Source organism: Lissotriton vulgaris, chromosome 5 (assembly GCF_964263255.1).
Source record: "Lissotriton vulgaris chromosome 5, aLisVul1.2, whole genome shotgun sequence".
Classification (NCBI taxonomy): Eukaryota; Metazoa; Chordata; class Amphibia; order Caudata; family Salamandridae; genus Lissotriton; species Lissotriton vulgaris.
Window position 1 is genome coordinate 1,905,552,009 of NC_141693.1, and position 288,358 is coordinate 1,905,840,366.

A 288,358-nucleotide genomic window follows, 5' to 3' on the forward strand; every position below is an offset into this window, starting at 1 on the left:
CATTTTAAGATGGGAAGCTAGCTACTTCCCTGCTGGCTGCCACACCGTCAATCCACCCACGCATTGACACCTAAGCTGTAGATGGCAGTCAGTGGAGGACAGTCTACGCACTGCCCGCACCATCACTGCCCAGTTGAGGGGATCCCACTTGGAACCGTCAGGTCAGTCCCCTTCCCGTGTATGAAGGCCACCATTTCGAGGATGTACCAAAAATGTCCGCCAAACCTATGCCAGAGATTGGTTTTACCTCTCTTGAGCTCCTTTACCCTGTGTGTTCTAGAGAGCATGAAGGACACAGGGCACTGCCGGAAGCACAGGTCTCCATGAGAAGGTTCCTGCAGCACCACTTCTCTTAAGTGCATGTAGGAGCATTAAGGGAACAATTAGACTGGCTCGTCGAGGGGGCGAACAGTTTCAGCAAGTGAAGCACCTCAAGCATTTCAAGCAATGGACACAGAGCGATCTATATCGCCAATATGAGGTAATGAAGTGACAAACCATGCAGGTGATACTTATTGGACAAACCCAATACGATTATTATTAAAAGCTAGGAGTCTATGTTTATGCCTAGATTCCTCACTTGGGTTGAGCTGCTCGGAGCTGCGCCTGGCTGCTGGGGCATATTGTAGATGGGTGCTGTTTGGCCCATTTGCCACAACTGAATATTTCAATTTGTGACATGTTTTGTTTGCTGTGGTTAGATATCTCCTTCATTTAACTGATTGAGGCAATGTCCATTTAAGTAAGACTCAAAGACAGATGGTCTTTCATACTTAAATATGACTTGTGTATTATCTGCACAACAGTAACAGTTGAGATTGAATTAGGACAGTAGGCCCGGTGGAAATGTTGAAAAGGCGGTGAAACTGTTAGGTAGATTAGTTGTGAATTGAAGGGAGAGGCCTGAAGGGATAACGTGAGATGATGAGCTGTCTGATAGAAAAGATGCTATTTGCTTCAGTTCACTCCCTGCAGTCTGATGTGGCCAAGTCTCTGTAGAAGCTTGGAATGATGAACAAGGAAGAGTTAATAATATATGCATGCTTGTACTCCAATGTATATATTTGTCTTAAAGCTGAACTTTCAAATGTTTCTATCTTTTTAACTAAAACAGTCTGTTATTGGCCAGACATTAGACGGATCTCTCATTTCAGGGCATGTTTGTTTTAGGGTGGATTTTATGTAAGACATTCATTTGGAAACATACCTATATTCAATGAGTTGTGGACAATTCTGTGTGGATTGGCTACAGAGCTATTTAAGAGAACATTGGTCTGCTGTTGTTCTGCTGGCCTACGCGTGTCTGCAGCATTGATAAAGTCTTCTATGGTCACGAGCTTTCAAGTGGTAAACTGCAGTTGTTTCTTTTTTTGTTATCTGCTGAACTGAGCTGTGCTTCTGGAATTGTGGTTGAGCAGTGTAAAGGCAAGGAGGGGTGCTGAAACTGGCGGGTGGAAAATAATTCAGGTGTGCCTTCCAAACAGCAAGAGTCAGTAGCGTGGAGGCCTTTTACTGTCTTGCCAAGGAACCAAGATGTCCTAATGTTCTCCCACTCCAGGTATTATGGTTGGCAGAGCCTTTTTCCTCCTAACTTTTCTAGTGGGGATGTTTGTGACCTTGATGCCCCTCATCGGGTCTACATGCCCCCCAACCCCTCTCCCTATTCAGATTTCTTGTCTTTAGGGCTTCTGGACACTATTGGCTCTCCAGGCTGTGACTCAGCTCTCTAGGACATAGGGCAGGTCTCCCTGAACCAAGGCAGACATCAGGTCTTGTGGTTCATTACCTTTATACACAAAACTAAGCTGCCCCAATGAAATATAATGAACTGGTAATGTTAATCTTAATGAGATTTATAAAAGCGCACGAATACCCGGCGGTTTCTTGCCGCTAGGGACACTAGGGACACAGCAAGTATGCGCAGCGTCTAGTCCTGGAACAGCCAGGTCTTCAACTTTCTCCTAAAACCGACTAAGGAGCTGGCATTTCTGAGTTCAAATGGAAGGGAATTCCAAAGCTTAGAGGTACCGTAGTGAAAGCTACGGCCACCCCAATGTGTAGTATGGGTTCTGTGATCTGGGGTTCTGTGCAAGAGGAAGACCCCTCAATCATGCTGTGATTGTATTGGCTAAGACTATTGCTCCATTAGCCAGCAGCAGTATGACTGGTAGACGAATTGGTGAACATCTGCTCTTCTTGTAGTGCTTGATGCCTATTCCGTCTCATTTGCAACTAGGCTGATGGGGGTAAACGGATTAGTGTTGTGGGGAACTTTGTAGCTTGAACTTACATCTTTCTGGGCAGGGAGCCAGTGGAGATTGTTAAGGAGTGGAGAGATGAGTTTCGCTGGTTGTTCAGGATGAGTCTGGCAGCAGCATTCTGGGTATCTTGGAGTCAGCAAAGGACATGGGCTGCGATTCCGCTGTAGAGGGCAGTTCTGTAATCAAGTTTACTTGTGATGAGAGTCTGGATGTCTGTTCGTCTGGTGTTCAGTTGGATCCACATGAAAATCTTGATTAGCATTCGCAGGATGTGGAAGCAGGACGAGGAGACGGTGTTGACCTGTCTGTTCATGGAGAGGCTGGTGTCCAAGATGATCCCGAGGTTAATGGCATGGTCCCCAGTGGTAGGTGGCCCAAGTTTGGACGACCAACTAGCGACGTCCCAGAGGACATGGTTGTTGACAAAGATTAAAATTTCGGTTTTGTCTGTGTTGAGCTCGAGGAAGTTGTTTTTCATCCAAGCAGTGATGTTGCTCATGCAGTTGGTGAAGTTTGCTTTGACAGTGTTAATTGAGTTGGTAAGGGAGAGGATGAGCTGTGTGTTGTCAGCCTAGGATACTATGTTTATACCATGGTGTGGGAAAGGAGGATCTGCTTTCATGGTCACCCCCACTTTTTGCTGGTGTCATTTTGTTTTCTGACTAGTCTGCAACTATGACTTCCCTATTGACTTGTGTTGATCAAACGGTTGTGTTCCGACTCTGTTCACGGCCTCTATGGGGGTCCTGGTTACTTACCTTGGGTGGTTCCTTGAGTCCCCAACACCTACGTCTTCTAGGTTCAGTCTCAACTTCGGTTGTGGGTTGCATTCCACTTTATTAGTATATGGTTTAGTTTCCTCCTGGAGATTTTTGCTACTTACCTGTTCAATTACTGAAGTATTATGTGTCTTGTGATTATATATCCGGGGAGGAGATATTGCAATGCATTAGTGAGTATTTATAATAAGTACATATTTTAATAACTACACTGTGTGAGTCATTTTCACTTAACCTACACTATATGATTATCACTGGTAAAAACAAGCTGCTTTACACTTCTGGACTAAGCCTGAAGGCTGCTCTCCACAGCTACCACTTAGAGAGCTTTCTGTCTAAGACCACTAAAATCATCGTAAGGGTTGTCTGGATTAGTGCAGGGTGCTTCACCTAAATAAGTGTGCACCATATACTAAGCCAACCTCCTACACATGGGCTCAAACGATATTGGCAAGGGCCATTATATAGATGTTGAAGAGTGTTGGGCTGAGCGACGATCCCTGAGGGATTCAGCACAGGTGTTTCTTTTTAGGATTCTGAGGAATAGGGGGGAAGTCTAACTCATTGAGTTCTGTCCATGCGGAAGGAAGATATTCACTTGCGAGCCAGTCCACAGATACCCAAGTTCCGAAGCTTTCTAATGAGTGAATCATTGGAGATAATATCGGAAGCTGCAGAGAGGTCGAGGAGAATGAGTGGGCCCATTTTTCCTCGGTTGAGGATCATTCCTGTGTTACCTGTGGCGCAACGAGGGCGGTCTGTGTGCTGTGGTTGGTCCGAAAGACTGAACGAGAGCTGTCTAGGAGTTGATGGTGGTCTGCGAGTTGGGTATTGATGGCTTTCTCCATTAATTTAGCTGGAAAAGGCAGGAGCAAGATGGGTCTGTAGCCACTGAGGCAGTCAGGGTCCACTGTTGGTTTCTTCAAAAGGGTATTGACTTCTGTATTTTTCCAGTAAGGCAGAAAGGTGGTGATGGTTTTGAAAGTGTTGCTGACAGCAATGAGGGTGGGAGAGATGATGGTTCTTCCAAAGTTGTATATAAAGTTGGTGCAAGGGTCTCAGGGGGTTCATGCATGCATTGTATTTAGCAGGGCAGTGGTTTCTTCATTCAAGAGAGGCTTCCAGTTGCTTAGCTGCTGTTTCATGATGAAGAAGGTGTCCGACTGGTCTGGGGGAGTTCATATTGGTATGCTGTGGGTCAAATGTGTTGTAGATCTTGGCAATCTTCTGTTTGAAGAAGTTTGAGATGTTGTTGCAGAGTGCTTGGGATGGGATGATGTCGTTGTTGCCAGCTGCGGGTCTGGAGATCTCCTTGATGATGGTGAAGTGTTCTTTGCCGTTGTTGGAGCTGGCTTTGAGTTTGAGAGATAGGGCCTTTCTCTGTGTCTCATAGTTGTTAGTAGTAGAGGATGAGGTCGGCTTTGTATGTGGATCTTGAGGTGGTGTTTTTGTTCAGTCTCCATTTTTTCTCAAGTTTTTACAGTGGCGCTTGGACTCCCTGAGGTCGTTTGTATACCAGCTCGGTCGTATTTTGTTCTTGTTGGTCTCGTTTCTAATTTATTGAAGAGCTTGGTATTGACATCAAAGTTCCTGGTGTGGTCGGGTGGGCATTTGTGTAGGGTCATTGTTCAGTTTTCTTTGCATATTTTGCCCCAGTGTCTTGATGGTGCTTTGGGTTTTTCTGGTGGGGTCGCTAGGTGGGCGGGAAATGTATGATATGGTGGTCAGACCTGTGAGCTTGGCCATGTAGATTGTGGTGATCCTGTTGTTGACGGAGAAAATAGGGTTGAGCATGTGGCCGGCTGTGTGGGTTGGTCCTTGGACAAGCTGGGTGAGTCTGAGGTTGCTGAGGGTGTCGACAAAGCCTATGGAGTTAGGATCTGTGGTGTCTTTCAGGTGGAAATGAAGGTCCCCGAGGACGATGTACTTGGGTTATCGAAGGAGAGGGGAGCTACAAAGTCTGCGATGTGGTCACAGTATTCAACTTGAGGCCTGGGGACATTGGCAAGGGTTCCCTTAAGGTCGGCATTGTAGTCCATTTGTATTTTGAAGTGGAGGTATTCCATGAGGTTGGTGTCTGAGTCAATTGAGGTGGTGTAGTCAATCGTCTTTTTGTAGAGATTCGCAAGTCCCCTGCCTGGTTTGTGGGTTTTGTCCTGGTGTATGCTTTTTGTAGGTGGGCGGGATGGCTGTGGCGATGTCCAGGTTGGAGGCTGGGTTGAGCCATGTTTCGGTCTGCAAGAGAAGGTCGATGTGTTGCTGTTGGAGAGGTCTCAGATTTTGCTGGTGTTCCTGAGGGAATGGACGTTGAGGAGCATGGCAGGCTGTTGCTGTGGGGTAGTGGTGGTGGTGGTGGCATGTGTTGATTGTTTGGAGGTGGTTGTGTCTGTGTCTGATATGTCACAGGTGAAATGAAAATGGGTGCCGGAGAAAGATCGTACCATGGTTCTGGGGAATGCACAGCAGCAACATGTGTGATGGTGTGCATTGCTGAGGTCACAGAGAATAGCGATGGGATAGTGGCGGCATCCGTTGGCTCCGGTGCCGGTTGCAGCTGTGGTCAGCCTTGGCCAGTGCAGGCAAGTGACTTTGGGTTGGGTGGGGGGAGTCAATAGACAAGGGAAGGTAAATAAATTGTAAAAACATTTACCTTGCGCTCGCCGCGTCGCCGAGTCGGCAAAGTGGCGAGCGCAAGGTATGTGGCTTTCTTTTTTTATTTTATCTTCCCTCATTGTCTGTTGAGCCCCCCAACCGCGCCCCATTGCTGTTAGATGCACCGTCCGTAGCTAGCTGCGGTTGTGGTGTGGTGTTGGATGGGGTCAGGCGTAGAGGGCCTTGCGTTTGGTGCTCCTTTAGCACGCCATCTGCACACCCCAGGGCGGGTCCACTATTTGTCTGTACTGCACAGTTGCACTGCTGCCTGCATTAATTAGGCCTGGGGTGGGAAGATACCTGTTGATGGGAAGAACGGTGAGCAAGAAAACCCAGGTGGGAAATCCCGGGCAGTGGCGGTGTCACTTGGTCAAAAGGCGGCAACTGGATTAGGCTGGAACAGCAGGAACTGGAGGCCACTGGCAAGATGAGGGACCAGGCGCCTACTAAGGTAGTTGCGCTGCAGCCTGAATTAGGTCGGGTCTGGAGTGGGCGGGCCTTCTGTTGGCGGGAAGAATGGTGGGTGAGAAAACCCAGGCAGAAAAACCTGGGCAGCAGCGGTGTCACTTAAAATATCATGCCTAGTCAAACTTTAAAACGTTTTCCCACATTGGCTGTGTGCTGTACAGTGCAACCCACAGGCAAAGTTTAAAAAGTTTGGAGAAATAAAAATATTTTTCCTTTTTAACACCTGCCTCATAGAGGTGTTATTTTTTGGAGCAAAGCCCTATCTACTGTTAGTAAATAGGGCTTTGCATCAAAAACCACGGAACCATGGGACACCGATGCACTGCCCGTGGAATGCCCCCATGACTCAGAGCACAGCAGAGCAATGCTAAGCACTGCTTTGTGTTCCTTTCAGGCAACTATGGAAATCTGCTAAGTAATTTCCAAATAAACATTTTATGTGATTTTGAAGCAAATCTGCCAAAGAAAGTTAGTCTCTAAGACTTCTGATAAATGTAATTTCATGCACCAACTAACTCTAGTGTTCTGTAGTGAACTACTTTCACATTAGACTTTTTGAATATTGAAGTATTTAGTAGATTTTTACATGACGATTTACATGCTAGCAGAGGGCTCCGTTTCTGTTATGGCGCTTAGAAACAAACCATATCAATTGCGTATAGGTCTCTGCTTGCGTATTTCCCCTGAGATACACTTTACCCCAGAGCTTTCCAAACTGTGTGCACCGACACAGTTCTGTGTCGCCTGCAAATGGTGGGTGTGTCGCAGGCACTTAGCACATAACTGCTGCTAATTAAGAGGCATTCCTAGACACTCTACTCTATGGTCTTTTAAAGACCTGTGAAGTGCTCGGGTGCGGCTGTGTGTGTGCCCGGGAAGCTGGGGTGAGGTGCCAGAGGGTGACAGACAGAGGGAGACGGAGGGAGGAGGACAGAGAGAGGGAGACAGAGGGAGGAAGGCAGAGGGCGACAGACAGAGGGAGACAGACAGAGGGAGGAGGGTGACAGAGGGAGGGAGACAGACAGATGGGGAGGGCAACAGAGGGAGGGAGAGAGAGGGAGGGAAACAGAGGCAGGGAGACAGAGGGAGAGAGACAGAGGGAGAGAGACAGAGGGAGAGAGACAGGGGAGGGAGACAGAGGGAGACGGAGGGAGGAAAACAGAGAGAGGGAGACAGAGGGAGGGAGGCAGAGGGTGACAGACAGAGAGAAACAGAGGGAGGAGGGCAAAAAAGGGAGGGAGACAGACAGAGGGAGGGAAACAGTTGGAGGGAGACAGATGGAGGGAGACAGATGGAGGTAGACAGAGGGAGGGAGACAGACAGAGGGGGAGGGCGACAGAGGGAGGGGAGAGAGGGAGGGAAACAGAGGGAGGGAGACAGATGGAGAGACAGAGGGAGGGAGACAGAGGGAGGGAAACAGAGAGAGACAGAGGAAGGGAGACAGCGGGAGGGAGACAGGGAGGGATACAGAGGCAGGGAGACAGAGGGGCGGAGACATAGAGGGAGGCAGAGGGCGACAGACAGAGGTAGTAGGGCGACAGAGGGAGGGAGATAGACAGAGGGAGGGAAACAGATGGAGAGAGACAGATGGAGGGAGACAGACGGAGGGAGGGAGACAGAGGGAGGGAGACAGAGAGAGGGAAATCGTGGGAGACAGAGAGAGAGGGAGACAGAGGGAATGAGACAGAGGGAGGGAGTCCAGGATAAACAGAGGGAGGGAGAGGGAGACAGAGGGAGGGGGACAGAGAGAGAGGGAGACAGAGAGAGAGAGACAGAGGGACAGAGGCAGAGGAATGGGGACAGAGGAAGGGTGACAGACAGAGGGAGGGGGACAGACAGAGGGAGGGAGAGGGAGACAGAGGGAGGGGGACAGAGAGAGAGGGAGACAGAGAGAGAGAGAGACAGAGGGACAGAGACAGAGGGATGGGGACAGAGGAAGGGCGACAGACAGAGGGAGGGGGACAGACAGAGGGAGGGAGACAGATGGAGGGAGACAGATGGAGGGAGACAGATGGAGGGAGACAGAGGGAGGGAGACAGAGGGAGGGAGACAGACAAGAGGGAGACAGACAAGAGGGAGGGAAACAAGAGGGAGAGAGAGGGAGACAGAGGGAGACAGGGCGAGAGGGAGACGGAGTGAGTGAGACAGAGGGAGACAGAGAGAGAGAGGGAGAGAGAGGGAGAGAGTGGGAGAGCGAGAGAGAGAGAGAGAGAGAGAGAGAGAGAGAGAGAGAGAGAGAGAGAGAGATAGGGAGGGAGACAGAGAGAGGGAGGAAGACAGGGAGAGAGGGAGAGACACAGAGAGAGGGAGGTAGACAGAGATATTATTATTATTATTATTATTATTATATTTAATTTTATAAAGCGCTCAGCTACCCGTAGGTTTCCCGGCGCTAACTCAGAAAGCAAAAAGGGAAAGGCAGGGGGGAAGAAGCTTACATGTTAAATAGCCAATGTTTAACTTGTTTGCGGAATCTAAGATAGTTGGGTTCTTTTTGTGACTGAAGGGGGAGAGAGTTCCAGAGTGCAGGGGCTAGCCAGGCAAAGGAGCGGCCTCCCACTCTGGCTTTTTTGATTCTCGGCACTGAGAAAAGATGTTGGTTGGATGAACGCAGAGTGCGGGGGGGACAGTGGTGATGGACCAGGGATATGAGATATAGTGGGGCCAAACCGCTGTTGATTTTGTGCATAATGCAGAGTGCTTTGAATTTTGAACGATTTTCAATTCGAAGCCAGTGAAGTGAACGGAGGGAGTTGGAAGTGGAGGCGGTATTAGGAAGTTTGTAGAGTAGTCGTGCCGCCATATTCTGGATGGTTTGAAGTTTTCGGGTTACCTCTTTGCTTGCGCACAGGAGGAGGATGTTACTGTAATCCAGTCTAGAGGTAATTAGAGCCTGGACCACAGTTTTTTGAGTATCAGCAGGCAGCATCCAGATGATTTTTCGAAGCCATTTGATGATTGTGATGCATACGGAAGAAGTTTTGATCCCATGGCTTTTCATGGATAGCTGATCATCAAAAATCACTCCTAAGTTGCGGGCTGATTTAGAGGGGGTGGGTGGAGTGCCCATTTGGGCGGGCCAGTGTTGGGGTCCCCATAGGGTGGTATTGGGTCCAAACAGAAGGAGTTCTGTTTTTCCCCCATTCAGTTGGAGTTTATTGTCCAACATCCAGGTTGCAATACTACTTAGTCCTGAACAGAGAGCAGAGGAAGGAGTGTGAGGGTCAGAGGAGAGGGAGTAAATGATTTGGGTATCATCTGCGTAGGAGTAGATTGTGAGCCCAGCTTGCTCCGCAATGGACGCCAGAGGTCTGACGTATAAATTGAAGATAGAGATAGAAGATAGAGACAGAGACAGTTAGAGACAGGTACAGACAGAGACAGATAAAGGCAGAGACAGGGACAGGGGCAGACAGATAGAGGCAGAGACAGACAAAGACAGAGAGACGAAGAGGGAGGCAGAGGGAGGGAGACAGGGACAGACAGAGACAGGGACAGACAAACAGATAGAGGCAGAGACAGAGACACATAGATAGAGGCAGAGACTGAGACAGACAGCGAGGCAGAGGGAGAGGGAGAGAGACAAAGGGAGAGAGAGAGGGGGAGACAGAGGGAGGGAGACAGGGACAGACAGATAGAGGCAGAGACAGGAACAGACAGATAGAGGCACAGACTGAGACAGGCAGAGACAGAGAGGGAGGGAGACAGAGGGTGATAGAGGTAGGGAGCGGGAGAAGACAGAGAGAGAGGGAGACAGACAGAGGGAGGGAGGCAGAGTGAGACAGAGGGAGGGATCAGGGGGAGACAGAGGGAAAGAGAGGGAGACAGACAGAGGGAGGGAGACAGAGGGAGAGGGAGACGGAGACAGAGAGAGAGGGAGACAGAGAGAGAGGGAGACAGAGGGAGGGAGACAGTGAGAGTGAGACAGATGGTGACAGACAGAGGGAGACATACAGAGGGAGACAGACAGAGGGAGGGAGACAGACTGAGGGAGGGAGACAGAAGGAGGGAGACAGAAGGAGGGAGACAGACAGGGATACAGACAGAGGGAGAAGGGCGACAGAGGGATGGAGACAGGGGGACGGAGACAGACAGAGGCAGATCATTACCACCTCTCCCCCCCCACCCTTCTCAAACCCTCCTTAGGTGGTTTGGGCTCGCTTGCTCGCTACACTGCCTTACTGTGTCACAAAATAATGCATCTCCAAAAAGTGTGTCACCAACATGAAAAGTTTGGAAAGCTGCGCTCTATCCTGTGGCTGCACCAGCCCTTCAGCAGTCGGGCGGCAGGGGGCACAGGAAGGTGTGAAACACGCAGGCGTGTTACAATGTAAGTCCTTTGGAAGCCCTACAAGGCCTAGAAATAACTTGGTGTGAGACCACAGGTCCATTGATGCGCCTGTCCTGGAAGCTGCACAGCCTAAGGCAGGCGACATGGGGGGTGGTTGGAGTGTTAGCAGTGCTTTCAATGGGCCGGTACTCACCGGTACTGAGTACCGGCACTTCTAAATTTTCTGCCTCTGAGTACCGGAACTTTTTCTTATATCAAAGAGAGTACCGGTACTCATGGGGCAGCAAGCCAACTCTGTGCAATCTGGCTTGAAAAGAAAGAAGCGTGACACAGCTCAGGAGTCGGTCCATTTTCGTGAAGCACTAGAGTGCTAATCTTTTACAATCTGCTAATTGAGCAACGTCCATATGTATTCAATCAGAGCAGGCAGGGCGTGGAGACAATTGCACTCTAGGTGTGCGAGAATGCCTGCTAAGAGGCACATCTCCTGACTCAAAACTAAGAGTAGGCTCCCTGCTGGCATAGCAGAGTATGGTACAAAAGGGGTTGATGATGGACAGAGCTTCTGAATCAATCAGACACTCACACCCAGTCAAGAGATCTGGGTTTAATCCATCACCGTTCTTTAGCCCACTCTGCCACCCCAGTTCAGACATGGCTATATGCAAATCAGTCTGACCCTGTGCCTCATGGGAACAGTTCAGCCCGAACTGCCAAGCCATGTCTTCCCTGGACCGGAAACAAGCTTCCGAGGACCGGTTTCTGGCATTCCAGCCTTCTTCAGCCCAGCTTGCTTGAATCCAGTGGCAAAGTGAGCAAGGGACTCAAGTCTGAGTATACCCTGCCACACTTATGGCGGCCAAAAGCGCTACAAAAGGGGGTGGTGATGGATGGAGCATCTGAATCAATCAAACACTCACACCCAGTCAAAAGATCTGGGTTTAAACCATCACCGTTCTTTAGCCCACTCTGCTACCCCAGTTCAGACATGGCTATATGCAAATCAGTCTGACCCTGTGCCTCATGGGAACAGTCCAGCCCGAACTGCCAAGCCATGTCTTCCCTGGACCGGAAACAAGCTTCTGAGGACCGGTTTCTGGCATTCCAGCCGTCTTCAGCCCGGCTTGCTTGAATCCAGTGGCAAAGTGAGCAAGGGACTCACGTCTGAGTATACCCTGCCACACTTATGGCGGCCAAAAGCGGTACAAAAGGGGTTGATGATGGACGAAGCTTCTGAATCAATCAGACACTCACACCCAGTCAAGAGATCTGGGTTTAATCCGTCACCGTAAGAGTAAGGCAGCACTTGATTAGACACCAAATTAAAGAGAGTGGCACCTTATAAACCCAAAGGGAATGGAGCTCGAAGTACTTCAAGTAAACAACAAAAGATCCCTTAGGGTGCACTTACTATTCAAATACTCAAATACTCAACACTTTCATCATACATACCTCACATGACACCAGTGGTAACAACTATAAAGAATCGTTTGCAAAGGTAGACATATAAGCACAAAAACATAGAATTATATAAAACACAACTGTTTTATTTATGAATAAGACAATAAAATCACACTAATTTAGTCCATGATGTACATCACATATATATATAAGAACAGTTAATAAAAACCAATATGTGTAAAATTTGTAAACATAGATACAGGAGAAATGCGTAAACAAAGACAACCCCCTATGTCTTTTGGATAGTCAATTCATAAACATTTGGATCAACTGGGAGTTAGAGTATCCTATTGCTCCAAAAAGGTTGACCAATCAGAATTTGACTTAGCGAAAAGAGCGTCGAAGCGTTCCGGCAGTATGATTCGATTAACAACCGCCTTCTTCAGGACATAAACGAATTAATTTCTCCTTGCAATTAAAAACAGCATCACCTAATGTGAAAAAAACATTATTTTATAAAGCTGTTCAAAATTCATAATTAAAAACAGTTAAGTGTTCATAATTCATAAACAGCGAAAAAAACATCCAGCAAACAGTCAGAATCTGTGCTTAGCTATCAAGGTACATAGGTTTTCCTCTCTTAGTCACACAATGTTTTTTGCCTATACTTCAAACCACCCTCGGTGATCTCTGTGTGGTGACCAGTCCCCCATTTACAACAAATTAAAAAAAAAATTTCTTTAAAAATAGGGAGATAGCAACCTAATTACATTTGCAACTGTTTCATCATAGTTCTAAATACCTATCACTCCTCATACTCGCTGTAACATTGGTTTTACGTCTTCTCATTTAATTTTTAACATGTGGTTTGTAGCATTAGGCAGTCACATATATACCTTGAATGGGTTTGTGGGATTCTTCCCTGCTTTTATTTCCTGGCCGTAGTGCTTAGGTCACTGCTCCTATTCAAATGTATTGGTAGCTAGTGAATAATAAAAATATTATTTTTATTTAAAAAAAGGTTTATGTAAGTGCTAAGTAATACCATGTCCCTACTTTTTGATAGTACACATAGAGGTTAGTATTAGACAGACTCTCACCTTGTAAACCTTATTCCGAAGGGTTTGAGGTGTGCAAGCCTCAGCCTGGGGTAGGTTTGCTCGTGGCTGTATGTTACCACCGATAGCAGCAGGCACATGAAAACGAAGTAGGAAGATAGTTTCAGACAAAAGCTTTTTAATTTCTTGTGTTTGTTATACCCGTAGTTCCCTCCTTGTTGTCTTACTAGCCCCTCTCTATCCCTAAATTTACCAAGCTATTTGTCACGCATTGGATTTTCACTAAATTCACTTGGAGGCTGGAATCCGAAGGGAAGATACTGTTAGCCTCTACTATTTATAACTAATCACTCTTCCTTTTCACGAAGAGTGTGGCTTATATCAACACAAACTCGTATACAATCATGAGTATTTGAACAATGTTATTCAGAGCTATATGTATTTTTTGGTGCGAGAGTGCATTATTCCAGAACCTGAGCCTGCAAACTGAATACAAAGTTCAGCAGGCATGTGTATCATAACTCAAAAATCGGTAGAATAATTAGTCTATGTGGCACTCATTTTAAAAAATCAAGTGTGCCATTCTCAGGGGGTTTGCCCTTTCAATTAAACTGTAACAACCCCTCTGATATTGACAGCGTAATCCAGCAGTTCTGAATCATTGAAGCGAGCGCTGAACAAGCATTAAGATTTTCTTCATCCATATGCTGAAGCATAGGTGAGACCACTATATCATGTGTGAAGGAGTATGAATGTTACAGCGAGTATGAGGAGTGATAGGTATTTAGAACTATGATGAAACAGTTGCAAATGTAATTAGGTTGCTATCTCCCTATTTTTAAAGATTTTTTTTTAATTTGTTGTAAATGGGGGACTGGTCACCACACAGAGATCACCGAGGGTGGTTTGAAGTATAGGCAAAAAACATTGGGTGACTAAGAGAGGAAAACCTATGTACCTTGATAGCTAAGCACAGGTTCTGACTATTTGCTGGACGTTTTTTTCGCTGTTTATGAATTATGAACTCTTAACTGTTTTTAATTATGAATTTTCAACAGCTTTATAAAATAATGTTTTTTTCACATTAGGTGATGCTGTTTTTAATTGCAAGGAGAAATTCATTTGTTTATGTCCTGAAGAAGGTGGTTGTTAATCGAATCATACTGCCGAAACGCTTCGACGCTCTTTTCGCTAAGTCAAATTCTAATTGGTCAACCTTTTTGGAGAAATAGGATACTCTAACTCCCAGTTGATCCAAATGTTTATGAATTGACTATCCAAAAGACATAGGGGGTTGTCTTTGTTTACGCATTTCTCCTGTATCTATGTTTACAAATTTTACACATATGGGTTTTTATTAACTGTTCTTATATATATATATATGATGTACATCATGCACTAAATTAGTGTGATTTTATTGTCTTTTTCATTAATAAAACTGTCAGGTTTTATATAATTCTATGTTTTTGAGCTTATATGTCTACCTTTGCAAAAGTTTCATTATAGTTGTTACCACTGGTGTCATGTGAGGTATGTATGATGAAAGAGTCGAGTATTTGAGTATTTGAATAGTAAGTGCACCCTAAGGGAACTTTTGTTGTTTACTTGCAGCACTTGATTAGAGCCAGATCGAGGAGATAGGTGGTGATGATGACTCTGTAGAACAGCTATGGGGGTGGGAGGGGGAAGGGTCGGGGAATCAAGCTCTTGTAATTTGGATATCAGAATATGCGATCCGAAAACACATGAACTAAATACCTTGTCTGCGTGCAAGTGCTTCTATGTCCCTGTGTATGTTCTTCTTGTATGGGTGTTATCTGCAGTGTGCATATCTGCAGACCAATTACACCTCAAACAAATTAAATGTGTGCCTCTGACCTCGTCCGCACTGCTCGTAGCCCCGCCCATGTAGCCCCGCCCCTAGCCCCGCCCCCTTATCCACATCTCAGGTGGGTACCTGCACTTATTTGTTCCTATTTAAAGCACTGCACTGGGTGTTAGTAATTACATCTCTTTCAGCCCAATGGACGTTGCACGCTAAAGTAGAATGTATGAAGCGCTTTCTGCTCTGACGATGTGCTAAAGCGCTTAGATACGTACGAGACGCCAATTTCTATTGGAAAGGGATTTTATTACCCACACTTCATGTTGGGGGAGACTGGGCGTTCTTCCAGCATAGAGTGAGCTGCTGATGAGGAGCGCAGCGCTCTGGTGCGGGGCTCTCTGAAGGAGACCTGCCTGCTCAGGGGAGGGAGCGGCCGCTGCTGGGAGTTCCCGCCCTGGTGACAGCTGAGGGAGATTCACGATACCTGAAGGGTGCAGGGAGAGCTGCTAAAGACGGCAGGTCGGCAGCGTACTTTAGTGAGAGAGTCCACCGCGCCGAGTCTGATGGAGGCTGCACCTGACCCAAGAGCAGGGTAGGCTGCGCCTCACCTAGGAACCTTGGGGCGCTGCTGGGGGCTACACCTGTCCTGAGAGCCAGGAGGGTAGGCTGCGCTTCACCTACGAACCGGGGGGCGCTGCTGGGGGCTACTCCTGTCCTGAGAACAAGAAAGGCTGCTGGGGCTTCACCTATCCTCAGAGCCAGGGGCGCTGCTGGGGGCTTCACCTGTCCTGAGAGCCAGGGGCGCTGCTGGGGGCTTCACCTGTCCTGAGAGCCAGGGGCGCTGCTGGAGGCTACACCTGTCCTGAGAGACAGGGGCGCTTCTGGGGTGCACCTGCCCTGCTGCTTGGAGTGCACCTGTCCTGAGAGCCAAGGGAGGCTGCACGTCACGTAAGAACCCGGGGTCTGCTGGAGGCTACACCTGTCCAAAGCACCTCGGTCGCTGGGGGGTCGCTACACCTGCCCTGTGAACTAGGGATGCACTCGACCAGGAAGTTGGGGGGCTGACCAGAAACCTAGAGGAGGCGGCACCTGGCCACTGAGCCAAGAAAGGCGGTACCCAACCAGAGTCAGGGAGACTGCAAGGAGCACGGGCCTTCATCTCAAGATGACTGTAGCAGGCTACCTGCTGCTCTCCGGTGAGTGATGTCAAGTTTTCCTACTCAGGGGCTAGTGGAGAATGTGCTCACTGAAGCGTGTACATGATGTTCTTACCTCTAACATTTCTGGGTTTTCTGTGATGATTAACAAGTGACACGTAAAATCATAGTGTCTCAATTTGTCCTACCCTTTCTCCATAACTGACTGTAGATTACTAACATCGCTACCGGAGGATAGGGTTGAATCAATAGGACTCATGTTGCTGAATGCTCCTGACCCAGGAAGGGCTTGATTGAGGGCTGAAACATGTCGACCATCATTATCAGAAGGTTTGCGTTGTACACCCCACACTGTATCTTTTATTTTTAACCACTGAATGGGAGGTTCCATTTTTAAAGATGACTGGGGACATACAGCAAGCACACGTGTTTAAACATTTCTGGCCCCTTTTCTCTGTAAATAACGATGCACTTCCTCTAACTCTACTCAGTGACTGTAAGTAGTTTGTCTCAGAAGCTGATAATTGGGGAAACAATTCTCTCTGAGAGCTTCTTAGGGATCCCACCACCGACTTAGGAATTTGTGAGGAGGAGCCCCGTGATGAATCATTCCGCTGGTAGAAAGTGAGGGTTTCCTTCCTTTTTAAGGAACGCTCCAATGGAAGATCTAACAAACATCATCTTTGAATATCCCTAATTAGGTATGGCTGACACGCTAAGGTCTCACCTTAACCATAACATTGTTGGGGTTTTCCTAAATTTAGGGAGGATATATTGTTGTTGATGACAAATCTGTATGAAGCAGCATTGACAAACCCCAAAGTTCTATTTTTAAAGAGCTGATTTCCGCATGCCTGTGTTTACATGTGTGGCCATATTAAAGCCAGACCAAGTGGCTTTTTCAATGCTTGTTTTTCTAAAGTCATAAGGAGTCACGGATGCTTCTTAAAGTATGTCGGGCTCCCTGCGTGGGAGCAATTCAGACAATTAACTAGTTTTAGAAAAAAGACGAAAGAGAGAAACTGAGAGAGATAAAACGTCCTGGAGAAGAAGAGAAACGCCTCATGCCTGAACCTTCACGGGAAAGAGTGCGGTGAGCCGGGCCCTCAAGCATTAGTGATGAATGGCTGGAGCAAGGAGAGGTAAACAAGTGAGAACATGTTTAAAACACAGAGGCAAAACAAGGAAGGAGGTGAGGCACAAATAAGAATGCAAGACAGAGGGTGGAGTATGACAATTACTAGAAAATAGATGGAGCGAGAGAGGCAGACGGAGACAGCAAGAGAGTGATGCAGGTGATGGAGGTCACCTGCATCACTCTCTTGCTGTCTCTGTCTGCCTCTCTCACTCCATCTATTTTCTAGTAATTGTCATACTCCACCCTCTGCCTTGCATTCTTATATATAAATATCTGTGTCGGTTGACACTGGGTAGTTATAGTTAGATCTGCGTTTCCATAGGAAAAGCCTTTTTTGTTTTACTTATAACTTTGGCTTCTTTTGACGAATCCTTTATTAAGCTTTGCAGAAAAAAATCCTATTTACCACAGTTTCTTCCTGGAAAGTTTCCATCAAGCAGGCTGACTAAAAAGTTGGGGTCCCATTACTAATTTTCCCTATTCATTTTTCCATAGGATAGTTGAACAAGGATAACTCTAAAATCACTAAACTGATTTACACCAAATTTGGCAGAAAGCTATATCTTGGTCCAGAAAGCATGCTGTTTCGAATTAGTGTAAATCCATCCAGTTGTTTTTGAGCAATAAATGTTCAAAAACTATAATTCACTCTGCAGAGGATTTGCTGACCGGCCAGATCTCAAGCTGAGATAATATTGGCGACAACCACATCACAACTATGTAGAAGCATCCATCTTAGGACTCAGGGCTCATTTTTGAGTTCTAAACAAAATGAAAAATATAGGTAAAGGGATTCCCGATACATAGGATAGACTTATTTTTTTGCAGCAAATTTGCAGATCCTGGGAGAAAGTGGAGGGACCAGGGGGCAAAACATATTTGGCATTTGGCTCCCCTTATGAGCCTCAAAAAGGCTACAGGGACCCCATCCCTTGGGACCAAACTTCAATTAAAGGGAAAGGGGTGCATGGCTCCCCTCCCCAAGCCCAAAAAGGCCCAGGAACACCTTTTCCCAAGGACGATTTAAAATAAAGGCGAGGGAGGATGAGCAGCCTTCCTCCCTGAATCGCAATAGGCCCTGGGGACCCCATCCCTGGGGCAGAACTCCAATTAAAGGGGGGATGCACGCCCCCCCAGAATCGGAATGGTAACGCGGGCACTCGGGCAATGCCCGAGGGGCCGGTGTCTGAGTTCTTGCTGTGGGCTGCTTTTTTGAGCAGTCTGGGGCCGATTTGGGCAGTGTCTCTATTTTCGGAATACAGCTAGTGGGTGAATGAGTGTCCTTTCTGCAGGCACATGGGCGTTTATTACCCTCCCCCCCCCCCCCCAACCCCAACACCGCAGGTCCCCCACCCCCGGTTTAGCAACAGGCAGAGGTATCACTCCCTTTGTCTCGCTGGCCGGCCCATTAATGTGTGCACATACTGAGCGGGGCAGGGGGCCTCAGTAGAAGTGGTCTCACTTGTCTTCTGTTGTGTTTCACTAGTGTAAACTAATGCGTGCATTTTTTTAAAGCCCCCCTCCTTCTTTTTAATGCAGTGATTTGAAGAAAGGCATTCTGCAAATGAGGGCAGATTTTTTTGTGTGTGCCTGGGCCGATTTTCAATCCCAATCCGACCCCAACACCCCCACCCCCTCCCTATGCCATGAATGACCAAATCCCCTGGGGCTGTCTGAATCACTATGTTCCAGGTAGCCAACATCCAGGACACAGTAGTTTCCCTGCCCGCAAGAGAGTGAGCAGGGAAGCACATGTGTGTTAGCTCCGAGTGGGAGCTTTTAAAATGCTCCCCTCAGGTGGGAACAGCTATATATTTCCCTGACCGCGCTCACATAGACAGGGAATCTCAAGTTGCGCCTGCTCGGCGGGAGCATGAAACAAGCATTTACAATGCATTGGTCTCAGCATTATTAAAGGTAGAGCTATTGGCATTGCTCATGACTTTAAAAAATGTAATCAAAAATAAATGGCATTGTCATTTACATTGTCAATAGCTTAATCGCTCCCAAATGCATGACCTATTGCATTTACACCCACAAAGAGCCACCCACACAGAGCCACACACACAGCCCCACACACACACACAGCCCCACACACACACACAGAGCCCCCCCCACACACAGAGCCCCCCCCACACACTGAGCCCCCCCACACACTGAGCCTCCCCACACACAGAGCCCCCCCCACACACACAGAGCCTCCCCCCCACACACACAGAGCCTCCCCCCCACACACACAGAGCCTCCCCCACACACACACAGAGCCTCCCCCACACACACACAGAGCCACCCCCACACACACAGAGCCACCCCCACACACACAGAGCCACCCCCACACACACAGAGCCACCCCCACACACACAGAGCCACCCCCACACACACAGAGCCACCCCCACACACACAGAGCCACCCCCACACACACAGAGCCACCCCACGCACACAGAGCCCCCCCACGCACACAGAGCCCCCCCACGCACACAGAGCCCCCCCACGCACACAGAGCCCCCCCACGCACACAGAGCCCCCCCACGCACACAGAGCCCCCCACACACACAGAGCCCCCCACACAGCCCCCCACACACACACAGAGCCTCCCACACACACACACAGAGCCTCCCACACACACACACAGAGCCACCCCCACACACACACAGAGCCACCCCCACACACACACAGAGCCACCCCCACACACACACAGAGCCACCCCCACACACACACAGAGCCACCCCCACACACACCCAGAGCCACACACACACCGAGGGGGCACGGGAGCAAGCACAGCGAGGGGCAGGGGAGCAAGCACATCCAGGGGGCAGGGAACCAGGGGGCAGGGGAGCAATCGCAGCCAGGGGGCTGCTCAATTGGCAAAAAGAATTGTTTTGCACTCACCGTCAAGTGCTCCGGTGCGCATTGGGGGCTGTAAGAAGTTGCATGACTCTCAGTCACATACACATGTAAAGTGGAATCATAGCCAATTAGAAATTAAAATGTTTATTTCGAGTGCTTACTTGTGCAGCACACTAGATGTCTCCGGTCCGGTCTGTGCTGCGCTGTCCGTGTGAGATGGGTTGGGGGGCACTCGTGTGGGCTGATTTGTGGCTTTGCAGTGTTTAACACAGTTCCTATGTATTTAGCACTCCCGTCTGCCCAACGCCATTTTGTTTTGAGTTCCCCAGTGCTGTTTCAGTTTTGCTTCCACCCGCTTTTCCAGCGGATAATTTGTTGCTTTTTTTCTTTGCCAAGAGTGTCCGGGCGCCCCCATCCGCAGCAGAGTCACTCTTTCCTGCAACATATTATATGTCGTCGTGTCCCCTTGGCTTGCTTTTCCTTACGGGGCACTACTGGTGGAGGGAGCTGTATCGCGTATTGCAGGCGTAACACTCTTCAAAGCCCCCCTCAGCGCTGCATTGCGCGGGTCCTCCCTGCTGGGTTGAGCGCCGCTTAGCAGTGTACCTCGATGTCTGGGCACTTGTCTGTCGGGGGTATTTCTCTTTGTCTCGGGTCTCTCCAATGCCTGCTCATCGCTGGGAATTTGGAACAGAAAACTCTGGGACACCGTGGTAATGGAGTGGTCTCACGGACCATTGAAAGGACATCCTGAATATTTGCATGCAAAATGTATATTAACAATGAGGACAGAAAACATGCATTCCCTTCACGACTAAGGGCTTTACACATATTCAATTGAACATCTCCACACACCTACGAAAGGGAGCTCTTTCTTTCACAGCAAGACTTGACAGGTCTGAAGACCAAAAAGTTTACAGTCTAGAGTTTAACGCTTGGTGGATGCGGGTTGTGACGTTTTGACATTCTGTTTTTTGTATTCGATACGTGTTGTCAAAATGTTACTTGAGAAGCGGTACGTACTGCAATTTTAATAATTGCACTAAACTGTGTTCACACACGCAAAAACCAAAACTGGGAGGTTAAGTAATAGAGGGGGAAAATGGCGGCCGCTAGCTAGAGGCAGTTGCGGGCTCTCGCTCTACTCGGCATAATACCTGCAATGTACGGCACATGGATGTAACAAATTTGGAAGGAATTGAGCAGCGGCGTTAGGGACAGGGTACAGCGGCTTCTTTCGTTTTAGCTTTCTCGGATAAAAATCTTCATCATGCTGTTTGTGGAGACTGGAAGACGGACGGTGGCGCCCGGAGTGGAGGAGATGCCACAGAGGAGCCGCTGTATGGAAGCAGCAGAGCGGATCGCGTGGGGCAGGCGCACCACTGCTAGTGTCGGCTTCCGGGGCAGCGGGAGCTGTGTGCCAGTACCGACCGCCCCTAGAGTCTCATTGCAGTTTGTTTCTGAAAAGGGGGTTAAGACACAGCCGGGTCGGGTACAGTCAGGTCACTGTAAGGAGGGCGCTGGCTGGTGTCAAAACAGGAAGTCTGTCCACTTGGAGAACGCTGAATACTGCTTATGGCACTCGCCAATGACCCCCGGTAAGGAGAAGGGGGGACTGGGGCCTAAAGTGAAGGTGGAAAAGGACACCAAAAGCGAGGAGCAGCAAGCTAATGGGGTTCCTGTTGAGACATTCATGGGGCAAACAGATTAAATAGATACATCCTAAGAACCGAGACATCTGGGGCAAAAGTTGGTCCCCATCGGAGTCTCATAATAAAGAAACCACCCCACCCACGGTGCAAATTAACCCTAAAATACCCTCTAGAGCTTCACATAATAACAAGGGATAGTTTCCTCATGTCCTCGGTAGACTCTGCTCTCCTGGTTTTACAGAGCAGCAAAATGGCGGCCGCAAAGCTCCGAAAATTTCGGAATCGGGGGCGTGTTTTTTGCGTTCTGAGTGACGGATGATGTCACAGGTCGAAAGAACGCAAAAAACACGCCCCCGAATCCGAAACAGACGGGGCTTGAACGGAGTGACGCCCCTCTCCTCCAATGGCTGGCCTCCGTTCAGGAAGCCAGCCAATGGAAAAGAGAGGCGGGTTCAAGGCTCCATACTAGAAAACATTAAATCTCTCACCGAAGACTGCGCAAGCGCAGCCTTACGGTCCTCGACCTAAAAACTGATGTTCCAGCTGTGCGGGAGCAATGCCTGACTCCCAAGCGCCCAGGGTGGATGCTTGCGGGCAACCTGAAGGATTGTGGATGCCCTGGGGCTCCCCCCACATGTACCCCAACATAGCGTTTTGTGGGTGCCCCAGTGGGCACCGAGGCATCCACCTAAGGCCTCGTGGAATGGATTCCCTGGTGCCCCTACTGGCCCACACACTTCCTCCCCTTAAAAAACATATCGGCTCTGGAGAATGGGGTGGCTAGGGCCACTATTGTACCGATTACATTGAGTCTCCATGATTTTCTTCTAACAGCATCTTTTTGAGATAGTGGTTAGAATATGTTTTTCATTCCGCCGCAGTGCTAAGGGGAAGGGGCGGAAATGCGGTGGGCGCATGCTAGTGACGCAACGGCTCCGTCACCAGCGTCGGTTGCGCTGTGCTAATGACGGAGCGGTTCCGTCATGGCCCCACCTGCTCAATAGAACGCTCAGTGCAGGCGCGGAATTCACGCCGCGCAGGAGCGTCGGGCGGGCCATGACGGAACCTCTCCGTCATCAGCACAGCGCCACCGCGGCTGATGACGGAGCGGTTCCGTAATCAGCAGAGGAGGGGTTAACACGAGAAAATGTTTATTTTTGGCAGCCATTGATGTTTTATAGTCTGCACTGTTAGTTCCAGTAACACTATTGGTTTGGGAGGGGAGGCACGTGCCCCACTCCACGTAATAAATAAGAAAAGCCCAAAGTAATTTACCCGGAGACTCTATCTGCTTTCACCATGTGGAGGCCCTGGTTGAAATACATTGTCCCCCTGCTACAGTGGAACTGGTCATTCTGATGGGACTATTAACTGCTGTACTGACACCTGTAATGAGGTCCTTAATATGAATCCAAGTTAATGACCTTAGAAAGATGAAAGTTTGAGTTGGCCCTGCACGTCACAGCAGTTTCTTAATTCGCTGAGCTGTGGGTGTTATGAACATTCTAATGGTATGATGTTCTGAGCCTTTGCAGCTCATCATTGTGTCTGGCATATGGGTGCTTACCGGTGACGTAATGCGTTCCTGTGACTTATGCCCAATGCTAAATTCTGGGTGAAGGGATCAGTTCCAGCAGAACGGAGATGTGTGGTTTGGTAGTAACCACAGCCCACACGGGCGAGTTCTTTTCCAATTTAAAACTTATGATTTGGTCCTATGCTGCCATATAATACGTATTTGATTTATAAGCTGTTTAATGCTCCTTAATTCTGATCCTACTGGTGAACATACATGGGCCTGTCTCACAACTCTGTGTTTTCATAACTACTTGCAGGATGTGGTGGAAAACACCTGTGTTTAGAACTAATGAAACCAGTAATGATCATCTGAGGCAGCCTTACACGCTGTGGGGAAATAGCAAAGAGGTCTAAGACATACTTCATGAAACTCAGTCTAACCCAGGGGGTCCATTGTAGGCCCAGGAGGGCCGGTACCAAAGGCATCTATGGCCTACTTCACGAGACTCCGTCTAACCTTCGAGGGGGGGGATGTCCAGGGGGGCCGGAACCAAAGATGTCTATGACATACTTCATGAAACTCAGTCTAACCCAGGGGCGCATGCGTAGGTCCAGGAGGGCCGGATCGAAGGAGGTCTATGGCATACTACATGAGACTCAGTCTATCTGGGGTGGGTGGGTAATATTTGAGACCCTTCAGTAGGAGGTGCTGTATAAATGTACTACCATGTATGAGCCCTTAGATACTGCCTAGCCTTTTGTGCAGAGCGCGAAGCAGGGCTTGCGCTATAGAAATGATGAAAATAAAAATAAACTGCTTCTATAAGTGACACTCTCATAACGCAGCTTGCTGGCTGTTGCAAAGGTTCCTTAACTGGACTGAGGTTATCCCCCCTCCACCGCCAGTGGTCTGCGGTAGAAACCAGTTTACCTGTAAGACTGGCTGCTCATCATTCAACGCCGAGGAACGCGCTGCGTGCGCCCGCCTTGGGAAACCCCGGATGAGGAACTGAAAGCAGTTTTCCAAGAACAGAAGAGGAGGCGTCGCCCGCATTCAGGACTTCCCTCAGCAGTTTACACAGCCCTTTGTTATCCTGAGATCCAGGGAGCTCTCGGAGTCTCGGGGCTTGAGAAGCACAGCTCTGAATACAATTACAGCACACCTGTAACACAGCATGTAGTACTGGTTTGTCGTCTTCAGGCGGATGAAAGGCTGAGTCATTCCATTAGCCTCAACGCAATGTTTGCAGCAGGTGCATTATCCTAAGTGAATAACGAGAGGTGGGAGTTTCCCTTTTAAGAATGAATGCCTGTCGGTGTAATTGTGGCCATCCGGGAAACTTGAGTAACTCGTTCCTTAGGGCCTGCAGCCCGGCGGAAGCCTGGCAGGGACGAGAGGCGTTACCATCACCCAAACAAACACCACCACCAGCGCCGCCAAATCCAACACAAGGAGCACCGTCACTCCAAGCACCACCGCAAGGACCGGTTCCACCATCACTGCCCCTAGAAGCACCCACACTTCAAGCACGACCGCCAGGAACAGTTCCATCCCCACTGACCCAACCAGCACCCTCCCTTCAAGCACCACCGCCAGGAACGGTTCCACCAGCACTGCCCCTAAGCAGCACCCTCACTTCAAGCACCACCGCCAGTTCCACTACAGTTAGTAAAGCATCCAGCACAAGGAGCACCGTCACTCCAAGCACCACCGCCAGCACTGCCACAGCCTATACAAGGAGCAACCTCACTTCAAGCACCACTGCCAGGAACAGTTCCACCAGCACTGCCCTCAAGCAGCTCCCTCACTTCAAGCACCACCACCAGTTCCACCACAGTTAATAGAGCATCCAACACAAGCAAGCAGCACCCTCACTTCAAGCACCAACACCAGTTCCACTACAGTTAGTAAAGCATCCAACACAAGTAGCACCCTCACTCCAAGCACCACCGTCGGGACATGTTCCACCAGCCGTGGCCCAAGCTGCACCCTCACTTCAAGCACCACCGCCAGGAACAGTTCCACTAGCACTGCCCCCAAGAAGCACCATCACTTCAAGCACCACCACCAGGAACAGTTTTACCATCACTGCCCCCAGCAGCACCCTCACTTCAAGCACCACCACCATGAACAATTCCCCAAGCACTTCCCCCAAGCTGCACCCTCACTTCAAGCAACACCACCAGGAACAGTTCCACCATCACTGACCCAACCAGCACCCTCACTTCAAGCACCACCGCCAGGAACAGTTCCATCACCACTGGCCCAACCAGCACCCTCCCTGCAAGCACCACCACCAGGAACAGTTCCACTAGCACTGCCCCCAAGCAGCAGCCTAACTTCAAGCACAACCACCAGGAACAGTTCCACCATCACTGCCCCCAGCAGCACCATCACTTCAAGCACCACCACCAGGAACAGTTTCACCATCACTGCCCCCAGCAACACCCTCACTTCAAGCACCACCACCATGAACAGTTCCACCATCACTGCCCCCAGCAGCACCATCACTTCAAGCACCACCACCAGGAACAGTTCCACCATGACTGCTCCCAGCAGCACCCTCACTTCAAGCACCACGACCGGGACCAGTTCCATTACCACTGACCCAACCAGCACCCTCACTTCAAGCACAATCGCCAGTTCCACCACAGTTAGTAAAGCATTCAGCACAAGGAGCACCGTCACTCCAAGCACCAACGCCAATGGTGCCACAGTCAATACAAGGCCAAGCTCACTTCAAGTAGCACCGCCAGGACCAGTTCCACCAGCACTGCCCCAAGCCTCACCCTCACTTCAAGCACCGCCGCCAGGAATAGTTCCATCACCACTGACCCAACCAGCACCCACACTTCAAGCACCACCGCCAGGAACAGTTCCATCACCAGTTACCCAACCAGCACCCTCACTTCAAGCACCACCGCCAGGAACAGTTCCACCATCACTGCCCCCAGCAGCACCCTAACTTCAAGCATCACCGCCAGGAACAGTTTAACATGCACTGCCCCCAAGCAGCACTCTCATTTCAAGCACCACCACCAGTTCCACCACAGTTAATAGAGCATCCAACACAAGCAAGTAGCAACCTCACTTCAAGCACCACAGCCAGTTCCACTACAGTTAGTAAATCATCCAACACAAGGAGCACCCTCACTCCAAGCACCACTGCCTGGACCAGTTCCATCACCGATGACCCAACCAGCACCTACACTTCAAGCACCACCACCAGGAACAGTTCAATCACCACTGACCCAACCAGCACGCTCACTTCAAGCACCACCGCCAGGAACAGTTCCATCACCTCTGACCCAACCAGCACCTACACTTCAAGCACCACCGCCAGGAACAGTTCCATCACCTCTGACCCAACCAGCACCTACACTTCAAGCACCACCGCCAGGAACAGTTCCATCACCTCTGACCCAACCAGCACCTACACTTCAAGCACCACTGCCAGGAACAGTTCAATCACCACTGACCCAACCAGCACCCTCACTTCAAGCACCACCGCCAGGAACAGTTCCATCACCGATGACCCAACCAGTAATCTCACTTCAACCACCACCACAGGGACCAGTTCCATCACCACTGACCCAACCAGCACCCTCCTTGCAAGCACCACTACCATGAACAGTTCCGCCAGCACTGCCCCCAAGCTGCACCCTCACTTCAAGCACCACCACTAGGAACAGTTCCACCATCACTGCCGCCAGCAGCGCCCTCACTTCATGCACCACCACGGGGTCCAGTTCCATCACCACTGACCCAACCAGCACCCCCACTTCAAGCACCACCACCAGGAACAGTTCCACCATCACTGCCCCCAGAAGCACCTTCATTTCAAGCACCACCACCGGGACCAGTTCCATCACCACTGACCCAACCAGCACCACACTTCAAGCACCACCACCAGGAAAACTTCCACCAGCACTGCCCCCAAGCAGCAGCCTCACTTCAAGCACCACCACCAGTTCCACCACAATTAATAGAGCATCCAACACAAGCAAGCAGCAACCTCACTTCAAGCACCACTGCCAGTTCCACTACAGTTAGTAAAGCATCCAGCACAAGGAGCACCGTCACTCCAAGCACCACCGCCAGCGCTGCCACAGTCAGTACAAGGAGCACCCTCACTTCAAGCAGCACCGCCAGGACCAGTTCCATCACCACTGACCCAACCAGCACCCACACTTCAAGCACCACCACCAGGAACAGTTCCACCATCACTGCCCCATAAGCACCTTCATTTCAAGCACCACCAAGGGGACCAGATCCATCACCACTGACCCAACCAGCACCCACACTCCAAGCACCACAGCCAGGAACAGTTCCATCACCAGTTGTATTGTATTGTATTGTATATAGTTCTTGTATAGCGCAACTGCCACCCTACTGGTATCCTGGTGCTTTTTGAGAGAACCTAATCAGATGGAGCCGGCCGATGGCAGGGCTGAATAGTGGGTACTGAAATCTCAGATTTTGGCAAATAGCCAGGTCTTTAGGCTCCTTCTAAAACCTATCAGGGAGTCGGCTTGCCTGATGTTCTGGGGCAGCTCATTCCACAGCCGGGACGCTACTGTGCAAAAAGCCCTGCCTCCCATCCTGGCTCTCTTGAATCTGGTAGTTGTTGCTAGACTCAGACTAGAGGAACGAAGAGGCCTAGTGGGCTTGTACCATGTAAATTTCTCCTGCATTGGTAGTGGGCCCGTACTGTGCAGTGCTCTACAGACAATACACAGTGATTTAAATGTGACTCTGTCCCTCACTGGCAGCCAATGGAGGTCTCTCAGAGCCATTGTGGTAGAGGAGCTACGTGGTCTATTAAGTACCAGCTTGGCCGCAAAGGTCTGGACTCTCTGCAGTCTCTGCAAGATATATGAGGGGGCACCTAAATATAGGGAATTGCAGTAATCCAGTCTGCATAAGATTATACTCCTTACCACCAGGGGCCTGGTCTCGACTGGGAGAAGAGGGAGAATCTGTCGAAGTGGTTTTAGCAGACCAAAGCAGACGCTGATAATTTTGTTAGTTTGCGATACCATTTGAAGATCTTCATCAAACAGTACTCCCAGGTTACGCACTGTCTTAACTGGGACACATAAATCAGCCCCCGGGGAGAGCCTAAGCTGACACTGTGGCTGCTGATTCAATTTTGCAGTCGAGCAGTAGACTATCTCCGTTTTCCCCTCGTTAAATTGTAGGGAATTTGCATTGAGCCAACCAGAAACCCGACACATGCATTCCTGGAATGTGTCCATAGACCCTGCATGTTTCACTTCAAGGGAAAGCACCAATTGGGTGTCGTCAGCGTAATTGATCAGGGCGATCCCATAAGATTTTATAATGGGGATCAAAGGCCGCAAATATATGTTAAAAAGGATAGGGCTGATCGCCGAGCCCTGTGACACTCCATGGTGAACCAGGGATTTAGGAGAAGCATACGGAGTCATGGTCACTATCTGTTGTCTACCTGACAGGTATGATTGTAGCCATGTCAGAGCTTTGCCCTTCACCCCAGTTTCTCCAGTCTGCCTAGCAGGACTGCGTGGCTTACCGTGTCGAATGCGGCCGACATATCCAACAACACTAGTATTGATGAATTACCATTGTCGGCTCGCATTCGCAGTGTGTCCAGCATGGTAGCCAACGCAGTCTCTGTCCCATGGCCTGGGCGGAACCCAAACTGATCCTTATCCAGTAGGCGGTTATCTTCAAGATAGCTCAACAAAGACCTACTAACAGCCTTTTCCAGGATTTTTATAGGGTAGGGCAGGAGAGATATAGGCCTAAAATGAGCTGGGATAGTTTGGTCCAGTGAGGGTTTCTTAAGTTGGGGAGTTACCGTTGCCTGCTTCCATATCTCTGGCACTACTCCTTCCTCCAGTGACTGGCAACAGATCAGTCGCATCCAGTGAAATAGCTCTGGCCCATACTTCTTCCAGATCTTATGAGGAAGGGAGTCTAAGGGGGAGCCAGAAGATACACTAAGAGCAAGGCTGTTAAAAAGCTCTTCTGTGAGAGGTTGAAAACTCTCAATAAATGATACTGCACATGGTTCCTCCTTGACATGCTAAAGGAGAGTGTCCTGACTGCTGGCTTTATCCTGAACAAGTCCCCCCACGATTTTGGCAATCTTTTCTTCAAAGATGATAGAGATTTCGTCACAGAGCTTTTGTGTTCCAACCACCCTGTTGCTCGTGCAGTCTGGGTTGGAGAGGCCCCTTACAATATTAAAGAGAGTTTTTGTGCTGTTCGGTGATTGAAGTATAGAAGTGGCATAAAAAGGAGCTTTTGATTTGACGATGACCCCTTTATATTTACTCTGCGCTGCCTTTAGCAGTCTCTTATCTGACTCTAGATAGAGCCTTCGCCACTTCCTTTCTGCCTGTCTACACTGATTACGTAGTAATTTCAGCTCCTCACTGAACCAGGGGGCTGACGGTTTCCCTCTATTCCTTATCTTTTTCAGGGGGACAAGTTTATCAAGGGTATCAGTGATATAATTACAGTAGGCAAGATAATTCTGACCCACCGAATTACCCGGAGCAAAAGGTGTCTGATTGGTGAAGGTAGGATCCGTTTTATCTTTTGGTAGTTTAGACCAGTCTCTTCCCATTTCGTAGGTTGCAGGACAGGCATTTTTATTAACATGAGTGGATATAGTGATCTTAAAGTGGATTAGGGAGTGGTCAGTCCACCATTGGGGTAGTATGCCATTCACCTCCGTCTCAGTCTGATTAGCAAACACAAGATCCAACACATGTCCACCTGAGTGGGTAGGTTTCAAAACCAGCTGATCAAGGCCGCAGTTCTCACATATATGTTGTAGGTCCTTCAGATGACTCCCTAGGGTCCCATTGTCCCATAGGTTAAAATCACCTAGGAGCAGCAGTCTGGAGTGGCTCAAGGCCAGGGCGGCGATAATGTCAAACAACGCCTGATACTGCGTATCTAGGCCTGGAGGCCTACAGCAAACCATACCGGTAAGCACCCTTCCTTTAGTTTCCTGCAGGGTGAAGCCCAGCAGTTCTATCCCTGCGACCTCATCGATCTGAAGGGGAGCAAAGTTCCACCTCTCCCTAAATATGACTCCGACCCCCCCCCCCTCTTCCCTGGGACCTGGGTTTATGAAACATCTTGTACCCTTCAGGGCAAGCAAAGCCCAACTCAACAGGGGAGTCAGCACTGGTCCAGGTCTCTGTGATAAAGAGAGCCTCCAGGTCCATATTTTCCAACAATCCCGACTCCTTCTGCTGGTGTTTGACCAGGGATCTACTAGTAATCAGGCCAGAGGCCTGATTACTAGTAGATCCCTGGTCAAACACCCAGGATAGCAGAGGTCTGTGGAGGATCTTTTTGAGGCCCGCCCCTTGTCCCCTTTCCTATACCCAGTAGTGCCTCCTTGGAGTAGTTTAATCTGGCAGGGATCAAACTGGCAGCATTCCTGACACTGGGCGCGGCCGGCGCGCGGACGGGCGCAGACGGGCTCATCCGTGGCGCATCTCCGGCGCGTCGCTGCGCGCAAGCGCTGCGCACCTGCATTGCCCTGCTTAAATAGGAAGGTAGTTGCAGGCAAGCGAAACACTAGAGCGCTAACAAAGATGGCGCAGGGGTGAGATATATTCCCCAACTCCCGCTAAAGCAGCGGAGTGTGTTTGTGAATTCGTTCTTTTATTTAGTTACCCAACCATCACCCTCACAGCACCATCGCCAGGAAAAGTTCAAACATCACTGCCCCCAGCAGCACCCTCACTACAAGCATCACCGCCAGGAACAGTTCAACAAGAACTGCCCCCAAGCAGCACCCTCACTTCAAGCACCACCACCAGTTTCACCACAGTTAATAGAGCATCCAACACAAGCAAGCAGCACCCTCACTTCAAGCACCACCGCCAGTTCCACTACAGTTAGTAAAGCATCCAGCACAAGGAGCACCGTCACTCCAAGCGCCAGCGCTGCCACGGCCAATACAAGTAGCACCCTCACTTCAAGCAGCACCGCCAGAACCAGTTCCACAAGCACCGACCCAAGCTGCACCCTCACATCATGCACCACTGCCAGGAACAGTTCCACCAGCACTGCCCCCAAGCAGCTCCCTCACTTCAAGCACCACCACGAGTTCCACCACAGTTAATAGAGTATCCAACACAAGCAAGCAGCACCCTCTACTCAAGCACCACCACCAGTTTCACCACAGTTAATAGAGCATCCAACACAAGCAAGTAGCACCCTCACTTCAAGCACCACCACCAGTTCCACCACAGTTAATAGAGCATCCAACACAAGCAAGCAGCAACCTCACTTCAAGCACCATCGCCAGTACCAAGACAGTTAGTAAAGCATCCAACACAAGGAGCACCCTCACTCTCAAGCACCACCGCCGGGACTAGTTCCACCAGCCCTGCCCCAAGCTGCACCCTTACTTCATGCACCACCGCCAGGAACAGTTCCATCACCACTGACCCAACCAGGACCCACACTTCAAGCACCACCGCCAGGAACAGATCCACTAGCACTGCCCCCAAACAGCAGCCTCACTTCAAGCACAACCACCAGGAACAGTTCCACCATCACTGCCCCCAGCAGCACCCTCACTTCAAGCACCACCAGGAACCGTTCCACCAGCACTGCCCCCAAGCTGCACCCTCACTTCAAGCACCACCGCCAGGAACAGTTCCAGCACTGCCCCAAGCGGCAGCCTCACTTCAAGCACAACCGCCAGTTCCACCACAGTTAATAGAGAATCCAACACAAGCAAGCAGCACTCTCACTTCAAGCACAACCTCCAGTTCCACTACAGTTAGTAAAGCATCCAGCACAAGTAGCACCCTCACTTCAAGCACCACCACCAGTTCCACCACAGTTAATAGAGAATCCAACCCAAGCAAGCAGCAACGTCACTTCAAGCACCACCGCCAGTTCCACCACAGTTAGTAACGCATCCAGCACAATGAGCACTGTCACTCCAAGCACCACTGCCAGCGCTGCCACAGCCAATACAAGGAGCACCCTCACTTCAAGCAGCACCGCCAGGACCAGTTCCACCAACACTGCCCCAAGCTGCACCCTCACTTCAAGCACCATCGCCAGGAACAGTTCTATCACCACTGACCCAACCAGCACCCACACTTCAAGCGCCACCACCAGGAACAGTTCCACCATCACTGCCCCCAGAAGCACCTTCATTTCAAGCACTACCACTGGGACCAGTTCCATCACCGCTGACCCAACCAGTACCCACACTTCAAGCACCACCGCCAGGAACAGTTCCATCACCAGTTACACAACCAGCACCCTCACTTCAAGCACCACAGCCAGGAACAGTTCCACCATCACTGCCCCCAGCAGCACCCTCACTTCAAGCATCACCGCCAGGAACAGTTCAACAAGCACTGCCCCCAAGCAGCATCCTCACTTCAGGCACCACCCCCAGTTCCACCACAGTTAATAGAGCATCCAACACAAGCAAGCAGCAACCTCTACTTCCACTACAGTTAGTAAAGCTTCCAACACAAGGAGCACCCTCACTCCAAGCACCACTGCCAGGACCAGTTCCACCAGCCCTGCCCCAAATGCACCCTCACTTCAAGCACCACCGCCAGGAACAGTTCCATTACCACTGACCCAACCAGCACCCACACTTCAAGCACCACAGCCAGGAACAGTTCCACCATCACTGCCCCCAGAAGCACCTTCATTTCAAGCACTACCACTGGGACCAGTTCCATCACCGCTGACCCAACCAGCACCCACACTTCAAGCACCACCGCCAGGAACAGTTACACCATCACTGCCCCCAGCAGCACCCTCACTTCAAGCACCACCACCTGGACCAATTCCATCACCACTGACCCAACCAGCACCCCTACTTCAAGCACCACCACCAGGAACAGTTCCACCATCACTGCCCCCAGAAGCACCTTCATTTCAAGCACCACCATCGGGACCAGTTCCATCACCACTGACCCAACCAGCAACCTCAGTTTAAGCACCACCGCCAGGAACAGTTCCACCAGCACAATGCCCCAAAGCAGCACCCACACTTCAAGCAACACTGCCCAGAACTGTTCCACCAGCACTGCTCCCAAGCAGCAGCCTCATTTCAAGCACCACCACTAGTTCCACCACAGTTAATAGAGCATCCAACACAAGCAAGCAGCACCACCACCACTCCACCACAGTTAATAGAGCATCCAACACAAGCAAGTAGCAACCTCACTTCAAGCACCACCGCCAGTTCCACTGCAGTTAGTAAAGCATCCAGCACAAGGCGCACCATCACTCCAAGCACCACCACCAGCACTGCAGCAGCCAATACTAGGAGCACCTTCACTTCAAGCAGCAACGCCAGGACCAGTTCCACCACCACTGACCCAAGCTGCACCCTAACTTCAAGCCCCACCACCAGGAACACTTCCACCAGCACTGCCCCCAAGCAGCACCCTCACTTCAAACACCACCACCAGTTCCACCACAGATAATAGAGCATCTAACACAAGCAAGCAGCAACCTCACTTCAAGCACCACCGCGAGTTCCACTACAGTTAGTAAAGCATCCAACACAAGGAGCACCCTCACTCCAAGCACCACCGCCGGGACCGGTTCCACCAGCCCTGCCCCAAGCTGCACCCTCACTTCAAGCACCACAGCCGGAAACAGTTCCATCACCACTGACCCAACCAGCACCCACACTTCAAGCACAACCGCCAGGAACAGTTCCATCACCACTGACCCAACCAGCACCCTTACTTCAAACACCACCGCCAGGAACAGTTCCACCATCACTGCCTCCAGCAGCACCCTCACTTCAAGCACCACCACCGGGACCAGTTCCATCACCACTGACCCAACCAGCACCCTCACGTCAAACACCACCGCCAGGAACAGTTCCACCAGCACTGCCCCAAGCAGCAGCCTCACTACAAGCACCACCGCCAGTTCCACCACAGTTAATAGAGCATCCAACACAAGTAAGCAGCACCCTCACTTCAAGCACCACCGCCAGTTCCACTACAGTTACTAAAGCATTGAGCACAAGGAGCACCGTCACTCCAAGCACCACCGCCTGCGCTGCCACAGTCAATACAAGGAGCACCCTCACTTCCAGCAGCACCGCCAGGACCAGTTCCACCATCACTGCCCCCAGAAGCACCTTCATTTCAAGCGCCACCACCGGGACCAGTTCCATTACCACTGACCCAACCAGCACCCACACTACAAGTACCACCGCCAGGAACAGTTCCATCCCCAGTTACCCAACCAGCACCCTCACTTCAAGCACCACCACCAGGAACAGTTCCACCATCACTGCCCCCAGCAGCACCCTCACTTCAAGCATCGCCCCCAGGAACAGTTCAACAAGCACTGCCCCCAAGCAGCACCCTCACTTCAAGCACCACCACCAGTTGCACTACAGTTAGTAACGCACCCAGCACAATGAGCACTGTCACTCCAAGCACCATTGCCAGCGCTGCCACAGCCAATACAAGGAGCACCCTCACTTCAAGCAGCACTGCCAGGACCAGTTCCACCAGCACTGCCCAAGCTGCACCCTCACTTCAAGCACCACCACCAGGAACAGTTCCACCATCACTGCCCCTAGAACCAATAGTTTATTCAGTTGCAGGCTTCTTGTTCTCCTTGTGGTGCACCAGAATGGTTTTCCTGAAATCTTGAAAATGCTGCATTGATTCCGCCATAATGAACTATTAGTGCTATTATAGCAAGATGGTTTAATTACTTGTAGCCCTTTTTCACATTTTTTTAAATTGGAGGTTCATTGTACTCCTTTCTTTTTATTATGTTTGTTTTAGATAATTTATATATTTATTAATGTACTACGCACTTTCCGGAATTAACTTTGTGTCCTTCGTCTAGATGCAACCAACACTAACTTCAATGCTTTGAATGAATAATATGTGTTTAATTATTAATGTGATTCGTAATCGTTAGTGAATTTTTGATGTATTTTAAACATGTGTGATTACTGTGTATTGTACTTTTTAGGTCATTCTGACCGAAATAAAGTTTATATGAACTGAAACAAGACAAGCAGCACCCTCACTTCAGTCACTACCACCGGGGCCTGTTCCACCCCGCTGCCCCACCACAGTTAATAGCACATCCAACAAATGCAGAACCCTCACTTCAAGCACCACCACCACCAGGACCAGTTCCACCACCACTGTCCCACCATAGTTAACATCATATCCAAGATAGCAGCACCCACAATTCAGTCACCACCACCAGGACCAGTTCCACCACCGCTGCCCCCCCACAGTCAATAGCGTATCCAACACAAGTAGCACTCTCAATTAAAGCTCCAGGACCAGTACCACCACAGCTGCCACACCACAGTCAATAGCGTATCCAACACAAGCAGCACCCTCACTACAATCGCCACCACCGTGGCAACTTCCACCACCGCTGCCCCCCCACAGTCAATAGTGTATCCAACACAAGCAGCACCCTCACTTCAATCACCATCGCCAGGACCAGATCCACCACCGCTGTCCCACTACTTTCAATAGCACATCCAACACATGCAGGACCCTCACTTCAAGCACCACGACCAGGATCAGTTCCACCACCACTGCCGCACCACAGTTAATAGCGCATCAAATACAAGCAGCACCCTCACTTCAGTCACCACCACCGGGGCCAGTTCCACCCAGCTGCCTCACCACAGTCAATAGCATATCCAGGACAAGCAGGCAGCAGCACCCTCACTTCAAGCGCCAGCCCCAGATCCACCACCGCTGCCCCACCACAGTCAATAGAGTATCCACACCAAGCAGCACCCTCACTTCAAGCACCACAACCAGGACCAGTACCACCACTGCTGCCCCACCACAGTTAATAGTGCTTCCAACCCAAGTAGCACCCTCACTTCAAGCACCACCGCCAGGACCAGATCCACCATGGCTGCCCCACCACAGTCAATATCGTATCCAACACAAGCAGCACCCTCACTTCAAGCACCACCGCCAGGACCAGATCCACCATGGCTGCCCCACCACAGTCAATAGCGTATCTAACATAAGCAGCACCCTCACTTCAAGCACCACCGGGGCCACTTCAACCCCCTAATCAATAGCACATGCAGGACCCTCACTTCAAACACCACCACCAGGACCAGTTCCATTACCACATAACGGCAGCAGGGCCACTCACACCCACTGAAAACTAGGTGATAAAACACACAACTACAATACTACATTGTCTCACCAGTACAATATTGTGTACTTATTGCCCCCACACAACGAGTGGACTTGTGGAGTGCAGTTACAAGTTACACCAAAATATAACTCTACAACAAAGACAAAGACATTGCATTTTCCTATTTTGTTTGTTGATTTGTTTATAAAGTAAATCATAGTAAAATATCTGCTTGAAACCTACTTTCCACCAGAAAACACCACATAAATACCCAGCCCTCCTTAACCGCAGACCACCACCTCATGGTCGCAGGTGTCTTCCTTGTCAATCTCTTCTAAAGTACACGCCATACATGCTGTATATCCCAGAAATCAGATAAAACAATTCAGACCGCCTGAAACATAGCGGCGTGCGTCATTTGTGGGCTGTGAAAACACCAATCACACAATACTTCGAAAAGCTCACCCACCAATCTAAAAGCAAAAGTCTGATGCTACCAGGGTGGTCGGTTTGTCTGCTCACCCCAGGCCAACACACTTATCAACATATCATTGCATGAACCAAATGTACATCAAGAGGAGACCAGTGGCATCAATCTAGGGTGCCTGCTTACAGACCAACCTCTGCCCCAGGCTCCAGTGCGCCCCCAAACTCCTAGGTTTCAAGCCTTAACTAAAAACAGATGATGGATGTTACTAACTTCCACTTTACTGTGTGAAGCGCTCTAATGCTCCGGGGTCTTCTATGCGCTATACAAAATGCGAAATAAATAAAATGTGTCTCCAACGACCAAATCATGTCCCACAGGCAGAGCCACTGGAATTACGCGGCAAGACGGCGCCAAATTATGTGGCAGGGCCGACTAAATTATGTGGCAGGAAAAGGCATATTATGTGGAATAATGCAGCATTTTTTTTTATAGCATTACTTCCTTATTTTGTATTTTTTATAAATGGTAATACTGTCTGGGCAAATATTTCACTTCATTAGTACCAGTTTAACAACCAAATGCAAAAATACGCAACTGAAAGATGTTAATCTTTGCCAAGCGCTCGAACACATATTGCCACGTGTAGTAACTTTGAGCTAGAAATTATATTTTTTGTTGTTAGAATCTTCACATTATACAGCAGATGACGGGTTATTTGGCAAACGATGCAATTTCTTAATTATGTGAAAAAATCTGCGTCTTCAGAATTGCATTCTTCTAGTGGCCTTGCCCACAGGACACGGCGTTGCTCGAACACACAGAGCTGCTCAGCGGAGAATAAAACGTGAAGAAGCCCCATCGCCTTCCCTCTAGTCCTTAAACTCCGATAAATACCGAGGCAAAATCATTTTACCACGTGACCCCAGCAGACTGACATTTACTGTCCACCCCAAAACTGGCAACTGTGTAATATAAATATGTGCATGCTCCGAAATGCCTCAATGCTACCCGTCTGCCTCCCAGTCTACAATAGAATACATGTTGAAGTGTTGACTTCCAACATTTACCGTTTAAACTGATAAAGTGAAAAATGCCGGCTGTTTTTTTGTACCGGCATTCATGACATTAAAATGTCAGTCATGCCGGTATAAAACCGGACAGGTGGCAAGCTTTGCCACATTGCAACTGTAAGTCAATTTTCAAAGTAACTGACGCTTTGTTTGTTAGGCTTCCCTGGCTCCATGCGCGCCGCTTAAATTCGTTAAAAGCACTTAGGCCTCTACATGTCACGCGGCCCCAGCGATGGCGACACTCACTGGTCAACAGAGTCAGGTGCACTGAGCCCAGCCATCTTTTATTTTACCAGCACACGCAGCTCAGATGCCCCTGCCCTGCCCAAGACAAGATGGCGTGGCCACTTACGGGGCACTGCATGGAAGTGGTCCAGGGCAGCATGCGCAGGGTGGTCCAGGAAGAGAGCAGGGCTCTCTCCTTGCTGCAGCAGCAGTAAGGAAGGCAGAAGGGGCTCAAGTGAAGATAGTGGGGAGGGCATCTTCAGTGCATGGCAAAAAAGTGTGGAAGATACAAAGGGAAGCATACACAAAATGAAGGCACACCAGCAAGAAGCATTCACATCATTGGAACACTGTTTTTTTATTCAGAGTGAGTGATGGGTTTTCCTTCGGGCAATGAATCACATCACAGACCGATAGGGGTAAAAGGTCGCTTTTATTTCAGCAACAAACAATTCAATTGCATTAGCGCAATCAAGGTTTATACAACTTGAATTTAACCCCACGCTGCCACCCCTACCCCATGAAATATCCCCATATTGATCCCCCATGAATTTTCCCCCACATTGAATCTTGTCCCCAACCCCTTAGTTTATACCCCTTCCTACCTCTTGCCTCATTCCTCTGTTTTCCCTCTGTCGTAAGCTATTCTGCCTGCCCCAACCTTTCCTGCCTGCCTCAATATCACCCAAATCTGCCACCAGCAAAAAAATCTGAACAGGTGTTTTTCTTCCCCCCCACCCTCCCTAACCGGAATTTTGGATTGGAACAAAAATATTTTCTTTAGTAAGCATAAAAGCACCATCACCACCCAAATTGGTAACCAATAGAAAATGTTGTGAAAATGCCACATCAACGTAGGTTAAACACCAAAAGAAAGGGGCTGTCGCTAATACAGCTCAGCTGTTAACCCCACATGTGTAAACCCAATATGTTTGATAACTTTTCCTTCATGTTTACTAGATATATTTCATTAGCTATAAAAGAGAGATGTACCCCATCATGCCTGAAAAATTAAGTCATCTTTGCCAATATCATCATGAGATAGCCAACTGACTCCACTAATAATGCAGAAGCGATCAAGCTCTCTATTGAGCTTGCGGCTGACTGTCGATTGCTGAAAATTTTTCAGCACCCCTCCAAATCCGCCTTGGTACCAGAGCAGTGAAGATAATTTTTTGTTGAAGGGCAACACTTGACGATGCTCTTTAAGTCCGCTTTGATTTCAAGAAGGAGACCCAGGCCCGACCGTTGAACTCAAATCATTCTCCCCCAAATGAATCCGTCGTATAGCAGGGCAAGGCTTAGAAGAAAGTAACTCATGCAATAACGGTAACAGCTGACCCCAGCGCATGCCACTCTTACCACACCAGTACATTTTAATGTCCTCAAAGCTAAAACCTAGATTAGGTCCATAATGGTTCCTCTCAGCCGGTTTGTTTACCCATTTAATAAAGGAGTGTCCGATGGTCCAGACACACACCAGGGATGCCGGAGAGGAGAGTAGTAGACCTAAAAAAAGAAAAACATGTTAGCAAAGCCAAAAATATATCTAAGCAGTACTTTTGTGTGAAACATGCCTCCTCCATTAAATTTATCCACAAGAAACGTGCTTTGTGCTGGTAGCTGATTTTCAAAGTGTATCTTTATAGATATATTTTTTCATAGATCCATTTTTCCATTTTTATTTAAAACCAGGTTTTTAGAAAGATCCTGCACAGCTGACACGTGTTTCACCCTACAGTGTCAATCGGACCAGGGCATTTTCAAGGCTTTTATAACAGTGATTTCATCAAGTTCCATTCATATTTGTTGGTGTTGGGTATATTCTCCATACATAATTTAGATGCGGTCTGGGCAGTGGCCATAACAGTGTCTCCGATCACAAGCCGTGTCTGCGCGTTGTCTTGGCGCTGATAGATAACGCGCAGACACTGCTTGTGATCGGAGACGCTGTTACGTCTACCAGCATGAAGCACGTTTCTTGTGGATACATTTAATGGAGGAGGCATGTCTCACACAGAAGTACTGCTATAATAATTTGAGGTATAAACGGTTCAATACCTCGAGGATAGCCCCTCCCAAAACTGGTATGACAAATTTATGTCCAGGCAGAGACCTGCTGAACCTTCCTTTAGAAACTTTTGAAACTGCAAAAAATATATCTAAAGCTCATTCAAATCTCTAACATACTTTAAACAGCAATTAGATGTCCAACTGCCCAAACTTCTTAGCTGTTGTAAGGGAAAAAACCTTCTGAAGCCGCATCTATTCTAAAAGAATGACTACCAAATTCCATAGGATTAAGACATAAGAAATGCAAAGATTTCCTCAAGATTACTAAGAGCTGTGAAGCGGTTAAGGCTGAACCACCTTGATGCTGAAAAACAATATCCAGTGAATAAGCTTTAAATTCTCTGAATTGGAACCAGGCTGACCATGAGCAGAGTGGGCCGCTTAGCTTCCGGAGTACCACAGTAGCCCCTTTACCTTTTTGATCTGTCTCAGATGATTCCAATAAAATAAATAAAGAATGTGGGTTAGCTGAAACGTTGGAGTACTTAAGCCCTTGAAAAACTGACTTACCTAATAACTCGGATATCCTAAAGGCTCCAAAAATAACCATAACATGCAAAGTTTTGAATAATTAGACTTCAAAATGGGAATAGCAAATTTTGGGTAAAGTTGCTATAATGTTGCCTAATAAAGCAAAGGAAATGGGTTTCTGCAACAAGGTTCAGCGCTTCTTTATTTTAGACCATCCTTGTAAAATTCTCCTTCCCAATTCACCTAAGGAAGGGTCGTAACCCCAAGAGCACTTACCATAGAAAGAAGTGCCTAAAAGAGTCCCAGCGATTGTAGTGGCTGATATATTCTTATCAATATTGCTCATGACAAAACACATAACGTCATTGTTATGATATAAACAACCTATTTGATCATTGCTGCAATAGGTGGCACCTAACTGTAGAAATTCAGCCCTTCTGTAAGCTAAATATATGCTGTAAGCAAGAAGTTCAACCAAATGCCCTATCTGCAATCTGCTAGCTCCCATACTTCTTGAGAATTCTGAGTTATTCTCTGGTTTCGCTCCGGGTGCCAAACCACTGAAACTCTGCCACCGAGAATGAGATTTTGCATCCGCTATATTATTGTCCAAGCCATGGATATGCTTAACTTTAAACGTTATATTAAACATCAAGCAATCGAGCATTAATCTCTGCAACAGTTTGAGCAGATGTTTATCTTTCGCCTTTGGCCATTGACCAGATCAACCACAGTTTTGTTGTCAATATGAAAAAGAACTATTTTGTTTGCCAAAAAGTACCCCAAACAGCCAAAGCTATAATCGGAGGAAAGAACTCAAAAATTGCTATACTGTGCTTTTCTGTAACCAACTTCTGTGGCCATGTTTCAGCACACCATTTGCCATCCCAAAAGAATCTGAAGCCACTAGCCCCTGATGCATCACAAAAAATCTGAACAGATCATAAAAAGGTTTAGTCAAAAGACCAAATGGGGACGCCATTGAAGACCTTGAGGAACATAACCCATACTTTGAAATCAGCTCTCATGGAAAGGGACACCCAAACTCTGTGATAAGGTAAGTAAATACCTAACATAGTAAAACCTAACATCCGACAGACGGATCGTCCAGCTTTCACCGCTTTGCAAGCAAAGTTCAAATGTCCTAGCAGACGTTCCATCTCAAACAAAGTGAGTTTCCGAGGTAGCCTAGCATGCTCCAAGAGTTCCAAAATCTCCTTCACTTTCGCTAATGGCAATCTTCCCTCCATTTTCACCGTGTGAATTTCAATGCCTAGTAAATGAGACGTTTTGCAGGGACCTCTGTTTTCTCTTTAGTCAAAGGCACACCTAACTCCTGAGTCAAAAACTGAAAAAACTGAATCGCTCTGTTACATTGCTGAGAATGTTTAGCACCAACAAAAAGAAAATCGCCCAGATAATGTGACACTTGAACGTGACCCGACCTAAAGGAGAAAACCCATTTCAGGAATGAGCTAAAGTCCTCAAAAAGCTGACATGAAACTGCACAACCCATAGGCAAAACTTTATTGACAAAAAATCTTTCCTGAAAATTAATGTCAAGCAAAGCAAAATCATGTGGGTGTACTGGGAATAATTGAAATGCAGATTTAATGTAACATTATGCCAACCCCACTCCTGAACCAGCCTTCCACACCAATTCAAGAGCTACATCTACCGAAGCGCACTGTACCATGGTGTCTTCTTTAGCAATAAAATCCTTCACCGACAAACCTTGCGGCCATGACAAATGTTTTATCGTTCACAATTCGCCCGGAGCCTTTCTGGGAATCACTGCTAAGGGAGAAATGATAAGATTGGGAAGAGGCTAAGTAGAAAAAAGACCAGCCATCCTGCCCTCAGCAACTTCTGAATGCAATTTCTAAGCGATGATGTGTGGAAATCGACTAGCCGATTTCAAGTTTTAAGCAAACTTGCGGCATCTAGGACCTTGATAACCAATACGAAAGTCCTATCTGAACCCCCACTCCAATTTTAAAGCTCCCCCCCCCCGAGGATAAAACTGAAGCCAACAACAAAGTTTGGGAATACCAATTTGAGGTAACTGCTCTTGAAGTGAGGCTGGAATGGAGCAACCCACCCTCTACCCTGACTGACAGAAAAACCCTGGGGACTTGCTCGCTGAAACATTTCCACATGGCATGCTTTCCACCACATTTTGAAGATTCATGTCTATACTTACAGGGATTCTTCTGTCAGAAACCTCGGTTAAAATTTCAGAATGCTCTTGACGTGAATGCTTGAGGTTTGGACCAAGGACCCACCCGTGGTGCGTCTGCTAAGAAAAAGCCAGGGGATAATAGCAAGACCACTAGCAGTATGCATGGTGGGAGGAGGGGCCCTGAATTCCACATCATAATGGAGCCAAGTCAAACCACAGAATGCGGACTGAGCCTTTCTTATTGTATCCAAATATTTAAAATAGATACTGAACGATCTGGAAAATTTCCGCAAAATCAGAAATGCTGAGGTCAGAGTCTATGTTGGTAGGAACCCTAGGTCTTTTAGCTAATTCCCAGGCCTCTTCCCTGGAACCTTCTTTAGATTGGATTTTCTTGTGAAGCAGCTTAGACATCAACAAACTCACCGTACCAGATTTAATCCTTGGTATTTTTGTTTAAACGAGAACCTAAGGGCATGAATATACCCAAAAAGGGAATTCTTTTTATAACCCTCTACCTTTTATTTATCCTCTTTGTCATTCTGAGGAAGCTTGTCAGATCCCGGTAAATATTCTTGTCTTTATCAGGACTCCTAGATAATACCTGTGATGAATTAGAAGATGACTCGCAATAACAGCAAACCTAAGCATCTGAATTCTTATCTTTTACCAACACCCGCCTGCTTTGCGTTTTTTAACATTGGCAGTATTGCAAGAGGGATTAAATTGTAACTCACCTGATTGAAAAGGCTTGTCCAGTGCTGAATGCGTCCTCTAGTTGGTGCAGACAATAAGTCTTTCCAGCTCCTTTCAGATTCCTCCATCTGCAAAATATGAGCTTGGAAAACTTATTAGTGAGCCCCCCCCCTGACTGGAATAAGAAATAGACTGCTATCAACCTCCCTATCACCAGTGTCAAGCTCACCCTCTTTCAAATCAGAAAAAAAACATCCTCCCCATTATCATGATGCCCTTGACGGGCCCCACTGCAGGATGTTGAGCTCCATCACCCACACCACCATCAAAATGTCTCCAGTTCACCGCTTTTTTGAACTGTGCAATTTTGTGGTTGGACAAAGACTTTCGGGGAAAAAACGCTCCAGGGTTTTCCTTTTGCTGTTGAGGAAACCAACAGGACGCTTGATACCTGTTCAAAGGTGTATTACTGCACATGACGTCCTTTTGCAGACTTGGCCTATTGTTGGCCTGCAAGACAAGGGGACTCAAATTAGCTCGGATGCCGCAGCATTTTTCCTTATCCTCATCGCTAACCCACATCCATTGTCCCTGACACTGCCAACCTCAAAGCCTGAAAGGAGAATATTGTAATGTTTCCTTTTGTCTCCCAATGAAGACGCTGCAGCCTTTGTGTCAGATAACTATTTATTTTATGTAACTTATGCCCTAAAGAGCACCGAGCGTTTACTGCCCGTTACGGCTATTCGCGCCAATGAAGCGCGATGCGCGCGCAGCCTAACATGGCCGCCGGCACGTCACGTAGCTTACGTGACGTGCATACACTAGACCGCGCTACTACATATCTCCCCTTTTTTCCCAATGCATAATAATAAACTTACAGTCCACTGTTCATCTCATAGTCTCTGAACCTGGCTGGCTTGACCACCACTCTACCCCTGCGGGTCAGTCTTACCGGGGTGTTGGGGGTCTCTCCTTCGCCTCTTCCTCTACTCACTGGCGCAGCCGCGCCTCCATCTCTTCCATTCAATCCTTCTCCAGCCATCTGCTCCTGATCATTCATTCCAATCTCTTGTCTTTGTCGTTCTTCCCATTTCCCTCAGGTACTGTCTCTGGATGTTCCTGCTTGGCTGTTTCGTTCCCTTCATCTTCTAAGTCTGTTACGCCTTGGTTCCAACTTAGAATCTTGTTGCATCTCGCCATGCGGTCCTGCGACCATACGTTCCCGTCGCTCAGCAAGGCTGCTCTGCCCAGGACTTCTTTCACCTGCATGGGCTTGCTATATTTACTTTCTCCCTTCCTCTGCATCGTGGCCAACTTTATCGTACCCATTCTCCTTTCTCTAGACCAGTGTTCTTCACATTCCTCCTGTTGTCGTAGTGCTTGGTGTAGACTGCTTGGGCCTTCTCAAGGTTGGATCGCACTACTGCTGGGGACCATTCGCTCATTACTGTTTTCTCTTTCCACACTCTGTTGTCTTGGGTGAATGGCTCACGTCCTCTCAGTATCTGGAATGGGCTATATCCCGTGCTTGTGGGGGTTATTCTGTATGCCCACACCATGTGCCATATCTCTACTTCCCAGTCCTTGTTGTCGGATATGGCAGCTTGGATCGACCCCATCACCACTCTATTAAACCGTTCTACCAGACCGTTCCCGGCGGGGTGGTATATGGATGTGTGTCTGGCTAGGATGCCGTTCCTATGCATGAAGTTGTTCCACTTCTCCGACCTGAATTGGGGCCCATTATCGCTGAGGATTGTCTTTGGAATTCCTTCCCTCACAAACGTGCCAGGAATTTAATGATGGTTTCTGCCTCCATGGTTTCTTCTATCTTCAGTTCTGGCCACTTCGAGTACCTGTCCACCATGACGCAAACATACTTTTGGATTCCCCGTATGTCCAGAATCGGGCCCAGGATGTCCACGGACAACTCCTCCCATAGGTTCTTCGGGAAATCAAATTGTCCCAGTGCTGGACGTAGGGGCTTGAGGGCTTTGTAGGCACCCTGGCATCGAGTGCAGTTTCTAACATGTCTCTCAGCTCTTATGTCCATTCCTGGCCACCAATAATCTTGTCTGGCCCTCAATCTCAGTTTGCATATTCCGAGGTGCCCCTCATGGAGTGTGTCCAACAGCTTGTTGATGAGGTTCATCGGAGGAATCACCTTTTCCCCCCTGTGCACAAATATTCCCTTGTCGTCCATTGACAGTTCATCTCTGATTTTGAAATATGGCTTGAGTTCTCAGCTGATCAGCCTCTTTTCGGGCCATCCTTGGGTGATATGCGCCTTCACTTCCTTCAGGGCCTTGTCCTCCTCATACGCCTGTCTCCACTCTTGGAGGCTGATGGAAGTTTCTTGGCCTTCCGTAAGCGCCACCCATTCTTCTGTTCCTGCATTGTCCTCCTCACTCGGTTCCATGGCTGCCGCCCTGCTCAGATAGTCTGCCACTCTGTTCTTGCTTCCTGGTATGTGTTCCACGTCGTACCTGAACTCTAGTAGTTTCAGTGACATCTTGGAGATCCGGGGCGTTGCATCGGCATGCCCACTCGACGTTAGCACCTTCAGCAAAGGCTTGTGATCCGTTCTTAATTGGAACCGTGTGCCCCACAGGAACTGCCTGAATCTGGTTGTGGCCCACACCACTGCCAACATTTCCTTTTCTATCACGCTGTACCTCTTCTCCGTGTCGCTCAGCGTGCAGGATGCAAAGCTTATGGTGTCCATTTGTCCACGTCCCCGGTCCTGCATGAGGACGGCACCCAGTCCTTTGTCGCTGGCGTCCGTGGTCAACACTGTCCTCCCTTGGGGGTCGTGCCTTGGAGTGGGATAGCTTCCGCTATTTCTTTCTTGACCACCTCGAATTCTCCTTGTGCCTCCTCTGACCAGTGGAATTCTGTGTTTTCTCGTGTCAGTTGCCTCATGTGATGAGTCTTTGAGGCGAAGTGTTGAACCAATTTGCTGTAATATTCTGCCATGCCGATAAAAGATCTGACTTCATCTTTGTTGACTGGTGGAGGTGCCTCACATATGGCTTTCATGTTTCCAGCTTTTGGGGTTACTCCTCGTACTCAAATTTCGTGCCCCAGGTATGTCACCGATTCCATTCCTATCCGGCACTTGGACCATTCTGCCGTGAGGCCTTCCTTTCTAGGATCTGTAACACCTTCCCAAGTTTTGTGTCGTGGTCTGGCTTATCTCGACCCATTACAAGGATGTCGTCCTGGAAGTATTGGACTCCGGTGGCCTTCTGGAAGAGTTGGTGCATTAACTTCTGAAAGACTGCTGCCGCCGAGGCCAGCCCGAACAGCATGCGGCGGAATTGATAACACCCGAATGGGGTAATGAACGATGTGAGGTGGCGGCTTTTCGGGTGTAGGGCAATTTGGTGATAGGCAGAGGTCAAATCGATGGTGGAATACCATTTGATGCCCCTGGTGCTGGCCAGCATTTCCTCTATTCTGGGTAGGGGGAACCTTTCTACCACAATGTTCTTGTTCAGTTCCCGTAAGTCGACGCACAGCCTGACCTTGCCGCTGGGTTTCTTGACTACCACCAAGGGCGCCAGCCACTCTGCGCACATGATGGGCTCGATGATACCTTTCCTCCGCAGGTCCTGGAGCTCCTCCCGGACTGCTTCACGTACTGCCAAAGGGATATTCCTGGCTTTGTGCGCTACTGGCACCGCATTGTCCTTCAGAATTATTTTGTGTGAGAATTTTTCTAACTTCCCCACCGTGCCTCCAAATACCTTGGGGAATTCACTCTTCCACCTGTCCAGGTCTGGCCAGTTTCCTGGTTCCGCCAGTAATATCTGTTCTTTGCCCCCTGGGTCCAACTTAATGCCTAAGTCGCCTTGGTCCAACCATCCCAGGACTGAGGGGCCTTTCTCCGACACGTAGAGTTTGCAGTAAGCGGATCGGCCACGGAACTCAAAGTTTAGCGGTCTAAACCCCGCCATTGGTATACGGTCCCCATTGTATGTGACTGGGCGGATGTCTAGCTTTTCCAGTTCCGGGCCTAAGTGCGGTGCAAATTTCTCCTCCCATTCTGGACAATAGTGTATGGTGAGCCGGTGTCGGCCACCACGCTGATCGTGACGCCGCCTATTGTCATTTCCAGGATGGGCTTCATTGTTCTTTTGCCGTCGATGCTTAGGACTTGTCCATCTACGCCCAGTATCTGGTCGTATATACACAGTACTGTGACCACGTCTTCCTCAGTTACTTCTTCCTGGTTCATCGTTGTTCTTGCCTACAAATCTCACCTTGCCCTTGGAGGCCTTTTTCCTGCACACCTTCTCATAGTGTCCGATTATTCCACAGTACATGCATTTGGCGCGAAACGCCAGGCATTTTCTGTCGTGGGCCTCATGTGACCAGCTCCCGCACCTGTAGCATGACTTCCTGTTGCTTCCCGCTTGTTTCCCCTGCGGACCCGCGTTGCTATGCCACCTGGTGTTTCCCTTGTCTGCTGCCTTCTTACTCTGGTGATCCTTACGGGGTTCTTCATCGTCCACTTTGTTTACCATGGTGCTGGATGCGGTCTCCTTCTTCGTCGCATCCGCGCACCTCCTTGCCAATTTTGCCCTTTTGACGATGACCATCACGTCTTTTAGGGTGGTGTCTCCGCTGGCCCATAGTTTGTCTTGCACTGATGTGCATGTGGTGTGCATTACCACCTGGTCCTTGATGAACTCTTCCTCCCAGTTGTCGTACTTGCATGTGGCCGCGAGTCGTTTCAGTGCCGCCACATATTCTTCTACTGCCTCTCCCGGGCTATGCTGCTTCCTTTGTTGGAAGTTGAATCTATCCACTGACGCACACACCGCCGGTCTGAAATGTTCGTTGAGGTCGTCGATTGCATGGGCGTACACGTCGTCGTCCGTGCTTGCTCTCTGCTTTTGGTACTAGAATTTTGTAAACCCTCAGCCCTTCGGGGCCTAAGTTCAGCAACAAGATGCGTTTCTTTCTCGAAGGTTTGAACACCTCTTCATTCTCGTCTTCTAAGACTCCTATGAAATTGTCTATATACTCTCTCCAGTCCTCCCACTTCATCAGTGGTTCTCCAGGCCTGGGTAGAAACTGCATCGGCGCCATCTCATATCCCGTCTGCGCACTCATCTTTTCGCTCTTGACCGTGGGCTGTGTGCTTGCTTGGCCTCTGGGGCTTCCCGGCGTGCTGTCTTGTTCTTCCTTGGTTGTGTGGTTCTGGGGACTACCTGCGTCAGCCCCCTCGCTCTTTTGTAGGGTATCCAGCTCGGTTTCCCTGGTTTAATGGATGGTGGCCTGGTCTGGCGCGCTTCTTGTGCTTCCTCCCCGGGGTCTGTCCCCTCCTGAGGTGGTTGTTCTATCCTTTGGGCGCTTTTGGGCTCTGCCTCGCTCTTTAGGGTACCTGTGCGGTAGCCGTCGGTCTTCTTGGCTTTCTGGTTCACTGTGGTGCTGCTTAGCATAGATTCTCCTGCCACCGGTGTTTTGCTGTGTCCCTCGGCATGGTTTTCTTGCTGTGGGTATTGGGGATCTGCTATCCCACCCTCGTCGTCATTGTAATGTTTCCTTTTGTCCCCCAATGAAGACGCTGCAGCCTTTGTGTCAGATAACTATTTATTTTATGTAACTTATGCCCTAAAGAGCGCCGAGCGTCTACTGCCCGTTACGGCTCTTCGCGCCAATGAAGCGCGATGCGCGCGCAGCCTAACATGGCCGCCGGCACGTCACGTAGCTTACGTGACGTGCATACACTAGACCGCGCTACTACAAATATAATGAAGGAATATCACGTTTAGTAGTAGAACCTTAAGCACGTAGTGTCCTGAATAACATCAAAATTCGCCATATATTAAATCCCCACAAGTGGCGCCAATACCCCATTTCCTACCAAAAGCACATCCTGTCAAAGCCTGACCCAGCACCCCTGGGATGAATAAATCCTCCTTCCCTGCGTAACAAAGCAGCCCAAAAACCTCCCTAACGTCCGCAAAGGACTCAGCCATATTTTAAATAAACAAACCACAAAAACGCCACAAAACCACCAAAGACAGCATCAAAAACAAGGCGCTCTGCAATAATACATATTACATTACTGTCAACACGACCACTGTACAATAGCCGTAAATCCCATCCCTAAACCTCATATGTAAATTACAAAATATTTAATTTCCTGTTAGAGACAATTATATTATCATGTGTCAGTTATTCATTCACAAGCTTTTAGAAACCCAAAATAGACACAAAACATATGGGTTTTGTATTATTCACACACAAGTTTTTATTAAAGGCTCATAATAAACAAGAACCAGGAACATAAACAATGGTTCATCTACAGTCATTTGTAAAGCATTTTGTCCTAATGTTTAAAATATCCTCACTTTCTTCTGCGCAAACGTGTTGTATGCACTAGGAGGCACAGTCACGCTACATAGCAAATCAAAACTCCTATTTGTTCAAGTGAAAAAACTCACGCTCCCTCAAACCTTAAGAACACCAAACACCTCAATTTAAATAACAATAAAGGCAAGCGCTGAGCTCATAAATTGCACCAAAACTGTAGTGCTGCCGCCTACCTCACACAGGCACCCCCAACGTTTGAAGCTGCCGTGTTCTAAGGCAGGTGCCTCACCTGCACGCGCTTGCTCTGGGCGATTCCACATGCCTGAAGCTGCCCAGGGGTGGACATTCTTCGAATGCCACCCCAAGCCCCCCATTGGCCGTGAGCTAAGGGACAAGTTAGTTCTCGGGTATCCTATATGTAGATTAGAAACCATATGCTTGACCAAATGTTAGACTTGGCATCTTTTGGGGTGTTTCCCCTGAGTTTTTGCTTTCTGACCTTCCGGTTTTGACCCTGTTTTTGCTGGCCTAGTGTTTCTGCGCACTTTTCTCACTGCTGATAAGTGGTAAAGTTCAAGTGCTCCTGTGGTAAATTGTGTTATAGATTGGTGTTTCCCGGATTGAGTATTTGATTTCCCTGTTAATCCTTAGTAAAGTGCACTGAGTGTGCCAGGGCCTGTACATCAAATGCCACTAGTGGGCCTGCAGCACTGATTGTGCCACCCACGTGAGTAGCCCTAATAAGGTAACTCACACCTGCCATTGCAGAGTCTGCGCACAGTTTGTAACTCCTATGTTGACTTGGTGAGTGCACCCACTTGCCAGGTCCTAAACCAGAGGTCTTCAATCTTTGTGGCGCAACCCCAAGGGGGGGGGGCGGAGTCCTGGGAAGGAGATTGCACATTTCCAGGCCTAACTTTTGCCTGGAATACAAAACCAGCTCTTCCTGATGGGCAGAGTTCAAACTTGATCCTTAAAATGTTCCAGCTGAAGGTAATTGAGTGTCTTGTGCTGTAAAACCAAGAGGCCCGGCAGACAGGTAAAACAATACTTCAAATCAGCCTTCATGCCAGGGTGCCTGCTTGCCTGAATGAAATTTAAATATGTGCAAATGTAAAGGATGCTTGGGAGTTGTTCTGGCTTTAATTGCTGGAATCACTTCAAGCATTGTGATGGCAAAGATGTGGTTTTTTTGTGTGGTGGTTAGCAACTGGGCTGTAAAGTGAGTGCTTTTAATGATAACTCTATTTACACAGGGCTTAGTACCCCAGAGGAGGTGTTGAAGGGACAGTTATGCTACATTTTGAAAGCTCCATTTTATCCTAAAACTCTTAGCACGTTTTGTAGCAGTCTATCTTATTACGTGTGTAATGCAAGTATAAAATAATGACCTCATAGCACTAAAAATACACAAGTCACTATTTTCTACTGCATTAACCAAATGTAATTCTGTGGCTCTCTGGTTACACACAGACCTATGCAGTGCATTAATTAATCGAAGTTTTATAATGTACTATATAGTATTAACTTTTTAAATGTATTTTTCATGTAAGCTACCCATTATTTTATGTGCAGTTATTTTGGGGCTGATTTATGCGAGGCTTGCGCCGCTGGAGCATCCGTTTTTTTTAAGCTTCGGCAGCACAAGCATCTCGATGATATCTATGAGGTGAGGCAAAGTCACCCTGCATGGCTTTGCATGGCCTCATAGATACGCCGTAAGACAAAAGCGCAAGTTGCTTTGTTCCTTACTCTGTGAAGTAGGCGTCCCATAGATGTTGCGGTGGGTGTTCCCACACAACGCCCATAGATTTTGATGCTGCCCCAGATTTACAAAATCATGCAAACCTGGGGCAGTGCCTAAACCTTACGCCTCCCCACACCATGCGTAACGAGGAGGACTCGTTTTTTCCTCTTTCCATGTGCACTGCATTCTGCAGCGCACATAGAAAGAGGAAAACCCCAAACCCCTCTCAGGATTGTTTTTGTGCAGGAAGGTGCGCCTTCCTGCACAAAAACCTTCCTGCCTATGTTGGCGCAAGGCTGAAATTTGTGTGCCAACATGGGAAAAGGACAAGAATGCACCATATTTCATACAGAAGTTGCATTCCTGCCCTTTCACATTGGCGTAGGGCAGCGCAGCAATAAGACTTGTGGTGCTGCCCTGCGCCAGTGCCTCATAAATGAGGCCCTTTGTTTGTAGCCACACCTTGGACCACGCCCCCAACCACTGACCTTTAGTTTGCTAAACACGGTTTCATTTATTTCCCCAATATATAAATGATTTGGTCTGCGAATTGGGGGCGTTTATGGTAGTCGATATTTGGCAATGATGAGGAGGCCCAAGTTCTAGTAATCTTTTTCTGGAAGGGGTCCTTGTGCCTAAAAGTTTTTGACCGGGGGGTCTTGGCATCAAAAAGTTTGAAGAACTCTGCCCTAAACCTTACCTTTTCTACATGTCATTCAGGGGCATAACACAGGCCCCCACAGCCCCCTTTTTGCGTGGGCCCCCCATACTCCAGGGACTCGCCACGCAGCCAGCAAGCACAACACATAAGTCTTGCTTGGATTTGATAGGTTACCTAACTTACGTCGTTATGCTCGCCGTCGTTGCACCTTGCCGCGGTCTCTTTTTAAATAAATGGTGCACGGCACGCAGTTGTCTCCACCTCTGCATTAACTCATAATCCTTAAGGTAGGGCTGGTGTCATGCGCATCGAGCCGTGGTACTGGGGAGCTCTGGCCGCCGCCCACGCTAATTAATCCAGTCAGAGAGAGCAGCAGGGTAAGTGGGGCAGTCTATCGGATTGAAGTTCATAACTTAATTGAGGTCAAAGTCCCGGGCGGGGAGAACAAAAGTCCCTCACGGGGACCAAGGTGGATCAATAGCAATAAATATCTGGCAGGAAATCAAGTGTTTTTATCGTGACAGATTGTCTTACGGCTGTGGCATAGTAGGGCTCAGGACAGGGGGCTGCCAGTACTCCTGGCTTATTAGGGGCTTCTCGGAGAGCTTCACTTTTATTTGACAGTCTGTCTGGGCGACTGTCTTGTAGATAGGTGGGGTCACAGCTGGCATTGTGCGTCATGCCCCTTGCTGCTCTTTATAATGGAGAGAATAGGGTGGTTGGGGGTCACCATTACCTCAACAGGGGGAAGTAGGCCTCGACATTGTGTGCTGGGGTCAGGGCGCCGGCGGAAGGGTCTGCAAGTGGTCGGTGGGAGGGCATGATTGTCTCATTGGAGCAGTGGCAGCTGGTGACATTTCAAAGTGGTGGGGCGTAAAATGGATGTCATAGTATAGCGCAGCGAGTGAGCGAATCGAGCGAGCACGACCAACCCAAGGGGGTTAGTGGGGGTTTTCCCCCCCGAGAAAATTTTGAAAAAAGAGTGCACAAATGGTGCATTTCCAGGCAAATTTGAGAAAGAAGGAAGGTTAATAAAGCAATTGTGAAAGTTCAGTTATTACATTAATAAGGAGATTGCATATGACATAGGTAGCTGCTTATTCAGTATAACCACAGAGCTTCATAACAGACTTCGAGATACAATGCATTTATGAGTACTTCACAGATGTTTTTTATTTAACAACTAAACAGGTCGCAAAGTAGCAGCAATTAAAAAACATATTATTCACTTTCTGTAGAGCAAGCAGCAAAGAAGGTTGCTGCTGTTCTTCTTTGCCTTGAGGCTTTAACAGATGCTGAAAAGCAAGTATAACAAAATGTAGTTGTGTCAACCAAACACATAGACTGTTAATCATAAAGAACCACAGGCCTATGATCATATATAAAAAAGGTTCATCCTGTGACATCAGTGTCAAGTTGTGCAGCCTACAGGCTTCTAAGTAACATAACATAATGTGTATTTGTAAAGCGCACGTTCAACCATAGGTCTCTTAGCACTGAATAACAGATGTTTATTGTTACCCAGCTCAATGGCACTCATTTTATCATGGGGATATTACTCTTTCAGACGTTTAACTGGATGTATTTTCTCTTCTGACTTCTTCATAAAAACGCTCTGGAAAAACAATCCGCTGTACTTTTATATAGCACAGCCACAAACTCAACCCTGAAGCACTTTATGAGAAACCCTGGTTACATAACACAAGGGGACACTGCGAGTCCCTGCAGAAACCTGCAAAAGAAGGAATAATGCGAAAGAAGGAATCATCCTTGGGAGGCGAGCACCGCATCAGAACTCGTTGCCGGATAGGGAGGGTAATGACTAACCATAATGACGGTAAAAATAGAGAGAAAGGGTTACAATTACATACACGTGGAAAATAAATTTCCATTCACTTCTCTTCCATTCATTGCATTATATGTGCATTTTGTAGATGTGCATATGCTTAGTGTACATGCCTACAAAATGATGCATATTCTTATTATAATATAGAAAACTGCAGATACACTTATATAAATGCAATGATGGAATGTATTAAAGGGGCCAAATAAACAAACCTTTATCATGGGGCATTAATTTATTAAAACCAACTACGTGACTGCCAGAATGCAATGAAACTAACAGATGACATGGTCCATGGCAGCATCGTTTCAAGCAGTGAGGCCTTGCTGCCCGGCAAATATATATATATAACACAATCCATGAATGACAATCTGATAAACTGATGACTCTCATGTATTTGACGGTAAACTAAGCAGTGGTAAAACCAAACAGGAGATGGCCTTGTAAGGAGGCTTTCCGCTTTGTTTTAGTTTTACTTTTACTAACAGCGAACTTCGAACTACTACCAGTACCTGCTGCACAGTATCGCCAGACTTCTATTGGACTCTTCTCTTCTGGAGATCGGAACTCGGGAACTGGGCAACCGTGACGGCGGTGACGATGGCCCGGCCGATGCGATGATGCCGATCGGACTCACTCAGTCACAGTGGGACGGCTCAAGGTGCCACATGCCCTCCGCACTCCACAGGGCCCAGATGAGATCAGTCAGTCATGGAAATGTTTGTCCCACCGCCGCGCACAAAACACATACATACACAAAGCATCGGTCATTTAATAAAACAGGTGTAATGCAGCAGGACTGTCGGAACTTGGTGCAGCAGTAGTCACGGCTGCCTTCCTGTTAGCCTGAAGGGGAGTCACACACTCTTCTATTACGTGCGGCGGGGTGCGGTTGAGAGTGACTGACAGTACTGGTGACTGGGGAGGAGGGAAGACTAGCAATGCCGAAATGACCCAATTACTGCATGGCTTAACAATAAAGCCATACAGTGATTGGGCATTGCTAGAGGACGCTGGGCGGGACCTCCCACGCGGTGCCAAGTCATGCCTGCTACTACTGAGTGCAGACTAGACTGGCAGCCGCGGAACCGGAACCGCCACCCTGCACTGCCATGATGCTGCAGCACTGCAGCCAATCCTGGAGCTGCTCAATTACAGAGAGAGGCTCTCTTAAAGGCCGCAGCGCCAGGATTGGGGTGTGCTGCAAAAGTTGCCGCCCATTTTTTAACATTGGGGTCTGTGGTTTGCGCCACGCCCCCCAGTTATCTCTATCATCCTAATTGAAGTGCACTGTTGTGCATATGGGGGTTCTTGGTCACGAAAGGCAGCGCCCGGCCAAACCAACCCGCCATGCGTACATTATTATGAAGCAAGCCATTGGCTAAGCCAAGCCGGTGTGACGTGATGCCGCCACGCGCATTAAACATTTGTGAGCATCACATTATATTTATTGACATAATGTATTTTGTGGTGGCGGCGGCTGTGGGGCAACGCCCCAAGGGACAAGCCGCCACTGGTTACAATATTGAAAATACACTGCACTATCCCTGAATATTAGAAGTAAACACATTTTCGAATTTGCAGGAGTGTTCATGTGCACTGTCCGAGCTGAAATTAGATAAAACTTAAATTGGTTCCAAATGCGGGCCCCTAAAATATGTTTGTCCAGGACCCCCAATTCCTTAGGATATACCTGCATGCTATTGCAATACCCCATGTTTCTCAGTTGCTACAAATATGCTCAAGGGGCGCATTACAAATATAGCTTATTGCCCACTCTGTACCGCTTTACGCCCATAAGTGCGTGTGCCAGGTTCAGATCGGGACCATGCTCCACAAATGACAGCAAATGTTCTGTCCCCAGTGCATATGCGAACCAGCAAACAACACATTAGTGAAAGGCAGACTGGCTGTTTCAATAGTCTGCTCCACTTTTCACTGAAGCTGGCAACACAACCTTATTTTCAAAGGGGGACAGATCTCCTGCCTGAAGGTGTATGGGTGACTGCAGGGAGATGGCTAGAGGGCCCTCAGATCCCCATGCCCCCCCAGGGAACCACCTCACGGAGTTCATTGACTTGGGCATCTCCTGACTGCCTCTGCATGCACATCTATAGAACAACATGGACACAAAGGATTCTCTCATGTAGATGGGGTCACACCCCCATGCAATTCAGAGCACATAGCCTGAGGATCGTGCTGGTGCACATTTAGCTTTGGGGCAACAATACTACAAAAGGGGCCACAACAGCATCTGCAGTCCCTTCTATAATTCCTTGGTGCCTTGAGGCAAAAGATGTAGGCGTAAATGCACCCCAGTGTGCTATGCACAATATGACCCCTGAGGCCATATAACATTAGTGCCCCTGAGGTGCAACAGGCATGTGCGCCCGCTTTGCACGCCCCTAGGGCACTTTGGTATTACAGAAGGGGCACAGATGCTTGTGCATCCCCTTCTGTAATACAAATAGCGCTGGCACACATAAAGCGCCAGCGCTATCATCAGAGGGTGTTACCACATTTGCATGGGGGCGTGGCCCCATGTAAATGAGGGAATCCTTTTGCCTCTGTACCCACAATATAATCTAGATACGGGCGCAGAGGCAAAGAAGCTGCCAGGAGGTGCATTGGCAGTGTGCCCAGGGGCGCTCCAGGGGCAACCTCACTCAGTCAAGCAAGCCTCAAGTCTGTGCGCACACGTGCATCATTTAATTCATGATTGAAGTTCAATCATAAATAAAATGATGTGCACCGCGCACGCCACGGCCAGCCGCACCACCTCTTCATTATTTAAATGGTGCAGTTTTGGTACTGTGGCCTCCAATTGGTTGCTAATGGTGGGGTGGTGCAGACGCCCACGCCCAGGACCCCGCTGGGTGGGGCCATCACAGACTTTCACTTCTTGCCACGCACGGGATGATGAATTCAACTGTGGAAATGAACCAAAAGCGGACCTGGGGGGCCCCGGGAATTGCTGTCGCTTCACAGGTAACTCTGTGGCTGTGGCTGATGTATGGCTTTCGATACCTACAGCTGGCTGCAACTTCCGTGTCCTGCTACTGTTATGTACAACCGTTGCTGCTGTACATTTTTTGAAAAAACTCGCCAGGCTTTGATGTTATATCACCTTTATGCCCTTTAGCAATCTATTTACTCCATTGTCTGTGCAATCAAATATCTCTTAAAATCTGGCCTGTAAAAAAATCTTTAAAAAAAAAGTTTGTTCTGCAATGTGGCCACACTAATGTAGCAGGCGTAAGCAAGTATTTTTCCACTCTTGCTTCTATCAGTGTAAACAGAGCAGATGGTGCAAAAAATGAGTGACATCAAGATGTTTCTTGGTTTCCTGACTGTAGTGTGGACAGTATCAACACATTGTTTCACTGGCCACTAAAGACACTATCGGGTGTGATGCAGGAACAGGACTACTGTAATTCTGCAAACATTTCCAACACTGCAGGTGTTCAGTAATTCTGTAATGTAAATGTAACATGATATTACAAGCTTTCGACTGACGAATGAGGAAACCGAGGATGTGGACCGAGATTCTGACATTTCAGATATCATTTATGGACTCATTCTGTCCGGTTTAATCTGGTGAAATGTGTCTGTGGAAATCGCAAAGTGTGTGGCATTACCACACTTCTAGTAATACCAGCATGGACAGAAACTCATGTTCGCGCCCAGAACGATATTAAAACAAAACCGGCGAAGCGGCCTGGGACTGTTCCAGCTGCTTTCATGTTTGCTATTCGGACTATTCGGACACTAGATTAAATTGGCCATAAAAGTAGACTCCTGCAGTGTAGACTTTATTTCCATCACCATGCCTGCCTTGAACCCTGTTGCCCAATATTTTCTAATTCCACAAGACCCTTAATAAAAAGAAATTCTAATTTCATTCAATTTGTAATTTACCTCCCTGTGTAGCTGTAGCTGAGCTCTGAAGCTAAGTTATCTCCCTCACCACGTCCTACTTATAATATCGTCCCCCCACCTCCTTTCACCTTTACTCTCGCCACTTGAGATAATACAGCACGTCAAGCCAATTCACTGTAAATATCTGAGAAAGGGCCTCTTTGCCCCTAGTAGCTAATCTACTACACAGTCTTTCAATTACTTGCTCCACTAAAAGGTATGATAATCTCCACAGAACCTGCTACCATTAAACGAAACGGAGAGCTCCGATTGGTAGATAGCTGTTCTGAAAACAACACTAATAGGAAAGCACCTGCAACAGATAAATGTCGAAGTCCACTTCGGGTGTTCATAATTTTAGTGAGGGCAGCTCTGTGTCTTTTTGGTCTAAAAAAAACCCTTTTTATCCTGTTCCAGGAGTATGTTTAACAAGCATTTGCAATGCAATAGGTCTCGCATTATTAAAGTTAGAGCTATTGGCATTGTAAATGGCAATGCCTTTTATTTGTTTTTGCTTTTAACCCGTTGCCTGCTGATGACGGAACCGCTCCGTCATCAGCTGCGGTGGCGCTGTGCTGATGACGGAGCGGTTCCATCATGGCCCGCTCGGAGCGCCTGCGCAGCGCGAATTCCGCGCCTGCGCTGAGCGTTCCATTGAGCGGGGCGGGCCATGACGGAACCGCTCCGTCATAAGCACAGCGCAACCGACGCTGATGACGGAGCGGTTCCGTCACCAGCATGCAGCCGCAGCGCGGCCGCCCCGCCACCTTAGCACTGCGGCGGAATAGCCGCCGCAGTGAAGGGGTTAAAACATAAATAAAAGGCATTGTCATTTACAATACTAATAGCTTAAACTTTCTCAAAAGTGAGACCTATTGCACTGTGTCTCTGTCAGGCCCTGTGAGCGGCGGCTTCTGTCTGAGCCTATGTGCACCCCTCCGGGTACAGGTGCTTCATTTCTGTGACTAGACATTCCATTAAATTAGTAGCTGATCTAAGCATGGGCGGAATCCGTTTCGCTCGCGGATTTTGCGGATTTTTGGTAAATTCGCAATCCGCGAGATTCGCGAATCTCCCGCAAAATCCGCGAGCAGCGGATTTTGCTTGCACTGTTCGCGTGAGTTCGCGGCTTCCCAGTACAACTTCGCGCCCCGCGAATAAGCGCTAAATTGCAGAAATACGATCTTAGCAAAACTGAAACTACTTACCAGGTTCAAAAGTTCTGGCTCATCATTAGTAGCCATTTCCTGTAGTGCTTCCTGAGGGGCCCCTCCAGAGTTCAGTTGCCTACTTGCAACTATTATGTGACCCTTCTCTGAACCTCAGAATAGTTACACATATGCCACAAAGGTCCTGAATTACAGCTAAGGGAGACAAGCAGGAGCCAGGCTGGAAGTTCAAATCCATTATTCAGCCCCTAATTCATTGTCAGTTGGGGCAGGGCAGGTGTTGTAACTAATTTTGCAACAATGAAAGCACTTAGCAAGTGCAAAAGATCACTAATCAGGAAGCACTAAGGAAGCAGGTGCCAGCTAAAAAAATATTCTGTGACACATTAATCAGCCCCAAATTAATTCAGGTCACTTGAGGCAGGGAAGGTGTGCTTTGCTTTGCCACAATAATGTACACTGACTTGCAACCAGAGGGTGCTGTGATGAAACAGAGGGTGGCATGGGTGGGCCAGAGGGTGGCATGAGTAGTCAGAGAGTGGCAGTGGTGACAGAGAGTGGCAGTGATGAAGAAGAGTGTCCCAAACAGGCTGGACACGTAGAAACAACAAGTTTGCAAAACTTGCGACCCGACAGGTAAGTTCGCGTTTGCGAAAATTGTACAAAACCCTCGCGAACTGGCAGAAACCCACGCGAACACAAAAAAAAATCCGCAAATTCGCGAGAATTCGCGGATTTTGCGAATTGCGAGTTCGCAAATCCGCAAAATTCGCGAACGCGAGATTCGCAAAATTCGCCCATGCTTAAGCTGATCAATAACAACTTTTTTAATGAATTACATCATTTTCTGGTGTTTAGGTCGTATCTGATAGACATCTCCGAAACGAAAGCTTGTGGGCCACATAAACCTTGGGGGGTGCAAATTCCCCTGGAAACATTACTCGGATGAACTGTCATTCTTTCTCCCAGTAGCACATCTGGAGTGACAGTGAAAACTGTTGTACTCGCCCTGTTAATTACGACCTTGCTGCCTCGGCTTACATACAACAAAGTTTCGCAGCTGACGTCCACGCACAATGGGGGAAGGATGGAGGCGACAAACTGATGTGTAACCCGTCACTTGCAGCACGGAGTGCTATACGCATGTGAATAGCTAAATGACGGGATTTCCACTTTACCCAGAGATGCAAAAAAAACGCACTGAAGAAGCATTCTAGTGGAAACAAGTAAAGCAAACACATGAATCACAGAACGAACTCGACAAAAGCAGGCTTCTACGTCAAAATAACAATTTCAGAGAATGGATTTGGTGCATTTTTCTGTTGCATCAGACACATGGATTTATAATTAGTGCCCACCCACAGCTCTGCTCTGCCATTGTCCCACAGCAACTCTCGGTCTACTGCACGCCCCTGCTGACTTCGAAAGCATAACAATAAACCGATTGTGCAGGGCAGAAGTGCCGCTCTCACTAGACCACAACCCACGCTGCCTCCTCACACATAGTGCCTGCCCCGAGATATTAAACAGAACAGGTTTGGGCATCACACTGGCCGTTGTTTGCACCCCCATGGGGCAGACACACGCTGCACACAGTGTGCATTCACGCTACCCCTTTGCACCCGGCATTTAATGCACTGCACTTACAAGAACGCATGTGCACCTTTAACACTGCATCTGCCCCAGCAAGGCGTGCTTTTCCACTGGCCCACAGATGCATGGATTTATAAGTAGTGCCCACCCACAGCTCTGCTCTGCCATTGTCCCACAGCAACTCTCGGTCTCCTGCACGCCCCTGCTGACTTCGAAAGCATAACAATAAACCGCCTGTGCAGGGCTGAAGTGCCGCTCTCACTAGACCACAACCCACGCTGCCTCCTCGCATATAGTGCCTGCCCCGAGATATTAAACAGAACAGGTTCGGGCATCACACTGGCCGTTGTTTGCACCCCCATGGGGAAGACACACGCTGCACACAGTGTGCATTCACGCTACCCCTTTGCACCCGGCACTTAATGTACTGCACTTACAAGAACGCATGTGCACCTTTACCACTGCATCTGCCCCAGCAAGGCGTGTTTTTCCACTGCCCCATTACAACACTAGCCCCCCAATCCTACAGGCTCGACAAGTGCACAGCGAGCACTCGCCTTCTCTGGTGCCCCTTAGCGCTGTATGCCCGGTGAGCACTTTGCAGCACTTCGCGTTCTATCGCATTTTGCTCCAACGACACTGCCCGTACTGCACCCCCACCTCCACCTTCATCAGACCCTGGACACACTCACCTAGGGTGTCAGCTAGCAGGCAGTGCAGGGGCAGCACGCCCAGCACCAGCAGCAGGAGGAGGGAGCCCCGGCCGGCTTCCTGGCTCCCCGGCGGCCATTATCCATTATCTTATTCCTGCAGCAGGCGGTACAGTGGAACCAGCCAAGCAGCAGGCATTACATTAGTAAACAAGATGTGCGCACGCACTCCTGAAAACGAAACTTAGCGTGGAGGCGGGACTTCCTTCTTGTGCGCGAATCAGCGCCCATGGAGTTCCTGGCCCGAGTAGCCGTGGTGACGCGGGGCTCCCATGCCCGAGGGAGAGCCCCGCGGAGGCTACAGAACACCGGATTGGCGGTAAGTGGGACTTTAATGGGGGGGGGTGTGTGTGTGTGTATATGTGCGACGGCGGGGGTGTCTCTGTATGCGTGCGTGTATGTGCGCTCGTGTGCGTGTCTCTGGTGAGGTAAGGGGGGGGAGCGTGTGTGTATGCAGTGTGTGTATGCGACGGCGGGGGTAGCTTCTCTGTATGTATGGGTGCTCGTGTTTGTGAGCGAGTGTCTGTGTGTGTATATGCGCGTGCATGTATGGGAGGGAAGTGCACGGCGCGGCACGGGACGGAACGTGCGCGTTTGCGCAGCAAAATCCGGCTTTCAAGCTCGGAACACCCTGTTGTCCCTCATTCCCCCGAGTCAGGCAGCTATAAGTCTCCGCCTGGACGCATCCTTCGGATGCTTATTCCAGGCTCGACCTAAAAATGAACAAACCTGCTAATGCATACCTGTGGAATTACGTTGTATACATTGATTTCTTAGTTTTCTTTATTTTACTCTTCAGTCAGCGCTAATAAAACCTCATGCCATTCACGTGCAAAATCAAACCTGTCTTTAAACAGAAAGCGTGAGACCCCTAGTGCTCGAAATTAGAAAGGCTGGACATTTCTGGTTTTGCCGCTGGATTATGTTAGGCTGACCCATTAATCCATGTTTTTTTTTAAGCTGCTTGTCTGTTTAATGTGGAAAGGTTAGATAGGTTGTTTGTGGCTCATCGTGTTGCAAACTGTGCTCTTTGTAGGTGAGAGGCGGCTTTGCCCAGAGGGCCGCTTCATAGTGCTGCTGCAGATGAAATAAAAAGTCAAATTCATAGGTATTCTAGCAGGAACAGTAGTTTAACGCAAAACTATAACCCCCTCAGAATGTGAAAGGGGACCCTAAATCTCCTATAGCTTATAGATAATCATGGGTTTAGGTTGAATGGGGCTTCCCTGAAGGGATACGGGCCCTTGAAGGGTTGGAGTTTCCTGCGCCACAGGGGTTATAGGCCCTGTGTTATGCCCCTGAGTGGGAAGGAAGGGAGGAGAACAATCTTTTTAATGGAGAAGGACAGTTGTCCACCAGTGTTCCTCCAATGTTTCAGTGTTAATTACCACCACCACCACCACCACCGATAATACCACCACCCCCATGGAACATCTCAACTTCAAGCTCCACGCGGACCGCAGGAAAACCATCAGACGCACACCCTGGCATACCGACCTCTGGACCCGCACTCTTATGGCCGAGATACCCGCCACCCCCTCTCAACACAATCCCCAAGAATTGGGAAACCGGAAACAGTTCTTGAATTTTTGGAAGGCGGGAAGGGAGTAAACCCTTCCCGGCCGTATTTATTAAAATATGAAACAAAATTAAAACATTAAAATAACAGTTTCATATTATGTACAATTTCATTTCCACATTACGATGTTTGGCTAACCTTAACAGATCTCTAATACAGAGGTTCTCCTAGCCGAACTAACATCCTACAAAACATTTGACTTGAAATTGTACATCCTAACGTTAAGGGCCAACGGCAAGGTCGTAACCGGTGTCAGATCCCTAACCCAGACATACCCCCCTCACTTGTGAGAGGAGCGACCGCACCGAGGCGTACCTCAAGTGCATCTACCAATTTCCCTTTGTACTTGACGGGGGCCCCAATAGACTCAACGCCATTTAACGGTTGTTCGAGGACTCGTGTGAGGTGTCTAAAAGGTAGCGTAAACCCCCTCCCGCACCCCACACAACTTACCCATCTGCCGTCGCAGATGTCCTGGCCCCGGGAAATTCTCCAGGAGGGGCCGTAGCCCCTCCTATCCAGGAAGGGGCCTTGACCACCTTTCCTTTCCTTCCGGCGGCCTCTCCTTAGACAGGACCGCCTCCCCGTTGAGGGGCCAATTGGCCACCTCCCCCACGCGCTCCCATCCGTAATGGGTGACGCCCCCTCATAGGGATCTTCCAATTACTGCTCACCGATCATGACCTTACCGCCACAGGCCGGATAGTTGACCGGCTATCCGGACCCCCCGCAAAACACTCCTACCTAAAGGTCATGCTGCAAACCCTTCAACCAGGCTAAGAAGTCTCCTATGAGTAACTCGTTCCCCACCCGGGACAAATGAACACCGTCCCCCAAATACATACTGTCCCCTTTAATACAACCATGCGAAACAGAATGCAGTGTACTTGAACGAAACAATCTACTCATTTTATTATTAATTTTCCTTACTGAATGATTCAGCGCAGAAACAGAAATAGCCCCCCGCCACACTTTCCGTGGGATCATATGGGACCATGCAATTGTGCACCCTGGAACTCTTCTTGCCAACCAACTTACCGTGGAAAGCATCGCCTCAAGAAGAAGTCGTCTACCAGTCGTCACCAAACCATTGCCCCCAAGATGTACTATGATTACAGACGGCGGTGACCTTGTCCGCCCTAACAAACCCTCGAAAAATGCTTGAAACTGGTCAATACAGAGACCGCCCTTCCCGTAGAAGGACATACTGTACCCGTATTTCCCAGCCACGTGAGTCATGTCACCTGCTTTGAATACGTCCGCGGCACGCCTCACGTATGAGTGGCCCACGACCCACACCTCCTTTTTCACAGCCGGTAATGTCTGACCGCTGGCCCCCCGGTGTCGGGTCGACTGAACAGTCCGCCCCGCCTCGTAGGCTTGCGCAACTGAAAACCAAACAAAAAACAAGAAGCGTGAGTACATCGTTACAGCTTCACAACATGTGCAACCGTACATACCTCTTATAACAGTTCGAGGACCAACGCCCCACACGTTTTATTTGATCAACATTCAGACCCCTGGCTGTAGCTTCCGTAGCAGCCCCTATCCGAAAGGAATGGGTCCCAAAATCGCCAGGGTTCAAGCCCGCGGCAGAAATCGACATCGCAAGCACCCGCTGAAACTGAAACCTCGTCAGTGGGGTGGCGTCAGCGTGTCTTAACAATGTCCCCCCCCCATGCTGCCACCCTCTGCGCTAAATATGCTTCTACGCACCCAACAGGGCACATGGCAGACCCGGGGATTCTCTGGATGATTACACAGTCCCTGATCGGATTTGGACTTTACAAAAGAGACCGTCATTGTCTCCCCTCTGACCTGAATGTGTTCCCGGCACAGTCCCCCCATCGTATCCTGCTTGTTCTTTGCCACTAATTCGCTTACCCGCATAGCCCCATGGAATGCTAATGCAAATGCGGCTCGGAACAACACTGCTTCGTACTGGGATGAACATGTTACCGGTAGCACGGAAAATAACAAGGCCAACCTATCCAAACCTATCGGGTGCCTATCGTCTACTTTGCGACCCTCAAGGCGTTGCCACCCACGTAGCGCTTTCTGCACAACGAAAGACGCTGTCGGGTCCTGGATCCCATGAGCCCTTGCCATGAAGGAAATGGCGGCCCGATGCCTCTGGGCCGTAGCCACTGACTTGCCTGCGCGACGTAAAGAGAGCAGGAATCTTACTACAGACTCTTCCAGACCCCAAAGCTCCCTCCCGGCAGTACCCAAAAAGGCCCAATAGGAACGGAACGCCCCTTCATATGCCTTCCTCGTCCTGGGTGCTAAACTCTCTCCCACGAGGTCTTGTAGTTCGGGGCACCGAGAGACCAGAGAGCTTCGGGAAAGGGTGCCGCCACCGGGTCCGCTGTGGGCAGAAAACCCCAGAAGGCCTGCATACGGAAACGAGAGAGCGCATCAGCCGCTTGGTTCATCACCCCCGGCACGTGCCGCGCCCTAAACAGTACATTTAGTTGCATGCACAATAACACAATTTCCTTGAGTAGTCTCAGAATCAATTTGCAACGTGCTGCCTGACTATTGATACATTCAACCACGGTCATGTTATCAGACCAGAAAACCACAGAGTGACCCCTAAACCCTTCTGGCCATGTTTTCAAGGCCACCAGAATAGGGAACAGTTCGAGAAAAGCAATGTTACTCATCAACCCGCACTCGTGCCACCATGACGGCCATTTTTGCGCCGACCATTGTGTACCCAATATGGCGCCAAAACCCACACTCCCCGCCGAGTCTGTCCATAGTCCCAACTCCTCGGAAGACACTGCCGGTTTATTCCAGACAATTCGACCATTGAAATCCGCCAGGAATGCAATCCAAATGCGCATGTCCTGACGAACCTCTGCCGAGAGTCTCGTACGATGATGTCCTTCCTTCAAGCCGACCATGGACTGTGCAATCGAGCGGGAAAAGGGGCGCGCCATCGGCATTACTCTTAGAGCAAAATTCAACTGACCCACCACCTGTTGCAATTGATGCAAGTTCACTTTCGTTGAACGAATACATGTCTCAAGGGATAACCTGAATTTTAACACCTTTTCTTTAGGTAAACGAAAACAACCTTCCACTGAGTCGAGCTCGATCCCCAGAAACTCGATCAAGGTCGAGGGACCGACAGTCTTACCTGGCGCTAATGGCACACCAAATTGATTCATTAGGACACAAAATTCATGTAAGGCCTGTCCACACTCAGAATCCCCGGCTGCCCCCAGAAACAGAAAGTCATCGAGATAGTGCATAACATGTTGAAAACCTGTCTTCCTCGTGAATACCCACTACAGAAAACAACTGAATTTCTCGAAATAGGCACATGAAATCGAGCATCCCATTGGCATACATTTATCCATGTAATAGCGACCCTGAAACTGGAAACCAAGGAGACGCTGATCGTCTGGGTGTACCGGGAGCAACCGGAACGCTGACTCGATGTCCGATTTGGCCATCAGCGTCCCGGGCCCCAGGCGATTCAACATGGCGATGGCCTCATCGAAAGATGCGTACCGCACCGAACATACTTCCGGATCTATCGCATCATTTACGGAAAGACCATGTGGGGCTGACAAATTGTGTATCAGCCGAAACTCCCCCGGGTCCTTCTTGGGAACCACCCCTAGAGGAGAACACACAAAATTAGCAACTGGCGGAAAATCGAATGGACCGGCGACACGACCTCGAGTCACCTCTTTCCTAATCTTTACCTGAACCACCGCCGTGTGCTGCAAGACCGACATTTGATTCTTACAGTCCGGTACCCCCTGAAAATCCCCCACTGGGATGCGGAAACCATATGAAAACCCGTTCCGCAACACCCCAGCGGAAGCATAATCTGGGTATTCGCTGAGCCAAGGAATCATTGCCATGGTATCAATCGGGGTGGGTAAAGGCGCCCCTCGGACTATATGAGACCTGTTTGGCGCCTCCCTTACCACCGTTATCACCCATTTTGGCTCTGCACATGGACTCAGGATGGGATGGCTGCCCACATCCCCCACACTCATGTCTGAATTTGCATGACCCCTGGGGCCTGGTGCATTTGCCCCTGTTAAAATTCCAACATATCCCCCTTTTACCTGTGCTGCCACTCGGCTTCGTGTGGGACTCGTTACCTGAACTTGTCCGAAAGGGCGTCCCAGAGTTCTGGCGGGAGGATTCCCCCCCGTTACTCCCTACTAATGGCACCTTCAACATCCCTGAACTCTCCATTTTTTGCCAAGACACAGAGTCGTAACAGTCCCAGGACAACAACGGGTTATGTTCCTTAGCTTTTCTAAACAGATTATCATAGCAGAACCACTGATTGCCCCCATATGCCACAGAATACTCCATAATACGTGACTGATAGATGGGTAACTCGGTCAACAACTCAGGTCTGCGTTCCCCCATGATGGAAGTAAAAATTCCCCACGCTCTGCCCCAAGTACCGATGGTCTCATCAACCTTAAAGGCGGCCATTTTAGCGCGCCAAACACTCGGATGCATGAGCTCCTTTTGACTCTTTACATGCTCGATCTCGTAATGGTCGGTAAGCAATGAAAACATGTTTACATATTTATCCGCCCAAATCAACTCCTTGACTTCTAGTGGGACGTGCTGGGCAATCTTCTCCTTTCGAGAAGGTGCGGAGTCCCCCCCTGCAATCGGCAATGGCCGCTTACCTGAAGTAGACCCCACGCTTGTCGCCGAACTTGGGCCTGCTGTACTTCCAACCGCTGGGACCTGCGGGAGAACAGGAGATGGAGCTTTCGCAGCCTCCCTCGATTCCCGCAGTTGTCTCATCACTGCCCGGGCGTCGTCAGCCGGGCGCCCTCGCTATCGTTCCCCAACCACGCTGCCAATTGTGCCGCCAACTCGGGGGGCATATCCTCCCTGTTCGCAGGGGTGACCACTACAGGGATTGGGTTCCCCTCCTTTGGCGCCGGGGTTGGCTCCTCTCGTGGCGCTTCGGGAACCGGGGTCTCCCCCCCCAAGTGCTCCCCTTCTAGGCCTCTTGCTCTTTCCCCCGGGAATTGGTCCCGGTAAAGGCCGTTTCGGTCCTCCCTCCCCGTCCTTGGCCTCAACCTTTCTCTTCAGATCGGCTATCTCCTTCATGAGCATACGGAGCATCTCATCGGTACCGACCCGCTTTCCGACCTTCTTGGGCATTTTTTGACGGGATATCTGTAAGACAAAAAGAGGGATTACAACGCTCAAAATTGGCTCTTCGTTCCGTCTCGAGCTCACGTGCAGCGGGGAGGTGCAGCTTCAGAGCACAGGAACAAGAGGATGCTTTCTTGGCTTCTGCTCCTTTTATCCGTCTTCAGGGTGGGCGTAAACCCGCCCCCGCCTGCCTCCGAGGGCGTGGCCGGCCGCGTTGGTGTCTAGGCCAGCCCACTCTAGGGCGGGAAAAAGGCGCGCCCCGGCTACGCCGCTTCGGGCATACCAGCCGAGACACGCCTCCCGCCCAAGATGGCTTCCCGGGGGGATCGTGGTACTCCACCATACGTTCGGGGGGACCGAATGGTCGCCCCTTTCCAAACGTCTGCAACAGCATCACAGACTTCATTGCACCCCCTAGGTCTGGACTCCAAGTATTATATCTTCCTTGGCAACCTCAACTTCCACAACAATAACCCCGAAGACAACAACACCGCCCACCTCCTCGACCGCATGAGCAATCTCGGGTTTACCCAGATCATTGACGACCCCACGCACACTAAAGGAGACACACTGTCTCAAAGATACTTTGGCCTTCACTTGCATCTGACCGCGCAATGCACTGACTTTATAGTTACTGGCTGAAATCCCTGACTCTTGGATTTTAACAAGCTGTGTCCGGCTTCTCCCTCAAGCATACCACCTGGCCTATCAGCGCCTTGTGTGGTGGAAAACATAGCTGCATCTATGCAGTGTGTTGATTGGCCCCTTATATTGAGCCATTGGACAGCAGCTTCACTTTTCATTGCCGCACCCATTGCCTGTGCATCGTAGTCCCGAAGGGTAGCTGTGGAGGTCAGTGTGTGGGCTGGTTCATTTTGGCTTTATGTAGGCCGAATGGGTCTTTTGTTCTGAGTTTTAATGATGATTTCCCTGATCTAGCAGCAAAGCCTGAAGCAAGCTCAAATACATGGCATGATTGCTGAAAAGTGAAAACTCCTATAACGTGTATGTAGTGGTATGAGGAAATATAAATTATGGTCAAGTTATGTTCCCTATCGTGTACCCCACCGTCTCCATGTACGAGTCAAAGTGCATGTAACTTCCCTCCTGTGCTAGCTATGAAGACGCAAATACATTTGCGTCCAACGTTAACATGTCCTCTTTCAGATCCACCCTGAATGGGTTGGATAGTCCGTTCCTAAGTATGCTATGCCAACGTCTTTTTGTAGTGTACTTTACATGTTTTTCAGCTCTGGCAAAGTAGGCCCTGAATTTCTGCCATCGAGCTTTTTCTTCCTTCTGACTCTGAAAGCCTCAGCCCAGGCTGCCCCCGTACCTGTGAACTCTGCCTTACTTCCAGCGCGGCCCACCACGCTTAGCTCAGCCTGCTGCCTGCCAAGACTGACTACAACCTTCGAGTTATCTGTTCCGCTCCTCGAAAATACATTCCTACCTACTAGTTTCAGTAAACATTCCCCAGCTGCAGAGCCGAAGGGCCGGCCTGTCTCCGTGCCAGTAATTCATAGCCTCTGTTACCATGCTCACATGGAAGGCCCATGCCCCCACGCCTCTCATGCAGACACTCAGGCGCTTATACACGCACTCACAGTCAGTATAGAATAGCTTCTGCCCCAGAGACCTTTCCGCCCGGATAGTCCAGTTCCTAAACATCAGATATCAGATATGATAGAAGCACAAGTTGATCTGACATGCCAGACTTCTGTCTCTTTCCGTCAGTGCAAACGTCAAGCCCCCTGCACCCTCCAGTTTCACGTCAATCACACGTCATGCAGCTGCGCGCGCATCCAAGCCTCTGATTTCTGCTAACATTGCAACTTTCTGCTTAGTGCCACCCCTTTGTGACACCTATCTGTGACGTTTCTAGCACACACCTCCAGTTACGCCTAGTCCACGCCTTCTGATTACGCACTCGTAACACGTGGATGCTGTTATCTTGTCTACTCTCAGCTGTTACGCCTATTCTGTTACTTCCTATGATGTAAATTAAGTATATAAGCTATGTATTGTCAATAAAACATTGCTCTATCCCTTCTTCCACCCCTGCGGTGGGAAGAACATGATCTCCTGGTCTTGACCATTCCTTTTTAAGGAATAAAACCCCTAAGAACTCTAACACCACGGACTCTGTCTTCTTTCTTTCCGATTGAGTTATTATTGATTAAGTACTTACCTGCATAGAAATTACGACGGTAAATTATATATTTACATCATTTTGGCGCCCGAACAGGGACCCCTCCCCCACCTCACGCGCCGGTTGGTGCGTTGTAAGCTCTGTCCCCTGCCATCAGCTAGAAGGAAACTACGCGTACCGGCAGGATTTCCTGTATCTCCCTCTGGCCCACGGAGGTGACGAAGATTACGATCAGTACCCAGACGAGGCGGTGAGGAGTGCGGAGGATCCCGACCAGAGCCTAGCCGAAAGAAGCAAGGTCCGAGGTGTCAAGAGGCCCACCAGTTTTCCGAAGTTTTCCGAAGTTTTCCGAAGTTTTCCCGAAGTTTTCCCGAAGTTTTCCGAAGTGTCGAGTCCAGTCGAGTTTTCCGAGGCCTTCTGTTTCCGTGCTTCCCGGTGAGTACCATTGCTGGGACGTATCTAGACGGGTTTGGGTACACAAGTCTGGTCTGCACTGTTTTTAGACAGTGTATCTGTACTGTTTAGCAGTACCATCAAGTTTCTGCACCGCTTTAGCAGTGTATCTGTGCTGTTTAGCAGTACATCCAGTATAGGGGGGTAGTCATATATGTTTCATAATGTCTTTTCATGTGATTAATGTCGTGGTATGAGTGTGATTGTTTCTAATGTGCATTAATGTGTTCTTGTATAACTAGCTGTATTCAGTATCAAGTAGCAAGGATCGAGCGTTCCGTACCGAGTAAACAAGATGCCGTTTTTCAACAAGTTAAAGCAGATAGGAACTAGGAAAGGGATACTAGAGGAAGAAATTCCTATCCCCCCTAGGGACACCCCAGGTAATTTTATGTACCATAAGCATGGCATAGATGCCATATTATATCTAGATTTATGGGCTGACTATACTAAACATCTAGACGAAAGACACAGATCTCCCTCTGGCCCACGGAGGTGACGAAGATTACGATCAGTACCCAGACGAGGCGGTGAGGAGTGCGGAGGATCCCGACCAGAGCCTAGCCGAAAGAAGCAAGGTCCGAGGTGTCAAGAGGCCCACCAGTTTTCCGAAGTTTCCCGAAGTTTTCCCGAAGTTTTCCCGAAGTTTTCCCGAAGTTTTCCCGAAGTTTTCCCGAAGTTTTCCCGAAGTTTTCCCGAAGTTTTCCCGAAGTTTTCCCGAAGTTTTCCCGAAGTTTTCCCGAAGTTTTCCCGAAGTTTTCCCGAAGTTTTCCGAAGTGTCGAGTCCAGTCGAGTTTTCCGAGGCCTTCTGTTTCCGTGCTTCCCGGTGAGTACCATTGCTGGGACGTATCTAGACGGGTTTGGGTACACAAGTCTGGTCTGCACTGTTTTTAGACAGTGTATCTGTACTGTTTAGCAGTACCATCAAGTTTCTGCCCGTTACCGGAACATGGGATGCCGAGTGCATCATGAAGGTAGAGGAAGCACTATGGAAAAAGAAAGCCAGACAATCTCAGAAAGACGCCATAGAGTTTTGGCGTAAAGAATCACATAAACGTGCTGAAAGAGCACTACGTAGGGAAGACAGACTTAAAGAATCAGAAAAGGCCCAAGAAAACGAGTTAGTTACCGAGGGGATCCGAGTAAAATCAGAACAAATAGACCGCGCACGAAATAACCTCGTAAACGGTATGTATCTCGCGGCCGAGGGTTCGCCTGGGGCCATTTCAGAAATACCGGAAAACCTGCCATCACCATTGGTTCCAACTAAAGTAACTCATAGGACCACTAAAGACATATTCCTGAACTCCTATCTAGAGGATGTAGCACCCGCTTACACCAACCTGCCTGTTCGCGCCCTGCCTACCGACAGGGACGGGGGTGGTAACCCGCCCCAAGATCATATTCTGCCAGTATCACGACAGGTTTCCCCTGTTCCACCAGCTCCACCACTTCCCATACCTAAAGTTGATCTACCGAAACCACGTCTACCTGATCCTACTACCAGACAAATTCAAGTTCAGGTACAGACTCCACAAAGAAATAATGTTCAAGCTTCCGCCTCAGGGGGTGCGACCGGGGGTCTTCACACCCCGCCACCGACACGCAGGTTACCGCTCGGGGACTTGCGAAATCCTTTCTCGTTCAAATCACCCCGCCTTGACATGTTTAAAGAAAACCTTTCAGTTTGCAGATATGATCCAGTACCCGGCAAAGACGATATAATGGTAATGGCATCACTACGGTTAAGATCTGCTACTGATTTCCTGCTGTGCTATGCAGGAATGAAGGAGCGCCTAGAGAGAATATATGAGTTTGTTCAGACTGGGAAGGACCCCGACAGTATCAAGGATGCCATGGAGCATCAGAAAGTTGACGTTCAAGCACAGATACTACGTTTTTTCATAAATTGCCTAATAAGAGAACGAGATAGGCCTGGGACCGATCAGAGTGAATTAGATGCACTAAACAAGTGGGGTCAAAATATATCTGAAGGAAAACACGACAAGGGGACTTGCATAGCCAGTATGTACAAGAAAATTAGAAAAGCAGTGGTAGAAATACACCAAAAGGAGAAAGAAAAGGCTTCCTCCGAGGGGGAAGAAGAACATGAAGAACCAGAAAAAACTGCAGACACTATAGCATATGTAGGTAAAGGAACTTACCTTAGGAAGGGTATCCGTCCAGAAAGCAAGAGAGTCCTTTTCTGTGCCTTAACAAACCCGAATTCTGCTGAACATCAGTTCCAGGAAACTGATAAAAGGCTTCGAGATCGAGTAGGGTACCATGTACTAAATTCTATGGATGAACAAGAACTAGCCCGGTCAGCCATATCATGGGCCGAAAATCCAGACATATATAATGATGACACCGTAGCGCAGACATTTCTGAACCTCTCCCCAGACGAGCAGAAATTAGCAGGTGTATACATGATTCAGCACCTCCTTACAAAGTACAGAAATCAGCATTCTGACCCAGGTCCCTTACCCGAATTATTAGAAGCACTACTCATGGATAGATGGAGAGGTTTAAGTACCAAATTAATTCAAATAATTCTAGAACAACGTCATAGATATGACACTTTCATAAGCTCCGAATATGTCCCCGCCCCACCCCCAGAAAGGAAAATGTATCATATGGAACGTCGGCATGGCATTGAAAGTCAGAACCCCTTACGAGAAGTACATCCAGTTATGGGTGAAGATCGTACCTTGAAACGCGTGTATGTACACACGCCACTGACTAAGTTAGAACTGTTAGAAATGAAGAAACTAGTACCCTGCCACGATAAAGACCCTGCAGGTTTTCACAGAGAGCTTAAAGACATGTTACTGATGGGAGATTACACGTACGAAGATATCATGAAAATGTTAAAAGTATTACTGCCCACGGGCATCTACGAGAAATTAAAGGAAAAAGAATGGGAGGTGGGAGACAAAAAGATTGCATGGGCAGAAATAGAAGATGAAGAGAACAAACGGGTCCCAGGGGTAGGCCTTGGGGAGAAAACTAAAGCACTACCAGGTCTGATAGTACAGGTTCTGCCGAGATTATTGGCAACTAGAAAACAAGACTGGGATGCAATCTCAGCATGTAAACAGAAACCCGACGAAGATACTAGTGACTTCTATTCAAGATTCGAGAAATGTTTTATTATTAATAGTGGTCTTAAACCCAGTAGCGAGTCATACCCGCATCTTTTTGTATCCAAGTTAGTTGAGAATTCCCTGTTAGCAGTTAAGAATCGTGTATACAAGGTTGAGAGTACATGGCAAGCAAATACGCCGTCACAGATGTTACAAATGTTACAATACCATCAGAACAGAATTAGAGAAGAACAGGATCAGGAACAAAAGTATGAAAGACACGAAAATGAAAATGTTAGTAGCCCAGTCGGTCCATACCGACGGAAATAGAAAGGGTACGACCCAGACAGGTCACGCCGCAGCTCCCGTAAAAGGGACATGCAACTATTGCAAACAGCCAGGTCACTACGTACATGAATGCCCAGTTCTGAAACATAACATAGCGACAGGTAAAACTAAAGAAAGACCGCATCCGCCTAGACAAGACCATAACCAACATCAGTCTTCACAGAATATGCAGCCCATGCAGAATACACAGCCTACGCATGCGTCATCACCTACAGCACAGACAGTAGCGGTATCACAGCCGCAGCCCATTGCCGCGTCTCAGCAAGTTTCACAACAGATGTACCAGTATGCCCAGTCCGCTTACCCTGATTATCCACGATATACATGAAACAGCCTAGAGAGGGAGGGTGGCTTGCCTCTTATTGAAATTCCTGTAGATCAAGAAGGTCCTTATGTACACAGTCAAGTATTGGGAAAAGACAGAAAGTTTTTAATTGATACAGGGGCAAGTCGTACCACAATCAGTCATGAGGAAGTTCCAGGGGCACCCCTCTCAGGCTCACAGAATGTTTCCCTTGGTTTTTCAGGAAAGCCCATTGTAAATGAGGTATCAGAACCAGTCCCCCTGGCTGTGGGTCCATTATCACGTGTTACAGACTTGTTACTTACGAAGTCATGTCCAGAAAATCTGTTAGGAATTAAAACATTGAAGGCTCTAGGAGCCATAATTTGCTGTTCTCCGGAGGGAGTTAGACTCTTTCTGCGGGATTTCAAGGGTCATTATATGTTGCGTGAGTTTGATGTCAGATTGAAAAACGTACCAGACCACCTGTGGGCAAAAGGCCCAACTGATGTAGGTTGTATGCACATTACCCCATACCGTGTTACACTCAAAGAAGGTGTAGTTCTACCTCGAATCAGACAATACAAGTTACCGCCCGATGCTGTAGTGGCTTTACTGGAAATCATTGAAGAGCTCATTACCCAGGGAGTGGTCGTAGAGACCGACTCCAACATCTGTAATTCACCCATCATTCCGATTCTTAAACGTACTGATCCCAATGCACCGCCAGTATATCGGCTGGTGATTGATCTAAGAGAACTGAACAAATGCATTATTCCACAGTACCCTGTGGTTCCCGACATCTCATCCTTATTGACTGCTATTGATTCAGAAGCAACGTTCTTTACTGTAATTGACCTCAAGAACGCCTTCTTCAGCGTGCCTATTGATCCAGAGAGCCAATATCTCTTCGGATTCAGTTTAAATGGACGCAGTTTCAAATTTTCACGCGCACCTCAAGGATTCACAGAAAGCCCCAGCATCTATAGCCAAGCACTGAAAAGACAACTTGATTGTATCATAATGCCAGTTAACACCGCTTTACTGCAATACGTCGATGATCTGCTGATCACCGCACGAAGTGAGTCCGAATGTGAACAAGCATCACTGACAGTTTTACATTTTCTGGCAGACAAGGGACACAAGGTGTCTCCTTCGAAGCTACAATTCTGTGTTCAGCAAGTTGTGTACTTGGGTCACTTGCTGTCCAAAGTGGGGAGACAGCTCACTCCCGATCGCATTCAGTTAATTGCAAATATGCCACAACCCCAGACACAAAAGGAAGTGCGGGCCTTTATAGGCCTCACCTCGTACTGCAGACAATGGATTCCTCAGTATGCATTTCTAGCTAAACCACTCATTCAGTTAACAACGCAGGAAGCAGCGACTTCGACTGTCCTTCCCTGGACTCAGGAACATACACAAGCCTTTGAGGAATTAAAGAAAGCATTATGTCAAGCACCAGTTTTAGCAACACCATGCTACAGCAAACCGTTTACACTTTTTGTTACAGAACGTGATGGTACAGCATTGTCTGTCCTCACTCAAGACCAAGCAGGTTCACATAAGCCTTGCGCTTATTTTTCAAGTACATTGGATTCAGTAGCCCAGGCACTCCCTGCGTGCTTAAAGTCAGTAGCAGCAACAGCACTAGCAATCAGACAGAGCGATTCAATTGTTCTAGGCCATCAGTTAACAGTTCAAGTTCCACATTCTGTAGAGGTCCTTTTAAGCAGAACCCATACTCAACACTTGACTATAGCACGACTGACAGGTTATGAATTAACGTTATTCCAGCCACACATAGAAATAAGACGCTGCAGCATTCTGAACCCCGCAACACTGTTACCTACAATTATGACAGATTCAGCCCCGCATGATTGTATAGAAATCATTAATGCAGTAACAAAGCCACGACGAGACTTAACAGATGTCCCACTGACAAATCCAGACCTGACACTTTATGTGGATGGTTCATGCATGAGAACAAGTACAGGAGAATTAGTGGCCGCCTATGCAGTGACCACTGAAACTGAAGTCAAAGAAACACATCGTATTGACACACTGTCCGCTCAAGCAGCAGAGCTCATCGCTCTGACCCGAGCCTGTATACTAGCCAAGAACAGAAATGTTAACATATACACAGATTCCCGTTATGCGTTCGGAGTCGTACACGACTTCGGCATGTTATGGCAGGAACGAGGTTTCTTGACCTCTCATGGTGCCAAGATACAACACGGTCCCCTCATTCAAGCACTGTTAGAAGCAATACATCTGCCCTCAGGCATATCAGTCATGAAGTGTAAAGCACATACTAAAGTTACAGATTCTGTTTCCCAGGGTAACGACCTGGCAGACCAGACAGCAAAACATACAGCATTGACTCACACTCAGACAACTGATATGACAAAAACGAAAGGACCGACAAATTGTATGACAGTTAGGGATCCCGCACTAGATGTTATCGATATTCAGACACATGCTACCCCAGATGAAATAAAGAAATGGATTGAACTAGGAGGGATCCAGACAGATCAAGGTTGGATGACGAAGGGAAAATGTACATGGTTTCTCCCTGACTCCATGGTTCAAGTCATAATTAATACAGCACATAGTCCAGCACATCTAGGAGAAAAAGCGATGTTAGACAGCTTACAGAATCTCTGGAGCAATAAACACTTACGAGCAGCAGCAAAACAGAAAGTGCGTACCTGCATGATCTGTTGTCAGTTCAATCCAGGTAAAAGCGTCCCTGTAGAGCAAGGTGGATTTCATCCTCCCGATCATCCTTTTGAAGTCCTCCAGATGGATTATATCCAGATGGACCGTTGTCGAGGATTTAAATATGTCCTCGTAGTTGTTTGTGCACTCTCTCGTTGGACCGAAGCATTCCCAGACTACACTGCTCCGACCACTGCCAAGCAGCTGGTTCGTGAATTCTTCCCACGGTACGGCATGCCTCGTGTCGTGTACTCAGATAACGGTCAGCCATTCTCATCTGAATTAATGAAGCAGGTTTCCTTGCTGCTAGGATATCAATGGAAATTCCATTGTGTCCGACATCCCGAAGCCGCAGGCCTTGTAGAAAGGCATAATCAGACACTAAAGACACGCCTTGCTAAAATATGTCAAGAGAAAGGGGTCGACTGGATAGTCGCCCTGCCAGTGGCACTGTTCTATATGAGAATGGTCGCCCATTCGAGATCAGGACTATCCCCGTACGAGGTGGTCTTTGGTAGACCACCGAATATGTGGGGGACGCCCATTCCTAAGAAAATTACTGATGTTGATTGCAATATGTTGACAGATTACCTTGCCTCCTTGATGTCTGCACTCCAATCATGTCGTTCACAGGTTGCCGCAGCCTTCCCTGACAACACTGATGTAAAGCTGCATGATGTCTGTCCAGGCGACCTGATTCTCATAAGGAACTTCGACAGGAAAAGTCCGCTGGAGCCCCGCTGGAAATCGCCGAAGACCGTTCTACTTACTACAAGGACCGCGGTGAAAGTTGAGGGCCGAAAGGGGTGGATCCACATGAGCCGTGTTAAATTATGCAATGGACTGAAATCCGACCCAGGCTCGTCCACCTCTTCCAAAGACTGTATCAAGCCCAGTGACTTTGAAGTTTCCAAACGAGAGAAAACTCCCCAAGAGGAATATAGACTCAAGCTTCGATCTAGCAAGTCAGACAGTTTAATTGTTTAAGTCCTCCCCTAGGTGAATCGGTTAAATAGTTTCTGACATGTATCCCCTAGATCGAGATAGAGAGAGAGAGAGACAATTCAAGAAACGTACATACTGTAAATCACTGCGTAGTCACTGTATAGTGACATTATTAATCATGTTTTTTCTAAGTATTCTAATAATCGTTGCAAGTGTACTTCTCCCAATCTATTGCCCTATTTTCAAGCGTGAACAATCTGCTTACAACGTTTCTGCTGAACATTCTTTTAGCGAGTTACCTCCACACGAACTTTCTTACAGACTTGCGCTGCGCAACAACACATTCATTAGTATGTTACACCACTCCCATCAGACTAATAACGCTACAAACTGCTGGATATGTGGCCGACTCCCTCCCTACCAGAATTACAAGGGAGCTCTGCCCCTCTTTCCGTACCCGTTCACTCACAATGGCTCCTGTGGTGCATGGTTCAAAATAATTAATTCCTTAGATCCTGACATTGCTGTCCTCGACGGGAGCTGGGTTTGGGGAGACCTGAACTTAGTCTTGCTCAACGTCTGTTACCCTGATAAGGAGGGACTCCCCATTAGAATAGGAACTGACCTAGAAAATGAAGTATATGGATTAAGTAATTACACAATTAGCCTTATGATTCTTACTGTTGAATCCGAAGCTGAACCAGCTCTGCCCGCTATGTCAGTATTACCAGTTACTGGTGAATTATGTGTCAGAAAGAAAGGTTCGGTACACTTAGGTCATAGTAAATGTACTACTGTGGTCGAATTCAGTGATCATGGTAAATCATCCTTTAAGGCTACCCGTCATTCTTATTTTGTTTGTGGTCATACCGCATACATACGTCTGCCTCCAGATTGGGATGGTACCTGTTATATTGCATTCCTTCTGCCACCTGTTTTTCTAGCTCCTCCTGATTACCACAGAAACACAAATCTAGTAAAGAATAGAATGCGAAGAGATCTCCCGCTCGTCGACTATACAGAAACGGCATGGGAACAATACACCGATTTTAATAAAGGATTCTTTTTCTTTTTAGGCCCCGTTCAAAATAGTAAATTAATACGTAGATTAACTAGAACCCTTGAAGCTGTAGTACATGAAACTGCCTCCGCCTTAGGTAACCTAACAGAGGAGCAATCTGCCATGCGGGTTGTTGTCCTTCAGAATCGTCTTGTTATTGACGTCATCTTGGCAGACAGAGGTGGAGCCTGTAAGGTCATCGGGTCAAGTTGCTGTGTTTTCATTCCACAAAACGCGCCATCCGTATATCAAGCTATTACACGTCTGCATAAAATTGCAAATCAGATACATCAGAATCCAGGCACCTGGACTTGGTCCGGTTGGTTCTGGACAACGTTAACTGCTTGGGGATGGAAGATCCTATCCTTCCTAGGCTTTGGCCTTGTCATAGTATTCAGCTGTTGCCTGTGCCTACAGTGTGGGCCGGCGATATGTGGACTATGTGCCACATCATGTATTGAACATTCCAGTTTTCTCTCAAACAGACAACGGAAGAGAGACGAACAAATTATGTTACAAGAACAAACTGATCAATTTATGATGATCGATATATCATGAAGGGTCCGTAGGGAACAAGGAGGGAATGAGGAAATATAAATTATGGTCAAGTTATGTTCCCTATCGTGTACCCCACCGTCTCCATGTACGAGTCAAAGTGCATGTAACTTCCCTCCTGTGCTAGCTATGAAGACGCAAATACATTTGCGTCCAACGTTAACATGTCCTCTTTCAGATCCACCCTGAATGGGTTGGATAGTCCGTTCCTAAGTATGCTATGCCAACGTCTTTTTGTAGTGTACTTTACATGTTTTTCAGCTCTGGCAAAGTAGGCCCTGAATTTCTGCCATCGAGCTTTTTCTTCCTTCTGACTCTGAAAGCCTCAGCCCAGGCTGCCCCCGTACCTGTGAACTCTGCCTTACTTCCAGCACGGCCCACCACGCTTAGCTCCGCCTGCTGCCTGCCAAGACTGACTACAACCTTCGAGTTATCTGTTCCGCTCCTCGAAAATACATTCCTACCTACTAGTTTCAGTAAACATTCCCCAGCTGCAGAGCCGAAGGGCCGGCCTGTCTCCGTGCCAGTAATTCATAGCCTCTGTTACCATGCTCACATGGAAGGCCCATGCCCCCACGCCTCTCATGCAGACACTCAGGCGCTTATACACGCACTCACAGTCAGTATAGAATAGCTTCTGCCCCAGAGACCTTTCCGCCCGGATAGTCCAGTTCCTAAACATCAGATATCAGATATGATAGAAGCACAAGTTGATCTGACATGCCAGACTTCTGTCTCTTTCCGTCAGTGCAAACGTCAAGCCCCCTGCACCCTCCAGTTTCACGTCAATCACACGTCATGCAGCTGCGCGTGCATCCAAGCCTCTGATTTCTGCTAACATTGCAACTTTCTGCTTAGTGCCACCCCTTTGTGACACCTATCTGTGACGTTTCTAGCACACACCTCCAGTTACGCCTAGTCCACGCCTTCTGATTACGCACTCGTAACACGTGGATGCTGTTATCTTGTCTACTCTCAGCTGTTACGCCTATTCTGTTACTTCCTATGATGTAAATTAAGTATATAAGCTATGTATTGTCAATAAAACATTGCTCTATCCCTTCTTCCACCCCTGCGGTGGGAAGAACATGATATCCTGGTCTTGACCATTCCTTTTTAAGGAATAAAACCCCTAAGAACTCTAACACCACGGACTCTGTCTTCTTTCTTTCCGATTGAGTTATTATTGATTAAGTACTTACCTGCATAGAAATTACGACGGTAAATTATATATTTACATCAGGTAGAAGGCAGCTATCTTATATTCTTGCCTCGCCCATTGCCGATAATGTCCGCCCCCAAAGCCTATGTGTGACGGGTCACAGTGTAGGATGATTAGTTTTGGCTGTTTGTGGGCATGTAGGGTCTTGTGCATTGTGTTTTCTTGCTTATTTCTCTGCGAAATAAACCTTGCCGGAGCAAGCTTAAATGCAGAGTCGACATCTCTCATACCTAAGAAATAAAACATTTATAAAGCGTTTTGGTGTCAGCTTCCTTTTTCATTGCCAGCCTGCCACCTGTGCAGTACAGTCATGTGGGGTAGCTTTGCAGGTCAGTGTGGCAAGTGACTTATTTCAGCCTGTATGGTCTGATGCTCTAGGTTTTACTGGTGATTTTTGGACAATAAAACAAACCTTGCCTGAAGAATCCTTAAATAAACACAGTCGCACATTCCTTGATCAACAAGTGACATCCTCCAGCTAAGAGCTTTCTTTTTCCTTGCCTCTCCCACTGCCAGTGCTGTCCACAAAAGAGTAGATGTGACACCGCAGAGAGTGGGCTGATTTGTAGGCTTTGTCGGCCTGTTGAATCTGGTATGATGGGTTTTACTGTTGATATCTATTATATTACCACAAACTTTGCACTGCAGCAAGCATACATTCATGCAGTCTACCAGACCTTAAAATCACATATACAGCATGTCTTGATAAAATAGAAATTACCCCTATTTGCAAATGTGCCGCTCTTTTAGCTGTCTGATTTGCTAATGAGGGACACTTTTATTTTGGTGCCAGGCTTACTTTCTCTCCCAGTGAGTCACCAATCTATGAACACTTAAGGGCACGCTGGATGACAACAGGAGTCACTGAGACAATATGTACCTTTATAACCGGAGGCAGTAAAGTACAGGAAGTTGCTTTGGGAGACTGTAAGACTCTGCAATCCATTGGTAAGGACAGCATTTAATGTGGTGAGAACAAGGGGTCTCTACATGTAGACATTCAGGCCAGCAAGCATTCCCGAGTAAGATGGGGTAACACAGGCAAGGTGATACCATGATAGGAGGAGCAGAGAGAGAGAGGGGGTAGAGACAGAGCGAGAGGGAGGTGGGAGAGAGAAAGAGAGAGAGAGAGGGGGGAGAGAGATAAAGAGAGATGGACATGTTGATTTCTGAGACCTATTCAGGGTAATGCCGTGGACGAACATGAAAGATACAATATCTGTACAACCATGCTACCCTCAACGAGTGCAGGTAGGTGGGAATAGGAGAGCGTAGGCCAGTAAGGCATAACTAGAGAATGCATACAGCACAAACCATGATCCTGAGGCAGGTTGACAACCGAAAGCCTAGGCATGCTGTGACCAAAAAAAGAGGGCCCCTACTCTGCCTATGCCTTACAGTTGAAATTTACATTTACTGCTTGTTAGAACTGGCTATTTCTGGTAGGCTAAGGCTGACGCCAAAGCCAGGCAGAAACCACCAATCTAGTCAGGGCAAGGAAGTCACACGCCAAGATAACCCCTGCTCACCCCCTTGGTAGCTTGGCACGAGCAGTCTAGGCTAAACTCGGAGGCAATGTGTAAAGCATTTGCGTCAGCGCACAATAGCAACAACATACTAGGTACACCACAAAAGAGACTCCACACAAGGTTATTATAAAAATACCTTTTGTATTGTAAAAGCACATCAGATAAAATCACACATATACATGGTGCCAACTGGCACAGGCAATATTCACATGGGATTATTCACAAGACAGGGCCACAAGGGCCACTGTCACAATCAACACTTAAGTAGTAATGAAATACTATCAGAACTTAGACTAAAAGAGTATAAAATCACTGTAGCACAAAGTAACAGTTATGAATCACCTCCAGTAACTACTGGGAACAGGTAAGTACACACTACGCAACCCTAAACACCTTAGGAGCATGTCACGCAGGGAACCAGGACCTCACTAGGACCCCCTGTATCAGAAAGGACAACCACCCAAGGATAAAATCCACTTAGGGGTATAAATTAGAACACATTACCCATGATGCATGAATATACATTCAGAGGAGTAGCAAAGAAAGAAAACACATGATGTATAGACCTACACATTCAGCGGTGTTAAGGACAGAGCACATGATGTAATAAAATACATTCAGGGGTGCAGCGCAAGAAGACACATGATGACTAAACATTCAGAGGTGCAGCGCAGGAAAAGGACACATAATGCATAAAACATTCAGAGGTGTCAAGAGTATACCATAGCGCAAATATCACATGAGGCCTAAAAACCTTCAGAGGGGCAGGAATAACACATGATGCAAAAGATCACATTCAGAGGTGCGATAACCATACCATTGCGCAAACTCACAAAAGCCACCACCTGTGGCAGTCCCTAGGCCAATGGCCTTGTTGGGGCTCAGACGCCCTGAGTCTCAGTGTCAGGGTGCCAGTCTCAAAGTTCAAAAAGCCTAAACGTGGCAGGTGCCCACAAAGTGCTGGGCACCTGTGTACAAAAAGCTGTGGCAGGGCTCTCAGTAGCCCCTAGACCAAATCTGCGCCACCTGAGCCACACAGGCTCTCACAACAACCACTGAGCCAAACGTTGGAGCCCTCAGGCTCTTAAAACAATGATGCCCCCATGAGCCTCACCGGACTCTAGCCCTCGCGCTCGGGGACAGGAAGGGACGAGCACCGACAATATGCCCCGAAGTCCCCCCTCTCGACTATGGCCTTCTCTGGAGCCAAACGGGCTTGCAGGTATCACATGGCTCCTCCGAGCCTCTCTAGGCTCATGCACGTTGGGGCGACCCACTGCCAACTGGGGCCGCCCTTGAAGGCTTTGTAATGCGTTGGGGCGACCCACTGCCATTCGGGGCCGCCCTTCCTTGGTGCCTCGACCGGCACCACGAGAACCCCTCTGCTCCCTCACGGAGCAGCAGCATCACGGAGCCCCCCCCCAGCCCTCTGGACTCACCGGGCTGTTCTCGGCGGGGGCTCTTCTCGGCAGGCCGTCCTCGCGCTCCTCCTCCTCGTCCGGTACGTAGTCAGGCCTCAGACGCTCCCCGCCTTCCAGCGCTCACTCGCGCTCTGGCCCGGCCGGTCTCAGGCAGCTCTCCGCCCGCTCTCCGTCCTTCAGTGAGCAGCGGGGAGCAGAAACGGCAGGCCGGGGCTGAGAGCACTCGCTGGATTCCCTCGGCGAGGTCGGCAGTCTTTCCCGGTCCCGGCGAGGATGAGGCGGCTCTCGAAGGGGTCCCGATGGCAGGGACCAATCCTGTCGCGGCACAGGGGGCGAGCCTCCAGCAGCACCCGGGAGTCAGCCAATGGCAGTGCGGCTCCCGGGCAGGTGAACAATGACGCTCCGCTACTTCGGCCAATCACGGCCCACCACGCGGATGACGCTGCGCCGCACGGGCCAATCCCGTCGCGGCCCCTTCGTAGTTTGTTTTGCTACAAGGCAGATCGAGGTGGGCACTCGTAATTGATTAAATCCATGCAGGCAGGAATCTTCAGCGCGTCCAGCGCTATCAACGAGCATGAAAAGCGCTCCTAAGCGCTAGAAAGTCCTGAGAAAGCGCTCTCAAGCGCTTGGGGAAAATGAAGCGCTCCAAAGCGCTAGACAGCAGGCAGAGCGCTCCCAGGCGCTCAGGGGGAAGCACAGCGCCTCCAGGCGCTAGAAATCAACTCCAGCGCTCTCCTCAGAAAAAGGCAGCTTCTCCATGCTGCCAAGGTCCCAGAGCTTCCCCAGGGGCAAAGCCAAGTCCCCCCTTCAGCCCAGGCAGGGCAGAGGGGTCCCCCAAGAGTCCAGGAATCCAGGCACCCAGGGGCTGGGCAGCGCCCACCCCTGGTAGATCCAAGTCAGCCACAAGAGCTAGAACAAGAACAACTTGGAAGGAGACTCATCCCCTTCTTATAGCCAGAAATGCCTTTGAAGTACTTCGTGCAAGGGAACCTGAGTGCTGGAATGTTTCTGGTTTTCGTCTTCCTGACAGCTTCAGGGCCAGAGGTGACAGTGGGCCGTCAGGAAGGAGAGCTAGCAGGGTGGCCGACAGGCACGGCCCGGCACCACCAGACGCTCTTTCCTCCCATCCCTGACAGCAGAGGGGCCTTTCATCCACGGCTGACTCAGACCCCCTCCTCTGGGGCCTTGCAGACCCTGCAGACCCTGTCCTACTCAAACCGGACGGTCCATCCACCAGCAGGTCCAGGCACTCCTGGGCAGACTCACCAGCCAATCACACGCTAGCACCAACTTACACAATTATGCCAACTTCCAAAAGTGGTACTTCTAGACTAGACACAGTCATGCTGCATACATCATTTTGCAGCATTCATTCTCACGAGTTCACACATATCAAACTCGACCCCTGCACTCCCCACACAACAGGAACTACCATGGGCATACATATTCCCCATTCATTCCTATGGGAGGGCAGGTCACTCACTCTTCATACAGAGAGCTCCAGCACTTTACACTGTACCACAGTGAAAAAGTGCGCAGAGGCCTAGAATCACCAACACCAGGTTCCAGAAACAGGCTAGGAAAAAGCAAAAAGTCTAGGGGTGAACCTGCCCAAAGGGCCGGGTCCAACACAGCCCCCTTCCAGCCAAAACGCAGGGTAGACCAATCACTCCACTGATGGGCTTCACTGCTTTGGGCGACAAAAACCACGGACACGGACCTGCCCGGCAGGGACAACCCTCTGGTTTTTCGCCACTCTGAACCTACCTGGTTACCTCTAAACAATAACTCTCTGACACAACTAGGATACCCCACTGGTACTCACTAGTCATCCACAGCCAAGACCATTCAAATCACAGGTCCTAACCAATCCACAGAGCGGGGGGCAATAACCCCTGGCACACAATAGCCATTCTCCACTCTCTCTCTCAGTGTAGCTACAACTACCACTGATCCAACAACCTAGGGTCCACACCCCCAAGCTGACCAGAGGTCTCGGGTAAGAATGCCCCACCCTACCTCTACTTCTGGGTTTCCGCACCCTCACAGAGAAGCACTCACCAGAACACAACTCTCCTACCAGATCAGGACCTCACTCCATCACTGGTCTACCACCTGGAAACTATTTCACTTCTGAGGTACAAAGCCCACAGCACAGTTCCTCTTCAAGCAGGTGGGGGGACACAGCACACCGCAAAGCCCCCTTTCCTCTACCTTAGTGGAAACAACAAACTGCAGGTGAGCCCCAGAACACACAGCTAGGGCAGCCCCCTCAGTCTCTTCAGCTGATCCACTTTGGTAGAGATTCCTCTTGACCTAGAAGTTTCCTAATCTCCCAACCTAAGATCTAAACCCTTAGGTTGCACCGGGGTCAGAAGTAAGGACACCGTCCCTCTGCACCCCCTTCCAGTTCCATGACTACAGGCCCAGTATGTCTCAGGCTAGACAGAGCACACGCCAGCGGCGTATCAGCGACACACCCTCCTCCAGTAATCCCCATCACAGGGTGACTCTCAGTATGTCCCAGGCTAGACAGAGCACACGCCAGCGGCGTATCAGTGACACACTTTCCTTTAGTACTCCCTATCACAGGGTGATTCTCAGTATGTCCAAGGCTAGACAGAGCACACGCCAGTGGCGTATCAGTGACACACTTTCCTCCAGTACTCCTCCCAGGTCAGGCCACAACCCCAACCCGGCTTTCCCCCCTCCTCGGGGAACGACCTCCAGAGGCCCCACAAATGGTCAGGCACTCTAGAAGGGCAAATGCTCAGCGAGCCAGGACTTCTGCACCCTCCACTAGGAGCGGTACTGCCCAACACTAGGACCGCCGGAGTTCTGGTTACAGACACTCCCCGTCCTCTAGACACAGGAAGATCCTCCTCAAATGACCTGTATGTACAGCCTAGGCCCCTGACCTGGCGCTCCCTTAGGGAACCCTCCGGGCCCTGAGATAAGGTTTCAGGCCAACGTGGGACACACCGTCCCACACTCACTCCGTCTCCACTGAGACAGGACGTGAGCCCCTACACCCCTACCAACCTAATGGGATCTAGCTGGGCTACACATGAACCTCTTCACCTACACAGGATCATCAGATACACAAGCCACTGCTTTTAGAATCACTCCCTAATGCCACTGCAAGACATCTAGCACACCGCCAGACATCCACCTTCTTGTCCAGTTCCTCTGCAGGACCTCGTGCACACCACCAGAGGTACACCTCTCATGCAAGCTCTTTAACAAAAAGAAAACTCACACCAACTCCTCCAGTTCAGCACATCACTCCTTCGCACACCCCCCCCCCCCTCGGACTGGTAAGGCAGTTTCTACCACCCCTGATCACTCAACCTGACCACACGTGACACAGGTACCAAACTCTGGGAGCGGGGAATGGGAATTAACACACTGGACACCTTAAAGCTGCCACCACTGGATCCTACCACACGGGGGAATCCAGACACACACACTACACTCGGGGAACAACCACCCCCCTGAGCTAGTCTTTTCTCCTCACACTCCTTCTCTCTCCTATCTACACACACATGGGGATAGGATTTGGGATTGGACACTGGACCCAGCAAGGGATTCCTAATCTATGGGAACCTCCCCCTCTACTGGTGTCCCGCCCTGTCACTTTCTCTCATCTGCCACTAAACATAAAGCGCAGAAACACATTTGAAAATGACACTCTTGAGGAAAAAAATCCAAAACAATAATCCCAAACATGTGACTATCTGAAAAAAACAATTGCAGAGTTTTGTAATGTAGCCAGTTGTCGCTATGGCACTGCGCAAACACAAGTTCCAAATCCGCACCGCTGACCCACCAAAGTTAGAACTGGCTATTTCTGGTAGGCTAAGGCTGACGCCAAAGCCAGGCAGAAACCACCAATCTAGTCAGGGCAAGGAAGTCACACGCCAAGATAACCCCTGCTCACCCCCTTGGTAGCTTGGCACGAGCAGTCTAGGCTAAACTCGGAGGCAATGTGTAAAGCATTTGCGTCAGCGCACAATAGCAACAACATACTAGGTACACCACAAAAGAGACTCCACACAAGGTTATTATAAAAATACCTTTTGTATTGTAAAAGCACATCAGATAAAATCACACATATACATGGTGCCAACTGGCACAGGCAATATTCACATGGGATTATTCACAAGACAGGGCCACAAGGGCCACTGTCACAATCAACACTTTAGTAGTATTGAAATACTATCAGAACTTAGACTAAAAGAGTATAAAATCACTGTAGCACAAAGTAACAGTTATGAATCACCTCCAGTAACTACTGGGAACAGGTAAGTACACACTACGCAACCCTAAACACCTTAGGAGCATGTCACGCAGGGAACCAGGACCTCACTAGGACCCCCTGTATCAGAAAGGACAACCACCCAAGGATAAAATCCACTTAGGGGTATAAATCAGAACACATTACCCATGATGCATGAATATACATTCAGAGGAGTAGCAAAGAAAGAAAACACATGATGTATAGACCTACACATTCAGCGGTGTTTAAGAACAGAGCACATGATGCAATAAAATACATTCAGGGGTGCAGCGCAAGAAGACACATGATGACTAAACATTCAGAGGTGCAGCGCAGGAAAAGAAGGACACATAATGCATAAAACATTCAGAGGTGTCAAGAGTATACCATAGCGCAAATATCACATGAGGCCTAAAAACCTTCAGAGGGGCAGGAATAACACATGATGCAAAAGATCACATTCAGAGGTGCGATAACCATACCATTGCGCAAACTCACAAAAGCCACCACCTGTGGCAGTCCCTAGGCCAATGGCCTTGTTGGGGCTCAGACGCCCTGAGTCTCAGTGTCAGGGTGCCAGTCTCAAAGTTCAAAAAGCCTAAACGTGGCAGGTGCCCACAAAGTGCTGGGCACCTGTGTACAAAAAGCTGTGGCAGGGCTCTCAGTAGCCCCTAGACCAAATCTGCGCCACCTGAGCCACACAGGCTCTCACAACAACCACTGAGCCAAACGTTGGAGCCCTCAGGCTCTTAAAACAATGATGCCCCCATGAGCCTCACCGGACTCTAGCCCTCGGGGACAGGAAGGGACGAGCACCGACAATATGCCCCGAAGTCCCCCCTCTCGACTATGGCCTTCTCTGGAGCCAAACGGGCTTGCAGGTATCACATGGCTCCTCCGAGCCTCTCTAGGCTCATGCACGTTGGGGCGACCCACTGCCAACTGGGGCCGCCCTTGAAGGCTTTGTAATGCGTTGGGGCGACCCACTGCCATTCGGGGCCGCCCTTCCTTGGTGCCTCGACCGGCACCACGAGAACCCCTCTGCTCCCTCACGGAGCAGCAGCATCACGGAGCCCCCCCCCCAGCCCTCTGGACTCACCGGGCTGTTCTCGGCGGGGGCTCTTCTCGGCAGGCCGTCCTCGCGCTCCTCCTCCTCGTCCGGTACGTAGTCAGGCCTCAGACGCTCCCCGCCTTCCAGCGCTCACTCGCGCTCTGGCCCGGCCGGTCTCAGGCAGCTCTCCGCCCGCTCTCCGTCCTTCAGTGAGCAGCGGGGAGCAGAGACGGCAGGCCGGGGCTGAGAGCACTCGCTGGATTCCCTCGGCGAGGTCGGCAGTCTTTCCCGGTCCCGGCGAGGATGAGGCGGCTCTCGAAGGGGTCCCGATGGCAGGGACCAATCCTGTCGCGGCACAGGGGGCGAGCCTCCAGCAGCACCCGGGAGTCAGCCAATGGCAGTGCGGCTCCCGGGCAGGTGAACAATGACGCTCCGCTACTTCGGCCAATCACGGCCCACCACGCGGATGACGCTGCGCCGCACGGGCCAATCCCGTCGCGGCCCCTTCGTAGTTTGTTTTGCTACAAGGCAGATCGAGGTGGGCACTCGTAATTGATTAAATCCATGCAGGCAGGAATCTTCAGCGCGTCCAGCGCTATCAACGAGCATGAAAAGCGCTCCTAAGCGCTAGAAAGTCCTGAGAAAGCGCTCTCAAGCGCTTGGGGAAAATGAAGCGCTCCAAAGCGCTAGACAGCAGGCAGAGCGCTCCCAGGCGCTCAGGGGGAAGCACAGCGCCTCCAGGCGCTAGAAATCAACTCCAGCGCTCTCCTCAGAAAAAGGCAGCTTCTCCATGCTGCCAAGGTCCCAGAGCTTCCCCAGGGGCAAAGCCAAGTCCCCCCTTCAGCCCAGGCAGGGCAGAGGGGTCCCCCAGGAGTCCAGGAATCCAGGCACCCAGGGGCTGGGCAGCGCCCACCCCTGGTAGATCCAAGTCAGCCACAAGAGCTAGAACAAGAACAACTTGGAAGGAGACTCATCCCCTTCTTATAGCCAGAAATGCCTTTGAAGTACTTCGTGCAAGGGAACCTGAGTGCTTGAATGTTTCTGGTTTTCGTCTTCCTGACAGCTTCAGGGCCAGAGGTGACAGTGGGCCATCAGGAAGGAGAGCTAGCAGGGTGGCCGACAGGCACGGCCCGGCACCACCAGACGCTCTTTCCTCCCATCCCTGACAGCAGAGGGGCCTTTCATCCACGGCTGACTCAGACCCCCTCCTCTGGGGCCTTGCAGACCCTGCAGACCCTGTCCTACTCAAACCGGACGGTCCATCCACCAGCAGGTCCAGGCACTCCTGGGCAGACTCACCAGCCAATCACACGCTAGCACCAACTTACACAATTATGCCAACTTCCAAAAGTGGTACTTCTAGACTAGACACAGTCATGCTGCATACATCATTTTGCAGCATTCATTCTCACGAGTTCACACATATCAAACTCGACCCCTGCACTCCCCACACAACAGGAACTACCATGGGCATACATATTCCCCATTCATTCCTATGGGAGGGCAGGTCACTCACTCTTCATACAGAGAGCTCCAGCACTTTACACTGTACCACAGTGAAAAAGTGCGCAGAGGCCTAGAATCACCAACACCAGGTTCCAGAAACAGGCTAGGAAAAAGCAAAAAGTCTAGGGGTGAACCTGCCCAAAGGGCCGGGTCCAACACTGCTGTAGTGTGAGAATGCATTTCATGAAAAGGAATATAAAGTAGGGTTGCCAATAGAAAAATGCCAGCCATGTGTTTAAAGACCCTGAAATACCTCGTCTTGACACTAAATAGCGTTATAAATAAAAATGTATGGTTTTTTCAATTTCAATTTCCGTCTTTATTCGATCTTATTCAATCATAAAAGACACATTTAGACAATACAATAAGTATGTACAAACACACAATGACACAAACATTTTGTTAAAAAAAGAAAAATGGCATGTTAAAATTCCATTTCTGATCAAAAAAGATACCAATATTATTAAAAAACTAAATATATCATAAAAGTATAAATTCTTCATGGTAAGCAGCAAGTCCAGTACAAGGCTAGGCATTGATGGCGGCTTCATATTTTTTGTTAACTAATTTTGCTCGTAAGAAAATTAGAGAATGCTGTTACACAATACATCAGGTTACATTGTGCCTTGCATATTATTCCTTCTAAGTGCCCAAGTCCAGGTCAAAAATGTAGCCATAGCAATAACTATGACTTCAGTAGTGCCTGTTTTTAAAATACGGAGAGGCATGTGGCAAGATCTTAACCCGATCATTTTACAGACCGGTTTAAGCCACTTTCGTCGAGGGCGCTTATATGTAGGGCACACAAACAGGACATGAGATAAAGTCTCATCCTGAGTTACACACGAATGACATTTTGTGTCTTGATCTTCCCCCCACTTTTTCATAAAAGGTTTTAGTGGTAGGGTGCCTACTCTAAATTGATGAAATAATTTTCTATCTCAGGGGCACGTGATAATATCCCAATAGGCCTTAAATCTATATTCACTTTTAAACTCAAGGAAGAGGCCAGTAAGGGATACACCAGAGACCAAGGACAGAGACTTTTGATAGACCATGTCCCTATAGATGGCTTTGAGATCCTGTTTGGATGGGAATAAATTCCCTTTGGGGTCCTCCCACAAATTAATAAGGCCCATATGTGATAGCGTAGCCTTAATCTTTCGTAACGTCATGATTTTATTAGATTTATCGGCTTCTCTAGTAAGCTTAGCAGATTTAGCATAGGGCGCTAACTCTGGAGTGGTCCAAAGTCAACGCCAATAGGCGAGCGGTCTAAAACCCACAGCTTCCTCAAAAGAAATGCACCCTAGATTTAAAAGTAGGGGCCTAAGAGGAGAAGATTGAGGGAGGCCGGTCAATGACCTTAAGAATTTATTCTGAGCTACGATGAGTGGAGCTACATTTTCGAAGCCCCAAAATTCCGCCCCATAGATTGACGCTCTAACCTTCCCATGATATATATAGCAAGGGCCGGTCCAACTGGTTTGGTCTGGGATAACCGGAATTCTTTCAAATGGGGCCCTACTAATTGATTATGCCTTAAGACTAGTAAATCGAACTGTGGCTTCCAGTTCATACGTATGCCCATAGTAATGCCCAAATATGTAAAGGAGTCATTTTGTTCCAAGGACTTATTGTTCATTTCTACTCTAGCCTTAACTATTTTATGCCTATGCAAGACCATGTACTTTGTCTTATCAACATTGATTGCTAAACCATGGTCACTGCAAAAAAGCGTAAATCGATCAAGGGCTCGCAGCAGACCGGATCGCGTTTTAGACAGAATTAAAGTATCGTCTGCAAACATTAGTAGTGGAACCCTGGTTCCAGCGAGAGTAGGGGCGTCCGTTGGATAATCAGTATAGTAAGAGATAACATTATTTATGGACAGGGAGAAGATGGTAGAGGCCAAAACACCCCTGCCACACTCAAAAACGATCGGTTAACTCACCCTGCTGACCCCATCGTCTTTTTATTTATTTATTTTTGACATTTATAAAGCGCTCTGCAACCCTGTGGGCATCCTGGCGCTGAGAAGATAGCAAGTGGTCAACGAGTAAGCTGCCAAGGAATATGAAAAGCAATCGGCAGAGAAGACGGTACTGATACGAAGAAACAGAATTCTCAGACCTTTGGAAAGAGCAAGGTCTTAACTCTTTTCAAGAACAACATCAAACTCTGAGTGCTCCTGATTTCCAAGGGAAGACAATTTCAGAGGCAGGCTGCTGCCACACTGAAAGCTCTCTCCCACCCCAGAGTAACCTTCTTTGTCCTAGGGATTCTAGCCAGACTGGCAGAGGAGGAACGGAGAGTACGTATGGGTTCATACCATTGGAACCTATCCTGGATCAGCTTGGGACCTTGCCCATGGAGTGCCCTGAACACTATACATAGAGTTTTAAACAGGATCCTCTGAGCTACTCGCAGCCAATGTAACTCTGCCAGTGCTTGAGTTGTCGAGAAGCGACGTGCTCAGCCTAGCGCTAACTTAGCTGCTGCCGCCTGGATACTCTGGAGCCTAGCAATCTGGTATCCAGGGGATTCCAGAAGCAGTGCATTACAGTAATCCAGGCGGCTCAATATTATACCCCCTACTACCGTAGTTCGTGCCTGTGCTGGCAACAGTGGTAGCACTTTCGGGAGTCCTCTGATAAGAGTATACCAATCTCCCACCAGTTTGTTAACGTAAGATTTCAGGTTTAATTTCTCATTAAAGCTAACCCCCAGGTTTCGTATGGCAGTGACTGGTGTTGGCATGCCATCCACGGTTATAGGCCAGAAGTCAGCTGGCAATGCTCGAGGGACCCCCCCACCTTGCTTGGGCATACGTTGACTCATGTAGTTTTACAATAAAAGATAGGATCTCAGCAGGCAACCCTGCCTTCCTAAATGTGTCCCACATCTTGCGGCGTGGGACTAGATCAAATGCAGATTTTAGATCTACAAATGCAGCATAAAGTGTCCCTCTGCTAGGACCACAGTATTCCAATATATCAACATGAATCTAAAAACTTGATCAATAGTGCTAACGTGGGAACAAAACCCTGCTAGAAGGATAGGATTCCATTGTCATCTATCCAACTGTTTACCCTAATTAGCACTACCATAGCCACAATTTTTGTATTGTGTTTATAAGGCCTATGGGCCAATAATTAATTGGACTAGCATGATCCCTCTTTTTATAAATGGGGATGATTTCAGACCCGCGCCACGGTTCCGGAATAGGGGCCCCTCTGGCCAAACCATTAACAAGAATGAGTATGTATTTCAACCAGTTCTCCCGGTCTGACTTAAATACATCTGTCGGAATGCAATCCGGTCCTGGTGCTCTGCCTGCTGCTACGCAGTCAAGAGCTCTCTCAATTTCCATCATAGAGAATGTTAGAACTGAATCCGTATCAACATGGGGCAAGTTTCCAGAACTACCTTCAAATTATGAGAATTGGGTCTGATCGTGTGCCACCCAAGCTTCTGGGGGGACATTATATTGGCCGGATCAGCACTACCGCTACCCCATTTAATCAAGTGCCAGAACCGGCACCAATTTTTCCCGTTACTTGCTTCCAATAAGTCTCTCCATCTATTCTCATCAAGTCTTCTTTGTCTTAAGTTAGATTGCCTTATATTCTAACATGCGCTCCCTTGCCTCCTGTGTAGAACCCACCCTAATCGCTTGGGACTGGTGTCTAAAGGCTAACCGGCATGCCCCATCATACCATTTAGCGGTTTTATACACTGGAAGGACATTGGATCTTTTTACGTTTTTTGTAAAAACACTTTTCAACTTCACGAACAAGGACTGGTGAAGCTCAGTAAGAGCAGAGAGGTTGGCCTTTCTGGAATCAAGGTAGGAAAGGGCTGAGAGGGATTCTTCGAGTGTCAACTTTATCTGGGTCATACTACCCTCATCCTTGGACACCCGTGCCCATTAATTTATCTGGGCCATAGTACCCTCATCCTTGAGCACCCGTGCCCATAGGCTTAATCAAAAACATTTGCTTGCAGTGACAAGGGCTCTAAGCTATTTTCACTGTTGCTGGGTTAGCTGTTCCATTGGAAAACATTCAGAGACAATATTAAATCTGAATAACATTATCTCTGCCTAGGAACCAGATAAAAAGTTAATTCTTGGACTTTTTAAAATAGTTATTACGAATTCAATTCATCAGTAAAGTTGGATATGTACTAAATATTTTCCAAGAGGTACTTTTAAAAGTCACCCCTTGGCTGCCTAAAGCCGGTATGAGCCCTCTTGCATGAACTTCTACCTGTCACCCAGGAGCTGAGAGATTGGCCATGAGTGTGTGGAGAGATTGACCTTCTCTTGACAAGATTGCCCTGGGAGCCGTGCCCAGCCCATTGCATAACTTCAAAGGAGGCCTACTCTGCCACTGGCAAATGTGGCTCACACCTTGGCCTGTCTTTGTTTTTGCCTCCTAGCCAGTCAATCTCCAATCCCAGTGGGAGAGCATCTGCCCACAGAACCGGTCTTGAGGGACCACAGTGGAGGGGCTTTTCCCCACTCTCATCTGCTTTCAACTCATCAGACGGACTCTTCTTCTGTATCTCTCTTTCTTACCATTTCAATCTCGCATTCTTTCACTTACTCTGTATCACTTTACACATGTTCGTTAGATTTTACTCCCCACCTTTCTTCCACCACTTCTCTTAACACCCCCCTCTTCATTTCTGCCTTCCAATTTCTCCCTGTCCTCTCTACGCTCAATCTCACCTCCGATCATCTTCCTTACTCGGATGCCCCAATATATATTTTCCCATACAAATTGAGGGTAATTTGAGGTTTAGTGAAATTCTGTACTCATCTGAGATTTGAGGATATGATACTTGAAGAACCTTCATCACTGCTGTTTCCATTCTGATTACTTCCGAGTTTTACAATGTTTGGCCTGAAGACTATTGTTCTCTGCTGATTAGCTTCTTTTGAGTTGTTATTGTGTTTTATCTGATTCTTCTCTCCTATAATTGTTTTAGGCGATGCTTCTGTTGTAGTTATTCTAACTTGTTCAAAGTAAAACATTGTGCTCGACATTGTACACAATTTACACAAATTCAAACAGATAAATAAATAGGCAAATAATTGAAGGGCACATGGGTAGGAGTGACACGAAGAAACACATTATGTAGTTACTGATGGCCAGTAATAGACCAGGATGTAGATGTGGTGATCAGAGCTTGTACTGTGTTCAGCAAGTGATGAGTCGACAGTAAAGTCAGTTACCTGTGATATGGTCAGTGAAACAAAGAAAAAGGCTAATGGAGGCGTTGGGGCGACGCAGAGACCTTAGTCCCAGTTCTAGTTTATTGATGTAAGTGGCAAGAGAGCTGATTTGTTGAACAGGCCTCTACGGTTACAGTCAGGTTGGCCCTTAAGGATGTTATCATGAGGGAAGGCTATTCTAAAGAGATAATATTATAGTGTCCACTTACTAAGTAGGTTATGTCAAAAATTAAGTGAACTATTACCCAGATACATGATGCTGGGCTGAGCTGCTACTGGCGATCGAACCGTGAGCCCAGCACTCCGGAGTCAGCCGCTCTGGCCTCTCTGCCACACCTCTCCCACATTTGATCAAACTTTGCCTCGTCAACTGAGCCATTGGCAAATGGTGGTCCTCTTCCCCCAATCAATTCCTTCTTAAGGCAGAGAAAGCAGGCCCAGGGGTATGGGGGGGGGGGCAGTAGTCAATGTTTGTGCTTTCATCAGACTCCAGGGACTGAAACAAACCAATGATCTTCCTGCTGGCAGTGGTGCCTCAGCTAGGGGTGGAAAGGACACTGTGGGCCCCACTGTAGTGCCTGCAGAGAGTTCAGGAGGATACAGGACAAAGATGAGGGGTTTCCACTTCTTTTCTTGAAGTATTAGCTTGTTCTGAGGCAGGCAAAGCTGAGTTTTAATTATGTAGTTCAGAGAATAACTTACTAAGTACCTCTTGCTAATTTATCAGTAGATCTAGGTTCCTGTTTGCCTTGTTTCAGAGTGAGGGAGTCTTGGGTTGAACTTCAATGACTCTCTTGATGGCCTCCTGGAGAGCAGGGGGCGTGTACAAACTGCCCAAACAAACATAGATGTAAAAACACACAATGCCAGCGTTCTCTCTAAAGTTTGCAAAGCATAAAAAGAACCCACAAAAGACCTCTTAATCCTCTAATTTTCTGGGAACAAAGTTTTTACGTGAGGTGACACACATACAAATTTTAGTCGGAGTAATTATGGAACTGCAGTTTTACTTTTATAAAAAATTAGAAAGGCAGGTAATTCACACAAAATGAAATGTACGTTCTGTCCTCAATACTAAAGGTAAAATGGGAATAGTAGTTGTAAACGTGACTTCTTTATTTAACGTGTTAATTTGTCTCTACCTAGTGCATATGATACAGGTATTCATACCACTGTGTTAGGTTGTTCCATGCGTGGTGGAAGTAGCAGTGAGGCCTTTCAGAATGGCTCCCGTGTCTGAATCTGATTATGCAGATACACACACATTACTAACGAGCATATCCTGTCCCTAGCATGAAAGACAGAGAGAGGCACGTTATTTACAAGTTATTTACAAGTGGGTGTAGTAGGTAGAATGGTGGAAGTGGGTCTAATAGGCACAACGCTCAGACACTGGAGGCAGCACAGCGTGGTTTGGGTGTATCCGAAACTTGTGATCGTAGCATAATACTTGTTGTTAGACCTTATTATTTAATACAAGTATGTGTTTGCATTTTTGATGCTGTGTTCCTTTGAACAAAAAAAAGAAATAACTTTTTAGGTCTCGCCTACGCAGTGCTCATAAGCTGCATAGGCAAAAAGACCTTATGGGATCGCTTTGGCTTTTCAGCCAAAATTGTGTACGCGTTCCATTGCCATCAATGACTACGCGTGCACATGAGGCAAACTACTTCTGGGAGCGCGCACCGCCAAATGGCAGCAATTATCGCTTCCGCAAGTGAATCGGGCTCATTAGCACTTCGCAGGTGGTCTTGCGCAATGCCGCCTCACTCACTGGTGAATGTGGCAGTCTTTTTAAATAGCTTCAGAGTGCGGCTATACTCTCAACTGTCTCCTGATTACTGCAGAGGTCAGGCTCCCCGCAGCATGGCCGCATCGGGCCACAGGGTGCCGACGGGTTCCATGGAAACTCACCCACACTTACATGTTGTGTGCTGAGGTGACTGCAGCATTGGGCTCTACGCGGTCTACGCGTCGGTAATTACTTTCGCCCTCAAGTCTTATTCATTGCCAGCTGGAGATCAGGCAATCAAAGCGCCATACATCGCCATTTTGCTGGGCCTGTTGGGCGGGGCGTATCCTCGGTCTGGTGTGAGGATCTCCCCCGGGATGTCAGCGCCCGACTCCATTGCCCGCATAGCCATGCTCCCCCAGTGCATCACCTCACTGAAATGTGTCCTTTAAACTTTTCCTAAACAATGACCCCCTTCCAACATTTCGTTTCGTCTGCTAGCAACTACACCCCGGCCATGTTGTTCTCTTTAGTAATCACATTATCCAAGGCCATTACAAACAGAAATTCCAAAAAGCTCTGACCCCCTTACACTTCTGAGCCTCTGCACATCTTTATTCTGCCCAAATGATCCATTTAAAGTCTTGTGCCTCTGTCTAAAACCTAGTTATGTATATGCTCCTAGTTTATGCCTGAGTTATAGATCTGGATGGTCTCTTGGAAGACAGAACAGCGCCCCCTGCAGTACACAGCTGCGTGATCAATCGTGTACTGTCCCAGAGGCTACTGATTCCATCAAGGCACGTCAGTGCATAAAGGCCCACATTGCCAGTGACGCGATTGTAGGTGTCACCTTATAAATAGGGTAAATGAAGAGCACATTAGTATGTTAATTAGCACCTTTTACAAGTTTATCCCAAGTAAATCTATATATTGACAGGCATTGTGTCCCCTTTAATTCGGGCAGTGCTTACCCTGCTGAAATTTAACAGAGCGCGAGATTTCTTTTCATCATACCCGGCCTACACCAGGTGAAATATGAACCACACAACATAATTTCGATATGTGCGTTATTTGCAGTTAAAATACGTATAGGTGATTGTCACTTAGAAGTGAAGGTTATTATCTCATAATGGAAATGTGTGCATGTAAGTCACCCTGAAGTTACGAATGGTGTCTTATGTTCTGTTATATGTGTCTGTATGTAAAGGTTTCATTTAACTGAAAATACATTTGACTTGACTCGTGTGACCTGTTGATGGTGCTACACTGACAAAGGTGTCAGACGAATCTTTAAACTGTGAGCTGTGCCCCAGTTATGAAAGCTGCTAGTCGCGCTGTTCTGGCTGTTTAAACATCGCAAGACAATATGAGAATAGTGGGCCATATTATCAAGAAAGGGCGATACATTATCGCAGCTTTTATCGGCAGGAAACTGCTGATAAAGCGGCGATAATGCGCTTGATAATATGCCCTTGTGAATTCCCATAGCAGTCCAGGTTCTGGAGTTAACCTGGGCTGCTATGGGAATTCACAAGGGCATATTATCAAGCCCATAGCAGTCCAGGTTCTGGGGTTAACCTGGGCTGCTATGGGAATTTACAAGGGCATATTATCAAGCCTGTTGGACCCGGGCCTTTGTGGCTGGTTCACCCCTGAACTTTTTGCTTTTGATGGCGACCTGGCGTTCATGATTTCTGGCTTAGCGCACTTTTCCCTGGGTCCCAGAGTGAAAGTGCGTGCGTGGAGTAAGGTTGGCCTGCCCTCCCATAGGAATGCATGGGGAATGTCTGTGTCCCTAGTAGTTCCTGATGCGTGGGGAGTGCATGCTCGAATTTGGTATGTGCGAGTTCGTGAGAATGAATGCTTCGCAATGGTGTATGTGGCATGAGTGTGTCATGTGTAGAAATGCCACTTCTAGGACTTGGCATATTAATGTGAAATATGCCTGCCGTGTGATTGGCTGGAGCTGGCTGGTGAGCCTGGCTCCAGGAAGGCTGGATGGGTCTGCCCGGTGGTGAGTGTGAGATTAGCATGTTGATGGCTGGGGAGGGCTACACCTGGTCCCTGATGGGCCTGAAGTTTCCCCACACAATGCTGGCTCCGCCCCCTGTGGTGCGACTGATGACCCAAGCCCTACCAGTGAATAGAGAGGGTGGTTGAGGTAAACAGAGTACTCAAGAACCAGCTGCAACTGGTTTCTCCCCCACCCTGCACCTACAGACAAAGGATTTCAGTGTATAAAAATGGAGCTGTGTCCCCACTGAAACTGTTCTCTTCCAGGATCTTGAGGGGGCTAATGCTGCTGCTGGGGCCAGGAGGAACCGCCACTTGGATTGCCTCCCTGCCTGGAGGGCCAGTGAGCTGGCCCCTGGCCCAGCCTTGCCCCCTGTCTAGATGGACTTTGCTGGAATAGCCTCCTAGCGATTGGAAGCGCTTTATTCTCTGGTTATAGCGCTGGGAGCGCTTTATTTTACCCCTAGCGCTCGAGGGAGCTTCACTTGTTCCTCGCCGGTGCCCACCCGGCAGTTGGCCCGTTTTCTGCCATTTTCGAAGTCCCCTGGCAGGTTCCCACCCTACCAGGGACCTGGCGCTGTTCTTGTGGCCTTAAGCGTGTGCCAGCTTCGTACTTTGGTTGAAGACCCCTGCGCCGCCATTCCCGAGCACGTCCCGGAGTCAGGGGGCCTATCCCCAGGACCGCGCTGCCATTGGCGGCCCCAGGGAAGAATCGCTGCGCTGTGATTGGTCCCCGGCGCAGGGATTCCCTTGCATCATTCTTGGGCCGCGCAGGGATTGGACAAGCCCCGAGGGCTCCCCCGCGCTCACCCAGGAAACCGGCCGGTACCGCAGAGAAGCGAGGGAGGCGTGCGCAGGGCTCTCGGAAGTCCGACGAGAGCCCAGGAGAAGAGCTGCAGACCCGAGGAGCGGGAGCTCTCGTGAAGAGCCGCTGAAGGGTCCCGCCCGCTGCACCAGGTCCACCGCCACAGGAGAGCCGGTGAGTGCAGGAGGGCGGGGGCCTCCCGAGTGAAAGCAGAGCGGCCCCGGTTGTCAGCGGGCCACTCCACCGACAGGAGCAGTGTTCTGGAGAGCCCGAGGCTTGGGGGCAATTCTTGATTTTGAGTCCCCCGAGCGGCACTCCAACGAGTGGGCCATTCTTGTGTGGAGCCCTGAGAGGGCTCTGGGGGCCTCTCCGTTTTCGAGTCTCCCGTGGAGAGACTCCAACGAACGCCCGCAGTGGGTAATTTAGAGCCCATGAGTGGCTCAGGCGCCACAGTTATCGTTGAAAGCCACGAGTGGCTCAGGCGCCCCATTTTGTCTTCAAACCCTGCGAGACTCCAACAACCCCGTATTTGTGCCTTGCGAGCCCAGAGAAGGCTCGAGGCGCCCACTTTGGTTTTATGAGCCCAGAGAGGCTCAAGAAGGTGCCATTTTGTGTTTAGAGCCCAGAGGAGGCTCCCGGGGGCATTTCCTTTGGCCCCATTGTTGTTCCTGAGCCCACGAGGCTCCAACGTTGGCATCCTTGTTATTTACAACTGTCCAGCACTTAGTGGACAGTTGCTACGTTTAGGCTGGGTGTACTTTTGGCTTATTACAGCCTGCCCTGACAGAGGGCCTAGGGACTGCCACAGGTTGTGGCTCATGTGAGTTTTGCGCAATTGCTTGTGCTTGCACCTCTGAATGTGTTCTTATGCATCATGTGTTTTTCCTTGTGTTTACACCGCTGAATGTAGGTCCTGCATCATGTGTTTCCTTTCTTACACCTCAATGTGTTTTGATACATCATGTGTTTTCTTTCCCTACACCGCTGAATGTTAATGCGTCATGTGTAATGTTCCTATGCTTATACCCCTAGATGTTGGTGATTCCTAGGTGGTTGTTTTTCTCCTAGTACAGGTATTGCTAGTGAGGTCTTTTGTTCCCTGCGCAATATTTTCCTAAGGTGGTTAGGGTTGCGTAGGAGGTACTTATGCTTTACCAGTAATTACTGGTTGTGTGCTAATTTGTGCTACATGTTCTATTTGGTTCTAAAAGTATTCTATGTGCTAATTACTATTCCCAAAAAGTGATGATTCCTGACAGTGGCCCTGTCTTGTAAATATCCCCCCTGTAAATTCTGCCCGTGCCTGTTGGCACATTGTAAAATGTGTGTTCTTATCTAATGTGTTTTGATATAATACAAAGGCTATTTTTATATAACCTTGTATGGAGTTTCCTTTGTGGTGGGCCTTGGGTGTTGTTGCTGGGTGCGCGCGCAAACACTTAACCTACATAGCCTCCAAGTTTAGCCTTGCTGCTCGCGCCACGTTACCTAGAGGGTGAGCTGGGGTTATCTTGGTGTGTGACTCCCTTGCCCTGACGTGGAAGTGGTGGTCTCTGACTGACGTTGGCGCAAGCCTTGGCCAGCCAGAGATCCCGTTTCTAACAAAGCCCATTATTGCCGCTTTATCAGCAGTTTCCTGCCGATAAAAGCGACGATAATGTATCGGCCTTTATTGATAATATGGCCCTGTGTCCCTCTGAAAGTCACTTATGGTGGCAGAGCCTTCAGCATTGCTGCAGCCCACCTGTGGCATAAACTTCCTATCGACATCAGGAAAACGGATGAATTGATGGCCTTTCGAAAAAAGGTGAAAACATGGCTCTTCCCTAAAATCTAATTACCAGAATCCAATGTTATCCTTTCTACCTCTGATGCACAGTGTTTTTCAGCAACATGTACACAGCGCCAGGATGCCCGTAGGGTTGCAGAGCGCTCTACAAATGCTATAAATAAATAAATAAAATAAAATTTCTTGTCAAACTGTACTTCTCAATATTTGGGAGGCATACATTGCTTGGCTCCCAGCAATCAATGTACTTCTAAAGAACATTAAATTCATCACAACAATACAAATGCATGATATGAAAGGTAATGCTGGCCACTCTGCTACTTGTATAGATAGCCCTGTTTTCCATCCACCACTCCTGAAGAGCTACCGTCTTCACTCTAGCTCCACATCACAGCCTTTCTGGATATAATCATCCTAAAGTAGCTGAGGGTAGAAAAATCGCCCTGAAAGCAAACAATGAGTGGTCTGATCAGAACATAACCATTCTTAAATGCATCTGCCACAAACTGAAGTATAAAAGACATAAACCAAGCTGTGATCTGGGCGAAAAATTGCTAGATCAATATGAGGTACTGCTGCTGTGTAGTGGAATGTGAAAAAAAAATCTTACAACGATAGATACTCGAAATCTCCACACTAATATTTGGTCTCTGGGCAGTTTAGCAAAAAAAAAGACTCAGATCCCGAAACTCCTTTGTGGCCTCAGACAAACTAAACAAGGAAATGTTGAAGTTTTCATCTAAAAAAACTGGAGAGTTATGCAATTCTGAAATAAGGAGTCTATGAATGTACAATCAGTTGGGTGGGTGATAGTGAATGAAAGGGTGAAGGTATTCTGTCCTAAGCGAACAAGATCCTCTCATTATAATATCTGTATAATAAAGTCTGAAAAGCTTAAATAAATCCCTCCCATGTGCCAAGTCACTCACTGAAAATGAGTGATAGGGCTCTAAGAATAGCTTTGACCTTTGGCACTGTTGAGTTCCTATATGTTATTGCTGATCTTATTCATACAAATTCACGGGTACCATTTTAACTAGATTTTGACGTCCCTGAATTATTATGTCACCCAAATTAACAATATGATTTAAATGGCTTGAAACATCAGAACACATCAGTGGCCAGGCCCAAGGAACATTCTGCATTTGTGAAAGTTTCTGGTTCTTGTGTGGGAATGGAGGATGGGTTTTTCAGAGTGACTGGTCCTTTACAAAAATGATCTTCCACATTTGCCTCTTAGGTGGACTCTGGGAAATGACTCTCTATTGAGCTGCTCTGTTTATGGACAGTGAACCAAACATGGTTACTTCTGAAGATGCCGGTCTCTTGTTTTAAAAGCCAGTGAAGAAGTTTACAACTCTCTCACCTTGTTTATGGAGAGTCATCTTATTAAGGGTGGACTGGAAAACGGCAATACACTGAAGAAATAAGGACTATATTCATATAACCCTACAAGCTACAAGGTACACTTTATAGGCAAGTTAGCCGAGAGATCAGGCTTCAAGCAAGTCACTGAATTGATCAAAACCAAGGGTGTCCTGTTAACAGTCCACAATGGGCTCCACCTCAGATGTAACACCTACTTATTGCTGATCTGTATTTGGGATGTACCCAAGGTCCTTTTTGTTACTTTCATTGTCATTATAATGTTACACCAGGGAAGCTGGACAGGCGCAGGCATGGGCAGTGTGGGCAGTTGCCCAGTGCCTCGCACTCTGCCAAAAAACAGGGGGCCCTGTGCAACTGTGAAAGGCCACACTTTCACAATTAGCCCACCTATTCCTGCAGGGTCGCCTGTCCCACCAGATTACATTACATCTTGACCTTGCTGGTCAGGGCGTGGTGACATTCCTGGAGGTGCATACAGAATGGGGGACAGGACAGCAGCTGGGCCAGCAATTATGTTGGCTCACAGTGTCAGGGCGAGGCAGCGCCTGTTAAGTGCCGGCCATTCTAGGCGCTCTCTGTGCATTTTTCATCCAGGCGACAAAAGGCCCCTTTGTTTCCAGGACCAGCCGGACACAGGTAAGGAGAGGTGGGTGAGGGGAGGAGGGAGCAGCAAGACCAACTGGCTTTTGTTAACCTTAAGCTTTGTCTCTAGAACATCATTTTTTTGGGAATTGCCTCATCACTTTTTCAAGGCCATGGGGAGGGGGCCCCCTTCCCTGGGCTTTGTAGCCATTATGTAATATCAGGGTGGGATTGGGAAGGGCGGTATTTGGCTGGTGCTGGAGGCCCAATCCTTGTTGTTTTAGAGTGTGTCAGTGTTCCATTACAGTATATAATGCATGCCTGAGAGATGAACACCCCTGTTCTTGATAACAATCAATTGCAATGCAATAGGTCTCACATTTACATGAGTTTAAGCTATCGGCATTGTAAAGAACAATGCCTTTTTATTTAGGTTTTAGAAACGGAAACAAAAATAAAAGGCATTGTCATTTACAATGTCAATAGCTCAAACTCACGTAAATGCGAGACCTATTGCTTTGCAAATGCTTGTTTGAAAAAGATCTGACCAGAATTATAGTGCTTTTACATACTTCTGCAGACCATCCTTGTTTGTCACACATCATGCTTTGCTTCTAGTAGGGGAAGCAGTCTGGTAGGAAAGAAGACCTTAACACTTTCCATGCTCATGACGAGCTCAGCTCATCATGAGGCAGGGTTGAGCTGTGCTCATGACGAGCTGAGCTCGTCATGGCCGTAGGAACGTTCACACGCGGGGATAATTTCCCCGCTGTATAGAACGTTCCAAAACGGGTGTGGCCGTGACGAGATCCTCTCGTCATCAGCACAGGTCCACTGTTCCTCATGACGAGCCGAGCTCATTACAAGCACGGCGGTGCCGGGCGCAGCCCACCCTCCCCCTGCACAGCAGGTGAAAACTACCGCAGCGAAGGGGTTAAAGCACTGCTTTGGTGCAATGAAGGGAGAGGATGTAGACTTACGGCTAGAGCGGTCGATGCCTTCCTCCATCTTTACCTGGGCATCGCAGTCCGAGAGGGAAATCCCCCATGCCAGCTGACTCGGAAGCCTCAACCCCCCCTCCCCATACAATCTTCGCAACAGAAGGATGCTCAGGGTGTCAAAGCCTGTAGGTAAATGCAGCAGTATCATTAAAAGCCGGTTCCATTGAATCCAATAACTTGGCACTGGTTCTGCTTCAGCTCTTCTGCTGGGTTTTAACCCAGATTGGCACTTTACCATATGTTATTTTTACCAAGTTGGTTCTACAGCTTGTGGCTGCACCTTGGGTAAGAAAGGGATATTGGTTATAAACCTGTCGTTTTTGGCTTTATGTGGATCCTATGCTACGTGTTTAATTAAAGACTTTATCAAGAATTATTTGAACACTTATGGCAGTCGCTTGTAGCTGCCACCTGCCAGCTTCTTTGTGGTCCTTGAACCATCTAAGGATAGCCAAGATAGGCCCCACCCGAGTGGGGGTTAGATAAAACTCATATATCGCTATGATTCGAACAGTGAAAGATCCATGGATCGTGTGAGATGCCTTCAAGGCAAATAAAACAACTTGAAGAAATGATTGTTTTAACTCTATGGGTGTTGAGCTGACTTTACACAGGCTTTGTGAATGTTGAAACACTTGTTCTTTTAGAAATAATCCTGAAAATGTTTGATATCCCGTTTTACCCCCTCAAGGCCTCCCTCTATGAAGGAATCTTCTAAACTCCTTGTGTGACATGTGAAACAGTGCCATGCTCTGTGGTTGGGTTGTAGAAGATAACCATAGTGGCCGGCCCCTCAGATTCCTTTCCTCCAAGGCCACAGACACTGTGATGTTCATGACAGCTATGCCCTGAGAAGGACCCAAACAGCTACTCTCCATCACAATGTACAAGTTGTGCTTTTCTTCTTCCGGTTGAAATACATATTTGTAAAAAAAGCATTAATTGTGCAAAATGATACCAGAAATATTCTGAGAAGAATTCCTATTTTTTTTATACCTCACAGGTTTAGTGTCGATGGTAGTATCGCAGAACGCCACCGATGTACCCTCCGTGACTTCACTCGCAACCACTGTGGTAGCAAGCAGGACGTCACCTGCGTGGAAGACTGATGGTGCCACAGCAGCGACAACAGCCATACATACAGAAAGAACAACCACAAAAACCAAAGCAGAGACCTTGACAGTAGCTACCACAGCAGAGAATGTTACACTAAGCACCATAGCTGGGACTACCATACAAAGCACCAGAGAAGGTACTCCCTCCTTAACCACCATAGTTGGGACCACCGCACTAAGCACCAGAGAAGGGACTACCTCCCCAAGCGCTGAAGCTACCAAACTAACTGCCATAGCAGGGACTACCACACAGAGCACTGTAGCAGAGACTACCCCACCAAGCATTGAAATAGGGACAATTGCCCGAACCACCGTAGCACGGACTACCAAACAAAACACTGTAGCAGAGACTACTGCACCAAGCATTGAAGTAGGGACTACAGCCCATACCACCATTGCAGGGACTACCACACAAAGCACTGTAGCAGAGACTAACCCACCAAGCACTAAAGTAGGGTCTACCGCCCAAACCAGTTTAGCAGGGAATACCACACAAAGCACTGTAGCAGAGACTACCGCACCAAGCATTGGAGTAGGGACTACAGCCCATACCACCATTGCAGGGACTACCACACAAAGCATTGTAGCAGGGACTACCACACAAAGCACTGTAGCAGAGACTACCCAACCAAGCATTGAAGTAGGGACAATCTCCCGAACCACTGTAGCAGGGACTACCATACAAAGCACTGTAGCGGAGACTACCCAACCAAGCATTGGAGTAAGGTATATCTTCCTAACCACTGTAACCGGGACTACCACAGAAAGCACTGTAGCAGAGACCAACCCACCAAGCACTGAAGTAGGCACTACCGCCCGCACCAGTGTAGCAGAGACTACCCCACCAGGCACTAAAGTAGGGACTACCGCCCGAACCACCATAGCAGGGACTACCACACAAAGCACTGTAGCAGAGACTAACCCACCAAGCACTGAAGTAGGGACTACCGCCCAAACCAGTGTAGCAGGGACTACCACACAAACCACTGTAGCAGAGTTTACCGCACCAAGCATTGAAGTAGGGAATACAGCCCAAACCAGTGTAGCAGGGGCTACCACACAAAGCACTGTAGCAGAGACTTCCCCACCAAGCACTGAAGTAGGGACTACCGCCCGAACCACCATAGCAGGGACTACCACACAAAGCACTGTAGCAGAGACTAACCCACCAAGCACTGAAGTAGGGACTACCGCCCAAACCAGTGTAGCAGGGACTACCACACAAAGCACTGTAGCAGAGTCGACCGCACCAAGCACTGAAGTAGGGACTATCGCCCAAACCAGTGTAGCAGGGACTACCACACAAAGCACTGTAGCAGAGACTACCGCCCGAACCACCGTAGCAGGGACTACCACACAAAGCACTGTAGCAGAGACTACCCAACCAAGCATTGAAGTAGGGACAATCGCCCGAACCACCGTAGCAGGGACTACCATACAAAGCACTGTAGCAGAGACTACCCAACCAAGCATTGAAGTAAGGTCTATCTTCCTAACCACTGTAGCAGGGACCATCACACAAAGCACTGTAGCAGAGACTAACCCACCACGCACTGAAGTAGGGACTACCGCCCAAACCAGTGTAGCAGGGACTACCACACAAAGCACTGTAGCAGAGTCTACCGCACCAAGCATTGAAGTAGGGACTACCGCCCAAACCAGTGTAGCAGGGACTACCACACAAAGCACTGTAGCAGAGACTACCGCCCGAACGACCGTAGCAGGGACTACCACACAAAGCACTGTAGCAGAGACTACCCAACCAAGCATTGAAGTAAGGTCTATCTTCCTAACCACCGTAGCAGGGACCACCACACAAAGCACTGTAGCAGAGACTAACCCACCACGCACTGAAGTACGAACTACCGCCCGAACCAGTGTAGCAGAGACTACCCCACCAGGCACTGAAGTAGGGACTACTGCCCAAACCAGTGTAGCATGGACTACCCCACAAAACACTGTAGCAGAGAATACTGCATCAAGCATTGAAGTAGGGACTACCGCCCGAACCACCGTAGCAGGGACTACCATACAAAGCACTGTAGCAGATACTACCCAACCAAGCATTGGAGTAAGGTCTATCTTCCTAACCACTGTAGCAGGGACTACCACACAAAGCACTGTAGCAGAGACTAACCCGCCAAGCACTGAAGTAGCGACTACCGCCCGCACCAGTGTAGCAGAGACTACCCCACCAGGCACTAAAGTAGGGACTACCGCCCGAACCACCATAGCAGGGACTACCACACAAAGCACTGTAGCAGAGACTAACCCACCAAGCACTGAAGTAGGGACTACCACCCAAACCAGTGTAGCAGGGACTACCACACAAAGCACTGTAGCAGAGTCGACCGCACCAAGCATTGAAGTAGGGACTACCGCCCAAACCAGTGTAGCAGGGACTACCACACAAAGCACTGTAGCAGAGTCTACCGCACCAAGCACTGAAGTAGGGACTACCGCCCAAACCAGTGTAGCAGGGACTACCACACAAAGCACTGTAGCAGAGACTACCGCCCGAACCACCGTAGCAGGGACTACCACACAAACCACTGTAGCAGAGTCTACCGCACCAAGCATTGAAGTAGGGAATACAGCCCAAACCAGTGTAGCAGGGGCTACCACACAAAGCACTGTAGCAGAGACTTCCCCACCAAGCACTGAAGTAGGGACTACTGCCCAAACCACCATAATAGCAGGGACTACCACACAAAGCACTGTAGCCGAGACTAACCCACCAAGCGCTGAAGTAGGGACTACCACCCAAACCAGTGTAGCAGGGACTACCACACAAAGCACTGTAGCAGAGTCGACCGCACCAAGCATTGAAGTAGGGACTACCGCCCAAACCAGTGTAGCAGGGACTACCACACAAAGCACTGTAGCAGAGTCTACCGCACCAAGCACTGAAGTAGGGACTACCACACAAAGCACTGTAGTAGAGACTTCCTCACCAAGCACTGAAGTTGGGACTACCGCCCGAACCACCGTAGCAGGGACTACCACACAAAGCACTGTAGCAGAGACTAACCCACCAAGCACTAAAGTAGGGACTACCGCCCAAACCAGTGTAGCAGGGACTACCACACAAAGCACTGTAGCGGAGACTACCGCCCCAACCATTGAAGCAGGGACTACCGCCCAAACCACTGTAGCAGGGACTATCACACAAAGCAGTGTAGCAGAGACTACCCCACCAAGCACTGAAGTAGGGACTACTGCCCGAACCTCCTTAGTAGGGATTACTGCCCTAAGCACTGTAGGAGGGACTGCCACAATAAGCACTGAAGGAGGTACATCACCAAACACCACAGAGAATAACACGTCATCAGTCCCCACAACACAGATCACAACAGAAAAATCCACAACAGGTAACACAACAATAAGCACAAAAACGTCAGAACCAATAAAGAATGAAACTACCTTGGCACCCATTCGTCTTACTAATGCAACAGGATTACCCATCACAACATCCGCCCCTGTGGCAGCAGGTGAGACTGATATCCCAAGCCTTGTGGCAAATTTTTAACAAGTTAAAACAGTCCTGCTTTCATTACAAATTGTGTCATTTCGTCCGATCTAATGCAGTGCCTAAAATGAATTACAGCTGAGTTTTGGTGTGTTCTTAACCTTCATTACATGAAGTCCGCCATACTTTCCAATACACGGAGTATATTAAGGCCAATTGGAATTTGCTTTTAACTCTGGATTCACTCCACGAATGAATCCGGATTTCTAACGCATAACTCTTGCGGTTTTTGTGATGCATTTCTCTGGTTCCTTCCCTCAAGCTGTTACCTTTACCAGAGCCCTAACACTCCCATTGCCCTGATCTTTAACCCCTATTTTTTTCCCTGACCCTAATCTCCCTTCATGACTTTAATCCTTAATCCCGTTTTTTATCGCAATCTGCACCCTTACACCTTTAACCTCAGGGCTGGACTGGGAACTGAAAGCAGCCCTGGCAAATTTTTCCAGACCAGCCCCCATCTGGCCCGTAGTGAGCGAGCACAGCGAGTGAGCCCGCCGGCTAAGAGAAGGGTTTGGGAGGATTCTCCCCCCATGAAAATTTTGAAAAAGACAGACCAAAATGGTGAATTTTACTGCACATTTTTCATTACATATTCAATTGTATCAACTTTCAAAGCACATTCAATAGTAGATGATGACCTTAAAGAGCCCCAGGTTACCCGCTAAGTCATATGTACCCATAGACCTTCTTTCAGAGAGCACCAAAAATAGACACAAGTAGTGAATAAGAGAGAACAAAGTAAAAGTGGTATGTAGTGAGCAAGTGCAGTGAAGAACCACTACTAGAGGGAGTTTGGGGGATTGTCCCCACAAGAACATTTTTAACAAAGGCCAAAACAAAGCATTTTTCAACACATTTTTCATTACGTATTAGATTGTATTAACTTTTAAAGCATGGTAAATGATTACCTTATGGAGCACCAGGATACCCAGTCATAAATCACAGACATTCCTAGAGAGAACACTAAAAAATGAAAGGTCGAGCACGAAACATGAATTTAAATATAGCCAATTTATTCTTCATATAAGATACCCTTGTGGTACCAACACTTTTGCAAAGAGCTGCTCCTCTTTAGTGCTACAGGAAGTAACACTTCTAAAGAGGACTGATTTTCTTTCTTGGTGCAGCACGTCGCTGCAAGGGTGTAATAACTGTGATAGGTCAGTGACTGCACTTCTGAGGTGAATGCAGCAATATGGGACAGTGACCATCCACTGTATGTATTTTAAACATTTGCTAACCCATTTGCAGCAATGATGTGTGTGGGCTGAGGCATTTTTTGTTTGCTTTCTATACAGAATGACTGATCTTCGTAGCAGTCTAGTGCAACTGCACGATTTGGGTGCCATTTGGGGTGAGTTGTTCTGCCATAAGGGTGCACTCACTGAATAATTCTTGAAAAGGGAAGTGTCTGAATTTCTCAGTTAATTGAGGAAAAAAAGGCCCATAATAATAATAATAAAAAAATTGAAAAGTAACAGAAGACCAGTTGGGTTTCCCCTGAGTGAGGCAATGTACGTGTTGCCAATTAGTTTTTCTTTGTATGTATTCTCTAATGAGTTCTGGAAAGGCCCGAGTGATGCTTTAGCCGAAATGTAGCGAAGGCTCTCCGCCTCCTCCTGCCCCCTGCTCACCACATGACCTCAAGGTCCTCCTGGATTCCAGGTTGATGCATGTAGCATGTTTCGACCTCTGAGGTGAGGTGACAGCTCATGGTTGGCTAAGTTACATGGAGGATCGGGGGTCCAGGATAGCTGCTCCCAGAGTCATCAATCAGAGCCTGCCTGGTCTAGAGCCTGAGGCCAGCCACCACCTTGCTCCGCCCCTGATCACAACAAACAAAACAACTACGCTGTGGAACCAGGCTGGGGTCTAGCCCTGCTGCCCCTTGCCCCTTTAGGCCCCTTTTGCTTTTAATTCATTTCTCTGGCCCGGTCGCGACGCCCCATACAGTGCCGCTCAGCGTCCACCACCCAGTGGTCGAAGTGGGGGAAAAAAAGTAGGGGAACTGTGGGCGGAGAATCATAGGGCAGGAATAACAAGATGATTGGGTCAGTGGGCGGAGTCAGAGGTGTGGCAGAAAGAGCAAAATAGTCCAATTTTTATTATTTGTTTCCCATTTCACTAACCGGTTACAGATTATTAAGTTATGTAATTTAACCAATGGATACACATGTTTATTTAAGGTTTAATATTAGTTATTGACATTAAAATACATTCACAAAGTGGGATACATTTCCAATCATAGAATGTCCCAAATATCCTTAAAAGTGGAATTGCAAGCCTTTTTTTCTCCCAGCCATGGAGTTTCTGTCATCAGAAATACTCTTCCGTTTGCCACAAGAGCAGCTCAAACATGAAATGTGACTTGTGCTGCTGTGAAGTGGAGGGCCCCATGAAAAGATTGACTGGTCACCTTTCTCACTGCTGCAGTTGTATGTTCCACTGGTACTAATAAGTCAAAATCTTTGTAGAGGCTGTTAGCATGTGTAAAAATGTCAAAATAATAAAGTATCAGAAATTTGACAGCACCACTTCTACCCGTGTAGGGTGTCAGAGCGCTTTACATCACACATATTACACAGAGAAAATCAATCATACGTGTGTATAGGAAATTTTACATAAGAAAAAGGACTAAAAGGTGTTGGAGTCACATGTCAACCATACTGGTAAAGAGCATAGCTTAATAGTGATTTGGTCTGGAGAAACACAAACTCATAATTTAAAACTTAATACCATGGTTGGGGGGTTCTCTTTAATAATCAGAATTGATTTCTACCCAAATGAACCCTTTTTTGTAACATTATGATAATCAAAGACTGGGGGAAAAACCCATAACACTCTAATTTATACCTTGCAGTTTGCATGCAGCTCTTACATGACAGTTTAATAGCTCACTGCTCTATGTTAGGATTTTAACGTATTAACTGCAAGTAACAATAGGGCCCCTCTGGCAAAATCTGGCACCCACTGACCTATTTACAATATGCAAAAACAACAATTGATTAAGAGAATGCAGACATATGTCATGCATTCACCCCAGTACAGAGATCTGGGCCTAAATCCATTGTTTTGCTCACCATGCCATTCCAGTTTGAACCCAGCCATATGCAAATCAGTCTTGACCCTGTGCCCAATGGGAACAGTCCTCCCCGAACCGGAAACAAGCATCCTAGGACCAGTTTCATTTGTTGCAGTTGCACTATTTACCTTATGTGCCCTTTGTGATCTGTATGGTACATGTTCTTAGCAGCAGGCACATTAACCCTCTTTCCATGAGTCAAAACGTCCATTAAACACCTGCTGTCTCTACTAAGAACATGAATCACTGGATTTATCACAACATTTTTATTGTTGCCGAAAATTGTTGGAGGCCAGGAAGGAGGCAGCAGGTGCTTTTAAAACCATATTATACTTGCAAACACGACGCCCCCACCTGAAGTCACGCCAGCCGCGGTCCGCACAGGTAAGAGCGGTGGGTGGTGGGGCAGGGTAAAGGGGGATTATGAGGGACAATGCAGAGGGAAAATTAATTATTTATTTAATTTTCCCTCTACATCATCCCTCGAAATCACCCCTTACCCAGCCCCACTGCCCCCCTGCTGTTACCTTCAAGGACCACGGCTGTTCAGCACCTGGTGGGTCGCACTGCCCTAGAGCCGCCCGACTCAAGGGTCCTGTGACCTCAGTGACAGAGTCACTGTCATTCTATGGTGTGCTGCTTCCTAGGACTGCCTGCAAGACTGAAGGTGAACTTCAGAATGAATTGTGGCGGACAGGCCTTCTAGGTTAACCCACACTTGCCACTGCCAGGTTCTACCTGCTTGTGTTAAGACACCAGTGCTTTTAAGGTCTTGTGGGGCCTTCTAAGGTCTTGCATGCAATTGTGCTCCCTCAGGAGAGTTGTCTGGTGGACTGGTCATGAAGGCTGAACCTGGTTCTCCAGTTCCAAATTCAGTAGCTCTGACCTTAGTGCCCCCTCCTCTCCCCACTGAACACCATACTGCCCCACTGAGAGGAACTTTCACTGCACTGACCCGCTATAACACCTGGATGTGACTCAATTGAAATCACGCACTAGCCAAAAGCAATATTCTGCCAAATTTTTTTTTTTAACATTCTAGAAAAAGCAAACACTCATAGGGAATACAAGATGAAGTAAAGCAAGTGAAATGTAAGCAGGAAACAACATGGTTACCTTTTTCTTTTTACACTCATTATTCAGAAATTAGTGAGTGCATTTGCCTGAAAAGTTAAGGCCATGACTACAGGGCGTAGAAGGGACCTGTTTCAATGCCCATTGCTTATATCTTTACAAAACATAAGCAGTATGGTTTAAAAAGACCACATTTATGAACACAAAGCCGCTGTGCTTATTTTGTTTTCCAATTCACCCATCAAGCAGGTTTTTCAGTTCCTCTAGAAATAGTGCACTTTCCCACCCAGGGTAAGCAATGTTGAGAGATGAGAAAACAAAAGTAGCGCTTCACTGGCATACACTGTGAAGTGGCGGTTATGGGTTTAGGTGCGACTAAATCAATCTGGCCACCTTGCAACCACCCTGTCTTGCTTTAGTTTGTTAGTTATTTAGTTATTTTTCCTATTCTGAATGTCTTATTTCTCTCCACCCCGAGGTTGCACACTTAGAAATTGAAAAATGTCAGAAAAAGAGACGTTTCCAGCAAACGTGTTTTTCTTTTTTAGATCCATTTCACAGGGAAGCAAATAAACGAAAGTAAGAAAGAGAAGGTAATGCCTGGTAATGCTGTTCTTAATGTAATGACTGTCTCTGACTCACGCAGGGGTCGGTTCCACACAGCCAAATCGGCCCAAGCAACAGAACCTGCTCCCTGTCACAAAATCGGCCTCCAGCCTACCGGGGGATTGCCCTGTGCCCGGACTTACCAGTCCGGCCTTCTTTACCCTGCCTTGTTCCCTTATTCTTAATTCAATCACTTCCTTTGATCCCTTTTTGGGTAGATGCAGGCTGAAGCTAGGTGAATGGACCATCCATGAATTCACACATTGAACTTCTACCGCACCCAGAGACATTTTAAGGATTTGGGGGGACCTCGGCCAAACATATTTTGGTACCCCCTGTTTGGATAAACTCTGAATTTATTATTCCTTTCCAGCTCATTCACTATGGGCTGATCATTGACAACCCTCTATGTTGGCCCCTAAGTCCTTCAGGGGGCCTCCAGTCAGTGCACAGCCTTTGAACATTTATGAGATATTGGAGTACCTGAGCCCCTTTTCATATTGTGCAGGGGGCCCCATCGTTTTTCGGTTACACCACTCTCATGCACTTTCCTGAAATCTTAATGATATGGCCCCTAGTAAGGTAGGGAACCTGGCCCAGAGCCCACGTTGCCCATGCCTTAATATATTTCATATTTATTTATTTGATTCAGATCTCAACTGAGATCGACAAATACAAAATAAAATTATTATTAGTGAATTAAGCTAACATTTTTAAAACTCTTTCTAAGATGGGGGAAATGACAATGTTGTGCAGACCACTTATACAGCTTATGATTGTATAAGTATATTAAAACGATACATTTTACCTTTAAAACAGCTTTAAAGAACTTTTAAAAAACTAAAACAGATTATAAAATATGAATTCATTAACTGGGGAATTACACAGCAAGATTAAATCCTTTGATAAAATAGCATTATTCTTTTTAGTTGAATTGGAATTATGTATCGCCGTCGAGCCTCTCCAATACTTGAATTAGGACAAATTATTAAAACTTGATGCAAATCTTGTTGTCCGCCGTGACACCATTCACATATGCCTTTAGAGTTATTTTTACCGTCCCAACTGGCTAAAACTGTTGCTATTGGGAGTGTGCCCATAAGTAAGAGTAGGATACAGCGCCTTACCCCATGTTCTAATTGAAATCCTAGATAGGGAGATTGGGTTTTAAATTCTATATTTTCTGCAAACGACTTTTAATGTTTTAGCTGTCGGCAATATTCTTTATCCTTTTCATAACTGATTCTAGGGGCCAGATCTTTTAAAAAGAGCTTCAGGTGTGCTAGTGACCACTCCTGTAACAGTGCTACAGTGCACTGTGAAATCTCAAACGCTTTTATCAAATTCCTATTGAAAGTATACCCAGATGGTTCCTCTCTTAAAAGTTTCCAATTTTACTAAGTGTCTTAATGTATTTGGTTCTGAATGTAGGAGGTTATACGCCCAACTAATACCTGCCTTCCAAGCCATTTTTAAAGCGGTGGGGGCCTGGGATAGTAGGACTTGTCACACTTGTAAAAGTGTGATGGTTAGTAGCTGTCTTTGTACTGTCCTTGGCAGCTGGCCGGGGAAATTTGTGGTGGAAGCTGCAGTGACCTCCCAAAGAGAGCCCAAGCACTTCTTTTACAAATTAAGTACTGGACATTATGGCTCTCAACAATGACAGCCCATACCATACTATATTATACGACAGGCCATACACCCACATACTATACTATACATAGCACTGTATAGTGACAGGCCATACCATACTGTATTACACTCTACAATGACATACCGTACTATAAAATGACAAGCCATACAACACTGCTCTATACTATGCTGTGAAAGGAATACCAGACTATACAATGATAGGCCATACAATATTAAATTCTAAAATAACAGGCCGTATCATACCATACAATGCCATACCATAATATACTAAGACAGGCCAGATCATACCATAAACTCTACAATGACAGGCCATACCATATCAAATCATAACACACCATACTATATAATGACAAGCCATACTATGCCATACAATTCAAAAAAATGTCATACTATATACCATTCCATACAATGACAGCTTTAACATTCCATAGAAAGACAGGACATTCCATACATACTGTACTATTTAATGAGAGGCCATACCATACTAAATTCTACAATGACAGGCCATACCATACCATGACAGACCATACCATTCCATACTATACTATACAATGACAGGTAATACCATACCCTATTATATCATACATTAACAGGCTATATCATACCGTACTAGTCTATACAGTGACAGATCATATCATACAATAAAATGACACGCCATACCATACCATAATATACTATACTCAATGACAGGCGATGCCATACTACACAGTGACCGGCCATACCATACTATCACAGCCTGTACCATACCATACAAAGACAAGCCATACTATAACATAAAATGACAGGCCATAGCACACTATACTATACAATGACAGGCCATAACATTACATAATAAACTCTACAATATCAGGTCATACCATGCAATAAGACAGCCTATACCATACCACACAATGACAGGCCATACCACACCATGCTATACTTAACAGTATGGGGAGACGATGGAGCCTCACGGCTAGAGCAGTCGACCTCGAAGCGGGGGAACCGGGTTCGAGTCTCGGCATCGAAGGTCAACATCCTGTGATTCTGGGCAAATCACTTAATCTCCTCGTGCCTAACAAAATGAATGTGTCCATCTGTATTAAAACTGCTGATCATGTAAAGCGCTCTGATACCCGATTTTCTCAGATCTAGTTTATGCAATATAAAACTCCACATAATAAAAAAATAAACAATGACAGGCCATATCATGCCGTACTTTACAGTAACAGGCCATACCATGCTGTACAATGACAAGTCATACCATAACAGACCATGCACTGACAGACCATACCATATTATACAATAACAGGCCATACCATACTATGCAATAACAGGCCATACCATACTATACAATGACAGGTCATACCATACTATACAATGACAGGTCATACCATACTATACAATGACAGGTCATACTATACAATCCATACCTTACAATACAATGACTGGCCTAATCATACTATACAATGACAGGCCATAACTTCGCATGCCATATAATAACAGGCCATACATACTGTATAATAAGCAATATCATATCATACCATACCATATAATAACAGGCCATTCCAGGCTGGGTCTGGTGGCTCAGTGGACAAATGTGTCCATTTCAGGGACCTGTGTTCAACCTCATGGTCACAGGTTCAAATCCCAGCAGGTCCACTCAGCGTTTCATCCATCTGAGGTCGATAAAATGAGTACCATTGAGTTGGGTAACAATGAACATCTGTTATTCAGTGCCAAGAGACCTCTGGGTGAACGTGTGCTTTACAAATACATGTTCTGCTATGTTGCTATAGGATAACAGGCCATACCATAGAACACTATGGAATGACAGGCCATTTGTACCACAATACAACACACCACTAAAAAATAGACAGTCAATAGATCCCACATAGGTGAGACCTATTGGCTTTGACAATGCTTGTTAATGTTGGCAGTTGCTAGGGTAATGAAAAGGGAGCATAACAAGGACAGGATCTCACTCTCAGAGGATGAGTCCCTTTGCCATTTAGGATGTTTGTTGGATGTTCTCCCCTTTAGGAGGGTGTATTCCAGTCAGACCCTCAGTCTAATAAATAACCCCACTCTTCGGGGGCATGATCAGCTCTTTACCCCCGTGTTCATGCCCAGACTCTGCAATGAAACTACAGAGAAAATGTCTTTAGGCCAGACCTGGAAAGTGATTGGCGGAATGATTGAAATAAACTCGACCTTTCGTGATTGCCCGCATAGGCATTCCAGTTCATCATTTTTTGCCCACTATGCCTCTCTAGACAGGGGTCCGTCATATGCAAATAAGACATGGTCTTGCTCCATCTGTAACTGGCCTACCCGAACTGGCAAGACCCTAAACAGAAACACAAGCAACTCAGGCCAGTGTTGGCCTCGTGCTTCGAGACACTGGTAATTGCTTTGGTCGCATTCCTGTCCATTGGTTCTTTTTTAGCCACTGTGCCACTCCAGACAAGAACCAGCCATATTCTAATCCGGCGTGGTCCTGCATCTGTAGGAAGAGTCCGGCCCGATCCGCTGTGAAGCCGCATTCACCCTGTGTTCATGTACACTGTGCTCGTGCACCATTCACACACCATGGCAGGAAGTTAGGGCTCCAGTTATGACGACTGAAACGGTTATACAGTGGGAGTGCCTTACACCCTCCAGGAGTGCACGTGAAAAAGTGTTCTCCCCCCCTACAAAGATCAGATGCCACCAATCATTAATCATCCCATCCCCTGGTCTGATGTACATTAGCTGCATTTATGGTGGGGGTGTCCCCATATGTACGCTAATCTGATAAGTACCACATAGTCACAGTGTCTAATGGACTCGGCTATTTATTCTTACGGGGAGATAAAAAACACACACACAGGGCCCGCCCAAAACACGTGCCAAGATCATAGTAGGGTAGCTTTTAAAGTAAGTTAAGAACTTTTTAAAATGATAAAATCTACATTTGCTAATTACCTGCAGCTGCTAAATAAGAAAGACTGTGACTGTTCCAGCTGCTGTTCCAGCCGTATGGCATCTATCTTTCCCACTTTTTTCTGTTGTCAACATAGAAGGTTAGCGCTCTAGTAGTTTGTAAGAACTCTGTTGATGGGCATCACTGGTGTGCCTTGAATTGCTTGTCTCTCACCGTGATAGGAAGGTAGGGGGCGTGCCCCACGGCCCTCTGGCCAATGACCTTCTTGTCCTGACCCTGGGATGGAGCCCAGATATACATGGGGGAGGAGTTGAGCACTGATGCCATAAGTGCATGTGCGGCGACTCGCACCAAGCACGTTAAGCCGAATAAGTGCACACAGAGGCCTGCCCTGGGAAGCAAAGGTGGGTGGATGATACCGGCCCAGGGGTCAGAGATCTTTGTTGGTTCAGTCACAAACTGTTTGCTGCAAAAATATATTTACATGATAACACAAGCAATAATTAGTTTAGTGTAAATGTAGAATAATGAACAATGATATGTTGAAAATGTAACAATAACGCCTTCTAGCCCGTCATAGCAGGCTATACCGGCCATTTAAGGCCCAGTCCAGCGTTAAAGGCCTGCGGAAGGGTTTAACAAGGGAGCAGGATTTAATACAGGTTTAGCCCAGCTATGATGGGCTATAAGGCTATTAGAACATTCCGCCACTAGAGGGCAGAGTGTTCTACCAAACAAAACCAAGGCCTCGCTGAGCCGAGGGGATTGAATCCCCTTGAGCTTTGTGAGGCCTTTGTTCACAGCAACAGCTGTGCACAACAATATTGTAATGTTGGAGCTCTGGGTTTCTACTGGCCATTAGAAGCCCGGGGCACTCCATTGTTTTCACATGAAGTGATGTCATGTGACTTTTTAAAAAAAAATTTATTCCTCTTATCAGGGTGTCGTTTCTGGTTCAGATACATCAATCGTCACCTTCCACACACCCTATTTATTCGTCAGTCGTTGGTAACAGACTTGACAACAAGTGCACAAGCTATCCCATTTAACTTTTACCTGTGAAGGGAAAAGGTTACGTTGGTCAAATGCATACAGTAAATAACTACATTTATTCCACTTTTCTTCATCCACTTTTGCCTCTTCCCTGTCTCCAACTGGCTCCTGGATTAAAAAAAAGGACAATAACAGGTTAGTGGCCCCGCCAGGGTCCCCACGTGCTAGGATACAAGGAGACCCATTTGGGTCCTCAGTCGTCCTCATCTGTTTCATCCAGTGCAGCATAGTAACGTAGGAGGCTGTCGATCATCTTATGGCACACCAGGGTCGATGTCTCCTTCCTCCCTACTACCAGGCGGTTTCTGGAAAACAGATAAACATCTTTAAAGCAGCACATGAGCCTCCAGCAGCCCTGGAGGTCACCCAGTGCATGTGTCCCTGGGAACAAACCATACATCACAGAGTCTGCGGTGTTGCATGGAGTAGGTATCCAGTCCCTAAGCTCCGTGCTTCGGGCCTTCAGCAGGTCCCGTGCGTACGTACATTCTCAGAAGAGATGGTTTGTCATCTCGTCCACACTGCACCCCCTAGGGATGGACTTGTATCGGTTGAGTCCTCTTGCTTGCATGAAGTCTCTCACAGGAAGTCCTCCTTGGATGGTCATCCAGGGGATGTTAAATGTTAAATGTCGTATACTTGTAAAGCGCACAGCTGCCCCAGCAAAGGGGCGTCCCGGCGCTGTATACCGCTGGGGAACCCATCCTGGCTTTCCCTGTGAGATGGTCCCTCCTGGGCATCTCCAAGGTGAAGACAAGCATCCCCGGCGCTGATGGGGCCGTTAGTAGAGATTAAGCAAGCTATTGCCCAGAGTTGCTGAGTGGGACCCATGCTTGGAGTAGGCACCGAGGCAAGAATTATCGAGTCCACTGACCATAGCCCAAGACCCTGCTGCGTCGGGAATCGAACCCTGGTCCCGGGTCAACCTCTGCTTACGGGTCTGCCGCCTCTAACCAGTGAGCCACACCACTGCTTGTGATGTTTCCCCACATGTGGTCTGCTGTGGCAGAGGGGAGGGTGCTGATAGGTTCACTGATGTCCTTTGCCCATATCTGGCACTGGACAAGCTTTGTGGTCCATGTGGCGGGGCGGCAGCCTCCAAACCAAACTCCTTCACTAACTTCTCCACTTCATTGTAGAACCACAGGGTCTCCCAGTTGTACGGGACGGCGCTAACCCACTCTGCTCATCCGAGATGCCTCCACGTTGGCAACAAGAAGAAGCTTGCCATCAGAAAGCCTACATGGCTCTCCTCTTCGATCCTCAGGGTGTTCCTCACACAGTGGCACATGAAGCTCCCTTCAGGATGATGGTGATGTTTGGCACTCCCTTGCCTCCCTTGTCATGGGTCTTAAACATCACTGCCCTCTTTACTCTGTCCGTATTTGAGCTCCAGATGAAATAGAAGATCATTCTTATGATGGCCTTTGCCGTTCGGGTCTGCACAGGACACACTTGAGCGACATACTGGAGCACAGGCTGGGTCTCATTCTGCAGTACCAAAGATTTCCCTTCGATCATCAGCTTCTGGAGGCTCCAGAGTCTCGGGTTCTGCTTCGTCTTTGCCAGTCTCCCTTCCCTTGTCTTTCCAGCTCTTTAACAGACAGTCCTTCCATGCAGAAGAATGAGACGTTGTCCATGTAGAGGGAGCACTTCACTTCGCCTTGTCCCCTACTTCATGGTGCCTTCACTCTTCTGATGTTCTTGTTCTGCCGATTGCCTTTGGCAAGGAGCTCAATCAGACAGATGAACAGGAGGGGGGAAAGCGGACAGCCCTGCCTCCCCCGTGACCGGACAGGGAAGGGGTCGGTTCTCCAGCCATTTACCAAAGCTGTGCTAGATATGTCTCTATACATTGTGGTCACCACGTCACAGAAGTCCCCCAGTCATCGTGCTCTGACATCGAACACATTTTCCTGATCTAGGCTGACCAAGGCTATCGAGACCTTGCGGCCCTTGACGTACTTAATCGTGTTCCGGACCAGGACCAGACTGTCCGCAATTTGCTGGCTCGGTATCCCACAGCACTGGTCGGGGTGAACTATCTTCGCTATCACGTTCTTTAGGCGGTTGGCCATTACCTTTGTAAGAATCTTGTAGTCCACGTTGAGGAGAGAGATGGGCATCCAGTTCTTGATGTCCTCTCTCTTCCTGCTGTTTGTAAAAGAGTATTATTGTACCCTCTCACAGGGATTGCGGCATACTGCCCTTGCCCACCATTTCCTCGTAGAGGTCCAGCAAGTCGGGCCCGATCAGGTCCCACTGTTTGACATAATGTTCTACTGGGAGACTGTCATTTTCCAGGTGTCTTGCCTCTCTTTGAGTTTGTGGCGGCCAAGTGCAGCACTTCCAGGGTGAAGGGCACGTTCAGGCCCTCTATCTTCCAGACCCAGTGTCTTTGAGATGCCCTTCAGGAAACTATCCGCTTCGGCTCTCCGACAACTTCGGTGAGTAGAGTTTGCCATAAAAGTCAGTTTCGACTATCATGACTTCCTCCTACCCACTTTGGAGGTTGTCCTCCGAGTCCTGAAGCTCCACCAGAAGTGTGTGGACTGAGTGAGATTTCTTAAAGAAGAACAGTTTGCATTTCTAGTCCGTCTCAAGGTTCTCGATCGGGTCCGGAAGATGATTTACTTGGATTCTTCCCTAAAGTGCTCAGTGAGCCCTTTTCGGGTTTCCTCCACGTCCCATCCCCTGAACTTGAGTTCGTGCAGTTGCTACAGTTTGCTCTGCAGCTTCCTGAATGACCTCTTCTTTTCCCTTGCAGCAGCTCTGCTTGCATCCAGGAAGAAGCTCTGGAACCTGTCCTTCACCCATTCCCACCACTCGCTGATGAAGTGAAAGCAGTCCTTCATGTCCCTTCACTCTACATACACTGTTATGTGGTTCGCCACGAACTCCTTATTTTCCATCAATGAGCAGTTCAGCTTCCACGATCCTGGGCCAGCGATGAACTTCCCTGTAAGTTCCCCTTCAAAACTGACTGCTCTTTGGTCAGAGAAGTGGACGGCGACCCTGGAGCTTTGCCCCTGCTTTACCGTTAGGGAGGTGAATAGGAAGTCAATCCGTGACTACACAGATCCATCCGGCCTACTCTAGGAGAAATTCCTGGCATTTGGCCCCATGCTCCCAATGACATCTTGGAGGGACGTCTCACCTATCATCTACACCAACAGCCTGCATCTCACAACTATCCCTGCAGAGCCGGACCCAGAACATCCATCCAACTCTACTATGGAGTTGAAATCACCACCCATCAGAATGGTTCTGGGGTTCACGTGTTGCATCTTTAGCACCCTGAACATCTCGAGTCGCTCATTCTTCATGGGGGGCATAGACATTGATGAGCCCAACTGGCTCACCGACCCATAAGCCATCCACAACCAGCACTCTGCCGTTGACCAGTTTGGTGACCTTGTCCACAGTGAAAGGCCTCCCTTTGATTAGAATTGCCACTCCAGACGATTTGCAATAGTTACCTCCAGACCAGAAAGATGGCTCATGCGTCCACTGCTGTTCGAGCTGGCTGTACGACTGGGCGTACTGAATCCTGCACTCCTGCAGAAAGCAGATATCTCGGTTCTGAGCAGCCAGGAAGTGCAATGTGCCGACCCGCCTAACCTGATCCTTCAAACTGCTGATGTTTAGGGTGAACAATGATATAGCCATTGTCTCAGCTCTAGCAGTCGGTGTCTGGTTTGTGACCCTTTTTGTAGGATGACTGTTAGACCGCTAGGTACTGAACCGTCTGCAGGCCCTCTGTCACTGGTGCTATCCCTTCTGGATTCTCGGTGGAGATCTCCACGTGGCTTCTGCATCTTCTATCCACACGATGTTGTCCTCATTCTTTTCTGATACGAACTCTGGGGCTTTTCTGACCATCTAGTGCAACCGCTGCAGGTCCTCCCTGACAGCTTCTACTGGGTCCTCCGGGGTGTTTCCGCCATCCTCCATGCCGCTGTTCTCTGTGCTGGAGTCCACTGTGAAGTAGTCGTCCTCTGTGTTCATTGTCCCTGGTCCTTGATGATGTTCCTCCGGTTGTAGAAGTCATCCTTCTTAGGCCTTCCTCTCTTCTGCATGTCTTGGGAGGAGGGGCCTGGACTCCCTTTCCTCCTTTGTTGTTGTCAGGATCGGCTTTGATGTCCGCTGGTGGTGGTGCTGCCCCTGTCTTCCGTCTGGATCCGATAATCTCTTTTCCTTCTCCTTCTTTACCTTGTACCGCAGCCTCTGTGATCTGACTTTCTGCCATTCTTTGTTTTTGTTGCTGCTGCTGTCATCTGACTGAGACTTGTTGCTCTTGTTCTTGTTCTATTTTCCCATTGACTTGGCTGGGGCCTTCTCCCAAGTCCTTGGCTCCTGCGTCTGGCACTGGGTCCTGGTTCCTCTGGTTGTCAATCGGTTGGGCTTCTGGTGCTCTTTCCTCGTGGTCTCCATTGGGGTACTGGGCTCCCATTGCTTGTTCCTCCACCTTTGGGGGTGGTGGTTCCTCCAGTGCAGTTGGTTTTGTGATGGGCTCCTCTTGGGGTTGTGCTTGGCCTGGTCCTTGGGGTGGTGCCACCTTCAGGGCTGATTCCTTCTGCTTGACCTTCCTTCCTGGCTGGTCTGGTTTCTTGTCATGTCACGTGACTGATAGCCCTTGTGACATTACAAGAGGCTACAGGTATGGCTATGAGTAATGATATCCACCTGGAAAAACTCTCCATTCTGTCATCCCAGTTGTGCTGTGTAAGACACTTGGCTGTGCTGTGCATCTCTTAGGCCATGCTGCCCCATATGTGCACCCTCCTTAAGTACTCCCGTCCCTCCCAAAGTTATTTCACCTCACAAACTATCCAACTAATGTTATGCAAAAAACTCACACTGTGCAATACGTGACCTGTATTTGTGGGTGTCCAAGGCTATATTCGTTTCCAGTCCGATCCTGATTAAACCTGCTCTACTCATGAACTAAAATATATATATTACATCACTCATTCAAGTAGCTAAAAACATGAAAGCAAACGTCATGCATGTGGCAAGGTCACCACAGCTCTTTCCATAGCTAGGGCCCAGTTACATGTTTAGCGGCTTCAAGTGTGGGGATACCAAGTGGCCAGAATTGAAGTTTTCGGTCGGTGTCCCCTCTGGAATGTGGAATAACGCGTTGGCTGGTTTTACAATGTTAAAATCCCCACACGGATCACTTCCGTGTGGAATAATGAGGCGCCCTTTCGTGCTGCCATCTGGGAAACGGGAGGCGAGGACTGCTGCATGCCAGGAGGGGTGAAGGCGCTCGGGCCAGTGGAGCACGGTGGAAGGGCCTGCGAACCATTCCCTGCCCCGCACCAACCGTACGAAGGGGTCCGCGGCCCCGCCAGGGGCGTAACAAAGGCCCCCGCAGCCCACGCGTTGCGGGGGGGCCCCTGAGCTCTGTGGGCCCCGTCAGCACACAGAGTAGTGATTGAATTAATTTGTACTCTAACACAGAAATACTTAAATAAAACAAACAACTTTTTTTTTTTAACTGCAACTCGAAATCATGCAGTCGACATTGAGAGCAGGGTGCGCGCGCACAGTGCTGGGACATCACGTAGACGTAGTTTAAATGTTACGCCACGCACGCTTCAGTCCAATCAAATGAATGAAATGCTGCGCAGAGCGCAGTTTATTAGTCTTCAGCTTCAGGGTGAGGCAGAGCTGATCTAGAAAGTTCATGCGCAGCCGGGGGCACTGAGACGGTGAGTGAGGCCTTAGTTAAAATTGCATTCCTGGTAGTTACTAGGGTCTTCCAGTTCCAGAATATGATTGCAAAATAATCCCCACCAAATCATGTCCGTGTGTGTCCTGTGTCCTTGCTGCTTCTCTGGTGACTTTACTTTGCTGCGGGCTGAGCGAGCCAGCTTCCCTGAGGCACTGCGTGATTAATGGTTGCCAAATTTCACACGGTGCAGAAACTCTCACTGCCACATACAAGTTTACAGTGGGCTTTGCAGTCTCTTTTTCATGGAATACGACTTTGAACGAACACTCACAAACCCCGGGGTCTGACTCTTGAGACCTGGCCTAGTGCAATGCACGTGCTCTACTTAACTGTCCACTTTATACTGCACGCTTTCTGTGCACTTCTTGCTGCGCACTCAGCACCACCAACTTGCACAATCTACCCTACTTGTTTGCAATTGCTTAAACAAACTCTGAACCGACAAAGAAGCTATAGTTCTTAGTGCGTCGGCGCTCAAAATAATGTTTCAGCTCTGATACCTCAGATTGGGCTTAATTTGTATAAAAATAACAAAGAACAGAAGCAAATAATTGACTAAAGAAGCTAGCGACGGGGCCAGAGTGGTTTTTAAGAGCCCACCACCAGCATAGCTCTCAAATGTGAAGTTACAGAAAACCAAGCGCTGCCTTTTTCACCACCCAACTTATGTCTCGTGATTTCACTCGTGCAGTTTCCTTTTCTCTTTCACCATTTGTCACTGTTATCCCATCTTTTCCTTCTTCTTTTCGATTTGCTGCCTTTCTCTTGTTGACTTTGGATCTAAGTCTGGTGATTAGAAAGTAATTCCCACGTCCCAAAATTGAGTTCAGGAGCCCACCTCGTTCTACTTCTGAAACAAACTAAGCACTGGTTTTTGAGCTCCTGTAGGCTGGCGTTGATGGCATACATCTTACTACAGCCGCATCCGAGTACTTTACAGGTCTTTAAAAGACCAGATCTCCACTCTGCCTGTTGATGGAAGAATTAGCACCCTACCTCTAAAATATTATTAGCCCCCTTGTTATACCCTACTGTTAGTATTAAAAGCAAACAAGCATTGGCAAAGCCAATAGATATCAGCTTTGTCAATCTTTTAGTGATATTGCGACGCTGCGCTGTGTTGCATGCCTAACTTTTAAACAAGCATTGGAAATGCAATAGGTCTCGCATTAGAAAAGTTGGAGCTATTGGTCTTGTAAATGACAAATATTTTATTTATTTGTTGGTTTTTAAAATAGCTAAATTGATAGCTTTGTCATTTACAACGCCAATAGTTATAACTTTCGCGAATGTGACACCTATAGCATTTGGAATGCAACATGTTTTGTATTTACGTGACATAGATGGCAGCTCTGGTCGTTAGGCCACATCTCTAGATAGCAGGAGAGTGCAGCAGGTGTGAGAGGGTGAGTGGGTGTGTGAGGGTGTGAGGGTGAGTGAGGGTGAGGGTGTGTGAGGGTGAGGGTGTGGGTGTGTGAGGGTGAGTGAGGGTGTTTGAGGGTGTGTGAGGGTGAGTGAGGGTGTGTGAGGTGGTGAGGGTGAGGGTTAGGGGGTGTGAGGGTGAGGGTGAGAGGGTGACAGAGTGTGTGTGAGTGTGTGTGAGGGTGAGGGGATGAGGGTAAGTGTGTGGGAGGGAGAGGGGGTGATGGTGAGAGGGTGCGAGGGTGAGGGACTACCGTTGTGGAACGCAATACTACCCTGTTAACAGACAATGAGCCTTGAGTAGAGACGGTCGTCAGTCCCAAAAAAAGTAAAGCTTGAATACCCAGCAGTAACACCAAAGGCCATTTTGAAACGGGTTAATGTCCGTCTGATGTAAAGAACAGCGGGTCAATGAGCGGAATCATACCTTTCAGTAGTAGGCATGAAGCCCGGCCCATCTGTTTACGTTTTCCGGTCTGGTCGCACAACTTTGTTCATCCCCTAACCGTCAACTTTAGGGAGCCGTGGGGGGCGACGGGGTTTAGAGAAACAGAACTACATTTTCCTATTTAACTTGTTTTGCAGGCAAGCTCTCTTTAAGTACAATGGTAACGTTGCATTTTATGTTAACTATCAGTACTGTTGGTATATACGTTGCAATGAGCTGCATGCTATTAAGGTAACGTGTTTTCTTTCTCGAATAGTAGCGGATTGTCAGTTGTCTCTGTTGAAGGACTTAATGAAGTAAACACAAATGAGGTACTAGCAGTGGTTTCCGCATCTTGGAGCCCTGTCAAGTTGGCGTCGCTCGTGGCGTGTTGTGGGTTAAGTTAATGTCATTCTTCATAGAGGCGGATCTTCGGGTTGTTATGCATTGTGGACAGGTGCGTGGTCTGGACAGTTGGATCATTGGAAATTTAGTTTTGGCCTAGACATATTAACGTTCTGGGGCGATAGACTTGCTCGATGGGAAGAGGATCAGTTTGGCCACTGTATACGTACTTCTGGGACAGCTGACTCGTGCTACCCCAATAGTTAATGAGTGGGCACTATGTATCAGAAGGTTACTCTCGTTAACAAGAGAAACACCGAGCACGGCGTCAGTGTTGGAATTGCTGGGGGGTAGGGGGTAAGTGGTGATTTAAAAAAAAATGCGACACGGCGGGCAGGGGAGGGGGCGGAGCGGGGAGAGGGAACAGACGGAGGGAAGGCCAGATAAGGGGAGGGGGGAGGAGAAATGCGACACGGCGGGCAGGGGAGGGGGCGGAGCGGGGAGAGGGAACAGACGGAGGGAAGGCCAGATAAGGGGAGGGGGGAGGAGAAATGCGACACGGCGGGCAGGGGAGGGGGCGAGGGGGGAGGAGAAATGCGACGTGCGGATGAGGGAACTGATGTGCACGCGCTTTTAAGCTCAATGCGCATGCGCATTGAGCTTAAAAGTCACGGGCACTGCAAGGAATCGCCACGATTCCTTGCAAGTTGGACAAAGAGTGGATAAGCCCCCATAGTCTCGCTTGCTCGATGCGCATGCGCATCGACAGGCGAGACCTAAAAAGAAAAGCTCCATGAAGAAGCTATTAGTGTCCTCGTCATAGGACATTTTTGTATAATAGCAAGGTGGGGTCAAGCTCAAGCAGTAACCACAGGGATGGGGGAAAGAAATAACAACAAGAGGGATGGAGGAAGGGATCGATCTATATATATATATATATATATATATATATATATATATCCATATATATATATATATTTTATAAAGCTCTGATGCAGCCAGCACTGGCCACGTCCTTGCATTTTTTGTTATACCATGTGAGTGAAGAGGGAATATGGACAATGGCACGAGGCCTGGAAGAACAGCTCGGAGGGGGTGGTGGGGTGAGGGGGGAGTGGGTAGGGCAAGAAACAATCCGGAGCAAGATGGGGTAAGCAACTGCACAGATAACAACTGAAGGCAAACAGCAGTATGTGGTGGAAGGGGGCAAGCAATAACACATACAGTAAGTGGGTGCAAGCAACAGCAGCAAGGAGGTCAAAAGCACATGGGTAAGGAAGGGTGGGGAGTAGCACAGGAGGGAGACAGACTTCAAAAACATGCACTCTTATGGAGAACTTCAACAAAATAAAAGAAGGAGGTCCAAATGCACAAGCAGTGGACTTATGCAAGTACCTAGTCATGCTTCAGGAGAGGGACAAATAAACAAAGAGTAAGGGAAGTCCGCATGTGCTGACCAAAGCGAAGCAAGCAAATCAGAATGACGACGAAGCCAACCAAAGGTAAGCGATGGGCAGGCTCTAAGCCCACTGTAGGTTAACAAATTGCCTTGCAAGCAACAGCGCATGCACTGTATCATGTGATGCCTAAAGAAGGGGGCAGAAACAAGGGAGAGCTGCCACTGAAAATGAAAGCGTTTATTCTCCGAAACCCCTCTAGTAAATAATCAGGAAGAGGTTTTCAGAGTCCCTTCTTTTTGTCAATGTAGGTTCTTTTCCCAAAGATCCTGACCTAGCCCCATTCACCCATGGCTTGGTTTTCAATTTGTGATTTATATGGTAATTTTGGTCAAAGGCACAGTTGATTGGGAATGGTTGTCACACTACATTGTACACAGTGCTGAGACTGCAATGAGTATTCAGTTTTAACATCTGCAGCATTTCCCGTCCTGACCCTACATGCTTTACAATGCTTAATTTATCCCCACATTTCTCCAAAAATGAGATGCCTGATACTAACCAAGCAATGTTTTGTGAAAAGCTGCACTCCACGAATGTGGGCCTTTTTATGGGTTGCCCAGGCCGATTTTTGGTCCAAATCCGACCATGGTCATATAATGAGCATTCACACAGCCTCCCACATCACCTCATCACTAAAATAACAGCAGTACATATTTGTCTTTTTGGGATTAACTGCTTGTGAGCTCTGTGTCCAGGGAAATCTTCAAGCGCCTTTGGGGTGCAAAAATGAGTTATTTGTAACTGAAGCAAATACGGCCAGGTGACATCAAGTCAAATGCTCCCCAGCTTGCCTCTCTTCTTTCTGATCTGTTTCTTTCTGAACTTGGGCCTGCTCCCTTTATTCTTTACTTTCACTTTTTTCTCTTTATAAATTCGTTTTTCCCCATCCCTGTGTTTTTTTAAAAAACATTTTTTTGTCTTTTCTCCATTATTTATCTTTCCTCCTTGTGTTTTCTCTCACTGGCTCCATTCTTTGAGTTCTTTTCTTCAGATTTCACATTGCATAATTATTTCCAAAGGCTTGCTGCATGTGTTTTTCTTTAGATTCAGGTTCATTTACACCCACTGATGCCTCTTTTCACTTGCCAAGGAGGTGTGGTTATGCTTTGTGTGTGCTGGACACTGCAGTCTGCTGCATGCTGGGAGCCTTTATTATTTGTCACATTTGCCCATATAAATGATTTGCTTGGCTAGCATGGCTACATTGATGGGATGTTTGGGGTGTACTTGTGGCTTACCTAAATCTAGAGTTCTTGTTTCTCGTTGTAGTATTGTGTATGCCTCAATTAGCTTTGCACATAGTGAACGAAATTATTTCCTTGGAGAACTGAAAAATCCCTGAAAAGGATAGCCTGCAAAAGGTGTAATCGGCATGGACTGCTGTGCATTATGTCACAATTGAGGTATAGTTTTAATGACAATACCCATAGTTTGCTATCTAAATGTTTAATATCTAGTAATTTAAAATTCGAATTGAGGAGTAAAACATAAAGTGATTGTAACTGATCAAATGTAATTCCCATAGCCAGTGCTGCATCCTGCACAGACAACCCAACCTACTTTGTTTACCTGGTGGAGCAGGAATGCACACTAGGAATGATCACTAACAATGCTAATAGATCTGGCTTTAACATGCCAGCACATGCAAACACACACCTACATAATTGCACACTTGTGTAAGCTTGTGTTTGCACGTTTTATCACTTTAAAGACAGAGCCATTAGCTTTGCAAATGCTTGTTTTAATAGAATACTATGCCCTCACCAAACTCCCACTGTCCTCCCTCCATTTTCTATCCCCTTTCCTTTGAGCTCTAAAGTTCTTTTTTTAATTTGCAAAGGGCCCTAGGACTGAATGCAAATAAACCCTGATGATCCTCAGACAAAGTTAAAGTCCTCCAACCTGCATAAGAAACCAGCCGCCTCGAATATGCACGTGTCACCCTTGGGGTTTACTTGTGGTAAAACCTAACATTTAAATACACAAAAGCCTAAAATGAGAACGTTCCCCCAATGAGCTTTGCAAATCGTAAATGACAAGGTGAAATGGGGATGGGACTGACCTCACTATGGTCACTGGTTACCCTCAGAACAGCCAGGAATCTCTAGCCCCGAAGTTTTAGCTTCTTGTTCATGTCCTGAAACCCACAAAGAAGCCAAGGGCCTAGAATAGAGCACCCCAGAAGACAATGCCATGGTATTTGGCATGCAGATTGCTGTCTAAAGGTCACCACTGATTACTTTCCCTATCCTTGGTGTGTGAGGGCTCAGGTGACCACATTGGCCCGAGATCTGCATCACATGACATTACGTAGCTCAGGCTGTCAATAACAGCAGAGACGGATCTTCCATCTGATGATGAGGTCTGGTGAAGAGGACCATATAATACAATGTGAGCAGCATCCCTGCTTCTGTAATCAAACCAATCAGCTGTGAGGACAGTGTTTAGTCTAAGGAACAATCTGGAGTGGCACCCTGTACCATGCAACTTTGCGAGTTCCCTCTATACTCAGGATGATTGTGTTACTGGCCCACATTCATATTTGGCTGCCAGTAGCGGGTTGCACTCCATGCTGCACAATAATCACATTAGGTACACGTGCAAGCACACTGCACGTATCTCCAAATATTTCACACCACGCTGTGGGTAAATAGTAGCCTCAGAGCAGTGCTTAATTTGTCAACAAAAATAAGTGCTAGGCCCCTCGTCAGGAGGTAACTGCAGCTTGCAACACCTATTTCCCTGTCTAGTGCTGCAAATGCCAGTACCAATATACCTACTACCCATCACACTCCTACAAGTGTGAAATTTCAGAATATTCCATGCTCCAGTGCTATAAGAATGGCTTGGGTGGCAAGGATGTGTCATTTTTACTGCTTGTTGAATGAATAGACAACTGTTGTTGTCCGCATCTCTAAATTCGATATACAGCTGGGCTGTGAGGCAAAGTGGTAGGTGGTGGGCCGAGCTGCTGGAGGGGGGCCCCCTCTATATACTTTGCAGGGGGGCCCCCTCAAGTTTCGTTTCGCCACTGGGCCCCGCCCGACCTACCCTTGAGCATTTCCACCAAGTAACACTGGGTCAAGTGCTTCAGTCCCGGTCTGAGGAACTTGTGAGCACCCGGAGTAGTGTTCCACCGAGGATTCCGCTCCGCCAGATTTTTACTAGCAGGGCGCATGTCGGTGTGGATGTGGGAACGGAGTCCCGCCACTACATTTAGAGCGAGGACGCCGTTCTCTTACCTTGAGGCAGAGAGAGGCTCATGTGTAACCTTGCATTGGCTTTCAGTGTGGCCTCCCCTGGCATTTATACCTCCCATGCAACATCCTTCTTAGCCATGAAAATGAACCAGGAAGTTGTCATGTGCAGGGTGGGAACTGCTCACTATTGACACCTCCCTTCCCTAAAGATGTGAAAGCGGGTGCTTTTGTGTTTTCCTTCTGGAATACACCAACAGGAACAGCAAATAACAATTTAAATATACATCTGCCGCATTTTATTTACGCAATGAAAATTGTAGCTTCTAAATGTAACAACGACTACATTTTTGCATATATTTTGCGGACACCATTTTGGGTTACAACACAGCTCAATGAGTAAACACTGGTCAACCCTGGTCCCTTCGGCACTTGCAGCAGGTTTTTCCCGAGACATGTGTGTGAGGCCCAGTCTATGCACAGTTCCCACTAAAATGCATTCACATTTCTGCACTCTGTCTTATTTCTGTGCAAATCTTCACAGAGATGGCATTCGTCCCCTCCAGAGCCTGGGCTACGGAATTCAGAAACAAACTCTTCTTCCTGATCTGAGAACAGATTTCTCTCCGGCTGAGAGCAAAACTTAAATATTCCAGAGGAGCCTGCTTATGTAAGTGTCCTGTCACTCAAGCTTACTTGTTCCATCAGCAGGTCAGACTCCAGGCCTCTGCTCCTGAACACTCCCAAATGACACATCCCAGATCAGTGTTCACTGAGAGCCTACACTCAGTCTTTCTATCTTTGGATGTTGTTTTGTTTTATTGCTTCTGGATAGATCACCCTTTCCTGGTGGTTCACCTTGTTTCCTGGTGGTTCACCTTGTTTCCTGGTGGTTCACCTCTTCTCAACTCTCGACGACGGTAATTGCTGCCTCTGGAGGGAGCTGGCAGCCAGCCAGGTTACTGGACGCACTAAGGGTAATATTTAAGAGGTACCATTCAATATGTAGGTTAAAGATGTACCTTCACCAAGGCACTCTATTTTTTGTAAACATTAAAACTAAAAAGGAACTTTGTACCAAGCTCTGAACATTTTCTTGACCAAACTTCTAAAAAAATAGACTTCTATTAACAATGAAGGCTCTTCTTTACCTACACATTGATAAATAACATTTGCCAGCTGTTCCCAGTGAAGGCCTGCTTTACTTTAACCTCTTGGTATTCCACTCATACAATAAGAACCAAACCAGCGGCTCTTCTAGTGAATGAAAGCAGATTTGTCCGTATGGCCGAGGACATTGGATTTGCCACTTGTTACTGCAAGATTTTAAATTTCAGCCAACCTGGCCCTACTACCGGAACTGTAGCCACACTTTCTCAGTCCTACACATGAGTGGATTGAATGCAAACTGCAGCCCACATGCAGCATTTTATGCCCATCCCACTGCCACATTTCACGGGCTAAATTAACATGGCCTGTCTGGAAAATCTAATCTGACAAAGTGGTTTACTCAACCAAGCAGGGGTTCCATTCTGTGAAGGATTTACCAATAAATACAGGCAAAGGAGACGGAATTTGCACTTCGATTCAAGCTAGCACTATTTCATGCAGAAAACAACACGTTTCTTTAACTCCACATGCTCACAACACATGAAATGTTACAAGAGACTGCATGTCCAGCAGTAAAATACATGCTTGGATTTATACGAAATACGATGTGGAGGCACACGATTAGGGTGAGAGACAGCTGGGAGGTAGAGAGAGAGAGAAGGAGCGAAAGAGACAGCGGGACAGAGAGGCGGAAGAGACAAAGAGGACACAATGAAGGAGGGGGAGAAAGGAACAGAAGAGGGCAGTGAGCAGGAGAACGAAAAAGCAAAGAAGTGTGGGAGCAGGAGAGAGTGGAGTGATACTGAAAGAGAGAGCGAGTAAGAAGGAGTTAAGAGAACGTAAGCAACCACAGCGACAGAGAGGCAGAAGGTTGGGAGAGAAGAGGGAGAGAGGAGGTGGGGCATAGAGTAAGGAGATGGAGAGAGGAGAAATGATGGCGAGAAAGATGGGAGAGAAAGAGACCGTGCGAGCGAGAGAGAAAGTGGCAGAAAAAGAGAAACATGTCATGTTAAGAATACTTGTAGGGTGTGCGGGTTTCATATCACCCATGGGATATCCTGGTACCTAAGGAGAGGGGAACTGCCCTGACCATGAATGTATTATAAGGTCCATGTTTTCAGTTTCTCGCTAAATTTTAGGGTAGAGGTGCTTTGGGAGGCAGAAAAGAGAAGGTGTGCAAGCTCCGGCTCTACGAATGTGGGGATTTGGGCAAGTAGGGGTCTAGAGAGCGGAGTTGTCTGGTCAGGGTGTGAATTTGATGCAAGTGTTAAGGTATGTGGGGCCTTGCTTGTATAATGCTGTTCATTGGTGAGTGTGGAGTGTGAAGATGGCAAGTTTGTGTTTGAGGAACAAGTGGAATCACTAAGGTGTTTAGATATGTATGTGTGGAGTGGCAGATTTAGAGTGAGTCTGGCTGCTGGGTTGTAGATTACTTAGTCTCTTTGGATGAGTTGCAAGGTGATTCACACATAGAGGGTGTTATCATAGTCCAGTCAGCTGGTGATCAGTGCTTGAGTGGCAGTTCTCAAGGTCTTTAGTGGGAGCCATCTGAAGACTTTCATGAGGAGTTTGAAGGTGTGGAAGCAAAACGAGGTAATTATGCTGACTTGCTCATACATCGTGATATGATTGTCAATCACGATGCCTGGGTTTATTGAAGAGTTTGGGGGGGGCAGGGGTTGGTCCTAATTTGCAGGGCCACCAGGCTGTGGACCAGAGGGAGGTGTCTTTTCTAAAGAGGACCACTTCCGTCTTGTTGAAGTTGAGCTTCAGGCACTTGGTCCTCATCCATTTGATACTTCAGTCATGCAGCTGGTGTCCTTCATCTTGTGTTGGAGGTGTTTGGGAGGAAGAGGGTGAGTTGGGTGTGTGAGAAGTTGGCCCGATATGCAGCGTTCGCTATTCTAGCGACCACTATGTATCGTTCCAAACGACCCTTATGGTGACTGGTTGTAAGTCAACCTTAGACCAGCTATCCTAGTAGCGTGGATACGAGCAGTCTTCGGGCTAAACTCTAGAGGGCGTGTTAAGCCAGCTGGTATACCATCACATACCCCTTGAACCCCAAGTGAAAGGACACCACACAAGTGTTATGAAAATAAACAGTATATTTATTACGAATCGCAACAGCCCTGGACTCTTTATGAGGACAGGGTACTAAGCACAGAACAAAACTCTTAGGAAAATACTTCAAGTGCACAATTAAAACAAGTGCCCGAGGGCACGGAAAGTTCTAATGGTCTCGGGCGGACCCGATAAGGCAAGTCGGAAGCGAGGGACTCGGGACCCTAGAGTAAGGAGGCTATGCAGGCACCGAAATGCCGAAGTTACCTAGCCACGAGGGCTGCGGCTGCACAAGTCTTACAGGCGTCGGGGGTCTTCGCTGACGAGCCAGGAGCCGGAAGAAAAGGAGTTGCTGGCCGGCGACCAGTGATGAAAAGTTCGTAGAGATCCAAGCCTGGATCAGAGATCGTTGATACCTGAAAGCAGAGGGGACCAAGTTCGTACTACTAGCCAGTAGTCAGAGGGTACCAGGAAGGCACCGGATGGCCGTCACCTCGACTAGGTGAGTGGGCGACGCTAGGCTCTGCGGTCTCACGGACCCGGAGGCGTTGTCGGCGACCAGGATGGAGGTGTGAGCTGTCCCACGAAGGTTGGTGCTGTCGGCGTCGCTGGGCCCAGGATTGGGGCAACAAGCCTTGGCAGATTTCAGGGCCACGTGGTGGGCCTAAAATGGCGTCTGGAGTGGACCAGGAGGGTCCGGGGTGCTTCTCTCAAAGAAAGAAGCAAAGGCCAGTCTGGAGCAACCAGACCAGCAGCGTTGGTTGTCGGATGTCGTCAAAGAAGGGCACAAGCCAGCGGCTAGTGACCAGACAACGTGCGGAGCAGCGAGCAGAAGGGCCCCACGCAGATCGTGGAGATGCTGGGAGACTGCACTTCGGTGCTGGAGCTGCTCAGGGTCGGGGCTTCTCGGACCCCAGAGCACTCACCAGAGAATTGCTTCGATGGTCGTGCTGATTAAGAAAGCGTGCAGGTTTTGATGATGGCCGGTCCCTCGAGGTCTCGTCGCACCCACAGATCACAGCTGAGCTGATGACGTGGGTAGAGGTCAGAGGTGCCAGGGAAGCCGGTTCTCGTCGAGCTGGGCCGTCTGATTCCTGAGGAAGGACTTGCAGCAAACCGCAGAGTTCTTAGATGGTGCCTGCGGATGCAGGGTGACTACTCCTTAGTCACAAGGGAGAAATCTTGAGAAGAGTCTCTAAGTCCTTTCGTAGAAAGTATTCTTGATTCAAAGATGATCTAATTTGGAAGGGTCCCCGCTCCGGCCTTTATCCTAAAGAAAGGGGTGGGTACATGACTAGGTCCTGCCCTAAGGGTGGGACCAGGAAGGGGGGTAGTTACACCCCTCTCCCCTGCCGGACTTTCCCCAGGTCAGGGGCTGGCTCCCCCGGAACTGGTTCTGACCGGCAGATGCGTAGTGAGCACCGGGGTGCCACTCCGCAGTCACCTTCTCGCAAAGCCCTACCTACCCAGAATACACAAACCCTGTCTGGGACGGTGCGAACACTGCCCTTGACAGGAAACCCTTTGTCCAAGCTCTCCTCGCTGGAAGGACTCCCAGCAGCAGGAGGTCAGACTCGTGTCTGTGGTGGCAGCATCCATTTTGTGGAGCTGAGGCTTTAGTTAACTTTAACCGGGGTTCACAGTTACGTACATGTCGTGTCCCTCTAGAAGGGCGGAAGGCTAACCTCGTCGCCAGAATTGGTGAGGGGGTAGCATCCCGATTCGTATGACACCTTACTCGACATGTCTTGATAACGCTATACCGAAGTTACCGATATGATACGTGTTATCATGGAACAGCCATTGGGTCTTGGTTCCGCAAGCTGCAACCGGGCTCGGCTCGTGCCAGAGCCCAATTCACACGGGTCCATGCACTCTGCCTTCAGGATTGTCAAGACCTGCCATAGGAGTGACTGATAGGAACCCGGGTGTCCATTGTGAGGTTAGATATAGGGATACTATACCTATAGCAACGAGCGTGTACGCTACGTTGCCCCAGCTGTCGTGCAGCCAGTTGTGTCAGATTTAGATGGCCAGCCAGGGGTGGCATAATACATGCTTCAGCCCCTGGTAGGCCCTGGGTACACCGATGCCCTGAGTTACAGGGTCTGACAAGGTGGCCCAGTTCCAATTGTGTAATGCACCTAAGGTACACGCATCAATTTAGAGAGAGAACAGCTAGGCTGTGGGTCTGATTAGCAGGCCCACAGCCCGAGAAAGTCATAAACCAGTGGAACAAAAGCAAAAAATCTGGGTGATCATAGGATTGCAGACCCTACTCTCCTACATGACCCCCCCCAAACGTTGGGACAATAAGCTAACCTTGTCCAGGTGAGTCTTCTTGTTCTAAGTGGAAATACCTGGAGAGCCCATCTGCATTGCCATGATCAGTGCCAGGTCTATGCTCCACTGTGAAGTCCATCCCCTGTAGGGAAATGGACCACCTAAGCAGTTTGGGGTTTTCACCCTTCATCTGATTTAGCCATAGGAGGGGCTTATGGTCGGTCTGAATCTTGAAATGAGTGCCAAACAAGTATGGCCTCAGTTTCTTCAGGGCCCACACCACAGCGAAGGCCTCCCTCTCTATAGCTGACCAATTTTTCTCTCTGGGGGTCAGCCGTCTGCTTATAAAAGCAATGGGCTGGTCATTACCATCAAAATTCAGTTGAGATAGAACAGCTCCCACACCCAACTCAGAAGCATCTGTTTGGACAATGAATGGTTTGGAGTAGTCTGGACTCTTGAGGATAGATGCCGTGCACATGGCCTGTTTTAGGTCATCGAATGCTTTTTGACAGCTCGCTGTCCACTGAACCTTTTTTGGCATTTTCTTACTCGTCAGTTCATTGAGCGGAGTCACAATCGATCCGTAATTTCTGATGAACTTCCGGTAGTAACCAGTCAGGCCCAAGAAAGCTCGAACCTGAGTCTGGGTGGTTGGAGGAGCCCAGTCCCTGATTGACTGTATCTTGCTCTCCAGTGGCTGAACTTGGCCTCCACCGACGAGGTGGCCCAAGTATACAACCTGTGTCTGCCCTATCTGGCACTTGGTAGCCTTGATAGTGAGACCTGCTGCTTGCAGAGCCTCTAACACTTTCCGCAGGTGGACCAGGTGATCCTCCCAGGGGGAGCTAAAGACAGCAATATCGTCAAGATACGCCGCACAGAAGTCATCCAGCCCAGTGAGAACGTGATTCACCAACCGTTGGAAGGTGGCAGGTGCATTTTTCAAACCGAAGGGCATCACCACGAACTGATAATGCCCACCAGGGGTAGAAAATGCGGTCTTCGGCTTGGCGTCCTCAGCTAACCTGATTTGCCAATACCCAGCTGTCAGGTCAAACGTACTTAAGTAGTTGGCCGAAGCCAATCTATCGATAAGCTCGTCTGCCCTTGGTATTGGGTGGGCATCAGTCTTAGTGACTGCATTGAGACCCCTGTAGTCTACGCAGAACCTCATCTCTTTCTTACCGCCCGGGGTGTGAGGTTTCGGCACTAGAACTACGGGACTAGCCCAGGGGCTGTCCGAGGGTTCAATGACTCCCAGCTCCAACATTTTCTGCACTTCATTATTGATGCAGTCTCTAACGTGATCTGGCTGCCGGTAGATTTTACTCTTCACGGGCAAGCTGTCACCAGTGTCGACCTCATGGGTGCACCAATTGGTCTGACTGGGTTTAGAGAGAACATATGCCGGAAGGATTGAAGAACTTGTTTACAATCCTCCTGTTGATGTTCGGAGAGGCTGTCACAAAAGACAACACCATCTACCGATCCATCGTCAGGATTCTGAGTGAGCAGGTCGGGGAGAGGGTCACTCTCCTCCTCCTGTCCCTCATCCATGGCCATGAGCAAACTCATGTCCTCCCTGTCGACATATGCCTTGAGCCTGTTGACATGGAGCACCCGGTGGGGGCTCCGGGGAGTTCCCAGGTCCACCAGGTAGGTGACCTCTCCCTCTTTCTCCAGGATGGTGTAGGGCCCGGACCATTTGTCCTTGAGTGCTGCTGGGGCCACTGGCTCCAACACCCACACCTTCTGTCCGGGCTGATAAACAGTCAAGACAGCCTTTTGGTCATGCCAAGCTTTTTGGAGTTCTTGGCTGGCCTTAAGGTTTTCGGATGCCTTCTCCATGTACTCAGCCATCCGCGAGCGGAGGCCCAGCACATAGTCCACTACGCTGGTTGCAGGCTTTTTGAGAGGTCTCTCCCATCCTTCCTTCACCAAACACAGGGGTCCTCTTACAGGGTGCCCGTACAAAAGTTCAAAAGGGCTGTAGCCAACCCCCTTCTGTGGGACTTCTCTGTAAGCGAATAAAAGGCAGGGAATCAGGACGTCCCATCTACGCCGAAGCTTTTCAGGTAGTCCATGAATCATCCCTTTCAGGGTCCTGTTGAATCTCTCAACAAGCCCATTGCATTGTGGATGATAGGGTGTAGTGAATTTGTAGTTGACACCACATTCCTTCCACATAGCAGTTAAGTAGCTCAACATAAAGTTTGCACCTCTGTCGGAGACGACCTCCTTAGGGAAGCCCACTCTGGAGAATACTCCAACTAGGGCTCTTGCCACAACAGGCGCTGTAGTGATCCTAAGGGGAATAGCTTCAGGATACCTGGTGGCATGATCCACTACCACCAGTATAAACTTGTGCCCTGACGCTGTTGGTGGTTCCATGGGACCGACGATGTCAATCCCCACCCGTTCAAAGGGCACCCCCACCACAGGCATTGGTATAAGGGGGGCCTTTGTCGTGCCACCTGACTTACCACTGGCTTGGCAAGTGACACAGGAGCGGCAAAACTCCTTGGTATCTTCGTTCATATGAGGCCAGTGAAAGTGAGACAAGCCTGTCCCACGTCTTCGTCTGGCCTAAGTGTCCTGCTAAGGGAATCTCGTGGGCCAAGGTAAGGAGGAAACCACGCTGAGACAAGGGGACGACCAGCCTCCTGGTCATGCCAGGCTTGGGGTCTCTTGCCTCAGTGTACAGGAGTCCATCTTCCCAGTATACCTTGTGGGTACCTGTGGCGTTCCCAGCAGCCTCAGCAGCAGCCTGCTGTCTGAGGGGTTCAAGAGAAGGGCAGTCTAACTGGTCCTTCCCCAGGTCCTCTCGTGTGGGTCCCCCTGAGCCCAGAAACTCAACTTGATCAAGTTCGAGTTCTTTAGGTTCAGTTTCCCGCAATTCTTGGAGGTCAGCCTCCTCTGAGTCCTGATCCTCGACCTGGGGGAAGGCGAAGCCTTAACCCGACTGCTCCTCTTCTTGGGAGGTGTCTGGTCCGTTGTTCCAGGATCCAGCACCTGTTCAGTGGGGCATCGTTTGACCTGTGACCTGGTCACAGCAAACACGTGTGCTGGCAAGCCTAACATCTCCATGTGAGTCCGTTGCTCCACTTCTGACCATCGTGATGACTCCAAATCATTGCCCAACAAACAATCCACTGGGAGGTCTGAACTAACAACAACCTTTTTCTGGCCATTTACCCCTCCCCAGGAGAAAGCAACAATCGCCATACTATGACTGGTAGTGACGTTGCTGGCATTGGTCACCAGGAATTCTGTACCTGGCATGATCTGTCCAGGGTCCACAAAGTTAGGCGTCACCATGGTGACGCTGGCACAAGTGTCCCTATAGGCCTGAGCCATTTTTCCATTTATTAAAGGCGTCTGTCGGGATTGGCCCAAAGTATTGGGACTGACATCAGGGGATATCTCCACATCCCCTGTACAGACAAGGACAGCCTGAGTGAGTGTACCAGCTAAGCTGTCACACCCCTCAGAACCCAAGGTTAACCCAACTAGTCCCTTGGGAGGCGCACTACTACTGCTGGCTGTACTAGGGGGCACAGGTGCCTTAGGGGCTGCAGTAGTAGGAGTCTGCCCTCCTTTCTTGGTGCACTCACTAAACCAGTGAGTTTTACTTTTACAGTATTGGCACCACCTTTTCGATTGACCTTCTTGATTCTTCTTTTTCTGGGAAGCCTGACCCCCCCCCCCCTCTTTGGGTTGTTGGGGACCTGTCGAAGACTTCTGGTCAGTTTGTTCCCCTTTCGAATCCTTACCCTTCTGGTCTGCTTTCTTCTGACCACCCTGGTTCTGGCCCTGGTTTTGCTTAACCCTTGTTCTGACCCATCTGTCTGCCTTCTTTCCCAATTCTTGGGGAGAGGTCAGATCCGAGTCGACAAGGTGCTGATGCAACAACTGGTTCTGACAATTGTTTAAAATCTGTTCTCGCATGATCAAATTATACAATCCTTGGTAATCAGTAACCTTACTGCCCAGCAACCAGCCCTCGGAAGCCTTAGTGGCACAATCAACGAAATCAGACCAGTCCTGAGACTGAGTTTTCTGGGTATCCCTGAACAGCAACCTGTACTGCTCAGTGGTTAGGCCGAACCCATCAATCAGTGTGTTCTTCAGGACCTGGTAATTGTTAGCATCCTCGACCCTGGTGGTGAGGAGCTTATCTCTACCTTTACCTTCAAAGGAGAGCCACAAGATAGCTGCCCACTGACTCTGGGGGACGCACTGTACAGTGCAGGCCCGCTCCAAAGCAGTAATCCATTTGTGGATGTCATCCCCTTGTTTAAAGGGGGGCACTATCTTATTCAGGTGCTTAGTGTCTAAACTCCTGGGTTCCCGTGGGGGAGTGCTGCCACCAGTGGGAATTGTCCCACTCAACTCTTGCTCTCGAGCAAAGGCGAGTCTCTCTTTGGCTAGGGCAAGTTCTTCCCTTTCGATCCGCAGTTTGACTTCCCGCTCCTTTGCTTCGTACACTCTTCTCTGAGGTGATGTCATCCCTCTTCGAGCAGAGCCTCGAGAGCCATTGGTTCGAATGGATCTGTTAGAGCCTCTCGACAGAGATCTAACTCGCCCGTTCCCAATGTTAAGCTGACCCGAGAGAGGCCCCAGGGGTACCAATCTCGTGCCGGCTTAAGTTGTCCTGAGTTAGCTGACTAACTATGACTGGACCTTTGTCTGCCTCGTCCCCAGATGTCTCTGGTTCCTCGTCCTCCTCTTCGCCCTCGGCGGAGAGATGGATAAGGTCAGGGTCACCTTGGGTTCCCTCGAGGGGAGGCATTTCCATTTCGGGATGAGAAGGGTCGGTGTTACCCGCCTTCTTGGCATCATAAGTCTCCGAGAGACCAATCAGAAACGGAATGGTAGGGTTTGCACCCTGTCTTATCTTTCGAGACGTACAGATCTGTTGCATCTCATGAAAGCTAAGCGCAGCATATCTGGAGGTGACCTGTGGAAGGTCTACTGACACGAGGGGAGACTCAGAGTTTCCGCCTTTGTCTGACATGCTGCTTCTAGTGTGGTGTAAGTGATGCACCTACCTACACTATGGGTTTACCTACTGATCCCTTGCTAAGAGTTGCAGCCAAGGTGTGCTAAGCCTTGAGGAGCTACAACAGCTGGTTCAGTAGAACTCAGAGTATTCTAAGCTAAGTTATATGTACCTGGAGTACTTATGCGATCTTTTACAAGATGTTCTTAGGATACGCGTGGTAAAACAGCAAGCTCAAATACCAACCGCTGCTCACCAATGTGAGAAGTTGGCCCGATATGCAGCGTTCGCTATTCTAGCGACCACTATGTATCGTTCCAAACGACCCTTATGGTGACTGGTTGTAAGTCAACCTTAGACCAGCTATCCTAGTAGCGTGGATACGAGCAGTCTTCGGGCTAAACTCTAGAGGGCGTGTTAAGCCAGCTGTTATACCATCACATACCCCTTGAACCCCAAGTGAAAGGACACCACACAAGTGTTATGAAAATAAACAGTATATTTATTACGAATCACAACAGCCCTGGACTCTTTATGAGGACAGGGTACTAAGCACAGAACAAAACTCTTAGGAAAATACTTCAAGTGCACAATTAAAACAAGTGCCCGAGGGCACGGAAAGTTCTAATGGTCTCGGGCGGACCCGATAAGGCAAGTCGGAAGCGAGGGACTCGGGACCCTAGAGTAAGGAGGCTATGCAGGCACCGAAATGCCGAAGTTACCTAGCCACGAGGGCTGCGGCTGCACAAGTCTTACAGGCGTCGGGGGTCTTCGCTGACGAGCCAGGAGCCGGAAGAAAAGGAGTTGCTGGCCGGCGACCAGTGAGGAAAAGTTCGTAGAGATCCAAGCCTGGATCAGAGATCGTTGATACCTGAAAGCAGAGGGGACCAAGTTCGTACTACTAGCCAGTAGTTGGAGGGTACCAGGAAGGCACCGGATGGCCGTCACCTCGACTAGGTGAGTGGGCGACGCTAGGCTCTGCGGTCTCACGGACCCGGAGGCGTTGTCGGCGACCAGGATGGAGGTGCGAGCTGTCCCACGAAGGTTGGTGCTGTCGGCGTCGCTGGGCCCAGGATTGGGGCAACAAGCCTTGGCAGATTTCAGGGCCACGTGGTGGGCCTAAAATGGCGTCTGGAGTGGACCAGGAGGGTCCAGGGTGCTTCTCTCAAAGAAGGAAGCAAAGGCCAGTCTGGAGCAACCAGACCAGCAGCGTTGGTTGTCGGGTGTCGTCAAAGAAGGGCACAAGCCAGCGGCTAGTGACCAGACAACGTGCGGAGCAGCGAGCAGAAGGGCCCCACGCAGATCGTGGAGATGCTGGGAGACTGCACTTCGGTGCTGGAGCTGCTCAGGGTCGGGGCTTCTCTGACCCCAGAGCACTCACCAGAGAATTGCTTCGATGGTCGTGCTGATTAAGAAAGCGTGCAGGTTTTGATGATGGCCGGTCCCTCGAGGTCTCGTCGCACCCACAGATCACAGCTGAGCTGATGACGTGGGTAGAGGTCAGAGGTGCCAGGGAAGCCGGTTCTCGTCGAGCTGGGCCGTCGGATTCCTGAGGAAGGACTTGCAGCAAACCGCAGAGTCCTTAGATGGTGCCTGCGGATGCAGGGTGACTACTCCTTAGTCACAAGGGAGAAATCTTGAGAAGAGTCTCGAAGTCCTTTCGTAGAAAGTATTCTTGATTCAAAGATGATCTAATTTGGAAGGGTCCCCGCTCCGGCCTTTATCCTAAAGAAAGGGGTGGGTACATGACTAGGTCCTGCCCTAAGGGTGGGACCAGGAAGGGGGGTAGTTACACCCCTCTCCCCTGCCGGACTTTCCCCAGGTCAGGGGCTGGCGCCCCCGGAACTGGTTCTGACCGGCAGATGCGTAGTGAGCACCGGGGTGCCACTCCGCAGTCACCTTCTTGCAAAGCCCTACCTACCCAGAATACACAAACCCTGTCTGGGACGGTGCGAACACCGCCCTTGACAGGAAACCCTTTGTCCAAGCTCTCCTCGCTAGAAGGACTCCCAGCAGCAGGAGGTCAGACTCGTGTCTGTGGTGGCAGCATCCATTTTGTGGAGCTGAGGCTTTAGTTAACTTTAACCGGGGTTCACAGTTACGTACATGTCGTGTCCCTCTAGAAGGGCGGAAGGCTAACCTCGTCGCCAGAATTGGTGAGGGGGTAGCATCCCGATTCGTATGACACCTTACTCGACATGTCTTGATAACGCTATACCGAAGTTACCGATATGATACGCGTTATCATGGAACAGCCATTGGGTCTTGGTTCCGCAAGCTGCAACCGGGCTCGGCTCGTGCCAGAGCCCAATTCACACGGGTCCATGCACTCTGCCTTCAGGATTGTCAAGGCCTGCCATAGGAGTGACTGATAGGAACCCGGGTGTCCATTGTGAGGTTAGATATAGGGATACTATACCTATAGCAACGAGCGTGTACGCTACGTTGCCCCAGCTGTCGTGCAGCCAGTTGTGTCAGATTTAGATGGCCAGCCAGGGGTGGCATAATACATGCTTCAGCCCCTGGTAGGCCCTGGGTACACCGATGCCCTGAGTTACAGGGTCTGACAAGGTGGCCCAGTTCCAATTGTGTAATGCACCTAAGGTACACGCATCAATTTAGAGAGAGAACAGCTAGGCTGTGGGTCTGATTAGCAGGCCCACAGCCCGAGAAAGTCGTAAACCAGTGGAACAAAAGCAAAAAATCTGGGTGATCATAGGATTGCAGACCCTACTCTCCTACAGGGTGTCATTGGCATAGGATATGCTGTTGAGTGTGAAGAATGGGATGATACTGGTGAGTACGGCCTTGTAGACGCTGAAGACTACAGGACTGAGCAAGGTGCGTTGATGGATGCCATAGATCAAGTTAAAGGCAGAGGACGACTATGGTGGGGTCAGGCTTACAGATTGGGTGTGACTTGTGCGGAAGAAGCTGATCCACTGGAGTGCGGGTTCTCGGATTCTGGTGTCGTGGAGACGTTGGATGAGGATGGGATTGAAGACTGTGCCATAAGTGACTGAGAGGTCGAATACGAGGAGTGCCTTTGTGTCCTCCTTGTCTATAATAAAGCAAATGTTATCCGTGGCAGCAATTAGTGTGGTCTTATTGCTGTAGTTCTATCTGAAATCTGGTTGTGATGGGCCTAGGAGGCGGTTGGTGTTGAGGTGGTGAGCCAGTTGCTTCTTGATTTTTTTAAAGACTTTTTGCCATGTAGGGGAGGAGGAAGATGGGGCTGTACATTGCCTGAAACTTCAGGTCAGCTGAAGTCTTTTTTAGGAGGAGTAAGATGATAAGTTTAGGAGGCATTTTCCATGCATCCTGGAGAGTGGCTGTGGTGAGAGTCACTGAGGATAGGCGTGTGGTTGGAGCAGATGGGGTTGAGTCCTTTGAGGAGGATGAAATGGAGAAATGGATCCAAGGAGGCTCCCGAGTGGTGGAACTCCTGGTGGTGGCTGTTTCCTGGAGGTTGATGGTAGACCAGCACGTCTTGTGAGGAAAGCGGTGTACTATATGATGGTGTTGTGCAATCTCACCATGTAATAAACAAACAAATCCAGACACTTATATAAAACCTTAGCTCAACACTTAGCAGCTGTTGCTTCAAGCAGTCAGGCTTTAATAGAGGAACAGGTGAAAAGCATATAGAAGTACCAATTCAGCTGAATAAGGAAGAAATCCAACACCAATTTATGAAAATGCTCTTATTTTTATAAATCGTTTGACACCAAAATGAAAAACAATTCACCAGAGAGTTCCAGAGATATAATATATTAGTGAAATAGTAAATCACGGTTTTCCATTCAAATTGCAAACACACATTGTACACTACCGCAGTTAGTGGTTACTTTTGAAAACTTTTGTAAAGTTGAGTGCAGCTACTCTGACACAATCTGGTGACCAACTCCAGCCGTGAGCAATTCACAGGGAGGGGCCAATAATACTTGGCCAGCCAGTCACCTTTCAGTAAAAGCAGTCTGGAGTTCTAAGTTCTATGGGTGAACCGCCATAGACTTTAATGGAGTGGTCCTTTATGTAATGTAAGGGGAAACTTTTATAGCACAACGGCCACCCCGCGGGTTTCCTGGCGCTGGGATTACCAAAAATGACAATGTGTGTAACTGAATTGAAAAGCATCTAGGAATTAATCTCTAGGAAAGAGTCTAGTTTTCAACTCCTTCCTAAAGCATGCTAGAGTATTCATTTGTCTCAGCTCAATTGGTAGAGATTTCCAAAGACGAGATGCGGCAAAGCTGAAAGATCTACCACCCAGTCTGGCTCTATTGACATGGGTGCTACATACCAGGTTGGTTGAGGAGAAGCGTAGGCTTCTAACTGGGGAATACCATTAAGATTTTTATGTATTGCCCTATAGACGATACACAGCGACTTAAACTGAGGTCTCTGCACCATAGGCAGCCAGTGAAGATCTTTTAAGGGAAGTGAGGCTGACGCACTACGTTGTCTATTTAATGCAAGCTTGGCTGCCATATTCTGTATTATTTGCTGTTTTTTCAGCAAGTGAGCTGGAGCTCCTAGGAGTAGGGCATTGCGGTAATCTAATCCGCTCATGATAATACTCCTTACCACTTGAGGTCTTACTGAGGCGGGTAAAAAGGGGAGTATTTTTCGGAGAGCTCAGAGCAAAGATAGACAAGTGCTCATGGTTTTATTCACTTGAGAATCCAGTTGTAGATTACTGTCAATCACTCCCAAATTACGTGCTGTCTTAACATATAGTGGAAGATTACAGGCCGGGGTTGACCAGAAGTCTGCTGGTAGGGGGCGAGAAACTCTATTAGCAGCGCAGCAAAGTACTTCCGTCTCATCCCCATTGAATTGTAATGAGTTATCTCTGAGCCAGTCTGCTGTCTCTCGCATACAGTTATGGAGTTTCTCCAGAGGGACTGCATTATTACCCTCAAAGGAGAAGACAAGCTGAGTGTCGTCTGCGTAGTTTATGACATCAATGCCAAAGGATTTTATAAGAGAAATGAAAGGGCATGGATATAAGTTAACAAGAATTGGACTAATCACTGAGCCCTGTGGGACCCCTTGTTTTACGGGGCTATCTTGGGAGAAAAAGGCATCGATGTCACTGCTTGCTGTCTGTTTGAGAGATAGGACAGCATCCAATTCAATGCCTTTCCCACAATGCCAACCTCCTCAAGCCTCCTAATCAGGATCTTATGGTTTACCGTATCGAATGCAGCTGACATGCCCAATAAACTGTTTGGCCATTGTCAGCCCATAATCTCAGGTCATCCAGGACTGTCACCAAGGCTACTTAGGAGACTCTCTCCTAACCAATCATCTTCCACTATGAGAAAAGTTGTATCCGCTATGATCCTGGCCCACCTTGACTAGGCCAATTCACTCTACATTGGACTGCCTGAATCCCTAGTGGACAAACTCCAGATAGTTATGGATGATGCCTCCAGGCTCATCTTCAAACTACCTAGACATAGGCGAGCATCACCCCTCCTTCAACGACTCCACTGGCTACCTCCTAAACAATGGGCCAAATTTAAGGCCCTCTGTATCATTCACAAAGCCATTCACGGCCAGACACCCATGTATATCAAACAACGCCTTGAGAAATACGTACCAGGCCGCTTGCTAAGGTCCTCCATGGAGAGCCTTTTAAAATGTCCACGCTTCAACTACGATTCAGAAAAGGGGGTGGTGATGAACAGAGTGTCTGAATTAAGCAGACCACTGTTACCCAGTCCAAAGATCAGGGCTTGATCCATCACCGTTATTTATCTCACTGCACCATCCCAGCTCAGAACCTGGCTATATGCAAATCAGTCTGTCCCTGGCCCAGTGCATCATGGGAACAGGGCAGACCGAACTACCAAGCCAATTCTTCACCAGAAAGGAGACAAGCTACCGGGGACCGGTTTCTGGCATTTCAGCTGTCTTCGGCCCGGCTTGCTTGAATCCTGATGGTGCAGTGAGAAAGGGACTCATGTCTGAGTGTACCCTGCCACACCTATAGTGGCCAAAAACGATTCAGAAAAGGGGGTGGTGATGAACAGAGTGTCTGAATTAAGCAGACCACTCTTACCCAGTCCAAAGATCAGGGCTTGATCCATCACCGTTATTTATCTCACTGCACCATCCCAGCTCAGAACCTGGCTATATGCAAATCAGTCTGGCCCTGGCCCGGTGATGGATCAAGCCCTAATCTTTGGACTGGGTAAGAGTGGTCTGCTTAATTCAGATACTCTGTTCATCACCACCCCCTTTTCTGAATCATTTTGTCCACCATAAGCGTGGAAGGGTATACTCAGATGTGAGTCCCTTGCTCATTGCACCATCAGGATTCAAGCAAGCCGGGTCGACGACGGCTGAAATGCCAGAAACCGGTCCCCGGAAGCTTGTTTCCTTCCCAGTATAAGAATTGGCTTGGTAGTTTGGTTTGCCCTGTTCCCATCATGCACTGGGACAGGAACAGACTAATTTGCATGTAGCCAGGTTCTGAGCTGGGATTGTGCAGTGAGCTAAAAAACGGTGATGGATCAAGCCCTGATCTTTGGACTGGGTAAGAGTGGTCTGCTTAATTCAGACACTCTGTTCATCACCACCCCCTTTTCTGAATCACGCTTCAACTACGACACCAAAGGAGGACGAGCCTTCCCTAGCCTCCGACCCACTCTCTGGAACAGGGTGCCGAGCCAACTCCACAGGGAAAGCCGCCTTCTTCCTTTCAGAATACAACTAAAAACTATCCTTTTCACAGAAGCTTGGACATAACTTACATCTACATTGCCTGGTTCCATCGTTATTCTTCTTACAGCGCTTAGAGACCTCACGGTTTTAAGCGCTCAACAAATCCAAATTAACATAACATAACAGGGGGTGCCGATGCCGTGTCCTGGCCAAAATTCAAATTGGACCTCTTCCAAGAGATTGTTCTCCTCCAAATGTTTCGATAGGGATTTGCTCACTACTCTTTCAAGGATCTTGATCGGGTAGGGTAGAAAGGAGATAGGTCTATCATTAGATGGGCATTGAGTGTCCAATGTTGCTTTTTTTTTACTAAGGAGGACACCACTGCCTTTTTCCAGCAATTAGTTACTGTGCCGTTAGTTAGGGATTAGCATCAAATTTGGTAAAGATATGCAAGGGATACAGGATGCTGAAGATGCTGCGGATGCAGTTCCAGTGATGGGGGTCTTCCTGGGCTTACACTTTGGTCCACGTCATTTTTGGGTGACTTTGGCTACAGGGCTCAACTTGTAAGTCGCTAATAAAACTGTACTACATGAACCCATGGCCTGTATGCCTGGATGTTCAATGCAGGGCTTCCAGTTTAATGGCATTTCTTTTTTTTTCTCCTTTCAGTCTTTATTTATCTATCTTTATTTGTTGGGCTTCTTATTGGTATTTATTCATATTTACTTTGTCTGGGTTTACTCAAGAGAAGCGAATGAGTTAAACTTTGTTTTTCATAATATTTTTAAGCCTGATTTATAAAGATGAGAATGGTGAGTAGTTGAGGAATTATTTTTTAATTGATACTTACCACTACCTCACAATGCAGCTGAGACCAACTATCATAACAGTTCACCAGAGTTTTGAAGTAGACCGGTATACAGGAACATTCCAAGTGGTAAGCTAGAAGAAGAAGAAGGGTAGAAAAGAAACAAGGGAAAGCTGGGAGACACAAACAAAATAAATACATTATAAATAAAGTACTACAATACACTGCTAAGACAGCATTTTAAAGGAAAACGAGGAGAGGGAAAAAGATTCAGGTGGCAAATAATTTTCCTCTAAAAACATGGGATGTTAGTGGTGAGACAGGAAGTAATGAAAGGGAAGGGGCTCTAACCAGTGATGATACAGGGAGGCGAGAAGCACTCAAAGGGGGGGAGGGGGAATAACGAACAGGGAGACCGGAGGCAGGGTGGATGGAAGTGAGAGAAGCCAACACACTGACAAGGGTCATTCGGCTATTCTGGTGCTGTTGGACCTCTCCGCGGCGTTCAACACGATCTCCCACAGTATTCTGCTGAGAAGATTGGAGGAAGCCGGATTAAGAGACTCAGCTCTGGTATAGATTAAGAGTTTCCTAACGGATCGTTTCCAAACTGTCAAACTGGGCTCATATCAGTCTGAGCCACTGGGTATGACCAAAGGAGTACCTCAGGGCTCATGTTTGAGCCCTACTCTTTTCAACATCTACGTCGCTCCCTTGGCCAACCTTATGAGGTCGTTTGGGTTCATCTAGAAAAAAGAAGAGGTAGGGGGGTCTGTGGGTTGGTTTAACGACCTAAATATTAACAAGAAAAATACAAGAGATACAAGGTCAGGATGTGTGCTGTACTAGATCTATGAACTGAACAGAGTCATGGAACACCCAGAGATTACATGTGGCTGAAAAACTCCCATCAGACCACCATTATGGCGCAGTATCGTCACGTGGGATACGGATGGTAAATCCAAGTCTCACCCAACCCATCAGGTGATGGTGTAGAGATGGATTCCAAGGTGAACCTCTAGCCACAATGTATTTCAGTATGGTGGTGATGGTGTGATGTGTGAGTGAAAAGTGTAAAATTAACTACTGTAACAGAAAATATGTTTAATAGGCATTGTTACAGTGTTAAGACTAAAATGAACCCACATAGTGTGAAAATATGAATATGTAAAGACGCAGTGCACTCTGGGGATGAAAGGTCAGTCTCTCTGCATATTTACAGCATCTCTCTCTCTCCCCTCGCTATCTATCGCTCTCTCCTTTTCTTTCTCTCTCTCCCCCTCCCTCCCTCTCCCCATTTCTCTTTCCCTCTCTCTCTCTGTTCTCTCTCTCCTTCTGTTCTCTCTCTCTCTCCCCCTCGCTTTCTATCGCTCTCTTTTTCTCTCTCTCTCCCTCTCTCTCTCTCTCTTTCTCTCTGTTCTTTCTCTCTCTCGCTCTCTTTTTCTCCCTCTCTCCCCCTCCCTCCCTCTCCCCATCTCTCTCCATCTCTCCCTTTGTTCTCGCTCTCTCCCCCTCCCTCCTTCTCTCCCCATCTCTCTCTCTCCCCCTCTCTCCCCCTCTCTCCCCCTCCCTCTCTCCCCCTCCCTCTCTCCCCCTCCCTCTCTCCCCCTCCCTCTCTCCCCATCTCCATCTCTCCCCATCTCCATCTCTCCCCATCTCCATCTCTCTCTCTCTCTCTCTCTCTCTCTCTCTCTCTCTCTCTCTGTTCTCTCTCTCTCTCTCTGTTCTCTCTCTCTCCCCCTCGCTTTCTATCGCTCTCTTTTTCTTGCACTCTCGCTCTCTCTCGCTCTCTCTCTCTCCCCCTCGCTCTCTTTTTCTCTCTTGCTCTCTCTCTCTCTCTCTCTCTCGCGCTCTCTCTTTGTTCTCTCTCTCCCCATCTCTCTCTCTCCCCCTCGCTCTCTTTTTCTCTCTCTCTCTCTCTCTCTCTCTCTCGCTCTCCCTCCCTCTCTCGCTCTCTCTCTCGCTCGTGCTTTCTCTCTCCCTCAACAGGCAGGGCAATGGCGAGGGTCACTTTCCGGAGCTTCGGACTCATCGACCTCAACAACCCGCGGAATGGCTTGGCGCTGCTGCAGGAGGTACGTGCAGCACTTTACACCACAGCTGCAACGAGCGGGGTTGGAGAAGGCTTACTCAACAGACTTCTAGCTAGGCCCCCAGCTGAAGCACTGAAAGACTGTGTGAGGACACATATTCCTGCCTTACTCTTTCTACCAGTCTTCAGCATCCCGCCCTGGGGCTACAATACCCACTGTGCCCTGGGTGAGACGGAGGGGAGGGGGGTGGGGGGGGGGGGCTAGTCTACATTCCTTTTTCACCAGCCACCACTCTCTCAAGCTATGTTGCTGATATTGGTAAAGTGCACTTCTTAAACCCCTCCCTTTCCTTTTCCCTTCCTAGTACTTACAGCATCTTACATGGACTCTTGAATGCCCCCCCCCCCCAGCAGATGGCACTGTAGACCTCTGCCTGTGTGGTTTATGTCTGTAAACAGGCCTGTTACCATGGAGATCGCCCCCTCTTTCAAACACACAAGTCTCCACACCCGCAGTTCCAGTCTTCCATGTATTACCAGAAGTAGATTGACATTTTTAAAGGAGATTATAAATTCATAAAACTAAATATGTAACAAACACTTAGTTTATGTTTTATTTAGTGTTCTAGAACGCGAGATTTGCACTTCCTAAATGAATTTATTTTTAACTAAAAGTGTAACCTCTTTGTGGGAGTTGCAGACACTAAAGGGTGCTCATCAGGACCTTTTACTTTCTATTCTTGGCACTGCTTTTGCCACCTCTGAGCCCAGGGGTCACATAGCAATGCCAGGGTTCGCAGAGGGCAAGCCTGGGATCGAATGGAGATATTTGGCTACCTCTTAATGATGCTCATGGTATGCACACTCTTAGAGAGAGAATTACTGTGGTTTACTTTCGTGCTTGTTTTAGTTATTCACTCAACCCTTCTTTCCTTTAAATGCTGTACATTTGGTTTTCTCCCTCTTCAGGTCTGCACCATACTGGAGCACAGGTTTCCATCATCTGGGGTTCAGTTGTACATACAACAATCTCGGGCCAGCCTGGACTGTAGCAGCATGGTCAGATCTCGGCAACCCATGGGATCTGCTGTACCACCAGCCTCTTAGAGAGTCCTTGAAGACATCCCAATGGCTGCTGAACACCGCAGTGTACGGCTTGGAGATAAAACCGCTAGCCATCATCACTAACATCATACAAGCTGACCAAATATCAACTCCACCACTGCTCCACCCGGTGCCTCGAAGCCACCATACCCTTTCTAACTGGCTGGATCACTGTCTTACAAATTTTATTCTTGAAGAAAGAATTTGGTCCTACAATGTGTGAAGTTCAAACCACTCCCTCAATGTGGGTCATGTCAAACCCTCTGTCTGCGTGAAAGTGGAGATGACTATTGCCATGTGACAGAACGACATGCAGTCAATGGTTGGCCTCCATGCTGGTAGGGCTCACCTGAAGACCTGCAGATTCAAAGGTACTTGGACAAAATGATATGTTTGAAAGAGCTATGGGAATAAAATGAAAGCTGCAGAGGAGACTACTTTCTTGTTTTTTTGTTTGAAAGCTTTATTGACATCAACAGGGAGAAATAAAATGCAGGATAAAATATGTTGAAAAATCAAAAGTGTATGTATGTATGTGTGTTCTTATATAGCGCTCAATGTTACCCTTGGGCATCTCGGCGCTTGCCTTGGGAACCCGTCCTGGTTTTTCCCTGTGAGATCACCCGTGCTGGGCATCCCCAAGGTGAAAGCCACAAACTCAAATAAGAAATTGGTACCTTGGTTATACGGTATGTATTATAATTTGAAATAATAAGGAATAAAAATAAAGTACTCCCTATATTAGTGTTTATATCACTGTGACCACACTAAGTATATTTATCTCTTTTATATAGTCTCCTATCTCATCATGACCCAGTGTAAGGTGAAAGCCAGGCATCCCGCCGCGGGGGGCCGTTGTGGAGATAAAGCAAGCTTGTTGCCCAGAGATGCATAGTGTGAACTCGTGCTTAGAGTGGGCACCGAAGCGAGAATTATCGAGTCCGTGGACAATTGGGATCAGGACCCTGCCGCGTCGGGAATCGAACCCTGGTCCCGGGTCTGACCTCAGCTTCAGGGTATGCCTCCTCTAACCAGTGAGCCACACTTCTCCACACTGACGTCAATACTAAGAAACCAAGCATTTTCTGGGTATTTAAAGGGAGGAAGAGGGGGGAGGGAAGGAGGGAGTGAAAACAGTGTTAGAGCAGAATAATGCATTATTTGAAATTATCGGCAGAGAAGAAAATTGCACAATGAATACGAAAAAGTACATAATATTTGAAAAACATCATACTAGAAATAAAACTGTGAACAGGTAATGAATAAAACTAGGAAGAGGGAGTAAAAGTCCTTCTGGGAGGCTTAAAATTATCTGAGGAGAGGGTAGTGTACTTATGTTGGGCTGAATGATCTAAATATGTGGTAAGGGGCAACCAAAAAAGCTCAACATTGCAAGGGGGCTTGCAGGAGGAGGCAAATGCAACATCAAGTCTATGGAAATTACATAGGGAATTCCACCAACAACGTAAGGAAACTTTGGTGAGGGACTTCCAATTAGAGGCAATATGTTGAAATACGAGAGCAAGCATAAGATCAAAAAGACCAAGTGAGTGTGAAGGGAGATGTAAAGAATCTGAGAGACTGCCCATGAATACAAGGGCAGTGGAATATGGAACAGAAAGAGTAATAATGCTAGAAATGTAAGACCAGACTTGCTTCCAGAATGCAGCCACAGAAGGACAGAAAAAGAAGAGATGAAGATGATCAGCACCAGGTGTATCACATGTACATCAATTAGAAGTGGAGGAGGAAGTGAAGCGTGAGAGAGAAAGAGGGGAAAGGTGAAGTCTATGATATAGAAAAAATAAAGATTGAGTAAGGAAAGCGGAAAAGAGACTTTCAGGATTTTAGACCATAGCTTAACCCAGAGAGGAATGGGCCAAGAGCATCCCAAATCTTTTTCCAAAGAAATCTCCAATTTAGTTTTGGCACGGTATGGGTTAGGGGCAGAGAAGAATTGATAAATAGGAGAAGCTTTAGAGAAAGTGGCAAGTATCCTGAGGAGAGGAGAAAGAGGGGAAGGCAAGATTAGAGAAGGAAGTGAATAATACCGATCAAGAATAATTTCCATGAGGATACTATATTTCCGTGAAAAAGAACGAGGGCAGAGGAATAGTGTTTTAAATTGGGGGAAGAAGCAGGGCGAAATACCGTCAAAGAGCTGATTAACCCAAATGATATTCCTTGATCTCCAGGAAGTCCAGGCAATAGGCCTATTATTTAACAAGATAAGCAAATTATACCAAATGGGCGAGAGTAGGAAAGACTCACGAGAAATAGGTAATGGGGAAAGCAAAGATTTCAGGAGAGAAGTGTGCTTAAATAAAGGAGGAATTGTATAGGGGGATTTGGTAGTAAAACGGGAGACGTCTTGAAATGAAAAGGGCAACAGTAAGGATTGTTCAATATGAAGCCAGAGGGGGGAAAGAGGAGATTGTTCATTCGAAAGCCACCTGGAAGCTTGACGTAGAGAAAAGGATTTATGGTTCAGGCGGAAGTTAGGAAAGTTGACACCCCCATTCGACTTGGGCATGCGGAGAGCTGATAAAGAAATCCGAGCTTTTTTGTGTTTCCAGAGAAATTTTGATAAGGCAGAATCAATACGTTTGAAATAAAGAGCAGGAATATGAACAGGAAGCATAGAAAGCAAATAGATAAGAATAGGAGGAATCATCATTTTAATAGAATCAAGACGACCCCACCAACATAGAAAAAGGGGATTCCAAGAGGAAAACAATTGGTCTATTCGGGAAATAACAGCAGACATATTCAATTTAATGGATGATGAAATAGAATTAGAAAACCAAACGCCAAGATATTTAATGTTGGTACTATTCCAGGTAAAACCAGTAGAAGAAAAGAAATGAGGAAGACAAAATTTGGTTAAAAGGAGAATTTCTGTTTTATTAGAGTTGATTTTATAACCCGAGACAAGAGAAAACACATCAAATTCAGCTAATAAAGAAGGGATAGAAAGTTCTGGATTGGAAATAAATAAAAGAATGTCATCAGCATACGCGGAGAGTTTTAATTGATTATCGCCATAAGGAAAGCCAGAAATAGAAGAATTATTACGGATAGAGGTAAGAGAGTTCAAGGGCCAATCAAAAAGAAGAGGAGAGAGAGGACAACCCTGACGAACCCCACACTGAAGAGTAAAGGAAGAGGAAAGTTGACCATTAACAAGAACCAAAGCTTTGGGCATAGAATATAACAAGGAAATAAAGGAAATAAATTTAGGACCAAAACCATGCCATTTTAGGGAAGAAAACAAAAAGGACCAATCAACCCTGTCAAAAGCCTTTTCAGCGTCTACAGAGATAGCTGCCAACGGAATAGAAAGAGAGGAAGCTATATTTAAAACATTTAAAAAGAGTCTAGAATTATCAGAAGTAAGACTACCTTTAACAAAACCACATTGCTCTTTTCCAATGAGATGAGGCATGAAAGGGTCTAAACGTAGTGCGAGTAACTTAGAGAAGAGTTTATAATCCACATTGACTAATGAAATTGGCTGATAATTTTTACAAAATTTGGGATCCCGACCTTCCTTAGGAATAAGGCAAATGGTAGCATCTTGAAAAGAGCCCTTGGCCACACCAGAAGAACAAAATGATTGGGAGAGAGAAAGTAGTTTAGGTAATAAAAGATCAGAAAAGTGTAAGTAAAATTCAACCGGGAAACCGTCAGGTCCCGGGGTCTTACCTTTGGTAAGAGAGGACAGAGCATTGGAGAGTTCATGAAGAGAAAGGTCCTCTTCAAGATCCGGGAAATTAAGTTGGGGAATAGAAGATTTGGGTAAATTGTCAAAATAACATTGAAGAAGAGAGGGTGTAGGCGGGTCCTCCGGAGTATACAAAGTTTGATAAAATGACTGGAATTGCTCAAGAATGTCCTTATCTGTATGAAGAAGAACATTAGAGGGGGAATAAATGGATTCAATAGAAGTGCGTCTTTACGAGTTTTAAGGTAGTTGGCCAAATGTTTGCCGGATTTATTACGGCCGCCGTAATAACGCCCACTACTGCAAAGAAGAAAAGAGGAAGCGTTATCAGTAGTAAGGGTGGGCGTAGTTCGCGAAGTAGCGCTACGCTTCGCACTACGCGAACTTCTTGTAGCACTACGCGAGCTGCGTAGTAGCATGTTCACAATGTGCAAGATGCGTTTTCAATGATTGCACAGTGCGGACAAGCATTCGGCAACTATGCAATCATTGAAAACGTCATCTTGCACAGTGCGAGCTGTAGTTTTCTGCTGCTAGAGTAGATTTTTACTCGAGCGGCAGCTTTCTCAACGCGAACTGGTATTTTCTCATTGTGAGCGGTCGCGAGCATGCGCAACCTCTTGCAATGAGAAACCTGACCTCCCCGCTTTGAGAATCTAGCCGGGATGTCATTTTGCTTGCTCGCGGTCGCAAACATGACGTTGAGGACCGCAAACAAGCAAAAAATGACCACTGCACTACGCTTCACTACGCGTGTTCGCACTGTGCTACGTGCAGCTTGCGTAGTGCAAAGTTGTGCAAACTTCACAAACTACGCGAGCGTAGCGTAGTGCTTCGCCCAGGGTTAATCAGTAGTGAGTTTATTGAAGGTGATCTTGGCACGAAGAAGCTCAGGTGACATGTGTTTGGCAGAAGAGGTATAGAATGGATGTTCTAAGTTCTTTATATGAGCTAAAGCAACTTTACGCTTCTGAGTGAATTATTTCTTTTTCTTAGAGAAAAAGTCAATGATGAAACCACGTGCCGTAGCTTTAAAAGAGTCCCAAAGGACGTGAGAAGAGATATGAGGATCAGAGTTAAGTTGAAAAAATTAATTAGTAAAGGATTGAAAAGAAGAAGAAAAATTAGGATCAGTAAGAAGTGAACAATTAAAACGCCAACGAGAAGACTTAGGAGAAGGTGGAAGCAAGTCAGTCTGTGAGAATAGGAGCATGATCCGAAATAACAATAGGTTCAATAGAGGAAGACAATAAGTTTTGAGATAGGGATGAGGAAAGAAAGATCTAGTCTAAGCGAGAAAAAGAGGCATGAGGTGGAGAGAAAAAGGAAAAATCTAAATTGTCTGGATGAGTGAGTCTCCAAGAATCAGAAAGATGTGCTTGTGAGCTAGTATCTAAAAATTGTTTATGGGGCTTGTGGGGGGTAAAACGGACAGAGGATTTATGATCCAAAAATGGGTCAACTATCTGGTTGCAATCTCCACCTAAAAGGAAAAAATCATCCTTATGTTGGATACATTTACTGGTGATTAATGGCCCAAAGGAGGAGTCAAGATGAGTAGGTCCGTAAACATTAAACACAGTAAGAGGGATTGCATTAATAAGAAACTTAGCTAAAATCTATCGGCCATCATCAGCCTTTTCTTCCAATAAAATGGTACATTTTAACTTTTTATGAAATAAAACAGCAACACCATTTTTTTTGTTGGCCGAAGGAGAAAACAAAACTGCACCAACCCAGTTTCTCTTCAATTTTAAAGATTCAAGGTCAGAGAGATGGGTTTCTTGTAAAAGGACAATATCTGGGTTATAAGAGGACAAATGAGAGAGTACTCTCTGTCGCTTAATAGGGTTATTAAAACCTTTCACATTCCAAGAAATAACTCTAAATATATAAACAAAATAAACATAATGACTTCAAACAGTACAAAAGAACAAGGAAATAGTAACAAGCCGAAAAATGAGATAAGTTATTGGGGAAAAACGGAAGAATGAGAAACAAAGACTCAAGGGAAAAATGAGATTGAAAAAAGAAAGAGAGTTAGAGAAGAAGAAGGGAAAGAGTAGATAGAGAAGACAGTACAAATCCAAAAGGATGACTGCAAAAACATACCTAAGAAGAAAATACGAAAGGAGGGTGGGGAAATGGCGACACTTAACAAGATGGACCAGCCAAAGAGCAGGGACATAACCGCACCAGGACATCATAAAACCACAGGAAGGAGACCACAAGAGGGATGGAACAAAGAATATGAATCTGTGGGAGGAAAGAAAGATGGTCAGAAACAAGGTTCGGACAATAAGACATATTATGAATTCAACAGCAAACCATAACATTAAAGTGATGGACAAGAACGAACATAGCACAAATCCAAAACTGAACTTGAATATAAAATGTAAAGGAAGAATGTAAAGAGCAACAACAAAACAACCAAGAAAAGAGAGTATGCTAACAATTACAAAGCATCAAAAAGCATAAAAAAACTGCTGTCATTAGGAGAAGAAGAGGTATCCATGCAACTGTTGGTTTGTAGAAGGATGAAATTCTTAAGTTTACCAGGGTCTTGAAAAGTCCAAGTCTTATTTTGATGAATGACTTTGAAAATGCAAGGGTGGAACAGGCCATAACGTGCTCCAAGGGAGCGTAAGGAGGGGCGAAGAGAGAGGAATTCTTTCCTTCTTGAAGCAGTAGCATTAGAAACATCCTGAGTCAGGAACACACGTTGACCCAGCCAGGAAACTTGACGTGTGGCTCTAGCTGCAGAAAGGACCGAGAGAAGGTCAGTGAATTTCAGAAAGAGGATGATAACTCCGCGTGGTTTTGTGGAAGCTGCTGAGCGTGGGACAAGTCTATGAGCTCTTTGAATACTAATGGGAGTGGATGTTGGCATATCCAAGAGCTTTGGAAGGAAGGAGGTGAAGAAAGTCACTGGGTCGTCCCCTTCAAGGGATACTGGCAGGCCGTAAATATGAAGATTGTTCCTTCTGTTCCTATTTTCCAAATCTTCTGTGTGTTGCTGGAGGGAAAGAACAGATTTTTCTAAAGAGGAAATACGTTGAGAATTGGATTCAATTTCAGGGAGCTGCTGTTCAACTGTAGTGATCCGGGTATCCATGACCGACCACTTTTCTTTCAATAGTTGCATATCCTTATTTGTTTCTTCAATGAATGGGCGCAATGCGCGTATTTCCTCCAGAATCAGTTCCATGGAAATGGTAGATGATGCCTTGTCAGGGGAAGGATGGTCGTGCTTTAGGCGTTTGGAAGAAGACGCAGGAGGTGAAGATTTTTTGGAAATAGCTTGCGCCACAGAAGAGCGATGAGGTGCAGAGCCAGCCATCGTTGGTATTGAGTTGGAAGAACATAGGTCTGCAGAGGAAGTCCCCCGAGCATTCGTGGAAGGGACAAAAATAAATGTTGGCGTGCGCAGCTTGCCCATATGAGTGAAGGTTGCTCAAAAATTGTCTAAGAAATGCACAGGAAAAACACCCGGCAGACCAGGGATTGAGGCAAGTAAAACAGAGCTTGAGGCGGCTGGACGGCAATGGAGAAATCCTGCTAGGAAACACTTCACCAGAAGGCTGCTTATGGAGAAAGGTTCATTGGATGCCACTAGAAATAACAGTGTTAAAAATAACGTTGAGAGAACATGCTTTATAGAGCAAGTGCAGCCAAAAACTTGAAAGACCTGGGCAAAGGTACCACATTCAGAGCAGTTGGACTCATGAAAGAACACTAGGCAAAGCAATGCTATGACGTAGGAGTTATACTGCATAAGCTACAAACCAGTCCATTGCGAGGAGAGAAGAGAAAAACCGCTACGTCCGGAACGACATAGGAGGACTGAAGTGCATGAGCGAGATCAACAGCAGCTTGAGGAGGTAAATAATAACAGGAGGCAGCATGAGGAAACCGGCATAGCCCATTAAATATCAGGCTTGCAGTCAAAAAATGTTTTAAAAAAGTACAGCTGAAAACACCAGGACATGAGGCGAACGTTGGCAGATGTGGAACAAATATGTCAAGGCAGAGGCGCTATGCAGGAGAAATAACATTGAGAAGTGTTGGAGTCTATATAAATGGGGAAAAAAACAGCAGGAAACAGATGGCAGTTCGTAATATATACCGCAATTATGTCACAATATGCCATAGGAACATGTTCACCAGCGTGCGCGTTGGCCTTGGGCAGCGGTGAGAGGCAGCAGGCAATTGAGCACACAAAATGGTGGTGGCCCGTTTTGTTATGAGGAGAAACTGGTTGCATTGAAGACAAAATACAGGAAACGGAAGTAGAGGCAGTTGCACTAGAGTGATGATTCCACACAAGATATAGAAGTTATGCCTTAATCCATATTCAGGGCATGCTCACCAACGCGCGTGCAGACTGAGGCCGCTGTGAAAGGCAGCAGGCAGCAAGTCGGAGAAGAGCACTCAAAATGGCGGCCGCCCGTTCCGTTATGAGGAGAAACGGGTCGCAGCCGTAGAATAGCGCAGACCGGCAACCGGGGCTTGGAAAAGGTCTAGACGGAACCCGCTTATATTCCGATAGCTTCTTCCGACATCCCAAGTCGATGAGGAAGGCTGTGAGCGGGTAAATCAGTGAAAGTCCGTCCCGATGCGGCGGAGTCCCCACTATAGGCAGCCGTCCTAGTCGGCGCCGTACCCATGCCCCAAGGAGGAGACTACTTTCTAAGAGATTATTTTAGCATACTAAACAGAAATGTAGATAGGATTTTATAGAAATGCAATTCGTAATAGGTCCATATGGATCCATTCAAGATTTTCAGAATGTCCACAAATATAAATGTACATAAAGTGAATCTAAATGAAGACAGTTGTTAGTTTAATATCTGCATGGATCCTGACCTCCTGAACCAAAATAGGACCCACCGACTCTACAGAAGTACTTGACCTCTTTTCATTTGAATTCTGGTCCCATCAAGAGATTTTGATCACTGTTCTTGCTCTTAGCGTAGGCAGGTGAAGCCCTAGAAGGAGTCCGGGTTTAGTAGGTCAGATAACTCAGAGGGCTACGTGGCCACTGCAGTGATCTGCATGCAAACTGCAGGTCCCAAGGCTGAATTCTGGAAGAGCCCGCACCTATTATCCTCCTTTGCAAGACAACTGCGTATAATTAAATTACATAATATGAAAAATGAAACGGAAGAATCGTGGTAGCTGGTGCTTCTTAAATCGCAAATTCTTGTTTTCATTCATTTAGTCTGTAGTGTTTGTGTTGTGAGCATGTTTGTTACGAGGCTGGAACAACCTGCATTGGGAACTGGAGGCCTTCGGCAGTCATTAGTTCATACCTTGTTGTTAACATAGAAACCATACATAGGAGCATCCGATGTCAGTCCACATGAGCCAGCTTTATGGCAGAGTTGCAGGGTATTCTCAAGAGACTCATTTACATACTCTGCGGTTATACTGAAAACGAGACCCAGATTCCACAGCCGGGTGGAGAAACAGCACAGACTCACTATGCCTGTGCGAGCATCAAACCAGCCAGCACAGACTCGCTATGCCTGCGCGAGCATCAAACCAGCCTGCTCCGGCCAATCCCCATGCTGCACTCGTGCTCGGTGTAGCATGATAGCAGCATCTGGATTGGATGGGGAGTCTATGATGTATTCTAGGGACCACTGGCAGCAGGAGAGCATAGGAGCACTGATGCACGAGGGGACCGGCAGCATCAGTTAAGCATTGGTCCTCATGTGCTCCTCTGGCACTCCCCTCGTGCCCCACTACTTTTTATTTGTATTGGCCACCACTGGACCCAAGGAGCTTGTAAATAACGCCCCGAATTTTACATCTTTACCTCGTCAGTGTGTTCATTATTATATTATAGAATTCGTAATTCCAATCCCTTTGCAAACTCTTGAGGTCAGGCTTTAGCCTTTCTTTTGTAATGAGGGCCTTAGTGCTACGCAGAGAAAATTGAGGGCCTCATTTATGAGGCCCCTTGCACCTTCGGAACGTCACTTTTTGGGATGTTCCATTGCGCAGGAGCCTGCTCCATATTTACGAGGCAGCAGTAAGCCACTTTTTTGGCTTAATGCTGCCTCGTAAATAATGTGCCTTTTAACGCAGTTTTCTGTGTTAAAGGGGAGTTCAATAGGTGTTGCAGGGGGCGTTCCCAGCAACATCCATCGCTTTTTGACACTGCCCAAAATTTACGAGAAATCTTAAATCTGAGGCAGTGCTCAACACTTAAAGGGAGGCACAATGAAGAGTAATATCTATTTTTCTCCTCGTTTTTCCGCTTTCTATGTGTGCTGCATTTTGCAGCACACATAGAAAACAGAAAACGCCTCTTGGGATTGTTTTTGTGCAGGAAGATCCAAACTGTGGATATTTGGTATAGATCAGAAATAATTAGTCTGTTAAAAACAGTGTTTCACACTAGGGCGGTGTTGACATTTTCGCCTGCAACGAGATGTGTGTGCTGAAGTGTAAGTTTTGCATTACAATCCCTACGTTGCAGGATCATTTGGAGGTGTCAGACTAAAACATAACGTTCCCTCAAATCGCAGGGGCTGAGGACAAACAGTACATTCCCAACAAAAGCTATTTCAATTAGGGTTGTGGTATGCGGAGTGTGGTACACGAAATCCTGTATTTGTGGGCATCCCATCAGGACAGAGTTCAACTTGGACTAAGTCAACACGAATCCGAATAACAGGCCAGTCCCAGCCACCTGCTCCCCGCGACCTTTCAAATGCCCCTCGAGGACATTTTGCATTTGAAGATAAAAAAGACAAGCATTGGCAAAGCCAATAGATCTCGCCGCATGTGGGCAAGTGACGGGCTTCATAAATAACGAAAGGCAGATTTTTGTGCTCGAAAATAATTGTAAACCATCCTTTATCAATAAGAAACAAGTATTTGCAATGCAACAGGTCTTGCATTTACGCGAGTTTGAGGTATTGGCATTCTAAATGACGATGCCTTTTATTTATGATTTGTTTTTTGAAACATAAACAAAACGAATTGTCATTTACAATGCCAAAAGCTTAAACGTGCGTAAATGCGAGACCTATTGCATTGCAAATGCTTGTTTCCTCTTGGAAGGCCTACGTCTGGGGGATGACTCTGTAGTGGCTCTGTATTAAGCGTTGTCACAAAGGTGGAAGGTGCTGCGTGTTGAGGACCTGCCTTGTCCTCAAGTGTGAGGATTGTATAAGTGCACCAGTAGTGCTGTAGGAGTTCTGTCGCAGAGCAGTGCTGTGAGAGGAGTGCACTGGAAGGAGCATGGGAGATAGGACTGCAGATGCCTTTGACAGACAGGTCATGTTTATGGGATTCCTTCAGTCATTGTAATGTTACAGTAAAGAGCCAGGCCTTCATCACCCCTTGAGGCTCCAGGTCTTTGCTGGTTATTCTTTTTTTAATAAAGAGAGTGGTGCAGAGTTGGCATGCCTTGGCTGAGTAAGATTGCCCGCACAGACATGTTCTGGGAATTGCCCAGTGGATGACACGGAGAGCTTTAAGTGCGATTGTTCTGCCGATGCAGAGCTAAGCCAGGCAGCAAGGGCAGGGGTGGTGTTGTCGCCTGCAGAAGGTTAGCACTTGTCTTTGTGGATCATTCTGGCTTTGTTAAAATGTGCTGTTTAGGTGTCCTAAGAATGTAACATAAATCCTATTGGCATAGTCAAGCCAAGCTGGCTCTACAGATGAAGAGGGAAGGACCCTGTGACACAGTCCCGAGTGAGGGAAGATCCACCAGAGGATTCGCATTGTCAAGAATACATACTTCATCACTTTATTGACCTGAGGCTGCAGATACAGGTTAAAGTCTGCGGTCACCCCTGTGGTCTTTACTTGTGCAGGGGTGTTCAGGAGTGAACTGATTTCCTCAAGCAGGACTGCAGTGAGTAAACATTTTTCTATGCTTAATCAGCGAAGGATCTCTGTTTTTGAGGAGCTGTGCTTTGTTATTCTGAAGCATATAGTTATGTATTACCTCAATGATTGGCTGAGTCCTGACAACGCCAGGTATCATGGTTTTTCCAGCTCAGTGCTTAATATGAGCCAGTGGATTCGGTGCTCGGCACCCCCATTTAATTGTCAACACTGGCACTTATGACAGTCTGCCACATGATGGCGCTGCTTGTCTTATTTAGAGATGAGCACAAGAACAGTAGTTTATTAATTCAATATATATTAAAAATTACTAATACCTGCTGCCTAATCCATTCTTATAGCTTTGGGGGCCTGCAATAGTCAGAACTGTCACATTTATATGAGTGAGATGGTTAGGAGTTGTGTTGTTACTGTAATTGGCAGAGCTGACAGCAGCAATGGGCAGTGCCAGTGGAAGTGGCCCCATGACCAGGTCCCTGGCTGCCTGGCACTTATTTTATTTTTTTACAAATTAAACACTGTCCAGAGTTAGGAGGGTGTGCTTGTCAGTGTTGTTTTAGTAAGTAAGACTGAAAATGTTGGTCACTTCTGGGAGTCAGGATAGGTAGATATTGAGCGTAATGAGGCGGTGGTTGAACCTTGAGGGACACCTACTGCATTGTCAAACGACGATGCACACAAGACAGGAAGAGTGATGGTTTTGACTATTTTTGCAAGATATATTTTCACCTAATGAAGAAAGGTGCTTGAGATTCCAGATTGGCTCAACCACTGGAGCAACAGTTAATGGTCAATGCCACCAAACTGGGCTGACAGGTTGAACAGGAACAAGGCTGCCGTGCCAGTTACATTGCTGCTGTCTTAGAAAATGGGATTTCCCTTATACTACAATGGGTTTTCCGAATGGATCATGGTTATTGTGCCAGTTCTTTCTATACCTCCCTCAGAATTCAAAGCACTATCCACCCCTGCTGCAGGATGCTCTCCGGTGTTTCTGCCAGCACTGACTTGTCCCTGGGGCTGATCCAACATGTGGATGGCACTCCAGCAAAGCAACGGATGAAGTGGGCAATGGTGACCCTCATGCACAACACAAGAAATGTAAGCCCTCCCCTGGGGAAGCCATACAAATCCAACCTTCATACTGTATTAACACGTGACTGATGCTTCAAACCATGCGATGACAGCCGAGGGTCTCACAGCCCCCATCTTTAAATATCATGGGGCATATGTACAGGCCCCTATCGTCACCAAAACATCACTATTACTGATATTGTGATGGCGATAGGGGTTGTGCCTTATGTACAAGGCAGCATTAAGCCACTTAACGTGGCTTAGTGCTGTCTTGTAAATAAGGCCCCCTTTCACGCTATGTTAGCGTGAAAGGTGTGGGCAGTGGGCGTTCCACTGCAACACCCATTCATTTTGATGCTGCTCTCTATGTACAAGGGTGGCGTACCTAAGAGGCAGCGCCAAAATGAAGACCAGGTAAATTCTTGTCTTAAGTTGGTGAAACGAGGAGAAATGCATTATTTATCCTCGCATTTGCTTTTTACATGTGTGCTGTCTTGTACAGCAAACATGGAAAAAGCTAATTGCCAAGCATTGTTTATGTATAAGAAGGTGTCTCTTCCTCTAGATAAACAATCTTTTTTTTTTTAAATGCCATTTTGTCCCTTCCATGTGCGCTGCATGAGGCTGCACACATTAAAGTGACAGAATGGAATTTTAGGATAATTTATGTGCAGGAAGGGTCACCTACAGGTCAACAATCCTCCCCTGCACGCAGACACCCTTGCACGCTGGTGCAAGGGTGCCTGTGTTGGCGCTAAGTTATTAAACTAAGCACCATCGCAGGGGTAAAAGCAGGGCTGCACCACATTCTTGTAAATATGGTGCAGCCTTGTGTATAATAAGCGGCGGAGAGAAGCTTTAAGCCAGGATGCCTAACACCTCTCTCCGCCACTTCATTGTACACATGGCCCTATGGGTCTTTATTTCAGTTTTTTTATGATCAATTTTTGTATTTACAAAAGCTCTACACCACAGGTAAAGTTGCCTCAAACCTAAAAATGAATTTACTAGCTTATGACATAAGCTCTGTATAGGAGGAAACACTGCAGGTGAACAGTGCCAGGTTCTTGTTGACCAAAGCAAGCAGCAGCACATTTGTGTCAAAGACACTGTTGGTTTTAATGAAGCATGAATCTGTCTTGCAGCTCATGTCAGCCATATCCAATAATTGTTCAATGTCTCTTGATGGTTCTTTTGGAAATGTTGAGTGTTTAACTCAAAGAAAAGTGATTTCTATCATCATGCGCACTAAATACCCGCCCTTCCCCTTTCCCTTCAAAAGAGAGCACGTGCTTCAAAGCTTTAGCCTGACAGCTGTTTTCATCTTCAACCTCCTAACTTTAAATGACATGTGACGTTTATAAATGAACCGCTTTACTGAGCAAATATAGTGTGATAGGCACATGTATCGTAGAGATTACTCACCCTTGAGACCACCTGAGTGCCCGGCGCTTAAGTTCTGAGTAAACTCTGGTTGTAGCAAGGACTCCCATTTCCTACCTGGACCAGGGTGTATTCTCTCTCAGGGATTGGGTGGTGGCGGGGTTGGGCTGGGCTAGGACCTGCCCCTAGTCACTGAGGACTATGACTGAGGGCCACATGTACAAACCTTTCTGCTGGTCGCAAACGGGCCGATTCACAGAATCGGCCCGTTTGTGAATGCAAAAAAGCTTTTTGGCATGTAGAAAGAACAATTAGCAATTTGGCACGCCCCCATCCCTGTGTTTTTTGCGATTCCCAATAGGTTGCAAATTGCAACCTACCTCATCTATACTACTATTATAAAGAGAGAACACAAACCTTTGAGCCAGGTAAACTACAAAAGTAATGCACCAATCACTACACCCAATACACCATTTGAAAGGGGAGATGTGGCAGAAGGACATAGGCTATAGATATGTACACCATATACATTAAAAAAGCAAAAACGCCAAAAGTGGTAAAGTAGTCCCTTGGGGGCGTGGTCGTGGGCGTCTCAAACAACAAATGTGGGCGTTTACAGGGCCGTGCCAAGTGCAAATAACAAACATAGGCCAAGCGACCTCACAACACACTTACATATGCACACAGAGCGGAAATGCGCTTTCACTGAATTTAGAACGCACAATATGCAGACAGAGCGGAAATGCGCTTTCAATGAATTTCTAACAAATATTTGCAAATCCCAACACATACAGCGGAAATGCGCTTTCAATGAATTTTAATTCACACATACAGCGCGGTAACACCAATATACAAAAACAGCAGAGGTGCGCACTATAAGAAATATACACACATTCGCTGCAGTTACCCAGACAACATTGACGCCTTTGCATTAAAAACCGGGCGGGCCTCCCATCGACGAGGAGTGTCAAATGACGCCACACAGGGGGTAGGATTAATCGCATACTACACCAGTCACAACGCACTAAAGAAACACACACGACTTCGGCTTACCAAAAAAAAAAATCTTTAACCATTGGCCATTGACCAACGACGTCACAGGTGGGTAAACACGAACAAAAATAGCCGACATTTCTTAACGGAGAAACGCAATCGACTGCGCATTCACAAGACTTTCCTCACATCTTGCGGACAAGATAAAACGCTTACAATAAGACATACGAATAACGAAAATAACACAACTGCCCATAATCACTTGAGCACTGCCAGGACTTCACCACATAATTGACAAAACGAAAGGGGAACTTCTTTGAAGGGATACAAAAACGAACACATGGAAAGAGCCTTCGAAAGAAAAAAAAACATTAAACAGGTAACACGACACTTTCCTCACATCTTGCGGACAAAATAAAACGCGGAAAACAATACATACAAATTAAAAAAATAACACAAGTGGGCCAAATCAGTTGAACAGGGCCAGGACTTGCACAGACAACTCTTCTGCGGGGCGGGCGGGGGCCCTGAAGCAGCCTTTTGCTCCCGGACAACGTCGGGACGGGCTGCTAGTGAATAATAATGAGGTAGGTCAATCGCAAATATAACTCCATAGAGTTTCGTGAATTTAAAATTGTGATTTCCTAATGGAAAAGGAATTTCTGAAGGGTATGGTGTTGCCTTGAAGAAGATTGAAGGGTTTCTAGTGGAGAATGTCTCAAGGAAGGTTTAGGGTATTTTAGGGGCGTCTTGTATGACCAGTGGAGGGTGTTTGAAGGTCGGGCTGGTGTTGGCATAGGTAGCTAATGACCAACTCAGAGTGCCAGAATGCTGGTGGAGCCGTCAGCAGGGCCACTGGAATTATGTGATTGTGCGGTGATTCTTGCATAATTATAAATTTGCCACATTTGCCCCATAATCCATCATCTGCCACCTAATGTGCAAATTTTAACAAAAAAATGTTTCTAGCGCAAGCGATTCAAAAGTTACTAAAACTGCAGCAACATGTTGCAGCGCAGTATAAGTCCCTTTGCAAAGCTGGACTGGTCCCCTTTCTGTTACTTCTAGCTATAATTGAGTTTTAAACCGGTACAAATGAGGCACAACCAATGCCATACAGTGCTGCCAAGTTTAAAAATGATGAAATGATAACTCGTACTACTATAAAATGTGGAGCATCATGCGCATAATTTGCCTTCCCTTGCCGCAAAATGTGCGTAACCTTGACATATAGTCTGGCCTTCTCCTGCCACATAATGTTGGTTGCCTTGGCCAAGAGGTGTCTGAGAGTATACTGGTGATCACTGATGGATGGGTCAGGGGGCTTGAGGGTGATTGGGATTTTCTTAAGTCACATCAACGAATTTGTCAGTCTGGTAAGGGTCTCTGGAGGTCTGCTAGTGGTGCCTGGTGCATGATAAAGAAAGTGTGGGTCTCCGAGGTGAGATGACACTTGTGTAGTGCTAGCAGTAGGGCACCCCATGTCATCTTGGGTTCCCTGAACCTCACTGAGGGCAGACAGAGTATCTATACACCAATTGCTGCTGCTGAGGGTGAGCTGAGGATAGGGGGTGTGTGAAGGCTGATGGAGGGTCTATGAGACATTCTGTTGGTTTTTGAGTGCTTGCCTGAGGAGTCTATGCACAACTGAGGACCTTGAAGGGTTATCAAAGGAAATATAAGGACTAACTGGGGTGACCAGAGCAGGCTGAGGGTCTCCAAGAGCATGCTGGTCACCTACGAGGGCATAGTGGAAGTTTCTGTGGCACCCTGAGATTTTTTGAAGGCAAACTTGGAGTGCAAAGGGGAATGTCATGGTTTCTGAAGAGGTACTGAGCATCACAACTGGGGGCATTTAAGGGCAAGGTAAGAGTGTCTAAATACAAGCAGAGGATCCAAAGGGTATATCCAGGGGTCTCGCAGCATCTTCTAGGGATGTTCAAAAGCAAAAGCAAATGATGATAAAATGAGGACAGCACTTTAGAAGCACTCACCTCAGACGCACTCTCCTGCTGGCCTAGACCTTCACTGATGCTGTAGCTTTCTGGTGGCTGCCAGGCAGACTGCCATCAATCACAATTTGCCTAACTGACCTGCTGACAGCCCTGTGCAGTCAGCAGCTTGGAAAAATCCTTGCCTGCGGGGCTAACTCCACCCCCTGATGGCGGGTGTGCAAAGTTAGCTCTCCAGCACTTCAAGCTGGGTGAGGAGTCTGAGCTCAATAAGTCTCCTCTCCCGCTCAGTATGGGCAGGGTGAGTCTTTTTTGTAGTTTAAAGAATCTGTGACATTGGCTTTGACTAAAAGTTTTAATGGCTCTGCCTGTGTGTGTTTTCTTCATGGCATGATGCATGAGTCTTTCACAGCAAGTAATGGATCGGTGACAAGAAGAGTACCATCAGAGATGCGGCTAAACCTAACAACATATTCTGTCACCACTTTATTGGCCTGTCATCTTCGGGTAACTGCACATAACATATACCATATATACCTTAAATGAAAAATGAATGAAAGTTAAAGGAACTGGGAAATGCATTCTGTTGTGTTATGAATACCCAGATGGTCATGTGAGTATTGCTCACCTAAAAGACCTCCACTGGCTTCCCGTCAACAAAAGAATTACGTTCCGTCTTCTCACCCACGCACACAAGGCCCTCGACAATCTAGGACCCGAATGCCTCAACACTCGACTGTCCTTCTACAAACCCACCCGCCAACTAAGAACGTCCAATCAAGCCCTCGCCGCAGTCCCGCGCATCCGAAAATCCACCATGGGTGGCAGATTCTTCTCCTTCCTGGCTGCCAAGACCTGGAACTCACTCCCCACTCACCTCCGCCTTACTCAAAACCACATCTCCTTCAGAAAAGAACTTAAAACCTGGCTATTCGACAAATAATGAACCCCTCCCCCTAGCGCCTTGAGACCCTCTGGGTGAGTAGTGCGCTATATAAATGCCCGAACTTGAACTTGAACATGTGTGTGATTTTAACAGGTGACAACAGATTGCTTTGAGAATATGTCTTTATTTTAATATTTTATTATTCACAGTTCAAGATAGTTACCAAACAACGTGCAAAAAGATTCACTGCTTGAGGTAAAACATGTGCTTCCAAAAAAGATATATATTTAGGAACTCAAGAGCAACCTTTTTAACAAGTTTCCAGTAGAACGAAGCACTCATGGCCTCAGCTGCCGCTACCCTTACACTGCCCAGCAAGAATAATACAACTTTGACATTGTGTCCCTTTCACATCATCAATGTAAACCTACAGCCGCGTTAGATATGCGGATTAACCCACTGCACACGTGTACGCTTGAGGTAGCAGTCACCTTGGAGAGAGGACGTCTTCCTTCTTTTCTGTCCCTTCCTTGCTGTGCCTCCTTCAACCAGAGGCACAGCAAGGTTGGCATTAAACGTTCAGGAACAGTTGTTTTTTTAACAAAAGACATGGAAACTGTTCTTTGTAAAATAGAAAAAGCTTGGGACCGTCTCTCCCAATAGGCCCCGCCCACTTCAACCTCCGGTCTTCCACTGCATCACTCTGTAGAGCCAAAGACAGGACCACTATAAAACATGCCCCACATGAAGTTCATTTTAACTATGATTTTAAAATGGGTCAGTCCCCATTTTCACATCCTGTCCTTTTGCCTGTATCCTATTCTTTTGGGTGTGCTGACAGACCTATAACATCATAACAAGCATTGGTAATGCATCTGTTTTGACTATGTAATGAATAAAGAGCTGTTTTCATCAATCATCGGCCGTAAGAAGGAAAGAGCTCCCTGATAGCATGGGAGTGGAGACGATGTATTGCAGTGGCCAGAGCTGCAGACTCGAAAGCTGGGGATATTTGTTCGAGTCTCGGTGGCACCACTTAACATCTTGTGATTCTATGCAAATCACTTAATCTCTTTGGGTGAATTGTTATATAAATATGCTGCAATAGCAAAAGGCAAAACTTTATGCAAATACCATTTCACCACAGCAAATGTTAACAGTATTTCGGCAGCGTGAAACTGATAAGAGAAGCAGACAAAGAACAAGCATTGGTAAAGACAGGAAAATATGCTTCAGCCAATAGAAATGGAGGAAAGGTAAGTGGCACGCACAGGAACCAATGAGAAGCCAGGAAAGAGAGGCAGCAGGATGTACGTCCCTTTTAAGTTTATATTAAAAACTATTGGGGACAAACTTACAAGAAAGTGACTCAGTACGTTCTGCAAGCCATTTGGCTGCGCCGCACAGAGTCACTTTTAAAGCACAGGGATGCAACATATTAATAATGATATGTTGCGTCTGTTCTTCCCCCTGCGCTGGTGCACAAACTGCTGCCATGTGCCGGGGCAGGCATCCTTGCACCATGGTGCAACGATGCCTGCGTCGTGGGGAGATTGTTTTTAGTTCAGGAAGGATTCGCTTCCTGCACAAAAACCATCTGAAAAATGCAGTTTTTCAACTTCTATGTGTGCTGCATTAGCACACATAGAAGTTGAAAAAGGGCATTGTTTCAATGATCGTTTATGTGCAGTAAGAGAACCCTTCCTAAACAAAAACAATCATCAGAGGTGATTTTCTCTTTCTTTGTGTGCTGCAGAATGCATGGAAAGAGGAAAAGAAAACTAGTAGAAATTAATACATTTCTACTCGAGGCACCTCCCTACACCTCCCCAGGGGAGGCATAGCATGAACATGCATTTCCAGATTTACGCTTCCTTGTAAGTCTGGAAATGTGTCTTGTTCCATGGGTGTTGCATGGGAACACCCACAGCAACACCCATGGAACACCCCTTTCACGCAAAGTGCAGTGTGTTAAGGGGCCATATTTACAAGGACAAGAAAAGCCATGCAGGGTGGCTCTTCCTGTCCTTGTAAATATGGAGCAGTACATGCGCCACTGGTATGACACAACAAGTTATGTACTGGTGGCTGCCCCTAGATTTCTCAAGCAAAGCTCAAACAATGTGCAGTCAAAACCTAAAGAGGACACTTAGCCCCAAGCCTCTTTGTCTTATTCTCTTTTGTTTATTAAAGCTAATGATTTTAGTCTGCACCAACGTTACTAGACCTGGGTGATGTTAGAATTAGACATCATCATTTTTTAGAATTTCTTGTTAAACTTGCTATGTAAAATTTTGAAATTACACCATTAAGCCATGTCGCCTTTTAAGCAGCACGCATGGAAAACCTATATCAGGGGAAGAAAACAAACAACTTGAATGCGAGCTGCTGTTGATCCCAGCATTTCTATTTTTAATGCTCTTCTCTTAGTATGAAATGCATTCTCGCATCCACAATGGAGGTAGCATTTCATGCTAAATGTTGGATTTGCATTTCTCATAGTTTTGCGTAAATTCATATAATTTTCCCAGAATTATTCATCATTATGCAAAAACAAATTTTACAAATTTTGATCACTCCTAATTGTTACCAGTCATGCTAAGTAAAAAGTTAGCATGTCTCTATACAAGGCCACCTACACTCTCTGTTCAAATAAAGGCTGCACTAGGTTGTACTCACTTCTTACTAGAAAATATATGGTTTTGTTTTATGACCCACCACTGTCAAACTTCACGAGTCACCAAATCACAGCCTCTGTGTAGTGTCTAAGGCCGGCCTGTGAGTACCCAAAGGTCTCTGATATTGTGTAGTGACCAAGGAGAGTATAGGAAAATTGTGGCTCCCCGCAGAGTCCAGAATATTCTGTGATGGAAATGTGAGGAAAATGTGTGCTTCTTACCAAAGTTTAACATTTGCAAGGGCTTCTGGTAAAAGTACCTGGTGAGAGGTACACCAGTCACACACCACTGTATTCCCCTGGTTGTCTAGTTTTCAAAAATGTGAAGGTTTGCCTAGGTGGCAGCTAAGAGAGGGTTCACAATCCATAGCTACCCACATTGCAAAATTAAAGGTGCGTTTTCACTGCATTAATGGGATGTGTCTATGTTTAATTTTTAGCATTATCCAATCAGTGGTGATAGGGCCACCCACAAAAATTGGGTTAAGTTTTTATGTGGAAACACTGGTTGGTTGTCAATTTGTGGACTCAACAGATTACATAAATTTACAAAACTTAAATAAATAAGTAATCGCAGCCACAGATATTAATCTGATAGTATTTTTTAAAGTTAATCCACTAGCACCTCTAGGAATGCTTCAACGCACAAATACTTATCAAAGTATCTGAATATTGAGACTAAGACTACTGAATGTGAGCCATAAATCCATGTCATGGCACTAACCGCTTGATGGTTCATTCACGTTCATCCTGCCAGCTGCAGGCCCAATCCAACTGATCAAAGCACTCACATCAACATACCACCACCATTCAAGTGCACATCGCATTCCTATGCCACAGGACGGAATCCCCATTCAATAAAAGTCTGAACTTATCAACCAAATTGCACACAAACACACCATAAACAAACATTTATAACCACATGTCCAGACATGTTAACGGTTGGTGCTTCCACAACCTTCACAAATGAAAAAAGAATTGACTACATTTTACCACTTGTCAAGTAACCCACTCCAGTTTGAACATTAGTGTATACATGCCTAGTGAACCCTTCTAATGGCTCCCAAGACAGCCACATGAGGCTCAGCAAGACATACCTTACATGCGCCTTTAGCGCACTCACTTTGATAAAATCCAACTCCTTCCAGTCTGTGTAAGTTGGGGGTGTTTGAGAATGCCTACTGAGGCCTACACTCCTCAAACTGAGTGAGCATATCTACCTTTGAAACGAAGGCAAACATGCTGGAGAATACTGCCTAAGGTCCATAAAGAATATCAAGAGAACAACAGTCCTTATGAACGAGGTGTACTAATAATAAATGTAAAACAAGCTCAATGGCAGAATATAATTATACTTTTCAAGGATGCTCTAGGGAAGAATTCAGGCACTAAACTCAACAAGAGACGTCTCCAATTCACTAGAGAAAATCAGAGGGGAGATATGGAATGTAACAACACGAGGCAAAGAGCAGGGTTTCCTATCAGAGAAAGAGTTTAACTTTCTAAGTGCTGAGAATCCCTGGATCCTGGGTGCTGTACTCCTAACCCAAGGTACATAAAGATATCATCCATCCCCCAGAAAGACCCATTCTTTCTGGCTGTGTCTCTATTTTGGAACCCATAGGCGAATATATCAAAGTCTTTATCAGAGATTATGTGCCAGTACAGAAGTGTACGTAAGGGGCAGCACCTATATGGTGAATTTAATTGAGGAAATGCCATTTGAGGCCCACACAGATCTGTTGGACTCACTAGACATTGCTTCTCTATACACAAACATTTCACAAGAGGAGAGCATTAACATAACAGAACACCTACTTGACACACAAGAGAAACCTAGACAAGTCTCTACGGAATTCATTGTATCATTCTTAAAGATTGCTTATAGCATAACTATTTCAAATATGATAATCAGTTATACACTGCTCAGGTACATCAATTGGGAGCCGTTTTTGCTCCCGACCTGGCAAATATTTACGTTGATGACCTGGAACATAGATTTGTACTCTCAGACACCAACATAACTTGTTGGAATAGGTATATAGACGACATTTTCTTGATTTGGTCTGGCACTGAACAGGTCCTTCCTAACTTCATTACATATCTCAATAGCGTCCAAAAACATCTCATGCTTCCGTGCCGCACACACAAAACAAACATTTAATTCCTTGATCTTACTATTAAACAAGAGGATGGCACCTCTACACCACCCTTTTCAGGATACCCACAAATAGGAACACATTACTCGTATATAACAGCTAGTACCCCAGGGCATTACGCGACAGCTTACCATTTGGGTTATTCCTGTGCCGCCATAGAAATTGTATCTATAAAAAAAGACTGTTTCAGGGAGGCACATATACTCCAAGGCAGGCTGTTATCAAGGGGCTACCCCAAGACAATAGTCAAGACTGCGCTGAAACGTGCATGGTACTGCCCGAGAGAAGAGTTACATAGCACTAAAGAAAAAATCGACCAATGAACAAACTGGTGTGAGTCACAGCCTTCTGCCTTCACAGGAACAAAGTCAGGAATCTTGTCACGACAAATTGGCACATCATAGAGCATAGAGCTCTTGAACCACCCATGTTTGCTTTTGAAAGGGGCAAGAATATCAAGGACCACTTAGTCCACTTCACAACCAGAGGCGTAAACCTTAACACCAACAGAACCCTGGAAGCGAGCTGGGGCCGTCCACTAGTGATTGGCCACCACTGGTGTGGGAGTTGCATAGCTTGTGCATACACAAATGATACTACAGTGTTTGGGCATGGCACTATAAAGGAGTAACTTAAGTCATTTTCCAAATGTAAATCCCAAAATTGTTCTACATAGGGCATACTTCACAACCAATAAAAACAAGAATATGTCCAGTGGTGGTTTCTTTATTGGGGAGTTGCCCATCTGTTTGTGTGCACCCTAATAAATGTTCAAATAATACTTTCAACACAGTTGTGGAAAAGTCAGCCCATATGACAACCGATGCCCAGGCTGCTGGCGCAAGGCGCCTCTTAGTTCCCATTTTGAATAGTTACCAAACAAAGAGACGAGCGCTGGAGGTAGGGACACAAGAACAGAGTTTATTTCTCATGAGGAGAGCCTGTCATTTCAGACACGAAACAAGGTGTCATCGGGAGGTGCTCTAACAAGTTCTCTGAGACATCGCCTTTTATATCTTACTAAACATTCCTTATTACAATAACGACATTGTGAAACAAGGAAAAGACATCCCCGTAATCCTCGTGTCAATCCCACCCCACATATATCCACAATAGAGGCCCTTAACCTGCCGGTAAGAGGAGGGGGCAATCACGCAGCTGGGTGTTCCGCCGATTCTTAGGATGTGTGCGCCTGATCGTACCCCAGGGGGTGGGGAGGCCAGGATCAATAGTGGGTCCTTTGAAGAGGAGTGACTTCATGCAATAAGGGGCAGTAAACTGTATCTCCCGGCTTAGGCGATGGCCTCGGACCAGTGTGGACAATCGGACTCGGTGGAAGGGGTCATCAAAGGAGAGGTATTCATGCCGCGTGGACAATCAGGCGCAGAGGGAGAGTTTACCAACAGAGGGGTATTCATGAAAGGAAAGGAGGTGTTTGGTCAGGCGCAAGCGTGACTCCCAAGGACAGAGTCTTGCAGAAGAAGAAGGTTTATGACTTGCCTATGTGAGGGAGGGGGGCCACAGAGAGAGAGATCTTATGACCCGTATATGAGAGAGCGGGGGCAGTCAGGTACAGCTAGGGGGGGGGGTTATGTCAGCTGAGGCGAAGGATGCTTCTTCAAGAGGAAAATGGGGGGGGGTGCGTGGGTCAAGCAGGAGGGTTACTTTTCAGAGCAGGGTCGCGCAGAGGGTTTTATGGTCTGTGCATGTGAGAGCGGGGGGGGGGTGTTCAAATACGCGCAGGAGGGAAGCCGGGGATTCCAATGAGCGGGCAAAAAGGCCATGGTGCCTAAAATGGCTGTCATGTATATATGGGCGCGGGCTTTTACTAGCGGGGATGGTGCGGTCAACGTTTCACGGTATTCATAGTGCCTACATTGAGGGGGATGGGAGAAGGCAAATGAACGCCGCTTATGTACATTAATATTGCTAATTTCCACAGTCGCCGCTTTTAACATAAGTAAGTTCATTTCCTAACTAATGGTCGTACATATAATACATGTGTGGACGATGAGATAGCGTTTGTCATATACCAGTGAATTGCATATAACCATGGCACAATCGATGCGGTTGGTGGAATGCAGCACATATAAATTCACAGCTGTTGTGTTACTTATACAAGCCTAGAGTTCAGCATACTACACAGCATAAATGTCCTGACTTTCTTTTCGGTAGCATCAATGTACAGCTTTTAAAAGTGACCGAAAAACATTTTGAAAGCAATACAAAGTGGTTGAGGGCGGAATTCAGTTCGACACAAGCAATTTAGTCAAATTGATGGGTGTCTTCGTCACAGTGTCTTTTTAGCAATGAGCCATCACTGGTAGGCTCTAGTCCGTTTTCTTTCGTTGGCGCTGTTGAGCACCGACGGTGGAGCTATAGGTCCAGCTCGGATCTATCCTTACGCGTTGCAGGGTGCGGTCAGTCCTCTGCTGTTAGATCACAGTCCTGTTTCCTAACCAATTCTTTAAGGGTGCCTTATGCTCGGCACCTGTGTTTCCTTTTTCCTTCTGTGGCAAACCCCATTTCCATCTAAATGCTGTTCTTCTTGTCTGAGTCAAAAAGTCATGTGGGAAAGAGGGGGTGTCGGATAGTCGAGGGAAGAGAGGGCGGAGTGGGGTCAGATCTTTTCGGACACTTCCAAGGGACCAAGGGAGCAAAGGATAACGGGCAGGCAGACCCATCAATCGGGCCCAAAAAAGGGGGCGAAGACTTCAGGCACACGTGGGTTAGCAGACTGAGGGCTTCAGGGCAGCCCGTCAACTTTTCATTTTCCACGTTTGAGATTGCTGTCACGTCCCGTATCTTGTTGCTCTGCAGCTCCACCTTTGGTCGAGGTCACATGTGTCTCAAGATCTGCAGCCAGGCTGTACGTCACGTCCGACCCTTCTCCTCCGGCGATCGTATATCTTTGAATAGGTACAAAACAAGCTTTAGAGAACTGGCAGGAGAAGACATTTATGCATGTGAATTCCTCCTTCAATCCTACGCACTTGGGAGATACGTTCATTGGTCACAGTCAGAAGTCTATTACCATGCAGTGTATATGTCGGCATTCCTACTGGGTTCATGCCAAGTTTATTCATCGTCTATTCATGACACATATGGAGAGAAATCAGACTCCTATCAACTGCGCATTTCATCAAACTCAACATTTCGGAACCTCCAGGGAGACTCGTCTTTCTAACCCGAGCCTTAACAGTCTAACATTTCCCTTCAGAGCTGGTTAACCCTTTCAAACAGGGCGGGGGTGCTATCATCGAGAGACAGGGTTAAACAGGTTTTTCTCGAGGGGCGACAGTTACTCATGGTCATCAGTTATACATCGGGGACAGCAGCTGGGGTCAATCAAGTGGGGCGGGGACGCTTCGGGCATTCGCGCTTGAGTGCAAAGGGGTGGGGCAATCTGGGCATTGGGGGTCAATCTGGACATTGGTGCTTGTCTCTAACGAACTGAAAAATAGGGTGCCATTGACATATAGTTCCCCTATAAAAGGCCAGATTAGGGGACCTTAGTCGTCTTACCTGTCCTTTCTTTCTTAGCCAATTCGAGTTCATTCATTTTGCAGAAAGGAGAGGTAGTAATATGGCAAGTTACAATCGTTTTAGTTTCTGTCAATTTCGCTGAACACCTTCGTGTTCAATAAGTATCCAATCAGACTGGTGCCAGCGGGGCACAATTTTACCACAAAAAGGAAGATGGAACAGGGGGACTCTCGTAGAGAGTGAGAGTCGTCCGCAACCTAAACGAGCCATTCGGTACACGTATGACATGTAGAGAGAGAGGGAGAGAGAGAGAGATAGATAGAGAGGGAGAGAGAGAGAAAGAGAGACGTGTACGGAAATAGGTCATTTAGTGCGCTCACAACACAGAACAGCCGGGGTCAGGTAACAAAGAGACGCGAACAGAGGGGAGACATAAACCCATACAGTACATACACACAAACTCAGACGAAGGAAGATAGTACATGTATTACATACAAAGAGATTCACGACAAAACATAGAACAGTTATTGGCCAAAAAGATCTCTTTTTGCATGCTGCATATCTTTAATATCCTATTTATCTACGGGCTGAGCTCTTTTTACCTTTTCCTCCTTTTTCCTCTCGCTTGCTATTTTTGCGAGCGTTCTCGATTGCTAATACTTACACCTCGGTCAGCCGGTCAGAAATTAACCTGGTCGGGCTATTGCCACTTTTGATTTTCTTCTTTTGGTGAGAAGTTCTCCAGGCTGAGGCAACGGAGGGTATTGATCGGGAGAACAGTCGGTCAGCTTGGCTACATCTATAAGAGTGCGAGAAGGAGGTGGTACATTTTGAACATCAACAACATTCCTACTTTCCCAGACGGGTGGTGCCTAGGTAACCCTTACCCCGGGACTTTTCCCTGTCCTTTCCCTATCTAGTTAAACGTCATAGTTGCACTATCTGGCGTGCTGGTTCGAGTCAAATTCCATCATACAGTACTAACCCGTCAAGTTTCTATGTCAGTCCATCCTCCCAGTCGCTACGTTCTAAGGAGGAACAGTCATATCTAAGTCTACGTCTTTCAAAACTCGTTAGCATAAGTACTATGCTCAGATCCCCTCCTTCCCCTTTCGTCGGTCGTTCGATCATCCCTCCTCCATACTTCAACCGATGTTCCGACGTGACCTGCAGAAGGGAGGAGAAGAAGGGGGTGGGGGTAGCATTCAAAACACATCAACGCGCATAAATCTGAAAAAAATGTTTTTACCTACCTCATACTCGACCTATCTCCACGGGGTTCATTCTCTACCATCTCGGCGTTTAAGCCCAGAGGGTCCAGTAGTGTTGGGTAGACAATCATCGATGGTCTGCGTATCTACATGAATCACTCGAGCGTGGCCTTTTAGGTCATGTGTAAGGGTGGTGGTCAGGTGGCATTTCCTCGGTATTGCTTAAGGGCATCTAAAACTTTTTCCTGCTATCTGTGGCATATAAGGTAACTGCTTAAGTATTGGGCCTTTTTACCCTTCAACCTTAATAAAGCTGCTTATTTTTCGCTTATATTGGAGACAGTAGTAACACATTCGAAACTCATTAATGCAACCGCTACAATTATACTTTCTTTTTCAAAATACCTTTAATTAAAAATGTTGGCGCACAAATACGGGCCTACAACCCAGTGGGCCGGCTACGGAGCAGACTGGAACTGTGCATAAGAGGAACGAAGTCGGTGGCCATTCATTTCATAAAGTGCAGCAGTGCAATAAAATCGTATCGAACTTTCTTACGGGGCGAGTATAATGCGTGTCAAGAATTCAAGCTTTCAATAATATCATCTCATTGTCCAACTATTTACTCAAAACCTAACGTATATCAATTCATTGTCCAAATGCTCAATCAGTGCCTATTTTATACCAATTCATTGCTTCCAAACATAATTAGTACCCACCCTAAATCAGTTCACTGTCCCAACACATAATCAATATCCATCTTATATCGCTTTCTTTTCCAAGCACATAATCAATATCCATCTTATCTTCTTTCATTGTCCAAAAACTGCATCATTTTGTATCGGCGCCATGTTGGGCGAGGTCAGGCAGGTCCCAGTATAGTCAGAATGCCTCCACTGACTCGTGGTTGGACCAGAACCTCTTTTGGCAGTTCAAAAAGTTTTTCGCAATGGGGTAACAGACTAGCAATATGGACCATCAGTCAAAAGTGGGGAAGGAGGCAACAATGTTTCCTACCGGGTCATTCTGGTGTTCCACCGGAACTGAACAAATCTGTATCTTTGCAGGATTTTAGTCATTTCCAAACTGAGGCTGGCGCCGGCAGGAGTTGGCCGACGTCTCGTGGCTCCATCGGAGGACGGGGCGGGGGGCGCCTCGTGGAGAGGTCGGCCCCCCCGGCTCTTTTAGAATCTTCAAGGTTGAGGAGCACAGGGCGTGTGCCCGTACCGGGCAAGAAAACCCGCATTTTGATATGGACCCTCTTCAAGCAGGAGCGTTGGGGTGTCGCTGGAAGCCTCCACTGTGAGGGAGGTGGGGGAGGCTCGTTCGCGCCGCCTCCCCCTTCCAGCGACCCCGCGCCGTTCTTCGGCTCCAGCGCTTTGGTATGGCCGTGCCAGACAATGAAGATGGGGGGGGGGGTCGGAGGCAGCGAGACATCCCCCCCCCCCTTTTGTGGCGGGACTACCTGCAACTCTCAAGTGTTGCCGCTGAAGGGACTACCTGCAACTTTCCAGAGTTATCGCTGCGGAGCTACCTGCTTTGGCTTGGGTTTTGCTGACGGCCGGAGCTGGCGATAGAGAGGGGGGGGGGTCGGAGGCAGAGGCAAGACATCCCCCCCCCCGTGGCCCGTAGGGCAGCCAAGAGAAGGGAAAGGGGAGACCATTACGACTTTCGGGCCGTCCGCCCCACAGTCTCCCCTTCCGATGGCGGCCAGCCGAGCCCTGCTCTGCACGCATCGAGGCCTCACCTTCCAGATGGGCGTAACCGCGGACCTGTTGCACTTCGGGAGCTTCCGGAATGGGGGTAGGTATCTATTGATTTGTATCTATTCCATGTTACCGTTATTGGGCGTGGCGGGCGGTGGGATAGACATGTTTGGAGCAGTGAGGGGCGGTTAAGCCTAATCTACCTCGTGTCTGCCTTGGTGTCAAGCTTGTCTTCCCTCGCCATTTTTATGTTTCTTATTGCGGGTTATTTCTAACGTTTCTTATTTTATTTTTAGCGAAGTTGATAACTCATCAGTGGCCTACTGATTTCGCTCGACTCTTTTTCTTGTATTTTTATGCCATAACCTATTATAAGCTATAGCGACTAGTCCACACTTAATGAACATGTCCTTATTAGGTGTGCCCTCCAGTGGAGCTGGATGGTTCATCTCTAATAAGCGGTCCGGGCTAAACAGGCTACCAATCAGTGGGGAGAAGATAGGCATGACGGATTACAACGGGGACAAAAGTCTGCACTACCTATCTTATCACGGCGGGCAAAGACTAGACAGAATATTTCTATTCTCCGGTGTTTGCAGGCGGTGAATACCTCAAAAGAACCAATATCGAACAATCAATGTTCGGTCAATCAAACAATCAGTGGGGAGAATAAGTAGGTACGACGTGTTAAAGGTTTGCGTTACCTACCTTTTCGCTACCTGCAAAGAGAGACCTTGTTCTTCCCTGTTTGTAGACAGAATCTCCAGACAATAATCCACGAACAACAGTTCGGGAAACAGTGGGGGAGGAAGATAGGCACGACGGATTACAACGGGGACAAAAGTCTGCGTTACCTATCCTTCACTGCTTGCAAAGGGAGAGCCTGTTGTTTCTCCATTTGCAGTCGGTGAATCTCCAGAGGAACCAACAAAAGAGTAATACTAGTATTATCCAAATCAAACAATCATTTCACAATTTGTCGCATTTACGCGACCTTACCCGGACCGGACCGTGCGGGCAGTTCTTCGCCTTCCTCCTTCCAGCGCCCGATCGTTCTCTTACTCCATGATTTTACCGCAGCAGTCCTGTGGGATCCCAGTCAGGACAATGGGTCACTCGAGAGAGGTCCGTTCGGAATCGGTGAAGTTCATTCAATCAGCAGCCGGACGAGGGTCCTCTCAAGGCAGGTATACTCCGATCGTTTAGATGTTCACCCCATCGTCTGGACCTCTCTTACCGGACCTTATGTCGCTGATGGGCCCCGCGTTGGGACGCCAATTGTGGAAAAGTCAGCCCATATGACAACCGATGCCCAGGCTGCTGGCGCAAGGCGCCTCTTAGTTCCCATTTTGAATAGTTACCAAACAAAGAGACGAGCGCTGGGGGTAGGGACACAAGAACAGAGTTTATTTCTCATGAGGAGAGCCTGTCATTTCAGACACGAAACAAGGTGTCCTCGGGAGGTGCTCTAACAAGTTCTCTGAGACATCGCCTTTTATATCTTACAAAACATTCCTTATTACAATAACGACATTGTGAAACAAGGAAAAGACATCCCCGTAATCCCCGTGTCAATCCCACCCCACATATATCCACAATAGAGGCCCTTAACCTGCCGATAAGAGGAGGGGGCAATCACGCAGCTGGGTGTTCCGCCGATTCTTAGGATGTGTGCGCCTGATCGTACCCCAGGGGTTGGGGAGGCCAGGATCAATAGTGGGTCCTTTGAAGAGGAGTGACTCCATACAATAAGGGGCAGTAAACTGTATCTCCCAGCTTAGGCGATGGCCTTGGACCAGTGTGGACAATCGGACTCGGTGGAAGGGGTCATCAAAGGAGAGGTATTCATGCCGCGTGGACAATCAGGCGCAGAGGGAGAGTTTACCAACAGAGGGGTATTCATGAAAGGAAAGGAGGTGTTTGGTCAGGCGCGAGCGTGACTCCCAAGGACAGAGTCTTGCAGAAGAAGAAGGTTTATGACTTGCCTATGTGAGGGAGGGGGGCCACAGAGAGAGAGATCTTTTGACCCGTATATGAGAGAGCGGGGGCAGTCAGGTACAGCTAGGGGGGGGGTTATGTCAGCTGAGGCAGGGTCGCGCAGAGGGTTTTATGGTCTGTGCATGTGAGAGCGGGGGGGGGGGTGTTCAAATACGCGCAGGAGGGAAGCCGGGGATTCCAATGAGCGGGCAAAAAGGCCATGGTGCCTAAAATGGCTGTCATGTATATATGGGCGCGGGCTTTTACTAGCGGGGATGGTGCGGTCAACGTTTCACGGTATTCATAGTGCCTACATTGAGGGGGATGGGAGAAGGCAAATGAACGCCGCTTATGTACATTAATATTGCTAATTTCCACACAGTGTGAGGCATTGTCCGGGCATTGTCTTCGTATTTACAGCAGTAAGGTGGGTGGATGTGGTAGGATTGGGTGCTTGAATAATTGGCGGTTCAGAAAAGGGGGTGGTGATGAACAGAGTGTCTGAATTAAGCAGACCACTCTTACCCAGTCCAAAGATCAGGGCTTGATCCATCACCGTTATTTATCTCACTGCACCATCCCAGCTCAGAACCTGGCTATATGCAAATCAGTCTGTCCCTGGCCCAGTGCATCATGGGAACAGGGCAGACTAAACTACCAAGCCAATTCTTCACCAGAAAGGAGACAAGCTACCGGGGACCGGTTTCTGGCATTTCAGCCTTCTTCGGCCCGGCTTGCTTGAATCCTGATGGCGCAGTGAGAAAGGGACTCATGTCTGAGTATACCCTGCCACACCTATAGTGGCCAAAAACGATTCAGAAAAGGGGGTGGTGATGAACAGAGTGTCTGAATTAAGCAGACCACTCTTACCCAGTCCAAAGATCAGGGCTTGATCCATCACCGTTATTTATCTCACTGCACCATCCCAGCTCAGAACCTGGCTATATGCAAATCAGTCTGTCCCTGGCCCAGTGCATCATGGGAACAGGGCAGACTAAACTACCAAGCCAATTCTTCACCAGAAAGGAGACAAGCTACCGGGGACCGGTTTCTGGCATTTCAGCCTTCTTCGGCCCGGCTTGCTTGAATCCTGATGGCGCAGTGAGAAAGGGACTCATGTCTGAGTATACCCTGCCACACCTATAGTGGCCAAAAACGATTCAGAAAAGGGGGTGGTGATGAACAGAGTGTCTGAATTAAGCAGACCACTCTTACCCAGTCCAAAGATCAGGGCTTGATCCATCACCGTTATTTATCTCACTGCACCATCCCAGCTCAGAACCTGGCTATATGCAAATCAGTCTGTCCCTGGCCCAGTGCATCATGGGAACAGGGCAGACTAAACTACCAAGCCAATTCTTCACCAGAAAGGAGACAAGCTACCGGGGACCGGTTTCTGGCATTTCAGCCTTCTTCGGCCCGGCTTGCTTGAATCCTGATGGCGCAGTGAGAAAGGGACTCATGTCTGAGTATACCCTGCCACACCTATAGTGGCCAAAAACGATTCAGAAAAGGGGGTGGTGATGAACAGAGTGTCTGAATTAAGCAGAACACTCTTACCCAGTCCAAAGATCAGGGCTTGATCCATCACCGTTATTTATCTCACTGCACCATCCCAGCTCAGAACCTGGCTATATGCAAATCAGTCTGTCCCTGGCCCAGGGCATCATGGGAACAGGGCAGACTAAACTACCAAGCCAATTCTTCACCAGAAAGGAGACAAGCTACCGGGGACCGGTTTCTGGCATTTCAGCCTTCTTCGGCCCGGCTTGCTTGAATCCTGATGGCGCAGTGAGAAAGGGACTCATGTCTGAGTATACCCTGCCACACCTATAGTGGCCAAAAACGATTCAGAAAAGGGGGTGGTGATGAACAGAGTGTCTGAATTAAGCAGACCACTCTTACCCAGTCCAAAGATCAGGGATTGATCCATCACCGTTATTTATCTCACTGCACCATCCCAGCTCAGAACCTGGCTATATGCAAATCAGTCTGTCCCTGGCCCAGTGCATCATGGGAACAGGGCAGACTAAACTACCAAGCCAATTCTTCACCAGAAAGGAGACAAGCTACCGGGGACCGGTTTCTGGCATTTCAGCCTTCTTCGGCCCGGCTTGCTTGAATCCTGATGGCGCAGTGAGAAAGGGACTCATGTCTGAGTATACCCTGCCACACCTATAGTGGCCAAAAACGATTCAGAAAAGGGGGTGGTGATGAACAGAGTGTCTGAATTAAGCAGACCACTCTTACCCAGTCCAAAGATCAGGGCTTGATCCATCACCGTTATTTATCTCACTGCACCATCCCAGCTCAGAACCTGGCTATATGCAAATCAGTCTGTCCCTGGCCCAGTGCATCATGGGAACAGGGCAGACTAAACTACCAAGCCAATTCTTCACCAGAAAGGAGACAAGCTACCGGGGACCGGTTTCTGGCATTTCAGCCTTCTTCGGCCCGGCTTGCTTGAATCCTGATGGCGCAGTGAGAAAGGGACTCATGTCTGAGTATACCCTGCCACACCTATAGTGGCCAAAAACGATTCAGAAAAGGGGGTGGTGATGAACAGAGTGTCTGAATTAAGCAGACCACTCTTACCCAGTCCAAAGATCAGGGCTTGATCCATCACCGTTATTTATCTCACTGCACCATCCCAGCTCAGAACCTGGCTATATGCAAATCAGTCTGTCCCTGGCCCAGTGCATCATGGGAACAGGGCAGACTAAACTACCAAGCCAATTCTTCACCAGAAAGGAGACAAGCTACCGGGGACCGGTTTCTGGCATTTCAGCCTTCTTCGGCCCGGCTTGCTTGAATCCTGATGGCGCAGTGAGAAAGGGACTCATGTCTGAGTATACCCTGCCACACCTATAGTGGCCAAAAACGATTCAGAAAAGGGGGTGGTGATGAACAGAGTGTCTGAATTAAGCAGACCACTCTTACCCAGTCCAAAGATCAGGGCTTGATCCATCACCGTTATTTATCTCACTGCACCATCCCAGCTCAGAACCTGGCTATATGCAAATCAGTCTGTCCCTGGCCCAGTGCATCATGGGAACAGGGCAGACTAAACTACCAAGCCAATTCTTCACCAGAAAGGAGACAAGCTACCGGGGACCGGTTTCTGGCATTTCAGCCTTCTTCGGCCCGGCTTGCTTGAATCCTGATGGCGCAGTGAGAAAGGGACTCATGTCTGAGTATACCCTGCCACACCTATAGTGGCCAAAAACGATTCAGAAAAGGGGGTGGTGATGAACAGAGTGTCTGAATTAAGCAGACCACTCTTACCCAGTCCAAAGATCAGGGCTTGATCCATCACCGTTATTTATCTCACTGCACCATCCCAGCTCAGAACCTGGCTATATGCAAATCAGTCTGTCCCTGGCCCAGTGCATCATGGGAACAGGGCAGACTAAACTACCAAGCCAATTCTTCACCAGAAAGGAGACAAGCTACCGGGGACCGGTTTCTGGCATTTCAGCCTTCTTCGGCCCGGCTTGCTTGAATCCTGATGGCGCAGTGAGAAAGGGACTCATGTCTGAGTATACCCTGCCACACCTATAGTGGCCAAAAACGATTCAGAAAAGGGGGTGGTGATGAACAGAGTGTCTGAATTAAGCAGACCACTCTTACCCAGTCCAAAGATCAGGGCTTGATCCATCACCGTTATTTATCTCACTGCACCATCCCAGCTCAGAACCTGGCTATATGCAAATCAGTCTGTCCCTGGCCCAGTGCATCATGGGAACAGGGCAGACTAAACTACCAAGCCAATTCTTCACCAGAAAGGAGACAAGCTACCGGGGACCGGTTTCTGGCATTTCAGCCTTCTTCGGCCCGGCTTGCTTGAATCCTGATGGCGCAGTGAGAAAGGGACTCATGTCTGAGTATACCCTGCCACACCTATAGTGGCCAAAAACGATTCAGAAAAGGGGGTGGTGATGAACAGAGTGTCTGAATTAAGCAGACCACTCTTACCTAGTCCAAAGATCAGGGCTTGATCCATCACCGTTATTTATCTCACTGCACCATCCCAGCTCAGAACCTGGCTATATGCAAATCAGTCTGTCCCTGGCCCAGTGCATCATGGGAACAGGGCAGACTAAACTACCAAGCCAATTCTTCACCAGAAAGGAGACAAGCTACCGGGGACCGGTTTCTGGCATTTCAGCCTTCTTTGGCCCGGCTTGCTTGAATCCTGATGGCGCAGTGAGAAAGGGACTCATGTCTGAGTATACCCTGCCACACCTATAGTGGCCAAAAACGATTCAGAAAAGGGGGTGGTGATGAACAGAGTGTCTGAATTAAGCAGACCACTCTTACCCAGTCCAAAGATCAGGGCTTGATCCATCACCGTTATTTATCTCACTGCACCATCCCAGCTCAGAACCTGGCTATATGCAAATCAGTCTGTCCCTGGCCCAGTGCATCATGGGAACAGGGCAGACTAAACTACCAAGCCAATTCTTCACCAGAAAGGAGACAAGCTACCGGGGACCGGTTTCTGGCATTTCAGCCTTCTTCGGCCCGGCTTGCTTGAATCCTGATGGCGCAGTGAGAAAGGGACTCATGTCTGAGTATACCCTGCCACACCTATAGTGGCCAAAAACGATTCAGAAAAGGGGGTGGTGATGAACAGAGTGTCTGAATTAAGCAGACCACTCTTACCCAGTCCAAAGATCAGGGCTTGATCCATCACCGTTATTTATCTCACTGCACCATCCCAGCTCAGAACCTGGCTATATGCAAATCAGTCTGTCCCTGGCCCAGTGCATCATGGGAACAGGGAAGACTAAACTACCAAGCCAATTCTTCACCAGAAAGGAGACAAGCTACCGGGGACCGGTTTCTGGCATTTCAGCCTTCTTCGGCCCGGCTTGCTTGAATCCTGATGGCGCAGTGAGAAAGGGACTCATGTCTGAGTATACCCTGCCACACCTATAGTGGCCAAAAACGATTCAGAAAAGGGGGTGGTGATGAACAGAGTGTCTGAATTAAGCAGACCACTCTTACCCAGTCCAAAGATCAGGGCTTGATCCATCACCGTTATTTATCTCACTGCACCATCCCAGCTCAGAACCTGGCTATATGCAAATCAGTCTGTCCCTGGCCCAGTGCATCATGGGAACAGGGCAGACTAAACTACCAAGCCAATTCTTCACCAGAAAGGAGACAAGCTACCGGGGACCGGTTTCTGGCATTTCAGCCTTCTTCGGCCCGGCTTGCTTGAATCCTGATGGCGCAGTGAGAAAGGGACTCATGTCTGAGTATACCCTGCCACACCTATAGTGGCCAAAAACGATTCAGAAAAGGGGGTGGTGATGAACAGAGTGTCTGAATTAAGCAGACCACTCTTACCCAGTCCAAAGATCAGGGCTTGATCCATCACCGTTATTTATCTCACTGCACCATCCCAGCTCAGAACCTGGCTATATGCAAATCAGTCTGTCCCTGGCCCAGTGCATCATGGGAACAGGGCAGACTAAACTACCAAGCCAATTCTTCACCAGAAAGGAGACAAGCTACCGGGGACCGGTTTCTGGCATTTCAGCCTTCTTCGGCCCGGCTTGCTTGAATCCTGATGGCGCAGTGAGAAAGGGACTCATGTCTGAGTATACCCTGCCACACCTATAGTGGCCAAAAACGATTCAGAAAAGGGGGTGGTGATGAACAGAGTGTCTGAATTAAGCAGACCACTCTTACCCAGTCCAAAGATCAGGGCTTGATCCATCACCGTTATTTATCTCACTGCACCATCCCAGCTCAGAACCTGGCTATATGCAAATCAGTCTGTCCCTGGCCCAGTGCATCATGGGAACAGGGCAGACTAAACTACTGGATTGAAAGTCAGAATAAAGTGGGGCTACAAACAGATCTCTGCACTCCCCACTGTACACCCTCAGCTACTTCACAAGCTGAGCCAGGCCCGGCTCACAGACTACGGAGGCACTCAAGTCAGATGAGCTCAGCCGGCAGGCACTGTGGCTGACAGAAAGCTGGCCTGGTGATGCCCGCAGGGGCTGCTCCTCCATTAGGGCGGAGGATCGTCGCCCCACTGCTTTCTCGCAGTGTGAGAAGCAGAAACATAAAATGGTAAAACTACCATTTTATGTTTCTGCTTCTCGCACTGCGAGAAAGCAGAAGTGCCTTGTTGGGGCGGCGGGTCTGCAGGAAAGCAGGGGAGGCATGGCTAGCCAATACTCTGGGTCCTGACTGTTTGGTCGGCCCTGGGGGCTGACCAAACCAGTCAATACGCACTCTCCCTGCATACAACCTACAAAGAGAAAATGGCGCCCCTACAGTCGCCCGGCTGTGCGCCGTCCATATCAATCCCAACGCTGCCATTGCAGCATTGTGATTGGCTTAGAGGAGGGGAGTGAGGCTGCCTGTGGAAAATGCAGATCATGCCAGGAGCACCAGGAATACGCGTGCCCGCTGAGGTGCGGGGGAAAGAAAGGTTTTTTTATTGTAATTAAACCTGTCCCACTTACCCCCTTGCGAACCAGTGTGACCTCCACCTGTGACTGGTAAATACCCTGCAGGTTTCCCCTGTCAACCTTCAAGCGCTTTGACCAGCCAAATGACTGTAACGGCGGGCGACAACTTCCTACTGCGGTAAATTCGACAGAACTCCATTGGTCGCGAAACTCAGACGCACTCAGAATCAGGGTTGCGCGTGCTTCGGTTCCCTAAAAGTTACTTTGAGTGTGTCTCTGAGATCCAGGCTCAAGGAGAAATCTGTTCCGTGGTGTGTGTATTATTCTGTGGGCAAAAGGAAAGTTTTCCATGGCCATCGTATGTGGTCCATTCCAGATGTCCTCACAGACGCTTCTCCAGGAACACAAGTGCAAGCCAATTCAGAGTGAGTTCTTCCCACCATCTGCGCCCTCTTCTCCTCCTGAAGCATCTCTTCAGTCACAACTGAGGAAGAGGAGAGCAGCGGGCGCTTCTAAGGCCAACCGTGTGAGCGTGGACGTTCCGCGGCAAGGCTATCAGGCCGCTTTTATGAATGGGCCTTTAATGCATTTGTGTGCAACAACAAAGCACCCAAGAGAGTGTGAAAACATACAAGTACTGTGCGCTTTGTTTATTTATTCCAAATAGGCAAAGGCCCTGCCAGGTGGCGTGGCCTTAGATGCAAGGAGACTGGTGCCTTGCTGCAGTGCAGGATGCACAGCACATGCTGCAGGGAGCGGTGCAGTGTGTCTGTGATGAAGGTGGTATGTGTGCTGCAGGAAACGGTGCAGTGTAGGATGTACGTGCAATGCTGCAGGGAGTGGTGCAGTGTTTCTGTGAAGATAGTACGCGTGCTGCAGAAACCGGTAAATTGGAGATGGCAGGTGTGCTGCAGTAGAGGAGGTGGGACATGTGCTGCAGAAGGCGGTGCTGTGCTGTGGCAGGTGAGCAGCAGTGGAGGTGGGACGTGTGCTGCAGGAAGCGGTGCTGTGCTGTAGCAGGTGTGCAGCTGTGGCAGTGGGACGCATGCTGCAGGAAGCGCTGCTGTGCTGGTGGCAAGTGTATTGCAGTGGAGGAGGTAGGAAGCCGTGCAGTGGAGGCAGCAGGTGAGGAGTGGGAAGTAGCAGTAATACGAAGGAGAAGTGGAAAATTTGCTGCAGGAAGAGCTGCAGTGTTACTGTGGAGAATGTGGAATGCGTGCAATGGGAAGCGGTGATGTTGTGGTGGAGAAGGTGGGACTGTAGGTGTGAAGCCGTACAACCTGTCCAGGCAGTGATTTAACTGAGGGGGGGTTTACAGCAAATGCACCTCTTACTGCAGTGCTGAACTAACTCAGGCAGTGGGGCTGCAGCAGGGGAGGAGGCCTAAAGGATCACTACTGAAACAGCTATATTGGTAGCATGAGAGGAGGGGCGCCGCATCTCTGGCTGCTCTGAGTTGGCATCTCGTTCCCCAGCATGCCTTTCTGCTGGCTGCCAATGCTTGGTTGCTGTGTGACTACAGGGGTGGGTGACGTAACTGCAGGCGCTTTAATCTAGCTGACTAAATAAATACAAATAATCATCATACACACAAACTCAGAGAGGCAGGAAGCATAACTTTTTGTAAGTTTTACTTTCCCGGAGATCGATTGAACTTGCATGTGAGTCGCAGCTTGTTCTGAAAGGGGTGGAGGGCAGCGGGCTGACCTGGTACAAGTGTGCGCGTGGTGCACACTTGGACGTGTGGCTCACACAGGCCTAAAAGGCGCACTTGCAGCACACAGGGCTATGGCATGTATGGATCACAACACATTACTGGGGTGTGCCTGCGGAGATTATGCAAGACACCGGCCTCTTGTTTGCCTCAGCCGTGTCACACTAGCCCTGAAGTCTCATTTGCTAGGATTATCAAGGTCTCAAGATACAGCCCTGCACAGTCAATGAATGTATTTATTGTATAGTTAAAACCGTTACAAGTGTATCAGTGTGTTCAAAAGTTAATATGGGCAAATGATAACATCAGCATACGCAAAGATTGTCCTCTATAGCTCATAAAAATTGTAAATTTCTTAAATGATAAATAGTTCAATCGTATTGCTTTATTAACTTTCCTGCTTTCTCGAATTTGCTTGAAAATGCACCATTTGTCCACTCTTTTTTCAAACTTTTCTCAAGGGGGAGGACCCCCCGAACTCCCTGTAGGTTGTTCAGGCTCGCACGCTACTCTCGCTTGCTCGCCGCAGTGCAGTAAGGCAATCATTTTATGGCTAACCCCTTTCAAATTTCACCAGCCGCGACTGGGTGTCTGTAACATGTTCAATGCATTATTAATGAAGAAATACAACAGTGTTATGGGGTGTGGTACTGTAGGGTGGGGTGAGGGCACCGGTCCTGGGAGGAGTTTGTAGCATCCACATGCTTTTTGTGCCATGTGTAGGTGACTGCTGATGATGTAAAACTGTACATTCATGATTTTTCTATGAATTGGCCCTTTAATACTGAATAAACTGAATTGAACAGCCCATTTTAATGTTTTTTTCCCCAGGATTTTTATATAGCAAACAGGTGGCGTCTTGTCTGTTCAATGCTGTGCTGTTGCCGCGGAGGGTCTCAAGAAGAGCTAGAATTTTGTCGAGGGTAGGACCTGGGGGGAAATGTTTATTGGAGCATCGGGAGTTTAAGGTGGAAGTTGGATGGGGATTCAAGGGGCAGAAGTTGAGAGAGAGAGCAGATAGGGTGGGGGGCCCTGTGAGGTATGGTCTACTTGACTCTCCAGTCATAGGGATGGTCAAGGTGTTTCACCCCAAGCTGTGGAAGGTGGCGTCTCAGGGTTTAGACGAGCAGTCACTCTCATGATGTGATCTGCGATCTCAGTGGCAGTGGCACACACATAGGAGTGGACCTTGCTAATGTTATCCAATGGGGCGATGGTATTCTATGGCCACTGCTCGCCATCTTCCGGAATGGACTGGTCCAGTGCTAATTAATGGAGCAGTGATGATATACGGTGGTGATGCAATTCACCTCAGCCAGTCACAAATGTAGAAATTAACTTCAGTAATGTAGCGCCTGAACGATACTCTCGATCGCCTCAGTCAAGCGCTTACAGAGAAATAAATAGGTTCATGTTGCTGCTGTCAGAGTAATGAACTGAAAGATATTTTGTGTTTTCTCATAATTCACAAGAACTGCATCTTTTAATCTGATGATGACATTAAGATCCTTTTTAAGATTTTGTTAGACGTTTGTGCTCGCTTTCATCTATTTATGAGAAAGTAGAATTTCTTAACAGGGAGGCGAGGTAGTTATTACCAAACAAGGGATGAGGACTGGGCTAATTACTGTCGTGTTCCGACAGTGTGGGCGACGGACAGTAGGACGCTAGGACCCTGCGGGTCCTCAGGTAGAGTGACCAGGTCACCGGACACCAGATCCGGTGACGAGACAGGAAAGGGGACAGACACTGACCAGGACATGTACTGAGAAGGATGTGCTGACCAGCAGCTCCGCGAGCGGCTAACCAGCAGTGATGAGAAATGCCAATAAAGAAATGAGACACTAACCTGCGTCCCGTGCTTGGTGTAAGCCCCGCCATACACACACAATACGACAACTGGCGACGAAGGAAGTGACGAACAACGCGTGGATCGTCGAGCAACGATCGATGGCTGGAGACACACCAGGAGCCCACCCTGGAAGTGCAGGAGACACAGGAAAGACTGCGCATTGAGCAGCAACGCGGGAGCTCACCCCGAATGCCACCGATGAGAACAAGCGTGGATGCGGTAAGCGCTGGGAAAGAAATGCACGCGAGCTGGCGCGAGTCATCGCGAGACTTTGAAGCATAGGCGGCCATATTAGAATCAGGCGAGCTGAGCCAATGGGCACTGAGAACAGCAGCGGCGGCCATCTTATGAACAGGCAATGAGATGAGGACCGCGAAAGAGCGCGAGAACAGCGGCGGCCATCTTAGATCAGGAAACAAAAAGACAACAATAGAGCGGCCATTTTAAGGCCAAATAACGTCGGAAAATGAGAAAATGAAATAGAAAGACACCCAGCAGACAGAAATAGACAAAATAAAGGCAAAAAAAACTAAGGAGAACAAAGGGGCATGATAAGGAAAGAAGGGGCAAAGACCACTAAAAGTATTGTGAGAACGACGGTGGACATTGTGAATGGGACATTAAAGGAAAGATGACAGACAACAGCAGAGCAGCCATTTCTAAGCCAGGCAAGAAGGGCAAATAAGAGGAATAACATAAGAAAAAGTGAAGAATAAAGGATAAATAAAGCGCAAAAAGGGCGCTCATGTGAAAAAGGGCAAGAAGAGAAATAAAGAAGACAGTGCAATAAGAAAAAGGAAAACAATAAGTGAAAGACAGAGAAAGGACATAAAGAAAAGACAAATAGACAAAGAGAAAGAAAACAAAAAGGAAATACAAAAGAAAGGAGCAGAAGAGAGTGAAAGAAGCCAGAGAAGGCTAACTAAAAGACAGAAAAGAGAGAAGAAGATAAAGAGAAAAGAAGAAAATAAAGAGAAAGGAAAGAGATAAGAGAAAAAGAGAAAGGAAGAAAGAAAAGAGGAAAATAAAGAGAAAAGAAGAAAGAAGATAAAGAGAGAGAAGCCAGAGAAGGCTAAATAAAAGACAGAAAAGAGAGAAGAAGATAAAGAGAAAAGAAGAAAATAAAGAGAAAGGAAAGAGATTGACAAGCAACGAAATTGATTTAGTTCTCTTTCCGAATAAAGAAAATAAGAAATTAACACAAGTCTCCTTTTTCTCACCAGTTCTACCTGGAATCATTCTTAGGGAAAAGGAAATCCTTCATAAAAACGGATATGACGTAATTTCCGTAGTGGATCCCACTCCTACTAACAACATAAATAAAGGTATCCTGGGCCAAAATAACCGATGTGATGAATTCCCTTGTACTTCCAGGGGAGAAATAACATTCAATTCCAGCAGAAAAGACTTGCTAAAAATACAAGTAAAAGAAGGAGAGAGGTCAGTATGGTCCAGGGAACTAAGACCTACCAACAATGAGAATATGACAAAATCTTGGGCATGGTTATCTGAAACCCTAAACAGTAAAAAAATTGTCAAACCTCAAAAAAATCAAGTTTAGCAAAGGTATGACGATAGTATCCTGGAATTTGGCAGGGATGATGGACAATAAAATGAAATATGTAACTGATACTCTCCCCGACATCATTGGCTTACAGGAAACATGGAATACTAAACCTTTTATACAAAAAGGATACTATGTTTTTGAAACCCTGGCAAAAAACTCAAGAAGGGGCCATGCTAAAGGTGGTTTAGCAATCTTATTAAAAGAAGATTACTCTTGGTCGCAGGAATTAATTATTACCAAGATGGATAATTTACTATGTCTAAAAGTATCTCTAAAAAATCAAACATCATCCACTTTTTTACTACTTTTTAACATTTATGCGCCCCCCAGCACTAACTGCGACCTGTTGTTTGAACGCCTAATGGAGACCATCTCCCAAATTATTGAAGATCAACCTAACCTGCCTTATATTATAATGGGAGATATGAATGCAAAAATATCAAACTGTGAAATAAAGAAATGGGCTTTACTTTTAAAAGAAGAATCCTTGGAAATATCACTCCCTGTACTCCAAAAAGGAATGAAATCTGATAAGAGAGGTCGAGCATTATTATCATTTCTCCCAAGAATAAACGGAACTATCTTAAATGGTAATATGCAGGGTGATAAACCAGCATCTTATACGAGGCAGGGTAATGGATCTTCCTCTCTACTCGACTACTTTATATGTGGGACCGGAGTAAAAGATCGAATGAGCCAACTATTAATCACATTCAACGAGGAAAGTGATCATGCTATCCTATTCCTATCAACTGAATGGATTTTACAAACTACTTTCCAATATCAACCGATATTTCAAAAAATAAAAACGGAAGTAAATGCAACAAGGGGCAGAATTTTCTGGGGGTCAGAAAACCTGGACCAAGTGAGGCTATTGATCTCCCAAACTAACTTGTTGACTACTGCTTACTCAGCCGATCCTATAAAAAACTTTGCATGCATAATAAATAAACTGAAATATGCACTACAATGTAAGTTAGAACAAACAAAAATATGGAAAAGTAAAAAAAGTAGTAACCACAAAAATTTAAACAAATCAGTCGTAAAACAAATCAACAGGTTGATACGTGCCCAGTTTTTGAACTTTTCAATTACAAACAAAAAGGAAATTAACAGATTAAAAAATCAAATAAGGCGAGAAAAAACCAAACAGAAAAAACTGAAACAGGACACAAATTGGATTGAAATCCAAGAAGCGGCCAAACAAAAAAACCAACGCAAATATTGGGCCCTGATTGCAGTAATGACAGGAACCAAGAAAAAGCTAGAATCAACTCCTGTCACAGAAGAAGATTGGGAAATCTACCTCCGAGAGCTTTACAGTCCAAACAAGTTGAATAATAATGGCGAAGCTGAAATGCAATGTCTGGGAAAGAATGATACAAAAATCAATAAAACGACGGCATTGTCTGTCTCAAAGTCAATAAGATGGGCAAGAAGCACTAACGCATCGGGACCCGATCAGATACCTATTAAGGTCTATCAAATAGAGCATAAAGAGTGGGGACGGCTACTTTCGCCACTATTTAACTATATAATCGACAGCGGCACAATACCAATTTCCTGGAAGGGGAGTATAATCATTCCAATTTATAAAAAAGGAAAAAGAAACATTCCGGGAAATTATAGGCAAATTGCCCTCATGGATGCCGCTGGCAAGATTTTCGCTGCGGAAATATTGGAACGGCTAAAGACTTGGGCATTTTCCCTGGGCTTAATCCCCAAGTTCCAGTCTGGATTTCGTCCAAACCACGCAGTGACTGATAATGTAGCCATTCTCCAAACAATCCTGGACAAATATGTAACCGGGAATAAACAAACCGTCTATGCAGCATTCATAGACTACTCGACGGCCTTCGACCGAGTAGACAGACCAACTTTGTGGTTAAAACTGAGAAAAATGGGCATCCCAGAACAGCTATTGCTCTTAATAATAAATCTTCACAGTGACACTTGGTGCCGTATCCAAATGGGGAGCGATAAAGGTCTATCAAAGGTAATTTTCACTTCAAATGGATTAAAGCAAGGGTGCCTCTTGGCTCCTATTTTATTTTCTTTGTACCTAAGTGATTTACCAAGTAATTTACAACAATGCTTGAGTACACCGCCAAAGATAGCCAATGAGTATATTCATTCCCTGCTGTATGCGGACGACATTGTCCTGTTTGATCTAACTCCATTTGGACTTCAAAATCACCTCGACACTTTACACCAGTATTCTAAGAAAAACTTCCTAATCCCGAATATCAGTAAGACCAAAGTGGTTGCTTTCTCTAAACAGAAAAAAAAGGTGAGATATGAATGGAAGTTGGGAGGGGAGAAAGTAGAGCAGGTAAAGGAGTACACTTACCTGGGCAGAATTTTTTCCCAAAACCTGAGGAACAACAGCCAAATAGATCATTTAAAAAGGAAAAGCGATCTACATGCTGGGGCATTGTCTCGCCTATATTCTGCCACGGGTCAGAGGCACTTTTCGGCTCTGATTCAAGTTTATCGAGCGAAGATCCCACCTGTTGTCTCATATGCTACGGAGTACATTCCCATCCATCAATGGACATATATGAACTTAATTGAAGGAAAAATTTTAAAAAACTTATTAAAGCTCTCAACATCCACTCCAGTACAGGTGTTGAGACTGGAATGCAATATTACAAGTGCCTATGCTGTGGCCGTAGCTAGTATCATAAGGTGGGCTTATAAACTACTCCATTCAAAGGAAGGCACTCTCCGAAATTTATTAAAAATTGAGACATTTAACACCGGTTCCAGCAACCTCACTTTTTTAAAAAATTTGCAAGAGGCTTTTCAGCTAGCCAAAATCAGTCCAGAGATACTGTCTACGTGGTCTCAAGCCCAACTCAAACTATTTTTAAAAAAATTCACCCCTAAATTGAGTTACGACATTGATTATTCACACTGTGTTAGTTTATCTATGTATAAAACCTACGTAAACTCCCATGAATATAAGCAATACTTACCCTACCTAGACTATACCCTTATTCATGGAGCAAGACGCGTAATCATGATGTTGCGTCTAGGAATCCTTCCAGTATTAACTTTTACTTCTACTTGGAGATCAGAAAAGACAGCTACATGTACCTTTTGTCAGGGGGGCAATCAGAATTTGGAACATCTACTTTTTATATGTGCTAATACAGAAATTGTGAAGGCAAGGTCACTATGTCTTACACCTATTTATCGATCATGCAGGATCATAAATTCTAAAGACTTTTTATTAATTTGTAAAAACCCCCCAAATGAATACGTTTGCTATAAAATTTTTAAATTTCTGAAAATCGCACTGAAAATGTACTAAATGTGATTGTATAATGTATATATTTTATTTTTGTGGTCCTCAATTGAGTACCGTAACAAAATAAACTTTTTGACTTGACTTTGAAAGAGAAAAGAGAAAAAGAGAAAGGAAGAAAGAAAAGAGGAAAATAAAGAGAAAAGAAGAAAGAAGATAAAGAGATAAGAAGAAATAAAGAGGAAAGAAAAGATAAAGAGAAAGGAAGAAAGAAAAGAGGAAAATAAAGAGAAAAGAGAAGAGAAGATAAAGAGAAAGGACAAAAGGAAAGCAGAAAAGAAGAAGAAAAGAATAAAGAATAAAGAGGAAAGAAAAGATAAAGAGAAAGGAGGAAAGAAAAGAGGAAAATAAAGAGAAAAGAAAATAAAGAGAAAGGAAAAAGGGAAAGCAGAAAGAAGAAGAAAAGAAGAAAGAATCAGGACCGACTAGAGGACAGATGTGATGAAGACCGCTCCTGTGTAACTAATAAAAGGAAGATTATAACAACTAACAAATGTCCAGTGGTTGGTGTGTATTGCCGCCACGACGGACACGGCATCTGCACAGGCCAGGCAAAGAAAAAAAAGGACAAAAGAAAAGACAATAGAAGAAAGAACCGAAGAGTGCCGGAAGAGCACGGAGAATAAAAGAGTACCAGGAAGGGGACACGAAAGAATGTCAAGAAGAGCACAGAAAAGAAGAAATGAAAGACCCACAAAGAAACAGGAAAGAGGAAAGGAGAACATAAAAGAAAAGAAAACAAAAGGAAAGACACAAAGACAAAGGAAAGAAAATGAAAAAAAGGAGTAACACGAGAGGACTTTGGCGCAGGAGAAAAAGCAGCAAACAGGCGCCACCCAGGAAATAAAGGCAAGAGGCACCGCATGGCCAAGACCAAAGGGGTTGAGACAGAAACAATCTGGACAATAAGAAAACAAGTTCCCAAAAGAATCACTGGTAGTGACGAAAGTAAAAGGATCGATGATAACGGCTGCCTACGACCAACGACGAATAAGAAAGAGACAGATAGCATTTCAAGGACAAAGAAGGCGGAGAAAGAAGAAATGGCAGCGACAACTGCAGCCACATGGAAGGTAGAAGATAGAGGACAAGGAAGCGATGGAGACACTAGAGTCACGAAGGACATGCATCAAACAACAGAGACTGATTAAAGAAATGTAGAATGACAAGTACTCTCTCTCTCTCTCTCTCTCTCTCTCTCTCTCTCTCTCTCTCTCTCTCTCTCTCTCTCTCGTTCATTCACCTCCATCAATATAACAGAGAATGAGGACTATGATAAATGTGTCACGAACATTTGTTTGCAACAAAGGGGGAGATGTCGTGTTCCGACAGTGTGGGCGACGGACAGTAGGACGCTAGGACCCTGCGGGTCCTCAGGTAGAGTGACCAGGTCACCGGACACCAGATCCGGTGACGAGACAGGAAAGGGGACAGACACTGACCAGGACATGGACTGAGAAGGATGTGCTGACCAGCAGCTGCGCGAGCGGCTAACCAGCAGTGATGAGAAATGCCAATAAAGAAATGAGACACTAACCTGCGTCCCGTGCTTGGTGTAAGCCCCGCCATACACACACAATACGACAATTACAAACAGGTGCACTGTGATTATTTCAGACCGGGCCAGGGGTCACTGCAAACAAGGGTTTTGGGATTACTGCAGACAGTGTCTCGTGTGCCTTACTCAGTGGTCGAAGTGGGCGGTTTTTGAGGTGTACGATGTGCCCATAGTGTATTTTAATAAAAAAATAAAATAAAAATAAAACACAGATCCCCTACTTTCTCTGAAAAGACAATCGTCCCAGGATGATTAATTGCGACAGTAAAAATGCTTTAGCTGAAGCATAAGGCAGGGAGTCTCCTGTGCTGTGAAACTGAAGGCGGGCAGACAGCTAAACAAGCATCCTTTCCAAGGTGCCTGCTTGCATGAAACAAATGTAAATGTGCGCAACTGGTCAATTTGAACTTGTAAACGGTGCTTGGAAGGAGGTGTTGGTTTAATTGCTGAAATCACTTGAAGATTCCTGAAGACACAGGCTTATTCTTTTTGAGGTGTGTTGCAAGGGAGTTACCTGCTGAGCTGTAAAATGTATGCTTCCAAAGAACAATTATAACAAAAATTGCATTCCATACAGTTGCATATTACTAAAATCTATATTTTGTTAATACTTTTTTTATCTTAAACATTTTTGCACATTTTGTAGCAGGCTATCTCATATTGTGTGCAGAGACTGTCTGATGAAATTATGTGTTTTTCCATTAAATCGATTATCTTTGTTTTGTTGATTAATTTCTATCCCTGTGGGCCCCGGTCCACTCCCCTGATCTTTCTTTATGGATCACGATTCATAAAGTCAATCCGCTTAAGATACAGTGCTATTTTAGTTCAAGATCTAATTAGAGTGTGTAAGTCTCCCCCTAAATAATTTGGATACGTTTTTAAAGAGTTTTTTAAAACTATTCTAAAAAGTGTATACATTTAACAGTTTAAACTTATGTATTCTGTATTTACGGATCACAAACAGATATAACTTGTTTAATCTTAAAATCGTTTAAAAAAAAATACAATCTCATATATTGCAAATATATGTATTTGTATTTGTTGACCTCAGTTAAGGTCTGAATCAGGTAAAATTATTATTGATTGACTGATTGATCACGTGCTCAGCACGACATCTATAACACGCTCTCTTCCGCAGCTGAGGCCCAAATCTGGCAGAGAGGAAAAGGTTTAATCATTCAAACCAAGTGTGTGAAACAAAAAGTAAATGCACGAGAGGAGCCCAGCGTAGGCCATTTGCCTGCCATCATCTTTATAAGGGGCTTCTTCTGCCATTACCTGGGATCTAACTCAAGGCAGTGGCCAGGATTGTCAAAGTATGCTTACCCACCAAATTCAGCAGGACACGCCTCTTGAAATACCTCATGTGATGAAACTGGAGTTCTATCTGCATAATTCAAAGCAGTCACACGTTATACATGAGGCACAGTAATCACTGCTCTTTCCCTAAAAATTGATAATTGATTATCAGAATATAGGCATCTGCATGTCAGCACATGTATATAGTAAGGTTGTGTTTAGCTGATTAAAAGAATATTCTGTTTCTCAGGACAGAAATTGTCAGTTGCAGACCTCAGCTTGCCATGCAACCTCCTCTCTTCTGCAGTGTATACTTCGAACTGAGTCACCGTCGAGTGTTCTTAACAGGCCACCGTTGAGAGCTATGGAGCAAAGGCTGAAGGCAGCACGAATTTCTCATTCTGCCTGTCAGTGGGTCAAAAGGTTGTTCAGAATACTTGGTCATCCAATACTTGGCCACTGTGCTGAACAAACAGAGTAATGGTCACTAATTCCAGCTGCAATTGTGATCCATGCAACTGTGTGTGAAGGAGGTACACAGTTGCCAAAATATTGACAAGACAAAAGTAACTTTTTCCTCCTGTAATGCACCGTTTGGCTCACTTTTTTGATGCTCTGTTTCCTTCCTCTTGCTACCTGCACACGTCACTTTTTCCTCCTATACCTCTATGTTTACTTTCTACGCTTTTGTAACCTGCACACGTAACTTTTTCCTCCTGTAATGCACCGTTTGGCTCTCTTTTTTAATGCTCCGTTTGCTTCCTCTTGCTACCTGCACACGTCACTTTTTCGTCCTATACCTCTCTATTTACTTTCTACGCTTTTGTAACCTGCACACGTAACTTTTTCCTCCTGTAATGCACCGTTTGGCTCACTTTTGTAATGCTCCGTTTGCTTCCTCTTGCTCACGATGTACGCTTTTGTAACCTGCACATGTAACTTTTTCTTCCTGTAATGCACCGTTTGGCTCACTTATGTAACGCTCCGTTTGCTTCCTCTTGCCCACGATTTTCATTTTTGCTTCATTTTTCCGCCGCTCACCGCTCCTAAATAAATAAATAAATAACCTACCTCATCCGCCGCTCACCGCTCCTCCCCGCCTGTCCGCCGTTCCTCACCGCCTGTCCGCCGCTCCTCACCGGTCCTCCCCGGGCCATGTCCACCGGTCCTCCTCGCGCTCCTGGATGCCGCTCCTCCTCACGCTCCTCACGTCGGGCACGCACGTCGCAGCCGGCGCTTCTTCCAAGGGACTACTTTTTTATTTCGGTAAATTTTTTAAATAGCGTATATTTATTACGTTTATATAGCCTTTGTCCATCTGCACACCCTGACAATTACAACGATGTATCGGGTGTGTGGATTGGCGCTGTGGTTCCCGAGTTTACCCGCCTAAAAGGTTCAAAGTTCTTCCTTTATAATAGTAGTATAGATCTGGATGCAATGACAGAAGCAACAAAAATACCATTCGGGCGGTACATTATTCTAAGCACAGATTTTTAGCTTAGGTGTTTTAAGCCACACCCTTAATTACATCAAACACCCCCTTTGGAGAGACCAAAGCTTGTTTTTTTTCTTTGTTGCGGTCACCGGCTCCAAGAAATATCACCCACCGCTAAGGGAACACCGCACACTCGTTTGCTTTGTAGCAACACTGGCCTTAAGTATATTGTGTAGGTAGTGATACCTTAACAAAACAAGGAATAGTTCCCACGTGGCCTTAATTACTCTGCAAATTTCACAATTTAAACTTTCAGAAAAGTCCTTCAAAACAAGGCAACCAATTTTGTTATTTTTATATTTGTAACTTTTATTTCTTCTTTTATATTCTTTTTACAAAATTCTTTTTATACTTTTTTTCTCCTTTTAAATTCATTGTAATCATTTCTCATAAAAAGCAATACATTGGTTTCATTAACAATACATATGTGAGCAATAAAAACATACCATACAGAGAACACATCTAAATCACTCTCACCATTACCTCATACATACACACTCATACACTCAGCATTCAATCTTTATTCTGTGTCTAAGGAGTCACAGATTTAACTGTGAACTGTCACGCTAGGTCAACGCGTTTCGGTGGGTTAAGTCCACCTTCCTCAGGACCTTTAGCAGAACAAAGTTCGCCTCAACACTTTTTGGTCTCTGAATAGATATCTGTAACAATAAATGAAACACAATATATCTGTGCCACCATATGAAAACAACAATTAAATAGTGCTTTAAGAGAACATAAATTATATTTAACACTAAACACCTTGTGAAGGACCAACAATTTTCTCATGTTTTAATTCATTTATCATTCATTTTTTTAAACTTTTGTAGTTGCTTTATTTACATCATAAACCAACACTGACCCAATTGAGCATTTGCAGTGGAATATAGTGTACCTCCAGAGCGGGCTGGTAGAAACACAGGTTAAATATTAAGAGGAATAAGAGGTGCGAAGCAAGAACAAGTTTTAGTTAGGAAGAGTAAGAGCACACAACAGTCTGAGAGGTCCATTTGTGCAGTATTATTAGAGACCGGAACGAAACAGCTAAATCCTCATGCTAAATAGATCTAGAAAAATGTCCACTATTTATTCATAAGTATTCTTACCCTAGCAGCAAATGGGGGAATGGTCTTTATGTCAGTATTCACTCCTCAGTAGATTAGGTATGTGATCCTACAACAATGTATGGAGAGTTGGTTTCTTAGGTCTATATACATACATTTTGAAGGTTATATTGTATGCCTTCTAATATCACTTACCTAGTATAAAAAACCTCCTTGGTGATGTTTTTGTTTCAACTCTATTTTAGGACAGTTATTCTCCATGTTAGATATACATCATAGTCTGCAAATAATCTGTGGGGAATATGTATAGAAATTCTCAGTCTATGTCCTCTAAATTTAATTAGGAAAATCCTCTAAACATAGATGTAAAAACTAACCTTTTATATAAATATTGTCTCATAGATATTCTTAGGTTCAGTTACGGGATGACTTCAATTTCGCTTGGTTATCCCATTATTCCAATTTGGAGCATAGAAACTGCAAAAACACGATAAAGCAAAGTTTGAGGGATTCACGATTTCATAACCTCTCACCTTTGTGATATCTTTTATAAGTAATGTCAACACTGTTTATGTGGATATTAAGTTAGCCAAAAAGGCACTGTCACCATATTTCTCTACCTAAAAATTTGGGCAGGATATTGGTGTTGTTATTTTGTATTATGTGTAACCTTGCACCGGGGCTCCTGTAGCCATTATTTAACATAACGAATTCCGCGTGGGAAATGAGGCATCTCACCTTACAATGCGACCGCTATAGTTAGACAAAAAAGCGGTGCACATCGATTCACATTGTGGCCCCATACAGTGTTTCCAAGGCTATCGCTCTATATTATTTTCATCTGTGAACACTGCTTGGGAGGGAGGGGTGAGGGGGGGTGAGCAGACACCAGACAAAATTGAGAGTGTGTAAAAGGCCGCTTTTATTGAAACAGGTGCATATTCACAATAATACAACCCTGGCAAAACGCCTCACAAAACTAGACCTCACTAATTAAAATATTTCCTTACAACCCCAAACGTCAGGCCCGCCCCTAATACGTCACAAACCCCGCCCCCACCCAGTACAACATCATTACAATTCAAACAATACAAAAACCTGCATAATCATTTAAACGTCATCCCAACCCAAAAACATAACGTTACATTCCAAAAATTGCCCACCAACAACTTACGTTACCCAAACCGTTTAACCACCCCACGAAACAACTATTTAAACTTTTCCATCCAACACCCAATTTTACCAAAAACCCAACAACCTTCATGAACCGTCTGACAAAGAATCCCCAATTTCCGCACGGCACCTGTTCCAAGCGACAAGTAACAACTGACAAAACCCCATATCCACCTGTTCCGGAAAAACGACCCGAAAAAGAAATAAATAAAGAAAAGCCCCGAGATGAATGGAAAAGAAACAAGGAAATACTAGGGAGGGAAAATTTTTCCAATTAAACTAATGAGCTCCCGGCCACCAGGTCATTCAGCCTAAAATGGTGGCCGGGAGGAGGAGTCAGGGGAATATATAACTGGGCTCTTTCAGTAGGAACCAAGGGAGCCCAAAAGAAGCCCAAAAGGAGCCCAATGCTGGCGGTCCGCAGACCCCCCCCCACTAGCCCCTCCCAATCAGCCCGGGGGGGGACCTCCCTGCGGTCGGCTGCCCCCCCCCAAGCTCCCCTTGGGAGGGAGGGGTGAGGGGGGGTGAGCAGACACCAGACAAAATTGAGAGTGTGTAAAAGGCCGCTTTTATTGAAACAGGTGCATATTCACAATAATACTACCCTGGCAAAACGCCTCACAAAACTAGACCTCACTAATTAAAATATTTCCTTACAACCCCAAACGTCAGGCCCGCCCCTAATACGTCACAAACCCCGCCCCCACCCAGTACAACATCATTACAATTCAAACAATACAAAAACCTGCATAATCATTTAAACATCATCCCAACCCAAAAACATAACGTTACATTCCAAAAATTGCCCACCAACAACTTACGTTACCCAAACCGTTTAACCACCCCACGAAACAACTATTTAAACTTTTCCATCCAACACCCAATTTTACCAAAAACCCAACAACCTTCATGAACCGTCTGACAAAGAATCCCCAATTCCCACCACCCAGAAAAGAGGGGGGGAAGGAATACCCTCCTCTCTTTCTGCCCCCCAAAATGACCAACAGAGAACCAAAAGGCCTCAACCCAGGAAGTTCTGAATCTTCAAGCACCGTGAAAGCACCTCTCGCAATTCCAATAAGTACAAATCCATCCCGATACGAGACAGATGAACACCATCACCACGGAAAAACTCCAAAGTGTCATAACGGATGTCCTTATGGGACACCCGCCCAAAACCCAGATCTCTACAAAAACGGGAAACCTCCAAGTTCAACTTCCTGCGCGCCTTATCAATTGCCCTAGGCTTCAGCGCACCCCTCCAAGTCCTCCTAGGGACCAATTCTGTCCATAATACATGGCAGCCCGACCACTGTTGACGAATGAGAGAAAGATCCTTCTTCATGGCTCTCAAGAGAACCACCCCCTTCACCCCACAGAGATCATTTTCCCCGAGATGCAAGAGCAAAACGTCTGGACAAATACCCCCCACCAACCAGGAATTCAAGGCCGGAATGAGCTCCCTCCAAATCATACCCCCTTTCCCCTTCCATACAACATTAAACAAACGAGAATTAAAACCAAGTGTGGGACCAAAATAACTCTTTATAGCTTGGGCTTCCGCACGTCTAACGAAGGAATGTCCCACAATCCAAATCGTCATGACCGATGCACGGGGGCCAGCCACCGAACCTGGAAAAGAAAAGCAGCATCAAATTCAAGAAAGATTAGCATCCGCAGGCGCCGGAGCATGAACATTCCGCACATAGCGCCTAAAACAGTTGGAGGACCAACGTCCTAAAGACATAATGTCCTGCTGCGACCAACCCCTATTGTGGGCCTCAGTTGCCGCCCCAATCCTGAAAGAATGAGTACCGTACTGTCGTTCATCCGGGCCCAAGAAACGCAGCGCTTTACGTAACACCATGCGCAGTTGGTACTCAGTCACCCTGGAACCATCCTGATGCTGAAAAACGGGGCCCTCAATGGCGGCCCCCGAACGTTCTCTCAAGTTCCTGGCCCACCTAAAAGGACACGTCTCAGAGGGAGAAGGTGCCTTCAGCCAAACGCCCCTCCCCCTGCTTTGTTGGTCCGTTTTTGCCCGAGCCAACCAAATGTGCAGTCCTGAGTCGAGAAAACGAACATCCCCCCACCCCACCCCAAAACCAAGTTTAGAGCCCAACAACTCAGAAACTCTGAAAGCACCAAAAAACATCCAAACCATGAGGGTGGAAAAAAGACACGCCTCAAACTCGTCCACACAAACTGAGGGCAAAACCTGTAAAACTTGTGCTAATGTCTGCCAAGACAAAGGTTGGCGAACCATCTGTTCCCGACCCCTCTCCCTAGACCAACCCTCCAACATACACTGACCCACCTCCCCCGCCGAAGGAGAATAACCCCACAGTAACTTGCCCATGAATGCAATGCCAGCCAATTTCCCAGCAATGGTCACGCGTGTCAAACCCCTGTCCATCAAGAGCAGAATAAACTGAACAACGTCTTCACATCGTCTCCAACCCGGAGCACGCCAAACGGCCCCAGATTCCAGAAACTCCTTCCAGGCTAACTCATACGTCGCCCTAGTAGAAACAGCCAGCGAACCTACCACCAACTGCAAAACCCTGTCTCGCCTACAGTCCACAGACGTTCTGGCATGGGGGTCGGCATCCTGTCCGCCTCCGAGGCTAGCCCATGGAATCTCTCCCACTGTGAACGAGACAAAGCATCCGCAATGTCATTGTCCACCCCAGGAATGTGCAAGGCCTTAAAACTGATGTCATACTTCAAGCACCCCAACACAAAGACCCTCAAGAGCTTCAGAATTTGAGCATCCCTGTCCGACTGCCGATTGATAATGTCCACCACAGCTTTATTATCAATTCGAAACAGCACTTTTTTGTGAGCAAACTCATGGCCCCACAAAGTCAAAGCAACCACTACGGGGAATAACTCAAGGAAAGCAATACTCCTGCCACCATTCTTCCATACAGCAGGCCACTGTTCAGCACACCATCTGCCCTGCCAGTAGAGACCGAAACCATCACTGCCTGCAGCATCTGAAAAGATTTGAACGTCCCAAACCCAATCTTCTTCTCTGTACAGAGGAACGCCATTGAATGAGTGTAAAAATGAAACCCACATCCTCAAGTCCTCCTTAACACCCGCTGACAGTCGGACGTGATGGTGAGGTAAAAACTGACCAGATAGCGCCCTACCCAGACGCCTGCAAAAGGTTCTCCCTGCCCTGACCACCCTACAAGCAAAGTTAAGATGACCTAATAGCACTTGGACTTCCTTGACTGTTACCTTCGTCTTACGCAACATAGCATGTAAAAGGTCTATCATCTTTGCTTTTTTATCCTCTGGTAAACGTGCCTCCATGACAGTAGAATCAATCTCGATACCTAAAAAAGACATGGTCGCGCAGGGGCCCATTGTCTTTTCCGGTGCCAACGGCACACCTACAAAATCCATTAGAGTCTGGAAGGTTCTCAAAGCATTCTGGCAAGCCGAGGAATTGGGAGCACCCACAAAAAAGAAATCATCCAGGTAGTGGGTCACAAGCTGGTGTCCTGAAGTATTGGTGAAAAACCATTGGAGAAAGGTGCTGAAAGTCTCAAATAATGCACAGGACATGGAACAGCCCATTGGTAAGGCCTTATCAACATACCACTTCCCATGAAATTGAATACCCAACAGCTCCCAATCCTCAGGGTGTACTGGCAACAAACGAAATGCAGATTTTATATCACACTTAGCCATTGCCGCACCAGTGCCGGCAGATACAACCAAGGCCATAGCCACATCCACTGAAGAATAAGATACTGAGGCAGCCTCGCCGTCAATGAAATTATTAACCGACGAGCCCTCCGGCCATGACAAATGTTGAATCAATCGAAACTGCCCAGGCTCTTTCTTAGGGACCACACCAATGGGAGACACGATAAGGTTATCCAAGGGCCAATCATCAAAGGGTCCCGCCATCCTTCCTTCACACACCTCCTTGTCCAATTTGTCCTGTACCACAGTGGGGTGTTCATTGGCCGACAACAGATTTTTTGACCACCGCCGCACCCGCGGCCCATTGTAACCAAGACGAAAACCTTTTTGAAAACCATCCATCAGTAACTTAACGGCCTCGGCATCCTCATAACCCCTTAAGGCCACTGCCAAGTGAAAGTGATTAACTGGCGTACGAGCCTTTGGGCCCAGCCCCAGAATTGTTCTTCCCCCCCCTGTTAGGCTGAGGTTGCTGGGCAGGACCCGGGGAATTCCCTGACTGTTGTGACCATTGCCTGCCCCCGGAGACACCGGGCCCCCAACACCTTGCAAGAGGGTGTGTTCTACCACATTGGGAGCACACGTGCTTAAACTTACAATACTCCCTGGGGCAATAACCTCTGTTAAAATCCCAACATGTCCCATCTGCAGGGAGGGCTGATGCTGTTGTACCCACCCCTCCCCGGGTGGGCTTCCCCTGAAAGGGCCGAGAAGGTAAGGGATATCCACTGGCCGTAAAAATCGTCTTCCCACCAGCAGAAGCCCCCATCGTGTGTTGCCACAAATCATTATCCAGCTCCCCCATTTTGCTTCAGGATCCCAAGCTATCCGGGCTCGAAATTCTTCGTCATACTGGGACCATGCATACCCACTACCCGTAATCTGTGCCTTTCTGATCACATCCATATATTTAAACAGCGCCACACAGCGCTCCGGGAACTTCTCACAGTACACGCTGGCATATATAAGAAATGCCGCAGTCCAGTTTTCTATGGTCAAAGGCACCTTGGGGCGCTTGGCCAACTCGTACTCCTCCTTAGACCCTTCCTTGGATCGAACCTCCCTATGTAATAGCTTTAACAGTTCCACATATTCCCCTTTCCAGATCCTCTCCTTAGTAGATAGCATTAAATGGGCGCCCAAAGGTTTTGTGACACCCATGTAAGGCAATTTCTTTATTTTAAGTTCCTTACTGTGTGGGGGGTCTTTACCTACCTCCATGGGCTCAGTAACAGTGCCAGAATCCACCTTAGAACCCGCACCCCCGTCAGTGGTACCCACTCCCTGATCTTTAACGTAACGACCTTTGTGGAGCTTTAGGTCCATACTCTCAGAAGGAGGCTCCCCCCCGTACCCACAGACACCATCATTGGTTTTGCTCGCGGCCCAGTAAGCTCACCTGGATTCAACAACGGAGGCTGGGCCTGCCTCACTCTCCATGCCAACTGTTCCACATTTTCACCCGTCCGAGGAACCCTCGCCGCGGGGCCGCTCTCTCGAGGAGGTCTTGATACTGTAGTTTCCGAATGTACCACCACCGGTGTCTGCAAAGCATCATCAGAAGCGTGAAAAAGCCCCCCCCCTTGTACCCCAGCACGTATCTCGCCCTCCTCAGGGCTCTCATCATCATAATCTAAAACCAAGGATTCCTCCAACCTAGGAGGGGCCAACACCTTCAACGGGCTTTTGAAACCAACTTGGGAATTACCAGCCCGTACCGACACCTGAGGCGGGGTAGCCGACTGAACCCGTCTGTACTCCCCCGAACGTTGACCAGTTTTATACACATTAACCAACGATGAATCCCTTTTTTGATGAGATGAAGCATTTGGGGCCAGCGAGGACGCGCCAGTCCCACTTCTGCCAACCCCGCCGATATCCAGAGATCCTGACACTGGGGCCAGTGAGGACGCGCCGGGTCTGCTTCTGCCGACCCCGCCGAAACCTGTGGAAAGAGAAGTTGAGGCCAGCGAGGACGCGCCTGACCTGCTTTTGCTGGCCGCGCCGAGATTTTGAAACGAAGACGTTGGGGCCAACGAGGTCGCGCCCGACCTGCTTAAGTTGAACACGCCGGGGTCCCTCGCTGGTACGGGGTATGCCGCGCCAGGCTCCACCCTTCCTTCTCCTCGGTGTAACTGGGCCACGCTCCACCCTACCAAGTCTGCCGTTCCACGACGCTTGCCAACCTGTGAAGAGAAAGGCTGAACTGATGTGCCGGGACCTCTAGGACCAAAACGACCAAACCTATCAACCCCAGTAGCCACACAAAGGTTAGAATCCTGCAACTGCAAACTGCCAGAGTCTCGCGAAACAGCCATATCAGACTGAACAGGCAACCCCCGCTGAAGGGGCGGCTGCACATCCTCGCCCCCACTACTCCAGTCCAACATTTCTTGAACAATCTTAGACGCCGGACCCGAAACCAATCCAACATGACCCCCCTGTTGAGTAGCAGGCCGAAGCTGCTCCAATCTCCTGACGGATCTGTCCCCAACAGGCAAACCTGGAAAACTCAAAGTACCCCCAAAACCACTCAACATATCAGTCCCCTTAGTAGTGGGAGCCCTGCCCGCATCCCGTATCCCTTCAGCCCAAGAAGGAAAAACATCCAGACCTTCCCAAGACCTGGCACCCACCTGCCTACTACCATCCTCTTGTAGAGAAGAAAACCCTCCAACCGACCCAGAAACCTCCTGCTGTACCCCCAAAGAACCCCGATCAAGCTCCTGCCCCCGCAGACCTACCCTCATCTCCATCTGCGCCCACTCCCCTTCCCCCACCGAACCACTGAGTACCGACAACACCTCCCCCCAGGTAGAGGCAGGGGGGGAAAACAACAGGGGGCTATAAGGCACAAAAGCAGACCCAGAAAACAACGGCCCCGACTGTACCCCACCACAAGAGACAACTCGGACAGGAACAGTATCCCCAGAAACGCGGGCCCCCGCTCCCGCCTCCACTTGCACCACCTGTTCAACAACACTCTGACCCCCCACACCAGTCAAATCAACAAACTGGGAAACATGCCCAGTAACCGGCAAACCGCCGTCACCGCCAACACGAGGCGCGATGATGTCGGCGTGCGCATGCGCACCAACCGCCGGCCCGCCAGCTAACGGCTCCACGTCAGGAAAAACAGAGGCAGAAGCGGAACGTTTCCTGCCTCCACGCTTTCCACCCCGCTTGCCCCTCGCTGCGGGGACCGAAAGCGACCTCACCGGCAACCCTTCGGTCACCAAAGGCGCCGACGCCCTTCCCTCTTCCAAACTCGCTTCGCGCGCCAAAACTGTTCCTCCCTCAGAATGGGCCCCAACCTCGGGGACCACTCTCCTAGAGCGTGGGCGACCCCTCTCACTTACCGCCTCCCGGCGAGACCTCTTAGGCGACTCCCAAGCCGCGACCGCCGCCGCAACACGTGCCGAGGCCTGCCGCCAAGGCCTGCCGCCGAGGACGCGACACCCCAGGCACATCACCCAACACCAGGTCCAAACGCCCAGCTTCACTAAGGAGACGAATAGCCTCCAAAACGCGGTAGTCTTCTCCAGACATGACTAAGAGAACAACAAACCAACAAAATTTTTCCAATTAAACTAATGAGCTCCCGGCCACCAGGTCATTCAGCCTAAAATGGTGGCCGGGAGGAGGAGTCAGGGGAATATATAACTGGGCTCTTTCAGTAGGAACCAAGGGAGCCCAAAAGAAGCCCAAAAGGAGCCCAATGCTGGCGGTCCGCAGACCCCCCCCCACTAGCCCCTCCCAATCAGCCCGGGGGGGGGGGACCTCCCTGCGGTCAGCTGCCCCCCCCCAAGCCCCCCTTGCGCACAGCTCTTACAATCTCGACCCTCGCCCATTCGCACCAGTACTGCGATGAGGCTAAACAGCTGTATGAGTATTCTACCCCCATCTATTTTACGGCTACGTTCGAACCCTGCTGTTACTTCTGCTCTCCCATGTAGCGCTTACTATCACAGAGTCCCACCCAAGGTAGTGATCACTCGCCTGTTGACCATGCCCAGTACTAGATAAATCATATTACTGCCACCTCACAAGGACTAACCGAATCCGATCAAGTGCTTACCTAGATTTCAGCTCTCTGTCAATTGCAGTGGCTGCGTCTCCCGATCCTATGGACTTGCCGATGCCATTTCCCTGTTCTCAGTTTAAATATCGGCGCTCGCGCGCCAAATCAATTTGTGTGTAGAGGGTATTACACGTGAACGTGGGCGCCATTGCTGAATGGAGTTGTCTGGTTGATGTCTATAGGAATTCACATAAACCAATGCTGTTTGTTCCTTAATAAGACAAATTTATTTTAGATTAGTTTTTCCTAAATACAAGCTCTGATGTTTAAACCAAAGTCTCGTTGTACGATTATTCATAAGGGAAGTTTTTATTTACCGAATTGCCGATTCTATGGTTTCAATAGGTGTATCGGCGCCATTACTAAGAGGAGTGTTTACGGGCGCCATTGCTAAATTACGTTTTATAATACATGGCCATTATCGATCGCTTCAAACATAGCAGTTTGTTCCTTAATTCCTCTAGTTATTTTTAGACTGTTTTTAATAAATTGTCAGTTTTATATTGGAGTCACAAAATTGTATGAAAAGATGATTAAATTTGCTACCTCCATAGTTTAATGTGAATGTCGGTGTCATTACTCATAAAGGTTTGTGCCTATTTTATTGTAACTCTCACCTGGTATATATCTAATTCTTCCGTAATAATAACTTACGAAAGTTAAAATAGTGACGCTCAAGCCAAGAGAGAACACATAGTTTAATACAGGTGTCGGAACCATTTCTCAGAGTAGTTTTTAACTTATTGCATTTTCTTAGAAACCTGTATATTACCGTTTTAGAGATCAAACCCAATAATAATTTGTGCATGCTAGTTAGTCTAATACACTTTATTTTGGAATAATTATTTCTATTAGTCACTTTAGTAGCCCAAATGCCGTGTCTCGAATTTACAATAATAAGTACATATATGACATAATGACAGATGTCTATATCCTAATAGCTACTCATGATCCCATGACTTCTAACATAACAAAGTACCAGATAGACTGGATAGGGGATCACAGTGATGATTTAGTTTATATCATTAAAGTCCTCCTAGCTCACCCATCAATACTGTAATATACAGAGAACTGCTGCTTTAGACGAGGGGATGTTATTATGGCTATTTTGTTACATACCATAAAATGTTCTCATTTAGGCCTTTCCGCACACTGTCCAATTGAAAGATCCAGTAACTTTCACGTTTCTTTCTTGTTCTCTCCATCAATTCCCCATTTTTATGTTGTGCTATTTCTAAAATACACCATTTTAGATCAGATTCCTTATGATTAGGGTCCACACAATGTTGGGTTAAGGGAGCTGTCATTTTGTTTGTTCTCACTGCAGATTTGTGTTCACTGAACCTTAATCTGAATTTGCGTCCTGTTTCCCCTATGTAGGCAAGACCACATGGGCACACAATGTAATAAATGAAATTTTTACTTCTGCAGTTTGTAAATGACTTTAGTTTTACAGTTACATTGTTGTATTGGATAGTATCACTTATCAAGGCGGAATCACAGGCATGACAACTACCACATCTATGGTTTCCCTGGATAACAGGTAGACCAGTCAAGGTTGTCTGTTTCTCTCGTAGTTTTAGTCTATTTCTCGTATGGACCAGCCGGTCTCTAAGATTCCTGTTCCGTCTGTAAGCTACTAATGGTTTCACAAACTGACTTTCATTCTCCACTTCTAGAATTCTCCAATTCTTATCAATTAAATTTTTTATCTTGTAATTTAGTGGTGAGGGATTTATAAAGCAAGTTATTTTGTCTTGGGATTTCTGTTTCGTGTGGTTAAGTAGGGCATCTCTGTCATAATATTTCGCTCTTTTGAAAGCTTGGCGAACTAGGCGATGTGGATATCCTCTTTGGATTAATCGATCTCTAAGTGATGCACTATGAGTAGAATAATCAATAAGTGACGTACAATTACGGCGAATACGGAGGAACTCCCCAAAGGGGATGGAGTCCTTTTGGCAGTGGGAATGAAAGCTCCTGAATTGGAGGGTGGTATTTTTTGCCGTAGGTTTACGGAACAGACTTATTTTAAGGGTGCCATTATTGCCATCAATCACAATGTCAAGGAACTCTACTTTGTTACAGCTGTAGTTTGAAGTGAACCTTAGATTTTTGTCACTCGCATTGAGCCACAAAATATATTCCTCAAGTTGTATTGCATCACCACGCCAAACGAAAAAAATATCGTCGACAAAAACGTCGCCACAAAAAAACATTTTCAAAAAAAGGGGCATCAGCATTGTAAATATTTTTCCTTTCCCACTCACTCATATATGTGTTTGCCACACTTGGAGCACAAGAGGCTCCCATACTTGTAGTGATACCTTATTCGGTACATGATTTTAAAATAAGCCCCCTCCCCTTGCTGCCACTTTCACTGCCTGCGCGGCTTTACTGCCGAGGGTCCAATGCTTGCTGTGACTGCTTTTGACGGGATGTTCTTTACTACTCTTAGTATATATGTTTGGGGTGTCAGCATTCCTGAACGCATGGCCCAAGGTACCTTTGTATCCTTTTGGAGCATGGGAGTCCAGTAAGCGTCACAGGTAGCCGGCCCGTTCTAGCTATGTGCTTGCTGTGGCATGTTATGCACATTATTGAGGGGCTGCATAGGACCTGCGCAAGGCCCACATCGTCACCTCCTACACTTTTATTGCAATGCAGCATGTGACCTCTCTGCTAACCCCACCGCGCCTGTCTTAAATATGTGGAACTCTGATAAAGGAAGGGACTTGGGGGTGCCAAAACAATAATCTGTCTCACTAAACTCTTTGCATAGAACAGTAAAATGCGCAATTATTATCACTCACTCGTAATTGATAATATCCATTCTACCAACCTTGGAAGGATGAACCTTTGAAACGTCTTCACCAGGGTTCAATAGGAGACCTTTACATCACACATCTTAGCAAAAGCTGCTTACCCTGCTGAGGCGAGCAGCTAACCTCACCAAGCAGAATAGGAGGCATCTCCTCATCTCAGTACTCCAGGCAGACAGAACCCATTCTCCTGATCCCACCACACTGGGAGGGCGAGAGCCATTCTCCTCATCTCACTACATTGCCTATTATTTTCTGGCCCCTCTAAAAATATTTTTGTTCTCTTCCCTGGGGGATTTATCTCCCCCCTCTTCAGCTCCAATTTGAGAAAAAGGCTGACCCTCCTACCGATTGGCCGCCACCTCCAGGCGCCATGAATAAGGGCCTCTATTGCAAAATTGTCAGACCGCCCTCGAAGCCATATCCTCACCTGATGTGGAGGAATCCTTGGGTGCAAGGGAAGGATCAGGGCCACATAACTCAGGGTTAACACCTGGACGTTTTTTTGTTGGCATTGCCAGTGTCCCGGCTGGCACAAAACTTAGGAAAATCACTTAAAGCTGGTATTGTGCTCCCTTGCACAATTAAAACAGCAAATATGAGAAGAAAGCGCCTTAAAATTTCTCGAGCCTTATTGACTATTCCTGACCGATGAGTAAATTAAACAAAGACAGAAAAGTCAAGATAACAAGCATTAACAAGCATTGGCATAGCCAATAGGTCTCGCTTTTGGGACCTTATAAGTGTTTAACCATGCAACACTTGATGTTGTTGTACCAAGGATATTGTGCTGCATAACTAAACACTTATAAGGTCCCAAAGGCGAGACCTATTGGCTATGCCAATGCTTGTTTTTGTACCTGTTGCGGCATCGTAGAAGGGCATGGCTGCCCTGGCCCTTGTTTATAAAGTCATCCCGCCTTGACGTAAGACCGCGCAGCTTTTGGCTGTTGGATGGGAGGGCAATCAATTCTGCTTCGGGACTTTAAACACAAAAACTTGCTGTGTTGCAGATTTAAGTTCCAGGCAATACAATTCAGTAGGGGAGCCGAAAAAGCTGTTTAGTTGAGGGAGATTGTTGTCATAGAAAGCAGGCCAGGCACAGCTGCTGGTCCACCGGAAAAACAAAGGACGTCGAGGGCTGCGTGCAGTGAGTATTTGACTGGGGGCGGGGAGTTGTTAAATCAAAAGAACAGGCTCGCGGATAGTTGTAGATCAGGTCTGCAGAGGAAATACTTTCTTCCGCTGTTATTACGTCACATGAAACAGTAACTTGTGATTACGTTAGGCTTTGTGTTGCCTCAACAGTGACATAGCTGTCAAGTCTCTAGTTTGCTTATTGGTGGCATTTCAATGGATGGTGCCAGCTTATGTGTGCCTTATGAGTGACACGTTCTCGCAAACCAAAGTAGCTGTCCTGTGTAATAATGTTAGTTTCAGAATGGCCTGAGCAACCCTGAGAGTAGACTAAAGGTGAGTTTAGGTAGGCGTGTCCTTTTTTCCTACAAAAGAGACATTCGCATGGTGGGTGTACCACGCATCCCAGGCTTGCTTAACAAAATAAGAAAATAACCCCAAAACCAGGCTGGCTACACTGTGATTTTTGCCAGGGTACACCTGTCTCTAGGAAACACTGGTGTCAACATATGCAGAGTACTGCCATACGGCGATGCGGTAAAGAAAACGCTGCAGGGCTGAGACTGTAACATCTAGGGATGGTGCGACTTAAACATCAGGCTTTAGACGGGGCTTTCTTTTTTGTTGCCAGTGTACCATTATTCACCTTGTAGTGTTTCTCATTACGAACAAACTGGTTGTGTTAATTATGAAGACTTATTTGAAGCAATGAAGTCAAATCTATCAGGGTAGCCCTATAACTTCCTTTCCACTTTCGGGCTTGTTTACGCCACATACTGGAAGTCATCCACCCCCATCCATACCAGAGCGCCCATCCCCTTTCTCCTCCAGTGAGTCTTCACCCTCATGACCCTATGGTTTGACTGCATGAAGCGTACTTTCAGCCTACATTTAATGATTAATCAAGGCAAAGGGCTTCAGCTTAAGCCATCACTGGCACGCCTGCTTCTGGATCGTGTGGTCCAGCGTTTCAATGCATTTTATGTAGAGAGTCAGGGTTACTTAATACACATTCTATTCAGGTTGCGTAAACTCAGCTGTTTATCATTTCCTGATCGATAAACTGTTTACTCTTCATTTGGATGGTGTGGTATATAGAGCGAGGGACTCTAAATTAGTTTTTTTGTGCACAGGTTTGATGAGGACTCCCTAAATCTACGTTCCTGGACACTCCCATTTTTATCTTGAGTGAGTTTTCTCTGACCAATTCTCTACGCGCATACCCACTTTCCTTTCTTTTCAGGAGCCTAGTCACACAGTCATTTTTGGCAGCGATCTCTTCGCACCCCTTGATCCAACTCGGGCTCCATCTCCTTCAATCTCCTCCCCTCTATACTGATACTTAGTTCTATCTGTCCTTCTTGGTCCACTTATTATATCCATGTACGGAAATAGCTATATGTATATCCTTCTATCCCAGCATTGCAATCTAAATAAAACATAACCTGTTACTGATGATGGCCTAACAATTCTGCAGACCGAAACACAGAACTCTTGGCGCCCCTATTAATAGACACCCTATTCATATGAAATTTGTATTAATGTACCATTAATAGTCGCGGTATCCTAAATATGTAAACCTGTGTTTATATCTCACTTGTCTCTTGTTGCGACCACTGCCCTCGCTGTATATATCACGTCACGTGCCACCTGCACCGTCACTATCCTTCACGAGCACTGGTGCACCGTATTTTGTTGGTTACATGTCATATAATGTAAGGCAGTGCTATTGACCAATGTGCTTGCACATATGAAGTTAGATATGTCCAACATGCTTGTCAATTGAAATATACTTTACATTTCCTTGAAAATGTCTCCCTGGTTTTCTTCCCCTTTGGATTTCACCCATTGCAACTAATTGTGCTACTTATAATTGACCTGTGAATAATACCCTTGAGACATTGTTGTTTGTTACAGTACATTGGAGGAGGGCCTGCCACTGACCGGTTGTCGGTGGCGGGCCTTCTGCCATTGTAATGACCCCTAAGCTCTAACAGAGCATGAACATGGCAAGCAGGACAACTATTTTACCCACATGTGTTGTGTTGGATGCAGAGTTCTAAGTAATGTTATGATCTTTTTGTAAAGCTCACTATCATCCAGCGCACTATCATCCAGGATGGTATCCTGTCACCAACCCCAGAGCATTCAGGGCTGATACATGGATTAACATATTCGAAGAGCCAAGATATTGTGACCTGTACCCTTTTCAATAACATTGACTATGGTAAAGTTAATAAACAAGTTTAAAAGCAGAAGTGTTGGGAAATGAGTCCAACAGGATGTTTGTTTGAATTTTTACACTTACTCTGATTATCGTGGCAAATCAGGATGGTTTTTGTGTTATATACATATGTTCCCTAATAGGTACTACAAAAACTGGTCAAGACTATGTTTTTGCTACACACGGTACTCCGGAACAACATTACTTATGTTCCGTCCACCATTATGTGCAGTGTGGGGACTATAATGCACTTGTCAATCAACGAACAGAACACCTACCACGTTCTGAAGGAGAATAAAGGTCTCAACAGGCCACAAGGAAATCAATAACTTTCAAAAGTAGAGGAAAATAAATTCTACAGCTGCTTTCCTAGTAAAGTAGTGACCCATGGAATATAGGTATCCACACACAGCCATTGAGAGGTTTACCTTCCAGCAGCTCCACCTCAGTCAGTTTCCCAATACTTCATTTTTTTATGGTACAACAAAAAGTAAGTAGGGAAACACAGGTCTGGCTGAGATGGTCCATAGGGACAGTGAAAGTGACTCTCCTGCCTCTTTCCTTGCTTAGGGCAGACTTTACAATGAAGACATGATCGAGTCTTTTTAGCTGTCTCAGGAATGTGGTTGGCAAAGTGCCAATGCTGCAGGATTGCAATGTTCTCCAGAGCATGTGAAGTGGAGGCTGCTTCTTTCAATGATGGCCAACTGAAAGTCAAGGAGAGATGTTAGACCTGGCATCATTAGTGTGGGTCTCCTGGAGTTCTGGACTTTTTGGTTCCGTCCAGAGGTGTCAGGGAACAACACCCAAAGACCCCGGAGTTCCACCTGTCTTGGTGCGCAAATGAACAGAAACACGGGCTTCTCGATGGTGGCGTCAAAGACCAAAGGTTTATTACTGCAGGGACACAGAAGTCACAGAAACCACACATGGGCAGATTCTAGGAGCCTGTTCAATTTGTACAAAGAGGGTTGCTCCTTATATACTAAATTTTAAGCTGGGGGCGAATTCTTTACATGTAATACATTCTCAAAACCTTTGTGTCTAAAACAATAAATATTTGGCGTTACACAGGAATCGTTGATAATATCTGATGCCAAACATTACGAAGAGGGGTTCCCACTAGTTCATCACAATCCCTTGTCAATATTGCATTCAAGAGCTGGACCGCCTCATCGTAAATTTCGTTACCTCCCCCTAATAAAGATTCAGAAAGAAAGGAACGGAGCCAGGTGTGGAAGATAGAAAAGCGGGATAAGAGATGTTTGTGGGTTGTAAATGGGCAAGGCTACTGGCTTCGGTCGCCTAATTGTGATCAGGACAATGGACGCGAAGACCAGTTTAGCAGGACTGGCCCCGGGCAGAGGAGGCAGCCTTTGTCGAGTCATGTAGCTACAGCGTGATCTGGTTTAAGGTGCACGTGTCATGAAAGAGGTGAATCTCCGGCTAAGGCTACGTGTCCTTAATCGAAATGAAATGATTCAGAGGTTATTGCGTATGTGAGGGCAAGAAACACAAAATGGCTGCCATGATCTAAGATGGATGCCATGAGTAGATCAGAAATGTGTTCATAACAGGAGTGCTCTTGCTCGTAGCATAGCGAAAACACCAGGATGTGCTAAATGGATCATTTGCGGTTCGCTGATACCAATATTATGTATTTCCGACAATATTGAAAACACGGGTTCAAATCGTCACGGAACCTCAGACCCTCCTTTTGCCCTTACATAGGCAATTACTCAGTCTATGTCAGAATCTAATTCTATGCTCATCAGGTCAGTGACATGTTGTTGTATCATCATCCTTTCTCGCGCCTTTTCTCCAAACGCAGGTGGTTTCCTAAAACAGGTTGCAGCACAAAGGCTACACAGAGCTGGACCACACTGGATAATCAGGCAGCATGAGAAGAGGAATACTAAGATGACACCAATGACCATAAGAACCTTCCATCCCCACGCTGAGATTAGAGTCCAAAACCACTCCATGAAGGACCAGTTTCCCTTGTCTACATGAATAGAGTCGGAAATCTTGTGTAGCTTAGAGATCGCCTCGTAGACTGTTGGAGCATTATTAGGAATAAAGACACAGCAGCTCGATTGGATCATTCTGCATACCCCACCTCGATCTGCAAGTATAACGTCTAGAACCATACGGTTCTGCAACGTCATGAGTCTATCCGCCTGAAGCTCAGCTGTCAAATTGCTAAGGGCACCAGCAGTTTCGGTAATAGTAGATTCAACTACCCGTGTTAGCTGACGTATGTTTCTACTATTGGCCATAGGCCCCCAGAACGGAAGGAAGCCTTTGAAGAAGTCTCCAGCTTCCTGACCAGCGGTATCTTCCTTGCTGAAGACACCTCTCGCTACTCTGGTCCTGTGATAATCGGATGAAGCAGTGTATGTTGGAGGCAACAGTCGAGCAATATAACATGAACCTGAAAAGTCGGCAGGCAACCATGTATACGCTCGGTCTCGACAGATGAAGTAGGTACCCCTAGCAGTAAGAAAGGCAGGGGAAGAGTTCGCCGGAAACACATAAGTCTCTACGCACTCACTCCTCCCTAGCTGAGCTCTCGGATTTCTCCCATTACCTTGCAAACAGACGTGACCTCGGTGAGGTACGACCCAGATTGGAGTTGAGCTTTTACGCTTGCTTTCTCCCAAACTAAGGCGATACTCTGAAGAATTCCAACTTAAATATACTCGCAATTCGTCTCTAGGGTAAGATGGAGTATTATTGACGTCCTTGATCATGCCAATAATTCCCTGGACTAAAGCTTTGTTGGCAGAGTTATATTTAGTGGAACGTGGTGGACGTGGAGGATAGGTTTCAAGGGCATGAGCAAAGATGGTTTGAAGGGCCTGAAATGATCCATTGTAGCTGAAAGGCAAAACCAGATAGGGAATACCTTTATCCATAGTGTGGGGTATCAAGCCACACACCCAGCAGTCTGTAGTGTTAACCACCAGTTGATGTTGGTGCAAGAGCTGTACAAAAGTGTTATTAATGAATTCTGAGCGTCGAGCTTGCTCGTGTTCAGGAAACGAGTGAAAAGAGTGTATAGAAGAAACAGTAGAAGTAGCAGGATCAAGGGGAGGTACTGTAGTTACTGGCACAAAGATCAAACTCATACCAAAAACGATTCCACCCACCAACGTTATCAAAACAATCAAAAATGTAATGGCACATTGTATTAAAAAGCATTTGCTGTGAAGAATTCTATAAAGTCTGTTTCTGCGAACATAAATCACATTTTTTCGTTGCAGCGCAGGAAGCTCCATCTTCTACAATCCGCCCGCGACCACTGATGATGTGTACGTAGATGAAAATGCCTCTATCGGCCCTGGGAGTTCCCAGAACCAACAGAAAGATCGACCTTGTGTCAGACCCCCGCAGATTCAACTAGGCACACAGCCACGACCCTACGGCTACCCAGACGGCAAGGCAATTTTAAAAACAATAAACAATAGCAAACTTCCTGGCTGAAGGCAAAAGTTCAATATTTCAAAATATCACAATAGGCAGTTGCCTGCTTTATTTGTCCATTTTACGAGGTCGTAAATTGTATCTTTGCTTTGCAGGTACTGTTTGATCGGCAAATAGCGTATCACTGGTAGCTGTTGCAGTGTTCAGGTTCGCAGGTGATAGAGGTTTTTCTGATGCAGGGGACAAATGTTCAGAGTTCAAAGGAGTCTTTTCAGGAGGAGAGTCAGATTTCGGAGTGTCAGTAATCAATTCGGCATCGCTGACAGGGATGAACTTTGGTGTGCGTTCAAATTCGGAGGCACCAATTCCCTTCTTCACCCAGTCGTCGTAAGGAAGTGGCAAAGGTACACGCTTAACATGAGATGCGTGCACCCAATGCTTGCGACCAGCTACACGAACTGCTGTTCTCGTTGCATGCAGGACCTGGAAAGGGCCGACGTATCTGGGCTGAAGATTCTTCGTCTTCGCGAAGTTCCGGATTACAACTTGGTCGCCGGGTTTCAGCTGATGCCCTGGACTCTCCGGAGGCTTTGGCAATGCATCGAAAACCTGTTGGTGAATAAGACTAAATTTAGCAGTCAAGTCGTAAAGGTAGTCGATCAACATAGGATATTCTAGAGAACAAAATTCTTTAGGTCTCGGCACACCCCAAATATTTGCCGGGCGGCCAAAAACGATCTCATACGGGCTAAGCCCCACTCTAGAATGTACAGTTGCTCTCGTTGATAATAAAGCCAAAGGAAGTGCGTCTGGCCAGGACAAACCTGTGGAAGCTTGAATTTTGGCTAGTTTTAGTTTGAGGGTGCCATTGTAACCCTCAACTAAACCAACAGACTGGGGATGGTTTGCACTGTGAAACTTCTGTTTTATGTTCAGACCGGCACACACACTCTGCATAACTTTCCCTATGAACTCACTTCCGTTATCTGACCATACAATCCGTGGCATACCGAATCTAGGGAAATATTCTTTGAGAAGAATTTTGGCAGTTGATAGGGCAGTATTGTCCTTTAGTGGGTATGCTTCGATCCACCTGGAAAAAGCACAAACTACCACCAGGACGTATTTCAGATTATTACAGCGATCCATGTGAATGAAGTCTAACTGAATCACTTCAAAAGGACAGGAAGGAGGAGCGAAGTGACCAGCAGGAGTTGGAGTTCCCTTGCCAGGATTATGCATCAGGCATACCATGCAATTTTTCACCACTCTCTCTGCACACTTACTGATCCCATCATTCTTCCAGACTGGAGCCAACATCTTACAGATTCCTTTAGAACTTATATGCGCTACTCCATGCGCCATCGTCACCACTGCAAGCACATACGCATCAGGCAACATCCAACGCTGCTGTTCTGTCAAATCAATCCAACACCCATTCGAATCCAACTTGCCCGTACTCTCTCTCCATACACGTTTTTCCTCCTCAGTTGCCTCTTTCTGAATCTCTTGCACACTTTCCATTGTATCCTCACACATTCCAGATTCAGCAATCCACCTTGCGGACGTAGCAACATACATTCTACTCATCATGTCTCTAGCTGTCTGTTTAGCGGTCTCATCAGCAAAAGCATTCCCACGTCCAACATCATCCGTGATTGCTTTATGAGCACTGCACTTCACAATCGCAACTTCAGTCGGCAAGGTTAGAGATTCCAACAAGTCGTTAACTAGCTGACCATGTTGAATCTTAGTCCCATGGGACGTAATGAAACCTCTTTCTTTCCACAACCGGCCAAAACTATGGGCCACGCCAAATGCGTACTGACTATCTGTAAAAACATTCACTCTCTTTCCCTTAGCTAAAACACACGCTCTGGTTAAAGCTATTAATTCTGCAGCTTGGGCAGAATTCTGACTCACTCTTGCAGTCTCCACAATCGTCTTCAAAGTCGTTACTGCGTAAGCAGCACTCACATCACCATTCTCCAATTTAAAACATGATCCATCCACATACAGTGTGCCATCTGGATCTGATAATGGGGTGTCCTTTAAGTCAATACGTCCTTTTGTCTCTTCCTCCATTCTAAAACAACAATCATGTGGCTCGGAATCACTCGACTCTTGATTAGCCGGCAACAGCGTTGCTGGATTCAATACATTACATCTTTTGATCTGAATATGACTTGCTAGTAATGTCAGCTCGTAACCAGATAGTCTCGCACTGGTAAGGTGTTGTGTCTTGGTTCGGTTCATGAGTGTATCCACCGCATGAGGAACCATGACCACTAGCATGTTGTTCATCACCAAACCAGCAGATTGTCGAATGGAAGCCGCAGCTGCCGCTGTAGCTCTCAAACAACTAGGTAACGCTCTAGCTACCGGATCTAATGTTGATGAAAAATACGCACAAGGGCGTTGTTTATCACCAAATGTCTGTGTCAGAACACTCAACGCGCAACCTTCTCTCTCGTGAACGTAGAGCGTGAATGGCTTGCTGTAATCAGGTGTACCCAATACAGGAGCTGAACACAGTGCATTTCGTAACTCAGAAAAGCTCTCTTGACATTCGGCAGACCATGGCACCGGACTCGGAACATTTTTCCCAGTCAAAGCTACCAATGGTTTTGCTAAAAGAGAAAAATTTGGGATCCACTGCCTACAGTAAGAGGTAATACCTAAAAAGGCACGTACTTCTCTCTGCGTGCGGGGAACACTCATCTGCGTAATTGCTTTTATTCTTTCTGGGGTCAACTTCCTTCCCTCCTTTGACAAGAGATGACCTAGGTAGGTCACTTCTTGGCAGCAGTATTGCATTTTTGAAAGTGATACCTTGTGATTCAAATTAGACAAATGATGCAATAACGAGATCGTAGCTGCCTTGCAAGTTTCCTTGTCATCGGCAGCCACTAAAAGATCGTCTACATACTGCACTAGAGCAGAGCCTGGAGGAAGGACAAAGGAATCTAACTGACTTTTTAGTGCTTGACTGTAAATAGATGGGCTTTCACAATAGCCTTGTGGAGCGCGTTTAAATCTGAAACTTCGACCTCCTAGACAGAAGCCGAAAATATCTCTGCTTTCCTCGGCTATCGGAATGCAGAAAAAGGCATTTTTCAGGTCAATGACTGAAAACCAAGTAGCTGTAGCAGGAATCAATGTTAACAAAGCAGTAATGTCTGGAACCACAGGAAACTGCGGGACCACAATCTTATTAACTTCTCTGAGGTCGATGACGAACCTGTACACTGGAGGCTTTGTAGGATCAGTTCGTTTCAAAATCGGTAATACAGGACTGTTACAAACATTTCCTCTAGTTTCCTCAACCACACCTGTTGTATTCCACATGCAATGATGTATGTATCTCTTTAAGTAAGTTCTGCCTATTGTTGCTTTACAAACCTTGCACTACAATCTGTTACTATGGGTCATGAGTTCTAGATTCCAGTCTGCATAACTACTGGACCTGTCCTGCTGAGCAGATGCTGTACTGTGTTTCTCTACTGAAATAAATCTTCTTTAATCAACTATCCTGGAGTGGATTACTACAAAATTGGCGACGACTACATTGGTTTGCTACATTTGGAAACACAGGAGCAACCAAAGGATTTTACCTACGCTGCATCATATTCATCGTTTTTGGATTTGCCTGTTAAGTATACTTTATTTTCTACAAAACGACTTTCAAATTAAGTATACTCGTTTTCCTACTTACTACGCTAAATTGTTGATTTCTACGAATTATTTTCAACAATTTCATTAATTTTATTCGTTTCCTGGTTGAGAGAAACCTCTTTAGAAATTTTCTGCGCACCGTTTAAATCTTACACGAGTGCCTCGCAGATTTCTATCTCCCAGAAACGATCCCTGTTTTCTGATTGACTTTCCGATACTTTAAACAACTTCGACATTGCTTTCCATGCAACTTTAAAAGCGCTTACTTTTAAAATCACTGCTCTGCTACTACAACGGCTTCCCCTCGCGCCTGCACACCATTGTTGTCCTCACGCGCGACAGTCTATCAAGCTCAACTCACTGGTACTACGTGTGCGCTCAACGTCATCACGCACACGCCGACACCATTTTTATTTACCGGTTGCTTGGCAACGAAGCTCTGCATCGCGTGTAGCGCGTTTCTTTCGCGCAAGGAATAAAACTCTTCGTGTGTTACACAGAAAGATCGTTTTTTCAAAGGAAAGTCAGTTTCTACAGGTTTGACCTTTATTACTGTTATTTATCTGTAATTTTTAACAAATATTATTTTACATGGCACATTCAAAAATTAATTGAATTTACAAATATTTATTAACTCAAACATTTATCAAACATGCAGTTTGATCCCCCCCCTAAGTTTCTTCAAAACAAAGGAGAACCCCCTATTCCTTGGATTCGTTGGAAAGAGGAATTTTTGACATTCTTAAAAGCCATAGATGGGGAGAGATTTTCACAAGAAAGGAAAAAGAACATCTTATTACATTCCTTGGGTTCTGAAGGTCAAGTAGTATTCAGAACACTTCCTTTACATGATGGGGGAGGAGACAGAAATGTGTTTGATGATGCTATGACTCGTCTTGAAGCTAGATTTAAACCTACTTTCAGTGTGGCTTTGAATCGCTATAAGTTTTATACTAGAGCTCAAGAAGAGTCTGAAACCTTTGATGATTTTTTAACAGCTTTACGTTATTTATCCACAAACTGTAATTTTGGTCCCATCTCTGATGAGATGATCAGAGATCAAATCATAGTCCATACCAAGAGCAAGAAAATCCAGGAAAAGTTATGGATTATGGGAGATCCGGATTTAAAAGATGTTATTGTTACAGCTAAAGCTATTGAACAATCAGACAAATGGATAAAATGTTTGGATAAAAAGGACAAAGACAGTTCCTCCGAAGTATGTGCTGTCAAACCTGACGGCTCTTCTGCGTCATCCGCCTCTTCTGCGTCATCTTCGAATAAAACTCAACGTGCCAGTTATTCTTTTCAACGTCCTTACAAAAAGAATGATAAATCCTTTCATTGTTTCAGATGTGGTAGTCCTAGTCATGGTGCGTCCTTTCCCAAATGTCCTGCTATCGGAAAGGAATGTAACAGATGTGGTAGACAAGGACATTTTAGTAATTTATGCAAAACCACTACAGGAACCATTTCAGGAAATATTAATAAGAATAGAGTTTCTTTTGTTACTGATTCTTTGCAAGAAGTTGATGTTCCTGGGGAAGATAATGAGAATGTTTGTGAAAGAGGAATAGTTGTTTCAATTGTTGATGATAATGAACATGATAATGAACAGGATTTGATTCATCTTAAACAACCTGAATGTGTAGTACATGTTTTAGGTGTAGATCTTAAATTAATGGCTGACTCAGGTTCGCCTTGGACAATCATCACCAAGCAGTATTTCACTGAAATGTTTGAGGGCATTGTCAATCTTGAGGATCTTAAAGTTCCTGACATAATTGCCAGAACTTTCCTTGAATCTGTTATCCCTATGGAAGGATATTTGGGAGCAGACATGCTTTTTAGAGGTCGAATGAGGTTCATTAAGATATACGTTGCTACAAAAGGAGTGAATGTGCTTGGATGGAGAGATCAATGGAGTTTTGGTATTACTCTCAATCCCAGGAAGTTAGATCCCATTGTTATGATTGATGATTGTGTAAGAGAAACTCACTCTGTTAAAGCTATAACTGGTACTGAGACATGGATAAATGAGATCATTAAGTTGTTTCCCAAAGTTTTTTCAAAAAAATTGGGAAAGTTACATAACTTTCAACACTTGATCAGACTTAAGAAAGGAACCATTCCTGTTACACAGAAATTAAGAAATGTTCCCATAAATGTCAGAGATGATCTTAAAACACTTTTGAAAAATTTAATTGATGATGACATTATTGAAGAAGTTGAATCTTCAGAATGGGTTTCGCCCATCGTTTTAGCCCGAAAATCTGATCAAAGTCTCAGGCTATGTGTAGATCTAAGAGCTCTCAACTCAAACATTATAGTGGACTGCCATCCCCTTCCTAACATAAACGAGGTTGTATGTATGTTGGAGGGAGCGAAAGTCTTTTCCACATTTGATTTGCGATCAGCATATCACCAAATTGTGTTAGCAGATGAATCCAAGCAGTTGACAGCTTTTCTCACTCCTGAGGGTTTATTTCAGTATAAAAGAATGCCCTTTGGTTTGGCCTCTGCGGCATCAGTTTTCCAGCGCACTATGCATCATATTTTTAAAGATCTCTACAAGTTTGTGAGGTGTTTTCAAGACGACATTCTTGTGTTCTCTCCTGACAATGTGTCTCACAAAGATCATGTCATGGAGGTCTGCAAGAGGTTGGGAATGCATGGTCTCACACTAAAGGACAACAAGTGCAAAATGTTTTGTGAGTCTGTAGAATATCTTGGACACACCCTTACGGGCAATGGTGTTGTTCCGAAGAAATGTTTAGTTGAAGCTATTCTTAAAGCACCATGTCCTGACAACAAGGAAAAGTTACTCTCTTTCAATGGCTTGTGTGAGTACTATAGCAAATTCATTAAAGGGTTTGCAACCAAGATGGAACCTTTGAGAGAGTTGACAAGACAGAAAGTAGAGTTTTACTGGGGTGAGAAACAAGAGTCTGCTTTTCAAGTCATCAAACATGATATTGCCAATGCTCCTACATTGAAACCGTTCTGTATCAATAAACTGTGCGTGGTCACTGTTGATGCTAGTGAGTATGGGTTAGGAGGGGTTTTATCACAAAAGTGTGGGAATGATGAGTGGTGTGTGGCGTTTGCTTCCCGTACTTTGAGTGAAACAGAAAGGAAGTATTCTGTCATTGAGAAAGAGCTTTTAGGATGTGTCTGGGGAGTAGAACATTTTCGGAATTTTCTATGGGGTAGTCGTTTTCTATTGAAAACGGACCATAAACCGCTGGTTTCCATACTTTCCCCTGGTGGTGGTCGGAACGCCACAGCACGGATTGCTAGACTGATGTCTCGCTTACAAGAGTACAATTTTGAGGTAGAGTATTTTCCTGGAAGGAGCAATGTTACGGCCGACTGTCTTTCTAGGCTTCCTTGTGAATCTGATCCTATTGCTGATGACAAAGGACAAGAGGATGTTGAGTTTGTTGCCTCTTTAAGGGATTTTTTAGGAGATGAATTCTCTTCCATTTCAGAATCTGTTTGGGATAATGCTGTCACACGTGACAAGAATTGGGGTACTCTTAAAGAGTATATCTTGAAGGGTTGGCCTAATAGCAACATGGTACCACCAGAATTGAAGTCTTTTCATCAAGTGCTTAGTGAATTAGAAGTTGACAATGGTTTGGTTTTCAAAAACGGAAAATGTGTACCTCCTGAGGATATGCAAGAGGAAATTATTAGGCTTGCTCATGAGTGCCATCTGGGTATGTCCTCCATGAAGAGATTAGTGAGAACTAGTTTTTGGTGGCCAGGAATGGATAAGATGATTGACAGAGTGGTTCGTGAATGCTCTATATGTGTCAGCAGTGACAAAATGTTGAAGACCTACCCTGCCCCACTCATACCTATTTCCTGGCCAGAGAATCCTTGGAGGAAGCTGGCACTAGATATATCCGGTCCTTTCAATTGTCTACCTCAAGATGCCCGTTTTGCATTGGTGTTAATAGACTACCATTCCAAATGGCCTGAAGTTAGGTTTGTGTCTTCTGCTTCCTCGCAGGTCATTGTTGAATTTCTCAGAGAAGTTTTTGCAAGAGAAGGTAGCCCTGAGGTTTTGATTACCGATAATGGGGTGCAATTGATTTCTACTGAAGTAGAGGATTATCTCAAGTCTTGTGGGATTAAACATATCACTACACCCCTTTACGAACCACAAGGTAATGGACAGGTAGAAAGGTTTAATCGCGTCTTGAAAGATGCTGTTGAATGGGCAAGGAAGACTCCTAATGTGTGGAAAAAAATTATCAGAGAAAGGTTATGGCTGTATAGAATAACTCCCCACTCAGTTACTGAGCTTAGTCCTTTCCGTTTATTGAGAGGAAGGGAACCCGTGTCAAAGTTGTGTCCATGGTGGATGAAAGAAAAGTTTAGCTCTTCTACTGTTTCTTCTCCTGCTGACGTGCGTAGCACTTCTTTGAGAGTCAAACATCATCAGGAGAAGATGAAGGAATATCATGATTCTAAGTACAATGTAAGAGTTCCTGATTTTGTAGTGGGAGATCTTGTCAGGATACGCAAACCTGGGTTTCTGATTAAAGGGTCTTCCAAGTTTGGGCCTATTCGAAAGGTTGTAAAAGTTAACACCCACAGCGTTATAACTAATGATGGCAAAGTCTGGAATGTCAGACGTGTGGTTAAGTGTTCTAATCTTCACACTCCTGCTTTTGACAATGTTAAGCCTCCTGTTAAAAATGATTCTGTTTCTTCTAGGGTCAAAATTAACAAGAGAAGTGTCAATGTACCACTTAGGTTTAGAAATTGATTCAGTTCTCTATGTTTTTCACATTTTTATTGTTCTACAAAAATGTTTGCTTTCCCTTTTGTAAAAATGTTTGCCCTTTCCATTATACGCCTATTTTCTTCATGCTTCTTCTGTTCTCTTCTTTCTTTTATCCTTTTCCTTCCACTTCCTTTTCTTTGAACTGTTTTCCTTCTCTTCTGTTCTTTTCTTTTCTTTTCTTTTTAGGGATAAGATGTGTTGTATTCCACATGCAATGATGTATGTATCTCTTTAAGTAAGTTCTGCCTATTGTTGCTTTACAAACCTTGCACTACAATCTGTTACTATGGGTCATGAGTTCTAGATTCCAGTCTGCATAACTACTGGACCTGTCCTGCTGAGCAGATGCTGTACTGTGTTTCTCTACTGAAATAAATCTTCTTTAATCAACTATCCTGGAGTGGATTACTACAACACCTTTCTTAATCAAATCTTGCACAATCAATAAAAGTGCACGCTCACCTTCACTAGATATTTTATATTGAGGAATTCTTGGAAATTTTACATTTGCTTTCAAAGTTACTACATAGGGTGGTATTTCTAAGAGGCCTACATCTTTAGGACCAGTCGCCCAAAGAGAATCAGGGAGTGAACGCAGCTCTGGCGGGAGTGCATCCATTGACAAGTACATTGGAGAGGTGATTCTTTTACCCAATGTAAGCTGTACTCCTTCCGGAGAACAGTACAATGTCGCATATAATCGTTTTAACAAGTCTAAACCAAGCAGATTTTCATTACAACAGAAATAGACAAAGGACCAGATATGGGATTGTAAACAGGGGCGCCTGAAAAACCTACAGAAACATTTGTTGAGCCGGACAAAGGTGCGCCAGGGAGTTTCGCACGAATGATAGAACTTTTTGCTGCACCAGTATCCAACAGAAACGGTTCGACTACACCTGATGTTGCTACTGCGACATAAGGCCCACTCTGATCCACTGGAACTGATACTACTCCCTCTCTCTGTCCATGGCTGTCCTAGTACCCATTTTGCTGAAATCCCTCATCTACTTCACAATAGTCTTCAACAAGATACTGTTGAGATCTATTTTGCTGAGTAGACTGGCCATTTCGTTGATCAAAGTGATTGGAAGGACGATCATTCGTCTGTGGAGGCATAGCACCTCGCCCTCGACCTCTAGAATTCTGCACAAAACCACCACGACCTCTCTGAGCTGCTGCTGCATTATTTTGCGCCAAGATCGGGCACTCATTCTTGTAGTGACCCTCTTTCTTACAGTACGCACACTGGTTCCACTGATATTGAGGCCTCGGTGAACTATAGTCTGTTCTTTGATACGAATTCTGTTGCGTATTAGTCTGATTCGTGCGAGGCGGATATGCCTGTTGCAAAAGAACTTTAGTTTTTAAATCTTTCGTTTTCTTGTCTGATTTTTCTTTTTCCTCTTTATCCCTATTTTCATAATACTGTGCAGTTGCAAGTATTTGCGCAGTTGTAGAAACAGCCCACGCACTCTCTGAATCCTTTAATTTATTGCATTACTCAGGTAACAAATTATGCACGAATTTATCGACAAATAGTCTCTGTCCTCCTTCTGTGCTCATATCCTGACCACTATGATCTACAAAAGTCTCTTCGAACCTCGTGAAGAAGTCGGAGACACTTTCGTCTTTCTTCTGCCTGCATGCAGACAACTTGTCCCAATTAACACGCAATGCGGGCATCAGAGTCTTCATTAAGTCAATTATTCTCCCTGGAAGATTAGCAATTAGGGGTTCGGGTTTTGCACCACCTGTTTGCTGACCATCCGTTGCAACAATAGCTGCCCAATCACCACCTAGGGCAACTGGATGATTCTCTTTACGAATTTTAGCCCAAATTGGTTGCGGAACTACATTACCAAATAACATATCGATGTCCGCTAAGTTCATTATACAAGCCTCAACTGTCTGTGTTAATTCTTTATAGTATCCAGCAGGATTCTTACGCGGGTCTGGCAAGGCCTGTTTCACTGCTAGCACTTCGGCTCGCTTCCACGGAATGTGTATCCACACCCTTTGGAATTGCGCCGGAGCAGCTACAATACCATTAACATTGTCAGCTTGCACAGCTTCGCGCCAAATTGAAGGAACCTCCCTCATTGGATATTGGCGACTTAGCTTCGTCTTACTTTTCTCTAAATCTCTTGGTGAACGAAGTGATGGATCATTTCTATAACTTAAAATCAGTTCCATCGCTTCTTTTATATTTTCACCTACTATCATACCTGCAGCAAACTCTTTCTGAACCTTAATTAAGTCTTCTAGATTCGATTCAACATCATCTTCTTCTATTTCCTCACGTAACAGCGAGCACATCTCATCAAAGACATACCGTTGCGTTGGTTCCTTCCACTGCATAAATGTATCTAGCACATCTCTCGTACTATATCTCCTACTCTTCGAAATCCATCTGAGAGCCGTGGAATCTAAAATTCCCCGTTCCTCAGTACTCGGAAGCTGACTACGTCTTTGAACAGAGTCAGAAGTAGGAGTCTTGATTAAGGTTTTATAGAAAGGAGACAGAATGTTAGAAACAGAATCAGTGATTCTTCGACGAACAGAAAGTGGAGTCAACACACTCGCAGACGTAGAGAACACAGTAGAGGTAGGAACAGATAGCGGAACAGTAGGAGTATCGAGAAAAATAGTTTGTGGAGCAGTAGGTGTAAGCGAGACAGATACAGGTATAGAAGTCGGCAACCCAAGAGGAGGAGGAGCCGTAGGAACATTCACATTAACCACAGGAGGTACAGGAGCTTGATTCTGAGGGGCAGGAGCAGGAATACCAGGTTGTCCAGCAACCGGCAATTGAACATTCGGTAAAGGTGGAGCCGTAGCACCTTGGGCATACGGTGGAGGTGACCATAACAGATAAGACAACAGAGGATCGTTTTCAGGGTCCTCTAGTATCTTTGCTGTTTTCGATGGCAAGGCAGGATAGCACTTGTCGATCGCTAAATTATGCTCTCTAATGGCTACCTCTATGGCCTTCTCACACTCATTATCTTGCAGCTGCTTAACCGCTTGCTCCAGAGTCAACTCTTCTTGCTCTTTCTGTTCCTTCTTTAACCTTTTCATTTCTCTCTGTTTGGATTCTTTTCGCCAGTAACGGAAAGAATCAAACATTGCCGGCCAGACTTTCTTCCTAAACAATTTCGCTTCTAAATTGTCAAGAATTTCGGGTTCAAAACTACCATGCAGTGGCCAACTAAGGACACCATCTTTCTCAGTGTAGCGGACCCACACCTCATTATAAGATATAGGACCCACACCATGTTTACAGTACAAGTCATATAGGGGAGTCCCAATCGGAGGAACCAGACATGAGTCCTCCAATCGTGAGTCACTGTTGCAACCAAAGCACGACAACATACAATTTCTCCGACTTACCATTTTTCAGTCCGAAACACAAAACAAACAAAACACGAAACAGATATGTGCACCTGAACCAAGAACTTTTAGGCCTACCAAAAGCGAACTGATGTATCGATACCCAAACTAAACCAAATAGATTATCGTAACCAGAACAACCAGTGATAATCTTACGAAACCAAACCAAACCAAGAACCAAAAAGGATTTTAACAACCCTCACGAAGTAACCAACTAGCAACCACTAAATACTTAACTGAGGCACTGAAGACGTCACCAAGGAGAAACCCGTCACGTTTCGCTGTACTAAGGACTGCACCTCGGGTCCAAGACAGGGCGACGGTCAAGGCAACGGCCCACTGCAGCCATCCAGAACGGGAACCCTCGTGGAAGAGAACTTCGGGCCACTTTTGCGATATGCCGGGATCGATGAAGTGGGGCGCCTCCCTCAGGAATCTTCACACGAAGCTTCTCGAACTCTTCAGGCTTTTGGACCGGTACCGAATGACGTCGCCCCACGTGGGGCGCCAATTGGAGTTCTGGACTTTTTGGTTCCGTCCAGAGGTGTCAGGGAAAAACACCCAAAGACCCCGGAGTTCCACCTGTCTTGGTGCGCAAATGAACAGAAGCACGGGCTTCTCGATGGTGGCGTCAAAGACCAAAGGTTTATTACTGCAGGGACACAGAAGTCACAGAAACCACACATGGGCAGATTCTAGGAGCCTGTTCAATTTGTACAAAGAGGGTTGCTCCTTATATACTAAATTTTAAGCTGGGGGCGAATTCTTTACATGTAATACATTCTCAAAACCTTTGTGTCTAAAACAATAAATATTTGGCGTTACACAGGAATCGTTGATAATATCTGATGCCAAACATTACGAAGAGGGGTTCCCACTAGTTCATCACAATCCCTTGTCAATATTGCATTCAAGAGCTGGACCGCCTCATCGTAAATTTCGTTACCTCCCCCTAATAAAGATTCAGAAAGAAAGGAACGGAGCCAGGTGTGGAAGATAGAAAAGCGGGATAAGAGATGTTTGTGGGTTGTAAATGGGCAAGGCTACTGGCTTCGGTCGCCTAATTGTGATCAGGACAATGGACGCGAAGACCAGTTTAGCAGGACTGGCCCCGGGCAGAGGAGGCAGCCTTTGTCGAGTCATGTAGCTACAGCGTGATCTGGTTTAAGGTGCACGTGTCATGAAAGAGGTGAATCTCCGGCTAAGGCTACGTGTCCTTAATCGAAATGAAATGATTCAGAGGTTATTGCGTATGTGAGGGCAAGAAACACAAAATGGCTGCCATGATCTAAGATGGATGCCATGAGTAGATCAGAAATGTGTTCATAACAGGAGTGCTCTTGCTCGTAGCATAGCGAAAACACCAGGATGTGCTAAATGGATCATTTGCGGTTCGCTGATACCAATATTATGTATTTCCGACAATATTGAAAACACGGGTTCAAATCGTCACGGAACCTCACTCCCTTACCCTGTGACTCTTCCTGTCTTGTATTTTGGCTGGATGTAGATGTTCTGGGTGCCGTGCCACTGCTAATCAGTGCCACAGAGCGAATGCTCCCTGTATCTAAATGACTGTGTGAATATGGATAACTCTAATGCTTACATCTGTATAGCCTGTTTGTTAAGGATTACTTTGTATCACCAAATCCGGCCCTAGGAACCCGATAGGAACTTCAAGTTTGATATGTTTATGCTCAGGCCAGGGAGGGCCACCGTTTAGTAAGGACCGTTTAGGTATCATATGTTGTGAAATGCCTTTCCTGAAAACGCAGACGTTTCTTGTTTAAAGCTTTACTGCGGGCTGTTGCGAGTATGCGTAATGGCTGTCTGGTTATGGAGCAGCAGGGACAGCTGGGTCAGACCTGGCTGGAGAGCGAGATCGGTATTACAAGCGTGGGGAGGGGTGAATCTTTGATCTGAGCAGGGCCATGCCTGGCAAGGTGATTGATGGCTCCACCTCCCACTGGGTGTCTGATAGCAGACCCCCTCATTTAGAAAGGGCAAGATGTCGCCTTGTAAACCAAGTGCTCCCCATCCCCACCGAACTGGTTCTGACTGAAGTCAGTGATTTGCAACCTTAGAGAGCAAAACTTTTTAGGTACAAAATGCTGCGCTGGAACTTTGGCCAAGTGTGTTCTTCTAGATGTCAAGACGAAACTCTGTCCAAGTGAACTGAGAAAAGGACTTTGCAACTTTCAGCCAGCTTGCCAAAGAAACTACCGAGGGCCTAAATCGAGAGAGCCTCCTGCCGAAGTCTCAGGGACATTAGACTTCACCCAGTTAGCTGTCGGAATTCCTGTGCAAGGAGTTCTGCTTGCAGTTGAGGCCCCCGTCGAGTAATCCAGAGCCTCTAGTTCTACTGTAAGGACCGCAGACTGGGCAAATTCAGAACTTTTTGCTAAAACCTGTGCGGGACGCTGCAGCTAAGAGAGAGCTGCCGCCGCTGAGAACCTGCCCGAATCTGAGCTGAGATCTTCTAAACTTTACCTGAACCTGTGCGGGCCACTGCAGCCAAGAGAGAACTGCCGCCGCTGGACACCCGCTTGACTCTGAACCTTTGAACCTTTCTTTGCTAAACCTGTGTGTGCCACTGCAGCTAAAGCGAGAGCTGTCGCTGCTGAGAGACCACCTAAAGCTGTACCCTCCAACCTTCCACAGGATCCATGTGGGCCACTGCAGTTGAGGGAGAGCTGCCGCCGCTGAGAGCCGCCGAAACCTCCACCAGCGTGATTTGTCGTGTGGGCCGCTGCAGCTGAGAGAGTGCCCACACCCTTTGCTACTATGCGCCATCGTGATTTGTCCCATGGGCCGCTCCAGACAACAGAGAGCTGTAGCTGCTGAGTGCCCAAAACCTTTGCTATGATGCATCATCGTGATTTGTCCCTTGGGACGCACCAGCCAAGAGAGAGCTGTAGCCGATGAGTGCCTACACCCTTTGCTATGGTGCACCATCGTGATTTTTCCCGTGGGTCACCCCAGCCAAGAGGGAGCTGTAGCCGCTGAGTGCCCACTCCCTTTGCTAATGTGCACCGTCATGATTTGTCCTCTGGGTCGCCGCAGCCGAGAGAGAGTTGTAGCCACTGAGGGCCCACACTCTTTGCTCCTGTGCACCATTGTGATTTGTCCCATGGGCTGCCGCAGCCAAGAGAGAGCTGCAGCAGCTGAGTGCCCACCACCCTTTGTTACTGTGCATCATTGTGATTGGTCGTGTGGGCCGCCACAGCCAAGAGAGAGCTGCAGCAGCTGAGTGCCCACCACCCTTTGTTACTGTGCATCATTGTGATTGGTCGTGTGGGCCGCCACAGCCAAGAGAGAGCTGTAGCCGCTGAGCACCCACACCCCTTGCTACTGTGCCTCATCAGGATTTGTCTTGTGGGCTGCCGCAGTTAAGGGTGAGCTGTAGCCGCTGAGCACCCACCTCCTTTGCCTTATCTGAATTTGTCCCGCGGGCCGCCGCAGCTGAGAGAGAGCTGTAGCCACTGAGCGCCCGCACCCTTGAAAACTTTGCATCTCTTTGGAATTGTCCAGCGGGCCCCCGCAGCTTAGAGAGAGCTGCTGCAGCTCTGCGCCCACCGCGAAGCTGCACAACGAGAGTCCTTGCCACCACCAACCCGGGCGGCCGCAGCCGCGTGCTGCTGCTGAGAGCCCGCCTGTCCCTGAGTGCCCGAATCATTGTGGACATTCACTGAAATGTGGGTGCATGCTGCGGACCTCTGCAGCCCTGTATTATGGCCGCTGGGAGTCTGTCTGTCATCGTCTCCGCTTCTTCAAGAAGCTGCATTCTGTCTCCCCTTTCAACAACAGGTACGTGGTGCACAACAGGTCGCGTTGGCCCCGTCCCTGAACTCCGTCAGTTTTACGCTTTGGTGAATACATTGTTATCGCCATGAGTCCCTACGGGTTGATGTGAATTGTAATTGTTGAAACGCTTTGAAAGATTTAAGTTAAACTGTTAGATAAAGATATTATTTTTCTGTACCTACCAGAGTTGTGTCCTTTTATGGTGTCCTTACTGCCTTATTGTACGTGGTCAGTAACGCTTCACACACTGTATCTGAGACAGGCCTAACAGCCCGTGCTACGTTACCACAGGTTTGAGGAAGGGTTGTCAAAGGGGGTGACCCACTTGCCCTGACTTAGGAAGAAGGTTCCCTATTTGGACAGTGGCGCCAGCCAGTGCCAACTAGAGACCCCCATTTCTAACAAGAGACATGACGATAAGCAGCATATATATGCTGTCATCTGGATCAGTTGGGTAACAGCTTCTTACACCAAGTGCAAGTTTTATGACTCTCATTTTATGGCTGAGGAACCTGGTCATTCTAATCCACTTTGCCCATGTACTTGTTTTAATCAAATATACAGTTGGGCTTGTGAACTCTGGCCATCTGACCCCAAACAGGAGAATTGCCCTCCTCATAACTTGTAGCAAGTACATACACATCACGCCTATCAAAGAACTTCACTGTGAGCAGTTTGTGGGACTGTAAAGTAATGAGCTTGGATTTTTGGTGCGTCTTACAAATAAGCTCCTGTGGGAATCCCTTGCGGGGACAATAAACTGTACCACATGCCACACTGCCAGCTTTGTACAGATCACTGAACAGCTCTACTCCTGTATAGAAGTTGTCCACATATAGGTTATAACTGGGGCTCCTGATTTTACTGTATTTTTCTTAACATTTCCATCAGTATTTACCCATATTTATTTTTGGGCCATCGTATTGGTATTTATCCATATTTATGTTGTGTTTATAAAATGGTATATTTGCACATTTATTTAACTCTTAGATGTGCACTTATACGTGGATGCCTGTCTGTGTTTTAGCAAATTAAGCAGCCACATATCACAAAACACTACATCCACAGGTACATAGTAGCGTTATATTACAAATATACTTTAACATATGTTTGTATTTAAGGAAATCTCATCCTGTGTTCTAACTCCCATGCTTGTCTATCTGCTCAGCTTTTGACTTGAATTCCTGAAAGCCAGCATGGAGAGTCTCTTACAAGAATCATCATTTTCAGTATTTTCCACTTTTTAAAAATAAATACGGACAGGAAACACATTGTTTTCTGTCTCCATTTATCTGTAAAATCAGTAGAAACCAAAAACTGGGTGCCTTAGTTATAACATTTGTGAAGGAGAGGCTGAACAAACTCCCAAACAATCTTTCCCATGGCTCCTAGTGTGGGAGGGCAACCTACAGGGTTTAGAGTGAAGTCATTCCCTATATACGCTCTCAAGCTGTACACATAGTCATTAGAGCTCACACACAGCATGTATAACTTGATGCCATAAAGAGCTCCTTTGCTCACAATGTACTGTGTGAAAAGCTGTAAAGGATCAAGAACTCCTTAACCACATCCATGCGGCGCAGATTTCTCCCCGGTGCTGGGCCCTAATAAAAACGGGCGTGGTCATGACGGAACGGTTCCGTCATGAGCATCGAAGGGGTTAATGGCTATATTCTTTCCAGTAGTATCTATTGCTGGGAATCTGGCAGATACATTTTCCACAACAGGCCATATTTTTAACAACCTGTCATGGTCTGGATGGTCCTCAGGGCAGTGCAGCAGAATTGTAAATGAAATGAGGCATACACAGTGATTGCAAAAAACGGTCTCTGCTCAATTTTGAGCATAAGGCCTAAAAATATCTTCAACTCCTCAAGTGAAGTGAGAGTGCGCTGGTGTGGCTAGAATGAGGCCCTAGATTGCCGCCATGCTCCCTCAGAAATTGTTTGGCATGCACATTTGTTTGCTGCACAATTTTCTCAAGGAAGTCAACATCCAAAAAGAGATGGATGTAATCACTTGTCAAAAAATTGGCCGTATTGACTTTACATCCAGCGTCGCCAGTGAACGGCGAAATTTGGGTCTGAACTAAATTGGAGGGCTGCAAGAGAGCACTCTGTCTCTTCTTGTCGTGCACATGCCTGCTCTCTGGGTTGGCATATCCTGTTATGACTGCTCTGCTGCATAGAGCGTGCTTGCGAAGGGACAGCAAAACTGCCATCATCATGTCCCTCAGAATCGCTGGAAGACGAGTCGTCGGATGGAACTCTGCTGACTGAAAAATCACAGATTCTGCTCCATTTTCCTCTTACTCAGATGCTGTCTCAGCTCAGTCGCTGATCTTGACTCAGAGCTGTCATCCATAAACCGAGTTAGGGCCTGGGCAGCAGTCATCCACTAAGAGTGTCATCTCTGCTGATTGGCTAAAGCCTTTCGTCTAAAACACTGTCCTATGTAAATTGTAGAAATATTTTCAGTGGTTATGTGCATGTGAGATGTGTGCGACAGTAAATAAATCACAATTACTTATCTGGTTCCCTGACTCTGCAGGTCCTCCATAGGTGCTAACAAAGTTTAAAAAAAGACACAGTATTTAGTGGCGGCAGGTAATTTTAGGAGGGATGGGGCAGACAGGACACAAACAAGCACACATACACATACACACTCACTCACACCTATGCATTGAGACACACACACAAACAAATCCATTCACAACACTCATTACCAAATATTCAAACATACACAAAAGCATGTACCAAACAATAATTTTAAAAAATCACACTTACCTGTTGCTCTGCCTCGGAGGTCCCTGGAGGGTTGGGACTGCTGCCTTACCTCATTGGTTGACCTTAGGTCAGCCAATGAGAGAAGGCAGCAGTCCTAAGCCTCGGAGGTCCCAGAAGGGTTTGGACTGCTGCCTCTCCTCAGTGGCTGACCAATAAGAAAAGGCTATTACAAGAAGAGAGAACCTGGTTGTCAATTTAATGCTGCTCTTTATTAAAGCAGACCAAAGCTCAGACTCATAGGTTCATAAGCCAATTGTGTCTTATTCACAATGTTTTATTCAAAAACACATTTAAGCAAGCAACAATTTCCTTTTGTCAAAGTCAAATACATTTCAATTACACAACAACTGTGATTTTAAAGTGTTCATATAAAACAGTCTGCAAAAAAGACTTAGGGCCCGATGTAGGTAATTCCGACTTACCGACTCTTAAATACCGAATCATAGCGATTCGGTATTTAAGAGTAGGTAAATTGGAAGTAGGCAGATGTAGGTAATTTACATTTTCCAATTACCGATTCTGTAAGATTCGGTATTTACCGAATCGATAAATACCGAATCGGTATTTCCCATTGATTCCTATGGGCCTTGAAGATCTGTAAATTTACGGAATCGGTAAATTTACAGATTCAGTAAAATTCGGGCCCCCTACATCTCAAAAACCAATTACCGGTCGGTAACGGCCGAAATCGGCCGTTACCGACTGGTAATTGGCGACCTACATCTGGCCCTAAATGTGACAATCAACCAAAAACAAATAAATAAACAAAGTACACGATTACACCAGCAATAGTTAATACAAATTGCACACTGCAGTTCCTTGAGGCTGCAGTCCAATCCTCGTCACAGAGTGAGATGAGATCAGAGAGGGTGCTGACACAACACCCACTCTGTGACAAGGTGTCACTGATTGACACTCAGCTCTGGACACTTCAGGGCTTAAAACTGAAGCACCCAGGTCTGAGGCAATGAGTTACGCTGCCTCTCGTCACCATGGGGGAGGGTGTAGAAGGACCTTTGCTGAGCCGAGAAGGTCACACCCACAAGAGCTGTGAATTCCTCAGCCCAGCAAAATTCAGGTCAGGCAGCCAGGAGTCTGCACATTTAGCACATGTCTAGATCCTGGATGCATGACGTGGAAAGGAAGAGTGTTTGTCAGGCTGACCTTTGCTCAGCCTGACAGACACTCTTCTTCAGGAGCAAAAGTTGAGGGGGTGTGGCCCCTCTCCCCCAATGGACCGGCCGCGGCTGGCAATATTACTTCACCTTGCCAGTATAAAACTAATATCCTAATGCAAAAATCTACCTTTGAACTCAAGAAGCGCACATTCACTTAGTAGCCCCTGCAAATTTGTGAGCAGGCATGCTTCTAGTGAAAACTATCTCCATGGTCATTGGAATTACGTAGCAGAATAGCATCCAATTTTGTTACAGGTTAGACTACATTATGCTGCAAAAAACGATGGCAAATTATGCAGTATAATGCATAATACATTTGCATAATAAGCAATTGGAATTTTATTTTAGTTTTATTTAGTTTTATATTCATTTTTGCTAACCCAAGGGGGCTCAATTCCACTTCCTTTTTTTGTATGTCCCTCCCAAGCGTGGTTGGACAGTTCACCATGAGGGCCAACCCACCTAATCAATTTCCCTGGTGGTTTGGTGGGCTACTGACTGTGGGTTGTGGCGCGACCGCATTCCACATCCAGGAAACTGTTTCAGTAAGGCCTCCTTATAAAGGGGAGAATCTCCCCTTTCCAGTGAGGCCTCTCTTAAATGTGGGGAGGTCCTATTATGCTTTACTCCTCACTGGAGCTGGATAGAAAACTCACCTTGCTGCTTTTGCTGCTCTGGTAGGGAACCTGATGGGCGGGGGCTGATGCAGAATAGATTCCACGTCTCCTCCGCCCTTTAAAAAAGAAAAGGAATCCTCCAGTGCAGGCACCATGAGGATCCTTTTCAGCCCCTCCTACCACCCCAGTGTCGGCCAATACTGGTAGACCCAGAAAGTTGTGGTCATACACAATGCTCTTCTGGATTAGATTATTTCAGAGAGTAGGTGGCAGTGATTCTGAAAGCTGCAGAGGGGCTCAGCTCATAATTAGGCACCCTCTCACACAAAACCAAGCACTCTGCCCTCAGGATTGTTAAGGCTTGCCATAGGAGTGACTTATAGGTTTATATATGGCTGTATTTAAAGGTAGGTATAGGTAGCCTACATCTTAGTAATGGGTGCATGCACCACCTTACCCAGGCTGCAATAGCAGACCTGTGGTGCCATTTTAGAAGACTTCCCAGGGGTGGCATAATACATGCTTCATCCCCTGGTAGGCCTCTGGGGTACCTATGCCCTTGGGACCTAAGGTACCACATACTAGGGACTCACAAGGGTATCCCAGTAACCAATCTGGAGTGTACCTAATGTACATGCAATGAATTTAGAGAGGAAGCAGCTAGGCTGAGCTAGGCCTCCTTACTTTTAAAGACAGTCTGCAAAGCACAACTGCCTTTAAAATGACAGCAGGCACTCAGCAGTGCAAACTTGCAAGCGTAAGAATTTGACACAGTGGCGTCCTAGAAGTGGTGCAGTGAAATATTGTAGATTTCACTGCATCACTTCTACATGGCTTTTTGAATGGGAACGCCCACCCTGCATACATTATACCTGACGTTGGTATAATGTGATGCAGGGCTTTACAACGTGACTCATCTCCCTAGATGTGTCACGTTGTAAATGGACCGCATTTTTACGCTGCGTCACAAAAAGTGATGCATCAGTGGCGCAAAAAAGACGCAAGGGGCTTGTAAATCTGCCCCAAGGTGTTCTTAGATTGAGGTCAGTAATAGTGGACTGCTTTGTAAAGGGAAACACTGTGCATTGGCTACAGAAATGGTGGCCCATGACACTGGGAAGACTACATAAAGTATTCTGCTAGGTAATGGCATTTTTCAGTGGTCTGGTGTGTACTAGAATGTTCCTTAGGCTGGTGTATTACATAAAAAGAGAACAGAGGTTTCTCAAAACTAAGTTTATTTCATGTTAGGATACGCCAATGTTTTGAACTGTTCTCTTGTGTGGTTACAAAGATAAGCTCCTTTCGACCTTCCTTGTGTCTATCAAGTAAGAGTAATTTTCTATGGTTTTCTGTGCACTTTTATTCACTCTTTCGATTAGTCATTCCGGATAGTGCCTATCTGAGAGTTTCTCAGCAAGTATAGCAGCCTCTTGTTTGTAGTCCTTGATTGTAGACTGGTTCCTCCTAATATGGAGGAATTATCCTACTGGTATTTTTTCTTTGAGTTCCCATGGTCGAATGCTCTCAAAGTGGAGGAGGCTGTTTTTATCTGTTGGTTTTATGGAAAGTTTTTTAATTAGTCTGCCCTGTTCAGCCTTTGATACTGTCATCTAGGATATGGTATCTCATTCTTGCTGGTACTCATGGAATCTCAGGAATTGATTCTGGCTGTAAGCCAATCCAAGTGAGTGACATCTTCAAGGGTACCGTGTAAGATGATGAAGACATCATCTATATCTATGTGCCAAAGTGTAGCTCCTGTTCAAAGGGATTGTTACTTCGTACGTTCTGTTGTTCAAACTAATGTACATATAACAGTCTATGCTGGGTGCAAAAGTGCTTCCCATTGAAGTTCTATGTTGCTGTAGGTAATTAGCATCTTCAAAGTGGGAGAAATGTGTTCTTAAGGCCGGACAGGCTAGTTGCGCCACCCTCTTGACAGGTGCTTCAAAAGGCCACTCTGTATGTAAGATTGCCTTAAATAACTTAAAGGCTTTTTTCTTGAGGTATTCTAGTATATAATGTTTCCATATTTAGGCCTATCAGAAGTGTAGAGGTCCCATCAAACTCTAGATCTGAGATGATATTCATCCCTCATTCTTGACCTTGGAAGAGGCCAAGAATGTCGGATGGGTTACTTAAAGGGAAGTGGAATTTTTAATTACAGTAAAACCTAAAATACCGTTGTTTTATACTCTACCAAAAATACACAGAGAACTACCTCACCTGGCAGCCCTACTGTTTCTGGCATAGTCTCAGTTCTCAAACCACTTTCCCAATTCAAGGATTGGTTTCTATGACCGCTTGTCACAGAAATGAAGACCTACATCAAAGATTCCAAACACTACTAATAAGCCTACTGGTACTCTCCTTGGCAGTGTAGAAGTGCAGGTACTTAGTGGGAAAACATAAGAAGTACCAGTACTCAGTGCTTGTGCACACCCGCCCATTTACTGCATAACTCTGCTGTGCAAGGGGGCCCTTAATCCTTTAGGGTCCCCACTCAGCCTCAGGCCAATAGAAATCTGCAACATAGGGGATACTTAGGAGCCCCTCGTCACATTCTCCACCTGGTCCAGCCTTTTACATTACACCCCTGCTTACAGGATGCAATTCCAGTTCTTCCAGTGACTATATTTTTGGGGCGAAGTGTAGCGCAGCTATTTAACCGTATGCAGAGCATGTTGTGTCTCCGACCATAGGGGTCAGTCCTACTTAAAGAAGCTTTCGAAGTGCCAGATGTTTGTCTTGAAGTAACTTGAGATAGTGCTTTAAACTGGGTCTAAAGTGTGTGTGGCCTGCGGCACTCCCACAGATACTGACCATTCCCAGATGCCTTTGCCATTGCTTCTTTTTGATCAGATGCTGCAGGCTTCCTTTCTCTGTGTATTTGACCATCCCCTGGAGCATGGACCCATTACGTGTGTCCTTCCACTTCTCATTTTTTTAGTTGCTACAATTATCTTTGCGTTTAAGCACTCTACCAGAGTGAGGTTTTTTTCAGACCTTTGACCCTGCTCGCAGGCAGGTCGCTCCCCACGCTGCTGCACGGCTCTAACTGCATTGTTTTTTCCTAATCTTGTATTTTTCCCCTGTGCCTAACTCAATCTGGTTTCAGGCCCAATCACAGCACTGAATCAGCCCTCCTCTCCGTGACCGACAACATCAGGATGTCACTGGATAGGGGGGGCTCAGTGATTCTGGTGCTGTTAGATCTGTCCGCTGCCTTCGACACGGTGTCACACGAACTTCTTCTCGAAAGACTGAGTGATGTGGGTGTCGAAGGAGCTGCTTTTTCATGGCTGCAAAGCTTCCTCTCGGGCCGTACACAAGGTGTTAGATTGGGCTCCCATTCTTCACTCTCACGGGAGCTCACTAAGGGAGTGCCACAGGGCTCATGCTTAAGCCCCACGCTCTTTAACGTGTATGTGGCCCCCTTAGCAAACCTGGTAAGATCTTATGGATTCACCCCGGTGTCTTACGCTGATGACACCCAGCTCTTGTTTCCTTTCCAAACTCTCACACCTGCAATTCAGTCAAATTTTGCGGATGGAATGAGAGCAGTGGCACATTGGATGGCTCAGAATTTCCTCCAATGTAACGTGTCCAAAACCGAGGTCATGCTATTTGGAGGGGCAACTCTTTTGTGGTCCCTAGAATGGTGGCCCCTGGAGCTAGGCCCTGTCCCAAGCCCTAAACCAATAGTAAAAAACCTTGGCATTAAACTGGATCAGGCACTCTTACTTAAGGAGCACACCACCCAAGTGGCAGGTGCCTGCTTCCATGTGGTGGGGCTGCTTCGACGTGTCTTCCCATTTTTGCCAGACAATCACAGGAAAACACTTATACAGACCCTAATAATAAGTAGAATGGATTATTGTAACGGCCTATACATATCGGCAAATGAGGAACAATTGGATAAACTACAAGTAGTCCAAAACACGGCAGCAAGACTGGCTCTTAACGCTCCTCCCAGAACTCCCTCCAGTCCTCTACTGCGCCAACTTCACTGGTTGCCAGTAAAGCAGCGTATCAAATTCAAAATATGCAGTATGATACACAGATGCCTGTTTGGTACGAGCCCTAAATACCTAAAGGAAAAATTTGTTCCATATACCCCCGGACGCACACTGCGCTCAAGCAACCATCAGCTGTTACAGGTCCCAAAAATCAGAAGAGCCAGACAAGGTGGTCGTGCTCTATCATACAAAGGACCTATCCTTTGGAATTCCCTACCTACTGCACTGAAACAGATCATCAGTCTTGAATCTTTCAGAAAAAAACTTAAAACATACCTCTTTACGTTGCCATAAATTAAACTAACCTTCCCCATCTACAGCTGTATGTACATAGTAACTGTCCAGTGTAAGCAAAAGCGCAGAGATATCCCTTCGGGAATTGAATCAGGCGCTTTATAAGCACATAAATAAATAAATAAATAAATAAACTTGCTTTCTTGCCCAGACTTATTTTTTTCCCCTGTGCCTAATTTGCTTTCTTGCCCAGACTTATTTTTTTCCCCTGTGCCTAACTTGTTTTCTTGCCCAGACTTGTTTTTATTCCTCTGTGCCTGTACTTGCTTTCTAGTCCAGACTTGTGTTTATTCCCGTGTGCCTGTACTTGCTTTTTTGCCCAGACTTGTTTTTATTCCCCTGTGCCTGTATCTGCTTTCTTGCCCAGACTTGTTTTTATTCCCCTGTGCCTGTACTTGCTTTCTTGCCCAGACTTGTTTTTATTCCTCTGTGCCTGTACTTGTCTTCCTGCCTAAACTTGTTTTTCCTTCCTGTGCCCAGTTCTCCCCCGGACCCCGCCCATTTTTCCCACTGATGCGTCCCTGAGGCCCCGCCCCCTGCAATCCCATTCGTCACCCGCTTCCGCCTCCCAGCTGCTCCTCCCTCCCACATCCCCTCACATGGAGGCCGCGCAGTGGGCGCGCCACTGTTGCACCGAAGGCGCGCCTTAGGCAAGCCTGTCTGTGCCTGTCCGCAACTGGACCGCAACCAGCGCCATCACCCCTGGACATCACAAACGCCACGACGCCTGACACCACTACGATGCCAAAACCCTCCAGGCACTCAAACCGTGCAATCACACACCTGCTTCCTGGCCGCCCCGTAGGGCACCCAAGGAGCTTTCACCTGCCGGAGCTGCAGCTTCAAAAGCATCAGCCCCACCATGCTGCCGACCAGGAAAGAACCCAACCACCTCAGATGCATCCTTCTCAACACCCACTCCATCCGCAAACACGCCGTTGAACTCTGGGACCTACTCGACTCAACCTCCCCAGACGTCGCCTTCCTGACGGAGACCTGGCTGAACCTTGCCTTGGCACCCAAAATAGCCATAGCAGTCCCAGAAGGCTACAAGATCACCCGCAGGGACTGCACCAACGGAGTAGGAGGAGGAATCGCCTTCGTCCACAGGAACACTCTCAGAGTCTAGACCAACACCGATGACACCCTCAGCAACTCCGAACACCTGCACTTCCAGATCCACACCAACCCCAATACCACCCTCGGAGGAACTCTCATTTACAGACCCTCAGGACCCCGATCACAGTTCAGCAACTCCATCGCCGACTTAATCAGCACACACGCCCTCGCCTCCATGGACTACATCCTTCTCGGGGACCTGAACTTCCACCTCGAGAACAACAACGACACCAACTTCACCACCCTGACCGACAACCTAGCCAACCTCGGACTCAGACAACTCGTCACAACACCCACCCACTCCGCCGGTCACACGCGTGACCCCATCTTCTCAGCAAGCCCCTGTAGTGCAGTTCCTATATTCCCAATAGGCTCTGCGCATTGGAATAATATATACTGTAGTTTAGACGTAGGACTGAAGTCGACTAGGTCTCTACCGTATATATTAGACTTAATTGTGAGTGCCAGCTAGCTCAGAGGTCACTAGAAACTTTCTCGAATTCACAAGAAGGGATTCGTTTCTGACAACCATATAACATGACAACTTTGTTTCCCCAGAATGAAACGTATCTCTAGAGTCGCGGAAACAATAGATAACTATTTTACTCAGTCAATCGTGCATGCTTCGTTTCAACAGAGATGCAGAGAAATAGAGAGACGGGCGTTTTCAATAAAAGTATTTATTGAACAGTCTTCTTTCTCAAGCATTGGAAATGAAGTGCTACAATTGTAATACTGGTTATAAAGTACAAGGCATATAATACATACAGTCTTATAAAGTAGTACTGTAAAAGCTTTATAGGGTTTCTAAGCCATAAAGTGCATAAAAGGTATAAAATACATACAGTAATAAATATCGACTAAAAGTACTCAACTGGTGCTTCTAAAATACGCCTACCCCGGTGTACCTAACCTAAGTCTAGTACGAGGGAAGAAGTAAGTGAGGAGTAGCCTAAGTTTAGTAGTTCTCTGCCAGGAATCTATTCCAAAAATTCTGTAAGAGGTCTTATCAGCTCCGTACCTTGGTTTTAGAATGAAGGAGGTCTTGTATCTCTCTCTCAGAACTCGATTTCCCAGATACCCGCAAGGGTAAGCCGGAAACACTGGAGCTGGTTTTCTCGGCAAGAGAAAAGACAGCGTCTTTCTCAGTGCGTCAGCTGGAGGGTCGGCTTCCTTCGGCACTTGCTGCTGCAGGGCGTCGGGCAAGTAGATAGTCGATCTGCTCCAAACCACTGTGTGTTTGACTGGGCAAACCTGAGCATATTTATACTTTGAAGGTGCCGAGTTTGACGCATGTTTGGACTTAATATCGTCACTCAAAGGCTAAATTCCTGGAAAAAGCCGGGAGTTCTTGGAGAACTTAATATTCAAGCAGGGGGAAGTTCCTAGCTGCTGAAGGCGGGTTTTTCCAAGAAATTGTTGTTAATTTTCGGAACCTAGTGGAAGTAGCCATGCCGTATTTGGGCTGTATGACTTAGACCAAATAGGGTAGTGATTTCTATGCCTATGTAGGAAATGATAAAGTATACCTATATAAGGGCATGAATCTGGAAAATTACACTAGGGGCCTAGATTCGATTACAATACCCACTCCACGATCTTAAGTTCAATTAAGCTAATCTAATAAGCACTGAACATATCTAAAGCTAGTTTTTATAATACCACCCCAAAATACATGAAAATGTACTTTAAATAGTTTTCTACAGTACGCATTTTAAGGAAGTGATGACAGTCTAAGTATACAGCACGTTATCCAAATATGCAAACTGAATGAATCATGAATGTACATTAATGAAAATGGCTCTTAAATACATAAAAAAGTCGAAACCATTTCATACCATAACATATCATGTCAAAGGTTATAAGAGGAGAAAGCCAAATATATTTTCTGGGCAGTGTTGAAATAGAAAATAATTTCTTGTTCTTTAAGAATAGTTCCGTACTTTGGAAAACGGCGACCGGGAAACACAAGAGGAGGGATGCCACATACCTGAACTATACGCCGAGACTGCGAGCAAATTTTTGCTGTGTCACGAACAAAAGGTGGATCCCCCCTGGTACCGTCTTAATACCCACACGTATTAAGCGTATTTTCGTTGAGTACCCGTTTACATTGTGGGCTCATTTTCGACAGAAGAACACACTCATGTTCTCTTAAACACGTGGAATCTGATACAGTTTCTACAGAACCAATACCATTTAAGCACTGAGTATTATCTACAGGGATCTTTTCCTTTCTGACCTGCTTACATGCAAGTTGTGCCACAAGCCCTGAAGAGTCGTTGTGATTTATCCCCATACGACGAAACACGTGTCGGCTGGTTGTGGACCGTTTAAGGCCGGTTGTGGACCCATTAAACAACCCACCTTAAGAAATATACTCAAGAATCTGCATCTGTCTACTTTTTTGTTACATATGCTTGATGTTTTCTATTTATTGACTACCAGTATTATACCTTGTGTTTGTGTGCGAGAGCTTCGCTGTTTCTGAGTAATGTGAGAGTCTTTCATGATTTTCCAATTGAATGGTTAAGGGCTTTTCCGTTCGCTCTAACGCACCATACCTTACCCAGTTATTGAGAACCTCCTGACGTACACACCAGGCAGAGCTTTCCCTATCTGAATTTTTGTAAAAAACCCTTGCAGCTGCAACTTTAAGCAGATTAGTTTGTGCCAAAAAGGTTCAATGTTTTTGGAGAGAAAAAATTCAAATGGAGGAAGATAAAAAAACAGAGTTCCAAAGTTAAATTGCTTTGTTTTGAAAATTGAAGGCCGAATTTCAGAGTTCAGGGAACGCTGTGTGCATGGATAAAAAGTTATCCTCGTGTCAGGAGAAAACATTAGATCATCAAGGCTGGCAAAGAAATCGTCTACCCCAGTAGGTGAATGTGGAACCACTTGATCAAGCAGATCAAATGTGCACAGATGAGAAGCATTGTCGTCAGCGCCAAGTGACGCATTAGCAGTGTTCAAATCAGATAGTACATGTGTGCCTGTTGATTCTCGTATCTCACCCTCAGTTAGACTTACTGGTGAGATCTCAATAAATGCCATCATCAGGATCGGTAGTCATTGGGGACAACACAATGCATGAGCCGTTACAGGACCTAGCAAGGCGTCGACATCCGAAGGCTGGACTGATGGAAGTGTAAGACAGATGCCCAACACGCATTCCTCTCCGCAAAGCAGGCATCGTAGAACAGGTAAGATGCAATCTTGCCAGATTGGTCTGAACGATAGAAACCAGGTAGTGTTCAGATCTCTTAAACGAGCCAAGCCAAGCCAAGAATCTGTAAAATACTTTCACGATACCTTATGGCAAGGAGGGTCCCTTCCATGTTGGTCTGGGTATCGTTGGTTGCTGGACTTGCCATATCGGAGCAGAAGGAATAAAAATAAAATTCCTGCTACGAGTCCCAAGATGAGAGGCAGGCCGCGGAACACAGAGTGCACGAAATTTGGAAAAATGCAGAGGACTGCTTCAAATGGTGTTAACAGTCCCGAAAAAATCGTTTTAAATACATGTGTGATGCCACTGGTATCAGACATGTTTAAGATTTGACTTAACATTTCTGTGAAATGTACTGGGCAGTTTGTTGATAATGCATGTATCTCTGCAGATGTCCTCGCAACTTGCAGATCATACGTTTCTTTAGACGAGGTCAGTGGCACAAACTTTTGCAAAAGAAGGGCTTTTATTCTGCTTAAAGTATCAATTCGTATAGAAGAGATATTCAGTGAAGACCATATTGTAGTCCCACTGTCTGTCTTTTGAGTTGGATACAATACTTGCATACAACAAGTGACCATGGATGACACACTAACGAGATAAAGTTTTCCTGGCATCATGCCACAGCAGCTGTGATCATTCAACATAATGTAACTGCCATTGGATAGCTGCCTGAAAATGGGTTCTATCACAGTAGAGGGACTACCGTGTAGGTGGCAAGAGAGGTTATTTGCAGAACCGTCGCAGGCTCCATGTAAATTAATACCTTTGCACAAAAGTGTACCACTTGGTGAGTTTTTAAAATTTTTCCCACTAAGGAATACCTCATTTCCCTTGTTCCAACATTTGTGTGTGTAAGGTAAAGTCCATGTCGACTTAATGTATTCTTTACCCAACCTTTCATACAGGCCTGCTGGCATATGCTGTGGACAATACTGAAATTGGAAAATCTTCACTGGTATCATGATGGTGCTATGAATTATCCATTCAATTACAGGCTTCTCAGAAACTGTCAATGGTAATCTTTCCAGTTTTTCAATGCTCAGCACCGTATAGTCTGCTCCTCTTTGTGCCAAAGAGATTTGTTTATCTGTAAGGTTAAATACAGCAAACAATGACGTAGTGTTGATTAGCCACCATGGCACGTAGCCTGAACGAAGGTTTTGCAACGTCCAGCCTAACTGCATTATAGAACGTAATTGAGACTGGCCATGTTGTAACATTACCAAGTCCTGTTCCATTATATCAATTGCAGAGGATACAATGCTGTCCAATGAATATATTCTTGAGGACAGAGTCATTAACCCATTGTCTACTACAGAGAGAGCTTTTTCCAAATTAATACGATAAATTTCTCGTATTCTTTCTGCAGTTTCAATTTGCGTTATTTTCCAAGCTTCGTTGTACGCAGCATATATACCGGCGTATATAAAACGTTTTTGCAGTGGTTTGCGAGGCTCCATTAAGAAATCTCGTAAATCATTGCTTTCTTTAAGTAAAGATAAGTGTTGTCTGATTTCCGGAAGTGTGGATGTCTGTAGCCACTCAAAGCGTCGATTTCCTACACTATATGTTGTTACTATCCCTGGATGTTGTCTCAAGGAGTTGGCTTTTTTGTTGTGTTAATCAGACTTCTTCTTGTTTCATTTAAGACCTGTAAAACAGCCAAACGATCTTTGACATCAAAGGGTTTTTGTTCCACCACTGAAGTTTGACAATCGAGGTAATCGATTATCATTCTAGTACCAAAGAGTAATTCATAAGGAGTGATTCCCCCCAGAGAATTTCTTGGCAGATTATTAAGACTACGTTGGACACTTATTTAATGTTTGACCCACCCATCACCCGAACCTAATACCTTAGCTGTTATGGATTGCTTTATGTCACAGTTTTTTCTTTCCACTACCGCATTAACCTCAGGATGGAAGGGACTAGAATACCGCAATGCAATGCCCAAGCTAACCATAGCCTCCTTGTAAGCTCGAGAGCTAAACGCAGGACCGTGGTCAGAATGTAGCATGCCGATTGCGTATGTGCCGATAAAGACTCGCAAATCCTTTATAACAGTTCTGGCGTTAGCCGAGCGCTGGGGCCATAACCAAATAAATCTTGTCCTAGTAGTTGTGGGACCGCATTTGTCTGTAGGGACGCCTGCTGCTAGATAGCTGAATGCTGTCTAACAGTGGTATCTGAACTGGGCTGGCTACACTGTAGTCAGGTATCTGATGGTTGTCAAAGCTATGATATCTGTAACAGGTATCACAATTTATTCCAAATTCGTAAACTTGAATGCTCATTCCTGGCCACCAGTACATCTCTTCTAATTCTTTTAGAGTTTTCAAGATCCCTTGATGTTTCAGACCCTCCCCCATATGTGCTTCTTGAACCAAGTAAGCTCTCAGCTTCCTGTTTGGAATTACTCTGTCCCCCACTCAAGGGATTCGAGCAAAAGGAACGGAGTTTGCATCAATTATGTATGTATACGTGAGTGAATAGTTTAGACGTAACGCTGCATGATTGCCTTCCATAGAGGCTTTTACACCTAGTAACGTTTCACCGTCTATTACTCTTTTCGAGCGAGCAATTGTAGCTACGGAAGCCGTTTGCACAGCTGCCTTCGCGGCATCATCAGCCAATGAATTCCCTGCAACGTGAACGCCATCACGCTGATGACTCAGTGTATGAATCATGTAAGTCTTTTGTAGTTCTGTCTGCAAAAGAACTACTTGTTCCCAAAGCGTTTTATGCTTAATTGTGCCACCTTTTGCATTTTTGAAGCTGTTTTTAACCCAGTTCTGCAAATTTTCGTTGTAAGATTCAACGCAGAAATACGAATCGCACACTGTAAGTATGGGGAATTCGCGATCGGTATTTTCAAGCGCCATCTTGAAAGCCTGTAGTTCAGCTCGCTGAGCTGTACAGTCTCCGAGTGATTGAGTTTTTGTGACCATAGGTCTGAATTTGCCTTCGCGCCAGCGACATTTACCAATCGCGCACGCAGCACTATAGGCTTCTTTACCCCCAATTGCGGGCTGTGCTGATCCGTCTGTATATATTATACATCCGTAATGTTCCAGAGGCAGAATTTCGGTCGGCAGAGGACATTCGTGTTCGTATTGGAGAAATTCTTGTGCTTTCAAACTAGGGTCAAAAACATATTCAACGTCTGTTGCAGCAAGAGAGTTAACCCATTGTATCCATCTCGGATGTAAAGCTTTAGCATTTGGAATGCTTGCTTTTGTCACTGCCTCTAAGGCAGGTACAGGTGTAACGATCATTTTGTGTTTACTCTGCGCGAGAGCCTTCTCTTTTGCTACTGCAGTTTGAACCGCTGTCAGAATTTTCTCAGTAGAAGTGAACTTCATTTCAGCTTGTGTGTACAAGTGTGATTTGTATGCTATTAGTATTGTTTCTCCCTCATTAAAGGTCAGGTACGTGAATCCGCATCTTCCTGGGATGATTCGGATCACAAGATTGCGCACGTTTTCGCGTGTCTATAACTGTGTTTTTGCTAACATGTCTGTTTAGACTGAACGCAGAATTTCTGTGTGTCCTTGTGTCCAATTAGTTGGTTTGAAATCAGGTTTGATTAGTTCGTAGAGAGGGTTAACCCTTTCTGCGTAATTTAGAACGTAAGTTCTTCCAAAATTCAGGAAACCTAGAATGGACTGTAAGTTTTTCAGCGTTCTTGGAGTTTGGAGCAGCACACACTTTTCTAGAAAGTTTGCTGCCAGGCTTTTGCCTTCTCTCGATAACTCGTATCCTAGAAATAGGACATTGAAGTGCGCAATTTGTGATTTCTTAAAATTGAATTTATACCCTTCAAAGGCGAACCCAAGTATTATGGTGTTCACTCTTTCCAAGTACCTGACCAAGTCGTCATCTATAAGATAGATGTCATCGACATAAGATAATGCCTCATCATCATACGTTTGTAGTAACTCTGTTACCCTGGCTGAAAATAACTGTGGACTATTCTTGAATCCTTGGGGGAGACCCCAAAATTGTCGCTGTGTTCCCATAATTGAGAAAGCGGTCAGATGCCTCCTTTCAGGCATCTGACTGAACAGAAAAACCCATTTGAAATATCTAATGTGGTTTTATATTTTTTGCGCACAATGTTATTCATCAGTGCTGCACTGTGTGCATTTTGCACTGCAAAAGTTTTGCAACAAGAGTTTAAGTGTCTGTAATCCAATACTAGACAATATGAATTGTCTGGTTTGGAGACAGGAAACAAAGGATTGTTCATTGACGAGGTGCATGTTTCAATCACCCCTTGGTATTCAAGTTGATTTAATATCTCCCTGATTTGTTTTTTAGCTTCTTGCTTAACTGGGTACTGTCTTTGTGCAGCAGGTTGATTTTTTAACTGGATTTTATGTTTAGGAGAATCCTCATCCCATCCCACATGATTTTTATATAATGCTGGAGCCTGAGCTACTGCCCTTTTTCTGGCATAAGTGTATTTTTTATGAATCGGAATATGATTTGAGAAGGCTGGCATAATTATCTCTTCGTCATGTGGGCACTCCCTGAAAAATTCAGGTGGCCAATCTTGTTCAGCTAGAAGAATGTCATAGCCCTTAGAGAGCTTTTCCCAAAAGAGTGCTCTTATTTTATCCAGTATTATGGGTGTCTTTCATAGATTCACATGCCTGAATCATTCCCCGTCGTGGAGACGGGAGTCTCCGGTACATAGAAAAGTAATGTCCTATAGACTTACATAGAGAATAGTAGGTCTAAAGGCCTTACCTTAGTAACATATCCATGTCCTTTTGTAAAAAGGACCAAACTCTAGAGAAGAGCCAATCAGCTATCACCTCCCTCTAGAACCTTCCTGGCAGGAGCCTCAGTCCCTCATATTTTCTACCGCACGTTGTGCTAAGGGAGTCTCCTCTGAGCTCTGCTCAGATTCTGTTTTTTTTTCACTTCATTAAATAACTTTGTTGTCAAGGATTCTTTTCTACTATGGATGATTATCTTCAAATACATTCTTTAAAGAAGGTCTGGTAAGGAAGAGGTTGCTCTGCTCTGATCCTCACACTGACTGCATTTACTGTCTATACCGCAGGCCAAAGACTGCAAGCAGGGCCGGACTGGGAACCAGAACCGGCCCTGGCAAAGTGCTCGGCCGGCCCCCCTCCCCCCCTCCGGGAGGAGAGGGGAGGGGTGAGAGGTGCGACCGCGCTCTGTGACAGGGCCGGTTTTCGGCCGTTTTTGTTAAAGGGCCGTTTTTGCAGCATAACGGCCCTGTAACAAAAACGGCCCCAGGAGCCCAAAACCGGCCCCCAACCATGCGGCCCACCGGGGAATTGCCCGGTGCCCTCAACGGCCAGTCCGGGCCTGACTGCAAGGACTGTCGCACTTTCTCAAGTAAGTTTTTGAGAGGTCGTGAAGGGCGACTTTTAATATGGTGTCAAACACTAAGACCAGAAAGGAGGTTTTTTATTTTCTCCAGTGACCGTGATGAGGCGTTGTCCTCAACGTCTAGGAGACCTCAAAAGTGAAGAGAATCTCCTCAGACTCATTCCTCAGGGGAACCTCCTGAGAAGGCCCTCAAAAAGACCACTCATGGGTCTTCTGGGCACAGTACTTCAAAATCTCCTCACTCTGTGGAAAAGGAGAGTAAAGGACTTGCTTTTGGAGAAAAATCATGTAAAAAAGATGACTTCTGAGCAGTCAAAATCACCTCCTCTGGTCATAGGACCCTTCAGAAAGGCGTCTTCTATACCTTCTGAGGTAAAGACTAAGAAGCTAACCTCGTCAACAGGATCGTCGACGAAAAAACCATCATCATTGCCTATTACAGCCTCTTCGTCTACGATGGCCTCGTCTACAATGGCCTAGTCTACGATGGTCTCGTCTACGACGGCTCATCTACAACGGCTCATCTACAATGGCTCATCTAAGATGGCTAGTCTACGACGGCTCGTCGATGACGGCGGCGTCATTGACGACGGCCTCGTCTATGACTACTCACCTACGACGGCCTGTCTAGGGCGTCGACGATGGCCTCATCTACGATGGCCTCATCTACGATGGCCTCGTCTACGATGGCTCGTCTACGATGGCTCGTCTACGATGGCTTGTCTACGATGGCTCTTCTATGACTGCTCGTCTACGACGACCTGTCTATGGCGTTGACGATGGCCTCGTCTACGATGGCCTCGTCTACTATGGCCTCATCTACGAGGGCTCGTCTTCGATGGCTCGTCTATGATGGCATCGCCATTGACGGCCTCGTCTATGACTGCTCGTCTACGAGAGCGTCGACGACGACGAGAGCGTCGATGACCGCGTCGACGACGACCAGAGCATCGACGACGGCCTCGTCTATGACTGCTTGTCTACGATGGCCTCATCTACGATGGCTTGTCTACGATAGCTCGTCTATGACTGCTCGTCTACGATGGCTTGTCTACGATAGCTCGTCTATGACTGCTCGTCTACGACGACCTGTCTACGGCGTTGACGATGGCCTCGTCTACGATGGCCTCGTCTACTATGGCCTCATCTACGAGGGCTCGTCTTCGATGGCTCGTCTATGATGGCATCGCCATTGACGGCCTCGTCTATGACTGCTCGTCTACGACAGCCTGTCTACGGCGTCGACGATGCCCTAGTCTATGATGGCCTCGTCTATGATGGCCTCGTCTATGATGGCCTAGTCTACGATGGCCTCGTCTACGACGGCCTCATCTGCGATGGCTCCTCTACGATGGCTCGTCTACGACAGCGTCGACAGCCTCTTCTACGATGGATCGTCTATGGCGTCGTCTACGACGGCCTCGTCTATGACTGCTCGTCTACGACGGCATAGTCTATAACTGCGATCTCGTCGACGAGCTCGTCGACGAGGGAAATTCCGACAATTCTGGAATCTCTTATGAGGTGGTAGAGAAGGCTGCTCAATGTTTTAAGATCTCAATGGCCTCTCAAGAACAGGACTGCTTCTTGTATGACTTCAAATAACCTCTCACGAAGGCATTAAGGTCAATACCGATTATCGATTACCTATAGTCAGAAGGGGTATAGGGCGCCAGATACAGCACCGGCGTGTTTAACAGGATATCCTAAGCCGGACTCCGTAGTAACACAGGCGGCCCAAAAGAACTCCAGGAATCCTTTGGCCCCTTTGTCGCTTCCTCCCGTTAAGGGGGGAAAAAGAGTGGACAACATTGGGAACAGGTTTTCCTCAACGTCGGCAATGACGGTAAAGGCCGCGAACGCCCTAGCGCTCTTGGGATGCTATCATAGACAATTGTGGGCACGCATAGCCCCATACCTGTCGGAATTGCCAGATTCATCTAAAGAGGATTCTGCTAGATGTTGAAGAATCGGCGTCACAAACTATAGACTGCGCGATGGATATCGCTATGACAAGGTACCGCCAGTTGGCTGGAGCAGCAGTCTTGCGGCTCCAAGGATGTCTCTTTCCGGCCTGAGGTGCAAACAAAGATTTTGGACATGCCATATGATAGCCAGTTGCTATTTGGCACAACAAATTAACGAAGCAGACATTGCGAGAGCTTTGGGCACTCTTCAGTATCAGAACCAGTCCTTTAGTGGAAATGGAGGAAGAGGGCGGTCTTCCTACAGAGGAAATTATCAATACAAGTCTTCCTGCTCCTAAGGCCAGAGTAGACCGCAATACCAACAGCGCCAACAACAGCAAAACAAGCAATCCTCTTTTGGGAAGTCGTCCTTTCAAAGTAAAGGACAGCGAAAATATAGGGCTGCTTCTACGAGAGATCTCGATTATGCTGTAGAAAGGAGCAATAGAGAGAGTACCTCCACCTCAGAAGGGAAAAGGGTTTTATTCCCGCTTCTTTTTGATCCAGAAAAAAGACAAGAAGTGGAGACCTATCTTGGACTTCAGGGCCCTCAACAAATTCCTAAAGAAGCAGTCGTTTCGCATGGTAATCCAGGAGGTCTTGCAACTACTGGAAGAGCAGGATTTTTATAGCGTCCCTAGTCCTACAGGACGCTTACTTCCATATCCCATTTCACAGGAATCATAAAAAGTACTTGCGATTTGCAGTAGTGGGCAGACACTTGCAGTTTCGCGTTCTGCCTTTCGGGCTCAAGTCTGCACCGCGCATATTCACGAAATGTCGTTCCCCGGTGGCGGCATGTTTCAGACAGTGTCATCACCAAGTCTTTCCGTATCTGAATGGCTGGCTGGTCAAGGCTCCATCCTTGGAAGATGCGTCCAGGTCTCCCAATGCCTGTTTAAAGCTTTGCGATTGCTTGAGTCTCACCCTCAATCAGGAAAAATCGGTCCTACAACCTTGTCAGTGCATCAGTTTCCTAGGTGCAACCCTGGACACACGGTCAGCAAAAGCTTTCCCATCCAGAGAGAGGATGAACAAGCTCCTTGCACTAGCTGCTATAGTAGCCTCGAAGAAAGTCTTGACAGTCCGCCTCTTCAAATCCCTCCTGGGGATGATTTCATCGTGTATCCTCCTGATTCCTCCCTGTCGACTACGAATAAGACCTCTACAGGAGGCGCTCTCGAAGCAGGGGGTCCAGTGCACAGGGTCATTCGACGACCACATAAAAGTGAATCCTCAGATGGTCGGAGCCCTGAAATGGTGGTCGTCATCTCAAAACCTGTCTCAAGGCTTGTCATTCCTGCTTCCGGCTGCCCCTCATGTTGTCACAACAGGCACCTCCTTGAAAGGCTATGGAGTTTTTCTGCAAGAGCTACAGATAAGCGGAAAGTGATCTCCTATGGAGAAGAAACTACATATCAATCTGCTCGAACTGCGGGCGGTCTTCCTGGCCCTTCAAGCTTTCCTGTCAAGAATAAAACATTCCCTGGTGCTCATCCGGACAGACAACACCACGACTAAGCACTACCTCATCAAAGAGGGAAGGCCACGCTCGCTGACACACTCTCGCGAGTTGCAAAAAAAATCTGGAATTGGCTCATACTCCACAATATAACCCCAAGGGCAGAATATGTCCCAGGCACGGACAATGTGCTCACCGACGCGTTGAGCAGGCAGAAAACATGGTCACACGAGTGGGAGCTAGATCAACAAATTATCGACCAGATCTTCTTCAGATGGGGCACGCCGCAAATCGATCTATTTGCAACGAGAATGAACGCCAAATGCCCACACTTCGCAAGTTGGCATCCCTAGTCAGGGTCTCTAGATAATGCATCTTGCATCGCATGGGGCAACATCTTTGCGTACGCCTTTCCGCCATTCCCGATGCTACCCAGAGTCCTCAGGAAAATTTAGGTGGAGCCTTGTACTCTAATTTTAATAGCCCCAACTTGGCCGAGGCATCATTCACAGAGCTCCACCTTCTACCCCTGGAGCCGCCGGTCCACCTCCGGCATTATCTATCTCTGCTTACAATGAACAACAATCAAGTTCAACATCCGGATCTGAAGTCTCTCAGGTTAGCTGCCTGGCTCCTGAGTTCAGAGAGTTCCACAATCTGAATATTCCACAAGACTGTAGACATTCTTGCCAGAGCAAGGGCGGATAGCACAACCAAAACGTATTCCCTGAAATGGGAGCACTTTTGTGTTTGGTGTGCAGATCACGGAATTCGGCCTTTCTCCACATCACTGGAGCAACTTTTACCTTATCTATTACATCTGGCACAGTCGGGCCTAGCCCACTCCTCCATTAAAGTACACTTAGCAGCAATATCTCGTTATAAAAGAACTTCAACGAGTCCATCGCTCTGGTCAAGCGGGTTGATTAAGCAATTTCTAAAACGATTATACAGATCTTTCCCGCCAGTAAGGATGTTGCCACCTACCTGGCATCTCAATGTGGTTCTTATCCAGCTCATGAAACATCCGTTCGAACCAGTACACAGAGCTGACCTAAAGTGTGTCTCGTGGAAAACAGCACTCCTCCTGGCGCTCACATCTGCAAGGAGGGTCAGTGAGCTACAGGCATTTTCAATCCAGGATCCTTTTCTACAGTTTAAAAACGACAGAGTAATCCTGAGAACCAATCCTAGGTTTATCTCAAAAGTCCCGTTGGACTTCTACCTAAATGAACCTGTGGTTCTGCGTTCCTTCTTTCCAAACCCAAGCACAGCAGCTGAGAGATCGCTGTTTTCTTTGGATCTCAAGCAATGCTTGAAGTTTTACATTGACAAAACGAAAACATTCAGGAAACCTAACCAGCTATTCGTAGCTTACAGCAGACCTAGGAAAGGTCTACCGCTTGCCAAGCAGAGCATCTCCAGATGGATTTCTACAGACATTGCTTTCTGTCATGACCAAGCTGGACAGCCATTGCATTCCAAAGTGAGAGCGCACTCCACGAGAGCTATGTCCACTTCTATGGCTCTCTTTGCAGGGGTGCCAGTCATTGACATTTGCAGGGCGGCAACATGGAAGTCGCTGCATACGTTCACTAGGCACTACTGCCCGGATACGGACCTGATGAATGATGCAGCAGTGGGACAAACAGTGTTACGCCTCTATTTCAGTAAGGTGAGCCTTCCTCCGTCCCTCCATCCTACTCTGGTATGCACATTTCTTTAGTAATACTTACTGTGGATGTCTAATGATGGTTCATGCTCGCATGGTGTGTCTTATCTAAGGACTAGTATATGCTGTTCCATCAGAAATGTGCACTCTGCATTGCTTGCTACTCTGATTCAGGCATGTGAATCTATGAAAGACACCCATAATACTGGATAAGAAATGCGTTACTTACCTGTAACTGCAGTTATCCAGTATTGGTGTCTTTCATAGATTCACATGAAACCCTCCCGCCTTCCCTGGAAGGACTCACCTAACTCTCTGTGTCACGCCTACTTAGCTTAGTGCGTACGAAAATCTGAGGGACTGAGGCTCCTGCCAGGAAGGTTCTAGAGGGAGGTGATAGCTGATTGGCTCTTCTCTAGAGTTTGGTCCTTTTTACAAAAGGACATGGATATGTTACTAAGGTGAGGCCTTTAGGCCTGCTATTCTCTATGTAAGTCTATAGGACATTACTTTTCTATGTACCGGAGACTCCCGTCTCGACGACGGGGAATGATTCAGGCATGTGAATCTATGAAAGACACCAATACTGGATAACTGCAATTACAGGTAAGTAACGCATTTCTTTCTAGTTATGTCCCCCTCTATCCGGAGTGTTACTTCATATAACTTGTGGGGTACACTAACCCTGGTGTCACCAGTTTCAGCTTGAATGTATTCATTCAAGTCCACTGTCTCCAGATGATCCTTCAGGATCCTGTGAACTATGGTGACTTCTGCTGCGCTGTCTAGCATTGTTTGAGCCCACTCCCCGTTCTTGAGTTGTGTCCTCAAGATCCTCGGCATGTCTGATCTTTATGCTTGCTACCTTCTCTTTAAGAAATTAAGCTTATTTACTTTGGTGAACGGGTTCTTTGTCTTTTGACTTGACGTATTCCTCCTTGTGTTGTGACCGTCCTCTTCTTTCCGATTTCTGCGAGGAAGTCTGAAAAGATCGAGAGGGACGTGTATCATTATCTTGATATCTATCAGGTTTTTTCAAATTATCCCTATTCCTAAGGTTATACCTTTTTTCAGCGGGCTCCCGTTGGGGAGATCTACCTCCCCTTTGGGGAGATCTTTCTCTGGACTGAGAATGTTTTTCTCTAGAAAGAGTCTGTTTAGTGTTTTCCCACTTCTTTTTAGGAGTAGTGAGATTATTTTTAATAAACACCTTTTCAGGAGTTTCTGTTAATTCAGGTTTTACTGATTTCCCACCCAAACTATCTCTTCCTAATTCTTCATAAGATTTTTCAATAATTTTGGCAAGCTCATATGGTTGATCTGTTATATCTATTTCTTTTAACTTTTGGCGGATTGCCACTTATGCTGCTTCACCTTTAATGTTAGCTAATAATATAGCTGAGACCTGTTTGAAATCTTTCATTAATTTCATACCTAGATTTAAGGCCGGTTCTGGACCGTATTCATTTTGAATCTGCCTCAGAATGTCTGGTATCACTGCCATGGACGGTACACCATGTGTTTTTGTGTAGATTGAAGCAAAGACTGTACCCCAAGTGTCACAGTCCTCCACATGTGGTGATATCCCCATTGGTAAACAAATTGTCAGAATTCTGTGTTTCTCATGAGGTGTACTATCAGGGAATACTGCCTCTATCTGAGTAATTTTTTGAGCTAACCAGAACGGAATTTGTTCCCTTTTTGCGAGCAATTTACCAATGACTGATTGTATAGTCTGTATTGTAATTTTGTTTGTGTTCCCCTGGTGAGGGGTGTGCTGTGGAATCCTTATAGCAGGTTGGACTGTTAAAGTCCTCATGACATATTGAACCAATTGTCTGTGTACTGTAATTAACTGTTTCAGCTGAGCTAACAGTTCTGGACCTGTCATTCCGTTAATGTCAGGATGGGGTGTATAGCAGGCTAGAACCGGCCATGTAGCTCCTGGTCTACCTTGTGGACCGAGGCTGGTAATGTGATTTTGATGTTGTAGGGCGCCATTAAACCAGAGCTGATGCTCTTGGTAAGTTAGTGGAATTTCAATGTCCTCGAAAGGAACGTATTCTGCCGGAGGTTCCTCTGCTTTGTAGTATTGGAACTCCCGTGTTACTGGATTTGCTTGTTGAAAAGTAATCCATGAATAGAATACCTCTGTCTGCCGATATTAATGTGCCTCTATTACAAATATAATTTTACCACCTCTCGATGATACCCCATTTTCTATAAGTTTTATAGTTATGGTTTTCCTTATATTTGCCGGGATGATTACAGCATCATCATCGTTTTCATTAAACCCTGTAACGTCTTAACCCGGTTGGTTCGGATTTACTACAGCTCCACCGGTTGCGTTGTTGTCGCCGTTAATCGACATTGTTTAATGAAAGTTTGCAGAACAAGTTTCAAGGAAACAAAGATTAGGTGTACAATATTTTGGAACACTGTATCCTTCAACGTTGAATAAACCAAAAACTAATACATAGGATTTTTCGTCCTACTCAGTTTCGGCGGATATTATCCTTTTACCCACTCCAGACGTGTATTGGAGTATCTTACGGGAAAAAGGGGTCTGTGTGAAAAGCACGACTGAGTTACTCTAGTATCTAGCGTTAAATTATCACCTTACCAAATGTTGGGCGCCATGTAGTGTAGTTCCTATATTCCCAATAGGCTCTGCGCAGTGGAATAATATGTACTGTAGTTTAGACGTAGGACTGAAGTCGACTAGGTCTCTACCGTATATATTAGACTTAATTGTGTGTGCCAGCTAGCTCAGAGGTCACTAGAAACTTTCTCGAATTCACAAGAAGGGATTCTTTTCTGACAACCATATAACATGACTTTGTTTCCCCAGAATGAAACGTACCTCTAGAGTCGCGGAAACAATAGATATCTATTTTACTCAGTCAATCGTGCATGCTTCGTTTCAACAGAGATGCAGAGAAATAGAGAGACAGGTGTTTTCAATAAAAGTATTTATTGAACAGTCTTCTTTCTCAAGCATTGGAAATGAACTGCTACAATCGTAATACTGGTTATAAAGTACAAGGCATATGATACACACAGTATTATAAAGTAGTACTGTAAAAGCATGATATGGTTTCTAAGCCATAAAGTGCATAAAAGGTATAAAATACATACAGTAATAAATAATGACTAAAAGTACTCAACTGGTGCTTCTAAAATACACCTACCCTGGTGTACCTAACCTAAGTCTAGTACGAGGGAAGAAGTAAGTGAGGAGGAGTAGTTCTCTGCCAGGAATCTATTCCAAGAATTCTCTAAGTGGTCTAATCAGCTCCGTACCTTGGTTTTAGAATGAAGGAGGTCTTGTATCTTCTCTCAGAACTCGATTTCCCAGATACCCTCAAGGGTAGGTTGGAAACACTGGAGCTGGATTTCTCGGCAAGAGAAAAGACAGCGTCTTTCTAAGTGCGTCAGCTGGAGGGTCGGCTTCCTTCGGCACTTGATGCTGCAGGGGGTCGGGCAAGTAGATAGTCGATCTGCTCCAAACCACCGTGTGTTTGACTGGGCAAACCTGAGCATATTTATACTTTGAAGGTGCCGAGTTTGACGCATGTTTGGACTTAATATTGTCACTCAAAGGCTAAATTCTTGGAAAACGCCAGGAGTTCTTGGAGAACTTAATATTCGAGCAGGGGGAAGTTCCTAGCTGCTGAAGGCGGGTTTTTCGAAGAAATTGTTGTTAATTCTCGGAACCTAGTGGAAGTAGCCATGCCGTATTTGGGCTGTATGACTTAGACCAAATAGGGTAGTGATTTCTATGCCTATATAAGGATATGATAAAGTATACCTATATAAGGGCATGAATTGAGAAAATTACACTAGGGGCCTAGATTCGATTACAACAACCCCACGTCTCCTTCAACCACACCACAGAACTCCACTGAACCGACGATCGCTGCATCCAGTTCACCTTCAAGAAACCCACCACGCACTACCGCACTCAACAGATGCCTCGCCGCTGCTGGAGCAAAGTCACCGAAGACCAGTTAACCACCAGCCTCGCCCATGGCTCACCTGCCAACCCCATCGACCCTGACACTGCCGCCCGCAACCTCAAACAGTGGATAAACAACTGCACCAACACCTGATCAAGATACCCTCCAACAGTTACACCAACAAGAAAGCCAGCTGGTTCACTGAAGACGTCCGGGCCTCCAAGCAAACCTGACGAAAGCTGGAGAAGATCTGGCTCCGTGAACAAACACCGGACAGCCATGCAGGCCTCAAGAATGCCACCCGCAGACATCATCACCTCATCAAGTCCGCCAAAAGGGCCTCCTTCAAAAACCGCCTAGACAACAATGCGCACAACAGCAAAGAGCTATTTAACATCGTGAAGGAACTCTCCAACCCCAGCTCCAACACCAACGACGTCACACCCTTGCAAGACCTGTGCGACTCGCTGGCCACCTTCTTCCACCGCAAGATGGCAGACATCCATGGCAGCTCCAATGCCACCACCCCCGACAACCACTGAGACCTCCGCCCCCACGACCACCATCTGCACCAACCGCCTGCTCTCCTGGACCTACATCAACGACGACAACACCATCAAGATCATGAACACCATCCACTCCGGATCTCCATCAGATCCATGCCCACACCACATCTTCAACAAAGCTAGCACATCCATTACACCTCATCTCCGGAAAGTCATCAACACCTCCTTCAAGACAGCAACCTTCCCGGAGACTTGGAAGCATGCAGAGATCAACGCCTTACTCAAGAAACACAAGGCGGACCCCAAGGACCTCAAGAACTTCCGGCCCATCTCCCTGCTCCCGTTCCCGGCAAAGGTCATCGAGAAGACCATCAACGAACAACTGACCCACTACCTCAAGGAGAACAACATCCTGGACCCTTTCCAGTCCGGGTTCCGCAGCAACCACAGCACCGAGATTGTCCTCATCACCACCACCGATGACATCAAGGCCCTGCTGGACAACAGAGAAACACCAGCCCTCATCCTCCTGGACCTGTCAGTCACCTTCGACACGGTCTGCCAACACACACTACGAACAGGCCTCCACAACGCCGGGATCCAAGAGAAGGCCCTGGACTGGACCACCTCCTTCCCCTACAGCAGAACACAGAGCGTCCGCCTTCCCCCCTTCTTCGAAGCCACCAAGATCATCTGCGGCTTACCCAAGGGCTCATCCCTCAGCCCAACTCTGTTTAACATCTACATGGCACAGCTCGCCCACATCGGCCATCGGCACGACCTCAACATCATCTCCTACGCCGATGACACCCAGCTGATCCTCTCCCTCACCAAGGACCCCCACACCGCCAAAACTATGCTTCACGAAGGAATGAAGGCGGTCGCTGAAGTGATGAGGAACAAGACGGAGGTCCTCATCCTCTGATCCACCCCTTCAGCCTGGGACAACTCCTGGTGGCCGACCGCACTGGAAACTAAGTAAGTATGTTTATTGTGTGTGGTTAATTAAAACCTTTACAATTTTGATACAAAAAATATTCAGTAAAATCAATAAAAGTACATCAACATTCTATGATGTCCTATTTCTTTAAAAAACAATATTTACATTGTCTGAATTCTGAGCCTTTTGTTACCCTTCAGGCCTTTGGTTTTGTGCCGTTGGTCACCGTTTTTTCAGTTTTCAGTATTAGGAGGCTCGCCTTCTGGAGGAATCTGGTGGCCCTGCAAGCTGTCTGCAGCTGTTGACTGTTCAATGCTAACATGACTGCCGGCCGACATGTTCTGATTTGAAATGAACAAAATATATGAAATAGATAGTAACGTCTCAGGTTAGTCAGGGAGGGGCAAATGCACAAAATGTGAATCAAAGTTTCTTCTTTACGGCCGCAGAGTCTGCAGAGTGATGTCGGCCATGTTTGCTTCCATGCAGGGATCTGGTCTTTTGAAATGTAAGTTCCCAGCCGTATTCGTAGAAGCATTTGCTGTATGGATGCTGGTATATAGTTGGCTAATTATGGTTGCGGGGCACATCTCTCGTACGTGGCCAGTACCATCCAGCCGTGTTTTTTCTTTGCTAGTGCGGCTTTATCTGCAATCCAGGATTTTTGTTTTGCCGCGCCGTTGGCTGCTTTTTTAAAGGCCGCAAAGGTGTAATTGATGTTCCATGCCTCTTGCATGTTGAGATTTGTCAATGCTGCTTCAAGTACTGTTTTCCATGCATTTTTTGCTTTTGTTTGATTATTTATTTCGGTCCAACAGAGACCCATCAGCGTGTCCTCTTGTGCTGCTCTTAATTTCCAGCACATTTTTAGTATGGCAGCTTGGCTGATTTAATAACCCAAATTCAAGACGTACTTGCGCTTGTGATGCAAACTTCGGAAGCTGAAAGATGTATTTGAACAGCTCTGACTGTTGTAGGTTCAGGAAGTTTACATCTTTGCCTCTGAATAAATCAGAACCGTACGTAAGGGATGGTAGAAACTTTGCCGCGAACACCTTCAACAGGTATAAATTGGATGGACATTTCAATTTTGTTTTTAATAAGTTTTGAGCAAACCGTAGTTTGTTGGCCTGAGCTTTTTTATGCAGTCGGTGGTCTTTTAATGTCCATCTTGAATCGACCAGTACTCCCAGGTACTTATAAGAGGGGCTTTGCTCTATGATGTTTCCTGCAATGTGCCATTTGAATGTTTGCCGCCCTGGCCGTGATGCAAAACAGACGACCTTTGTTTTTTTGTAATTAAATTGCAACCCATGCATACGGATGTATTCGTGTAACCTTGTGATGGAACGTTGTAGACCCAAAGGGGTCTGGCTGCAAAGTACGATATCATCAGCGTACTGCATGCTCCTTATTTTGTGATGAGCTGACTTTGGGGGGTCACTTTGTATCTCCGAAATACTCTTGTCGAGGTCCGCGGTGAAGATATTGAAGAGGGTAGGGGCCAATACGCATCCCTGCTTGAGGCCGATGTCGGTGGGGATTTTTGCTGTTGTTCTGTCACCATTGCCTAATTTTATCTTGACCCAGGTGGATATGTATAGATTTATGATGGCCCGTAACAACTTCGGTGGTATACCCCAATTGGCCATCTTTTGCCATAGGATCTCCCTTGGTACTGTGTCGAACGCCGCTTTTAGATCAACGAAGCAGGTGTACAGTTTTGTTGATTTATTCTTTGCTCTGTCGACAAGAAGGTTTAGCGTGAGCAGATTGCATGACGTGTTAGTTCCAGGCCTGAACCCCGTCTGGGTGATCGGAAGAATCTTATTGGAGTTGACCCAGTCTTCCAGTGCTCTCAGGAGGTTTGATGCGTATGTTTTGGCACTGGGAACTAGTCCAACACCCAACGACCACGCCCGCAACCTCCGCATGCTCCGCAGGATCTACAAGTGGATCCCCACTGAAACCAGAAGAACGGTCACCCAGGCCCTCATCAGCATCAGGTTGGACTGCGGAAACACCCTCTATGCAGGAGCCTCGGCCAAACTCCTGAGACAGCTCCAACACATCCAGAATGCCTCTGCACGCCTAATCATCGACATCTATCGCCGCAGCCACATATCACCCCACCTGAGAGACCTGCACTGGCTCCCGGTCAACAAGAGGATAACCTTCAAGCTCCTCACCCACACACACAAGGCACTCCACAACACCGGATCAACGTACCTCAACAGAAGACTCAGCTTCTACACCCCCTCCCGCCAGCTCCGCTCCGCCAACCTCGCCCTCGCCACAGTCCCCCACTTCCGAAGAGCGACCTCCGGCGGCAGATCGTTCTCCCACCTCACCGCCAAAACCTGGAACACCCTCCCCGTCCACCTACGGCAGACTCAAGACCTGCTGACCTTCAGAAAACTCCTCAAGACCTGGCTTTTCGAGCAGTAGCAGCATTCCCCACTACAGTGCCTTGAGACCCTCACGATTGAGTAGTGCGCTTTACAAATTATATGATCGATTGATTGATTGAACTGAAGTGCAGCATGGCTTAGTGCCAAGAAAAATGTTTTGACGTGGCCAACGTTGTTCGCTTTCAATACTTTTATTTCTTACAACCATACTGCATAGCAGCCATGCAGCTGTACAACATGGTGAGAAAGCATTAACAAAGCCAAATACCTGTACTATTTTGCTTTTTAGTGCTTTTAAGTCATGTTGTACAGATGTGTGGCTGCTGGTCAGCATGGTTGAAAATTAAACAAACATTGGCATAGCCAAGAGGTCTCGCTTTTGGGACCTTATAAGTAATTAGTTATGCAGCACAATATCCGTGGTGCAACAACATCAATTGGTGCATGGCTAAACACTAATAAGGTCCAAACAGCGAGACCTATTGGCTACTCCTATCACACAAGCTGGTATCACACCACAAACATTCTTTAATACTAGGCCTTCTGACTAAAACTGTGCGCCGCGGCACCCCGATGCGCCGTGAGGAGAAGCCCGGGGCGCCGCACCGCCACGCACCATGTGGGAAACTAGAGCTGCAGAAACTTGCAGGGGGTTTGAAATGGCACTTAAAAAAGGGTTTGACCAAATGTTTGTGGGTCACTCCGTGCGCTCAATAAAAGGAAAGTGAAATACCACAGAACTAATGTTTATTTATGTTTCTTGCTGGGCATGACCAGGCCGGTTCCGGCATGAGTCCTTCACAACTCTTAAGTCTACAGCAGCCACATTGATTAGCAATGATTTTACGTGCTCCTTACCAAGAACACAAAGTAATAAAATAATAACAACAAAAGGTAGCGGGGCAGGACATTTCTAACGGCTGCTGACAGCCGGTACAATATTCATGTTAAAAGCAGTGCTTAATTTGTAAAATACTAAGTGCCAGGACCCTTACTCGGAGGCCATTGCAGGGTGCACCACCAGTTGCCCCTTTAATTGCTGCCAGTGGCGGAACCAAAACGACTAACCATCTCTCTCCCCTTTGAAGTGCGACAGTTCAGATTATTCCAGGTCCACAGAGCTAAAGGAATGGCTGGGGAGGCATGTATTAGTTATTTTTTTCATGTATATTGTATTCATAAACAACCTTGTTAAATTAGAGTATTATAAGTGTGGTAATGACAATGAAGTGTCACCGGAAGGCGATTAAGGGCCAGTGTTGAGCACCAGAAACCACAGGCTCAATTAGAGCACTGGTTAAGAGTTAGAATCCTAGCAAGGCTAGTTCAGCATTTTGCTGCACGAAAAGGCCTGCATGCTTCTAAGCAATCATATTCTGCAATTTGATCATTTCCAGTACCAAGCAAAATGCAGAGTTCTGGTCATTACAATGGTACATTGTTTGCAATTCATTGAATCACCAGCTGAAGAGAACACCAGCCACTTTCACCATACTACCAATACTTTTCCAGTTTCCTCTTAATGCCCTTCTATCTCTCTAACCAGTCTCCTCGCTTCTAAAAGAGTCTGATGGTTACCATTAAATGTACAGGAAAGGCGTCCCTCAAGTCTCTATAACCACTCACTCTCAGATGCATTTAAATCATTTCATAGCGCCTCTCATATCAGTGTAGGGCAGTGCTTCCCAAACTGTGCGACGCGGCACCCCGGTGCGCCGCGATGAGAAGCCCAGGGCGCCGTGCCGCCGCGCACCATATGGGAAATTGGAGCTGTAGAAACTTGCGGGGGGGATTGAAAGGGCACTTAAAAAAGGGTTTGGCCAAATAGTTTGGCCCAAGAGTGTACTGCCCTACGTGCGTACGTACGCACGCGTCTACGTGCGTTTCGATATATAGTCTTCGCATTACTCTGCCTACGCAGCTCGGAGCGTTTCAGGAGCGTTGTTCCTTTTTGGGGCACACAGGCACTGTGAGGAGTTTGGGCACATGGACAGTCAGCGTGTGGACCTTGGGGCGCACAGGCACTTTGAGGAGTTTGGGCACATGAACAGTTAGCATGAGGAGCTTGGGGCACACAGGCAGCGTGAGGAGTTTGGGGCACATGGACAGCCCGTGTGAGGAATTTAAGGGAGACCACAGGAAGTACTCCCGAGGTTGGGGTTACACCCCGTGCACCGGTAAAAAAATGGTGGGGAGCCACGGCCAACTGCCAATTAGGTCAAGGGAGCCATGGGCCAAAAAAGTTTGGGAACCACTGGACTAAGAGGTGGAGGCCCTCCTCAGTCCCAATTGTATAATGTCCAAATCCATGTAGGTGTTACACAAAATCATACATACATAGATAACGTAGTAAATTAAAGGATGTAACAGACAGATAAAACAGGGAAAAGTATTGGAAGTGTGCTCACGAAAAGAATGAAGGGGAGGATGTAAGGTGGACGGTTAAGAAATCTCCGAGGCAGGAGCCAAAGAGGATAGAAACAGAGAGAGAGAGATGAAACTAAGAGATAAATGTGCCCTGAGGCCACTGTGGAGTGGTTAGTAGTGCTTTACAACAAACCCGCGTAAAACAAATTAAACTCAAATAAAGGGAGGGGGATGAATGCTTGAATTGGTGCCCTCTGGAAAGCACTCTATCAATATCTTCTGGAAAAAAAGGATTAAAGTAAAGAAACCCCATTCAAATAGTAAGAGGTGCAGTCAGAGCGCTTTAAAAAATATGTATACAGTCAGGGAAACAAGTATACAGATGTCAGAATGACTTATTGTAAAACGCAGTACATGATGCGTGTAACGCAGTGGTTCCCAAAGTGTGCGCCGCGGCGCCCCGGTGCGCCGTGATGAGAAGCCAGGGGCGCCGCGGCGCAGGATGTGGGCAGTGGAAACTGCCGCCTGAGAAATGTTCCATCCCTTCCCTGTGAAGTGTGGCGTATGGTGCACCCAAAGCGTCTTGATTAGGCCATAGTACAAGATGAAAGAAATGCAAAACGGCCTGACAAAGCAAAGCAGATGAATAATTGTAGAAATAGCAAGGGACACAGGCAGAAAGCGACGAACCTGTTTGGGTTAGGTCCTATGTTCCTCCTAATCTGCGCGCCTGGGCGGCAGCCACAGTGTAATTATCACCGCACAGGGGGCCTTAAGGAGTGCACAAAATAAAGGAATCTCCTGCTGACAGGAGAAGTGCTCTCGATGGCCTGCTAATGAATAGGTGTGATATTTTTCCTCCTGAAGGTGCGACTCCCCTGCCCCACCATCGCCATTCTCTGAAGAGAATGAAGTGACAAACTGTTTTTGAGATGGCAATAGCAGACAAGATGTAAACACTTTGCAAGCATTTTTTTGCGGGTACTACAATTTTTATAATAAAAGCAAAAGATGTTGCTACTACAAAAGCCTCAGCCGATCCAAGAAAATAGTGTCATGTTCAACCTTTAATTAGGGAGGTAGAGAAATGCCGAGCTGGGAAAAAAATGAGGCCGGTTGAAAATTACTGCCATAAAATAATCTGCATCTCAGACATGCTGTTCTCCACCTCTAGGATGCACATTTCCCTAATAAACCAACTTTGTTGAAAATGTTTCGATAATACATTCTTCCCTGTGTGCACATTTGAAAGCTGCTTTCCCTTTCCCTGTGCAGAAATGATTTCCTGACTTTTCTCATATGCACCAGTGCATGGAAATCATGAAATTCCCTTGTTGCAAAGGTGCTGAGAAGTGCCAGAAATCTCCCTACTAAAGCAAAAAAATTGCAGGTAACCGGTATCAGACAGGACCTGCCCATTAAAAAAGCTTCAATTAGAACATCTGTTTGCTCTTACCTCAAAACATGATTAACATTAACATTAACATTAACATTAACATAGTGGCATGCCAGTTGATTGCCGGGACGTTGCCTTCAGTCCATCATTAGAGCAGTTGCCTTTGTATATATATGGGATGATATAGACCAGTGGTTACCAAAGTGTGTGCTGCGCCCCGGTGATTCCCCCCCCCCCGCCCTCTGGTAAAAAAAAATGGTGGGGAGCCAAGGCCAACTGCCAATTAGGTCAAGGGAGCCACGGGTCAAAAAAGTTTGGGAACCACTGGTGTAACGTCGTGCGAGGAAACCCGTCCAGGAAGTTATGAGCCTACCTCCAGCTACTGGCTTTCTATGAGCTTTATTGCGCCACCAGCAGCAGTGTACGCTGAGTCGAGTTTAGATGCAGCGACCCACTCACAAAAAAAAAATTGTTTGTTCGTAGAAGCGACAACGTGTCCTTTGTGCAACCCTTATTATCACAGCTTATGTTTCACAATTTTGGATGTGGTGGTTGGTTTTGATAGAAAATTCTGGCATTTAACCTTGAAGTACCGGCATTTTTTCATTTGATTTTTTTAAAATACGAAAGTTTTTTTATTTATGTGAAAGCATACACCTTTTGCAGGGACGTTTGTGTTCGAAATTCTGTTAATTTTTAAACATAAAGTACAGCCGGTTTCAGTGAAAAGATATTTATTTTCTAAACGGAAAATCCTGCATTGTTGGTGTTTGGAAATATTTTCACATTGAAAATGTGCAGCCGGTGTTTATGTTGAAAGGTACGTTTGAGCGTTTTTCATTTTAAACTTTTGGGGCATTTTATTCTTAAAGGTACTGTGCAAGCGGTGTGCGGGTCTGTCGCAATACAGAGGGCTCAAGATGTTGGTATGCTGGTGGCCTGGTGCCCGGTGGGACCCTTTTAAGATGGGTCAGTCAGTACCAGGGCCGGCGCTAGGCATGGGCAGCATGGACGGCTGCCCAGGGCCTGGAGCTCAGACAATCAACAGGGGGCCTCGCAAAAGTGTTTCCCCACCACATCTTAGGCCTCGCGCCTGTGGTGAGCACTGTGTGCCCAGGGAAGGGTTGCCTCTCCTCTGGGCTTCGCAAGCATATGTAGGAATAGGGCAAGAGGCCCCCCTCCCCTGTTCCTCACAGCACTTGGCAATGGCTGTTAACCCCCAGGGAGGGAGCCCCTTTCCCCCTGGGCCTTGCAGCCCCACATGTTGCGCGAGGCCCGACTGCATTTGCCAGGTTTGGCCTGTGATTGGGGATGCCGTCCACTTCCCACTCCAGTGCCAATTAGCACGCATTTAGGGGCCTGACAGTTTTAACGATTTATAAAGACAAGCAACTCTCACTCTTTCAGATGCTGATGAGCTGCGAAAGAGATGCTGGTCAGTGGCAGAAAGGAAGGCGTTGTAGCAGAGGAGGGGGCATGCCCCAAGCAGGGTCAGGAGCACCTTCCGTAATTTAGATGCAAATAGCTTTCAATGTGTAAATGAACCCTGATTTCTTCTGCTCTTTTTATGCAGCGCAAACTTGACAGAAAGGTATTGGAGTGCTTTACGTGAGCACCAGTTACATTAAACATGGACATATTCATTTTTTAAAACACAGTGTGATCAAGTGATTTGCGGGAATCACAGGATGAGACACGGTCAAAACTTGAGCCTGATTCCTCAGTTCCAAAGTGAACAGCTCTGAAGTAACGCCACATCTTTTCCCCACCTCTACCTCTCTGGGGAGTAATCTTTTAATGTCTATTTCTCACATGAAAGCTGTTTCAAAGTGCTGCCCTGCTGTCAAATCAATGGACGGGGCATAGAGAGAAAATTATTTGCTAAGAATCAAACAGTTGGTTAAATCACTAGAGCCAGGACTGCAGTGCACTCCTACTTGGAGCAAAGCCTATATATTTTCCACTGTACTGCATTTAGGTGACTATACAATGTGACCGGGAACCTCACTGCTCCAAGGTAATATTCAGTCCATTTATTAAATCACACTCACTAGTAGTTTTTACAGCGACTCAAAATACTCCCAATCTTCCCATAAAGGGAGCAATTAATTCAGAATAGTGATTGCCCAAGAGCATGCAATTTGGGGCCGGGATTAAAAACTTCTCCTGCTGGTTCCACATTTCCAACTAGTCACCCAGGCTACAACTGGGGTGTCAGTGATTCTGAAGGCAAGACAAAGGGGCGGCCCCTCTCAGGGAATTGTTACTTTGTTGTGGGCCCTGCCCAGCTTTAGAACACAGTGTTTATTTCTATCATAAAGCTGAGATTAGTTGTCAAATATCCATGTCTAATATCCTGGTCCACTGTAACCACCGGACCAGGTCCTGTGGCAGAGGGTACTTACTGGACTTCGTGGTAGCTATTTACCACTGGTGTTTCAAACCTGGAGACTATTTTACTCTAATTAAATACCAGAGTTTATTTTCTAAACTCAAAATTTGCAACAGCGAGCAGTCAAGCCTCACTCCAAGAGGTGGTAAAGGGATACAATCACAAGTATAGTATGAAAATAATCAAGCTCAATCTCCAGCTACATTATCTTTTAGCAGGGCCTGCTTTAAAGGGAGGGATTTAGAATAAAAAACTCCAAAACCACTATGTGACTCATAGTGCCCCTATTTTCCAATGCACATCGTCTGATGCCTCTACACACGCAATATGCCTCCATACCTGCAATGTGTCTCCCAAAAAAAAACTGACCTGTGAAGTGATAATGGAAAATTGATCACCTTACTTGGCCCTCACAGCGATGGCTTGGGACTAAGACTGTGAGGTCCCGGGAAAGGAACTCTCCTCTTCTGAGCCTTGCAGCATCAAACCATAGATTGGATGTCAGGGGCTGTAGACCAAATCCCATCCCATTGCAGCACTAGACAATAGCTGAAAGGTTAAGGGGATGGAACCACCATCCCTTGGACCTTCAGCGCCGGGATGCCCCCGGGTAACTGAGCGCGGTATAAATTTTATATAATAATAATAATAACAGCTCCGACTCATGGTGGGGGCATCCACATCTTGAAGCCATGGTGTAGCACTGAAAGGCCTTGCAGAGGGACCCTCTCCCTGGGCCTCCTAGCCATGGTTCAGTGCTGTTGGGATTATGGGTCTATCCTAATCCTCTCAATGCTACACCATGGCTGAGAGGCACAGGAGAGGGGCGCGCATTGTGTGGGCCCCCACCCCTGGGTCCAATAAAAATTTTCTCACAGTGCTGGACCCTAGGCCTTTGCATGTGTCTCTAACAGAGGAATAGCAATCAGTAGTGCATCAGGTGGCGTGGCACCAGGCTCAGGGATATTAAGATTAAGTATGGGTGAATTTTGAGAATTTGCGGTGCGCAAATTTGCGCGAAAGCGTACTTGCGGTTTGCAAAATGCGCGAACTTTCGTGAGATTGCGGATTTTTTAAATTTTGCGAGTTCGCAGGATTTATTTCACCGATGCTACCGCGAAGTTACCCATGTGGTCGTATATGGGCGCGGCCATCTTGTTTTTAACTGTTCGCGTTGCGTATTTCCGTTTCCGGCCGAAAGTTGAATGCTTGCGTTGCGCATTTCCTGTTGCGGTCGAAGTTGCGTGTTCACGTCCGTTTTTGCGTACTTGCAATGAAAATATCACGCAAACTTACCCACGCGGTTGCAATGGGCGCGACCATCTTGTTTTTCATTCATTGCTATGGTTCTGGGCATGCCTTTTCTATCCTGCTTCAATCTTTGTAATCCTTTGTTTGTTTGAACTTTTGTTTTAATCTTTTTTACTCATTATCTATCTCTCTCTTTTCTTTTATTTACTTTTTCCATATTCTTTGCTATTTATTTTTCCTTTAACCCAGGACCATGGCAAAGGGAGCCGACAAGAACTCGTAGGGGAAGAGTCCCGCACCCGGCAGCCGGCTCTGTTGCGGGCGTTTAAGGGGGGCATCTGTAAGTCCCAGGGAGATCTTCAGCGCGGTGGAGGTGGCCGCACTTGTCTTCTTTGTGCAGCGCCACCTCCCGAAGACCATCGCAGCAGGCGGCAGGCCCAGTACTGGGTACGGCCTCCAAGAGCGTCGCCAGCTATGGGGTAAGGTGTGCCGGGCCATGTATCGGGAGTCAGAGGTCCGGCGCAGCTACAACCAGGTGACGCACCGGTGGTCCGGCATACTGGACCGGGAACAAGACCTGCTCAACCTGCTTGGCGTCCCTGGGCTTGGTGAGTACTAGTAGCTATTCAATAACTACTTTGTTTTCTTCTTCTCTGTGTTATATCGCAAATATATGTTTTTTCCGAAGAGCAAGAATGCTGCCGATTACATTGTAGGTAAATTATGTTTCAAATGCTTCTGTGATTGCAGGTGCTCGCCTGCTCAGTGGCGGTGCTACTATGCTTACTTGTTTTCAATTTTGTGCTCATTTGGCCTGAGTAATATTATGTATGAGTGTACTTTACAGAACAGTGTAATGCTAGAGACTGGAGACTCAAGTCCTGTCCTTCCTTTGTACTCCTGCCACTAAGAATAGATAGTGGTGGTCGATTGATAGGTTGAGTATATTATGACTTGGTATTTAGTAGGAAATTTTTTAATGGTCTGCAATCATGACGGACTGTGTCTGTCACTTCACGTGCTGCTGAGTGCTGCCAGTCCTAGTAGTACCTTTTTGTAGTTGGTTAAGTGAGTTACATAACTTTCCAAGTAGACGGTCCGGGAATCCAGCAATACTAATATACTAGGAGACCACTTCAGATAGGTCAATAAATTTAGTGCAATTGTTGTTTATTTCCCCGAAATAATTTGTTATTATTTTTTGAAATGTTTGATTTCATTGACAACAACCATCCATGTTTGTGTCTTTCTTTCATGTACATCAGCACCTCCCAGGGGCAAGAGGACAGATGTAGTGGTGCAGGCGGAGCAGGAAGGCTAGTATCGGTCCACCGAGGGCTCTTTTGCTGGCCCCAGTAACTTTTCCTTTTAATATGAACAATTATACTTCCCTAACTTTTACAGCACCTATTTATTCCAAACGTTCATCATAATTCTATTTTTTTCTAAATCGTCTTTGATCTTCTTGTAGACTGTTTCTAAATTCTTATCCTACCTCTACTATGACTCTCTGTGCTGCTACTATTTATTATTATTAGTCTAACTGGGTAGCTAGCTAAGCTTGCACAGTTGGCAAAAGGTGTTAAACAAAACTACTATTTAGCAATAGCTCTAGGCACTGAGTGCAGTCCTCTGGGTTGTCCATAATGTCTATTGAAGTCTTCTTAATGTTTATGCTTTGACAATTCCCAACAATAAAATGACAATGGCCACCAAGAATAAGATACTATTTTACTTTTTGATTGGATAGGAGGACATACTACTACTGTTGCAGGGACTATTCTGCACATACAGAACTATGGACAAGAAATAGGGCATTGGTGATAATAGGCGCAGTTAGACTTGCCACATACCTCAGTCATAACAGAAGTTGAACCCACAATCTCCTTACTGACTAGCTAGTGTGTCAGAGTCATTATTTAGCTCCCGAACGCAGCTATGATCCCCAATGATTATACAACCCAGAACATAAGGCTACGGAGTCAGAGTCACAACCTCTCAGAGTCACGGAATCATGCTTGCAAATTGCAAACCCTTTCGCTCACTCACTCATGACCAAAAACCACAGAGTCTATGTAAGTTTTAAAGGTTTATTAAAAGTAAAACAACTAGCTCTGTCTGTACTCTGTATATTAATTTTCAATTGTGCATTATATAAAAACATTTATTAAAATCAACTTCATAGAAGAGAAACAGTGAACTCATGAAAACTGAACAGTGGCTGATTTACACATTAATTGTGGAGACCCCTCACCTAGTTGGAAGTTTGAACTTAAAATACTGGTGGTGATGATGATGAGTAACATATTGTTCTTGTTCGTAGAAGGGAATCTTCTGTCTGTTATGAGAAAAATGGTGCGCGTTAAAAAGCAAGCATTCATCTGTTGTGCCAAAAAGTGTAGCATGTATTGGCTAAGCATAAATAAAAACACCCTCCCATTCCGAAAGGGGAATTTTTAGTTTAGACTAGAGAGTCACAAATAATTAAATTTGTTTATGTAGTAAAAAAAAATTTAATTTCCATCTAAATAGGGATTGGTGTATATGGCATCTAAAAATATTAAATGTTTTTTCTAGGCGGAACACCATCGGCACAGGAGACAACCACCAGCTCGGAGCTGGTCACTCCAGGGGCGGATGCGGTGCCATCAGTGCCAGCAAGAACTGCTGTGGGGGATGCCTCGGTAGTGGCGGGCAGTGGTAAGCTATTATATTCCTTACTTATTGAGATTGCAGAGTAGGCTTGCTGCAGGGTGTATGTACAGTACAAGTACACTTTACTGTTAAGAAGACTTACAAATTTAGAACTACGTTTTTGTCAACAAGGCAGAAGACAGTCACCCTTGACTTCGCATTAGCAATAGCATTAGCGACGGGAGTTGACGAGTAACCAATGGCCGCTTCTAAATTTGACTTCAACTCAGCTGTGAAAGTTTTATCGAGACGCCAAGTCAGATCAGAGATACATTTGATGGATGGAATGAACGAAAAGGGAAAGAAGGGTGTAAGGAAGGAGGAAAGACAAGTGGGTTAAATTAATGACTGGAAAAGAATGATACGTGTTTTTGAATGCAGGCAGAGGTGGCTGGTAGGAATCTGATGCATGGCCGGTTGAAGCAAGGATGGGTGGAAGGAGAAAGAAAAGAGGACTGCCTGGGTGGGTGAAACAGAAACTGTATGTGTGCGCAATATATCCTTTGGGTCAAATTCAAATGCAAGTCAAGCACGGATGCATGGGTGGTGGTTTACAAAATACAATAAAACGGATGTTAGTTGGTGAGAAAACGTAAGGTTTGTCCAGTTGAGACATTAAGAAGAATGATTGACATTTACTTTGAATGGATGGATGCCTGGATGGTATCTTCCTCATTGATAGCATAGGTGTATGTAGAGTAGACGGTCACTTGATGAAGAGTGTTAGTATGAAGAGCATGTATGTAACACTGCACGTCCGTGCCAGAGTAGCAATGCAGAGGAAAGTAGAAGTTGTACTTTTTCAGAATACTCCCTTGACTAACAGTATTTTGCAACCACAGCATATATTGTGTATCTATATTGTATAGTTCACATTATCAAGTCAAGTCACAAGTGCCTTCCTCCGGCGATTACGGGGACCACTCACTACCTATGATAATAATTTTTGTTCAACTCTCTCATTCATGTGTGGCCTACCGGTGTTCACTCAATCAATAAAACCAAAGCACCTAAAGTCATCCCTTACATAAGCAAATATCATGTGAAGGGATAGATGATCATATTATCTTCTTCATTTTCCTTTTGTAGTAGTCAGGGGCAGGGCAGGGTGAAAGTTAAATTAATTGAGCAGCAGCCCTTGTTGTAACAGAGTATGGCCAGTGCCACCCGTAATAGAAAAGTAAGAGCTTCCCCACTTGCATGTACTGGTAACAGTAACGCGAGTCTGCGTCATCATGGCTTGCGTCTGTTCTTCTTGGATGCAAGCTGACTGCGCTGGCAGCATTATGCCGGCTTCCACAAGTTTACGTACTAATTTCGCTAAACAAGAGAGAAGAAGAAGACTGGTGTACTGTCTGAGTCTAATGTAGTGAGTCCATACTGCTAGTAGAATTCCTGAAACTCCCACTAATTTTAGAGCAGAGGCCGACGAAGTGGGAGGTTAGATAGATACATGCCACAAATGTTATGTACTGTGCTTGCAAGTTGCTAGTGCTACTGTGACACAAAGTTCTGTTGAATTATTTTGTGTTAATCTTAAAGAGTATTGGCTACAGTATTTTTTTCTTTCTTAATATAGATACTCCTTCTAAACCATCGAGGAAGGAGTTGGCTATCCGGCCAGGCGCCGGAAGCTGGAGGCAATTGTCGTCGAATGTCGGCAGTTGGTGGCTCAGGAGGAGGAGGAGTCTAGTACAACAATGGCTGCATTCTCCTCCACTGCCCCTGGGTCATCCAGCCAGCGCAATCCTCCAGCGGTACAGCGCTGTGGTCCAGCAGCCGCCCACCGCTGCCGAGCAGCGCAATCAACAGCTGCCCCCTACAGTACCGGCAAGGCGCGTGTGCACCGCCTAACCCTGTGAGTGGCCTACCTTGAGCAGGAGGTGGAGAGCAGAAAGTCCTGCTCAAGGCCCTCCGTAGAGAGCTGCGGGACCACCTGGCCGCAGGACACCGCCGGCCAAAGTAGAGACTGTCCCTTGCCCCTTTTTTAAAGACTTTTTGGGGGGTGGGAATTGGGCGTTGGGGTTTTTGAACTTTTGGGGACATTTATTTCATAGACATTGGTTGGGGTTAGGGAGGGGGGTGGGTCGGGTCTTGTGGGATAGTTTATTTTTGTTAGGGTGTAAATAATTATTTATTTTCCACTTAAACATAGCATGCGCGTTTTTACTGTTTTGTGGGAGGGGCATGGGGGGGGTTAACTGTACGTTTGTTTTCCTGAAACTTAACTGGCTGGTTGATTCAAATTGTCTAATCGCCCAAATGTGTACAAAAGTGCCACTGACAGAGTTAGTGAATTCAATTGTCCTACTATTTTACTAGTACTACCGTCAGTCTCTCCTCTCCTCCTACTCCATTATTCTTCGTCCCCCAAAATGCTTATCTTAACTGTGCTTCGTGTTTTAGAATAGGGCCAGGCACAGGGCTGGCTGCATGGCAAAAGGGGATTGAGGTTGGCTATGGAATCCTGGACGGATGAAATGGCATCGTTGCGGTGGTAGCAGCAGTGGTACACACTGGCAGTAGCAGCATATGAAAAAAAAGGAAATGAGACATTGAGTGGACTGAGAGGAGCATTAGAACAGTACGATGCTACAGTACACAAGAACAGTGCCATAAGTTGTAGCCTAAGCAATGCCAAAGTATTCAATCAAAAGTTAACTACTAGTTGCGTGGATTATGGCTACTATGAGAACTAGTACTGAAGGACACAGCAGCGTAAGCTTTAGTCACATGTAGGAGGATTTTGTTGATGATGAATCCACTCGATGGCGGACATGAAATTCTGAATTGATTTGCAAATACTCATGGGTGTGTATCAAGCATAATAATAATATATCCTTGGATTCCTTGACCTGCCTTGAAATTGATTTTCTGTTGCTTTTGACCTTGTGCTCCCCAGCAAGCGTGTGGAATTATTGGTGTCATTTAGTCACACCTCAATGAAAACCCCACAACCCGGGGGTAGAGGGTTAGGGTTTGAAAAATGGATGGGAATGGGGTTTTTTGGGAAAGTTTTTTGGAGAGAGAAAAAAAAACACAGTACGCATGGACAAAAACAAATGCTAAATAGAGGGTTAGGTTACTGAAAAGTAGTACTTACTACAACTTACTAACTAGTAAGCATGGGCGAATTTTGCGAATCTGGCGTTCGCGAATTTTGCGAATTTGCGAACTCGCAATCCGCAAAATCCGCGAATTCTCGCGAATTTGCGTTTTTTTTTTGTGTTCGCAAGGATTTCTGCCAGTTCGCAAGGATTTCTGACAGTTCGCGAGGGTTTTGTAACAGTTCGCAATCGCGAACTTACATGTAGGCTCGCAACGGTCACGATTATGTTGTTTCTACGTCTGGTTCATCATCATAGGTTCCCAGCACCCTCTGTTTCACCCCTGCCACCCTCTGTTTTACCCATGCCACCCTCTGGTACATCAATGCCTTATGCCACCCTCTGGTTCATCATCACTGTAGATTATGGGGGGAAAAAGCAAGCACACCTGCTTCAACTGACATGAATTAATTTGGGGTTGATTTATTAATGTGTCACTGTTTTAAAATTCCAGTCTGGCACCTGCATCCTTATCTGTAATTTGCTTTCAGTTGCAGTGCAATTTTTTTTCCAGGACCTTTGTGGCCTACTTGTAGCTATTCTATGAGCCTGCTGTGAGGGTCAGAGCAGGGTCATACAATTGTTGCAACTAGCAACTGAACAATTGTTGCAACTAGCAACTGAACTTTGGAGGGGCCCTTGTCAGGAAGCACTACAGGGAACGGTTACTAATGATGAGTTTGAACTTTTGAACCTGCTTTCACTTTTGCAAAACTTTAATGCCCCACCAAGCTTATATGAGAAAGTTGATTTCTAATCCAAAAGTTATCCAAAGAAAATCAAAAGGCCTCAAATCTAAAAAAGTGCAGGCAAATGTCAACCTGAGGAGTTATTCTGATAAAAATAATCATTTTCAGAAGGTCTATGCTGCTTGCTAGTAGATTTCTTGTGCGGAATTGCAATTTTTGTAATTTCGCGAGTGCGAGATTGTTGCTGCCCGCCGCACCTACATGTTCGCAATTGCGAACTTACACCGCAAAGAAAAAAAATCCGCCTGCGTGCGAATTTGCGGATTTTGCGGGAAATTCGCGAATCTCGCGGATTGCGAATTTACCGAAAATCCGCAAAATCCGCGAGCGTAACGGATTTTCCGCCCATACTTACTAACTAGTACAAAACTATTAGACAGTACAGGGCTGCAGTAATTTCACTTGCCTATCTGCCCTCAGAGAGAATAAACACTTAGTATTACATTACATTAGTTTTAAAAATAGCAAAAAAACTTATCATATAGCTGTAGGGATGAACTTGAAGTAGAGAGCAAATGCACAGAGTCACACTCATAGAAGTTCACAACAATGAAATGATTTAAAAGATAAGGACAAGTAAAGTGGATACTGTAACTCTATGTTGTAGTTGTCCAGGTCAAATTGGGAAGTTGCATGCATCCAGCCATTTCTTATTCGCGGTACTCCTCCATTCCATCAGGCGCTCCGTCGATCAATCTTGATGACCACACTGTCCACTGCTTGCCTGGCGGATGCGGAATTGCGGATTGCTATGGTAAGCCTGAGTTAATGTTTTTCCCATCGAACAGGGTAAGTGCCGGCCTGTAATTGTCGATGGAAAAACAGAAAGGGATATTGAAACACCCCGGAGAAAAAATATAAGGTACTGTGTGTAGTGCAAAAATAACACTTTTACTTTCAGAGGCGACAGTATTACATACATGCATCATTTATAAAGTGCCTACTCTGAGTCTCTGTCTTCCAGGATAATAATTAGCACACAGCAGGCCAGGGCCATGCAGACGGTCAAGGCAGGAACCAACCTCCATGTAGCATACCTCTTTGACACAGACAGACAAAGCAGATTTATTTTATACAGCAAGCCACATAGCCGCAATTTTACATGAACCGCTGTCTGGTTTCTGGCATAACACTACACTGGCTCGACCACTCCATACCACGACTAGAAAGACATGTAGTTCTGCTGTGGTTGTTGTTGACTTGTTTACCTGTTTGCCAATCACAAAATGGCCATAGTTCTTCCGTAAATTGATGACGATGATGATCCATCCATCCCAGTGAGTGACTGTGAAGATATTATATAACTTTGGTCATTACGACTCATCATCAAACTCAACATTGTTCCTGCAGTCACAGTCTACACACAGTGAGTTCAAGGACATTTTACATATGAAAAAATGCAACGTTGTGGCCCCTGCAGTAGAAGTACAATTTGTATTAAACAAGGCAAACAGAGTAGACTTGAGTTACATTTAGTGTGTAAAAGATTAAAGAATAACAGAACACATAGGATTCATTTCATGCACAACAAACAAACAGCAATTGCTTTCATCAGAGCCAGACAGCCAGTGTTGTCCACTGCATGCCATCTCATCATTCATTACCTGTTCCTTTTTTTGTCAGCATCTTATTCTTAAGTGAAAGGCCACAGGGCAGCCTCTCGTGTCAATTTCAGAAGTAACAGTCAGCATAGCCAGTCATTCCAGTCCCACTTCTTTTGAGGGGACTCGTCTACGAAGCAACAGTTTCTTGATTCTGTGTAATCCGGCCATCTGCCTTGAGGGAAATGGATAAGTGGAGTCTGGAGGAGGAGGATAGAGGAGCATGACTGAGTTGTGAACTTGTGAACTTCAGGAATGCTGACTGCGGCACCTTCAATATAGAAGTAAGACGAAGACAGTGCTGCTGATGGATTTGTTGTGCTTAAAGTTTTGTTGTGCTAAAAGTTGCAAAACAAAGAAAGACACACAGAAATAAAAGTGAATAAGGACAGAAAAAAGTAAGTATTTCAAGCCTAGGTGTGAATTGAACTGGGAGTAGGTCAGCTAACAGAGAAAAACTTCCGGCACCTAAGTCGGTGTCCTCTTCTTCCTGCGTGGATTCAAGTATTTTGTAATCTGGTGGTATGAAGTGCTGATTCATTTTGATCATTGTTAACCTCTCCACATTTTTGGGCGAGAGCCGGGTCCTTTTTGAAGTTACAATGGCACCAGCAGCACTGAAAACACATTCAGAAGACACTCTTGTGAGTGGGCAAGCCAAATAATTTATAGCCAGCTTGGTGACCAGTGGCTATTGAGGCCTTTTCCCATACCAATACACCAATGGGTTCTGATCAAAGAAGACCTCTGTTGGGTCATCTGGATAGGCCTGCACCATCCACTCAAGGTCCTCTAAGGGTACTCCACTTTGTGTACCATCTGTTGCCTTTGTATCAACACTGGAACGAGCAAACCCTTGATGAGTTATCCAATCCGCTTCCGACAATATTATGGCTGGGCCTGGTGCAGGTGATGATGATACGGTTGCTGGTGTCGGTAACTGCTCTGAGGGAAAGTGACTGCCTTCGGCAACAGAAGTGGAAGTGGACCTTGATGCCGGATGGCCTGCTGCTTCAGTAGTACTTGTGGTACTCAATTTCCTGCCGATCTTTTTCGAACCGAGTGGCTGACATACTAGCCAATGTTTGTACTTGCAAACATCTGCTTCAGAAAAAGGAATGAATGTGTTGCTGGCCAGTGCCTTTTTGTACCATGGATCCAGAATAGTGGCACAAATGTAATGTTGTTCTGAATGTATTGCTTTAAGCCTTGCCTTGTCAACTAGGCAGCTTAATAAGCTCTCTGCCAACTGATATGCGTCTTATTTTTCAGCATCAACTCGGAACCTTGAATACACCGCCTTCAGTTGGTGCTCTAGCATGCGCAACAATGGGATAGCTTTGCCCAAAGTACTGTCCTCCCTGCTGACTTCACGCGTGAAGACCTCAAAAGGACAAAGCATGTCTGTCAGGCTTTTAACTAGGTCCCATTCCTCCACCTCTAGCCTCATGTTTTTCACAGAAGCACCCCGTGCGTGAAGACATACTCATTGATTACCAAGTACTGCTCAGACAGATGCTCAAGCATGTAGAAGGTTGAGTTCCAACGTGTTGCCACCTCCTGGATGAGTCCTCTGACTGATACTCTACAGTCACGTTGAATGATCCTAAGCTGCTTCCGGGCCTTAAAAGAATGGCTGAAATGGGTGCAGATTCTTCGGCAGGTGGTCAGTAACTTGCTGACTGTGTTTTCTTT

General features: G+C 46.7%; 1 protein-coding gene across 1 annotated transcript; it reads left to right on the forward strand.

Moving 5' to 3' along the window:
• Positions 1 to 15,288: 15,288 nt before the first annotated feature.
• On the forward strand, positions 15,289 to 154,361 carry LOC147717687 (uncharacterized). Its single transcript, XM_086924475.1, has 4 exons — positions 15,289 to 15,931; positions 106,234 to 109,836; positions 152,779 to 152,864; positions 153,791 to 154,361. Exons 1-4 carry the CDS (start codon positions 15,901 to 15,903, stop codon positions 153,926 to 153,928), a joined length of 3,858 nt encoding a protein of 1,285 aa, XP_086780601.1. The 5' UTR covers positions 15,289 to 15,900; the 3' UTR covers positions 153,929 to 154,361.
• Positions 154,362 to 288,358: the final 133,997 nt, after the last annotated feature.

Coding starts and splice junctions, on each gene's coding strand:
- LOC147717687 (XM_086924475.1), top strand. CDS start 15,901: ATGACTGTAGCAGGCTACCTGCTGCTCTCCG. Junction 15,932..106,233: donor AGGCTACCTGCTGCTCTCCG/GTGAGTGATGTC, acceptor TATACCTCACAG/GTTTAGTGTCGATGGTAGTA. Junction 152,865..153,790: donor GCTTGGCGCTGCTGCAGGAG/GTACGTGCAGCA, acceptor CTCCCTCTTCAG/GTCTGCACCATACTGGAGCA.